At 46.5% G+C, this 286395-nt stretch overlaps 5 protein-coding genes across 7 annotated transcripts; 2 read left to right on the forward strand and 3 right to left on the reverse strand.

Annotated features, from left to right (window-relative positions):
* The first annotated feature begins 14451 nt into the window (after nt 1-14451).
* On the forward strand, nt 14452-27631 carry PLPP2 (phospholipid phosphatase 2). Its single transcript, XM_070931875.1, has 5 exons — nt 14452-14516; nt 19469-19746; nt 22364-22421; nt 25699-25875; nt 26493-27631. Exons 1-5 carry the CDS (start codon nt 14481-14483, stop codon nt 26628-26630), a joined length of 687 nt encoding a protein of 228 aa, XP_070787976.1. The 5' UTR covers nt 14452-14480; the 3' UTR covers nt 26631-27631.
* Nucleotides 27632-50992: 23361 nt separating this feature from the next.
* On the reverse strand, nt 50993-53695 carry LOC139312065 (octapeptide-repeat protein T2-like). The gene is given in 3 exon segments (XM_070936592.1): nt 50993-51221; nt 51517-51599; nt 53645-53695. Coding segments are annotated over 3 exon segments (363 nt in total).
* Nucleotides 53411-133147, forward strand: LOC139308362 (transducin-like enhancer protein 1). Its single transcript, XM_070931876.1, has 21 exons — nt 53411-53428; nt 58081-58186; nt 63874-64031; nt 69097-69160; nt 70954-70998; nt 82729-82791; nt 83919-83993; nt 97566-97758; nt 99896-99912; nt 106158-106259; nt 107522-107566; nt 110069-110227; nt 117708-117840; nt 119272-119453; nt 119540-119619; nt 121057-121306; nt 122884-123131; nt 124807-124954; nt 127127-127277; nt 128472-128548; nt 132631-133147. Exons 2-21 carry the CDS (start codon nt 58163-58165, stop codon nt 132736-132738), a joined length of 2322 nt encoding a protein of 773 aa, XP_070787977.1. The 5' UTR covers nt 53411-53428; nt 58081-58162; the 3' UTR covers nt 132739-133147.
* A 2112-nt stretch (nt 133148-135259) lies between these two features.
* TLE2 (TLE family member 2, transcriptional corepressor) lies at nt 135260-195886 on the reverse strand. Of its 2 annotated transcripts, XM_070944452.1 has the most exons (20): nt 195863-195886; nt 187442-187527; nt 185012-185075; nt 184109-184153; nt 183351-183413; nt 183073-183147; nt 181395-181593; nt 177626-177642; nt 175235-175324; nt 173238-173282; nt 159037-159177; nt 148618-148741; nt 147186-147340; nt 144141-144217; nt 142751-143000; nt 141311-141558; nt 140424-140571; nt 139590-139740; nt 137291-137367; nt 135260-135367 (listed from the first exon to the last, which is right to left on the reverse strand). In XM_070944452.1, exons 1-20 carry the CDS (start codon nt 195884-195886, stop codon nt 135260-135262), a joined length of 2187 nt encoding a protein of 728 aa, XP_070800553.1. The 2 variants fall into 2 exon arrangements, with proteins under 2 accessions (XP_070800553.1, XP_070800561.1); XM_070944460.1 differs by lacking the exons at nt 177626-177642; nt 181395-181593; nt 187442-187527; nt 195863-195886 and having other exon boundaries at nt 175223-175324; nt 185012-185072.
* A 40470-nt stretch (nt 195887-236356) lies between these two features.
* On the reverse strand, nt 236357-258725 carry TLE5 (TLE family member 5, transcriptional modulator). 2 transcript variants are annotated; one of them, XM_070944475.1, is made up of 7 exons: nt 258274-258725; nt 252570-252667; nt 251581-251644; nt 246588-246632; nt 244128-244190; nt 242302-242376; nt 236357-236598 (listed from the first exon to the last, which is right to left on the reverse strand). In XM_070944475.1, the coding sequence occupies exons 1-7, from the start codon at nt 258298-258300 to the stop codon at nt 236380-236382; spliced, it is 591 nt and encodes a 196-aa protein (XP_070800576.1). In that variant the 5' UTR covers nt 258301-258725; the 3' UTR covers nt 236357-236379. The 2 variants fall into 2 exon arrangements, with proteins under 2 accessions (XP_070800576.1, XP_070800568.1); XM_070944467.1 differs by having other exon boundaries at nt 236357-236601; nt 258274-258724.
* Between the last annotated feature and the right edge of the window lie 27670 nt (nt 258726-286395).

A 286395-nucleotide genomic window follows, 5' to 3' on the forward strand; every position in this document is an offset into this window, starting at 1 on the left:
TCTAGTCCTAGCTTAGGCATGAAAGCTGGTTGGGTGACTTAGGGCCCATCACCAGGAGATGGTGAGTTCTAGTCCTAGTTTAGGCATGAAAGCTGGTTGGGTGACTTAGGACCCATCACCAGGAGATGGTGAGTTCTAGTCCTAGTTTAGGCATGAAAGCTGGTTGGGTGACTTAGGGCCCATCACCAGGAGATGGTGAGTTCTAGTCCTAGCTTAGGCATGAAAGCTGGTTGGGTGACTTAGGGCCCATCACCAGGAGATGGTGAGTTCTAGTCCTAGCTTAGGCATGAAAGCTGGTTGGGTGACTTAGGGCCCATCACCAGGAGATGGTGAGTTCTAGTCCTAGCTTAGGCATGAAAGCTGGTTGGGTGACTTAGGGCCCATCACCAGGAGATGGTGAGTTCTAGTCCTAGCTTAGGCATGAAAGCTGGTTGGGTGACTTGGGGCCCATCACCAGGAGATGGTGAGTTCTAGTCCTAGTTTAGGCATGAAAGCTGGTTGGGTGACTTAGGGCCCATCACCAGGAGATGGTGAGTTCTAGTCCTAGCTTAGGCATGAAAGCTGGTTGGGTGACTTAGGGCCCATCACCAGGAGATGGTGAGTTCTAGTCCTAGTTTAGGCATGAAAGCTGGTTGGGTGACTTAGGGCCCATCACCAGGAGATGGCGAGTTCTAGTCCTAGTTTAGGCATGAAAGCTGGTTGGGTGACTTAGGGCCCATCACCAGGAGATGGTGAGTTCTAGTCCTAGCTTAGGCATGAAAGGTGGTTGGGTGACTTAGGGCCCATCACCAGGAGATGGTAAATTCTAGTCCTAGCTTAGGCATGAAAGCTGGTTGGGTGACTTAGGGCCCATCACCAGGAGATGGTGAGTTCTAGTCCTAGCTTAGGCATGAAAGCTGGTTGGGTGATTTAGGGCCCATCACCAGGAGATGGTAAATTCTAGTCCTAGCTTAGGCATGAAAGCTGGTTGGGTGACTTAGGGCCCATCACCAGGAGATGGTGAGTTCTAGTCCTAGTTTAGGCATGAAAGCTGGTTGGGTGACTTAGGGCCCATCACCAGGACATGGTGAGTTCTAGTCCTAGCTTAGACATGAAAGCTGGTTGGGTGACTTAGGGCCCATCACCAGGAGATGGTGAGTTCTAGTCCTAGCTTAGGCATGAAAGCTGGTTGGGTGATTTAGGGCCCATCACCAGGAGATGGTGAGTTCTAGTCCTAGTTTAGGCATGAAAGCTGGTTGGGTGACTTAGGGCCCATCACCAGGAGATGGTGAGTTCTAGTCCTAGCTTAGGCATGAAAGGTGGTTGGGTGACTTAGGGCCCATCACCAGGAGATGGCGAGTTCTAGTCCTAGTTTAGGCATGAAAGCTGGTTGGGTGACTTAGGGCCCATCACCAGGAGATGGTGAGTTCTAGTCCTAGTTTAGGCATGAAAGCTGGTTGGGTGATTTAGGGCCCATCACCAGGAGATGGTAAATTCTAGTCCTAGCTTAGGCATGAAAGCTGGTTGGGTGACTTAGGGCCCATCACCAGGAGATGGTGAGTTCTAGTCCTAGTTTAGGCATGAAAGCTGGTTGGGTGATTTAGGGCCCATCACCAGGAGATGGTGAGTTCTAGTCCTAGCTTAGGCATGAAAGCTGGTTGGGTGACTTAGGGCCCATCACCAGGAGATGGTGAGTTCTAGTCCTAGTTTAGGCATGAAAGCTGGTTGGGTGATTTAGGGCCCATCACCAGGAGATGGTGAGTTCTAGTCCTAGTTTAGGCATGAAAGCTGGTTGGGTGACTTAGGGCCCATCACCAGGAGATGGTGAGTTCTAGTCCTAGCTTAGGCATGAAAGGTGGTTGGGTGACTTAGGGCCCATCACCAGGAGATGGCGAGTTCTAGTCCTAGTTTAGGCATGAAAGCTGGTTGGATGACTTAGGACCCATCACCAGGAGATGGTGAGTTCTAGTCCTAGTTTAGGCATGAAAGCTGGTTGGGTGATTTAGGGCCCATCACCAGGAGATGGTAAATTCTAGTCCTAGCTTAGGCATGAAAGCTGGTTGGGTGACTTAGGGCCCATCACCAGGAGATGGTGAGTTCTAGTCCTAGCTTAGGCATGAAAGCTGGTTGGGTGATTTAGGGCCCATCACCAGGAGATGGTGAGTTCTAGTCCTAGTTTAGGCATGAAAGCTGGTTGGGTGACTTAGGGCCCATCACCAGGAGATGGTGAGTTCTAGTCCTAGCTTAGGCATGAAAGCTGGTTGGGTGATTTAGGGCCCATCACCAGGAGATGGTGAGTTCTAGTCCTAGCTTAGGCATGAAAGGTGGTTGGGTGACTTAGGGCCCATCACCAGGAGATGGCGAGTTCTAGTCCTAGTTTAGGCATGAAAGCTGGTTGGGTGATTTAGGGCCCATCACCAGGAGATGGTGAGTTCTAGTCCTAGTTTAGGCATGAAAGCTGGTTGGGTGACTTAGGGCCCATCACCAGGACATGGTGAGTTCTAGTCCTAGCTTAGACATGAAAGCTGGTTGGGTGATTTAGGGCCCATCACCAGGACATGGTGAGTTCTAGTCCTAGCTTAGGCATGAAAGCTGGTTGGGTGACTTAGGACCCATCACCAGGAGATGGTGAGTTCCAGTCCTAGTTTAGGCATGAAAGCTGGTTGGGTGACTTAGGGCCCATCACCAGGAGATGGTGAGTTCTAGTCCTAGTTTAGGCATGAAAGCTGGTTGGGTGACTTAGGGCCCATCACCAGGAGATGGTGAGTTCTAGTCCTAGCTTAGGCATGAAAGCTGGTTGGGTGATTTAGGGCCCATCACCAGGAGATGGTGAGTTCTAGTCCTAGTTTAGGCATGAAAGCTGGTTGGGTGACTTAGGGCCCATCACCAGGAGATGGTGAGTTCTAGTCCTAGCTTAGGCATGAAAGCTGGTTGGGTGATTTAGGGCCCATCACCAGGAGATGGTGAGTTCTAGTCCTAGCTTAGGCATGAAAGCTGGTTGGGTGACTTAGGGCCCATCACCAGGAGATGGTGAGTTCTAGTCCTAGCTTAGGCATGAAAGGTGGTTGGGTGACTTAGGGCCCATCACCAGGAGATGGCGAGTTCTAGTCCTAGTTTAGGCATGAAAGCTGGTTGGGTGATTTAGGGCCCATCACCAGGAGATGGCGAGTTCTAGTCCTAGTTTAGGCATGAAAGCTGGTTGGGTGATTTAGGGCCCATCACCAGGAGATGGTGAGTTCTAGTCCTAGTTTAGGCATGAAAGCTGGTTGGGTGACTTAGGGCCCATCACCAGGACATGGTGAGTTCTAGTCCTAGCTTAGGCATGAAAGCTGGTTGGGTGACTTAGGACCCATCACCAGGAGATGGTGAGTTCCAGTCCTAGTTTAGGCATGAAAGCTGGTTGGGTGATTTAGGGCCCATCACCAGGAGATGGTGAGTTCTAGTCCTAGCTTAGGCATGAAAGCTGGTTGGGTGACTTAGGACCCATCACCAGGAGATGGTGAGTTCTAGTCCTAGTTTAGGCATGAAAGCTGGTTGGGTGACTTAGGGCCCATCACCAGGAGATGGTGAGTTCTAGTCCTAGTTTAGGCATGAAAGCTGGTTGGGTGACTTAGGGCCCATCACCAGGAGATGGTGAGTCCTAGTCCTAGTTAAGCATGAAAGCTGGTTGGGTGACTTAGGGCCCATCACCAGGAGATGGTGAGTTCTAGTCCTAGTTTAGGCATGAAAGCTGGTTGGGTGATTTAGGGCCCATCACCAGGAGATGGTGAGTTCTAGTCCTATCTTAGGCATGAAAGCTGGTTGGGTGACTTAGGACCCATCACCAGGAGATGGTGAGTTCTAGTCCTAGTTTAGGCATGAAAGCTGGTTGGGTGACTTAGGGCCCATCACCAGGACATGGTGAGTTCTAGTCCTAGCTTAGGCATGAAAGCTGGTTGGGTGACTTAGGGCCCATCACCAGGAGATGGTGAGTTCTAGTCCTAGCTTAGGCATGAAAGCTGGTTGGGTGACTTAGGGCCCATCACCAGGAGATGGTGAGTTCTAGTCCTAGCTTAGGCATGAAAGCTGGTTGGGTGACTTAGGGCCCATCACCAGGAGATGGTGAGTTCTAGTCCTAGCTTAGGCATGAAAGCTGGTTGGGTGACTTAGGGCCCATCACCAGGAGATGGTGAGTTCTAGTCCTAGTTTAGGCATGAAAGCTGGTTGGGTGACTTAGGACCCATCACCAGGAGATGGTGAGTTCTAGTCCTAGTTTAGGCATGAAAGCTGGTTGGGTGACTTAGGGCCCATCACCAGGAGATGGTGAGTTCTAGTCCTAGCTTAGGCATGAAAGCTGGTTGGGTGACTTAGGGCCCATCACCAGGAGATGGTGAGTTCTAGTCCTAGCTTAGGCATGAAAGCTGGTTGGGTGACTTAGGGCCCATCACCAGGAGATGGTGAGTTCTAGTCCTAGCTTAGGCATGAAAGCTGGTTGGGTGACTTAGGGCCCATCACCAGGAGATGGTGAGTTCTAGTCCTAGCTTAGGCATGAAAGCTGGTTGGGTGACTTAGGGCCCATCACCAGGAGTCCTGCTCCCGCTGCGAACCGATAATAAAGGTAAGTGGAAACCACCCCTGAACCACGGTACTAACTTAACAACTGCAGCAATTCACTTAACAACCGTGGCAAGAAAAGTCGGAAACCAGGGCAAAATTTGCTTAACCCTGTCTCGCCTAGCAACACAAATGCTGGGCTCCATTGTGGTCGTAAGTCAAGGACTACCTATATTTCTGCCCACGGTGGTGGGTAAAAACCTTTGGTTAAACAGACGCAAAGCGTGACCTAAAGCTGGTTTGTTTCACGTCTCCCAGTCTTTTCTTCAGCCATCCGACCCACCAGCTTTGCATAAGGATGCCGAGAGAGCGTGTAATTTGCTTAAGCGAGCTGGATAGGGGGACATAATTAGATCTGTCACTCCTTTTGAAAAGATTGGTGGGTGCCCTTGAGGATTTGCACAGATTGAGCTGTGGCTGGGAACAGCAAGATTCTGCATCCCGAGTTGAATTATTAAAAAAATTCAGCCGGAATGAGATCACGACAGCCACGTTCCTGAATTTATTTTTGAACTAAGAATTGAGTTGAGTAGAGTGGAGGGGAGGGGAGTGGAGAAATAGAATAGAATAGAATAGAATAGAATAGAATAGAATAGAATAGAATAGAATAGAATAGAATAGAATAGAATAGAATAGAATAGAATAACATAGTCAGAAGGGACCTTGGAGGTCTTCTAGTCCAACCCCCTGCTTAGGCAGGAAACCCTACACCACTTCAGACAAATGGTTATCCAACATCTTCTTAAAAACTTCCGGTGTTGGAGCGTTCACAACTTCTGGAGGCAAGTTGTTCCAGTGATTAATGGTTCTAACTGTCAGGAAATTTCTCCTTAGTTCTAAGTTGCTTCTCTCCTTGATTAGTTTCCACCCATTGCTTCTTGTCCTGCCTTCAGGGGCTTTGGAGAATAGCTTGACTCCCTCTTCTTTGTGGCAGCCCCCGAGATATTGGAAGACTCCTATCATGACACCCCTGGTCCTTCTTTTCATTAGACTAGACATACCCAATTCCTGCAACCGTTCTTCCTATGTTTTAGCCTCCAGTCCCCTCATCATCTTGGTTGCTCTTCTCTGCACTCTTTCTAAAGTCTCAGCATCTTTTTTACATTGTGGCCACCAAAACTGAATGCAGTATTCCAAGTGTGGCCTTACCAAGACATTATAAAGTAGTATTAACACTTCACGTGATCTTAATAGAATAGAATAGAATAGAATAGAATAGAATAGAATAGAATAGAATAGAATAGAATAGAATAGAATAGAATAGAATAGAATTCTTTATTGGCCAAGTGTGATTGGATACACAAGGAATTTGTCTTCAGTGCATAAGCTCTCAGTATATAAAAGATATAAGTGATAAATCATGATCCTAGTCATCATAAATGCATTCATCACGAATGTATAAACATAAGAGTATCAGAAATTGTGGGGAATAATATAGTATATAATATATTATTCCCCACAGCAAAGAGAAGCAGAGATGATCAAAACTGGTTCTTTTATCGAAAGAAAAAGAATATCTCTAATCTTGTTTCTATTTTGAAATTGCTTCCGGAGCTTGCGATGAAAAAAAATGAAACTTTGATTTTGTTTTTGCCAATTAGATAGGTTGATTGTTATAGAAATGGCTTGTATGTATTGTTGTGTAAAAATAACAAGTTGTGGTTGTGATGTTATCTTCTGTGCTAAAGAGGGTAGGATGATAGTGCCTTTTTTCCTTTTGTTTCCCTCTTTACACCATTTTTTCCCTTTTCCCTCCTCCTAGGTTTCTACTCCTTTTTTTGAATTTCTCTTTGTGTTTGATATTTTGATAAACCAATAACAAGTTACACACACACACACACCCAAAAAAGTATCAGAGATTGTGATAGGGAGCCAGATTGGGCAAGCATTTTATGATAGCTGCTGGAGTGTGATTTGCAAGCGATATCTCAAATCTCTGCAAAATGATTAATTCAGCCCTCCTGCCATTGTGTTTCTGGCTGAGAATTTTTATCAGCGGATCAAATCAATCATCGGAATCTCGTGGTTTCCACTCACAAGGCTGCAAAAATAGCAAAATATTCTGTAAATATTCTGCCCAGGAGACGCAGGGACCCGTATTATCTGAAAGTGGCTTGATTAAATTAATAAAGAAAAATGCTCCTGTTTGACAGTCTTCTTGATGGAATCAGGAGTTTATTTGTTTTAAATCTTTTGAGAAAACCACAGGGGAGAAAAATTACATTGGAATGCACCCTAATATAGAAAAGAATTCGGCAGAACAGTTTTAAGTGTGCTCAGTCAGCAAACTCTAAGCAGAATTGCCCAAAACGGGGTAAAATGTTATATGGGCTACTTAATTTTCAGCACAGGACGGACCACAGATAGCTTCCTAAAATGTCCAGATTCCTGAAATGTGGGTTGTGGTGGAGTTGTGCAGCTTCTGGGGAGAAAACATGGCAGGACTTTAATTTTATTAATTCATTCAGATTCTACGCCAGCATTTTGCCATAGTTGGCTTGAAGAATTTCAATAAAACTAACAGGTTTTTTTTTTTCTTTTAAATGGATGTCCAGTGTGAAGACTGTTCCTTATATAAGTAAAACAGTTTGTATGTGCAAAGGAACACCCACATACTTAAAACAACAGAGACGTCAACAAATTCCCTAAAAGGAATGGAAAGCTGAGATGGAGGAAAAATTAAAAGGAGGTTTTTGGTTTAAGACCATCCATGCTACTGAATTTCTGAATTTTACTGCAGGACCAAGCCAGATGGACTGATGCTTCAGGATTCAACAGACCGCCTTTTAGAGCAAATCAATATATCCATCAAAATATTTCAAAGTGAATTTCTTTGCTACATAATTTTTTTTTTTTTTGTATTAGAGGTTTTGAATAGAAGATAACAAAAACTAAGGCAAAGAAGAAAGTAAAGGGAAAAAAGGAAAACACAGTACAAAAAGGAACAATAAAGACAAATAGAAATTTCCAGTTTTCTTTGCAACAAATGCAATAGAATTGCAAAGTTATCTCTTACTTTAGAATGACAAATCACTTTTCTGTTATCCATTTTTTTTTCAAATTACCAAAACCACAAGTGCATTTATTTCTGTTCCATGCAAAAAGTCTATCAGAGTTTTCATAAATTTAGTCAGTCATAAATTTAACTATTGCCTTTAATCAAATAAGTTAGTTTAGCCATTTCGAGTGAGAAAAAGAGAGCACAAACGTAATTATGTACAGTACAGGCAGTGCTCAACTTAACAACCATAATTGAGTCTCGAATTATGGACGTAACTCATGCAGGTCGTTAAGCAGGCCATCACTTGATTTTATATATTTTTTTTGCAGTGTTTGTTAAACAAATCATTAAGTGGTCATTAAGTGAATTCATTGCTCATTGCTCATCATTCATTTTTTGCTGGACCGAAAGTTAACATCGGTTTCCAGGAAAAAGTGTCGTAAATAGTGGTTACTTGACTGTGGGATGCTACAAATGGTCATTTGGCCGAGTACCCAAAATGTGATCATGTGTGGATGCATGGACCTCTTTATTTCCCAACTATGATGAGAATTAAAAGACTGCCTGCTTTTCTTTGGGCTGTGCTTTGATTTCCAGGTCTCAGAATTCATACAGGCTATATTGTAGGGATGGACTTCAGCTTCCAAAATTCCCAAATGTGGCAGCTTTAAGAGGGGTGGGCTTCAACTCCTAGCATTCCCAAATGTGGCAGCTTTAAGAGGGGTGGGCTTCAGGTCCCAGCATTCCCAAATGTGGCAGCTTTAAGAGGGGTGGGCTTCAGGTCCCAGCATTCCCAAATGTGGCAGCTTTAAGAGAGGTGGGCTTCAACTCCCAGAATTCTCAAATGTGGTAATTTTAAGAGGAGTGGACTTCAGCTCCCAGTATTCCCCATCCAGCATGGCTAGCTGAGGAATTCTGGGAGTTGAAGTCCACAGGTCCTAAAGTGGCCATGTTTTGAGATACCAGGTTAAAAACCAGAGATCCTGAGTTCTAATTCTGCCTTAGTTATGAAGTCAACTTGAAGACTCTGGGCCTGTCCCTCTCTCTCTCTTCTCCCCAGGGAGGAGAAGAAGAGAAGGGTAAAACCACTTCCGAAATTTATTGGCAAGAAAACAACAGGGACTTGTATACCCTGTTGTTATCTGGAAGGACACCTCACACACATAAACCCAAAACATGTTTTCAGTCAAAAGCGCCTAGGAGGCAGGCTAATAATATGTAGGAAAATGTATCATTAACCTACATTTTTTTTCCCTCCGAGAACCAGTTTGGTGCAGTAATTAAAGGCCCCAGGCTAGAGACCAGGAGGATGCGAGTTCAAATTCTGCCTCAGGCACGAAGCCAGCTGGGTGACCTTGGGCCAGTCACTCACTCACTCGGCCCTGGGAAAAAGATGTTAAAGGAAAACAACATCCCAAAACGATGCCAAGAAAACTTCAGGGACTTGTCCAAGCTATTCGCCAAATATTAAGATTAATTTATTGTGTGACCTACTTCTGCTTTCTGGGAACACAGTTTTCCCCGCAAAAGTCTGCATGGCCCCGACTTTCCTAGCTTTCAGGAAAAGGGGGATTTTTTCTCCTGTGTTTGTGTGTTTCTTTGTTTTTTTAACATTTTGGTGTGCTATCTTGAGCTGCTGTACAATTATAGGTAGTCCTCCACTTATGACCACAATTGAACCCCACATTTCTGTTGCTAAGCAAGACAGTTCTTAACGAGAGTTGCACCCTGTTTTATGATCTCTTTTTTTTTTGGCCACAGTTGTTAAGTGAATCTAGCTTAACTCTGCTTCTTGGAAACCAGCCGAGAAGGTCGCAAAAGAGTGATCACACAACCCCAGGACACTGAAACCGTCATAAATATGAACTGGTTTCCAAGCAACCAAATTTTGATCATGGGGATACTGGTCATGAATAATTTTTTTTTCAGTGCTGAATGACACAGAAAAGTCACTAAATGAAATGTTGTAAGTCTAAATTTAAAAAAAAAATTGTTAAATCACCTAAGGGCAGGGCAAGAAGCAACGGATGGAAACTAATCAAGGAGAGAAGCAACTGGGAATTAAGGAGAAATATCCTGACAGTGAGGACAAATAACCAGTGGAACAGCTTGCCACCAGATCAGTGATGAGTTCCTCCCGGTTCTGTCTGGTTCGGCCGAGCCGGTAGCGGTGACGATATGACGTCACCGAACCGGTTCTCCCCCCCACCCACCCACGTTATTCTTACCTTTTATTTGGCCCCACCCCCAATCTATTGCTGCCTCCTGAGTCCCAGCTGATGACTAGAGGGAAAAAAACTGTTTAAACTCTTGCTGAGGGGCTTCAAAGGGCCGTCCTACAGCTGATCAGTGTTAAAAGCAAACAAATGAGTCAGGTCGTAAGTGCGAGGACTGGTCATAAGTGCGAGGACCTTCCAGAAATGACTGCCCAGCTAGCCACGTCCACCTAGTCACATGACCTCCAAGCCATACCCACAAAATAAGCCACACCCACAGAACCGGTAATAAAAAAATTTAGAACCCACACCTGTACCAGATGTTGTGGGTGCTTCATCATTGGAGGTTTTTTAAGAAGAGACTGGACAGTCACTTGCCTGAAATGGCATAGAGTACCCTAGTTGAGCAGGGGGTTGGACTAGAGGACCTCCAAGGTCCCTTCCAACTCTATTCTGATTGATTGATTGATTATTACCTGTACATCAGACTTATTAAATTTCTATGCTGCCATCTCACTTGGCAAAGTGATTCTGGGTGGGTTACAATTAAAACCATAAATATAAAAACACGTAAAGTACTTTTTAAAAACATGAAATACAGCGATAAAGAGCAAAAAGCAAGATCGGTACATAGTACAGGTAGTCCTCGACGTACGACCCCAATGGAGCCCAGAATTTCTGTTGCTAAGTGAGACAGTAAATTTTGTCCTGTTGTATGACCTTTTTGGCCACAGCGGTTAAGTGAATCACTGCAGTTGTTCCGTTAGTCACACGGTCGTAAAGGGGGATCATGTGACACTGCAACCGTCATAAATACGAGTCAGTTGCCAAGCATCTGAATTTTGATCACATGACCATGGGGATGCTGCAACAGTCGTAAGTATGAAAAATGGTCATAAGTCACCTTTTTCAGTGCCATTGTAACTTTGAACGGCCACTAAGTGGTGTAGTGTTTCCTGCCTGGGCAGGGGGTTGGACTAGAAGACCTCCAAGGTCCCTTCCAACTCTGTTATTCTATTCTATTCTATTCTATTCTATTCTAAATGAACTGTTGTAAGTCGAGGTTTAGAGTCTTTCTCTGTTTAGAAGCCACAAGACACGACGACAATGGTGAAAAAAAGAGGAATTTTTGTCAATGTGACAGCAGAATGGAAGCAAAAAAGGCTTAAAAAATTTATACGATCCGAAGGGAAACTGCAGCATTCTCTGGCTTAAAGGACATTATAAAGGTTTTGATTTGATGGAGAGAGAAAAAAACGGAAAAAATTGCACATGGCCGGCAATCAAAAGGGTTACATTATGGAAAAAATCTCCTCATTCGTCCCTAGAATTATTGGCACATTAGGCAGAAAAAAATTAAATAGTTTTACATAAACTATACCAATGTGGATTTTTTTGTTGTTGCTGAGAACATAATATATTTGATGAAATTGTTTGGATAATTCTAGGTTGCTCTCTGGAATTTGAGCTTCCCAAAAACTTCAGTGGAAGATATGATCAGTTTGGTTTCTGTTATACCATTAAAAATATTGTAAGTTATGGTTGAAAAGAAAGGAATATGATGTTTGTTTCTTACTGATATCCTGGCTTTATTTTTTTTACCATAACTCAAAGTAGCAAACGTATCCAAACACATCTTCCTCCTCCTCCTCCTCCTCTCCCCAAAACAACAACCTTGTGAGGTGTGTTGGGTCGAGAGAGAGTGACTGGCCCAAAGTCACTTCAAACGGTCACTAAATGAACTGTTGTAAATCGAGGACTACCTGGGTTTAATTACCAAATTATAATCCTCCACTTACAACTGTTTGTTTAGAAGAAGTAATAAAAAAAAATCTTAGATTGTGCAGAAATGAATAGATTAACTCTGATGATTAAAGATAGAGAAGACTCAGAATATTTTAAAATATGGAATGATTTTTATTATTGGTTGGAGAAGAGATATAAATGATTAATTATATAAGTATGGAAAAATATGTGATGAGTTGAATATTATGTTAGTGATGAATTGATATTGTGGACTGGATAAGGATCCAGATAGAAGTAATGACAACTATCAGAAGAAGAAGAAAGAAACTTTGGAAGATAACACCGAGATGTCACAGGGAAGAGGAAACTGATGTATTAAATGTTTGTTTGTCTAAAACATAAAAAACTTAAAAAAAACAACAACAACTGTTTGTTTAGTGGCTGCCCGAAGTTACAATGGCCCTGACAAAAGTCACATATGATCATTTTTCACACTTACGACCATGGCAGTATTCCATGGTTATATGATCAAAATTCAAATACTAACTGCTCCGTATTTATGACGGTCGCAGTATCCTGGGGTCACGTGATCCTTTTTGCAACTTTCTGACCAGCAAAATCAATGTGAGAAGCCAGATTTATTTAACAACCGTGCAACTAACTTAACAATGGCAGTGATTCACTTAACAACTGTGGCAAGGAAGATTGTAAAATGGGTCAAAACTCACTTTAACAATTGTCTCGCTCAGCAACAGAAATTTTCAGTTCAAGTCGAGGATGACCTATATTAGTGAGTGGGTGGGAAACAGAGGCGGTATTCAGCCGGTTTGGACCAGTTCACCTGAACCGGTAGCGGAAATCGCGGGTGGGCCTGCCTACCTACCCTGGCTCTGTACGATCCTATTTAGCCACGTTTTTGAGCCTGGGTGTATGCGTGGAAGGTGCGTGAGTGAAGCGCACGCACGGAAGGCCGGGAGAATACGAAGAAAGCAGGTGCACATGGCGAACCGGTAGTAATATAATATGAAACCCATTGCTGGTGGGAAACTAGACAAACTGTGAATGTTATATATTTGACCGTATTTATATTACTTTCAAGATTACCTATACAGCCTTGTGTGCAAAAAAACATGTTTTTTTCCTCTCTTTGCAAGAACAGATTTAGCTGGTTCAATTCCACAGAAGAGTTTCTCTCGCTCCTAAACCAGAAGACGAAACTATTTTAACGGGTTGTCCCAAAAGTGTTTTTTTCAAGGGGCAACTGGACTTTCTGGTGATTGTTTTTTTAAGACATTTCGCTTCTCATCCATGAAAAGTCTTCAGTTCTGACTGGATGGTGGGGAATGGAAGGATTTATACTCCTTGCAGACAGCTGGTCATTTGCATTCTTTTAGCGGGTCGTTCTAGAGACTTCTAGGGACTTCCTCTGCATAACAACGGCAGCTACTGACTGGATATCCAAACTCGACATTAAACTTGGAAATGTTATTTCTGTTTTCCTTTTAGGTTTTCTTACTGCTTTTTTATTGTTTTAATTGTTTTTAACCTGTAAAAATGAAGTGTTTTAATACTGTGTATGACCAACCATACGCTAAATAAAATAAATAAGCGGGTCGTTCGGGTCACCTAACGGGTCATCTGTGTCCTCAGGGTCACCTGAGTGGTGCAAATGGGTATGGAGCCTTCATAGAACTTCTTGTTGTGGTCTGCCAGCAGTCTGCGGAGCTGGCAGCAGAGTCGGACAGTGAGGAGGCTGGGGAGGAACATGGGCCAGTCCTGGAGTCTGGGGAAGGCCCGGACAAGGGCTCTGCGTCGGAGGCAGAGATGGGGCCAGGGCCATCTGGGAGTGATGTGCAGACTCCGGAGCCTCCAGAGTCAGACAGTAGAGAGACAGAGGAACAGGAGGAGCCTGTTCCTAGTGCACACATGCGCAGAGCTGCCAGAAGGCACGAACAGTTAAAACAAAAGGGACGACTCGGGAGTAAGGCCTGGAGATGATTGGCTCCTCCCATAAGGCTTAAAAGAGGAGCAAAGGCAAGTGGGCCCTTTGCAGGAAAGCAACATTGTTAATTCTGTTCCGAGTCGGCATCTCTGTTTGATTCTGGAATCCGTGTGGCTTTGCCAAGTAGGTCTTTGACAGCTTGTCAAGGGAGATAAAGGTTGGTGATTATCCCGAAGGACTTTTTGCAACTAATTGGGACTCAGCTGTGAACGAACGTAATTCACAGCTGTTGCAATAAAAGAGGTTTTGGGGACTACTCATGTGTTTTAATGACTCGGCCCTCTAAAATAGAATAGAATAGAATAACAGAGTTGGAAGGGACCTTGGAGGTTTTCTAGTCCAACCCCCTCGCTTAGGCAGGAAACCCTATACCACTTCAGACACAGGGTTATCCAACATCAAAGAATGCAAAAGCCCAGCTGTCTGCAAGGAGTATAAATCCTTCCATTCCCCACCATCCAATCAGAACTGAAGAAGCTTCTTGGAGAAGAAGCGAAACATCTTCAAAGAAAAACCAGAAAGTCCAATTGCCTCTTGAGGGGGGAAAAAAATCACCTTCTGGACAAACCATGATCTGGATGACTGAGAATCTCCATAGAGATTTTAATGGGTTGTTTTGCAGATGGAAAGGTTAAACTCTGCCAGGAAATGTGAAGGACAGTTTCTTTGGTGCATAAACAACCTGTGTCCAGGTAACAAAAAACAGCTGTTGCGGAGAATATATTGATTTATGTAGCTTGCCTGGGCAGGGATGGATGTGACGGCAGAGTTGGCAAGGAGACCTATTGAATCTTGTGTCTTTTTTTTTTTCTTCTCTTCTCTTGCAGCCTCACTTCCTTTCGCCATCCTGACCTTGGTGAATTCTCCCTACAAACGAGGTTTCTACTGTGAGGACACTTCCATCCGTTATCCGTACAAACCGGACACCATTACACATGGGGTGATGGCTGGGGTGACTATTCCCTGCACCGTTTTTATAGTAAGACCGATGTTTGTTTGTTTTTTCTCCTCTTCTTCTTCTTGTGCCATATCCGTCATCGGACGTTGGCGATCACGGCTGGCGATCCTATTTTTATCAACAGCCGCACGAAAAAGCGCTGTTTCACCAATTTCGTTGTACACATGATGTACAATGACAATAAAGGCTATCCTACTGTTGAGTTTTGTCTAAATCAGGGGTCGGCAACCTTAAACACTCAAAGAGCCACTTGGACCCGTTTCCTACAGAAAAAAAAAAAAAAAAAACACATCAGGAGCCACAAAACCTGGGTGGGCGTGGCCAACTCGATGTCACTCACTCCCACCTAGCCACGCCTACCCAGCCACAAAACTATTCTCTATGTCTCTCTCCCCCTCTCTCCCCCCTCTGTGTTGTGGCCCGTCAGCGGCCTGTGCGGATTGTAGCTGATTCCGACAATGAGGAGGCTGGTGTGGTGCTGTGCCAGCAGCCTGTGCAGCTGGCGCTCGAGTCGGACAGTGAGGAGGCTGGAGAGGATGTGGTGCCAGAGGCAGGGATTCAGCCAGGACCTTCAGAACCTCCAGAAGCTCCTTTAAGTGAAGAGGACGAAGAGGAGGAGCCTCTTCTCGATGCACGGGCGCGCAGAGCTGCCAAAAGGCAGGAGTGGCTCCCCAGGAGGAGGTCTCCTTGAGAGTAAGGCTTGGGGCTAATTGGCCACTCCCTTAGCCTATTTAAGAAGGAATGCCACTTGCAATAAGCTGTAGAGAACAACTTTAGTTTACTCTCCTTAGTGTCTGCAAAATTGCTTCTGGGCTTTCTGCCAACTCTAGTAAGACTGTGATTACCTTATCTTAGAATTCTGGTAGGCTGTTAAGACAGTTCATTAACAGCTTTTGAATGATAAAGACTAAGTTATTTGAGTAAAATAAGCTTTGTATAGAGTTGGTGTGTGCTGCGTTCTTTAGGGAGCGTAGCTGGGGCAGAACACTCTGTGTCTCTCCCTCTCTTCCCCTCTCTCACTCCCTCTATGTGTTTCACTCTGTATGTCTCTCTCTCTCTCTCTGTATGTGTCTGTGTCTCCCCCCTCCCTTCAGGCGACCGTCCTCCTCCTCCCCCCTCCTCTTGTAACTCCCTGGCCGGCTGTGGCTGAGCCGGGAGCGTTCGTACACACACGGAGACTCCAGCCTGAAGTGGCAGGAAGCGAAGGCTGCCTTATGTGCAAATGTGGCTCGAAGGCAGGTACAGGGCAGCTTCGCTCCTGCATTCTCCGGCGACCCTCTTCCCCCTCCTCCTCTGAGGATGCCCCGGCCAGCTGTGGCTGAGTCGGGAGCTGCGCATGGGCGGGGAGACCCTCTTCAAGTGAGCGCCACAGCTCAGGAAAGGTGCTCTCGGGGCAGGCAGCGGCTCGCTTAAGGAGGGTCTCTCCATGCGTGCGCACTCCCAGCTCAGCCACAGCCAGCCAGGGGGTACGAAGGAAGGGAGGAGGAGTTGCAGTGTCCCCATGTTCATGGGATCAAAATTTGGATGCTTGACAACCAGAATCTATTTATGACAGTTGTAGCATCCCAGGGACACATGATCTCCATTTGTGACCTTCTCAGCCAGCTTTCGACAAGCCAAGTCGATAGAGGAAGCTGGATTTGCTTAATGACCCTGTGATTCACTTAACAGTTGTAGTGATTCACTTAACAACCATGGTAAAAATGTCATAAACTGGGTGTGACTCACTTAACCTCCTCACTTAGCAGCGAAAGTTCTGTTCCAATTACGGTTGTAAGTTGAAAACTACCTACACACTAGGAGGATAACAAACAGATTAATAATAAAGAAACGAAGAAGAGAAATTGTCATGTTACATGTGCCAAAGAATGGAAATGGGGGATTTGTTTTGGAAAAGCTAATATTTTCTGTCAATCAAAGGATGCCGTAATACAGATAGTCCGTGACTTACAACAGTTCATTTAGCGACTGCTCAAAGTTTACAACAGCACTGGAACAAATAAGTTATGACTGTTTTTCACGCTTATGACCATTTCAGCTCAGGCGATCAAAATTCAAACGCTCAGCAACTGACTCATATTTACGATGGTTGCGATGTTCCGGGATCATGTGATCCCCTTTTGTGACTGTCTGGTGAACAAAGTCAGTGGGGAAATCAGATTCATTTAACAACCGTATTACTCACTTAACAATTGCAGTGAACAACTGTGGCAAGTAAGGTCATAAAATGGGACAAAACTCACTTAACAACTGTCTCACTTAGCAACAGAATGTTTGTGAAATATTGGGCCAAGAATTCTTTTTATCAAATAACACTGAAAGTCTGTTTAACGTATTTGGAAATAATTTCTTTTTCTTTCCCAATTTTTCTTTCAAATGTATGTCTACCGTGTTTCCCCGAAAATAAGACCGGGTCTTATATTAATTTTTGCTCCAAAAGATGCATTAGGGCTTATTTTCTGGTTAGGACTTATTTTGGAGGAAAATACAGTACTAAATGCATCCGTCTGGCTGACAATCTTAACTGGGGCTTATTTTGGGAGTAGGGCTTATATTACGAGCATCCTGAAAAATCATGCTAGGACTTATTTTCCGGTTGGGTCTTATTTTCGGGGAAACAGGGTACTTTTTACTTGGCCCACCTTCTGAGAGATCAGGTGAGGAACGGATATGTTTCTTTCCTTAACCAAAACCCGCTATTTTGGGGTACAATCTTCTCCCCCCCCCTTCACCCAGTCCTTCCCAGTATCTTACTATATTAAGCAGATTGTTTTATTGGTTAAAAAGTGCAGTTAATTGGTATAGGGAGAAATAACCCGCAGCCAGTTTCTTTTTTAATTAAAGAGTTAAAATGTTATTTATTTATTTATTTATTTATTTATGTTATGTTATTTAGCATAATAGAGCCTATACAGGGATAGATAAATGTTGGTTTTCATTTCCCTCTTTTTGAAAAAATACATCAATAGTCCTCAGTCTTTGTTTGGTCTTGGGATAATCCTTTTATCTGATTAAAATCAAAGGTGTAGTCTCAAAAAAAGAGATATTAAGCAAGAATGAGCAGGTAATTCCTGAGGTTATACAATAATTGCTCAATATAACGTTAGTAAAAGAGATGGAGCAGTATGTTTAATTGTTTGTATGGTGTCAAAAGGAAGCTTAAACCTTTCAATTTAATGCCAGCGTCTGAACTTTACTATTGTTTGGAGATGTGAACAAAGAACCGGCAGATAATTTTAAAACCTTGGGGGTTGTTTTTTTTCAGCCGTTCTAAATTTCACCCTCTTTTTCTTGATGAGAAACTTAATTAAAGTTTCTGACTCGATGTGGCTGAACAGGGTAAGAGAGTTTGTTCTCCAACGGAAAAATTTAAGGGTGGAATCCGCCATTTCATTTTTCAAGTGCAGGTAGACCTCGACTTAAATGACCACAAATGAGCCCAAAGTTTCTGTTGCTAAGTGAGACATTCGTAAAGTGAATTTTGCCTCATTTTATAACTTTTCCAGATTGTTGGGGGCATTAGGCTGACTCTGTAAACCGTGTAGAAAGCAAAAGCTGCACGGCTGCAAAAGCACCGTGAGGTGGTATATAAGTCTTAAGTGCTATTGCTGTTGCTATTTTCTTGCCACGGTCATTAAATGAATCACTGTAGTTGGTAAGTGAGTAACCTAGCTGTTAAGTGAATCTGACTTCCCCATTGAAATTGCTTGACAGAAGGTCGCAAAAGGGGATCATGTGACCCCGGGACATTGCAACAGTTATAAGTATGAATCAGTTACCAAGCATCTGAATTTTGATCCCGTGACTATAGGAATGCTATAATGGTCGTAAGTGTGAAAAACAGACATAAGTCGCTTTTTCCAGGGCTGTTGTGACTTCGGACGGTCCCTAAATGAACGGTTGTAAGCCAAGGACTACCTGTAAGCACAATTGGTCCTTTTTGCATTTGAGGAATAGAATAGAATAGAATAGAATAGAATAGAATAGAATAGAATAGAATAGAATAGAATAGAATAGAATAGAATAGAATATAGAATTGAATAGAATAAAATATAGAATAGAATAGAATAGAATATAGAATAGAAGAATAGAATAGAACAGAATATAGAATGAATAAAATAGAATAGAATATAGAACAGAATAAAATATAGAATAGAATAGAATATAGAACAGAATAAAATATAGAATAGAATAGAAGAATAGAATAGAAAAGAAAATAGAATAGAATAGAATAGAATAGAATAGAATAGAATAGAATAATAGAATATAGAATAGAATAGAATATAGAATAGAAGAATAGAATAGAATAGAAGAATAGAATAGAATAGAAGAATAGAATAGAACAGAATATAGAATGAATAGAATAGATTCTATTCTAACCTGATTGTCAATGAATTGACAGTGGCTAGAATTGTGTTTGCTAAAAATTGGAAAAATAAGGAAATACCTAAACAAGATGAAGTTATTAGGAAAATTATGGAATGTGCTGAAATGAGCAAATTGACATTTGAAATTAGAGAACAGGAAGACAAACAATATTATAAGATATGGGATTTATTTTATCAATGGCTAGATAATAAAACATGGAAATGAAATATGAAATATGAAATGGATGTTATAATACAATATATGGAAATGATTTTAATGGGATGAAAATGCCATTGTTAAAGGAATAAGAAATGAAAATAATGATATAAAGATATACGTTAGATTGATAATATGTGAAATTAGAGAATTAGTAAATGATGAATATGAGATGAAGCACAAAAGATTTGTAACCTACAGATACACTACTTGTGTGATGGATATTTTTATGTTTTGTTTAAAAATAAAAATAAAAATTCAAAAAAAAAAAGCTAATGGCATCTTCACAAGTTCGACCCATCAGATTTGGGGTTTGGAAAGCGAGGAGGGAGGGCGTCATGGATGTCCCAGGGGAACCTCCCCTTTCATTATTTTTTTTTTCTCCTCAGATTTCAGTCGGCGAGGCTTACCTGGTCTACACGGAACGCTTGTACTCCCGTTCCCAGTTTAACAATTACCTGGCCGCCCTCTACAAAGTTGTTGGGACGTTCTTGTTCGGTAGCGCCGTCAGCCAGTCGCTAACCGACTTGGCCAAATACACGATCGGCCGTCTGCGGCCCAATTTCCTGGCTGTCTGTCAGCCAGACTGGACGAAAGTGAATTGCTCGCTTTACGTCCATATGGAAGACGTGTGCCAGGGCAACTCCAGAAACATCACGGAATCCAGGTAAGTTCAACGCTGTCAGTGATGCAGAGGGTCCTCGAATATATTCCCTGGAATTTTTCTTTCAGGAAAACAGATAACACAGCTGGTCCTCGTTTAGTGGTCACAATTGGACCTGGAATTTGGTCATTAAGTGAAGCTTAGTGTGCGAGTAGGCGGCAATATAAATTTTCTAAAATAAATAAAATAAACTGTGACTGTGTTTACACTCTTATTTTAGCTTTGCTTTACACCAAGGTTGTGAATACAAGGATTTTTGTAAAGTTATTTTTTCATCCTTGTGGCAACGGAACAGTCGCTAAAAGAGGCAGCCACTAAGGGAGGACTATCTGTTTCCATAATTAGCTATTAACTTTTTTTTTCTGGATTCTTTTGAATCAATTGTGACTCCAGTGACTACCTGAACATATCCCTGCCGTTTTCTTGGCAAGTGGTTTGCCATTGCTTCATTCCTAGGGCTGAGGGAGAATGGCTGGCCCAAGGTCACCCAATTGGCTTTGTGCCTAAGGCAGAACTTGAACTCATAGTCCTCCAGTTTCTATCCTGCTGCCTTAATCACTGCATCAAACTGCTCCCTTAATTAATGTCTATAAAATTGTGAGGATTTACTCACTCAATGGCTACACACACAATATTGTTTCTGTCCAAACAGGTCATTGATGTGAAGAAGTTGTTACCCACTACAAAAATTCATTTAGTGGCTGTTCAGTTACAGTGGCACTGAAAAAAGTGACTTATGACCGTTTTTCACACTTACAACCATTGCAACATCCCCAGAATTTAGCCGCTTGACAACTGACTCACATTTATGACCGTTGCAGTGATTTCCTTTTGCAACCTTTTGACAAGCAAAGTCAACGGGGAATTCACTTAACAACCCTGTTACTAACTTAAGAACTGCAGTGATTCACTTAACAACTGTGGGAAGAGAGGTTGTAAAATGGGCCAAAACTCACTTCGCAAATGTTTCGCTTAGCGATGCAAACTTTGGGCTCAATTGTGGTCGTAAGTCGAGGACTGCCTGTATTGTTTTTGCAAAGGCCACAAACGTTGCAGTAGAAATTTGATCCGCATCCAAAGCTACGTGCGAAAAGGAGATTTCAAATATAACATCACCCAAGAGGGCAAAATACGTAAAAGGAAAAAAAAAACTATTTTATTTCAGGAATTAGAGGAACGTAAATATGAACTGAATTTCCTGGCAACTCTAAAATCAATGCAGTTATAAATAGATGGCGGTAACCATTAACAGGAAACCGTCAAAAATTAATTAATAATGATTCATCATATTTAATGAATACAGATTAACAGAGTTGGAAGCTGGAAGGGACCTTGTAGGTCATCTAGTCCAACCCCCTGCCCAAGCAGGAGACCTTATACCATTTCTGACAGATGGCAGTCCAGTCTCTTCTTGAAAGCTTCCAGTGATGAAGCTCCCACAACTTCTGAAGGCAACTTCTGTTCCATGGGTTGATTGCTCTCGCTGTCAGAAAATTTCTCCTTATTTCCAGGTTGAATATCTCTCTTTGTTCAGTTTCCATCCATTATTCCTTCTCTGGCCTTCAGGTGCTTTGGAGAATAGCTTGACCCACTCCTCTCTGTGGCAGCCCCTCAAATATTGGAAGACTGCTATCATGTCTCCCCTGGTCCTTCTCTTCACTAGACTAACTATACCCAGTTCCTGCAACCGTTCTTCATATGTTTTAGCCTCCAGTCCTCTCATCATCTCGGTTGCTCTTCTCTGCACTTTTTCTAGAGTCTCAACAACTTTTTAATAGTGTGGAGACCAAAACTGGATGCAGTACTCTTAAGTGTGGTCTTACTAAGGCTTTATAGAGTGGTGTTAGTACCTCCTTTGATCTTGACTTACAACAGTTCATTGAGTGACTCTTCAAAGTTACAACGGCATTGAAAAAAGTGATTTGTGACTGCTTTTCACACTTAACGACCGTTACAGCATTTCCCCTATGGTCACACGATCAAAATTCAGACGCTTGGCAATTGACTCATACTTACGACTGTTGCAGTGTCTCTGGGTCATGCGATCCCCTTTTTTGTGACCTTCCGACAGGCAGTCAATGGAGAAGCCAGATTCGCTTAACAACCGTGTTACTAACCTAAAGTTGGGCAGTGATTCACTTAACAGCTGTGGCCAGAAAGGTCGTTAAGATGGGGCAAAATTCGCTTAGCCGATGTTTCACGTAGCAACAGAAATTTGGGGTTTAGTAAGCTTGTCGATCGAAAGGGTCTGAGCTTGTCTGATGAGCTTGTCTGATCTGCAGTTCAGCCGTTCGAATCCCTGATGCCGCGTAACGGGGTGAGCTCCCGTGACTTGTCCCAGCTTCTGCCAACCTAGCAGTTCGAAAGCACGTAAAAAAAAGCAAGTAGAAAAATAGGGGCCACCTTTGGTGGGAAAGTCACAGCATTCCCTGCGCCTTTGGCGTTGACTCATGCCAGCCACATGACCACGGAGATATCTTCGGACAGCGCTGGCTCTTTGGCTTTGAAACGGAGATGAGCACCGCCCCCTAGAGTCGGGAACGACTAGCACATACGTGCGAGGGGAACCTTTATATTTACCTTTTATATATATATTTCTTTTTTGTTCTTCTCTTTCTAGATTGTCATTCTATTCTGGGCATTCCTCCTTTGCGATGTACTGCATGATGTTTTTAGCGGTGAGTGAGTGAGCGGATCGAGGGGTTCAAATGGTTTTCTGGAAGGGGGGGGGGACGAAGCTGGATGGATGCCATTTTCGGGACCCAAAGAGGCAGGTTCGTTTGCATTTCAAAGGATCGGGGAAGAAGGGATTGTGAGCAAATGTTTCTCAACCTTAGCCACTTGAAGATGGGTGGACTTCAACTCCCAGAATTCCCCAGCGGGCATCCAATGCTTCTGAAGCGTAACCACTTGAAGATGGGTGGACTTCAACTCCCAGAATTCCCCAGCCAGTCAAGCTGGCTGGGGAATTCTAGGAGTTGAAGTCTACCCATCTTCAATTGGTTACGCTTCAGAAACTTTGGATTCGAGAGCTCTAACAAAGTTTTGCAGGATGTGGCCAACATTCCCCCACAAATCAGAAAAAGAAAGGGTACAATTGACTTCCAAAGCTCCTGGTTCTTTTTTTAAAAAATGAATAAAATTTAAAAAAACAAGGTAGCAGATGTTCTGCTTTCCCTACCTCAAGGCCTTCTCTACCTCAATTCTGAATTGTAAAATACACACACACACACACACACACACACACACAACGGGACATCTGATCGGATTTCCTACTCATTTAAAAAAAGAACTGAGAGGGCACATACAGAACCTCTAAGCAGCTGCCTTGGTCGCTGGGAGGGCTGGGAGCAGGGCTGAAATCCAGCAGGTTCTGGAGAACTGGTAGCGGAAATTTTGAGTAGTTCAGAGAACCGGCAAACGCCATCTCTGGCTGGCCCCAGAGTGGGGTGGGAATGGAGATTTTGCAATATCCTTCCCCCGGGAGTGGGGAGGGAATGGGGATTTTGCAGTATTCTTCTCCCAGGAGTGGGGAGGGAATGGGGATTTTGCAGTATCCTTCTCCCAGGAGTGGGGAGGGAATGGGGATTTTGCAGTATTCTTCCCCCAGGAGTGTTTATGTTTGTTTATGTTTGTTTTATTAGATTTATATACTGCCCTACTCCCGGAGGACTCAGGGCAGTGAACAGGCACAGACTAAAATACATAAATACAAAAGTTAGAAACATAATTAAAACCAAATTAAATAATTTAGCCCAAGACAATTAAAAATCCCAATAATTTAAAACAAATTAAAATTTCAATTTAAATTTTTTTTTAAAAGGGGAGAAAATTAGGCCAGGCCGGCTTGCTGGAATAGGAGGGTCTTAAGAGCACGACGGAAAGTGCGCAGATCTGGGATCTTCCATATCTCCGGGGGGAGCTCGTTCCAGATAGTGGGTGCCCCCACAGAGAAGGCCCTCCCTCTGGGGGCCGCCAGTCAACACTGCTTGGCTGACAGCACCCGGAGGAGCCCCTCTCTATGTGAGCGTACTGGCCAGTGAGAGGCTACTGGTGGCAGAAGGCGGTCCCGTAAATAACCAGGTCCTAAGCCATGGAGCGCTCTAAAGGTGGTAACCAAAACCTTGAAGCGCACCCGGAAGACCACCGGGAGCCAGTGCAGCTCGCGCAGGAGAGGTGTCACACGGGAGTGCCATGTTGCTCCCATAACCACCCACGCGGCCACACTCTGCGCCAATTGGAGCCTCCGGCGTGGGGAAGGAGTGGGGATTTTGCAGTATCTTTCCCCTGCCACGCCCACCAAGCCACACCACACCACGCCCACCAAGCCACGCCCACAGAACCGGTTGTAAAAAAAATTTGGATTTCACCACTGGCTGGGAGGAGGGAGGTTTCTTTCAGGATCTTTCAAATTGGGGGAGGTGGGGGGGAGAGAAATGTTGCATGGTTATTTATTGGCACCTTCCCTTTATTTATTTATTTGCTTCCTTTATTTATTTGCTAACTTTATTTGTTCCCTTCATTTATTCATTTCTATCTGTTTGCGTGCTTCCTTTATTTATTCGCATCCTTTATTTATTAATATTTGTTTATTAATTTATTTGCACTCTTTATTTACTTGCTCCCTTTGTTTGTGTGTTTGCGCACTTCCTTTATCAATTTATTTCTGTACTATATTGATTTTTCCTTGCTTTATTTATTTTTTGGAGACTCCCTATGTTTATTTTCATGCCCTGTGTATTTAGTTGTGAACTTTATTGATTTGCTTCCTTGATTGATTGATTGATTTGCATGCATCCCTTGTTTATTTACCATTTGTGTGCTTTGTTTAGTTGCTTCCTTCTTTCCTCCCTCCCTCCTTCCTTCATTCTTTCCTCTCCCTCCTTTCTTCTTTCCTCCTTCCCTCCTTCCTTTCTCCCTTTGTCCCTCCCTCCTTTCCTCCCTACCTCCCTCCTTCCACCCTCTCTCGCTTCTCTCTCCCTCCCTCTCATTTCCTTCCTCCCTCGCTCTCTCCCTCCCACTCTCCCTTCTTCTTTCTTCCCTTTGTCCCTCCCTCTCTCCTCCTTTCCTCCCTCCCTCCATCCTCCCTCACTTCTCTCTCCCTCCCTCCTATTTCCTTCTACCCTCCCTTGCTTCTCTCTCCCTCCCTCTCATTTCCTTCCTCCCTCGCTCTCTCCCTCCCACTCTCCCTTCTTCTTTCTTCCCTTTGTCCCTCCCTCTCTCCTCCTTTCCTCCCTCCCTCCATCCTCCCTCACTTCTCTCTCCCTCCCTCCTATTTCCTTCTACCCTCCCTTGCTTCTCTCTCCCTCCCTCTCATTTCCTTCCTCCCTCCCTCTCTCCCTCCCTCCTTCTTTCTTCCATTTGTCCATCCCTCCCTCCTCCTTTCCTCCCTCCCTCCCTTCTCTCTCCCTCACTCCTATTTCCTCCTTCCCTCCTCCCTTGCTTCTCTCTCCCTCCCTCCCATTTCCTCCCTCCCTCCCTCCTTCCTTCCACCCTCCCTTGCTTCTCTCTCTCTCCCTCCCATTTCCTCCCTCCCTCCCTCTCTCCCTCCCACTCTCCCTCCTTCTTTCTTCCATTTGTCCCTCCTTCCCTCCTCCTTTCCTCCCTCCCTCACTTCTCTCTCCCTCCCTCCTATTTCCTTCCTCCCTCCTTCCCTCCTCCCTTGCTTCTCCCTCCCTCCCTCCCTCCCATTTCCTACCTTCCTCCCTCCTTCCTTCCACCCTCCCTTGCTTCTCTGTCCCTCCCTCCCATTTCCTACCTTCCTTCCTTCCTCCCTCCCTCCTTATTTCCCGTGGCTTCGTCAGGCAAACCCAGCTCATTTAGGATTGGAAGCAGGGGTGGAATTCAATTTGGGCATCAGGTTCCGCCTTAGGGACCAAGGAAGACCTTCTCTTCCAAAGCCATAGACCTCTGGCGGCCGTCTCTAAAGCCCCCCTCCTTTCTGGTTGATTCTAGCTCTACATTCAGGCCCGGCTGGTTGGCAGATGGGCTCGGCTGCTGCGCCCGACTATCCAGTTCTTTCTCCTCTGCTTCGCCATCTACGTGGGCTACAGCCGGGTGTCGGACTACAAGCACCATTGGAGCGATGTGCTGGTTGGCCTCCTGCAGGGAGCACTCATTGCTATCCTTACGGTAAGCAATGGACTGATTGGCGCACGGTCACCAAGGTGGGTTTCATGCCTGAGGCAGAACTAGAACTCACTGTCTCCTGGTGATCGGCCCAAAGTCACCCACATGGCTTTCATGCCTAAGACAGAACTAGAACTCACTTTCTCCTGGTGATTGGCCCAAAGGCACCCAGTTGGCTTTCATGCCTAAAGCAGAATTAGAACTCACTTTCTCCTGGTGATTGGCCCAAAGGCACCCAGTTGGCTTTCATGCCTAAGATAGAACTAGAACTCACTGTCTCCTGGTGATCGGCCCACTGTCACCCAGGCGGCTTTCATGCCTAAAGCAGAACTAGAACTCACTGTCTCCTGGTGATCGGCAAGATGGCTTTCATGCCTAAGGCAGAACTAGAACTCACTGTCTCCTGGTGATTGGCCCACCGTCACCCACATGGCTTCATGCCTAAGGCAGAATTAGAACTCCCTGTCACCTGGTGATTGGCCCACCATCACCCAGGTGGCTTTCATGACTAAGGCAGAACAAGAACTCACGATCGCCCAGTTTCTAGCTTTGGTGCGTTAACCACTAAATCAAACTGTCCGTCTTTGGCATTTTCTCATCCGAGCCCCCTTTTTCCCCAGGTCCGCTACATCTCCGATTTCTTCAAAGAGAGGCCCCAGTCACCGTGTGCCGAACAGGACCTTGGGCGTAAACCCAGCATCCCCCTGCCACTAAGCGAGTCGGAGTGTAACCACTGCAACTATCAGGTCCCTGTGTGAACGGGGCGATTTTGAATTGGTTTGATTTCGGCAATGAACACGTAATCCGCCTTTAATCCGGCGCCTCTCGCTCTCCGATGCGTTTCTACTTTCCTTTTGAACTTATCCAACAACAAGGGAAAACTGGGAGATTTTTTTTCCTTTTGTTCTTCTTTTTTGTTCGTTTTTAAACCGTTTTGGATTTTTTTTTTTATGATGCCCAATGCTACTGCACCGCACAACACAACACAACACATATTTGACACTTGGAAATGCCTGCCTCGCCACCAACGTAAGCCAAAGACCAGGGCAGAATTTGGAAAACGTTCAAGCTTTTTTATCTCTTGTTGAAAGACTTCTGGACAAACCCTTTTCCGGGTGGGGTAAAATAAACACACCGGTGTATATTCGGCTTGATGGCCAGCTTTTTATCTGGACTTCACTCTTGGCTTTGCAAAAGCTTGCTTTGCAAATGTTAGTGGGTAACTGATAATCCCTCTCCCCAAAACTGTGGAAGGATTCCTGAGCAAAGACTCCAAAATTGGTAGGATGTTTTTTTTTAAACACCTTTGTGTGTTTTTCTTACATCTTCCTTGTATTTGGGTACCCTTTTTAGGGGTCTGATGGGGGAGGATCTAAAGGGAGTTTGTGTTTGAATGCAAACAAACAGTCTGAAATGACCTGGGGTGTGAAATATTTACTCTGGAGTGTTCAACTTTAGCAACTTTAAGACCCGTGGACTTCAACTCCCAGAATTCCCCAGCCAGCCATAGCTGGCTTAAAGTTGCTAAGGTTGAATATCCCAGATTTCCTCTGTAAAAAGCAAATTATGATCCGGGTAATATCTTAAAATTTAGTCCGGGTTGAGAGACCATAAGAAGTACCAATACTGGACATCAGTGATGTTTATTAAACTGCTAAAATTGAGGCGATGGGGAGTCCTGTCTCTCCGATATCAATTTTTTTGTACAGGTGGATTTGTGTTTCCCGATGGATGAAATGGAGCAAGACTGAATAAAATTGAAACTGACTTTTTAAGTCACTGCCGACATCTTTTTTTTTTTAATTGCTCATTCTGCTAACCATCATATTTTCCCCAAAGCTTTGAAGTCCGAAATTTTTAGCGGTGGGAATGGGGAAAACTGCAAATTACGGGCTATCGGTGCTACCGAAAGAAAGAAAATTAACTTAAAACGGTTTGAACAGCAGGCATTTCTCATGGGAATTGGGTGGGGTGGAGTGTTGAATGCATGTATTTTTTGCGCGCGGCGAGGAATGTGTGCAAAAGAAATGAAGGTTTGATCCTTCGTCATGCTAAATTTGGGAAATTTGGGAAGAGGAAATTTCAAACCGATCGCTGCACACCGACTGTTCAGGAAAAAAGAAAAAAATATATAATAAAAACAATCAGGAAAAGAGTCAGATAAAGCCAATACCAATTCATGGGGACTTACAGGTAGTCCTCGACTTAACAACAGTTCCTTTAATGAAAAGCAGTGGTGAAATGTAAAATTTGTTACTACCGGTTCTGTACTATAGAGGTGGTAGAAAAAATGCTTTTAAAAGCGTCTGAGGATCCCAGCTGAGCTGCGGGATCATCAGAGGTTTTTTTTTTTTTTACTTTTAAAAGTAAAAAAAAAAAAAGCCTCTGATGATTGCGCGACTCAGCTGGGCATGGACGGGGCGGGGGGGAGCAGTGATGAAATGTAAAATTTGTTACTACCGGTTCTGTGGCTTGGTGGGGGGGGGGGGGTAATGTGACGGTGGGCGTGGCCAACTTTTTTTTTTTTTTTTTACTTTTAAAAGCATTTTTTCTACAACCTTAAGAGGTTGCAGAAAAAAATGCGCTTAAAAGCCTCTGACAAGCAGGCAACTCAGCTGGGATCGTCAGAGGCTTTTTAAGGCATTTTTTTTCTACAACCACTTCGGCCGAAGAGCTTGTAGAAAAAAAAAAAGTGCTTTTAAAAGCCTCTGACGATCCCAGCTGAGCTGCGCGATCGTCAGAGGCTTTTTTTTTTACTTTTAAAAGCATTTTTTCTACAACCTCTTCAGCAGAAAAAAATGCTTTTAAAAGTAAAAAAAAAAGCCTCTGATGATTGTGCGGCTTAGCTGGGCATGAGAGTGGCAGGGATTTTTGCTACCAGTTCTCCGAACCACCCGCAGCCATCGCTACCGGATCGGGTGATCTGGTCCGAACCAGGAGCATTTCACACGGGGGGGAAGGATTTTTGCTACCGGTTAGAATAGAATAGAATAGAATAGAATAGAATAGAATAGAATAGAATAGAATAGAATAGAATAGAATAGAATAACAGAGTTGGAAGGGACCTTGGAGGTCTTCTAGTCCAACCCCCTGCCCAGGCAGGAAACCCTACACCACTTCAGACAAATGGTTATTCTTTGAAACACCTGCCGCCATCGCTACCGGATTGGGCGATCCAGTCCGAACCAGGAGCATTTCACCCCTGGTTCAAAGTGACAACGGCTTTGAAAAAAGTGACTTATGACCGTTTTTCAAACTTACAACCGTTGTAGTAGCCTTGAGGTCATGTGATCAAAATTCGGACTGGTATTTTGGCAACTGGTTCATATTTATGACGGTTGCAGTGTCCCGGGGTCACGTGATCCTTTTTTCCAAAGCAACCGAAAGCCAGACAAGGAACAATGGATGGAAAACTGATCACGGAGAGATTCAACCTAGAAATAATTTCTGACGGTGAGAACAATCAACCCATGGAACAGAAGTTGCCTTTGGAAGTTGTGGGAGCTTCATCACCGGAGGCTTTCAAAAACCAACAAAGAGATGATTAGGAGACTGGAGGATATAAAGAAACATATGAAGAACAGTTGCTGGAATTGGGTATGTCTAGTTTAATGAAAAGGAGGACTCGGGGTGACATGATAACAATTTTCTAATATTTGAGGGGATGCCACAAAAAAACGGGGTCAACTTATTTTCCAAAGCACCACAAGGTAGGACAAGAAGCAGCAGATGGAAATTAATCAAGAGAACCAACCTGGGAAGGGAAGGAAGGAAGGAAGGAAGATTTGAAGGCTCATTTCAGAATTGGGACGACCTCCAAGGTCCCTTCCAGCTTTTTAATTCTATTCTAAAAAGAGATTGGACTGACACCTGTCAGAAATGGTATTGTGACCTAGGCTTACTGAGTCATTACAAGACACAATTAGTCCCAAAAAAAACTATTTTATTGTAACAGATGAGAATTACGTTCATTCCCAGCTGAGTCCCAATTATTTCATTTCATTTCATTTATTCAAATTTCTATACCGCCCTTCTCCTTTCGGACTCAGGGCGGTGAACAGCCAAGATAAAAACATCTATACAAAACATCACAGTTTAAAAATAAAGTTAAAATAATTTATAATTTGGCCCATAATTTAAAACTTATCAATTAAAATCAATATTAAAATTTTAAAAACTAACCCTAAAATCAAGACAGACCGGCTAACTGGAAAAAATGAGTTTTTAGGGCCCGACGAAAAATCCGAAGGTCGGAGATCACTCGTATCTCTGGGGGTAGATTGTTCCATAGGGTAGGTGCCACCACAGAGAAGGCTCTCCTCCTGGGGGTCGTCAGCCGGCATTGTCTGGCCGACGGCACCCTGAGGAGGCCCTCTCTGTGGGAGCGAACCGGCCGGTGGGAGGCTATTGGTGGCAGAAGGCGGTCCCGTAAGTACCCTGGCCCTAAGCCATGGAGCGCTTTAAAGGTGATCACCAACACCTTGAAGCGCACCCGGAAGTCCACCGGAAGCCAATGCAGCTCGCGCAGGAGAGGAGTCACATGGGAGCGCCCCGTCGCTCCCATAATCCCCCGCGCAGCCGCATTCTGCACCAGTTGGAGCCTCCGGGTGTACCCCAAGGGGAGCCCCATGTAGAGAGCGTTACAATAGTCCAGACGAGAAGTGACGAGTGCTTGAGTGACCGTGCGTAGGGAGTCCCGGTCCAGAAAGGGGCGCAACTGGCGTATCAGGCGAACCTGACAAAAAGCCCCCCTGGCCACGGCTGTCATATGCCCTTCTAAAGACAGCCGCGCATCCAGGAGGACACCCAAGTTGCGGGCCCTCTCCGTGGGGGCCAATGATTCGCCCCCAATAACCAGCGATGGCGTCAGCTGGCTATACCGGGACGCCGGCAGCCAATTAGTTGCAAAACAGGTCCTTCGGAAGAAGTCCTTCAGGATTATCACCAACCTTTATCTTCTTTGACACCCTGCCGATGGCCTTACTTGGCAAAGCCCCACGAAATTCAGAAACAAACGAGATGCCGACTGGAAACAGAGTTAGCAACGTTGCTTTCCTGTCAAAAGTCCTTTGTTTCTCTTTTAAGCCTTATGGGAGGGGCCAATCATCTCCTGGCCTTACTCCTGAGTTGTCCCTTTTGCTTTAGCTGCTCTTGCCTTCTGGCAGTTTTGCGCATGCGTGCACTAGGAATAGGCTCCTCCTGTTCCTCTGCCTCTCTGCTGTCCGACTCTGGGGGCTCCGGAGTCTGTGCATCACTCCCAGATGGCCCAGACTCCATCTCTGCCTCCGACGCAGAGCCCTTGTCCGGGCCTTCCCCAGACTCAAGGACTAGCCCATGTTCCTCCCTAGCCTCCTCATTGTCTGACTCCGCTGCCAGCTCTACAGGGTACTGGTGGGCCACAACAGGTACAGAGTTTCCTGCTTGGGTGGGGGATGGACTATATGACCTACAAGGTCCCTTCCAACTCTGTTATCCTATTCCTATTCCTATTCCTATTCCTATTCAACTTTCTGATGAGCAAAATCAATGGGGAAGCCAGATGCACTTAATTACTATGTCACTAACTTAACAACTTCCGTGATTCACTTAACAACTGGGTCAAGAAATGTTGTAAAATGGGCAAAATTCACTTAACATATGTCTCACTTAGCAACATAATTTTAGGCTTAATGGTGGTCGTAAGTTGATGACTACCTAGAGAAAGGACATCTTATGAAACAGGTGAAAAAGATCAAGGAATCCCTGCAGATTTGACTCTACTAGTCATGGCCAACTCTAGGGGTTGGTTGTCTTAAAGGTGCTTTTTTCAAGAGGCAACTGGACTTTCTGGTTTTTCTTCGAAGACGTTTCGCTTCTCATCCAAGAAGCTTCTTCAGCTCTGATGAGCTGGATGTCTGAGAATCTCCATAGTGTCAGCACTTCAAACTACATTCGTTCCAGTGCTGACATAAGGAGGAGAAGAGGGGGCAGCTGGCAAGAGGACGCTTGACTTTTCACCTACTTATTTTCCCTGAAGATAATATCCCCTAGGAGATGAGATGGGAGGGGGGACATTCCTGGGAGCTGAAGTAGTAGATATGGGGAGAGTGATTTTGAAGATGGCCAATGAGACGCAGAGAATTGGGGAACGGAAAGGGAAGGTTTGGGGTCAGGAAGTCAGTGTTGGCTACAACATAATCGGGGACAGATTGTCGTGCTTAATAAATGAAAGATTTCATCAAAGACTGTTTGTTTGGAAATGCAATTTATTTGAGACGACATCGAAACCTGACACATAGACATATAGGTATTGGTGCTCATCTCCATTTCAAGACCGTTGAGCCAGCGTTTTCCGAAGACGTTTCACGATCATGTGGCCAGCATGATGTCACGGAGCAATGTTACCTTTCCCAGCGAAGTGGTACCTATTTATCTACTTGCATTTGCATGCTTTCAAATTACTAGGTTGGTAGGAGTTGGGTCGAGAACAGGAGCCCTAAGTTCCATCTGACCGCAGAGCAGCCCAGAAATTCAGAATTTCGGATGTGCATCGTAAGTCCCCTCTTTCTGGGGTCGCTCGTAACATTGATTGGGTCATTAAACGGTCGGTCATAAGTCGAGGACTGCCTGTATGTTCCCCAAAACCCTTTGAAGCAGGCTGAGCCGAGCGAAACTGCCTGGCACAACGTAACTACCATGTTGTGCCAGGGTACAAAAGAAAGCGGTTTTTATGCCATCCTGTGTTTTAGCCAACAACCTTCTCTGTTTCCTAAGCAAGCTGTTTGTCTCTGGTATTCTTGGAAAAGGAAAACGTAGGCTGGAAAATGGAGTTTTTGCACGGTGCCAGTTTTTCACTTACAAAAAAAACAAGAAAAAAAAAGCTTTAAACAGAGAGGAAAATAAGAGGGCGGCACAGATGCCAACGAGATGATTGTGAGCCTATTGGCACTCTGTGGTGCCATTCTAGAGATTAAGGGATTTGGGAAATGTACAGATATGACTAAATCAGCTTTGGAACATTATTGATAGCAGATTTTTGAATTAAGATACCTTTGCAATCAGGGTGTAGCGTGTTTTGTTGTGGCTGTGTGTGGTTTTGAGGTTTTTATGGGGGCTTGCTGAGCAACTGGATTGTTCTCTATAAATGGGCAGTCATTTCAGTTAGTGTGTCTCAACCTTAGGTACTTTATGAGGTATGGACTTCAACTCCCAGAATTCCCTAGCCAGCCATGGCTGGCTAGGGAATTCTGGGAATTGAAGTTCCACAGATCCATTTGAATTTCCAACCATCTTGGAAATAGCGACTCTTAATGGATTGGATTGGAGAGGAGGTTATTAAGGATTCATTGATTGCCTGGGGGAGAAATTTGGGACATTCGATTAAGCTTGGAAAATGGGAAGAAATTTGGGGGAAAACCCTAAAATTAACAATGTCAGTTTCCTATAAGGAAAATACATATAAAATGCTGTATAGATGGCACCTCCCTCCAGCTAGATTATCGAAGATGTTCCCGGGAACCTCCCCAGTTTGTTGGAAATGTAACGCCGCTATGGGAACTTATTTTCATAGTTGGTGGACCTGTCCCCGAGCAAGAGAATATTGGACTAGAATTCAAAAATGGATTTTAGAAATCATAGGATGTAGGATAAAATTGAACCCGGAAACGTTTTTACTAGGCATGAAACCAGAGAACTTAAATAAATCTAATTGGTATCTCGCTCTCCACATCATCATTGCAACCAGGATCTTGTTTGCGCAAGAATGGAAATCCAAAAATACCCCATTGAAGGCTACGTTAACCGCAAAGATCATGGACTGTGCAGAGGCAGACAAGCTTACTGGACTTTTGCGAGATAGACAAGAATCGGGGCTATATATGAATTGGGACCGGTGGTATGCTTGGCTGCAAAAAAGAAATCTTAAGAAGAATGTAAAATAATAATCTTAGTGTGACTGTGGGTAAAGATTTATAGGAATATTGCATGGCAGTTGAGAATTTTTTTTTCTTCTGGATAATCTTTTCTTTTTTTTTGATGATTTGGTTTAATGGAGATTTGTACTATTTCTAGATGAAAATAGATGCTTTAAAACTCTATATGTATTATATTACTCTCTGCAATTCTATCCATATTGCTATATATTTTTTTCTGTAATTTTTAATAATTTTCAATAAAAATTTGTAAAAAAAAAAAAAAGAAAGAAAGAAAGAAATAGCGACTTATGTCCGGAGCTTACAAACACTGAACCACCATCAAAGCTACAGGATCACAATTCAGCTGCTTGACAACTGGTTCCCTTTATGATGATTGTAAAGCCATCTTGAAAGTTACACAACTGGTGATTTGCCGTCTTCGGACATACAAAGTCAATTGATTTGCTTAACAAACTGCAATAAAACTGCAAAAAAATTGATTACGATTGGTTGCACAGTCAGCCAGATGTTCAGACAGGATCTGGCAATTTTGTCCCCCTGCCTATTGAGTCTTTTTCAAGGACCTGGGATAGGCAGATGTAGGATGTTTAATAATATTAAAGGTATTGTTGTAAGATGTAAGATGTAAGCAGTTCTGATTAAAGCTGCCTTTTGCAATTGACTGAAGATGAATATGACAATGCCGATGGACATGTCCAGTCCACTAGACTGGACATGGCTAGGAAAAGGACCAGGGGTGACGTGATAGCAGTGTTCGGATATTTGAGGGGCTGCCACAAAGAAGAAGAAAGAGTCAAGCTATTTTCCAAAGCAACTGAAGGCAAGGAGAGACAAGAAACAATGGATGGGAACTGATCAAGGAGAGAAGCAATCTGGAACTAAGGAGAAATTTCCTAGCAGCAAGAACAGTTAACCAGTGGAACGACTTGCCTCCAGAAGTTGTGGGTGTCCCATCACTGGAGGCTTTTAAGGAGAGACAGGACAGCCACGTGTCTGAAATGATATAAGGTTTTCTGCTTGAGCAGGGGGTTGGACTAGATGACCTCCAAAGTCCCTCCCAGCTCTTGTTATTCTGTTAATTCTGTTTTTGTTTTTGATTTTAAACATACAGTACATCAATATCAATACATGAACAGTGAGGGAATCTGGGTATAATTTCTTTGAGTACAAGTAGTAGTGACTACTACTGTTAATTCTGTTAAGTTGTGCTTATTATTACTATTACGACTATTATCACATTTATTTGCCGCCCATTTTGGGGTTCAGGCGACTCTGAGCTGGTCGTATTATCAGATCCGGTCCCATGATGACTCGTTTTAACGACCACATCGCTTAGCCGTCCCGATTATCGTCCTCAGTCGAGGAATAACTGCTAACCTCCCCCATCTTGGATCTCTGCAAATTTTATAATGTCCTTTTGTATTTTAAAAAGCTTTTAATCTTAAATTATTCTGGTTTTAGTGCTTAATTTTATGGATTGAATTCTACACTGCCTGGAGCCCTTCTCTGAGAGAGATTGGCTGTTAAGTGTGAAAAATAAATAAATACGGGAAGGGAAGGGAAGGGAAGGAGAGGGGAGGAGGGAGGGAGAAAGGAAAGGAAAGGAAAGGAAAGGAAAGGAGGGAGGGAGGGAGGGAGGGAGGGAGGAAGGAAGGAAGGAAGGAAGGAAGGAAGGAATAAGTATTTGTAGGCTCATTTCAGAATTGGGTACTTCTACTTTAATGAAAAGGTGGTGACATGATAGCAGTTTTCCAACATTTGAGGGGCTGCCACAAAGAAGAGGGAGTCAAGGTATTCTCCAAAGCACCTGAAGGCAGGACAAGAAGCAATGGATGGAAACTAACCAAGGAGAGAAGCACCTGGAATTAAGAAGAAACTTCCTAACAGTGAGGAGAATTAACCAGTGGAACAGCTTGCCACCAGAAATTGTGGATGCTCCAACACTGGAGGTTTTTAAGAAGAGATCGGACAGCCAATAGTCCGGAATGGAATAGGGTCTCCTTTTGAGCAGGGGGTAGGACTAGAAGACCTCCAAGGTCCCTTCCAACTCTGTTTTTCTGTTATTCACTCGAGCTGTCAACACTGCAACCACACTGAAGATTTTTGGATGCCGTCCTGGAACTGAACAACAATGCCATTTATTGCTTTTAACAACACACCCAAAATTGTGCAAATCCAAGAGAGGCTTTTTGGCAAAGGGAAGGCCTTCCCCGGGAGACAGACAGCGGCGGAAGGGATTAATATTCCAAAGGCAGCACCGCTAAACGATGTGTTAAGATCAACGGGCCTCGTTGTGGGTTTCCACCCCACCGTTGTGGCAAACCTGTTGCGGCGAGATGGGCAAATCTGGGAACACAAAGGCAGCGAGCACAGCACAGAGGGAGGGAAGCGTGCGACGGGCGGCGGGATCTGGCTGGCGCTCCCTGTCTTAACATTCCAAATTCTTGGCACAAACGCAGGCCAAGGAACGTGTACAGACAGACACGTACAGGCTGTGCAAAAAACACACACACACACACTGAGAAATTTCCTGGAAGGAAGACATGGATCGAGACACACAGAGCCTAAGTGTGTGTGTGTGTGTGAAAGAGAGAGAGAGAGAGAGAAAAGGTCCAAGGAGATCCACAGAAGTGGTGTTATTGCAAAACAGCATCGTGGCATTCCCGCTCGCCTGCTTCCCTGCGGGATCCTAAGGAAGAATCCAGAGGAAAACTTAGAATAATACGTTTTCAATAGTAAGGAAAGAAAAAAAAAATTTTTTTTGTTAAAGAATAACAAAAAGGAAAAAAAAAACCAAATTTTTTTTTCTTTCCTTACTATTGATTTTTTGTATTGATTTTTTTTTTCCTTTTTGTTATTCTTTAACAATAAAAATATAATAATAATAATAAAAAAAAAGAATAATACGTTTTCATTCTGATTTTTCTTCTCTTTCCTGCCTCAAAACAGGCAGCCGAACTTTTCTTCAGTTTCTCTGCAGATCTTGGACAAAGATTGCCGAACGGAGGACAGGTAGTCCTCAATTTACGACCAAAAAATTGAGCCCCAACATTTACGTTGCTCAGCAAATGAAATTTGTGAAGTGAGGGGGGGGTTTGGTCCCATTTTACAGCTTTTTCTCGCCACATTTGTTAAGTGAATCACTGTGGTTTATTTATTTATTTATTTATTTATTTATTTATTTATTTATTTATTTATTTATTTATTTATTTATTATGTTTCTATACCGCCTTTCTCCCGTAGGACTCAAGGCGATGTACAGTCAAGAAAAATATAGATACGCAAACATCATAAAATTGCCAATTAAAATTATTACTATAACATAGTTTGGCCCAATTAAATAGAACCTAAAATTAGATAACATTTTAAAAACATTCACATGTTCATATGTTTAGCATTGTTAAACGAGTGATGCAGTTGTTAAGTGAATTTGGTTTCCCCGTCGACTTTGCTCATCAGAAGATCACAAAAGGGGATTGCGTGATCCTGGGGGGGGGGGGACACTGCAACCGTCGTAAATGTGAATCAGTTGTGAAGCATCCAAATGTAAATTGCGTGACTGTGGGGATGCTGCAACGGTCATAAGTGTGAAATGGCACTTTTTCAGTGCCACTGTAACTTCGAACGGTCACTAAATGAACCGTTGTAAGTCAAGGACTACCTGTACAAACCCAGCTGGCAAAACAGGACCCAGTGATGGTGATTACAGGTAGTCCTCGACTTATAACAGTTCATTTAGTGACCGTTCAAAGTTACAACGGCACTGAAAAAAGTGGCTTATGACCGTTTTTTCACACTTACGACCGTTGCAGCATCCCCGTGGCAGCGTGATCAAAATTCGGACATTTGGCAACTGACACGTATTTACGAAGGTTGCATTATCCCAGTGTCACATGATCCATTTTTGCGACCTTCTAACAAGCAGCGCCAATGGGGAAGCCAGATTCACTTAACAACCGCGTTACGAATTTAATAATTCTAATGATTCACTTAACAACTTTGTGGCAAGAAAAGGCCACAAAATGGGGCAAAACCCCCTGAACAGCTATGTTGCGTAGCAACAGAAATTTTGGACTCAGTTGTGGTCATAAATCAAGGATTACCTGTATCATTAAACAGGTAGTCCTCAACTTACAACCATACGTTTAGTGACCATTGAAAATTCCACAGCACTGAAGTCCATCCATCCACTGGTGGTTGCATTCTCCCCTTTGCTTCCACCCTTCTTTAATCAAAAGAGTCAAATTTTGCCATTTCAGCCGACTCCATCAACTTCTGCAACCATTCGTCCTAGGTCCCTCAACCGTTCATCGTACGTTTTATCCTCTATTTTTTTTTTTAATTTAATTTGATTTATATGCCGCCCTTCTCCAGAGACTCAGGGCAGCTTACAATGCATTAAGCAATAGATCCTCTAGATCCCTAATCATCTTTAATGCTCTTCTCTGGACTTTTTCTAGGGTAGTACAGGGGTTTAAGGCACCCTGTTATTAAGCTGGTTATTAAGACCAGCTGCCTGCAATTACTGCAGGGTTCGAATCTCGCCAAGGCTCAAGGTTGACTCAGCCTTCCATCCTTTCTAAGGTAGGTAAATTGAGGACCCAGTTGTGGGGGCAATAAGCTGACTTTGTATATATATACAAAAGTATGAAGGCTATTGCTTAACGCACTGTAAGCCGCCCTGAGTCTTCGGAGAAGGGCGGCATATAAATCAAATTAAAAAAAAAAAAAAGGGTATCGGCATCTTTAAGAATAACAGAGTTGGAAGGGACCTTGGAGGTCTTCTAGTCCAGCCCCCTGCTGAAGCAGGAAACCCTACCCCAGAGGTCAGCAACCTGCGGCTCTGGAGCCGCATGTGGCTCTTTCACCCCTCCGCTGTGGCTCCCTGTCACTCAAAATCTGCGTCACAACCACCAATGTGCGACACCCGCCGGCACACGATTTATTGAGCTTTTCAACCCCCGGTAGGCCAACCATGGATAAATCCAAGAAAAGAAAAGTTTCAGAAGAAAACAAAACATTTTAATTCAACTACAGTTTTGTGGCCACTCAACAAATAGTCAGGCACAAGAAGGGTTTTGTGGCTCCCGGTGTTTTCTTTTCTGTGGGAAACGGGTCCAAATGGCTCTTTGGGTGTTTAAGGTTGCAGACCCCTGTCCTATAACCATTTCAGACAAATGGCTGTCCAATCTTTTTTTTAAAAAAAAAACCTCCACTGATGAAGAACCCACAACTTCTGGAGGCAAGTCGTTCCACTGGTTAATTGTTCCCACTGTCAGGAAATTTCTCCTTAGTTCCAGGTTGATTCTCTCCCTGGTGAGTTTCCATCCACTGCTTCTTAACAGAATAGAACAGTGCAGGGGTGGGTTCTAAATTTTTTTACTATCGGTTCTGTGGGCGTGGCTTATTTTGTGGGTGTGGCCTGGAGGTCATGTGACTAGGTGGGCGTGGCTAGCTGGTCAGAGTCCTTTCTGGAAGGTCCTCACACTTACGACCAGTCCTCGCACTTACAACCCGACTCATTTGTTTGCTTTTAACACTGATCAGCTGTAGGACGGCCCTTTGAAGCCCCGCGGCAAGAGTTTAAACAGTTTTTTTTTCCCTCTAGTCATCAGCTGGGACTCAGGAGGCAGCAATAGATTGGGGGTGGGACCAAATAAAAGGTAAGAATAACGTTGGGGGTGGGGGGGGGAGGACCAGTTTGGTGACGTCATATCACCGCTACCGGATCGGCCGAACCGGACCGGACCGGGAGGAACCCACCACTGGAACAGTGATGACTAACCTTTTTGCCGTCATGTGCCAAAAGCGGGGGGAACACGGGGCGGTCGTGAGTGTGTGTGCCCACACCCATAATTCATTGCACCCCCCCTTCCATGCATGTGCGTGCGACCCCCCCCCCCCCCAGCACTCCCGTCACTTTTGGCACATGATGGCTCGGTGGGCCCGGTAGGCCTGTTTTTCACCCTCCACAGGCTCCACAGGCTTTTGAGGCGCCTGGGGAGGGTGAAAACAACCTTCCCCACCCCCTTGGAGGCCTCCGGAGGCCAGAAACAGCCTGTTTCCCTGTTTCCAGTGGCCCAAAAATCAGCTGGCCAGCGTGTGCATGCGTGCTGGAGCTGAGCTAGGGCAACGCTTGCGTGCTCACCAATATGGCTCCGTGTGCCACCTGTGGCACGCGTGCCATAGGTTCGCCATCATGAGAATAGAACAACAGAGTTGGAAGGGACCTTGGAGCTCTTCTAGTCCAACCCCCTGTTCAAGCAGGAAACAATATCCCATGTCAGTCAAGTTATCTTGTTCTACTGCACTTTTCCCTTCCCTCTCCTTTATTTTTCCACTATTTTCTTTTGCATTTTGTGTTGTAAACTAATAAAGAAGATACATATGATTCCCCCCCCCCCTAAATCAACATCTAATTTTAACTGCATGACCAAACAGCCAGTTCGCTTATTATTATTATCATCTTCATTACTTTGACTGCACTAGCAACGAGCAAGGAAGTCAAGTTCTTAAGGATAATGCTGTTACTATAATGAGAGACTGTTGCTAGCACCTTTGAGGAATACAATCAAAGGGAAACAAAACGTACCGTGCTTTTAGCAGTTCAAACGGTGCTAATGTCGGGTCTTAATTTGGGAGAATAAGTGATACCAAATCTGCTCCTTGTGGTTTTCTGGTTTTTTTTTTTTTTTCCAGCTGAGTTGGTCTCTTTCATGTGTGAATGAAAATGGAATTATTTATTTATCACACTGTTTTCCTCATGCCCTGCAGCAGAAAAAGAGAGAGAGAGATTCTGAATTTACAGAGATGATCCACAAAGAATTGTCTGTTTTTTCCTGCTTGCACTTTAAAAGACACAACAGGAAAGAAAAGGGCGGGAGGAGGGAGGAGGAAAAATGCAGGGTTAGGTTTACTTCCTTACATTTCTCTTTCTTTCTTTCTTTCTTTTTCTTTCTTTCTTTTTCTTTCTTTCTTTCTTTCTTTCTTCTTTCTTTCTTTCTTTCTTTCTTCTTTCTTTCTTTCTTTCTTTCTTTCTTTCTTTCTTTCTTTCTTCCTTCCTTCCTTCCTTCCTTCCTTCCTTCCTTCTTTCTTTCTTTCTTTCTTTCTTTCTTTCTTTCTTTCTTTCTTTCTTTTAAAGAAAGGAAGAAAGAAACTTATTTAAGCAAGCCGGGCTGGCTTAAGAAGAAATTTTTAAATTCTTTTAATTAGTTTGTGATTTCTTAACTTTCGGGCCAAATTTATATATATTTTTAACTGTTTTTAATATTTGTATTCTATGTTCTTATCTTGGCTGTACACCGCCCTGAGTCCTCAGGGAGAAGGGCGGTATATAAATTGGAAATTAAATTAAATTAAATTAAAAACAATGCTAAAACAACGGCAATTGTGCAATTGAAGCTCACTTTTCTTTTACACGTGTTGTAGGAGCAAATAATAACAGAATTGGAAGGCACAATTGGAGGACCGCTCAGGCAGGAAACCCTATCCCATTTCAGACAAATGGTTATCCAACATCTTCTTAAAAACTTCCAGTGTTGGAGCATTTACAACTTCTGGAGGCAGGCAGTTCCACTGGTTAATTGTTCTCACTGTCAGGAAATTTCTCCTTAGTTCTAAGTTGCTTCTCTCCTTGATGAGTTTCCACCCATTGCTTCTTGTCCTTCAGGTGCTTTGGAGAATAGCTGGACTCCCTCTTCTTTGTGGCAGCCCCTGAGATATTGGAAGACTGCTGTCATGTCTCCCCTGGTCCTTCTTTTCATTAAACTAGACATACCCAGTTCCTGCAACCGTTCATTGTGTATTTAGAGCCTCCAATATCTAATCCCTTCATTATCTTTTATTACTCTTCTCTTCCCTCTTTCCAGAGTCTCAGCTTCTTGTTTTTATTTTGTGGCCACCAAAACTGGGTGCAATATTCCAAGTGTGGTTTTGCCAAGGCATTATAAAGTGGTATTAACACTTAACCTGATCTTGAGACACAGACTCAAGGACTAGGGGAGATACGATAGCAGTCTTCCAATATTTGAGAGGCTTCCGCAAAGAAGTCAAGCTATTCTCCAAAGCACCTGAAGGCAGGACAAGAAGCAATGGGTGGAAACTAAGCCAGGAGAGAAGCAACCTAGAACTAAGGAGAAATTTGCTGACAGTGAGGACAATTAACCAGTGGAACTACTTACCTCCAGAAGTTGTGAATCTTCCAACACTGAAGGTTTTCAAGAAGGGACTAGACAGGCCTTTGTCTGAAATAGTATAGAGCAGCGGTGAAATCCAATTTTTTTTTACTACCAGTTCTGTAGCCGTGGCTTGGTGGGCATGGCGTGGCTTGGTGGGCGTGGCTTGGTGGGCATGGCAGGGGAAGGATACTGCAAAATCTCCATTCCCTCCCCACTCCTGGGGGAAGGATATTGCAAAATCCCCATTCCCACCCCACTCTGGGGCCAGCCATAGGAGGCATTTGCCGGTTCTCCTAACTGCTCAAAATTTCCGCTACCGTTTCTCCAGAACCTGTCAGAACCTGCTGGATTTCACCCCTGCTATAGACTCTCCGGCTTAAGTAGTGGGTTGGACTAGAAGACCTCCAAGGTCCCTTCCCACTCTTGTTATTCTGTTATCTGTTGCATATTTGACAATAAACTTGAAATTAAACGATTATGGGCACTAGGGGGCAGTATGACCCTGTATCTTTAAATTGCATTGGAAAAGGAACAGACATTTGGAAAAAAAAAAAATATGGGAAATACTTCCCACTTTCCATCTGAGTGTGTGTGAGTGTGTGTGTGAGTGTGTTTCTTGCAAATCAAAGGGAGACTTTTCTCCAGACGTTCTTTGAACCGGAAATCCAGTTGCTTTGCTTGACAATAGAGAAGAAGCAGCGCCTGGCTTGATTCCCAAAACACGATTAGCCCCTTGTTACTGAATTACCATTTCTTAGTTTTGCACAAGACTTCAAATCTTAACATTAAACCAAGGCTTGGATTCACACCTTTCGCTGAAACTAAGTTAAGAAAACACCATTGCCGTGTTCATATCACATACACGTAGTCCTCGATTTACAACAGTTTGCAGTGACCGCTTGAAGTTACAACGGCACTGAAAAACGTGACTTGTGACCGTTTTTCACACTTACGACCATGGCAGCATGCATCCAAAATCAACTGACTCATATTTATGATGCTTGCAGTGTCCCAGGGTTGCATGATCCCCTATTTCGACTTTCTGGCAAGCGAAGTCAATGGGGAAGCCAGATTCACTTAACAACCGGGTGACTAACTTAACAACTGCAGTGATTCACTTAACAACCGTGCCAAGGAAGGTCGTAAAATGGGGGCAAAATTCACTTAACAAATGTCTCACTTAGCAACAAAAATTTGAGGCTCCGTTGTGGGCCTTAAGTCAAGGACTACCCGTACTGTAGGTAGTCTTTGACTTACGACCACAATCGGGACCCCAATTTCTGTTGCTAAGCAAGGCAAGTGAGTTGCAGCGGATTTATGACCTCTTTTGCCACGGTTGGTAAGCGAATTGTTTCAGTTGTTAAGTGAACCATGGGGTTGTTAAGTGAATCTGGCTGCCCTCACTGGGTTTGCCGATTGGAAGCCAGCTGGGAAGGTCATTGCAACCGTCATAAGTACATGTCAGTTGCCAAGCGCTCGGATTTTGATCACGTGATCATGGGATTGCTGCAATGGTCATAATAGCGAGGACTGCTCCTAAGTCACTTTTTTCAGTGCCGTTGTAACTTCGAACAGTCATTAAATGAATGGTTGTAAGTCAAAGGCTAACTGCACCTCTGGGTATTAATGCAGTCTGACCAGCAGGGGGCAGCAAAGCAATACTGGTCCCTGCAGATCTGGTACCCATCCTCTTACCATTCTATCTATAGAGCCGCCTCAACTCTGGGACTGCTATGATGTCACATAGCTTCCGACCAATCACTGGGCAAGGAAGGACCCCGACCAGAAAATTATTGGATCCCGTTTGGGGGGTTTTGAGTTTCATTTGGGAAAGAAAGGCAAAATGCCCAAAGTTTTCTGCAATGGAAGAGTCAAGGACCTAGGAGAGAAATGCATTGTTTCAAGTCTCCTCCCACCCCAAATTATAATTTTTCTCAATCAGTCTCTGCACAGGTACTTCCCTCTACAGCAATGTCTGTTAACCAGCGAATTTTAAGACCTATGGACTTCAACTCCCAGGATTCCCCAGTCATCCATGCTTGCTGGGGAATTCTGGGAGTTGAAGTCCACTCATCTTAAAATAATGGAGGTTGACAAATGCTGTTCTACAGACTTTGTCCCCTAGTGTTGGTCTGCATAGGTACCCGGACTTTAACCTCCTGCTCATGAAAGAGAAACCAAGTTTATTTGTTTGGCATTCTTCTGTCTCTAACCAGGTTTGTGCCCTGGCCGCAGGGAAAACATTTCATCTGGCACGAAATTCAACCTTCTTATTACAGTTTCTTTTCAACTGTATACCCAGAAACTGATGGTCAACCCGAGCTTTTTATTCACCTTTGTTCATCCTCATTTCCAAGTTTCTAGTCCTCAAGCTGCAGTTAACTAATTTAAGGAGGATGTCTTGTTTCTCCTTGCTCTGAGGGTTTTCAAGTTGAATTCTATTTTTTTTTTTATGCCAGAGGCCATATTTTGTTTCATTCGGTTATATTTTATTGATTTATTGAGCATCCTTAAGATTTCTGTATCACAAACGGCTGCAAATTTTTGGGTTGTGTTGGTGCAGGGAAATTTTCAGAAATAAATCAGATTGGAAGATTGGTTTAATAATCCTTCTTCAGAAGAACTAAGCCTATTCCTCAACATATAGTCTGAGATATACAGGTAGTCCTTGACCTACGACAGGTCATTTAGTGACTGTTCAAAGTTACAACGACACTGAAAAAAGGGACCGATGACCATTTTTCACACTTGATTCACTGATTCACTTAATAACGGTGGCAAGCAAGGTCGAAAAAGTGGGTCAAAACTCACTTAACATATGTCTCACTTAGCAACAGAAATGTTGGACTCAGTTGTGGTCATAAGTTGAGGACTATCTGTATTCCAAATTGGCATTTAAGGGGAATTTGCACTAAAACCTAATGGAATATTTGCCTCTAGCAAGATATTCCATTCCATTCCAATTTTTTTCCATTAGGTTTTCCGTTCCGAACCCAAATTGAGATTCAGTGTCCAATTCACACACGCACGGCAGGGGGCAAAAAGGGAGTTAATGTTTCCATAAAAATTTTGCTTTTGCACAAAACACAGGAATTCGGATTTTCTCTCCACTGCATCGCCATTTTTAGCTTCATAAAGATCGACGAATGCAGAAACAAAGACAGGAGCAGAAATCCATAGCAGATTTAAACAGAGCCGTTCACCAAAAAACCCACCCAGGTTAATCTGTGAAAGCAATTGGCTTGCTATTTTTATTCTATTTATATTTATTGCATTTATACAGAGTCCTGATTTTTTTTCAGGAGCTCAAGGCAGCATACATGCAGGGAGTCCTTGACTTGCGATCATATTTCAGAGCAGAATTTCCATTGTTAAGCAGAGCAGTTGTTGGAGCAAGACTAGAACTCCCAATCTCCTGGTAATTGGCCCAAAGTCTCCCAGCTGGCTTTTGTCCCTAAGTCAGGATTAGAACTCCCAGGCTCCTGGTGATTGGCCCAAAGTCACCCAGCTTTTGTCCCTAAGGTAGGACTATAACTCCCAGGCTCCTGGTAATTGGCCCAAAGTCTCCCAGCTGGCTTTTGTCCCTAAGTCAGGATTAGAACTCCCAGTCTCCTGGTGATTGGCCCAAAGTCTCCCAGCTGGCTTTTGTCCCTAAGTCAGGACTAGAACTCCCAGTGTCCTGGTGATTGGCCCAAAGTCACCCATCTTTTGTCCCTAAGGTAGGACTAGAACTCCCAATCTCCTGGTAATTGGCCCAAAGTCACCCATCTTTTGTCCCTAAGGTAGGACTAACTCCCAATCTCCTGGTGATTGGCCCAAAGTCACCCAGCTGGCTTTTGTCCCTAAATCAGGACTAGAACTCCCAATCTCCTGGTGATTGGCCCAAAGTCACCCAGCCGACTTTCATGCCTAAGATAGGACTACAACTCCCAGTCTCCTGGTGATTGGCCCAAAGTCACCCAGCCGACTTTCATGCCTAAGGCAAGACTAGAACTCCCAATCTCCTGGTGATGGGCACAAAATCAACCAGGACTAGAATTTTACAGACCCCGGTTTTCTAGCCGGGTGCCTTAACCCTTAGACTAGACCAAACTCCTTCATTCCGAAGTAGACTACTCTTGCACCTGGAGGCTCTAGTACCCACATATGAGAAGGCAAGAATCTGTTCTGCTGGATGCCGGCCGCAAAAAAGAAGCAACACGCGGGCAGCAAACCATCTGGTAAAGCATTTCTGACCGCATCGTCAAGGGTTTTCTCCCCCCACCCCCCACCCTTAAATACTTTATAAGGTAAGGCTGAGAGTATAAAAGAGGCCTTGGGAGACAATTGTCCTTGTCCTTCCCGCCCACCCACCCCCCCTTCCCCAGTCCTCCTCCTTTTAAAGGGTTACTCAAATCCCAGACCTCTAATAGTTCCAAGGTTAGCTAATTATCCTCTCCAATCCTTTAACAGTTAAGCTCTTCCTCCCCGCCTTCTTCCAGAATTAATTCCCTTCTCCTCCAGCCCTTTTAAGCTTTAAATCCCCCACTCCCCTGCCCTCCCTCTGCCTTGGGAAAGAGCAATGCTTCCCCCCCCTCCACCCCTCTTTTTAAACTCCACACCCGGCTCCAGATCTGCTTCTACCCCCCCCCACTCCTTCTTCTTCCCTGGGGGTTAAATCAATTCTCGCCCCCCCCTCCCATTTATTTCCATTCCCAGCTTCAGCCCTCCAGACCTTAATCCAATTTTCTTCCCCAGTCCTATTAAATCAATGCACGGAACAAAGGCACTAGTCCTTTTGAGGAGGCCAATCCTCTCTCCCTCTCTCTCTCTCACACACACACTTATTTATTTATTTATTTATTTATTTATTTATTTATTTATTTATTTATTTATTTATTTATTTTATTCGGCTTATATGCCGCCCTATCTCCCAATAATAATAATAATAATAATAATAATAATAATAATAATAATTTTATTATTAATTATTATTATTTATTATTAATGGACTCAGGGCGGCTCACAATAATTAAAACACAAGCCACAATACAAAATAAAATCTAAAATCTAAAATTTTTTAAAATTTAACCCTTAAAACCCCCCCATCAGACCAGGTCAAGCGATTTAAAAAGCCAAGTTTAACCCCCCCCCCGCGTCCCCCAAATAACACAGTTATTTGGAGCCTTAAAAAATACGGAAGGGCCCAACCAATTCAGCCAGCTCTTGGCTGTTCAGGGGACGCAGGCAGTCCTCGACTTCAAACCATTCGTTTAGTGACCGTTCAAAGTTGCGACAATTCATTTAAGTGACTGTTCAGACCTACAACTGTTCATTTAGTGACGGTTCAAAGTTGCGACCATTCATTTAGTTGGCTGTTCAGACTTATAACAGTTCATTTGGTGACCGTTCAAAGTTACAAGTTTACCCTGAAAACAGTGACTTATGACCAGTTCTCACACTTACGGCCGTGGCGGCATCCCCCGTGGTCCCGTGATCAAAATCCAGACATTTGGCCACCGACTCGTAGTTACGACAGTGGCAGTGTCCCAGGGGTCCCCTTTTGCTTCTTCTGACAAACAAAGCAGGGGAAGCAATTTAGCGACCGAGTGATCAACTTCACCAGCTGCAGGGATTCATTTAACAACTGTGGTCAGGAAAGTTATAAAAATGGGGCAAAACACGCTTGCTGCTTAGCAACAGAAATTTTGGGCTCTATTGTGGTCGTAAGTCGAGGACTACAGTACCTATATGCTCGGAATCCCTGGCCTTGCACATTGAAATACCGTGTTTCCCCGAAAATAAGACCCTGTCTTATATTTTTTTGAACCCCGCTTGGCCTTATTTTTGGGGAGGTCTTATTATTTTGGGGCACGTGGAGCAAGACGGGTCTCCTCTTGTCATCTTACCTGATTTCCAGCTGTTTTTAAATATTTTCGGAGAGGGCTTATTTTCAGGGGGGGGAAGGCTTATTTTAAGCGCATGCACTCAAAAGTCCGATTGGGCTTATTATCAGGGGATGTCTTATTTTTGGGGAAACAGGGTAATATATATTGACTGATCAGTAGGTAAATCAAATCTCCCCAGGATTTGAGTCCACCAGGGTGGGCTTCTCCCACCGACCTCGATTTTCTGCATTATGCTCATCACACCCAGCTGCCAACTGAAGAGACCCACCCACGCATGATGGTGTGAGCCGGTGGCTTTCTGAATTCACCTTACGGATTGCAATCTGATTTAGGCCAGCCTGCCTTATAAACGTGCCAATTTCATTCGGTGAGATTATAGAACCGAGCAAAGCGCAGCTCGTCTTTGACTTACAGCAACGCTTGAGCCCAACATTTCTGTCGCTAAACGGGATGGTTGTTAAGTGAGTTTGGCCCCGTTTTTACGACCTTTCTTGCCGTTGTTAAGCCAGTGACACGATTAAGCGAGATCTGGCTTAATCCCCGTTGGCTTTGCTGGCCAGAAGGTCACAAAAAGGATTACCTGACACCAAGACACTGCAACCATCATGAGTCAGTTGCCATCTGAATTTTGCAACGGAGATGTTGCAACGGTCATAAATGTGAAAATTGGTCATAAGTCACTTCAGTGCCGTTGTAACTTTGAACAGTCATTAAATGAACTATCATAAGTCAAGGGCTACCTGTACACCTCAGACCAGGGGTGAAATCTACCTACCTTCCTTACCAGTTCGGAAGTGCCCGCATGCGCAGAGGGTAAAAAACACATTACTTCCTGGTTAAAACCAGGAAGTAATGACAGCCGGGCGGGTGGGCGGAGCCTCGCACCGCCATCGCTTCTCCAAACCACCCGCCACGATTGCTACCAGATTGCCCGATCCAGTCCGAACCGGGAGCATTTCATCCCTGCCTCAGACTATATTTTGGGGGATAAACTTGGTTCTTCTGAAGGAGGATTATTAAATGAATCCTTCCAATCTGATTTATTTCTGAAATTTCCCTGCACCAACACAGCCCAAAAATACACAGCGGTTTGGGATATAGAAATCTTAAGGATGCTCAATGAATCAATAAAATATAACCGAATGAAACAAAACACGGCCTCTGCCATGGAAAAAAAATGTAACAGAATTCAACTTGAATTCAATTTAACGCATTGTAAGCCACCCTGAGTCTCCGGAGAAGGGTGGCATATAAATCAAATTAAAAAAAAAAAAAAAACTTGAAAGCCCTGAGAGCAGTGGTGGGATTCAGCCAATTCGCACCACTTCGGGAGAACCGGTTGTTAACTTTCTGAGCAGTTTGGCAAACTGGTTGCTGGAAGAAATCATTAGGGCAGAGAACCGGTTAAGTTACTTGAATCCCACCACTGCCTGACAGCAAGGAGAAACAGACATCCCCTTTAAATTAGTTACTGCAGCTTGAGGACTAGAAACTTGGAAATGGCGCTGAACAATAGTAATTAAATCGGTTTGGGGAAAAGTGGAACCGTCGGATTGCTGCAACCACCATAAGTACATGCCAGTTGCCAAGTGCCTGAATGTTGATCATGTGATGCAGCAGCGGTCAGAAATGGTCCCAAGTCACTTTTTTTCAGTGACGATATTTTTCAGTGACGTTATTACTTTAAATCGCCACTAAACAAACTATTGTAAGTCGGGGACTACCAGTTATGTGAACCGTGCTTAGCCACAGACCACACAAATTCAATGAACCAACAAAGCTTGCTTTTTCTACTCTTGGGATGTGAACAAACCACCATTCCAGGATTAAACACTACCCCATATAAAATGGAGCCTTCCAGATACAAAATTGACAATTTTGAAGGTTCGCAAGAGGCAAATTCCCGAATGATAGGATGGGGGTGGAGGGAACCAGGGTTAGGGATCATAGGTTCAATCACCGAATCCTCCCAAATTCAAGGAGACGGTCTTTCTGACTCAAATCTGGGGGAAGGGGAGGGGAAAGCCACGAAGTTTCCTCAGTGGATCTATTTATTTTTATTTATGCATCATTCAGAGAGCTTCCAAGCTGTTTGGAACAAATATAAAAATGGGCCCCAACGGTTCCCTTTTCTCCCTCAGGCTTGCCCCACAGAAGCCTCCCCTATCCTATCCCCTGCTTGCTTCTGTGAAAGTAAAACTGAAAGTGAAACTCCTCTCCTCTGCTTGAGTTTTGCATTTGGAACAGATTTCTTTTCAGCTGGGGAGGTGGAGTAGAACTCCTTAGCATCAGAGCGTGTTAATAATAATATAGGAAATACTAATGCTCTGATGGTCATTTCGAAAAATCCTTTCTTAGTGAGCACCTAGAAGCCAAGAGGAAGATATGTGGCAAATTTCAAGTTTGTAGGCTTTACGGTTCTGGAGATTTTGTGATGATGCGTGAGTGGTATTTCGCTTTTATATATATAGATATACTGTTTGGTTTCCGGCTCATTCATTAGGCTCTATTGCCATTCCGCAAGCAGGCTGGGGGCTGGGGAATTCTGGGAGTTGAAGTCCACACGGATTAAAAGGGGTCCAGGATGAGAAACACTGCTCTAATAAATTTTTACCCCCTTTTTCATCCATAACTCCTTCTCACCTTCTGGACAGGTAAGAGTTAATCCTTCCCCTGGGAGATCTTGGAAGAGTTAATCTGGTTGATCTCCTTCTCACTCCCTTGGCCTTGGAGGATTCATTTACCTCCCACCCACCGACCTCCACCTCTCTATTATTTTTTTTTAAGGGCCGGATTTTCCTCGGCCTTTTAACCCAGTTTTTTCCTCCTTGTTTTTCCACTCCCCCAATTCTTGATCAAACTGAATCCAGAGACCAGGCCTTTTGAGACCCCTCTTTCTCCCCACGCCCACCCACCCCCTTGCTTTTCACTCGTTTCCTTTTTCTTTCCTTTCTTTTTAAGGGTTAGAAAAAACCACCTCCCTTCCCTAAGTCCAGACTTTGAAGAGTTCAATTCACTCTCCTCCCCCCACCCCACCAAGCCCCCCCACCCCATCAAGCCCCCCCACCCCACCCCGCCGCGTTTTTCCTCGAAGCTTTCTGGATCTGGAAGGGTTAACTTGTTCGCGTTGGCTTGACCTATGTCAAGTAAAGCCAAAGGGTCTTTTTCTCCCTTTAAGAAAAAATCTCTCTTCTTCCTCTTTCCTCCCTTTCCCCTTCTGTCCCCCTTTTCCCTTCTGCCTTTTTTCCTCCCTGCTCCCCCTTTCCCCTCTATCCCTTTTCCCCTCTGCCCCCCTTTTCCCTTCTGCCTTTTTTCCCCTCTGCCCCCTTCCCCATTGCCCCCTTTTCCCGTCCCCCTTTTTTCCTCTGCTCCTTTCCCCACTGCCCTTTTTCCTCCCTGCTCCCCTTTCCCCTCTATCCCTTTCCCCTCTGCCCCCCTTTTCCCGTCCCCCTTTTCCCATCTGTCTCTTTTTTCCTCTCTGCTCCCCTTTCCCCTTTTGTCCCCTTCCCCTCTGCCCCCATTTTCCCCATTGCCCTTTTTCCTCCCTGCTCCCCCTTTCCCCTCTATCCCCTTTGCCCCCCCTTTCCCCTGTCCCTTTTTTCCTCTCTGCACCCCTTTCCTATCTATCCCCCTTTTCCCCTCTGCCTCCCCCTTTCCCTTCTATGCCTTTTCCCCTCTGCCTTTTTTCCTCTCTGCTCCCCCTTTCCTCTCTATCCCCTTTTCCCCTCTGCCCCTTCCCCATTGTCCCCCTTTTCCCATCCCCCCTTTTTCCTCTCTGCTCCCCTTTCCCCTCTGCCCCCCCTTTCCCATCCCCCTTTTCCCGCTGCTTTTTTCCTCTCTGCTCCCTTTCCTATCTCCCCCTTTTCCCTCTGCCCCCTTCCCCTCTGCCTCCTCCTTTCCTGTCTATCCCTCTTTTCCCCTGTCCCTTTTCCCTTTCTCCCTGTCCCCCTTTTCCCGTCCCTTTTCCCTTTTTGTCCCTTTTCCCCTCTGCCCTTTTTCCTCCCTGCTCCTCCTTTCCCCTCTATCCTCCCTTTTCCCCTCTGCCTTTTTTCCTCTCTGCTCCCCCTTCCCCATTGCCCCCCCTTTCCCCTGTCCCCCTTTTTTCCTCTCTGCTGCCCTTTCCCCTTTTGTCCCTTTTCCCCTCTGCCCCCCTTTTCCCTTTCTCCCCTTTTCCGTCCCCCTTTCTCCCTTTCCTTCTGTCCCTCCCTCACTTTCACCCTGTTCCCTCTTCTCCTCCGTCTCCCTTTTCCCCTCTGCCCCCCTTTTCCCATCCCCCTTTTCCCCTCTGCCTTTTTTCCTCTCTGCTCCCCTTTCCCCATTGCCCCCCCTTTCCCCTGTCCCCTTTTTCCTCTCTGCTGCCCTTTCCCCTTTTGTCCCCCCTTTTCCCCTCTGCCCCCCTTTTCCCTTTCTCCCTTTTTCCGTCCCCCTTTCTCCCTTTCCCCTTCTGTCCTCCCTCACTTTCACCCTGTTCCCCCTTCCCCTCCGACTCCCTTTTCCCCTCTGTCCCCTTCCCCATCTCCCTTTTTCCCTGCCCCCTTTTTCCCTTGTCCCCCCTTTTTCCCTCTGCCCGCCCCTTCCCCTGCCCTATTTTCCCCCTGTCCCCTCCATTCCCCGTCTCCTCATGCCCCTCCCTCCCCTTTCTTCCTGTGCCCCCCTTTTTCCCTTCCCCTCCTGATCTTAATGGGTTAAAACCAACCTTCTCTCCCCCCCTCCCCCCTTCTTTCCCCCCCTGGCCCCCCCTTTCCCTCTCTCTACTACCCCCCCTCCCCCCACCTCACCCCCGCCACCTCAAAGCTTTTCCACCCTTAACCCGTTTCTCCTCTCCCTTCCCCTTTTCAAGGGTTAAACCAATTTCCCATCCCTGCCAGCACTTCAATGGTTAACCCCAAAAAGAAAAAAAGGAAAAAAAGAAAAGGGGGGGGCAGCGAGCGGGAGAGCGAGCGCTTCCCTTTTTCTCCTCCCCCCCCCCCCACTCCCTCCTTCCTCCCCTCACGGGCTACCTCGCGCTCTATCCAGATTGACACATTTGCTACGGGAAGCCGCGCCGGACCAATCAGGCGCCGTCCTGGGGTTTTGTGGCTTTTTTTTTTTTTTTTTTTTATAATACCCTCTTCTTCCCGCCCTCCCTCCCTCCCTCCCCCCCCACGTGGGCCGCGAGCGCCTTATTTATTTCTTCCCTTTCTTCTCCTCCTCCTCCCTCCCCCCCCGCCCTCTCTCGCTCTCTCTCTCCCTTCCCGGCGCTCTGATTGGCTGCGGCGCGTTCGACTGTGGCGAAAGAGAAAGCGGCAGACCCCACGTGGAGCTGGCGGGCGTTCCATTGATCGCTTCTCCCCCGCAAAGCTGCCGCGGGGGGGGGAGGAGGAGGAGGGGGAAAAAAAAAGAGTGAGAGAGAGAGAAAGCGAGGAAAGGAAGAAGGGGCGTTGAAAGAGGGGGGTGTCTCTCTCTTTCTTTCTTTCTTTCTTTCTCTCTCTCTTTATTTCTCCCTCTTGCAAACACCCGACTGGGGCAGCCCTGACCCTGAGCCACCTCGCCCACTCTCTCCCTTTCCCCCCCCCACCCCGCAAAAAGGAGCGATCGGGTGAGTGTTTTGGGTTTTTTTTTTTTTCTCTCTCGCGCGGTGGAGGGGAATAGATCTCCCCTGTCTTCCTTCGGGTCCGTCTCTCCAAAGAGCTGGCTTGGGTGGGTGCAGCCGCTTTGAAACGGAGGCGGTGGGGGTTTTTTTTAAAGGCAAAGGGAGGGGTGGATCTCTTTCCTGCTGGTGGATCTACTCTCTCTCTCTCTCTTTCCTTCCTACCTGCTGCTGCTGCTGCTGCTTTGGGACTATTGTTAGGCTGGGAGAAATCATTGCGGGGGGGGGCGATTTTGTAATCCCGATTTTGTAAAAAAAAAAAAAAAAGGGGGATTTCTAAATCGGAGAAGAGGGAGTTCCTTATTCGTGGGAAAAGAGGAGCTTCCGATTGTTAATTGGGGCGATTGTTAATTGGGGTGTGTGTGTATATGTGTGTGTGTGTATGTGTGTTGGTGGGGGGGGGGGTGCTGTTCCTTCCTGTTATTTCTTTCTTTAATACAAAGAGGCATCTGGGGTTAAGATCCCCTCTCCCCCACCTTGTTTTTACCTTGTGCAGCTCCCCTTCCCTCGCCAAATACCCACGAATTAAACTGTGATTAATGTGACTTTGCTCCTGGTTTTTTTTCCCCCTCTGCCCTCATCATCTCCAGTTAAGCCTACAGGAAGCAGAGTAGGGCTTGCCAGCTCCAGGGGCAGCATCTCTTTTTAAAGTCCTTTGAAATCTCGCCCGGCGCCTATATATTTTTATTTTATTTTTATTTATCTATTTATTTTTTGATTTATTTTGATTTATATGCCGCCTTTCTTCCGAGACTCGGGGCGGCTTACAATGGGCTAAGCAATAGCCTTCATACTTTTGTATATTTTTATACAAAGTCAGCTTATTGCCCCCACAAACCGGGTCCTCATTTTCCCTCCCTCATGGCACGAGGGATAGATAGACCACCCTGAACATGTGCGGAGTGCTTTTTCATGGCTCCTGAATGAAAGAGAGCCGGTTCTAGCTTGCCACCCATAGGGACTGGATGGGGGGGGTGAGTGTTGCGGGGGGGTCAGTCAGCTTTTAAAATCCTTTATTCAAGATCCTTAGAGAGACAGAAGGGAGTTTGCAAGAACTTTGGAGAAAAACAAGCATTGCATTGTTAATCTACCCGCCAAAGACCCCACTGGGTAAGATGACATCTTAACAGGGGTCTTACACACTTTTCTGAAACCAGGACGAGCATCGGCGGCCCACAATTGTGGTTAGATTGGAGGCTGGTGTGCATTCACACAATATATGGATAGTTCCGGACGTATGACCATAATTGAGCCCCAAATTTCTGTTGCTAAGTGAAACGTGAGTTAAGTGAATTCGACTTTTCTCGCCACCGGTGTTAAGCAAATCATTGCAGTTGTTAAATCGGTCATACGGTTGTTAAGTGAATCTGGCTTCCCCAATGGACATTGTTTCTAAAAAGGTTGCAAAAGGATCCCGGGACATTGCAACCGGTCATAAATATGAGTCAGTCAGTTGCCAAGCATCTGGATTTTGGAGGCATGTGACCATGGGGATGTTGCAATGGTCATAAGTGTGAAAAACGGTCGTAAGTCACTTTTTCCAATGCCGTTGTAACTTTGAACGGTTGCTAAATGAACTGTTGTAAATCGAGGATGGCCTGTACGTTTAGCCTGCTTAGAGAAATGAACTTTTAGTCTGTTTGCGTGTTTAGCGAATGCATTGATTCGTTTAGGCGGGGTTTGCCCAGCATCCAAGAGAAGACTAACCATCATTAAAGATGGCCTGTGGTCTGAATACATCCCACTTTTATTTTCAGATGTTTTATGAGTTGTGCGAACGCTTCCTTTTCCATCATTGATGTCTTTTCTCTAAATTGGGGGGAGAGCAAGAGGCAAATGGAGGTGTGAAGTTTTCATTTGTTGGAACTTTTGGCCTGGGAGATGGAGCCTCCAGGTGCAGAAGCAGTCTATCTCCCGCCCTTTCACCCCTTTTCCCCAATCTGTCAATGCGCCTCCTTATTAGAGTCAAATTTCTAAACTGGAGGCAAGATTATTACCAGTGCTGGGTTGTTGGTTTTTTTTAATCCCCATCTGTTTTTTTCCAATCCCTATTTGGGATTCCAGCTTTGTTATTTCAAAATTCATCGAAATCTGGGTTTTTCCATGCATTACAGCTAGTCCTCGAATTACAACAGCTTGTTTAGTTACAACGGCCCTGAAAAAAGTGACTTAGGACCAGTTTTCACACTTACGACCGTTGTAGCATCTCCATGGTCATGTGATCAAAATTCAGACGCTTGGCTCATTCTTATGACGGTTGCAGTGTCCCGGGATCACCGGATCCCCTTTTGCGACTTCCAACAAACAAAGTCGCAATCCGAGGAAACCGGATTCACCGAACAACTGTTTTGCTAACTTAACAACGATTCACTGCAAGGAAAGGCGTAAAATGGAGCCAAACTTGGCTGAAATGTCTCACTCATCAACAGGAACTTTGGCCTCGATTGTGTGGTCGTATGTGGAGGACTGCCTGTCTTATTTTATTGACAGGTGACGTCTCACTTTCTGACTGCATCGACGTTCCAGTTTCGATGGTCGTCATATGTCGAGGACTGCCTGTAAACTTCACGTAGTTACTAAATCGGTGAAAATAATTGAGTTTAAAACTGATTTATTGTGGGGTGCTTTTTTGTTGTTCTTGTTATTTGGTTGTTTTTTTTTAAGGAAACCTTGCAGGCAATCAATCCCGGCTTGAGGGTCCTTCGACACACACACACATGCCTTCCTTCCTTTCCCCCCCCCCCCCCCCGGGGCCGATTAGATGCGCCAGGAAGGCCGTTTCGAGTTTTGCACATCCTTCCTGATAAAAGCTGGCTGGGATACAAGGAATTGGGGAGGGGGGGTGGGGTGCAGTCAGGAAAGGCTGCAGCTGGGAGATTTTTATATCCTTACCTGCGAAGCAGGCAATAACTTGGGAGGGGGGACGTTAAAATTAATCGAGGGGCGCATGTAAGAACAGCTGGAAAGAGGGAATGGTGTGTGACGTAAAACAAAAATAAAATAAAAGAGAAAAGAGCCACGTGTGGTCGGTGGTTTGGGTGGGAGGTCTTTTTCTGCCTGACCCTGGAGGAATAAAAGTGGGGGGCGGGCAGGGGTTGAGTTGTGGCTTCTTCTTCCCAAGTCACACATGTGTTAAAAAGGAAATTTATGCTTCCTGAAGTCTGCGGCCTTGGGAATTCGAAGCAGGAGAGGGAGGAAAAAAAACGCCCTTGACATGCCCAGAGGCGGCCTTGGTTCACCCTGTAATTTCCTTCTGAGCAGACAGCAAATATCCTTCCGGTGAAGGGCCGCCTTCAAGGGCTTTGCAGCATCTCTCAAATCAACGATGAGTTTGGTCAAAAAAAATCTCTAGTCGGGTGGCTTTCCAGCAATCTTTGGAGGTAGTCCTCAACTTACGACCGCAATTGGGGACCAGGATTTCTGTTGCTAAGCAAGGCAGTTGTTTAAATGAGACACGCTCGATTTTACAACCTCGATTTTTTTTCTTTTTTTTTGGCCTTGGTTGTTAATCAAATTGGTGCAGTTGTTAAGTGAATCGGGTGGTCGTTAAGCGAACCCGGCTTCCCCCCCCCAATTGACTTTGCTTGTCAGAAGTCGGCCGGGAAGTTCATAAAATGACAATCATGTGACCACTGGATGCTGCAAGCGTCATAAATGCAGGCCGGTTGTCAAACGACCAAATTTTGATCATGTCATTGGGCCAATAAATCATTTTATTCAGCCCCGTTCAGTCACTAAATGGATGGTTGTAAGTCGTGGACTATCTGTAATTGCTACAGGCCTCAGTGGACACAATTTGGGTTACTGAAGGAGGCGGCTTGTAATATTTTGGGGCCTGTGGATCTTATTTCTTTTGGTTGTTTTATTGCTTTTAAAAAATAAAGCATGTTTTAGTGATTTAAACTATATTTCTCCCCCCCCCCCATGGGTTCCTTATTGCTATCCTAAATTAAGCCATTATTGCAAAGAAGAGAATGCAATGGATAAACCAGAGCCAAGTTAGAAGTGTAGAAGGGTTTTCTACAAGAGGCGAGGACCCCCTATTTGGGAAAGGAGAAGAGAGAAATGTGTGGCAGGCTTTCTGGGGTGCTAGTCCTCATGAATCTCTGTTATCCTCACAAACCAAAGGATGACACCGACCACCAATACGTGACTTGCGGATTTCTTTTATTTCTTGTTCATTTGCTCGCCTGCCCATCTTGCTTCGAGGCAACTCTGTGGTGTAAAATAAATTAGGTGTAAAATAAATAGATGCCGACAGGCAACCCTGTTCAGTCCAATAACGGCGCATTTTTATGACTGCTGGAATAATGTTCATGGCTCATTTTGAAAATCTAGTCCGCCGTTTCTAGACTGCTAAGGCGGTTTGTACTTAAAATGTGCTTAAAATTCAGTCTTTCACAACCGTAGCAAGTTTTAAGACATGTGGACTTCCAACTGCCAGAATTGCCTCAGCCAGAATGGTGGCTGGGGGGATTCTGGGAATTGTAGTTCACCCATCTGAACATGGCGGAGATGTTCATAATTTCTGACTTGGGACCAGGATAAGATAACCCAACGCTTCTAATTTAATCATGATGTAATTATCTTATTCTCCCTAGGTTACCCCCAAAAAGTGGGTTCCCCAAACCGGCGAGGCAGTGACCTTACCTAAAATCACAAACCTATGGTTGATTTACAAGGATGTTCTCCCAAAATCGGCCCCCGGTAAGTTATCTCTGTTTTTTTTTATTATTATTATTTCCTTTCCACCTCCAATCTTTAGGTTTCCAACTCCCATCGAAGAAAATTAAAAATATACTTTCCTTTAAGTTGATTTTAACTCTTATCTAAATGTCAGTATTTCAAGGATGGGTGTGTTTCAGACTGTTCGGATCGTTTTTTTAAAAAAAATGTTTATCTGTGTCTCCTTTATTACTTTTTGTAAACATGAATAACTCCAGCCAGCGAACATCCCTAATACTCTTTCCTCCTCCTGTTTTCCTCAGAGCAATAACAGGTGGGTCAGGCTGAGACAGAGGGACTGGCCTAAAGTCACCCAGCCGGCTTTCAGGGCTAAGGTGGGACTAGAATTCACGGTCTCCTGGTGATTTGCCTAAAGTCACCCAGCCGGCTTTCAGGGCTAAGGTGGGACTAGAATTCACCGTCTCCTGGTGATTGGCCTAAAGTCACCCAGCCGGCTTTCAGGGCTAAGGTGGGACTAGAGCTCATCGTCTCCTGGTGATTGGGCCAAAGTCACCCAGCCAGCTTTCAAGGCTAAGATGGGACTAGAACTCACTGTCTCCTGGTGATTGGCCTAAAGTCACCCAACCGGATTTCAAGGCTAAGATGGGACTAGAACTCACTGTCTCCTGGTGATTGGCCTAAAGTCACCCAGCCGGCTTTCAGGGCTAAGATGGGACTAGAACTCCAAGTCTCCTAGTGATTGGCCCACAAGTCATTCCACTGATTTTTGAAGGCTAAGGCTGTGTTTTTAATTGGGGGAGGGGAGGATGGAAAGAGACCAAAATTTAACTGATGATTTTATTTAGACAGGAAAAATAAGCCTTTCCTGAAGACTTGAATGTCTGAAATACAGCTGGTCCTCGACTTACCGCTGTTCATTTAGTGACTGTTCAATGTTAAAATAGCCCTCAACAAAGTGATTCATGGCCGTTTTTCACACTTAACGACTATTGCAGCATCCCCATGGATGCAAGAAAGGTCATAAAATGGGGCACTGAATATTTCCCTTAGCGACATGAATGTCGGGCTCAGTTGCGGTTGAAAGTCGAGGACTACCTGTAGTTTTGATTGATTGAGGATTGATTGATTGATTGTGCGCATTGAGTTAGGGTTGACTGAGTGACCGCATAGAGAGATAAATTCCATTAAGATCTGTCCCCATCTGGTCCTTCAAATCTTCCAGTCGTGCCCAACTTGCAACTGTAAATCAAGTCCATTCACCTTGATTCTGGCCCTCTTCTTCTCTTCCCTTCCCTCTTTCCCAGGATCAAAGCCTTCTCCAGGGAGTTGAGCTTTTGCATCGATTGGCCAATTAATTACATACCAACAAATCATTGTCGGCTCTTACTGACCACATAGATAGATTTTATCCATGGAAATTTGTCTCCAACCTGGTCCTTTGGCTCTTCCAATTGAGCCTCCATCTCCATTTCCTCTCTTCTTCTCCTCCTCTTTTTCCTTCCACCTTTCCCAACAATCAGAGCCTTGGCCGGAGAGCTGAGTCTTTTTTTTTTTTATTTGATTTATATGCCGCCCTTCTCCGGAGACTCAGGGCGGCTTACAATGCGTTAAGCAATAGCCTTCATACTTTTGTATATTTATACAAAGTCAGCTTATTGCCCCCACAAACTGGGTCCTCAAATCTTCCCTTCATGCGGCTGCAAAAGTTAATAGGAGTCTGTTCGGTGCTGCAACGTGGAGCAAAAATTGTTCTGTGTTTTCTTGACTGTCCATAGAATAGAAGAATAGAATAACAGAGTTGGAAGGGACCTCGGAGGTCGTCTAGTCCAACCCCCTGCTTAGGCAGGAAACCCTACACCACTTTGGACAAATGGTTATCCAACGTCTTCTTAAAAATGTCCAGTGTTGTCGCAACTTCTGGAGGCAAATTGTTTCATTGATTAATTGCTCTCACTGTCAGGAAATTTCTCCTTAGTTCTAAGTTGCTTCTCTCCTTGGTTAGTTTCCACCCATTTCTTCTTATCCTGCCTTCAGGTGCTTTGGAGAATAGCTTGATTCCCTCTTCTATGTGGCAGCCCCTGAGTTATTGGAAGACTGCTATCATGTCTCCCCTAGTCCTTCTTTTTTTTTTTTTAATAAAGTTTTATATTAGTAATTCAAAATTAAAAACATTGGACAAAGATATGACATCACTGGTCCCAAGCATCTTCCAACACTAAGTTAATCCATAATATACTAATGATAATATAATAATATATTCCTTATACCCTATACGTTATTTAAACATAGTATTATAATAATAGTCATTTATACCTTATTCCTATACAATTTTACATATCTATACTTACCTTTACCTATCTATACTATCCTTCTTTTCATTAAACTAGACATACCCAATTCCAGCAACCGTTCTTTATATGTTTGAGCCTCCAGTCCCCTGATCATCTTTATTGCTCTTCTCTGCACTCCTTCTAGAGTCTCCACATCATTTTTATATCGTGGCGACCAAAACTGGATGCCGTATTCCAAGTGTGGCCTTACCAAGGCATTATAAAGTGGTATTAAGACTTCACGTGATCTTGATTCTATCCCTCTGTTGATGCAGTCTAGAAATGTGTTGGCTTTTTTGGCAGCTGCTGCACACGGCTGGCTCATATTCAAGTGATTGTCCACTAGGACAATAGTCTTCTCAAAAGTCTTCTCCCACATTGGCTTCAAAGGCATCAATGTTTCTTCTTCTCCATCTTCTTCAAAGTTCCACTTTTAATTCCATAAAGGGTCATATGGAAGACCGTATCAGAATTCTGATCTTTGTAGGTATAAACTTTGCTTTAAATCCATTTTAGGTTTTTTTTTTCCCCCTACAATGCTTTAGAAATAAAAACCGAACGAGCTTGTGGCAAAATGTTCTGGGTTTTTGTATGTCAAATGCAGGTAGTCCTCCACTTACGACCATTCATTTAGTGACCGTTCAAAGTTACAGCGGCACTGGAAAAAAAGTGACTTACGAATGTTTTTCACACCGACGATCCTTACAGCATCCCCATGGTCACGGGATCAAAATTCAGACGCTTGGCAACTGACTCATATTTATGACGGTTAAAGTGTCCCGGGATCATATGATTACCCTTTTGCGACCTTCTGACAAGCAAAAATGGGGAAGCCAGAGTCACTTCACAACCACGTTACTAACTTAAGAACTGTAATGATTCCCTTAACAACTGTGGCAGGAAAAGTCATAAAACGGGGCAGAATTCACTTAGCAATAGCACTTAGACTTATATACCGCTTCACAGTGCTTTGCAGCCCTCTCTAAACGGTTTACAGAGTTAGCCTATGGCCCCCAACAATCTGGGTCCTCATTTTACCGACCTCGGAAGGATGGAAGGCTGAGTCAACCTTGAGTCGGTGAGACTCGAACTGTTGGCAGTGAGCAGAGTCAGCCTGCAATACTGCATTGTAACTGTGCCACTACAACTTCCTCCCTCCCTCCCTTCCTTCCTTCCTTCCTTTTTTTTTTAAATTTGATTTATATGCCGCCCTTCTCCGAAGACTCAAGGCGGCTTGCAATGCGTTAAGCAATAGCCTTCATACTTTTGTATATTTATACAAAGTCAGTTTATTGCCTCCACAATCTGGGTCCTCATTTTACTTACCTTAGAAAGGATGGAAGGCTGAGTCAACCTTGAGCCTGGTGAGATTTGAACTTTCAGTAATTTCAGGCAGCTGATGTTAATAACAGTGCTTTAGTCTGCTGCGCTACCAGGGCTCTTCCTTCCTTCCTTCCTTCCTTCCTTCCTTCCTTCCTTCCTTCCTTCCTTCCTTCCTCCATTCCCTTCCCTTCCCCTCCCTCCCTCCCTCCCTTCCTTCCTTTCTTTCCAGTAGCATTTAGACTTATATATCGCTTCACAGTGGTTTGCAGCCCTCTCTAAACAGATTACAGAGTCAGCATCTTGCCATTTTTCTGGGTCCTCACTTTACCGACCTCGGAAGTATGAAAGGCCGAGTCAGCCTTGAATTTAACAAATGTTTCACTTAGCAACAGAAATGTTGGGCTCAACTGCGGTCGTAAGTCGAGGACTACATGTATTATATACCTGGTTGAGTAAACAATTCTAGAGAGCAAGCTCCAATGCTTGGAAATTCTTTTCTGGGACTTGTTATTAAAACGCCGAAGTGGCAAATGTTTAACTGGCTGGGATGAACTCATGACTTAAAGCCAGACAGAGTTCGTTCGGTGGCGCTTGGTTTGCGGGAAAATCACCTCCGAGCTGATTGGAACTTCAAAATTAAAAATATCTTTTGCATCGTTTTGAATGCTGCAAATTGGCCTAAGACTACCCGGAGCAGGAGCAGTAATTCATGCACCAACGGGTGGGGATGAGTGATGTGCCTTGAAAGCAAATCTTCAGGTGTGGGTTGGTTAAAGCATTTCTAGATTGATAAAAGTTTTCCTCCAAGCAATTCTTTCATCCGGGGTGGGGGGTTGGGGGGTGGCGTGGCAACTTTTAAGTCTTGTGGACTTCAACTCCCAGAATTCTCCCATCATTGTTAATGTGAATCCAGGTCATTAAGTGAACCCATTGTTCGCAATGGGATGCTTTGCAGAAGAATTGCATATGATGTTCATTTAACAATCATTATATGACCAGGGGTGCTATTCAGCAGGTTCAGACAGAACTGGTAGCGGAAATTTTGACTAGTTCGGAGAACCGGCAAATACTACCTCTGGCTGGCCCCAGGAATATGGTGGGAATGGAGATTTTGCAGTATCCTTCCCCTGGAGTGGGGAGGGAATGGGGATTTTACAGTATCCTTCCCCTGGAGTGGGGAGGGAATGGGGATTTTACAGTATCCTTCCCCTGGAGTGGGGAGGGAATAGGGATTTTGCGATATCGTTCCCCTGGAGTGGGGAGGGAATAGGGATTTTGCGATATCGTTCCCCTGGAGTGGGGTGGGAATGGAGATTTTGCAATCTCCTCCTGGAGTGGGGAGGGAATGGAGATTTTGCAATATCCTTCCCCTGGAGTGGGGAGGGAACGGAGATTTTGCAGTATCCTTCCCCTGGAGTGGGGAGAGAATAGGGATTTTGCGATATCGTTCTCCTGGAGTGGGCTGGGAATGGAGATTTTGCAATATCCTTCCCCTGGAGTGGGGAGGGAATGGAGATTTTGCAGTATCCTTCCCCCATGAGTGGACTGGGAATGGAGATTTTGCAGTATCCTTCCCCTGAAGTGGCGAGGGAATGGGGATTTTGCAATATCCTTCCCCTGGAGTGGGGAGGGAATGGAGATTTTGCAGTATCCTTCCCCCATGAGTGGACTGGGAATGGAGATTTTGCAGTATCCTTCCCCTGGAGTGGGGAGGGAATGGAGATTTTGCAGTATCCTTCCCCTGGAGTGGGGTGGGAATGGGGATTTTGCAATATCCTTCCCCCACCAAGACACACCCACCAAGCCACGCCCATAGAACCGGTAGTAAAAAAAAAATTGAATTCCATCACTGTGTACCACCCGACAAATGGATGACCTTTTATTGCAGTGGTCGTTAAGCGAATCACCATTGGGAAAGAGGGAGGGGGAGAAGGGGGAGGGAGGGAGGCCTCTTTCCAAAGAGGACAACAGAATGGGAGGGAAACGAGGGCCGGCATGTGATACTTGCTCTGCCATGGCTCATTTTGCCACTGTCTCTCTCCGTCTCCCTCCCAGGCTCACCTACAGACACCGCCTATGGCCACCACAGCTGTTGCCGCCGCGGCTGCCGCCAGCGTCGTATCAACCACCCCCCAGTCTTTGAAACTGACTTACCCCGAGATTTTGGACCGGATCAAAGAAGAATTCCAGTTTTTGCAGAACCAGTACCACAGGTAAAAAGGACATTTGTTTTCCTAGGGGACGTTGAGTTGAGTGGAGGACTGTGTGGCTTCTTCCTTTGATCCTGGTTTGTGTGTGTGTGTATGTGTGTACCGAAGCCAGCTTTTCAATCCCTGATTTAATCCTCGGAGCTGCTGTGAACCGTTTGGATGATTTTTGCCCCTCTGGGTAAGGCGCCCTTTGCAACCCGAAGAGGCTGTATCGGGTGAAATGCTCCTGGTTGGGTCCGGATCGCCTGATCCGGTAACCATGGTGGCAGGTGGTTCGGAGAACCGGTAGCAAAAATCCCTCTTCTACCCCCGCCCCCCCCCCCATGCACAGCTGAGCCGCGTGATCATCAGAGGGTTGTTTTTTTTTTTTACTTTTAAAAGCATTTTTTCTTCAGCCGAAAAAATGCTTTTAAAAGTTTTTTTAAAAAAACCTCTGATGATCGCGTGCTCAGCTGGGATCGTCAGAGCTTTTTAAAAGCATTTTTTTCTACAAACCCAGTACTTTGGGTAGGCCTGTTTTTCACCCTCCCCAGGCTCTGGAGGCTTTCCTTGAGCTTCTGGGAGGGCGAAAACGGCCTTCCCCAGGCTCCAGAGGCCAGAAATGGGCCCGTTTTCGGACTTCCGGTAGGCCCATTTTCCTCTCTCCCAGAGCCTCCACATGGGCCCTGCACTTAACCAGCATCCAAAACAGGCTGCATGGAGACTTCGGGGAGGGGAGGGGCAGGGTGGGCGGGGTCAGCCAGTTCTTGCAACTACCGATTCGGCAAACCAGATTAAAATTAACATCTGGTTCGCCCGAACTGACTGAATCCCACCCCTGCATGGAAGGGACAGGTCCACAAAGCAGAAAGGTTGGAGACGGTTGGTCTGGATGATTGAGTGGCAGCTCTCTCTCTCTCTGAACCGGAGAGGGCCCAAATCGAATCAAAATCGTTGCGAAGCCCTGTGTTGACTTATTTATTTAATTCACTGGTCCCCACCTTTCTGGCTTTGCAGTCCGGCGGTGTTCTGTCCCCATCTCACACACGCACCCCCACAGACAGGCAACAGCTAAAGAACTCAGCCGACAACAATTTTATCTGGTATCAGAATTGGCAGCAACCCAGTGGCTGGCTGCCAAGTATTCTTTACTCACGAGGGGGGAGTTTTTCCCTTCGTCCGGGAACAAAGCCAATACATAATAATCAACAAAGTCCAGTAAATACAAAGAAGGTCGTCCGATATCCGTTTTTTGCTTGTCATAGAGCTGAACCGGCCACCACACCCTCTTTTATACCCTGTGGGGTGTGGTCCAGTGACTCAGCCTAATCCTGGGCGTGCCTCTTCTGCTGCGCGCGCTTATCTCTGCGACGCTGCCAAGGATCCAGCCAAGACTCATCTCCCTCATCACTGTCCACCTGTGGCTGCGTGGACGTCCTTGGCCCCGGGCCTATCTCTTGACCTTCGGCGGATACCGAAGGCATTGCCAGAGAGGAGGGTCCTGGAGAGGGAGGCCTTGCCAACTCCTCTCCTTCACTCTCGGAGTCCTCTCCTGCCGATAACACAGGCTCAGGTAACGGAGCCACAACAGGCGGGAAGAGAAAGGGGATGGTTTCGTGCGAGTGGACTGCGAGTGGGCGCGTAGCTCCATTTGCGCAAACAGCAGCCACCTGTGTCCGCCGCACTTGCACCCACGCACTCGCCCGCTTCTCGTTCAAGGGGAGCGGCATGCGTGTTCACTGGCCATTTTCGTAGCCCGGTTCCGAACAGGCCACGGCCTGGCAGTGGGCCATGGCCTGGGGGTGGTTAGGGATCTGATTTAATTCATTGGTTTATTAATTGTATATGCCACCCATCTCACTGTTGGAGCGACTCTGGGTCGCTTACAAGAGGTTGAAACGATAAATATCAAACCGGTTAAGCTGAATAAGAATGAAATGGCGAGTTTAGCCCCACGGTCCGCCTTTTTGTTTTTAAGCTGTTCAAGTTTCTAGGACTCATGACTGCGCATGGTGCGCGAGGACACCGGACAGCGCGAGGAGGGTAGCTAAAGTAGGACGAGGACCGTGGTGGCGCAGTGGTTAGAATGCAGTATTGCAGGCATACTCTGCCGACTGTCAGCAGTTTGATTCTCACCCGTTCAAGGTTGATTCAGCCTTCCGTCCTTCTGTGGTCGGTCAAATGAGGACCCAGTTTATTTGGGGGCGATATGCTGACTCTGTAAAGGAGTGGTGTGGTGGCCTAGAGGTAGAGTTCTTACCTCACAATCAGGAGGCTGTGAGTTCGATCCTAGGTAGAGGCAGATATTTCTCTCTCTGGGCAAAATGGGAATATATCTGCTGAACAAAGCTCTGCATTGGTGACAGGAAGGGCATCCGGCCATTAAACACTCTGCTAGCTCCATTCAGTTGCCCGGACTCCACCCCGCAAGGGATTATGGGGTCATTAAATGATGATGATGATAGGCTGACTCTGTAAACCGCTTAGGGCTGGAAAGCACTGTGAAGCTGTATATAAGTCTTAAGCGCTATTGCTTCAGCCAAAGCAATTTGGGGGAACGCAGCCCCCTTTGCTGAAGCTGTGAATAGATTATGCAAACTAGACAGGGGCTGAATACATTATGCAAATGCGGATCTGTATTTGCATGATTTATACAGGGACCCGCATCAAGGTTTTCTTCCCTGGGAAAAAAGGAATATTTGATCGGCACCGTATTTTGGGTTTTTTTAAAAGGGAAAGACAACTTAGCAGGAATGGGGTACAAGGTTAAACTGGGGTTGTGTGAACCAGACTCTAAAGTGCCTAGAGCAGGGTGTCAACCCTGAAGCTGACCCGCCCGAAGCCATCTTGGAGCTTCAGTGTTGCCACACTGGTGGGGGGGCGGAATTAGAGATAGCTGGGATTTTGTAGCCAAAACGAAATACTTTCTCTTGGGAACCAAGGACAGTCTCACACCTGGTCAGAGGAAGGAGGAGTGATTGTCACCAGGCAACCAGACAGTGCCTTGATTGGACCATGGGGCCGAGGGAAAACTTTTGCTTTTAATTAGATGAAAACCACAGAAAACCTTCAGAGTCGGTTTTCACCAGATCTGTGCCAATAGTTTTTGTGGAAATAGTGGAAGTTTTAAAGAAGAGATTAAATAATGATTTGTGTGAAGTGGTATAGGGTTTCCTGCCTAAGCAGAGGTTGGACTAGAAGACCTCCAAGGTCCCTTCCAATTCTTCTCTTCTCTTCTCTTCTCTTCTCTTCTCTTCTCTTCTCTTCTCTTCTATTCTATTCTATTCTATTCTATTCTATTCTATTCTATTCCCTCCTATATTTATTCTCTTCTCTTCTCTTCTCTTCTCTTCTCTTCTCTTCTCTTCTCTTCTCTTCTCTTCTCTTCTATTCTATTCTATTCTATTCTATTCTATTCTATTCTATTCTATTCTATTCTATTCCCTCCTATATTTATTCTATTCTATTCTATTCCCTCCTATATTCTATTCTATTCTATTCTATTCTATTCTATTCTATTCTATTCTATTCTATTCTATTCTATTCTATTCTACTCTACTGTACTCAACTCAACTCAACTCAACTCTTCCAATAAAGCTACTCTGAAGAATCCACCTGCCTCAGTTTTACTTGCTATGGAGCTATTACTGTGATAGCGAACCTGTGGCACGCCAAGCCATGTCACCCGGCATGTGCAGCCTTGCCTTGTTTGTCTTCTGGATTCCTGACGAGCATGCGCATGCAACAATCAGCTGTCCTTCGCGCGTACGGCACTACCCAAAACCGGTGCGCGCGTGCTCACCAGCCAGCTGATTGTTGGGTGCGCTTGTGCACCAGAACCTGAAGGTTCAGCTTTTCCAGAGCGCGATCCCTTCGCATACACAGCAGTGCCAAAAACCGGCCTGCGCACGTGCACCGGCCAGCTGATCATCATTTTCATTTCATTTCATTTTATTTAATTTAATTTGTATACCGCCCTACTCCCGAAGGACTCAGGGCGGTGAACAGACACAGAATAAAACACGCAAAATAGAAAAATTAAGAACAGAAGTAAAATCGGATTAAATCAATTTAGCCCAAGACAAATTTAAAACCCCAGGTTAAGAACAAATTAAAATTTACATTAAAATTTACATTAAAAAAGAATGGGAAAAGTTAGGCCAGACCAGCCTGGTGAAATAAAAAGGTTTTAAGAGCGCGGCGGAAGGTACACAGATCCGGGATCCTCCATATCTCTGGGGGGAGCTCGTTCCAGATAGTAGGTGCCCCCACAGAGAAGGCCCTCCCCCTGGGGGCCGCCAGCCGACATTGTTTGGCCGACGGCACCCGGAGGAGTCCCTCTCTGTGGGAGCGTACCGGCCGGTGGGAGGCCGTTTGCAGCAGCAGGCGGTCCCGTAAATAACCAGGCCCTAAGCCATGGAGCACTCTAAAGGTGGTAACCAGAACCTTGAAGTGCACCCGGAAGACCACCAGGAACCAGTGCAGCTCGCGCAGGAGAGGTGTTACATGGGAGCGCCACGTCGCTCCCATAACCACCCACGCGGCCGCACTCTGCGCCAGTTGGAGCCTCCGGGTGCTCCTAAAGGGGAGCCCCATGTAGAGAGCATTGCAGTAGCCCAGGCGGGAAGTGACGAGGGCATGAGTGACCGTGCCTAAGGAGTCCCGATCCAGAAAGGGACGCAATGCGTGCTAGAACCCAGACATTTGGCTTTTCCGGAACGCGGCCCCAATGAGCGCGCACGCGGATGTTTCTGTGCAACCTCTTTGGCACTCGATGCCGAAAAGGTTCGCCATCACTGATCTATTACTTGAAACCCTGACACAGGGGTTGCCAAAAACCGGGCTGCGGCATGCCAAAAAATCAGGCCACGCAAACAAGCGAAGTCCCATCCGCGGGATGCAGGCAGCACACGAAACCACATTCCTTCCATCCCACGTCCGTGGGAAAAACCTCTCTCCACGGAACTGGTCCCTGGTACCCCAAAGGTTGGGGGGGGGGTCTTCTGGCCTAGAGGGTCATCCAGACGCCTCTGTTTCTTTGAAGGAGGTCGAAGGGTGGTTCAATCTGTGGTTCCTTTTATCTTCACAGCTTGAAGCTTGAGTGCGAGAAACTGGCCACGGAGAAGACCGAAATTCAGCGACATTATGTCATGGTGAGCAGCTTTTATGATGCTGATTAAATGCCAGGCTGAGCTTTCCAGGAAAGCGGAGTTTTAGGAGCCCTCACTCTTGCCTCTTCATTGGCCTGCAGTCGAGGATGATGGGAGCTGGAGTAGAAAGCAATCACCAGAGTAATGCGTGGGCAGGTTTTATTTTATTTTTATTTTTATTTATTTTTTTAATTAGATTTATATGCCGCCCTTCTCCGGAGACTCAGGGCGGCTTACAGTGCGTTAAGCAATAGCCTTCATCCTTTTGTATATTTTATACAAAGTCATCTTATTGCCCCCACAAACTGGGTCCTCAATTTACCTACCTTAGAAAGGATGGAAGGCCGAGTCAACCTTGAGCCTGGGGAGATTTGAACTTGCAATAATTGCAGACAGCTGAATGTTAATAACAGGCTTCTTAGTCTGTTGAGCTATCCAGACTCCTAATCCAGGTTTTACACTCTGCTACCAGGGGTACTTTCCTGTTTTGGGGTACAAGAGCTACATTTTTCCAGCTGAAGAAATCTGTTCTGATCCAGCTCAACAAATTCAACAAACTCTCTGTAGTTGAAGCAATGATTCTGTTATTAGGAGCGCCGGCAACCCCGGCAAAAAGTTTCTCTCTCACCATAGGCTAACAAGTCTGTCCGTCTGTGAGATGAATAATTGTCTGCCACATCTATTCATTTCCGCCCCCTGCCTTTTATCCCCAGAGCTAGGGTGGGGCCTCACTAGCAGCAGTGGCTCTTCCGTCCCGAGGACCGGCCTATAGATTTCCACTGCTCTCCTCTCCTCTGCCTTCTGTGCATTCCAGGCGTGAGGCACTGGACCCAGCTGTTCCTCCTCTTCCTCATTAGCCACCTCCTGACCTGGGGGCTGTTGACTCTCCATCTGAGGGCTGACGGACGGCCCAGGCTCTGCCTCTCTCTCTCTGCCAGCTCCATTCCCTCTTCCCCCTCGGAGCTCTCAGGTTGCTTTGATGCTGACGCTGACTCCCATGCCGCCTCCTCCTCTTCTTCTGATTCGGCCGCTGGAGGGGCTGGCAGTCGACAGGCCACAACACAATCATCCTCGACATACGATCACAATTGAGCCCCGAATTTCTGTTGCTAAGTGAGACATTTGTTAAGTGAGTTTTGCCCCGTTTTACGACCTCACCGGTCACAGGTGCTAAGTGAATCTCTGCAGTTTTTAAATTAGGAACATGGTTGTTAAGCGAATCTGCCTTCCCCCTTGACTTGGCTTGTCAGAAGGTCACCAAAGGGATCACGTGAATCCACCCCCCTGGGCACTGCGACCGTCATAACTACGAGACAACTACGAGACAATCACGTGACAGTGGGGAATGCTGCAACAGCCGTTAAGTGTGAAAAACGGTCATAAGTCATTTTTTTCAGTGCCGTTGTAACTTTGAACGGTCACTAAAACCAACCGTTGTAAGACGAGGACTACTTGTACTGTTATTTGCAAAAAAGGAGAGTAAGGTAGGTAGGGTGGGGGGGCTGGCTGTTGAGCTCAGTTCTCCCCGGCTTCTCCGTCTTGCCCCCTCCCTTCCAGAAATACGGTCCTCCACTTACGACCACAATTGAGCCCAACATTTCTGTTGCCGAGCAAGATAGTTGTTAAGTGAGTTTTCCCACTTTTTACCACCTTTCTCGCCCCAGGTGTAAAAGGAATCCCTGCAAGTTATGATTTTACATCTGCAGTTTAATAGCGATGGGAAATTGGCCTCTTGTCTTTTCAAAATCCTTGATAGAAATTCCCCGGCTAACCTTGGCATGCTTTTTGTCTTCCAGTATTATGAAATGTCCTACGGGTTGAACATCGAAATGCACAAACAGGTAAGTGGACACGCGTGTTGGAGGCAGGCGTCGGGAACCTCTTTTACTGCTACCGGTAGTCCTCGATTTACGACCGTAATTGGAACCAGAATTTTGGTTGCCTAAGCACAGTATATATATATATAGTAAGAGCTGTTAAAGGAAGTCATGTCTGATTTTTTCGCCATGGCTGCTAACCAAAACGCTGCAGTCGTTAAGTGAATCATGCAGTCGTTAATTGAATCTGGCTTCCCCCCCCATCGACTTGACTTGTCAAAACCTGCCCGGAAGGTTGCAAACCCCAGCATCCTACAACCATCGTCAATACAGGTAGTCCTTGACTTACAACAATTCATTTAACGACCATTTAAAGTTGCAACGGCACTGAAAAAAAGTGACTCATGACCATTTATCACACTTGTGACCGTTGCAGCACCCCCCATGGTCATGTGATTTACATTAGGGTGCATGGCAACTGACTCACATTTATGACGGTTGCACTGTCCCGGGGTCACGGGGGAAGCCAGATTCACTTACCAACCAGGTTACTCACTTAACAACTGCTTCTGGTTCACTTAAGAAGCATGGCAAGAAAGTTACTGCCTGAAATTTTTGATCACGTAACCTCAGGGATGCTGCGATGGTCGTAAGGGCGAGGACCTGTGTCATCAGTCCCTTTTTTCAGACCCCTTGTAACTTTGGACGGTCGCTAAATGAACGGTTGTAAGTCGAGGACCGCCTGCGTTCTTTTGTTTTTGTTTTGTTTTTTTCAAAATGGGGGTGTTTTAATTCCAAACGAGGGCCACTGGAAGCTGATCCGATTGGAATTTTCATCCTGATCTGGTTTTTTTTTTCCATTTTCCATTTGCTGCAGTTTAACCTTTAAAGGTGCATTGGGGGCATCATGCCGGCTTAGCAGTTCGGTTTAGATTAATCTTCTCGCCAGTCGGGCCGAAAATCACGCCCTCCCCAGAAATGTGTCAGGTTCTAAGGAGCAGAGAAAGGGCATTTAGCTCCCCCCCCCCTCACCCCCCCCCCCCCCGTTCGTGATACAGAAGACAGAGGGAACCAGGTTTTGACTGCAAATCTGCCTTCCGATCTGAACCAGCCTCTTGTATTGGGTGCAGATTGTCCCTCTGCATGGATGAGGAGGGGGCTTTGGACAGCTCCAGCCTCTCTTGCCAGCTTTTCCCTTCCCCATTTTCCCCCCTTCCCCAGCTTGGAATCTGCCCAGCCAGATGATCCCCGGAATAGCACCGGGGAAAGGGACCTTGAAGGTCTTCTAGTCCAACCCCATTCTCAAGCAGGAGACCCTATATCGTTTCAGGCAAGCGGCTGTCCAATCTCTTCTTAAAAGCCTCCAATGATGGAGCATTCTGGTGGCAAGCTGTTCCACAGGTTACCGTATCTTTCGGAGTATAAGACGCACCTTTTTCCCCCCAAAAAGAGGGTGAAAATCTGGGTGCGTCTTACACTCTGAATGTAGCCCCACCCAGCTTCTCAAACGGAGGTTTCAGAGGCTGAAAAAAGCATCAGAAACGAAGCTTCAGAAAAGAAGCCCCCAAACAGAGTTTCAGAGGCTTTTTTTCTGAAACTGAGTTTCAGAAGTTTCAGAGGCAGGGAAAAAAAGCAAAAAAAAAAAAAAAAAGCAAGACACAGAGCTCACAACCAAGGAACCTGTTGCTAAAATTCACCTCTGGGAACAGCTGATTGGGGATATTCCGGGAGGCCGATCCACCTGCCAATCAGCTTTTTTCTTATTTTTCTGCCCAAAAACTAAAGTGCGTCTTATACTCCGAAAAATACGGTAATTCTTCTCAATGTCAGGAAATTCCTCCTTAATTCTAGATTGCTTCTCTCCTTGATTAACTTCCATCCATTGTATCGTCTCCTGCCTTCTGATGCTTTGGAGAATAGCTGGACCCCTTCTCTTCTCTGTGGCAGATATTGGAATACGGGTAATCCTCGATTTACAACAGTTCATTTAGTGACCACTCAAGGTTACAACGGCCCTGAAAAATGTGACTTACGACCGTTTTTCACAATCTTTGTAGCATTCCCATGATCACGTGTTCAAAATTCGGACGCTTGGCAACTGGTTCCTACTTATGACCGTTGCTGAGTCCCAAAATCATGTGATCCCCTTTTTTGCGACCTTCCGCCAAGTCAAAGGGGAAGCCAGATTCGCTTAACGACTGGATTACTAACTTTTATCAACTGCAGGGACTCACTTAACAACTGAGGCAAGAAAGGTCATACAATGGGGCAAAACTCACTTAACAAATGTCTCGCTTAGCCAGAGATGTTTTAGACTCAATTGTGGCCGTAAGTCGAGAACCACCTGTACTGCTATCATGTCACCACTAGTCCTTCTTTTCATTAAACTAGACATACTCAATTCCTGCAACTCTTCTTTGGGGCAACCTCCGAGATATTGGAAGTCTGCTAATCATGTCACCCCTGGTCCTTCTCTTCATTAAACTGTTGTTGTTAGTTGCAAAGTCGTGTCTGACCCATCGCGACCCCATGGACCACGTTCCTCCAGGCCTTCCTGTCCTCTATCATCCTCTGGAGTCCATTTAAGCTCACGCCAACTGCTTCGGTGACTCCATCCAGCCACCTCGTTCTCTCTCGTCCCGTTCTTCTTTTGCTCTCCATCTTTCCCAGCATGAGAAGGAGTCTTTCCTTCTCATTAGGTGGCCAAAGTGTTTCAGTTTCATCTTCAGGATCTGGCCTTCTAAAGAGCAGTCAGGGTTGATCTCCTCTAGGACTGACCAGTTTGGTCGCCTTGCAGTCCAAGGGACTCGCAGGAGTCTTCTCCAGCACCAGAGTTCAAAGGCCTCGTTTCTTTGGCGCTCAGCCTTTCTTATGGTCCAACGTTCACAGCCATCCATTGCAACTAAAGAGCCTTGGTGGCGCAGCAGACTAAAGCCCTGTTAAGTAACACCAGCTGCCTGCAATTACTGCAAGTTCAAATCTCACCAGGCTCAAGGTTGACTCAGCCTTCCATCCTTTCGAGGTAGGTAAAATGAGGACCCAGTTTGTGGGGGCAATAAGCTGACTTTGTATAAAAAAGAACACCGCTTGGGGGGGGCCCGAAAGCCCTACTAAGCAGGTATATACAAAAGTATGAAGGCTATTGTTTAACACATTGTAAGCCGCCCTGAGTCTCCGGAGAAGGGCGGCATATAAATCGAACCAATAAATAAATGAATGAATGAATGAATGAATGAATGAATGAATGAACTGGGAAAACCATAGCCTTGACTATACGCACTTTTGTTGGCAGGGTGATGTCTCTGCTTTTTAGTATGCTGTCTAACTTTGCCATGGCTCTCCTCTCCAGGAGCAAGCATCTTTATATGACTAAATCATGAAAGCGTCTTTATATGACTTTATATCACTAAACTAGCCATGCCCAATTCCGGCAACCATTCTTCATAACGTTTTAGCCTCCAGCCCCCTAATCATCTTTGTTGCTCTTCTCTGCACTCTTTCCAGAGTCTCAGCCTCTTCTTTACATCGTGGCGACCAAAACTGGATTCCACGTGTGGCCTTAACCACGGCATGATAAAACGATATTAAAAGCCGATCTTCCATTTATCCCTGTCCTCTCTCTCTCTCTCTCTCCCCATGTGTTTCCTTGCGATGTTGTGTGTGCTGTTGCATGGCAGGATTTACAACCTGCTTCAGGTGGTGGTGCTGCTGGCCTGGCCAGTTGCCAGAAAGCTGTCACGGCTCCTCCTTCCCCCCCCCCACCGCCCCCTGTTTTATTTTAAGGAGAAACTCATAACTCTGGGCCTTGACAGGTGACAAATGGGAGCCGGATTGATGTATAACCTTTGTGGTTATCTTCTCTGTGCTGCTGGATCCCTTCTCCCCTATTGGAGACCCCTCCTCTCTTTCCCCAAAAGACTGGCACCTCCCCTTCGATTAGATTTGCCCAGCAGGTGTCTTTTTAATGTTATTCAAGCCCAACCCCCACCCCCACAGGCCCAATCTCCCCACCCCCCCTTTCCCTCATCACCTGCTTTATTGCCAGCATAAAAAGGTCATACCATTTAATTTGATCCCGGACGAAGGCTTCTCTTTATAGTAAGCTGTTTGGTGGTCGGGCTCGGTGGTGATTGGATTTCCTGATATCCCCTCCACCCTTCTGTTTTTTTAAAAAAATAAATTGTTTTTCCAAAAGGCTCTCTGCCTTCCTGTCGGGGGGGGGGGGGGAACGGTGCTTAGGGATGTGCGTAGGCAGGAAAACAGCTTGACAGGGGGAAAAAAATATAAAGAGGGGGAGGGGAGAGAGATGCAAATGAAAGGAATATCTCTTTGCAGAAATGCAAGCTACGGGGTTGCTGGGGAGGGGGTCTGTGGGCAGAAGATAGGAGAGTTGCAATGGGAGAGATTGTCATTTGTAAGGCAAGAGCCCCCCCCCCCCCCAAAAAAAAAACAGATAGTAGCAAAAAAGGTCTATAACAGTGAAGGTTTAGAGCAGGGGTGTCCAATTTTGGCAACTTTGAAGTCCTGTGGACTTCAATTCCCAGAATTCCCCAGCTGGGGAATTCTGGGAATTGAAGTCCACAGGTGTTAAAAGTTGACGAGGTTGGACCCCCCCCCCCCCCCGTGTTAGAGCTTAGTGGTAGAGTCCTGCTTTGCTTGGGTCAACCGTCAACTTTTGAAAAACATCTCTACAGATGGTCCTCAATTTACGACCACAATTGGGACCAGAATTTCTTAAGCGAGGCGGTTGTTGAGTGAGTCGTGTCTGGTTTTACCGCGTTTTGGCCACTTAACAAATCGCCAGGGTTGTTAAGTGAATCTTGAGGTCGTTAAGCGAATCCGGCTTTCCCCATTGGCTTTGCTGATCAGAAGGTCGCAAAAGGGGATCACATGATCCCGGCCAGGACAGTGCAAAGATCATAAATAGGAATCGGTTGTCAAGCGCTTGAATTTTAATCACACGATCCTAGGGATGCTTCAACGGTTGTAAGTGCAAGGACCAAGTTATACGTCACTTTTTCAGTGCTGTTGTAAGTTCAAACAGTCACTACGTAAGTGATTGTAAGTTCAGGACTGCCTGTGTAGCCTTGTGCTTTGGTGCTACAAGGCTAAACTTGGTCCTAAAGACAAAGATTGATATGGGCGTCTTTTAAATTTCAGTGTAGGTCGTTTCGACTTACGACCATAATTAGCCCAAAATTTCTGTTCCTACGTGAAACAGTTGTTAAGCGAATTTTGCCCCATTTTACGACCTTGCCACATTTCTTAAGTGAATCACTGCGATTGTTAAGTTAGCAACGCAGTTGTTAAGCGAATCTGGCTTTCCCCAATGACTTTGCTTGTCAGAAGGTCGCAAAATGAGATCATGTGACCCCGGGACACTGCAACCGTCATAAATATGAGTCAATTACCAAACATTCGAATTTTTATCATTTATTTATTTATTTAATTTTATTGGATTTATATACCGCCCTACTCCCGAAGGACTCAGGGCGGTGAACAGCCAAAAAGATAAAACACACAAACTACAAAATTTAAAAGACAATATAAAAACCCATTAAATGGTTTGGCCCAAAACAAATTAAAACACCCCTAATATTTTAAAACAAATTTAAAATTTACTATTTAAAAGGGAAGTTAGGCCAGGCCAGCCTGCTGAAATAAAAAGGTCTTGAGGGCACGGCGGAAGGTGCGTAAATCCGGGATCGTCCGTATCTCCGGGGGGAGCTCATTCCAGATGGCAGGTGCCCCCACAGAGAAGGCTCTCCCCCTGGGGGCCGCCAGTCGACACTGTTTGGCCGACGGCACCCTGAGGAACCACTTTCTATGTGAGCGTACTGGCCAGTGAGAGGCTACTGGTGGCAGAAGGCGGTCCCGTAAGTAACCAGGTCCTAAGCCATGGAGCGCTCTAAAGGTGGTAACCAAAACCTTGAAGCGCACCCGGAAGACCACCGGGAGCCAGTGCAGCTCGCGCAGGAGAGGTGTTACATGGGAACGCCAGGTCGCTCCCATAAGCACCCGCGCGGCCGCACTCTGCACCAGCTGGAGCCTCCGGGTGCTCCTCAAGGGGAGCCCCATGTAGAGAGCATTACAGTAGTCCAGGCGGGAAGTGACAAGGGCATGAGTGACCGTGCCTAAGGAGTCCCGATCCAGAAAGGGATGCAACTGGCAGATCAGGCGGACCTGATAAAAAGTCCTTCCGGCCACAGCTGTCAAATGCTCTTCTAAAGACAGCCGTGAATCCAGGAGGACACCCAAGTTGCGAGCCCTCTCCGTGGGTGCCAATGACTCGCCCCCACTTGGAGTCATGGCTGTTCCAAGTTACAAAACCCTGAGAAAAGTGACTTATAACCATTTTTCACACTTAACGACTGTCAAAATTCAGACGCTTGGCAACCGACTCGTATTTATGATGGTGGCCCGGGATTATGTGACTCCCCCTTTTGCGACCACCTGACAAACAAATCAATGCGGTAGCCAGATTGACTTCATAACCGTGTTCCTAACTTAACGACTGCAGTGATAACCCTTAACAAGGAAGTGGCCAGGAAGTGGAGCAAAACTCCCTTCGCAAGCATCCCGCTTAACAACTGAAAGCTTGGCCTCAATAGATGGGGAACTCATCAAATTTGCAGATGACACCAAGCTAGCAGAAATAGCCAACACTCGGGAAGATAGGTTTAAGATACAGAAGGATCTTGACAGACTTGAACATTGGGCCCTATCTAACAAAATGAAATTCAACGGTGAAAAAAAGGAAGGTTCTACATTTAGGCAAGGAAAACAAAATGCACAGGTACCGTATATGTGGAACCTTGCTCAATAGTATTAACTGTGAGGGGGATCTTGGAGTCCTAGTGGACAACCATTTAGATATGAGCCAGCCGTGTGCAGCAGCTGCCAAAAAAGCCAACACAGTTCTGGGCTGCATCAACAGAGGGAGAGAATCAAGATCACGTGAAGTGTTAATACCACTTTATACTGGCTTGGTAAGGCCACACTTGGAATACGGCATCCAGTTTTGGTCACCACGATGTAAAAAAGATGTGGAGACTCTAGAAAGAGTGCAGAGAAGAGCAACAAAGAGGATTAGGGGACTGGAGGCTAAAACATATAAAGAACGGTTGCAGGAACTGGGTATGTCTAGTTTAATGAAAAGAAGGACTAGGGGAGACATGATAGCAGTCTTCCAATATCTCAGGGGCTGCCACAAAGAAGAGGGAGTCAAGCTATTCTCCAAAGCACACAAAGGCAGGCCAAGAAGCAATGGTTGGAAACTAATCAAGGAGAGAAGCAACTTAGAACTAAGCAGAAATTTGACAGAACAGTAATAGAGTTATTTATTGGTTCGATTTATATGCCACCCTTTTCCGGAGACTCAGGGCGGCTTACAATGCGTTAAGCAATAGCCTTCATACTTTTATATATACCTGCTTAGTATGGCTTTCGGCCCCCCCAAGCGGTGTTCTTTTTTTTTATACAAAGTCAGTTTATTGCCCCCACAAACTGGGTCCTCATTTTACCTACCTCGGAAAGATGGAAGGCTGAGTCAACCTTGAGCCTGGTGAGATTTGAACTTGCAGTAATTGCAGGCAGCTGGTGTTACTGAACAGGGCTTTAGTCTGATGCGCCACCAAGGGGCAATAGTTGGAAGGGACCTTGGAGGTCATCTAGTCCAACCCCCCCTGCTCACGCAGGAGACCTATACGAGGGATTCGAACCGCCGACCTTTCTGATCGACAAGCTCAGCGTCTTAGCCACTGAGCCACTTAGAACAATTAACCAATGGAACAACTTGCCTCCAGAAGTTGCGAATGCTCCAACACTGGAAGTTTTTAAGGAGGAGATTGGACAACCATTTGTCTGAAGTGGTGGAGGGTTTCCTGCCTAAGCAGGGGGTTGGACTAGAAGACCTTCAAGGCCCCTTCCAATTCTGTGATTCTATTCCATTCTAATTGCTGTCATAAGTCGAGGACCGCTTGTATTCCAGAAAGGAGTTAGGAATTTTTTTGGGTGGGGGTGGGAAGGAATCCAAAAAGAAAGATATGGTATGTTTGTGTATTACTTCTCCTTTGCACGCTGGAAGAAAGGAGGGACGGATGGAAGCGTGGCAAGCAATTTTAAGCCAGGAGCAGGAAATCTGGGCAGGCGAGTTTGATCGTTTCTCATCCGGGCAAAGCGTTAAAAGGCCACTAAATTGAACATTAACGAGCTGAAAGTGAATTGGAGACAGTTCTCCCCCTCGCGCCCCCCTCCCCTCCACCGGAGGTGCCTGGCCACAAGTGCATTAGAAAGGCAAATCCATTATGCAGCCCCCAAGAGAGAATTAAATTTTTCCCAGAAAGTACTTACTGTCTCCGTTCCTCTCCTTTCTCCTTCTCTCTCTCTCTCTCCTTTTTTTTTTTCCTGGCAAGTGCTATCTTTCATTTTTTTAAAAAAACCAGAAGCATTATATCACCGGTAAAATGAATGCAGATGCTAATGGGGATGGCAAAAATTTAAAAAACTTTACTCCATTCCTGCCCAGTTTTCTTTTTTTTTTTTTTTTTTAATTTGATTTATATGCCGCCCTTCTCCGGAGACTCAGGGCGGCTTACAATGCGTTAAGCAATAGCCTTCATTCTTTTGTATATTTTATACAAAGTCAGCTTATTGCCCCCACAAACTGGGTCCTCATTTCACCTACCTTAGAAAGGATGGAAGGCTGAGTCAACCTTGAGCCTTGGAGAGATTCGAACCAGCAGAAATTGCAGGCAGCTGTGTTAATAACAGGGTGCACTAAACCCTTGTACTATCAAGGCTCTTTTCAATGCGTTGGAGGGTTTCCATAGTGAAATAGAGAACCGATGAGGGTCAGGCACTCTGTGCATGCTCAGAAGTCCTCTACTCCTTTAAATCGCTGATGGTGACCCCGGGCAAAAGTTTTGTGTTATGGACAACGTCAAAGCAGTGGCTTGCTTTTCTCTCTCTGGCAAGGGGACGAAATACAGGCAGTCTTCCAAGTTCCAACCATTCGTTTAGTGACTGTTCGAACTTTACAATGGCACCGGAAAAAGTGATTAATGACTGTTTTTCATACTGGACAACCGTTGCAACATCCCTCCGTGGTCACGTGATGAAAATTCAGATGCTTGGCAACTGACTCATACTTACGACGGTTGCAGTGTCCCAGAGTCATGTTGATCTCCTTTTGCAACCTGACGAGCAAAGGGGAAAAACTGGATTTGCTTTGCAACCATATTACTAATTGAACGACTGCAGTGATTCACTTAACAACGGTGGGAGAGGTGGGATTCACTTACCTTCCCTACTGGTTTGCAAATGTGAGCGCGTGCATGCGTGCTACGCTCCCATGTGCCACCTATGTGCATGGCCTCCTACGCATGTGCAGTAGCTGCACATTACATCCGGGCAGGTGGGCAGAGCTTCCCACAGTCACCGCTCCTGGATTAACCGAATCGGACCGAACCAGCTGAATCCCACCACTGAACTGTGGCAAGAAAAGTGATAAAATGGGACAAAACTTACTTAACAGCCATCTCATGTAGCAACAGAAATTTTGGGCACCATTGCTGCCGTAAGTCGAGGACTACCTGCATTTGCGAGAAACTGAGAGAAACAAAACTTGGATTTGGGGATTAGAATATCATGGAATTATAGAAATAATATAGATCTAGCAGGAAAGCCAGTCTTCCAGTGTGTATTTATTTCATTTTTATTTTTGCTGATTTGAATTCTGAAGCTGACCAACGCTGGAATTGTTTATTTCAAATTAATTTATTTCAAATAAACTTAATCCAATTTATTTCATTGGAAGGCATCGAACTGCTTTCTACACGGGGCTTGTAACCCTCGGCTCAAAATCTGAGTTTGGTGGCTAGCCAAGACTCGCAGGAAAAAAATAACAGCCGAGGTCATAAAAATCAGTCCTTGAATTATGACCGGCAATGGAGTCTGACCATTGTGGTTATTTTATAGCCGTCATGGCTTTATGACCTCGATGGGAGGGGTCCCTGATGGTCGTAATTCAAGGAGTATTAGGAAGTTGAACCCAGGATCCTGGAGAAAGGCAGTGGGAACGCCGTTCTGTCAGGTTGACGAGCGGGCGAAAGCGTTGACGTGAACGAGGACAAGGCATAGCCTGCTTTCAAAAGCAGAAAAATTTCGGTGTTTGCAAAGGCCGGGTTGTCAGTTCAACAGGGCTTGTGTGCTCCCTGCTGGATTTTCAGACGGCGGTATCGAACTTTGAGGAAAACAAAACAGCCCGGGAGCCATGTTAAAGATTAAAAGCGGAGAGTTTTGCATGAAAAGCAGATAAAGCACTGGAATCTAAGGAGACATTTTCTGACAGTGAGAACCATCAACCGATGGAAGAGAAGTTGCCTTCAGAAGTTGTGGGAGTTTCATCACTGGAGGTTTTCAAGAAGAGAATGGTGTAGGGTCTCCTGCTTGGGCGGGGGGTTGGACTAGATGACCTACAAGGTCCCTTCCAACTCTATTGTTCTCTCCTCTCCTCCCCTCCCCTCCTCTCCTCTCTTCCTGTCCTCTCCTTCTCATCCTTCCCTCCCCTCCTCCTCTCCTCCCCTCCCCTCCTCCTCTCCTCTCCTCTCCTCTCTTCTCCTCTCCTCTCTTCCTGTCCTCTCCTTCTCCTCTCCTCTCCTCTCCTCCCCTCCCCTCCTCTCCTCTCCTCTCCTCTCTTCCTGTCCTCTCTCCTCCTCCTCTCCTCTCCTCTCCTCCCCTCCCCTCCCCTCCTCTCCTCTCCTCTCCTCTCCTCTCTTCCTGTCCTCTCCTCCTCCTCTCCTCTCCTCCCCTCCCCTCCTCTCCTCTCCTCTCCTTTCTTCCTGTCCTCTCCTCCTCCTCTCCTCTCCTCCCCTCCCCTCCTCTCCTCTCCTCTCCTTTCTTCCTGTCCTCTCCTCCTCCTCTCCTCCCCTCCCCTCCCCTCCTCTCCTCTCCTCTCCTTTCTTCCTGTCCTCTCCTCCTCCTCTCCTCTCCTCCCCTCCCCTCCCCTCCTCTCCTCTCCTCTCCTCTCTTCCTGTCCTCTCCTTCTCCTCTCCTCTCCTCCCCTCCCCTCCTCTCCTCTCCTCTCCTCTCTTCCTGTCCTCTCCTCCTCCTCTCCTCTCCTCCCCTCCCCTCCTCTCCTCTCCTCTCCTTTCTTCCTGTCCTCTCCTCCTCCTCTCCTCTCCTCCCCTCCCCTCCTCTCCTCTCCTCTCCTTTCTTCCTGTCCTCTCCTCCTCCTCTCCTCCCCTCCCCTCCCCTCCTCTCCTCTCCTCTCCTCTCCTCTCTTCCTGTCCTCTCCTCCTCCTCTCCTCTCCTCCCCTCCCCTCCTCTCCTCTCCTCTCCTTTCTTCCTGTCCTCTCCTCCTCCTCTCCTCCCCTCCCCTCCCCTCCTCTCCTCTCCTCTCCTCTCCTCTCTTCCTGTCCTCTCCTTCTCCTCTCCTCTCCTCTCCTCCCCTCCCCTCCTCTCCTCTCCTCTCCTCTCTTCCTGTCCTCTCCTCCTCCTCTCCTCCCCTCCCCTCCTCCTCCCCTCCCCTCCTCCTCTCCTCTCCTCTCTTCCTGTCGTCTCCTTCTCCTCGTCCCCTCCTCTCTCCTCCCCTCCTCTCCTCTCCTCTCTTCCTGTCCTCTCCTCCCCTCCCCTCTCCCCCTCCCCTCCCCTCCCCTTCTATTTCTATTTCTATTCTGTTTTGTGGGAATTCAGGTAGATACAGTGTAATGGCGCTTTCCCTTCCTCCTGGCCTCTCCCCTTTTCCCCTTGCAGACGGAGATTGCCAAGCGGCTGAACGTCATCTGTGCTCAGCTCATCCCGTTCCTGTCTCAGGAGGTGAGTGTCACACCAGGTTATTCCTTTCTCCCGTCCTACTTGCAGACAGGGTGTAAGATTTTCAGCTTTTACAAAACAACAACAACAATGTGGGAACCAGTTTGGTCCACCAAAGCTAGGAAAAGGGAGATGGTGAGTTCTAATCCCATTTTAGGCGTGAAAGCTGGCTGGGTGACATTGGACCAATCACCAGGAGACGGGGAGTTCTAGTCCCGCCTTAGGTATGAAGCCCGTCTGGGTGACTTTGGACCAATCGCGAGGAGATAGTGAATTCTAGTCCCACCTTAAGGACAAAAGCCAGCTTGGTGACTTTGAGCCAATCACCAGGAGACTGGGAGTTCTAGTCCTGCCTTAGGCATGAAAGCCAGCTGAGTGATTTTGGACCAATGACCAGGAGACTGGGAGTTCTAGTCCCCCCCTTAGGCACGAAAGCCAGCTGGATGACTTTGAGCCAATCACCAGGAGACTGGGAGTTCTCGCCTTGGGGATGAAATCTGTCTGGGTGACTTTGGGCCAATCACCAAGAAACTATAAATTCCAGTCCCACCTTATGTATGAAACCTGTCTGGGTGACTTTCGACCAATCATGAGGAAGCAGTGAGTTCTAGTCCTGCCTTAGGTACAAAAGCCAGCTGGGTGACTTTGGACTGGTTTAATTTCAAGTTTATTAATTGTTCTTGAAACAATTAATTACTGAGTTTTGTCCCAGATCCAAACTCAGCATGCAGGTTCATAGTTTGGTCCCGTGGTTAAAGCATCAGGCTACAAAGTGAGAGATCATGAGTTCAAGCCCTGCGTTAGCCATGGAAGCTGGCTGGGGGACTTTGGGCCAATCACCAGGAGACTGTAATTTCAAGTCCTGCCTTAGGGATGAATGCCGGCTGGTGACTTTGAGCCAAATCACCAGGAAGCTGTGAGTTCTAATCCTACCTTAGGCATGAATGCCGGTCGGGTGACTTTAAGCCAGTCACCAGGAGACTGGGAGTTCTAGTCTATGAAGTGATTCTGGGCATCTTGGACGTAAAGAGGAAGATAAATCCACCACTATGATGATTTAAAACAGACCCAGAGTTTCCCAAGTTTTGTAAATGATAATCATGTTTCTCACCCCTTTTGTTTTTCGGTAGCACCAACAACAAGTAGTCCAGGCGGTGGAGCGGGCGAAGCAGGTGACGGTGGCAGAACTGAATGTGGCAATCGGGGTACGTAGGACTCCCTTTTCTGTCTCTTGTTGAGGTGGTCTTGGTGCCCAGAGAGACTCTTGTTGTGGTTTTTGTGGTTGTTGTGGTGAACCTGGGTCATTTGGCATCTGGTACACTTCTCTGGGTTTAAGGAGAAACTTCTCATCGCTGGGAGTTGTACAAGATTACACAACTTTGCTTCTAGGTGTTGGGAGTTCACAACCTCTGGTGGTTTTGAAGAGACAGACGGCCACTTCTCAACCAAGTCTCTGAATTGGTTTTTTGGGAAGCACAAAGGTTGGACTAGATCAGTGATGGCTAATCTTTTTGCCGTCGCGTGCCAAAAGTGGGGGGAACGCGGCGTGGGGGGTGTCGCATGCGTGCGTGCCCATACCCATAATTCAATGCACCCCACACATGCGTGTGTGACCGCCCCGCGCTCCCCCCCACTTTTGGCACATGATGGCCCGGTGGGCCTGCTAGGCCTCAAAAAAAGAGGCCTCAAAAAGCCTTCCCAGGCTCCAGAGTCTTTCTAGGAGCCTGTGGAGGACGGAAATGGCCTTCCCCACCCCACCCCCACCCCTCCGTTTCCGGCCCCAGGGGTGGGGGGTGAGTGGGGAAGGCCGTTTTTGCCCTCCCCAGGCTCCTAGAAAGGTTCTGGAGCCTGGGGAGAGCGAAAAATGGGCCTTCCCCCCCCCCCAGGCCCTCCAGAGGCTGGAAACAGCCTGTTTCCCCGACTTCCAGAGGGCCCAAAAATGAGTTGGCCAGTGTGCACATGTGCGCCAGAGCTGAACTAGGCAATGCTCACGTACCGACCGATATGGCTCCGCGTGCCACCTGGGGCACATATGCCATAGGTTCGCCATCATGGGACTAGACGATTTTTAAGGAACCTTTCAACTCCACGACTTTAGATTTTTATTTTTTATTTTTTGGCATAGTGCAGAGGTTTGGACTCGATGATCTTTAGGGTGCCTTTCAGCTTCACTATTTTAGAGTTCTGTTTTTTTTCTGCACACTCCTCCCAAGGGCTGGACTAGATGATCTTTAGGGAACCTTCCAACCCCACAACTTTAGAATACTTTTTTCTTCTGCATAGAATTGGACTAGACCAGGGGTGTCAAACTCGATTTCATTGAGGGCCGCATCAGGGTTATGTTTGACTTTGGAGGGCCGGGGGTCGACGTGGCCATGGTGGGCATGGCCGGGGTAGGCGTTTGACACATGCTCAAGATGTACTTTTTCCCTTCTTTCTTTCCACAGTACTCCCCGACCTCCAGAAGCACTCTGCCGGCCAAAAACGGGCCTCGTGGAGGCCTCACGAGGCCTGTTTTGGCTGGCAGAGGCACCAGGCCTAGACTAGACACAACTCCACCATTTTATGTTTTTGTTTATTTGTTTTTCCCTGCAGAATGCAGAGGATTGGATGAGACGTTCTTTAAGGCTGCCATTCCAAACTCCATGACTTTAGGATTTTAATTGCTTTTTCTGTCCAACCCAGAGGGTTGGACTAGATGACCTTTGGGGGGGGCTACCTCCCAACTCCACTATTCTAGGATTCCGTGCAAAAGAATTTCCAGGTTTTCAGGCACCACCGGTAGGCTGGTTGGGTGGGAATGCTGGGAATTGAAGTCCACCTGTCTTAAAATTGTGGAGATTGAGAAATGCTGCGGTGTGTGGTTGTGCAGCCTCCTCACAAAACCCTCCTGAGATGGAGAACCGACAACTTTGTTGTGCAAGCTGTTCTACCCGCTCTGAGGAAGTTCTTTTCTTATTGTAAACAAAATCTGCTGTGCTACAATTGAGGCTTGTTGTTTCTGTGCCAAGAGAGGTGGTATTTAGCCGGTTTGGACCGGTTCACCCGTACCGGTAACGGAAATCACTGGTGGGCCCAACCACCCGCCATAGCTCTATGCCATCCTATTTAGGCATGTTTTTGAGACTGGGTTCATGTGTGGAAGGCAGGCATGTGTGCGAACCTGGGGCATACATACATGAAGCGAGTGCGCGCACATGTGGCGAACTGGTAGCAGCATAATATGAAACCCACTGCTGTTCCACTGTTCCAAGATGAGGGAATCCCTACAGCATCATCTCGTGAACTTGAATGCAAGTAATCCTCGACTTATCACCGTAATTCAGCCTGGAATTGCGGTTGTAAGGTGTGTCGGTCATCAAGGAGATCACCAAACGACTGTTGACCGATTTAACAACCTTTATTGCAGCAGCCGTTAAGCGAATCCATTGTCCTCAATGAGCATTTTTTTTTGCAAAAAATTGGAAGTACAGGTAGTCCTTGACTTACAACAATTCACTTAGTGACATTCGAAGTTGCAACGGCACTGAAAAAAGCGATTTACGACCATTTTTCACACTTATGCATTTCCGTGGTCTCACAATTTACATTCAAATGCTTGGCAACTGACTCATATTTATGACGGTTGCAGTGTCCTAGGGTCATGCAATCGATCCCCTTCTGACAAGCAAAGTCCATGGGGGAAATGTTGTGGTCCGTCAGCAGCCTGCGGAGCTGGCAGCGGAGTCGGATAGTGAGGAGGCTGAGGAGGAACATGGGCCAGTCCTGGAGTCTGGAGAAGGCTCGGATGAGGGCTCTGCGTCAAAGGCAGAGATGGGGCCAGAACCATCTGGGAGTGATGCACGGACTCCAGAGCCTCCAGAGTCGGACAGCAGAGAGGCAGAGAAACAGGAGGAGCCTGTTCCTAGTGCGTGCATGAGCAGAGCTGCCAGAAGGCAAGAACAGTTAAAACAAAAGGGACAACTCAGGAGTAAGGCCTGGAGATGATTAGCCCCTCCCATAAGGCACGTGGGCCCTTTGCAGGAAAGCAATGTTGTTAATTCTGTTCCCAGTCGGCATCTCTGTTTGATTCTGGACTCTGTGGGGCTTTGCCAAGTAAGTCTTTGGCAGCGTGTCAAGGGAGATAAAGGTTGGTGATTCTCCCGAAGGACTTTTTGCAACTAATTGGGACTCAGCTGTGAGTGAACGTAAGTCACAGCTGTTGCAAAAAAAAGAGGTTTTTGGGACTACTCGTGTGTTTTAATGACTCAAGAAGCCTAGATCACAACAGGAAACCAGATTCACTTAACAACCGTGTTACTAATTTAACAGTTGCAGGAATTCACCTAACAACCGTGGCAAGAAAGGTCATAAAACGGAGCAAAACTCACGTAACCAATTTCTCACTTAACAACGAAACGTTTTGGGCTCGATGGTGGTTGTAAGTCGAGGACTACCTGTAAAGATAGTTACTGGTGGAAATGATCACAACAACAGTGCTGGGACATTGCAAAGAGCAGGAAATGCAAACTGATTGCCAAGTGCCGAAGTTGTAATCCTGTGATGACAAGAACAGCTGTTGGTACTTCAAATCCAGGTTGTACGTAGAGGCAGTCCTTACAACAAGCCTTAAGTTGGGTTTCCTGGTTGGGAGAAAAAGAAAATTGTGATTTTCTCGGGGGATTGCAAGTCTGTGCAGCATTTGATGATATCTTATTTACTTACTACTATGCTGTCCATCTTGCTAGAAGATTTACAACCAATAAAATGAAAAGTCAGCAGGGGGGGGGAACTGTATTCGCTTAACGACCGCCACGATTCATTTTACAACTGCACCGATTCGCTTAACCACCCCTGGCCAAAAGCTTGTGAAATCGAACGCCGCTCACTTAACAACCATCCTGCTTAGTAACAGAAATTTAGAATGGAATAGAATGGAGCGGAGCGGAACGGAACGGAACAGAAGAGAATAGAAAAGAAAATATGGAATGGAATGGAATGGAAGAATAGAAAATATGGAACGGAACAAAAGAACAGAACAGAACAGAATAGAATTAAGGAGAGGAGAGGAGAGGAGAGGAGAGGAGAGGAGAGGAGAGGAGAGGAGAGGAGAGGAGAGAAGAGAAGAGAAGAGAAGAGAAGAGAAGAGAAGAGAAGAGAAGAGAAGAGAAGAGAAGAGAAAATATGGAATGGAATAGAGTAGAACAGAACAGGACAGAATAGAATAATAACTTTATTGTCACTTTGAATGTACACTAATCAGCATACATTAAAATGAATTTTTCTTGCCTGCAGCTCTCAGAGGGTCACCACCTCCAATATACACTACTTACTAAATTCCGGCCCCCATTGCGGTCGTAAGCCGAGGACCTTCCGTTTTTCTTCGCCTCGTTTGCTTGTGCAAAACGCTTGGGGTGGCCGAGGAATGTCCCTCGGATCGGCCGCGTTGGCAATTTCCGGGTGCTTTAAAATCCCCCCCCCTTATTTTTTTTTTCTTTTAATCTAAGAATGCCTTGTGTTTTTTGAAAGCTCTGCCTGCACGTCGTCGTACAGGGGGTGGGGGGGGGGGAAGGAGAAGGTTTTTAATGCCCTTGGAAATTGCCAACGAAGCTGGCTCCGGTGCAACTGCACCGAGGCCTTTGTGGCGACTCAATTGCCTTTTTTCTTTAATATTTGATTTGAGGGCCGTAATCGAGGGCGAGAGAAGGCTCGGCTGTCTAAATCGGATCCTAATGGATGCCTTGCTTCTTCCTGGCTCTCTCCCTCTCCCCTACCCCTCCACCTCCTCGCCCGGTTTGCTACAAACCGGGCTGAGCCTTCCTCTTTCTCCCCCCCACCTCCGTGTTTTTTTTTTTTTTTTTTTTTGCAAGGTTCTTTTTGAGATCATTCATTATTTACCGAGCTGAGCCTCCTAGCAGGCTCTCGTCTCCTGCAAACTTTGATGGATTTTGCTGCGTCCTTGGGAATTGTATTTTGGTTGTTGTTGTTGTTGTTCAAATTGTCTTGGCCTTCATTCATGTCTTTGCATCTTTTATGGGGGATGCACAGGCTGGGTTTGCGGGGGGGGGTAGGCGGGAGCTCTCCCTTTGCAGGAAGGCCGCTGCAAAATTTAGGGTGAGCAAGTGTGACCCATAAGCCCCAGCCGGTGGTCTTTGGGATACGTAAAGGGAGAAAGAGACACAGCTGTCTTAACTGCTGGGTATTAATTCAGTGGAAGATATTCTGATTGGTGGCATCCTTGGTGTTCTCTGAGCTTGGTTGTTTTCTTGCAGATGTTTCATTATCCAACTAGCAGGGGTGAAATGCTCTCGGTTCGGACCCGGTAGCGATGGCAGCGGGTGGTTCGGAGAACCAGTAGCAAAAATCCCTGCGCCCTGCCCCCATGCCCAGCTGAGCCGTGCGATCATCAGAGGCTGGTTTTTTTTACTTTTAAAACCATTTTTTTCTACAACCTTTTCAGCTGAAAAAATGCTTTTAAAAGTAAAAAAAAAAAAAAGCCTCTGATGATCGTGCGGCTCAGCTGGGATCATCAGAGGCTTTTAAAAGCATTTTTTCTACAACCTCTTCTGCTGAAAAAATCCTTTTAAAAGTAAAAAAAAAAAAGCCTCTGATGATCGCGCGGCTCAGCTGGGATCATCAGAGGCTTTTAAAAGCATTTTTTTTCTGCAACCTCTTCGGCCGAAGGGGCTGTAGAAAAAATTCTTTTAAAAGTTAAAAAAAAAAAAAGTTGGCCACACCCACCCAGTCACATTACCCCACCACCACCAAGCCACGCCCACATATTTGGTAATAACAAATTTTAGATTTCACCCCTGCCAAATAGGTAACATCATCAGTGCTAGAAGGGGGGTGTGATTTGTGGGAAGGGGGAGGAGGAAGGAAGGAAGGAAGGGAGAGAGAGAGAAAGAAAGAGAAAGAAAGGAAGGGAGGGAAAGAAAAAGAAAGGAAGGAAGGAAGGAAAAGAAAAGAAAGAAAAAGAGAGAAAGAAAGAAAGAAAGAAAGAAAGAAAGAAAGAAAGAAAGAAAGAAAGAAAGAAAGAAAGACAGACTGTGGGGTCCTTGGTGTCCTCTAAGCTTGGTTGTTTTCTTGGAGACGTTTCATGATCCAACTCGGTAACGTCATCAGTGCTAGAAGGGGGTGTGATTTGTGGGAAGGGGGAGGAGGAAGGAAGGAAGGAAGGAAGGAAGAGAAAGAAAGAAAGAAAAAGAAAGAAAGAAAGAAAGAAAGAAAGAAAGAAAGAAAGAAAGAAAGAAAGAAAGACAGACAGACTGTGGGGTCCTTGGTGTCCTCTGAGCTTGGTAGTTTTCTTGGAGACGTTTCATGATCCAACTCGGTAACGTCATCAGTGCTAGAAATGAATAGGGTTTGTGGAGAGGAGGAGGACAACGACAACAACTGTGAGGTCCTTGGTGCTTTCTCTATACTTGGTTGTTTCCTTGCAAGCGTTTCATGACCCAACTAGATAACATCACCAGGGCTACCGTGTTTCCCCGAAAATAAGACCGGGTCTTATATTAATTTTTGCTCCAAAAGACGCATTAGGGCTTATTTTCTGGTTAGGTCTTATTTTTTGGGGAAATACGGTACTGAATACATCCATCTGGCTGACAATCTTAACTGGGGCTTATTTTGGGGGTAGGGCTTATATTACGAGCATCCTGAAAAATCGTGCTAGGGCTTATTTTCCGGTTGGGTCTTATTTTGGGGGAAACAGGGTAGTGGGGAGATTAACATTAACACAGCTGCCTGCAATTACTGCAGGTTTGAATCTCTCCAAGGCTCAAGGTTGACTCAGCCTTCCATCCTTTCTAAGGTAGGTTAAATGAGGACCCAGTTTGTGGGGGCAATAAGCTGACTTTGTATAAAATATACAAAAGGATGAAGGCTATTGCTTAACGCATTGTAAGCCGCCCTGAGTCTCTGGAGAAGGGCGGCATATAAATCAAATTAAAAAACAAAACAAAACCATTAGACTGATAATCAAGAAGCAAACAACATGTCAATCAAGGAACTGCCAAACAAGCCAGCAGTAAATATCCCAACCAAATACCACTCCTACCAGTGTTGACAAGGGGAGCCATTGGAATATAAATTGAGAAGCAAACCCCACTCTCTTACTAGCACTGATGATGTTACCTAGTTTGGTAAAGCGACGTCTGCAAGGAAAGAACCAAGCTCAGAGAGCACCAACAACCCCTCATTTCAACCCTAACCTGCAAATACAGGCAGTCCTCGACTTACAACAGTTCTTTTAGTGACACCTCAAAGGTACAATGACACTGAAAAAAGTGACTTGTGACCATTTTTCACATTGATGTTCGTCGTGGCCTCCCCACGGTCGCCTGATTTACATTCAGATGCTTGGCAACCGGTTCATATTTATGACAGTTGCGGAGTCCCAGGGTCGCATGGTCTTTTTTGCGACCTCCTGACCAACAAAGTCAAGGGGGGGGATCTAGGTTCACTTCACGACCGCTGTTACCGACTTAACAAACTGCAGGGATCCGCTTAAGGAACGTGGCAAAAGAAGTCGTAAAATGGGGCAAAACTCGCTGAGCCCATTTCTCACTTAGCAGCATCAATCCTGGACTTGGTTGTGGCCATAAGTCGAGGACTCCCTGTATTTCTCTCTGTTGGCTCAGATTTGCTTCAGGAAGGGGGCCGTTCTTTTGCAAGCTTCTCTTAGCCTCAGCTGACCTATTGCGAGGACGGATGCAAGTTGGTTCTTGTGAGGAAAAAAAAGCAGCTTTTTCGTCTTTGATAACAGCAGCCTGGCAGAGATGTTTGCATCGGTCTTTGAAAAGACACCTCAAAGATATGTCTCGATGTCTGATGTAGGCGCGAGGGGAAAAGCATGAGGAGAAAAAAAGGCATTAAGGCCCACCTTAGTCCATCTTTTCGTTTCTCTCGACGACAGTTCGAGGTTTCGGGGGTGCTCGTAGGCAGGTGTTCTGACCCAGCTCCCCAAATGCGACAAACCGTCTGTAGTTGAAGCAATGATTCCTTTATTAGAGCGCCGGCAACTCCGGCAAAAAGTTTCTCCCTCACCGCAGGCTAACAACCGGGAGATAAATAGTTGTCTGCCACATTTATTCATCTCCACCCCCTGCCTTTTATCCCCAGAGTTAGGGTGGGGCTTCGCTAGCAGCAGTGGCTCTTCCGTCCCGAGGACCAGCCCATTGATTTCCACTGCTCTCCTCTCCTCTTCTTTCTGCGCATCCACGTTTCAGGCACTGGACCCAGCTGTTCCTTCTCTTCCTCCAGACCTCGGGGCTGCTGACTCTCCGAGGGCTGATGGACGAACCAGGCTCCGCCTCTGTCTCTCTCTCTCTGTCAGCTCCATTCCCTCTTCCCCCTCGGAGCTCTCAGGTTGCCTTGATACTGACTTCCATGCCTCCTCCTCTGATTTGGCTGCTGGAGGGGCCGGCAGTCGGCAGGCCACAACAGCAGGAGATGGGGAGTGTTCTGACCCCGGATGCAGGCAACATTCAAATCTTTGTTATTATTTTTTTTTTTTAATTTGATTTATATGCCGCCCTTCTCCGGAGACTCAAGGCGGCTTACAATGCGTTAAGCAATAGCCTTCATACTTTTGTATATTTATACAAAGTCAGCTTATTGCCCCCACAAACTGGGTCCTCAATTTACCCACCTTAGAAAGGATGGAAGGCTGAGTCGACCTTGAGCCTGGTGAAAATTGAACTTGCAGTAATTGCAGGCAGCTGGATTTTAAATGCTGCCTTAGGAGGCTTTAGCCTCCTATGCCACTCAGGCTCCTATTGCACTGCTAAACCATGACAGACAGGATATCGGTAAACCTCCATCCTGCTTTCCCCCCAAAAAACAACCATCCACAGTTAATGTAACACAGTCCCACCAGCTGGGTCCACTGCTGGCCAGAACCCGAAGGTGCTTTTTCAAAAGGCAACTGGACTTTGTTTTTTTCTTGAAGACATTTCGCTTCTCATCCAAGAGGCTTCTTCAGTTCTGACTGAATGGCGGAGAATGGAAGGATTTATATCCCTTGCAGTCCTCTGGTTGTTAGCACTCTCTCTGAGGGTCCTTGAGGCCATTTGGAGATTTATTTTATACAGGTGACCCTGAGGGCACAGATAAACCTCTTAAGTGGCCTCAAGGACCCTCAAAGTCTTAATGATTAGATGACTACAAGGAATATAAATCCTTCCGTCCTCCACCATTCAGTTACTGCCTTAATCACTGCAGGGATTCACTTAACGACTGCGCAAGGAAAGGTCATAAAATGGGGCAAAATTCACTGGACTGAGTTGCTTAGCAACATAAATTTTGGGCTCAATTGTGGTTGTAAGCCGAGGACTCAAGGCGGTAATGGAGCTTGCCCGTTATTAGTCATGACAGTCGTAAAGCAGATCATCACATGACCCACCCAATTTTTCGACCTTTGTTTGCAAAGGTTGTTAAGTGAATCACCATGGTCATTAACTCAATTCATGGGGAACCCATTACGTGCTATGGGGCATTTTTGCCTAAAACTGTAAATGTGAATTGATTGCCCAGAGTCCAAAATGTGGTCACATGACCACAGAAGGTGGGGGCAGCCGTTGAAGCTTCGGAACCTGGTTGTAAGTACAGATAGTCCTCGACTTACAACAGTTCATTTAGTGACCATTCCAAGTTACCAACGGCATTAAAAAAAGCGTGTCATGACCATGTTTCATACTTACGACCCTTTTTGACACTTATGACTGTTGCAGCGTCTCCATGGTCATGTGATTTACGTAGAATAGAAGAATAACTTTATTGTCACTTTGAATGTACACGAACCGGCATGCATTAAAATGAAATGTCATTGCATACAACTCCCAAAGGGTCACCACCTCCAATATATACGACATCAACATGACTGACTGACTGACTGACTGACTGACTGACTGACTGACTGACTGACTGACTGACTGACTGACTGACTGACTGACTAAATAAATAAATAAATAAATAAATAAATAAATAAATAAATAAATAAATAAATAAATAAAGCAAAATTAGGCATATACCCAGTGGTGGGATTCAAATAATTTAACAACCAGTTCTCTGCCCCTGGCACCCCCATTTTGGGCCTAGTAGGCCTCCCTGCAGCCTCCTTGGAGCAAACATGGGCCGCGGGTGGGGGGGGGCGCGTCGCATCCCCCAGTGCCCCGTTTTGGGCCTAGTAGGCCTCCCTGCACTTACCTGGGAGCCAAAACGGGGTGTGTGGGGATTCCTGGAAGGGGCGAGATGGGGAGGTGCGGAGCCAGCTCAACAATTTAACAACTGATTCGCCCGAACCGGCTGAATCCCACCACAACATATACCCATATATATTACATGACACGAAGAAACAACACAGTCTAGTTCGTTTGAACAACTGACTCACATTTATGACGGTCGCAATGTCCCGGAGTCATGTGACCTTCTAAAAACGGAAAAGCCAAGGGGGAATCCAGATTCACTTAACGACTGTGTTACTAATTTAAGCAGTGCAACGATTCACTTAACAAAGGTGGCGAGGACCGTCGTTGAAACAGAGCAAACTCCCTTAACAGATTTCTCACTTAGCAAACATAAATTTTGGGCTCAATTGTGGTCGTAACTTGAGGACAGCCTGTACCTTTTTGGGGGGGATCTGTTGTAACTTTGAAGGGTTGGTTGTATTTTGTCTTTTTTTTTTAACTACACCCCCTGCGGAAATCTCCGGGGACCTTGCCTTGCTCAGATAATCAGCCTTTGAAGGGGTTGCTGACAGCTGTCCATTATCTTTCTACCTGCCCATCTCTGCTTTCCATTCAGCTGCCAAGGCTCCTAGCAGCTAATATCTAATTAATAAAAATTAATGTAGCAATAACGATAAAAGGGGATGCATTAAAACCAGTCCTTGCTGTGTCTCAATGCAAATACGGTTGCATTGTTTTATAGCCATGTTTTCAACTGGTGTGCTATACACACACAATTGTGCCAGGGAGTTGTTTCTCGTATGCCATGAGATTCCCCCCCCCCTTTTTTTTATATTGTGTACATTCTGCACAATTTGTATATATTCAGTTTGCTACAGATGCAGATAGTCCTTGTTTAACAACCAGAATTGGGACTCGGCGATTCAGTTATTAAGAGAAGCGGTTACTATGAGAAACTGGATCTTATGTTCCTCAGGGGTTTTTTTCCCCTTTATCGACCTGCAAAGGTCATAAACACAAGGATTTATTTTTTTAAAAAATAAATTTTTATTAGAGTATAAATATTAAAAAAAACATAACATAACATACACACAACAAACATTTATACAACATATAAACAAAAGAAATTATGTTTCCTTCTTAAGCATTGTTTCAAAGTGACATTCTGCTTGTTATATATTTCTTCACCTCTCCTTAGTGTAATAACAGTTTCTATATCGGTAATATTTCCCCTCTAGGTTTTTTGTTTATTTCTAATTTTTAACCAATTATACCATTTATTCCATATTTTATAATAATCTAATTCTTCCCTTTCTTGTATTTCTTTGGTTAACCTATCCCAGTGATGGCTAACCTTTTTGCCATCGCGTGCCAGGAAGCGGGGGGGCAGGGGAGGTTCGCGCACGCTTGTCCCCACATCCATAATTCTTTGAGTCCCGCTCCGTGGATGTGAGCATGACCCCCTCCCTCCCGCTCCTGGCACACGATGGCCCAGTAGGCCCATTTTTCTTTCTCACCTGGCTCCAGATCCTCTCTATGCATCTGGGGAGGGCGAAAACAGCCTTCCCCACCCTCTTGGAGGCCCTCCGGAGGCCCGAAATGGGCCATTTCCCAACATCTGGTTGGACAGGAAGTGACTTTTTTGCTGTCCCCAGCCTCCAGAGATTCCTAGCGCTGGAGCTGAGCTGGTGTGCCAGGAGACATGGCTCCGTGTGCCACCTGTGGCACGCGTGCCATAGGTTCGCCATCACGGACCTATCCATTTCAGTGCATTCTAAAAAATTTTCTATTAAATCTGTTTCGTTTGGCGTTTTTTCTTGGTTCCAATTTTTTGCGTATATTATTCTTGCCGCTGTGAGTATGTGAATTGTGAGATATTTAATATCTTTAGAGTATGATTTATTAAAGATTCCTAGGAAAAACGTTTCTGGTTCTTTATCTATCTGTGTTTCTGTTATTTGTTCCAACCATTTTTTGATGTTAGACCAAACACAAGGATTTATTATAGGTAGCCCCCCTCCCCACTTACAATAGTTCATTTAGCGACTGTTCGAAGTTGCAACGGCACTGAAAAAAGGGACTTACGACCGTTTTCCACAGTTACAACCTTTGCAGGTATCCCCATGATCAGGTGATCAAAATTCAGATGTTGGCGACTGGTTCATACTTGCGACCGTTGCTCTGTCCTAAGATCATGTGATCCCCTTTTGCGACTTTCAGTGTCAAGGGGATGCCGGATTCACTTAACAACCGGGTTACTGACTTAACAACTGCAGTGACTCACTTAACAACCGTGGCAAGAGAGATCGTAAAATGGGGCAAAACTAACTTAACAAATGTCTCTCTTAACAACAGAAACATTGGGCTCAGTTGTGGCCATAAGTCGAGGATTACCTGTTGATTTCATCCCTGCTATAGCTGTGATCGGTCACCAAAAGAGGCAGTTGCTAAACGAGGACTAAACGATATGTTTTTTTCAATGTGTAAAAAACCCATTTCTTCAACATTTAAAAATATATATGATTAATAATGTATATATGTATATATGATTAATAATGTTTTTATGTGTCACAGAACTACAGGTAGTCCTTGACTTACAACCTTTTGCTTAGCAAGCGTATGAACGTATTACAGAAGTTACAGAAAAATGTAACTTACAACCAGTCCTCACACTTACAACTGTCATAGCATCCCCATGGGTCACATGATCAAAATTCAGATGCTTGGCAACTGGCTCATATTTATGACGGTTGCAGTGTCCCGGGGTCATGTGATCCCCATTTACGACCTTCTGAAAAGCAAAGTCAAACGGGGAAGCCAGATTCACTTAACAACCGTGTCACTAACTGAACAACTGCAGTGATTCACTTAACCACGAAAAAAGTCATAGTCAGGTTTGACTCACTTAATAACCGTCTTGCTTAGTAACGGATATTCTGATCCTAATTGTAGTCATAGGATGCTCAGCAGCTCTGAATGGCTTACAAAAATGTCCAATAGTGAAGACATTATTAAAAATAAAAAAGATAAGAAGCCAGTGCTAAAGACTCAAATATTAGAGAGATAAGAGTGCCAGTTAGGTGTAATGGTTCAGGTGCTGGCCTAGAAACCAGGAAAACGGTGTTGGGTGACTCTTGGCCAATCACCAGGAGACGGTGAATTCTAGTCCTATCTTAAGCACAAAAACTAGTTGGGTGACTTTGGGCCAATTACCAGGAGATGGTGAATTCTAGTCCTGTCAAGCTCAAAAGCCAGTTGGGTAACTCTGGGCCAATCACTAGGAGATGGTGAATTCTAGCCCTACCTTAAACACAAATAACAGTTGAGTGACTCTGGGCCAATCCTGGGAGACGGTGAGTTATAGTCCCTCACTCTCAGCCCAACCACCTCACAGGGTGATAGTTGTTGGGGAATTAGGAGGAAGAAGGATTATTAGATATGTTAGCTGCCTTGAGTTACTTACAAATTATTAAAGGCAGGATTTAAGAAATCAAATGAGGCAAACTTCAAAACGTTAAAAGTGCAAAGATAGAAACAGCAGCGCTTTTCTAAACAATTAGAAGAGTTGGTCGACCTCTAAGGCTCTTCAATTCCTTTCTGTCTCCTCAGCACCAGCTCCAAGCTCAACACCTTTCCCATCACGCGCCCCCCATCCCGTTGACCCCTCACCCTTCCGGCGTCCAGTCTGCCAGCCTGGCCAGCCTCGGTAGCGCTTCAGGGCTACTGGCACTGTCGGGAGCATTGGGGGCGCAGGCCCATCTGGTTGCCAAGGACGACCGAGGGCTTCTCGATGCCGACCGAGGTAGGTTTCTCCAGATAATCTTGGTTATTTGTTCTTTGAGAGTGAGCTATGAAAGATTTTGCCTAAATTTGGGGAAGGCTGGGACTATCAGGACAACCCTGGCAACTTTTTTTTTTTAATTTGATTTATATGCCGCCCTTCTCCGGAGACTCAGGGCGGCTTACAATGCGTTAAGCAATAGCCTTCATACTTTTGTATATTTTTACAAAGTCAGGTTTTTGATCCCACAAACTGGGTCCTCAATTTACCTACCTTAGAAAGGATGGAAGGCTGAGTCAACCTTGAGCCTGGCAACTTTAAGGTGTGCAGACTTCAATTCCCAGAATTCTCCAGTGAGCATTTGCGGACTTCAACTCCCAGAATTCCCTAGCCACTGTTTGTGGACTTCAGCTCACAGAATTCCTCAATGAGCATTTGTGGACTTCAACTCCCAGAATTCCTCAATGAGCATTTGTGGACTTCAACTCCCAGAATTCCCTAGCCACCGTTTGTGGATTTCACTTCCCAGAATTCCCTAGCCAGCATTTGTAGACTTCAGCTCCCAGAATTCCCCAGCCACCATTTGTGGACTTCAACTCCCAGAATTCCCCAGCCAACATTCATAAATTTCAGGTCCCAGAATTCTTAAATTCTTAAAAACGTCTTAAAAGTTGCCCTGTTTGAGAAACATTGCTGTAACTTGTGTGCTTTCATTGTGGTTCCCCTAGATATGAAGAAACATTGAATGTCTACTTTAAAACGATTCTCCCAACAGGTGACTAACTCCATTGTCTGATATTGGGGGACAAAATCATGCTGGTTTGGGAATTCTGGAGATTGAAGTCCGCATACCTTAAAGTTGCCAGTTTTGAGAAATGCAGTACTGGTGTTTTGAGTCTGTTTGGAAGAATCAAAGATTCTTTCACTTTGAAAGAATCTTCTGTTTGCTCGTGTGCATTAAGATTGCTGTTCCTCATGAAATGAGCTTTATAAGGTGGGAATTTTGAGGGTCCCAACCCAAATTTAGAAATGGGATAATAGGGAAAAAAATGTCAACTGTTCCTAAAAGTAAAAGAAGTGTAAATGTGGAGCAGTTGGTCAAATAGCAGTTTGAGTTCGCTGTTACTAGCTCATTTATTTATTTCATTCATTGTATTTAGCTCAGAAGTGTCCAACTTTAAGACTTGTGGACTTCAGCTTCCAGAATTCCTAACCAGCATGGGGAATTCTCCCAGCACGGCTGGTTGGGGAATTCTGGGAATTGAAGTCCCCAAGTCTTAAAGTTGCCAATGTTAGACACCTCTGATTTAGTTCATACTTGGTAATTTATTAATGGATGATTTGCAACATAGCCACAGGGTAGTCCTCGATTTATGACCATTCATTTAGAGACCTTTTGAAATTAAAACGGCGCTGAAAAAGTGGCCGTATACATATGACTGTTACAGCATCTTGGGGTCACGTGATTGCCATTCGTGACCTTCCCGGCCTACTTCCGGCAAGCAAAGCCAATGGGAAAGCTGACGGGAAGGTTGCAAATCATTATAGTGTGATGCCTCACTTAACGACTGCAGTAATTCCCGTAACCAGATTAACAGCAAAGAAGAAGAGATAATAACTTTGCTTAACACCAGAAAAAGCTCCTAAAAACAGATACAGCTCCACAATGCTTCGCTTCGCGGCTGCCCCGTATAGCAACAAATTTTCCCGGTTGTAAATCGAGGACTACCCATATTTCTTAGATTATCAGCTGCAAAAGTTTACCTGCATCACCCGGTCAAGGGGAAGATAATTCGGAGTCCTTTTCATCGCTAATCATCCGGTCCCACTTACCGCTGGCCCGAAGCGAATGCCAGCCTTCCAATATGGATCGTTTTAGGGGTGCAACTTTGACAACGAATAAGGAAAAAAAATGCATCAATTTTTTTGGGGGGTTGTCCTCCTTCCCAAATGCCCTTGAACCGCCACCACCCCGCTTCCTCCAATTAAAGAGGCAGAGAGGTGCAACCTCGTGATAATTTAATTTTCACATTTTGTACTGTCGTGGGAGGGTGTTTTTATGTACAGTTGCAGGCGGGATGAGTGGCATTCTTCGTGTTTTGATACTAAAACCCTTCTCTTCTTGCCTTGTTGCCGTTCCGTGTTGCCATGGCGACAGAGAGAGACCCCGGACCCGTAAGTCTCTTTGCTTCCCCCCACCCACCCTTTCTCTTTACCCCGCCCTTCCCAATTGTTTCTCCTTCCTCCTAGCCCCCAGCGGGAAAGAGAGGCTCTGAACCAAAGAGAATAGGAAAAGGATGTTTATCTCCAGTGGAGTTTTTATTTACACACACACACACACACACACACACACACACACACACACACACGGCTCTGATGAAGATGTAAGTAGGGTGATGTTTGCACGAGACAATCGAAGAATAAGGACTAAGAAGCATGCACAAAAATCTGACAATTTGAAATTTGCTTGGCGTTTTTCAGCCCTGGATGCAAATAATTGGGAGACAATCAAGGAATGAGAACCAAGATGCTTGCGCAAAAATCTGACAATTTGAAATTTGCTTGCGGTTTTTTTGGCCTTTAATGCAAATAATTGGGAGACAATCAAGGAATAAGAACCAAGACACTTGCGCAAAAATCTGACAATTTGAAATTTGCTTGGGGTTTTTTAGCCCTGGATGCAAATAATTGGGAGACAATCAAGGAATTAAGGACCCAGAAGCATGCACAAAAATCTGACAATTTGAAATTTGCTTGGGGTTTTTTTGGTCCTGAATGCAAATAATTAGAGACAATCAAGGAATAAGGACCAAGAAGCATGCACAAAAATCTGACAATTTGAAATTTGCTTGGGGTTTTTTAGCCCTGGATGCAAATAATTGGGAGACAATCAAGGAATAAGAACCAAGACGCTTGCACAAAAATCTGACAATTTGAAATTTGCTTGGGGTTTTTTGGCCCTCAATGCCAATCATTGGGGCTGTTTCTGGACTCAATTCTGCAGGCTGCAACCCCCAACCAGAATTTTCGATTTGGAGGCTCCCTCCGAAAACGTGTGCACTCGAGGTGACGTGTTCATCGATCCCGTGCAGAATTTTTCCTTGCCAAGCAAAGCGAGAAGGCAAAATCAGAAAAAGGAGAAATGATAATCAATGCTTTGGCCTCCTTTCTGGTCCTTTACAGCATCCCATCCTTGTGATCCACGTTTTATGACGGTTTTCCCCCGAAAATTTATATTTCTGGTTTTTTGGCAAAACCATGCCCATAGAAAACCACTGGTTCACCTAACGACTGCATTGCTTGCTTAATGACCCCTGCAAAAAAAAAAAAAAAACAGATCATAAAATTGGCTCAGTAGTGCAATCTGCCCATTTTACGATCCTTGCTGCTTGGGTCCATTATTTATTTATTTATTTATTTATTGGTTGGTTCGATTTATATGCCGCCCTTCTCCGGAGACTCAGGGCGGCTTACAATGCGTTAAGCAATAGGCTTCATACTTTTGTATATACCTGTTTAATAGGGCTTTCGGGGCTCCCCCAAGCGGTGTTTTTTTTATTTTTATACAAAGTCAGCTTATTGCCCCCACAATCTGGGTCCTCATTTTACTTACCTCGGAAGGATGGAAGGCTGAGTCAAACTTGAGCCTGGTGAGATTTGAACGCGCAGTAATTGCAGGCAGCTGGTGTTACTTAACAGTGCTTTAGTCTGCTGCGCCACCAAGGCTCATTATGGTCGTAACTCAAAGACTTACCAGCAACAGAGTCAGGCTAGTGCATGGAAACGGCCTCCTGCTCACTAAACGTTTTGCACGTTTTTTCCCCACCTTAATTTGTTTGCTGTTTTCCTCTCCCTGCATGGCAAGTAAATCCAGGAGGAACCTTCGGCTTGGCTTTACTGCTATAGAGGGCAGGGGGTCTTCGGGGTGGGTGGGGGGTCCGAACCCCTTCTGTTGTAGGTGCTCCGTTCTGCACTTCATTTTATTGGAGGCGCTGACCTCCCCTCTCCACTGAACCCGTCTCTGCAGCCTTTCCACACACACGCACAAAAATCCATTTCATGAATGAAATATTGAAAGGGTGACAGTCTTGTTTGTTTTACAAGTTCATTGATGGAACTGTGAAATGATGGGGCCTTTTGTTTTTGAAAAGGGATTTAAGGCTGCGGCTTGGAAAAAGCTCTGCATCTTGTAAACTGCCCTGACTTGCTTAATAAGGGAGATGGGCAGCATATCAATACAACACAATACAACACAATACAATACAGTAAATAAATAAATTATTTTTCTCCCTTCCCTTTCTCCTTCTCTTTTCTTTCCTTTTCCCTTTCTCTTCCCTGTCCTTTTCTTCCTCTCCCCCTTTCCTTTCTTTCCTTCCCTTCCCTTCCCTTCCCTTCTTCCTTTCCTTCCCTCCCCTTTTTCCTTCCCTTCCCTTCCTTTCCCTTTCCTTTCCTTCCCTTTCCTTCCCATCCCTCTCCATTTACTTCCCTTTTCTTCCTTTCCCTTTCCTTTCCTTTCCTTCCCTTTCCTTCCCATCCCTCTCCATTTACTTCCCTTTTCTTCCTTTCCCTCTTTCCTTCCCTCTCTTCCTTTCTTTCCTTTCCCTTCCTCTTCCCTTCTTCTTCCCTGCCCATCCATTCGCCTCCTCCTCCCCTCCCCTTCCCTATTCCTTCCCCTTCTCCCTTCCTTTCTTCATCAATTCCTTTCCATTCTCCTCCACTTTCTTTGACTCTTTTAAGTTTGCTTTTGATCCTTCCTCCCTCCCTCCCCTTCCCATCCTCCCTTCCTCTCCATTTTCCTCTTCTTTCTCCTTTCCTTCACATTCTTTTGCTTTCTCTGCTTTGTTACAACTTCAGCACCCCAAGTTGTGCAGAGATGTGCTAGGCTAGGCATGTGCAATTCGTGCTAGTCATCTTCTGGGTCTTCCAGAGGCTATTCTTAAGTCAAAAGTGACTTGCGTGGGAGATGCTTTAAACTTTAAACAGACCTTTCAAAGGTTTACAGATTCTGTTGAAAAAAAAATGCACAATCTGATCCACACTCCAGCCTTTGCATTCCTAAGACCAAGTGTTCCCAAGCATATAAATCTAGAATTGTACTTTTACCCCGGTTGCTCAGTGAAGCAATTCACTCCGCACAGTTCAAGTGTAGATTAACAAAATAAGGGACGAGTTTGTTGATCCACAATTATGTTTGTTTGTTTTTGTTTTATTAGATTTATATACCGCCCTACTCCCAAAGGACTCAGGGCGGTGAACAGGCACAAAATAAGATACATAAATACAAAAGTTAAAAAACATAATTAAAACCAAATTAAATAATTTAGCCCGAGACAATTAAAAATCCCAATAATTTAAAACAGATTAAAATTTTAATTTAAAAGAATTTTAAAACAGGGGAGGCTAATTAATACATGTATGTAATTAATACATACATGTATTAATTAGCTTAATACATGTATGTATGTCCTGGGAACTCACCCATAATGAAATCATTCTTCTGGTACGGCGTTCCTCAACCTCAGCAACTTTTAAGACTTCCAACTCTCAGAATTCCCCAGCCAGCATTGCTAGTCATTATATTGAGACACCTCCTACCTCCCTGTCTCAGAGTTGTAAAACTGAAGGGAACAGTAAAGATCATCAAGTCCATCCCGCTTCCGCCTGAAGGGCAGGGGTCTCCAACCTTGGCGACTTTTAAGATGTGTGGACTTCAACTCCCAGAATACCTTAGCCAGCTGTTCTTCCCAGGAATTCTGGGAGTTGAAGTCCACCAGTCTAAAAGTCACCAAGGTTGGATACCCCTGTTGAAGGAGACAGTAAAGATCATTGAGTACTCCGCCATGCTGGCTGGGGAATTCTGGGAGTTGAAGTCCACACATCTTAAAAGTTGCCAAGGTTGAGAAACACTGCTAACTTAGTACAGGTAGTCCTCAACTTAACGACCACAATTGAGCCCAAAATTTATGTGGCTAAGTGAGACATTTGTGAAGTGAGTTTTGCCCCATTTTACGACTTTTCTTGCCACAGTTGTTAAGTGAATCACTGCAGTTGTTAAATTAGTAACACCGTCGTTCAGCAAATCTGGTTTCCCCATTGACTTTGCATGTCGGAAGGTCGCAAAAGGGGATCACGTGATCCCAGGACGCTGCAGCCGTCATAAATGTGAGCCAGTTGTCAAGCATCCAAATGCAAGTCACGTGACGATGGGGATGCTGCAGCGGTCGTAAGTGTGAAAAACATCACTCACTTTTTTCAGTGCCGTTGTAACTTCGGAAGATCGTTAAGGCAACTGTTGTAAGCCGAGGACTACCTGTACTGAATTGATTTGCAAAGTTGTCAGATTTTTTCTCAGATCTTGTCTCCACCAGCCTCGCTTTGCTTTGTTTTAGGGACTTAATAAATTCCTTTCTCCTTCTGTCGCACTGTGAAGCAGTTCCCAAGCTTGTCCCAAAGGCTGTTCTGCCCCAGCTACGGACCCCAAAGAACACAGCACACACAAACTCTACACATAGCGTATTTACTCAAAATAACTTAGTCTTTATCATTCAAAGGCTGTTAATGAACTGTCTTAACAGCCTACCAGAATTCTAAGATAAGGTAATCACAGTCTTACTAGAGTTGGCAGAAAGCCCAGAAGCAATTTTGCAGACACGAAGGAGAGTGAACTAAAGTTGTTCCCTACAAATTGCTTCAGTTGGCATTCCTCCTTAAATAGGTTAAGGGAGTGGCCAATTAGCCCCAAGCCTTACTCTCAAGGAGACCTCCTCCTGAGGAGCCACTCCTGCCTTTTGGCAGCTCTGCGCACCCGTGCATCGAGAAGAGGCTCCTCCTCTTCGTCCTCTTCACTTAAAGGAGCTTCTGGAGGTTTTGAAGGCCCTGGCTGAATCCCTGCCTCTGGCACCACATCTTCTCCAGCCTCCTCACTGTCCGACTCGAGTGCCAGCTGCACAGGCTGCTGAAGCAGCACCACACCAGCCTCCTCGCTGTCGGAATCAGCTACAATCTGCACAGGCCATCTACGGGCCACAACAAAGGTGTTTTTTTCAAGAGGCAACTGGACTTTCTGGCTTTTCTTTGAAGACATTTCACTTCTCATCCTAGAAGCTTCTTCAGCTCTGACTGGATGGCGGAGAACAGAAGGATTTATACTCCTTGCAGACGGCTGGTCATTTGCATCCCTTTAGAGAGTCGTTGAGGCGACTCGGAGTTTAATTTGTGTCCTCAGGGTCACTTGAGTGGTGCAAATGGGTGTGGAGCCTCCTTGGAACTGCTGAAAGGACTACGGGCGTTTTTGGCCTCCCGAAGCCTCCGCGAGTCACGTTTTCTCCCTTCCTGGCCCCCAGAAGCATTCTGCAGGCCAAAAATGGGTACATTTTTAGTGAAAACAGGTGTGTTTTGGACGAAAACGGGACGTGTAGGGCACTGCAGAGTGATTTTGGGGGTCTGGGACAGCGAAAATCCGACGCACGGAGACCGAAAACTTTTTTTCTTGTTTTCCGCCTGTAAATAAAAAAACCTTTAAAAAAAACCTTTAAAAACCTTTAAAGCGCTCCATGGCTTAGGACCTGGGTACCTACGAGACCGTCTTTTGCCACCAATAGCCTCCCACCGACCAGTTCGTTCTCACAGGGAGGGACTACTCAGGGTACCGTCAGTCAAATTATGTCGACTGGCGACTCCCAGGGGGAGGGCCTTCTCTGTGGGGACTCCAGCCCTTTGGAATGAACTGCCCCCGGAGATACGGAATATCCCTGATCTCCGTGCTTTCCGCCGTGCCCTCAAGACCCTGATGTTCCAACAGGCGGGGCTTAACATACGAACATGTGAATGATTTTTTAAATGTTATCTAATTCTGGGTTTTATTTAATTGACCAAACTTATTAAAATTATTATTTTAATTTTAATAATTATTTATAATTTTAATAAGCAATTTTATTATGTTTGTGTGTCTATATTTTTCTTGACTGTATACCGTCTTGAATCCTACGGGAGAAAGGCCGTATAGAAATATAATTAATTAATTAATTAATTAATGTAGGTGCGTCTTATAGTCTGAAAAATACGGTAGATGATGTTGTATCCCTCCCCCTCTGTTGAGGGAGGACTGTTCAATTTCGACATAGGCGGCCTCTTTGACCCCCTCGTTCAAACCAACCTCCAAGTGGCCTCAATGACACTCTAAAAGGATGCAAATGACCAGCTGTCTGCAAGGAATATAAAATCCTTCCATTCCCCCGCCAGCCAGTCAGAGCCGAAGAAGCTTCTTGGATGAGAAGCGAAACGTCTTCAAGGAAAAAAAAGAAGAAAGTCCAGTTGCCTCTTGAAAAAAAAGCACCTTTTTTGGGACGACGATGACCTGGATGGCTGAGAATCTCCCTAGACAATTCGAGTTTATGTCCCTTCGTCTTTCTCTTCTGCAGAGCTCTTTAATGCTGTCGAACGGAGAAAGGATGCGAGCCATTTCGGATTACTTGAACAGCAGCAAAAAAAGGAAGACGGAAAAAGAATACGGCACGGATTACGTGAGTGGCTGCCCTTTTTTTTGCAGCAAGCCGGCTTTGGAAAGGAGGGTTGGGTGGAGCTGAGCTGCTTCTCTGCCATCCAGATATTTTGCAAGTGGGTGACTGAGTCAGATTGTGTCCTCAGTTGCCTAACGTTGCTGCGAAAACCTGAACTATTTTTCCTCCCTTCTAAAACTTGCAGCCCAGATGAAGATACAGGTAGACCTCGACTTACGACCGCAACTGAGCCCAAGATTTCTGCTGCTAAGCGAGACAGTTGTTAAATGGGTTTTGCCCCCATCTTACAACCTTTCCTGCCACAGTTGCTAAGTGAATCACTGCAGTTGTTGTTAGGAACACGGTTGTTTAAGTGAATCTGGCTTCCTCATTGAGTTGGCTTGTCAGAAGGTTACAAAAGGAGACACTGCGACCGTCGTAAGTATGAGTCAGTTGCTAAGCATCTGAATTTTGATCACATGACCACGGAGATGCTGCAGTGGTCATAAGTGTGAAAACCGGTCATAAGTCACTTTTTTCCAGTGACTTTTTCAGACGGTCACTAAATGAGCTGTTGTAAATCAAGGACTACCTGTAGCATATTGGACAGGTAGTTCTCGCCTTAAAACCACTCGTTTAATGACCGAAGTTACAATGGCACTAGATAAAAAGTGACTTACGACCAGTTCTCATACTTATGACTGTCGCAGGATGCCCATGGTTACACGATTCAAAATTTTGGCAGCCAGCCACTAGCATATATTATATATATTTACGAAATGCATTTGATATGGTTGCAGTTCATACGATCGCCATTTTCAACCTTCCCAGACATCTTCCAACCAGCAGAGACAGTGGGGGGGGGACCGGATTCGCTTAACGACCATATGATTCATTTAACAACTGTGGCGATTCCCTCAACGACCACGTGATTCCCTTAACTGCAGGGATTCGCTCAACGACCGTGTGATTCACTTCAGAACTGATGTGTTTCGAGGAACAACCCTGGCAAAAAAAGGTCATAAGATCATGCATGACTCACTTAACGGCCGCATTGCCTGGCAAGGAAGTTCCGGTCTCAATTGTGCTTATAAAGTCGAGGACAAAAACTTCACTGTTCTTCTCTGGGTTGCTCCTTTAAACTGGAGCTCCTGCTCCAATGAGCAACATGTCCACTCATCAGTTTTCATTGCCCCCCTCTCAGTGCGCCCCCCCTGGCTCCCCCCTCCCCCCCTGAAATAAATCTCTTTTTCTGTTTTTCTGCCCTCCCTTTTCATTTCTTTCAGGGCAGCGATGGGGAGAAAAGTGAAGACAACTTGGTGGTGGATGAGGTTTGTGTTACTCTTATGTGTGTGTGTGTGTGTGTGTGTATAAAAGGGGACGCGGTGGCTCAGTGGCTAAGACGCTGAGTTTGTTGATCAGAAAGGTTGGCAATTTGGTGGTTCGAATCTCTAGCACCGCCTTGTCCCATCTTCTGCCAATCTAGCAGTTCGAAAGCAGGTAAAAAATGCAAGTAGAAAAATAGGGACCACCTTTGGTGGGAAGGTAACAGCGTTCTGTGCGCCTTTGAAGTTTAGTCATGCCGGCCACATGACCATGGAGACGTCTTCAGACAGTGCTGGCTCTTCGACTATGAAACGGAGATGAGCACCGCCCCCTAGAGTCAGGAACGACTAGCATGTATGTGCGAGGGAAACCTTTACCTCTACCATTTATATATCTATATCTATATAACTATATCTCTATCTATCTATCTATATCTGTCCGTCTATCTATCTATCTATCTATCTATCTATCTATCTATCTATCTATCTCTGTCCGTCTGTCTGTCTGTCTATCTATCTATCTATCTATCTTTCTATCTCTGTCCGTCTATCTGTCTATCTATCTATCTATCTCTGTCTATCTATCTATCTATCTATCTATCTATCTATCTATCTATCTATCTATCTATCTATCTATCTATCTATATCTGTCCGTCTATTTATCTATCCTATCTATCTATCTATCTATCTCCATCCATCTATCTATCTATCTATCTATCTATCTATCTATCTATCTCCATCCATCCATCCATCTATCTATCTATCTATCTATCTATCTATCTCTGTCTGTCTATCTATCTATCTATCTATCTCTCTCTCTCTCTCTGTCTGTCTATCTATCTATCTATCTATCTATCTATCTATCTATCTATCTCTGTCTGTCTGTCTGTCTGTCTGTCTGTCTGTCTATCTATCTATCTATATGCGGGGGGAGTTCTAAAAATGCTTTGAAGAGCAATAAAGCTGGTGGGGGGAATCTTTTAGCAAATGGAGGGGGAATAGACCAGTGAATTTAGGGGGAGCTGGAAGGGTGGGGCATATATTGAAGCAACATTGAACGGCTTAAAGCAGCATTTCTCAAAAGTTGGCTACTTTAAGATATTGTAGACTTCAACTCCCAGAATTCCCCAGCCAGCATGGCAAGAGTACTTAATGATCTTTACTGTCTTTCAACAGGGGTCTCTGACCAATGCGACTTTTAGACTTGTGGACTTCAACTCCCAGAATTCCTGGGAAGAACAGCTGAGGAATTCTGGGAGTTGAAGTCCACAGGTCTTAAAGTCGCCATGGTTGGAGACCCCTGCCCTTCAGGCGGAAGCGGGGTGGACTTGATGATCTTTATTGTTCCCTTCAGTTTTACAATTCCGAGAAAGGGAGGTCGCAAGTGTCTTGGAATAATGACTAGCAGTGGTGGCTGGGGAATTCTGGGAGTTGATGTCCAAAGATCTTAAGGTAGCCAAGTTTGAAAAAATATTAGCTTAAAGGATCTATTGCAGTGTTTCTCGACCTTGGAAGCTTGAAGATGGGTGGACTTCAACTCCCAGAATCCCCCAGCCAGCGCTGCTGGCTGGGGGATTCTGGGAGTTGAAGTCCACCCATCTTCAAGCTTCCAAGGTTGAGAAACACTGATCTATTGCCACCTGAAATTAATTAATTAATTAATTAATTTATTATTTATTTATTTATTTATTTATTTATTTATTTATTTATTTATTTATTTATTTATTAAATTTATATGCCGCCTCTCTCCGGAGACTCAGGGCAGCTCACAATACATTTATTGGATTTATATGCTTTCTTATATTCGGTAGGACATATCAGCAGTCCTTGACTTACAGCAGTCATTTAGTGACCGTGCAAAGTTACAACGGCACTGGAAAAAGTGACTCCTGAGCTTTTTTCATGGTTATGGCATCCCCGCTCATATTTATGACTCATATTTATGACGGTCGCAATGGGGCAAAACTCACTTAACAAACGTCTCACTTAACAACAGACATTTTGGACTCAATTGTGGTCGCAAGTCGAGAACTACCTGTAATAGCTTACCTTCCCCTTGGCGCCCCATAGCAGCGACCCTGTTGGGTAAGTTAGGTTGAAAGAGATCAACAAACTTGGGAGCTCAGTGGGTGACAGTGGGGCGCTCTACTCAATCTCAGCTTAACCTACCTCACAGGGTTGTTGTTGCAGGCACCAGGCAAGAGAGAGAGAGAGAGGGAGAGAGAGAGCTCTGTCTGCTGCCTGCAGCTTTCAGAGAAGAGGAAGAATTCGAATGCAATGCAATGAATTGGGAGAAATCAAACTAGGCCGCTTGAACACTTGAGGACTTCAACTCCCAGAATTCCCTTGTTGGGTCTGTGGTGTTCTGGGAGTTGAAGTCTACAGTGGCCAAGGTTGAAAAAAAAAAAAAAAACACTGGAGGGGAAAATGATGAAATATGAGGGGACGGGGGCAGAAAACAGGGAGGTGAGGAAGATTAAGGCCTAACCTCGGTTCTCTCTACCACAGGATCCTTCTTCGCCCCACAGCGTCCAGTCCTTCTCCTCCCGAGAAAATGGGGTCGATAAAGCCACTCTCCATCGGAAAGAACTGAGCCACCACAGCCCCACATCCATGGCGTCTTCCAGCAGTGCCTCCCCAACTCGTCCCACCAAGGACCTGGCCACAGTACGTCACGAAGAGGGATGGGTTCCTGGGGTGTGCAGGTGTGGGGGTAGACTACAACTTCCATCATCCCCAGGCAGATGCGCTGACAGTAGGGGCTGTCCTTCCGCATCGTGCAATAGCATCCCTGTTTGATGTTAATTTTCATTTAATGCCCGGTGCTTCCCAGATGTTGTGGGACTACAATTCCCAGAAGTCCTTGCTGCCTGGGAAGGTTGGAAGGGCAGGTATTCACATATGGGGGGCTCATGGAGCAGGGGCGGGGTCCTTGGTTCTCTCTGGTTATTATTCTTGAAGATGTTTCATTACCAAACTAGGTAACGCCATCAATGTTAGAAGGGAGTGGAGTTTGTAGAGTGGGGAAGGAAGGAAGGAAGGAAGGAAGGAAGGAAGGAAGGAAGGAAGGAAGGAAGGAAGGAAGGAAAAGAGGAGGATTGTGGGACCTTTGGTGCTCCCTGAGCTTGGTTGTTTTTCTTACAGACGTTTTATTACCCAACTAGGTAACACCATCAGTGTTAGAAGGAAGTGGGGTTTGTAGAGTGGGGAACGAAGGAAGGAAGGAAGGAAGGAAGGAAGGAAGGAAGGAAGGAAAAGAGGAGGATTGTGGGACCTTTGGTGCTCCCTGAGCTTGGTTGTTTTTCTTACAGACGTTTCATTAACCCAACTAGGTAACACCATCAGTGTTAGAAGGGAGTGGGGTTTGTAAAGTCATGGAGAAGGGAAGGAAGGAAGGAAGGAAAAGAGGAGGATTGTGGGATCTTTCGTGCTCCCTGAGCTTTCAGACGTTTCATTTCCCAACTAGGTAACGTCATCAGTGCTAGAAGGGAGTGGAGTTTCTAGGGAGGAGGAAGAAGAAGAGGAGGAGGGAGGAAGGAAGAGAGAAAGATTGTGAGGTCCTTAGTGCTCCCCAAGCTTGATTGTTTAGACGTTTCATCAACCAACTAGGTAACATCATCAGTGCTAGAAGTGGGGGGTGGTTTATTCTCATGTTATATTCTAGTCTAGCGGCTTGCCCTGTCAATGTTGGTGGGAATGGTGATTCCTTGATTAGGCTGTTGTTTATTGCTGGCTTTGTTTGGCAGTTGTTTGATCTGGGTATTGTTCACTTCTTGATTGTTGGTCTGATGTTAATCTGTGCTTATCTGGTGGTTGATTGCTGGTGGTCTTTTCGTTTCCTCTTTGGTTTTTTGATTGTCTCTTTGGAATGGTGTGTAGATGTTGTTCATCCCTATGTACCTGTTGATGACCCATTTGTCTGACTGCCAAGCTTACAGGAATTCTCTAGCATTTTTTGGACTTTCGGCTATCATGGTCACGATTTCCCAGTTGGAGAAGGTAGCTTTTCACGTCTTTGTTGTTGTTGTTAGTTGCGAAGTCGTGTCCGACCCATCGAGACACCATGGACAACGTTCCTCCAGGCCTTCCTGTCCTCCACCATCCTCTGGAGTCCATTTAAGCTCATGCCGACTGCTTCAGTGGCTCCATCCAGCCACCTCGTTCTCTGCCGTCCCCTTCTTCTTTTGCCCTCCATCATTCCCAGCATGAGGCTCTTCTCCAGGGAGTCCTTCCTTCTCATTAGGTGGCCAAAGTATTTGAGTTTCCTCTTCAGGATCTGGCCTCCTAAAGAGCAGTCAGGGTTGATCTCCTCTAGGACTGACCGGTTGGATCGCCTTGCAGTCCAAGGGATCTCGCAGGAGTCTTCTCCAGCACCAGAATTCAAAGGCCTCAATTCTTTGGCCCTCAGCCTTCCTTATGGTCCAACTTTCACAGCCATCCATTGCAACCGGGAAAACCATCGCCTTGACTATCTTCCATTAGATCAGTGTTTTTCAAATTTAGCAGTTTTCAAATGGGTAGATCTCAACTCCCAGAATTGATAGCTCGCTTTATGCACCGATGGAAATGCTGATCCCAATGATGGTCATAAGTTGAGGACTAAGCTATCCTGTAGTCCTGGGCAGTGGGTGTGGCCAAGCAGCCTGGATAGTTCCCATTGGCCAGACCTGGAGGGCGGGAGCAAGGGGTCGGCCACAGAGTGTTCACCAGCTACAGGTAGTCCTTGACTTATAACCATACTTGAGCCCAAAACTTCTGTTCTTAAGTGAGACATTGGTGACGTTTTGCTCCGTTTTACGAGCTTTCTTGCCTCCGTTGTTAAGCGAATCACCGCGGTTGATCAGTTAGTAACCCGGCTGTGAAATGAATCTGGCTTCCTCCTTGACTTTGCTTGTCCGAAGGTCGCAAAAGGGGATCACATCAACGGTCATAAACGGGAACCCAATCGCCAAGCGTCTGAATTTTGATCACGGGGATGCAGCAAAGGTCGTAACTCTGAAAAAAAGGGTCCTAAAAACGGCCTTTTGTCAGTGCCGTTGTAACTTGGAACGGTCACTCGACGCATCGTCGTAAGTCGAGGACTGCCTGCACGGCAGAGCCCAATTTCGTAGTGCGGTAGAAGGACTTGAGGCAACAGCTGTTTTCTGCTCCATCGCCCTTCCGTAGCTTGCAAAGAGAGAAAGGATGTGGGTTTGTCAAAATCCCTCCCCGAACATCAGGGCTGGATGGAGGCATCTCTCCAATGACTCTCTTGGGACCCTGGAGGCTTTCCAGACCCTGAGTTTGGCAACGGCAGCGTCGACAGCTGCAGGAAAGTTTGGGGAAGCCGGCTGCTGGATTTTCCACATTTGAAGACATATCGGACTTCTCTACACACACACACACACACACACACACACACACCTCCCTTGCAAGCCTCCTGGCCATCCCCCTCCTCCTCTCTGGCAAGATGCCCCAAAAGGCTTCTGTCCTTCTTCCAAAACTGAAGCTTCTGCGGTGGCGAGAGTGCCAAATTCTGGACAGCCTTTTATGAAGATCCCTCTTTTCCTTTTCCTTTCCTTTCTCTATTTCTTTCCTTTCCCTTCCTCATTTGCTTCTTCCTTCCCTCCCTCTTTTCTTAGTTTCTTTTCTTCCTTCCTCCCTCCCTCCCTCCTATTCCTCCCTCCTTCCTTCCTTCCTTCCTCTCCTCTCTCCTTTTCTTTCCTTCCTTTCTTCCTTCCCTTTTCTTTCCTTCCTTTCCTTTTTTCCCCTTTCCTTCCCTTCCTCATTTGCTTCTTCCTTCCTTCCCTCCCTCTTTCCTTCGTTTCTTTTCTTCCTTCCTTCCTCCCTCCCTCCTATTCCTCCCTCCTTCCTTCCTTCCTCTTCTATCTCTCCTCCTTTCCTGTCTCCCATCTCTCCTCCTTCCCTTCCTACCCTTCCCTTCTTCCTTCCCTTCCCTTCTCTTCCTTCCCTTCCCTTCTTCCTTCCTTTCCCTTCCCTTCTTCCTTCCCTTCTCTTCCTTCCCTTCCCTTCTTCCTTCCCTTCCCTTCCTTCCCTTCTTCCTTCCCATACCTTCCTTCCCTTCCTTTCTTCGTTCCCTTCCCTTCTTCCTTCCCTTCCCTTCCTTCTCTTCCCTTCTTCCTTCCCTTCTTCCTTCCCTTCTCTTCCTTCCCTTCCCTTCTTCCTTCCTTTCCCTTCCCTTCTTCCTTCCCTTCTCTTCCTTCCCTTCCCTTCTTCCTTCCCTTCCCTTCCTTCCCTTCTTCCTTCCCATACCTTCCTTCCCTTCCTTTCTTCGTTCCCTTCCCTTCTTCCTTCCCTTCTTCCTTCCCTTCCCTTCCTTCTCTTCCCTTCTTCCTTCCCTTCTTCCTTCCCATACCTTCCTTCCCTTCCTTTCTTCGTTCCCTTCCCTTCTTCCTTATCTTCTTCCTTCCCTCTTCCTTCCCATCCCTTCCTTCCCTTCCCTTTGTCCTTCCCTTCCGTTCCCGTTTTCGCAACAGCTCAAATTTTCCCGTGTGTCTTTCGTCCCCTGGATTTTATTTACCGTGCCTTACAACTAGCTGTTGTAATTTCCTTTTTACCGCATTCAGTGTAGTTCAGCTTTTGTTTATGGGCCACTACAGGTAGTCCTCCTTTTACAACTGTTTGTTTAGTGACCATCCAAAATTACAACGGCACTGAAAATAGTGACTTAGGACCGTTTTTCACACTTACGACCGTTGCAGCATCCCCATGGTCACGCGATTTACATTCAGATGCTTGACAACTGACTCACATTTATGACGGTTGCAGTGAGTCACGTGATCTCCTTTTGCGTCCTTCTGACAAGCCAAGTCAATGGGGAAGCCAGATTCCCTTAACAACCGTGTTATTCACTTAACAACTGCAGGGATTCAGTTAACGAATGTGGTAAGAAAGGTCGTAAAATGGGGCAAAACTCACTTAACAAATTTCTCACTCAGCAACATAAATTCTGGGCTCAACTGTGGTCGTAAGTCGAGGACTAGCTGTATGGCACCCAAAGCGAAATCCATCAAAATGATTTTACAGCACGCATGTTAACATTCTTGGCAAACTTCCAGTTTCCCCGGGTGAAAATCAACTTCCTCTCCTGCTTTAGGGTGGTGGGGTGTTGGTTTTTTTTTTTTTCCTTCCCTTTTCTGGTTTTTTCCTTTGTTTTTTTTTTGTCATTTTAACGCTTTCTAACAGATTTGGGGGCATGGCTTCCTTTCGTAGAAGTGCGCTTTGTTTTCCTGGCGCTAGGAGATAACCGTGGTCCGGAGGCAGATTCCGCTATGTGGTATCTCTCTGCAGATAAATGGAGGATTTGTATTGCAAGGATAAAAAGCTTTGTCCGGCCTCTTTGAACGCAAGCTGCGTTCAAGGTCACAGTCTGAAAAACAGGCTGTTTTTCTAAACGGGCCCTTTCCCCCGAGCATTTTACCAAGGACGTCTCAACGCTCACGTTTCAACAATACGGCGTGACCACAATTGTCTGCAGAGTTCTCAGAATGGCGACAACTATCTTTTAGGTCAGGGGTGTCAAACTGGATTCCTTCGAGGGCCAGATCAGGATTGTAGTTCTTCTCCGCGGGCTGGCCGGGGGTGGGGGGGGGTGGGGTGGGGAGATGGGACGGACGCCTCCTGCAGCACCCCGCTGGCCAAAATGGCAGGGACGGCCTCCTGCAGCACTTTGCTAGCCAAAACACGGGCCACCCGGGGTGAAATCCGAACCAGTTTGCTGCGCACTGCACACCAAGTGCACACTGCATGTGCAGTGCGCACTAAAAGGAGGCTTGGGAAGGTAAGTAGAATAGCGAGGAGGGCGGAAATCAGCTGTGGCACGCGATTTAGCTTTGCTAGAAAGCAGGAAATCCTGCTTTCTAGCAAAGCTAAACCTGTTCTGCCCCAGCTACGGACCCCAAAGAACACAGCACACAGAAAGTCCGTTCAAACCTTAGTTTACTGAATAAACCAGTCTTTTACAACAACGGCTGTTAATTAACTGCATTAACGGCCGCCAAGAATTCAAAGAATAATAACTGAAAGCTTACTATGGTTGGCAGAATGCCCAGAAGCAATTTGCAGGAAGCTGATAAGATAAGCAAGACAAGGCAGGAAGGTATGTGAACGAAGTTGTTCCCTGCAAATTGCATCAGTCGGCGTTCCTCCTTAAATAGGCTAAGGGAGTGGCCAATTAGCCCCAACCCTTACACTCGAGGAGACCTCCTCCTGAGGAGCCACTCCTGCCTTTTGGCAGCTCTGTGCGCCCGTGCATCGAGAAGAGGCTCCTCCTCTTCTTCCTCTTCACTTAAGGGAGCTTCTGGAGGTTCTGAAGGCCCTGGCTGAATCCCTGCCTCTGGCACCACATCTTCTCCAGCCTCCTCATTGTCCGACTCGAGTGCCAGCTGCACAGGCTGCTGGCACAACACCACACAAGCCTCCTCGCTGTCTGAATCAGCTACTAGCTGCACAGGCCGTCTACGGGCCACAATAAAACCATACGGCACAGCTGATGGTCGGAAATACTTTTTTTTAACTACCAGTTCACCCTGAACCGGTAGCTTTTTAAACTGCTGGTTCAACGAACCGGTAGCTAACTAACAGAGTGCTGCAAGGGGCTGTCCAGGCTGAAAACGGGGTGTGGGGAGGCCATGTGCGGCCCCCAACCCCCATGCCCCGTTTTGGCTGCCAGAGGCACCGTGCAGCCAGCCCTTTGCTATTTCCAGGCCGGCCAGGTTTAAGGCTGGATATACGGCTTGTGGGCCTTGTGTTTGACACCCCTGTTATAGGTGTTCCTAAACTTACAAACATTGTTTTAATGATCATTCGAAGCCACGATGGCATTTTAAAAATTGACTTATGTCTGGTCCTCGCCCTTATGACCGTTGCAGCATCCCCACAGTCACTTGATCAGAATTCAGGCACTGGGCAGCCTGCACATATTTAAAACAATTGCAGTGACCCAGGGTCATGTGATCAGTCAACCCATCAGGATAGAGTGGAAGGGACCTCGGAGGTCTTCTAATCTAACCCCCTGCTCGAGCAGGAGATCCTATACCCGTGATGGCGAACCTATGGCACGCGTGCCACAGGTGGCATGCGGAACCATATCTGTGGGCACGTGAGCGTTGCCCTAGCTCAGCTCCAGCGCACATGCGCGTGCCAGCCAGCTAATTTTCGGGCCTTCCGGGCCCACTGGAAGTCGGGAAACGGGCTGTTTCCAGCCTCCGGAGGGCCTCTGGTGGGGTGGGGAAGGCCGTTTTCGCCCTCCCCAGGCTCCAAGAAAGCCTCTGGAGCCTTGGGGGGGGCAAAAACAGGCCTACCAGGCCCACCAGTAACCTTTTTGCCATTGTGTGCTAAAAGCAGTGGGAGCACAGGGGAGGGGGGGTGTCATGCGCCCACGCATGGAGCGGGGGGGGCATTGAATTATGGGTGTGGACATGCACGCGTGTGACTTCCCCACGCTCCCGGCACGTGATAGCAAAAAAGATTAGCCATCACTGTCCTATACCATTTCAGACCAGTGACTGTCCAGTCTCTTCTTTAAAATCTCCAGGGATGGAGCCCCGTGTCAGCACTTCAAGCTGCATTTACTCTAGTGCTGACATAAGAAGGAGGTGCGGAGGCGTCTGGAAAGGGACGTTTGACTTTTCACCTACTTATTTTCCCTGGAGATAATATCCCCTAGGAGATGGGATGGGAGGGGGGAAATTCCTTTGAGTTGGAGCAGTAGATAGGGATAGAGTGACTTGGAAGATGGCCAATGAGTGCAGGGGAGTGGGGAACAGAAAGGGAGGGTTTGGGGTCTGGAAGTCAGTGTTGGCTACAATGAGTCGGACTTTGAATGTCTTGCTGAATAAATGGGAGTTTTCTTCAAAGACTTTGTTTGAAATGCAATTTATTTGAGACGACCTCGAAACCTGACACCCCGTTTGTGACCTTCCCAGCCGGCTTCTGACCAGTAAATTCAAATTTGACCACACAAATTTGATTTAGTTTGATGATGCAGGAAAGCAGCAAATTTTGTCAAAATCATTTAGATAGGAAGAAATGCAAATGATTTTGAGGGTCGGTGTTGCCCATGGAAAGCTGAGGTGTCAAATAAAAATAAATAAGCATTTTATTTTATTTTCTATTTTCGTGTAAATAAATAAGCAGTATTTTGCAGGTAGAGAAAGCAGTCACCCCCGGTTTGAAGTCCAACACCCCAAATTCCCAAGGCGAAGGAACCATGCCCGGATCTTCTGGAACCCTCTCCCAGTTCCGTCCAGGAGTAACAAAGCAGTCGGTGGAATCACTCGGTAATCATCCTCATTTAACGACCCCACCATCCCTTGCGGGGCGGAGCCTGAGCAACTGAATGGAGCTAGCAGAGTGTTTTAATGGCCAGATGCCCTTCCTGTCGCCAGTGCGGAGTTTTGTTCAGCAGATATATTCTCAGGGTGCCCAGAGAGAGAAATATCTGCCTCTACCTAGGATCGAACTCACAGCCTCCTGCTTGGTAATAGAGCGAGCAGATTTTCATACTACCCCTGGGTGTAGAAGAAATGTACTTTTTGGGGCAAAAAATAAATAAATCTGAAGTCCGGAGAACTCAGAAAAAATGTGAAAAAAGTTTCCCAACCCATGAAAGATTATTTAATAAAATTTCTGGATTCTTTTTGCCATATGGATTAAAGGCTTCGGTTTTTCTGGGCATTAGATGGATGAAGAAAAATCTAAAATTGTCCTTTTAATAGTCTATTGTTTTAAAAACAGCCAGTATTGAGAAATTTTCTTGGTTCCTGTTTCACAAAATTTCTGGATCCATCATAAGGACTAGAAACTTAAAACAATTTCCATTGGATTAACAAAGAGGTTGCAAAGGTGCTTTGTGTGTGTGGAGAAAAGTATTTGTGGCAGGAAGTCACCACTGTAGGGCTGTTAAGAAGGCAGTAAAAAAATAAAAATAAAATGGAGGACCAAGGTTATCTGAAGGAAGATGAGAAACTGATGAAAGGGACAGTTTTAAAGCACTCCTGTCAATAAGCTCATATTACTAGCAGGCTAAAGTGGTTGGCCAGAATGTTAATTGGCTTAGAGTGTGTAACTCACAGCTTATTTATTTTTTAAGGTTGGGCCTGCAAGTGTAGGTGAGAGTGAGAGAGCGAAAGGGGAGTTAAATTGAAATGCAAGTCTGCTTTTAAGACTGAATTTCTCAACCTCAGCAACTTCAAGAGGTGTGGACTTCAATACCCAGAATTCCTCAGTCCAGATCTGGATTTAAACTCCCAGAATTCCTCAAACAAGATCTGTGGACTTCAACTCCCAGAATTCCTCAGACAAGATCTGTGGATTTAAACTCCCAGAATTCCTCAGACAAGATCTGTGGACTTCAACTCCCAGAATTCCTCAGACAAGATCTGTGGATTTAAACTCCCAGAATTCCTCAGACAAGATCTGTGGACTTCAACTCCCAGAATTCCTCAGACAAGATCTGTGGATTTAAACTCCCAGAATTCCTCAACTCAGATCTGTGAACGTCGACTCCCAGAATTCCTCAGTCCAGAACTGTGGACTTCAACTCCCAGAATTCCTCAGTCCAGATCTGTGGACTTCAACTCCCAGAATTCCCCTCACTGGCCAGGGAATCTTGGGAGTTGAAGTCCATACAGTTGCTAAGACTGAGAAACAAGATATAATTTGAAGCAGTTGGGGAAAACGAACGAGAGAATCTTCTCTTTCGGTTTCAGCTTTGAGCCTTCGGAATCCGCTCACCATCCAGAGCTCCTATCAAGCCGCTTTTAACGTTGCCCATGTTTCAGTCAACGGCGACATGGTGGGCACCGGAGCCTACGCCGGGCTGCACCTGGTCTCCCCGCAGCTGAACGGGGCCGCCGTCGTGGGGACGGGCAGCTACGGGCGTTCCCCTTTGGTGAGTCTGTGAGGAGAAGCCCCCTTGCAGGGAAGAGGGGGTGGGGGCTTCCTTGGTATTAACCGAAGTTCCTCTGTCATTTCTAGGTAGCTTATGATCCTCACGTGCATTTGAGGGCTTCCGGCCTTTCCGCAGGAATGCAAGCCGGCATGTCTTCTGCCAAGCCGTAAGTGTGTGCAAGGAGCTCAGCAATGGGCCCCCTTTGAGAGCAGGGGGGCCGAATCAAGCCCCTGCCCACCCCACCCCCTCTCTGGGACGGTGGTCCTGGACATTATGCACGGCAAAAATTCCAAACTTCCTTTCTTTCCTTCTCTCTTTCTTTCTTTTGCCTTCTCCCTTCCCTTGTCTCGTTCCCTTCCCTTCCTTTCCTTTTTCCCTTCCCTCTCTTCTTCCCTTTCCTCTTTCCTTTCCTTCCTTTCCTTTCCCCCTGCCCTTCCCTTCCTTTTCTTTCCCTCTTCCCTTTCCTTCCTTTCTCTCTTCCTTTCTCTTCCCTTTCTTTGCTCTCCCTCTTCCTTTCCCTTCCCTTTCCTTCCTTTCCTTTCCCCCTGCCCTTCCCTTCCTTTTCTTTCCCTCTTCCCTTTCCTTCCTCTCTTCCTTTCTCTTCCCTTTCTTTGCTCTCCCTCTTCCTTTCCCTCTTTTCTTCCCTTTCCTCTTCCCTTTCCTTCCTTTCCTTTCCCCCTGCCCTTCCCTTCCTTTTCTTTCCCTCTTCCCTTTCCTTCCTTTCTCTCTTCCTTTCTCTTCCCTTTCTTTGCTCTCCCTCTTCCTTTCCCTTCCTTTCCCTTTCTTCCCTTTCCCTCTCCTTCCCTTCCCTTTCCTTCCTTTCCCTCTTCCCTTCCTTTCTCTCTTCCTTTCTCTTCCCTTTCTTTGCTCTCCCTCTTCCTTTCCCTTCCTTTCCCTCTTTTCTTCCCTTTTCCTCTTTCCTTCCTTTCCTTTCCCCCTGCCCTTCCCTTCCTTTTCTTTCCCTCTTCCCTTTCCTTCCTTTCTCTCTTCCTTTCTCTTCCCTTTCTTTGCTCTCCCTCTTCCTTTCCCTTTCTTTCCCTCTTTTCTTCCCTTTTCCTCTTTCCTTCCTTTCCTTCCCCCTGCCCTTCCCTTCCTTTTCTTTCCCTCTTCCCTTTCCTTCCTTTCTCTCTTCCTTTCTCTTCCCTTTCTTTGCTCTCCCTCTTCCTTTCCCTTCCTTTCCCTCTTTTCTTCCCTTTTCCTCTCCTTCCTTTCCCTTCCCTTTCCTTCCTTTCCCTCTTCCCTTCCTTTCTCTTCCCTTTCTTTGCTTTCCCTCTTCCCTTCTGTCTCTTTCCCTCTTTTCTTCCTTCTTTCCTTCCCTTGTCCTTCCTTTCTTCATCCATCCAGCTACTATTAAACTGCTCTTAATGTTGCTGGGAGGGGTGGGGGTGGATTTTAAACATTTTAGCCGAGATCCAGATAGAGAGAAATATCAAAAGAGGGGAATATCCAGAGGGCCATCAGTTCAGAGCTTCAAAGAGCTGGGCTTAATATCTGATCTCGCCTTCCAGATGTTGCTTTGGTTGCAGCCGCTCAAGCGGCCCTCTTCCCCAGGGTCCTTTATGGGCTGCATCTGTAAGTGAGCCTTCTCTGTCCTCCCACCCAGAGCCTATTCCTTCCACGTAAGCGCTGACGGGCAGATGCAGCCGGTGCCCTTCCCTCCCGACGCCCTGATCGGCTCCGGCATCCCCCGCCACGCCCGCCAGCTCCACACGCTCTCCCACGGAGAGGTGGTCTGTGCCGTCACCATCAGCAATTCCACCCAGCACGTCTACACGGGGGGCAAAGGCTGCGTCAAGGTCTGGGACGTGGGGCAGCCGGGCACCAAGACCCCCGTGGCGCAGCTGGATTGCCTGGTAAGCGAAGCAGGGGCCTCCCTGAATGGTCGGGGGCAAAACCATGGGGCGGGTTGGATTTTATGATGTTCCTTCCCCAGCACTTTCTTTTTCTTGCCTCCTTCTCCTTACTTCTGTCTCTTCCCTTCCCCATCTTTCCATTTCCCCTTTCCTTCCTTCCTTCCTGCCTGCCTGCCTGTCTTCCTTCCTTCCTTCCTTCACTTCTTCCCTTTCCTTCCTTCTCTCTCCTCTCTTTTTCCTTCCTTTCTTCTTGCTTTTTTCCTTCCTTCTCTCTTTCCTTCCCTCGCCTCCCTTCCATCTTCCTTTGCTCCCACCCTCTTCTCTCTTCTCTCTTTCCTTGTCTATGCTTCCATCTTTTTCCTTCCTTCTTTCTTTCCTTCCTTCCTTCCTTCCTGTCCTCCATCTCCTTCCTTCCTTCCTTTCCTCCCTCCCTCGCCTCCTCCCTCCCCCTCCCCTCCCTCCTTGTTTGTTGTCCCCCATCTCCCTCCCTCCTGCCTGCCTGCCTGGCTTCATTCATTCATTCATTCATTCATTCATTCATTCATTCATTCATTTCTTCCCTTTCCTTCCTTCCCTCTCCTCTCTTTTTCCTTCCCTTCTCTTTCCCTTGCTTTTTTCCTTCCTTCTCTTTCCTTCCCTCACCTCCCTTCCATCTTCCTTTGCTCCCACCCTCTTCTCTCTTCTCTCTCCTTCTTTCCTTGTCTATGCTTCCATCTCCTTCCTTCTTTCTTTCCTTCCTTCCTTCCTTCCTTTCCTCCCTCCCTCGCCTCCTCCCTCCCCCTCCCCTCCCTCCTTGTTTGTTGTCCCCCATCTCCCTCCCTCCTGCCTGCCTGCCTGGCTTCATTCATTCATTCATTCATTCATTCATTCATTCATTTCTTCCCTTTCCTTCCTTCCCTCTCCTCTCTTTTTCCTTCCCTTCTCTTTCCCTTGCTTTTTTCCTTCCTTCTCTTTCCTTCCCTCGCCTCCCTTCCATCTTCCTTTGTTCCCACCCTCTTCTCTCTTCTCTCTCCTTCTTTCCTTGTCTATGCTTCCATCTTCTTCCTTCTTTCTTTCCTTCCTTCCTGTCCTCCATCTCCTTCCTTCCTTTCCTCCCTCCCTCTCCCTCTCCCTCCCTCCTTGTTTGTTGTCCCCCATCTCCCTCCCTTTCTCCCTCCCTTCTTTCCTTCCTTCCTTCCTTCCTTCCTTCCTTCCTTCCTTCCTTCCTATAGTAATCAACTGAAAGGAAACCCACCCACACCAGCTATTTCCCTAGCTTTAAATCTTTCTGGGCAATGCTCACCCTCACCAGAAACGCTTATGGTGTTTTATAGCATCAGTTCTTCACGCTGACATCTAGATTTAAAGTTGGGCTCTCTGATTTTTACGGCTCCCCTACCTTTCCTCCTGCTTTTAAATCCTCACCGAAGGAGTCGGGAACTTCTCTTTTTCAGCCTCCTCGGATGCTCAAGAAAGGAGGAATGGAATCTTTTCCCAGAGAGCAAATTTGTGGGCCTCCTGCCCCTCGCAAGGGATGGGAATGCCGTTCTTCCCCCCCCCACCCTTCCTGATTTTCCTCTTTTCTCCCCCCACCCCAGAACCGAGATAATTACATCCGATCCTGCAAGCTTCTTCCCGACGGCCACAGCCTCATCGTTGGGGGCGAGGCCAGCACCTTGTCCATCTGGGACTTGGCGGCCCCCACGCCCCGGATCAAAGCCGAGCTGACCTCCTCCGCCCCGGCCTGCTACGCTCTGGCCATCAGCCCCGACGCCAAAGTCTGCTTCTCCTGCTGCAGCGACGGCAACATCGTGGTCTGGGATCTGCAGAACCAAACCCTGGTTCGGTAAGGATTCTCATCCGGACCGAAGAGCTGCCATGACCGCTTTGCGGGGGGGAAAGCACCAACGCCGGGAAGTGGTGGGATTCGAATAATTTAACAACCGTTTCTCTGCCCTAATGACTGGGTGGGTGGGCGTGGCCATGTGGTGGGCGTGGCCAGGGGTGTGTGACAGGCAGCACTGCCTCCTGCACCCCTCTGGGAGAAAAAACTGGCTGGGGGGGAGCGGATGCGCCCCCCCCCCCCATTTTACCCTATTTTGGGCCTAGTAGGCCTCCCTGCACTTACCTGGAAGCCAAAATGGGGCACATGGGGACTCAGGGGAGGGGAGGGGCCATCCAGCAATTTAACTACCGGTTTTCCCGAACCGGCTGAATTCCACCACTGACACCACTGGCTTCCACTGGTCACCAGACTTTGACTGGCCAGTCTTTGCGGGTCCCACTTTAAACAGACAGGGCCGTGGTTTCCTTTAATATTGCAATTAAACCGAATCGTTGGAAGTATTTCAATATTTCTGGATTGGATCAACGAAAAGGGGGACGCGAGGGAAGAACGTTTGTGTTACGGAACGTAAAACCCGATTCCATAACACAAAAACAACCTTCCAAAGGATGCCAATTATTTATAGTGTCAAACTCGAGGGCCCCGGCTGCGACGGCCTCCTGCAACCCTCTGCCAAGCTCCGTTTTCACTGACTCCATTTTCACTCGGAGCACCACAAGCACCCCCGACATGAGTGACATCAAGCTGCGGGGGGGCAAACACAATCCTGATGTGGCCCTCAATGAAATCGAGTTTGACACCCCTGATTTATAGGGTGTCTCCGATATTGGCAATTTCTTTCTAGTTTGGGTATTTCTAGTGGGCATGGCTATGAAATGCCCTCAGGTATACTTTTCATGGCCATAAGGACTAGGAACTTGTATGAGTTTGGTAAAAGAGTCCCTGAATATAATTCTACATCTGTGGAATGGGAATGTTTTTTTTTATTGTTGTTGTTCATGATTCTCCTCCTTTCCATCCTCTTCCTCCATTTTTCTTCTCGTCTTCTTCCTCCTCCTCTTCTTCTTTTTCCCTTCTTCCATCTCTTTTCTTCCTGCTCCTATTTCTTCTTCCCTTTCCTCTTCTCATCCTCCTCCCACACTGCTTCTCTTCTTCCTCTTCTTCCTCCTCCTTCCTTCTCCCCTCTTCCTTCTCTTTTTCTTCCTCCTCTTCTTTCTCTTCCTCCTCTTCTCTTCCGTTTTCCACTTTTTCCCTCTTCTGTGCTGCTTCCCTTCTCTTTTTCCTCCATCTCTTCTTCCTTTTCTTTTTCCTTCTCCCCTCCTGTTCTTCTCTTGCTCCTGTTCTGCCTCTTCCTCCTCCTCTCTCCCTCCTCCGTTGCTTCTATTCTTCCTCCTCTTTGTCCTCCTCCTCCTCTTCTCCCATTTCCTCCTTTTCCTCCTCTTTGTCTCTTCCGCCTATTCTTCTTTCTCTCCCTCTTCTCCCTCCTCCTTTTCCTCCCATGTTTCTTTACTTCCTTCTCTTCTCCTTCCTCCACCTCCTTTTCCTCCTCTTCCTTTCTGTCTTCCTCTCTTCCTCCTCCAATGCTTCTTTTCTTCCTTCCCTTTTTCCTTCTCCCTCTTCTCCTCTTCCTCCTCCTTTGTCTTCTCCCCCTTCACTTCTTCTCCTCTCCCTCCAGACAGTTCCAGGGTCACACGGACGGGGCGAGCTGCATTGACATTTCCAACGATGGCACAAAACTCTGGACCGGTGGTTTGGACAACACTGTCCGGTGCTGGGACCTCCGCGAAGGCCGGCAGCTGCAGCAACATGACTTCAGTTCCCAGGTTAGCTTGGAAAAAGGAGGGAAATCCAGGTTAGGGAGCTAAGAAGGATGACCCAGTTACTTTGGGAACTTATTTATTTTATTATTTTATTTTATTAAATTTCTATACCGCCCTTCTCCCGAAGGACTCAGGGCGGTGAACAGCCACAAGATAAAACACATAAATACAAAAATTTAAAATGAATTAAAAAGGAATTAAATCATTTGGCTGAATTTAAAATACCCCATAATTTAAAACAAATTAAAGTTTACATTTAAAAAGGGGAGAAGATTTAGGCCAGGCCAGCTTGATGGAATAAGAAAGTCTTAAGCGTGCGACGGAAGGTGCGCAGATCCGTATCTCCGGGGGGAGCTCGTTCCAGATTGTAGGTGCCCCCACAGAGAAGGCTCTCCCCCTGGGGGCCGCCAGTCGACATTGTTTGGCCGACGGCACCCGGAGGAGCCCCTCTTTATGGGAGCGTACTGGCCGGTGGGAGGCTATTGGTGGTAGCAGGCGGTCCCGTAGATAACCAGTTCCTAAGCCATGGAGCACTTTAAAGGTGATAACCAAAACCTTGAAGCGCACACGGAAGACCACCGGGAGCCAGTGCAGCTCGCGCAGGAGAGGTGTTACATGGGAGCTCCATGTTGCTCCCATAACCACCCGCGCGGCTGCACTCTGCGCCAGTTGGAGCCTCCGAGTGCACCTCAAGGGGAGCCCCATGTAGAGAGCGTTACAATAGTCCAGACGAGAGGTGATGAGGGCATGAGTGACTGTGTGTAGAGAGTCCCGATCCAGAAAGGGATGCAACTGGCAGATCAGGCGAACCTGATGAAAAATCCTCCCGGTCACGGCCGTCAAGTGCTCTTCTAAAGACAGCCGTGAATCCAGGAGGACGCCCAAGTTGCGAGCCCTTTCCGTGGGGGCCAATGATTCGCCCCCAATAGTCAGCAGTGGCACCAGCTGACTATATCGGGACGTCGGAAACCACAACCACTTGTGGTATTTAATGTCAGAAAGCCTGTAAACTTGCAGACAAGTCCTCAACTTACGACCACAGAATTTCTGTTGCTAAGTGAGGAAATTTGTTAAGTGGGATTTGACCTGTTTTATGACCTTTCTTGCCACAGTTGCTAAGGGAATCACTGCGGTTGTTAAATTGGTTGTGAAGTGAACCTGGCTTCCCCGTTGACTTTGCTTGTCAAGAAGGTCGCAAAAGGGGATCACATGACCCCAGGACATATGAACCAGTTGTCAAAAACATCTGAATGTCAATCACATGACCCTGGGGATGCTGCAACGGTCATAACTATGAAAAACTGCTCCTAAGTCACTTTTTTCAGTGCTGTTGTAAATTAGAATGGTCACTAAATGAACTGTCGTAAGTTGAGGACAGGCTTCCGTCTTCCTTCTGCTCTTGTTAACTTTATCCCTTGTGGAAACCATCCTGCTGTCAGGTTTCGAGGTCGTCTCAAATAAATTGCATTTCAAACAAAGTCTGATGAAAAACTCCCATTTATTAAGCACGACATTCTAACTCCGACTCCATCGCAGCCAACACTGACTTCCAGACCCAAAACCCTCCCTTTCCTTTCCCCACTCCTCTGCACTCATTGGCCATCTTCCAAGTCACTCTACCCCTAATCTACTGCTCCAGCTCAAAGGAATTTCTCCCTTCCCATCCCATCTCCTAGGGCAGTGGTCCCCAACCTTTTTATCGCCGCGGCCCGCTGAGCGCGCGCAGGGGTGGGGGCACGGCCCAGGAGCTTTTGCGCACGGCCCATTGCGCACGGCCCAGGAGCCTTTGCGCTGCAGCGTTCATGTCCCCCGGCCGCTGCGCGGCCCGGTGCCAGGTACTCCACGGCCCGGCACCAGTCCGCGGACTGGGGGTTGGGGACCACTGTCCTAGGGGATATTATCTCCAGGGAAAGTAAGTAGGTGAAAAGTCAAACGTCCCTTTCCAGACGCCTCCTCTTCTTCTTATGTCAGCAGTAGAGTAAATGCAGCTTGAAGTGCTGACACCTGCCTCTTACCTGGCTTTCGGTGAGATTGCGACCTCATCAAGCTTTGGTCATCATGAGGACTAGAAACTTCGGGCTGGATTTGGGGTCGCTTTTAGTTTCTGTTTCCGTTTCCTTTGCTTGGGTTGCAAGGATCCCATCTTTCTTCTCCTCTCTCTCTCTCTCTCTCCAGATCTTCTCCCTGGGCTACTGCCCCACAGGAGAGTGGCTGGCGGTCGGGATGGAGAGCAGCAACGTGGAAATCCTCCACGTGACGAAATCGGAGAAGTACCAGTTGCACCTTCACGAGAGCTGCGTCCTCTCCCTGAAGTTCGCTTCCTGTGGTGGGTATCACTCCTTAAAGGGGCTTCTTTCACCCCTCGGCACGCCTGTTTCTGCGGAAGATGCACTCGCTCCGTGTTTTCCCACTTCTACCCTCCAAACGACGCTATAGGGCACTGCACACCAGAACAACTAGACACAAGGGCAGTTTTCCCCCGAACGCCATCACTCGGCTAAACAACTGATTCCCACACTATTTACTAAGACCGTATTACTATTCTTCTTCTCATCCTTCCTATTACCTGTCTCTTCCCACTTAGGACTATAACCTCGTTGTATCTTTACGATTTGTATTCTTTTATTTAGTTTCCTAGTATGATGTTGATTGCTTATTTAGTATCCTGTGACTATCACGAAGTGTTGTATCTTATGTTTCTTGGTGAATGTATTTTATTTTAATGTACAACGAGAGCATATGCACCAAAGACAAATTCCTTGTGTGTCCAATCCCACTTGGCCAATAAAGAATTCTATTCCATTCTATCCTATCCTATCCTATCCTATCCTATCCTATCCTATCCTATCCTATCCTATCCTATCCTATCCTATCCTATCCTATCCCATTCAGTTCTGTTCTGTTCTATTCTATTCTATTCTATTCTATTCTATTCTATTCTATTCTATTCTATTCATTCTATTCTAATTCTTATTCTGTTCCTATTCAATTCTAATTCTTATTCTATTCTATTCTATCCTATTCTAATAATTCAATTCTAATTCTTATTCTATCCCTATTCTAATTCTTATTCTATTCTATTCTATTCTATTCTATTCTATTCTATTCTATTCATTCTATTAATTCTATTCTAATTCTTATTCTGTTCCTATTCAATTCTAATTCCTATTCTATTCTATTCTATTCTATTCTATTCTATTCTATTCTATTCTATTCTAATAATTCTATTCTAATTCTTATTCTGTCCCTATTCTATTCTATTCTATTCTATTCTATTCTATTCTATTCTATTCTATTCTATTCTAGTGGACTTCGAGTTGAAGTCCACCTGTCTTAAAATGGCGGAGTTTACTGATGAATTTTATTGCACATTGCCCTAGATTACCCAGAACCATTGAATAGCTAGTTTCAAACAAACTCCCTAACTGAGTTTGTCTGATCTTGGGGGGGGGGGGGAAACTGACCAAGATCAGACCTCGAATAGACCCATAAGCTTTGCTTCCATTTCTCTCACATACAGGGAAATGGTTTGTCAGCACCGGGAAGGACAATCTGCTAAACGCCTGGCGGACCCCTTACGGCGCCAGCATATTCCAGGTAAGAGTTGAACCCTGTTCCTTAAAATGCTGCAAAGCTTTAACTGGTTAATTCCGATTAATCCAATTAAAAATGTTAAAGAATTAAAAAATTCCAATTAATCAGCGGAACGACTTGCCTCCAGAGGTTGTGAATGCTCCAATACTGGAAGTTTTTAAGAAGAGATTGGATAACCATTTGTCTGAAGTGGTGTAGGATTTCTTGCCTAAGCAGGGGGTTGGACTAGAAGACCTCCAAGGTCCCTTCCAACTTTGTTATTCTAAGCTAGCCTTTTCTATTTCTGTTTCTATTCTATTGGTTCTGTTGGTTAACTTTTACTCTTCTACATTTTATCCTGTAAATTGGAAAGTGGGAGGGCTGCTCATAAAAAAGCTATTTTTAAATGTGGAGGTCGTGTTTGTCTATTGATTAAAAAAGCAAAAAAGTTTGCAAAAGGGGAATCACATGACCCCGGGATCCAGATACCGTCATAAATATGAGTCCGTAGCCAAGCATCTGAATTTTGATCACATGATCATGAAGAAAGCTACAAAGGTTATAACTGAAAAATGGTCTTGTCCCTTTTTTCCAGCGCCATTGTAACTTTGAACAGTCACTAAATGAACGGTTATAAGTCGAGGACCACCTGTGGAAAGTCCAGTTAGACCAGGGGTCTGCAACCTTAAGAGCCATTTGGACCCGTTTCCCACAGAAAAGAAAACACCGGGAGCCACAAAACCCTTCCCGTCCCTGACTATTTCTTGAGCGGCCACAAAACTAGCATATGTAGTTGAATTAAACGTTCTGTTTTCTTCTGAAACTTTTCTTTTCTTGCATTTATCCATGGTTGGTTGGCCTACCGGGGGTTGAAAAGCTCAATAAATCGCGTGCTGGCAGGTGTCGCACATTGGCGGTTGTGACGCATATTTTGAGTGACAGGGAGCCGCAGCAGAGGGGTGAAAGAGCCACACGCGGCTCCAGAGCCACAGGTTGCTGACCCGTGAGTTAGACAGTGGCTACAGATAGTCCTTGACTTGCAACAGTGCCATTTAGTGACCGTTCGAAGCAGGGGTGGGTTCTAAAAATTTTTTACTACCGGTTCTGTGGTTCGTGTCTTATTTTGTGGGCGTGGCTTGATGGTCATGTGACAATTCTTTAGGATTTAGCAGAGGTACTGGTCTACCAGGCTTTTAACTGCTTGAAGAGCTGTACCAGTCTACTCATTTGTTTTTTGAGGCACCGGTCTACTCATTTATTTATTTATTTATTTATTTTTGCTTTAATTTATATGCCGCCCTTCTCCGGAGACTCAGGGCAGCTTACAATGCGTTAAGCAATAGCCTTCATACTTTTGTATATTTATACAAAGTCAGCTTATTGCCCCCACAATCCGGGTCCTCATTTTGGAGGTACCGGTCTACTCATTGGTTTTTGGAGGCACCGGTCTACTCATTGGTTTTTCGAGCACCCTGGTCTACCACCACACTGCCTTTTAACACTGATCAGCTGTAGGGCGGCCCTTTGAAGCCCCGCGGCAAGAATTTAAACAGTTTTTTTCCTTCTAGCTGATCAGCTGGGACTCGGGAGGCAGTGAATAGATTGGAAGTGGGGCCAAATAAAAGATAAGAATAACAGGGGGGGCAGGAGGGCCCAGCTCCCGAACAAAGAGAACCGGTTCGGTGATGTCATATCGTCACCACTACCGGCTCGGCGGAACCGGGAGGAACCCACCACTGGTTCAAAGTTACAACGGCGCTGAAAAAAAGTGACACGGCCATTTTTCACAGTTATAACCTTTGTAGCTTTCCTCATGGTCACGTGATTTGCATTCGGATGCGTGACAGCTGACTCATATTTGTGACGGTTGCAGTGTTCCGGGGTCAAGCGATCCTGTTTTGCGACCTTCTGACTGACTGTCAGGCCCGGAAGCCATCTTTGGCATTGGGCCCTCAGGCCTGCCACGGATTAGCAAAAGTCAACGGGGAAGCCAGATTCACTTGACAACCATGTTACTAATTTTAACAACTGCAGTGATTCGCTTTAAGAAAACGTGGCAAGAAAATTCGTAACCTGGGACAAAACTCACTTCACAAATGTCTCAATTAGCAACGTATGTTTTGGGCTCAATTGTGGTCAGACCTATATTTTGTGGGTAGGATGGTGGTAATCATGCCTGTAAAATCAGATGGCTTCAAAGACCGAGAGAAAGTTAGCTTGAGTCTCTTAAACCAGCAGTTGTTTCCCTCCATCCATTTACTCGAATTGAATAAGGGAGGAAGAGAACAAAAGACATCGCCAAAAAAAAGGCCTAAACAAAATTGTTTTGCATCCGACACAAAAGCACAGCCGAATCAAGGTCAATGCCCTGATGTTTTCAATAGTTTGTGGTTTTTGCCGGGAAACAGATCTTGATATTATGGGAAATACTCTGATAATATGCAGAAGAGAACTGGGTGAAAAGTCAAACTATTAACCCTATCATGTGGGTGGGTGGGTGGGTGGGAAGGAAGGGAAAAAAACTTCAAGGAAGAGCAGAGGGAGGGTGAGCGGGTGAAAGGAAAAAGAGGAAGAGAAGGGGAGGGAGGGAGGGAGGGAGGGAAGAAGGAAGGAATGGGAAAGAAGGAGAGGGTGAGAGGAAGGAAGGAAAGGAAAGAAGGAAAAAGAGAAAGAGAAGTGGAGGGAAGGAGGGAGGGAAGAAGGAATGGGAAAGAACTAGAGGGTGGGAAGAAGGAAGGAAGGAAATAAAACCGGAAGAGGGAGTGAGGGGGTGGAAGGAAGAAGGAAAAAAAGGAAGAGATGTAGAGGGAGGGAGGGAGGGAAGAAGGAAGGAATGGGAAAGGAGAGGGTGAGAGGAAGGAAGGGAAGGAAAGAAGGAAAAAGAGAAAGAGAAATGGAGGGAAGGAGGGAGGGAAGAAGGAAGGAATGGGAAAGAAGGAGAGGGTGGGAAGAAGGAAGGAAGGAAAAAAAACCGGAAGAGGGAGTGGGGGGGTGGAAGGAAGAAGGAAAAAGAGGAAGAGATGTAGAGGGAGGGAGGGAGGGAAGAAGGAAGGAATGGGAAAGGAGAGGGTGAGAGGAAGGAAGGGAAGGGAAGAAGGAAAAAGAGAAAAAGAAATGGAGGGAAGGAGGGAGGGAAGAAGGAAGGAAGGAATGGGAAAGAAGGAGAGGGTGGGAAGAAGGAAGGAAGGAAAAAAAACCGGAAGAGGGAGTGGGGGGGTGGAAGGAAGAAGGAAAAAGAGGAAGAGATGTAGAGGGAGGGAGGGAGGGAAGAAAGAAGGAATGGGAAAGGAGAGGGTGAGAGGAAGGAAGGGAAGGAAAGAAGGAAAAAAGAGAAAGAGAAATGGAGGGAAGGAGGGAGGGAAGAAGGAAGGAAGGAATGGGAAAGAAGGAGAGGGTGGGAAGAAGGAAGGAAGGAAAAAAAACCGGAAGAGGGAGTGGGGGGTGGAAGGAAGAAGGAAAAAGAGGAAGAGAAGTGGAGGGAGGGAGGGAGGGAGGGAGGGAAGAAGGAAGGAATGGGAAAAAAGGAGAGGGTGAGAGGAAGGAAGGAAAGGAAAGAAAGAAAAAGAGAAAGAGGGAGGAAAGAAGGAAGGAATGGGAAAGGAGAGGGTGGGAAGAAGGAAGGAAGGGAAAAAAACTGGAAGAGAGAGTGGGGGGAGTGGAAGGAAAAAGGAAAAAGAGGAAGAGAAGTAGAGGGAGGGAGGGAGGGAAGAAGGAAGGAAGGAATGGGAAAGAAGGAGAGGGTGGATGGAAGGAAGGAAGAAATTCCATCTCGGCACCGAGTGCCCAAGCTGGAACGTGCATGCATTTGCGCGCGCCGGAAACCAAAAGACAAGCTGGCTGGTGTGCATGCACGCGCCACCCAGCTGGTGTTCGTGTGCGCAGGAGCACCAGAAACCCAAAAACCAGCTGGCTGGCGTGCATGTGCACGTCGGAAACCAGAAGAGCCGCTGGCGACAGCGCACATGCCCACAGAGAGGGCTCTGCGTGCCACCTCTGCCGCAGGTTCGCCATCACGGCCCTATACCGTTTCAGACAAATTGCGGTCATAAATCGAGACCCACAGCCCTCTCCCTTTGGGTAACCTTCCCTTCTTCCTGTCTCCGCAGTCGAAAGAAACCTCGTCCGTCCTCAGCTGCGACGTTTCCACAGACGATCAATTCATCGTCACCGGATCCGGAGACAAGAAAGCCTCCGTTTACGAAGTCATGTACTGACCAGAATCGCGACGTCGCTGACAGACTGAGAAGGGGCGGCTCGTTGGCGCCCCCCCGTCTCGGTTTTTTTTCCAGCCAAAGAATCCCCTCACAATCCAGGAATGGAAACCAGGGATCCGGAACCCACAACGAGGACGCCGGGTGGGTTGTGGGAAGGCAGCCCCCTCCGTCTTCCACTCAACCTGAGGCTTTCGGCCGAGTTTCATGGTTTCTCGCCAAGTTGTCCTTATCCTGGCATGGTGGGAACAAGGGTTGGCGCTCTCTTTGGTGTGTGTGTGTGCGTGCGTGCGTGAGTGTGCGTGCGCGCAAGTGTGTGTCCACATTGAAATTCCTTTGGAAAAGTTTGTTGTGTATTTTAACCTTTTCTTTTTTAAAAAAGAAAAAAAAATATGAACTTTCAAATAAAGAGATGATGGTGTTTGGGTTACGGGCCCATCTGGATCGCTCCGGTTTTTGTGAGATTCCTTAGTGTGGGGAAAGGGGCGGGGCTTCCCTCGCACGCTGGGGGCCGCCATCTTGACTCGCTTGACCTTTCCGGGGTTTTGTGTGGCTCTGGAAAAAACGCCTGGATTTCTGTGCCTGTTCAGAGGTGCAGGAGAACTGACACTTTTTAGGAAGTTGAGGATGGTAAGAAGGAACACCCATATGGAGAAGATTTTAATCTTTTTTTTTTTTTTAAATGCCTCCAGCGCTTGGGATCACGAGTGCTGATCCTGGAGGGTTCTGTCTATCTCTGTCATATGCCTGTCTATCATCTCTATCATCTTTCTGTCTATCATCTATCATCTAGCTATCATCTATCTATAGTCATTATATCATATTCTATCATTACCTATATCATCTATCTGTCTGTCTATCATCTGTCTATATGTATCATCTATATGTCATCTATCCATTTATCTTGGTCTAGGACGGGGCTCCAACCTTGGCAACTTTAAGACTTGTGGACTTCAATTCCCAGAATTCCTCAGCCAGTATTAATAAATGTCGACTCCCAGAATTCCCCAACCAGCATTAATGGATTAAAGCTCCCAGAATTCCCCAACCAGCATTAATGGACTTCAACTCCCAGAATTCCCCAACCAGCATTAATGAATTTCAATTCCCCAACCAGCATTAATGGACTTCAACTCCCAGAATTCCCCAACCAGCATTAATGGACTTCAACTCCCAGAATTCCCCAACCAGCATTAATGGACTTCAACTCCCAGAATTCCCCAATCAGCATTAATGCATTTCAGCTCCCAGAATTCCCCAACCAGCATTAATGGACTTCAACTCCCAGAATTCCCCAACCAGCATTAGTGGATTCTGGGAGTTGTGGTCCACACAGCTTCAAGTTGCATAAAAGTTTGTTCTTTTTTAAAAAGTTAGTGTCACACAATTTTTACATATTTTTATGTTTATTTTCCCTCTAGTCACATAACGTTTGGAAAGTTCTTTCCATAAACACTTTGAGCTCACAAATTTTTGCACATTATGTTCAAAAGTGCAAAAAGAACATCGGAGGCATGCATCTGTGGTTTTCACGTTGCCGAAAAGCAACACCCATCATCATCTGGGCTACTGGTCTTACTGACCAGGATTTGTGAGAATCGGTGGCCAATGTTAGTGTTGGCTGGATTCTCACCATGTGCTTAACCAGGTCAGTGGTGGAGCTTCTCGTGCGGTCCTGCTAACCTGGTGGGTGTTTGGAAAAGCAGAAGACAAGTTTTAACTTTAAATCAAGGTAATTATGAATCAAATTAATTGGGGTCAGCCAAAGCAGACAGTCAAAAAGTAATAGCCTAGACTGGCCCACTCAGTCCTCCAAGAAAAAGAGAAGGAGCTGCAGAGAGGCGGAACTGTCCAGTCCAGCCCATTTTCAAACTGAAAATAAAAGAGGTTCCAGCAAAAACGTAAATCGTGATCATGTGACCAAGGGGTGCAGCAAACAGCTGTAAATGAGGACCAGGTCAAAAGTAGTTATTGGTCACATGACCACAGGGTTGAGGAAATTGCAACTTCGAAACCAGGTCATAAGTTCCAGGGTCCGTCGTAACTTTGAACTGTCATTAAGTAACCGGTCATAAATCAGGGACTACCTGTAGTTGTACCTGCGAGGCGTAAATGCAGCTCCTTTTTTGCTTGCACCCAAAAATGAAAATATGGACTACAGTATTCAGGTGGTCAGAATGTGGGCGGGGCTCTGCTGAGCCTGATGTGGATTGGCCACTCAGCTTGTCAAACGCAATTTTGAGGCGATCTTCTGGCCCCTTTTGGGGGGGAAATGAGAAGATTTTGGTCCATCAGGGATCTGAAAGGCTCCCCCACCACCACTTGCTTCTTGAGGGGAGAAAAATATCTTCCTGAGACTCAGCTCTTTTAAGTTTCTAGTCCTCATGCGTCTGCAAGGAGGGTTGGAAGCGCAAAGGCCCTTTCGGCACCGCAGTCTCCGAAGCCAGTGGGGGAAAATACATTTTCCCAGAGAACCGAAAGCGTTTGGATCTCCCTCCTAGCCATCCAAAGTGAGGAACGTGGTTCAGTAGACCAGTTCATAAACTGTGGCTTTCTTGTCTCCTGATCCGGTCACAATAAACTTGTCATTAGCTGAGATGTCACAGCTCAGAACTGAGGAAGATTCTTTGGACTGCAAAAGAAAGCAGAGAAATTAAGAGAAGAAACGGACTGATTCTGCCGATGTTCAACTGGGAAACTCGCCAGATTTTCACAAGATACCTTGCTTGGCAACGCCAATTATTGGTGTCTTCTTTTGGCAACCTAGAACTCACCTTCTCCTAGTGACTGGCCCAAAGTCACTCAGGGCCAAGGCAGAACTCACTGCTTCCCAGCTTGTAGCTTAGTATGTTAATGACTAGACAAAGATCTTAAATAGAGAAGAAACCAATCACCAGGAGAAGGTGAGTTCTAGTCCTGTCGTCAGTATGAAAGCTATCTGAATGACTGTGAGCCAATCACCAGCAGACACTGAGTTCTAGTCCCCAATTAGGCATGAAAACCAGCTAGGTGACTGAGCCAATCACTAGGAGATGGGGAATTCTAGTCCTGCGCCTTAAGCACGAAATCTGGCTGGGTGACTTTGGACCAATCACCAGGAGATGTGAGTTCTAGTCCCATCTTTGACATGAAAGCCATATGGGTGACTTTGGGCCAATCACCAGGAATTGGTGAGTTCTAGTCCCACTTTAGGCATGAACGAGAGCTGGGTGACTTTGGGCCGACCAGGAGTCAGTGAGTTCTAGTCCCACCTTAGGCATGAACGAGAGCTGGGTGACTTTGGGCCGACCAGGAGTCAGTGAGTTCTAGTCCCACCTTAGGCATGAACGAGAGCTGGGTGACTTTGGGCCGACCAGGAGTCAGTGAGTTCTAGTCCCACCTTAGGCATGAATGAGAGCTGGGTGACTTTGGGCCGACCAGGAGTCGGTGAGTTCTAGTCCCACCTCAGACATGAAAGCCAGCTGGGTAACTTTGGGTCATTCCCTCTCTCTCAGCCCAACTCACAGGGTTGTTATTACAGGAAAGTAGGAGGAGGGAGGAGCATTAAATAAATCAGTCACCTTGATTTGGGATACAAATAATTTAATTAAATTAAGTAGTTAAATTAAATTAAATTAAATAATTAAATTAAATTGATAGCATATCCATGGTTAGGCCAAGGATGCCTGAATATTAGTGCTGAAGGAGGAGTCCCGTCTTCTATGAGTCTGTAGAGTTTCTTAGTCCCAAATGTGCTTTTTTTCAGGAGACAACTGAACTTTCTTGTTTTTTCTTTTGAAGACGTTTTGCTTCTCCTCCAAGAAGCTTCTTCGGCTCTGACCGGATGGTGGGGAATGGAAGGATTTATATTCCTTGCAGACAGCTGGACGTTTGCATCCTTTTTGAGAGAGTCGTTGAGGCCACTTGGAGGTTTCTCTGTGTCCTCAGGGTCACCTGAGTGATGCTCCTGGTTCCTGTAGTCTGCAATTTTTTTTCCTCTGGAAATCCATTCCTACTCTATTCAAAGGGGGTTCATCCCAAATTGTATAGCTAAAAGTCTGTAAATATTCTCAGTCATCCAGGTCATGGTTCTCCCAAATTTTTGTGTGATCATCACCCTTTGTGACCTTCCCAGCTGCAGCTTCCCAGATAAATTGCAGACTACAGGAACCATTTGCACCACTCAGGTGACCCTGAGAACACAGGTAAACCTCCAAGTGCTTCAAGGACCCTCTCAAAGGCTGCAAATGACCAGCTGTCTGCAAGGAGAATAAATCCTTCCATTCCCCACCAATCCTGTCAGAGCTGAAGAAGCTTCTTGGAGAAGAAGCGAAACGTCTCCAAAAGAAAAAAAAAACAGAAAGTCCAGTTGCCTCCAGAAAAAGCACCTTTGGGACATGTCTTCTACGGTAGCTCTAACAAGCGAGCCAAACTGCAACCTGGGTCCTCTTAAAAACCCAACTTGGCTGAATCGTACGGGTCTCCTTTCCATCCAGAAATCCCCAGAATCATTTTGTATTTTCTGCAGAGAGTGAAAATTTCAGCCAGCAGCTGTGCAACCCTCAATCTCCATTACCTGAAAGATGCTGGCACCGTAGGGAGCCCGCCACGCGTTAAGTAGATTATCTTTGCCGGTGCTGATAAACCATTTGCCTGCAGCGAGAGAGGAGAGGAAAAAACAGAGAAGGGATCCGGTCTGGGTGCACGAAAATTACAGATGCTAAGCGAGAGAGAGAGAGCGCCTTCTGAGGTCCCGGGAGCCATTTAAGGGCCCTCGATCAGGGGTGGGCTTCAAAAATTTTAGTAAGAGGTTCTTTGCCCGGTTGCTGGGTGGGCGTGGCCATGGTGGGCGTGGCCACCACAACGGGGAGGGGGGGTATTTTTGCCCTCCCCAGGCTCCAGAGGGCATGCACGGAGCCTCCAGGAGGGCAAAAACGGCCTCCCCAGGTTCCTGGAAGGCCCTCGGGAGGCCGGAAACAGGCCCATTTTTCCCAAACTTCCGGTAGGCCCATTTTTCGCCCTCTTTGAGCCTCCATGCATGCCCTGCACTTTCCTGCATCCAAAAACCTCCATTCAAAATGGGCTGCATGGGGACTCCTGGGAGGGGTGGGGTAGGGTAGGTGGGGCGGGGTGGGGTGGGGCGGGGCCAGCCAGGAGTGGGATTTGGGGGTTCTCCGAACTGCACAGCATCTTAGCTAGAGGTTCTCCCGAACCCCTGCGAACCCCCAGCGGCCCACCCCTGCCCTCGATGTACAATCATCCATTTAGTGACCGCTTGAAGTTCCAAGTGTCAGAGTCCCAAGTAATAACTCCATTGAAAGCAGAACTCCGAGGCAGGCATAATTCCCCGAAGAACAGTTTTATTGGAGATATCATATTGGCACAAACGGGTGAAACCCGACTCTGAAAGTTCCCGCGGGTTTCCCCGGATTTAAAAGTGAAAGTTCCGCCTTTCCCCAAATCTTCCGTCACATTGGGGCGCTCACATTGCAGCACTCGTCAAAAGGGCCCAGCAGAGATTATGCTACCGGAGACTTCTCAGGAAACAACAACTGAATGAAAAATTGCCGGTGACTTTTTACCGCTGCACTATAGAGAGTATTTTAACTTACTGCACCTGTGTATGGTTTGCCAATTGCACAGTGGCAGATAGGACAGCACTCCAGAGGGTTTAACGCAGTGGTGGGTTGCTCCTGGTTCGCACCGGTTCACAAGAACCAGTAGTAAAAATTTGTAGTAGTTCGGAGAACCGGTAATAACATTGGCTGGCCACGCCCCTGAACCAGTCCCCGGCCCGGTCACCGCTCACTTACTCCGCCCACCTCATCAGAGCCTTTTTTTTTTCTTTTTTTACTTTTAAAAGCATTTTTTCTACAACCTTTTCGGCCGAAGAAGTTGCAGAAAAAAAAAAATGCCTTTAAAAGCCTCTGGCGGTCCCAGCTGAGTTGCCTGATCGTCAGAGGCTTCTAAAAGCATTTTTTCCTGCAACCTCTTAAGGTTGTAGAAAAAAATGCTTTTAAAAGTAAAAAAAAAAAAGTTGGCTACACCCACCCAGTCACATTACCCCGCCCCACCAAGCCACACATAAAAAATAAGCCACGCCCACAGAACCGGTAGTAAAAAAATTTAGAACCCACCCCTGGTTTAACGCCATTGCCCAGAGGATTATTGGTTGCCCTCTCCCCTCCTTGGAAGAGCTTTATGGCTCCTGCTGCCTTAAGAAAGTTCAAAACGTTCTTAAAGATCCATCTCATCCTGGATCTCACCCTTTTATTTGAACTATTACTATCTGGCAGACGGTACAGGATAATGAAAACGAGGACAAATAGGCTGAAAAACAGCTTCTATCCCAGAGCAGTAACTATACTGAATTCTACTGTATAGTGTAATATTTATGTTGCTAAGTGAATAATTTGTTCACTGAATTTTGTCATTTTTTACAATTTTTTTTCTTGCCGCATTTGTTAAATGAATCACTGCGGTTGTTAAATTAGTAAAATGGCCGTTAAGTGAATCTGGCTTCCCCACGGACTTGGCTTGTCAGAAGGTCGCAAAAAGGAAACATATGACTCAGGGACACCGCAACTGTCATAAATATGGGTTAGTTGCCAAGCATGCAAATGTAATTGATGTGACCATGGGGAGGCTGCAACAGTCATGTGAAAAATGCTCCTCAGTCACTTTTTTCAGTTGTAACTTCAAACGGTCACTAAGTGAATTGTTGGAAGTCAAGGACCACCTGTACTTTCCTGCATTTTATTGTGATGTGTGACTGTGACTTGGCTAAGCGGGTTGTGCGAATGCAACCAGGGTGATGACAGATGGGATTCGTAAGTTCCACCAGCTGCCTCGTCTTTCTTACCCACACAACCTACCACAGGAAGCGAACTTCAGGGAGAGGACGCAGCTCTCGTGAAGGTGCAGCTGGTACTTCTCTGATTTCGTCACATGGAGAATTTCCACGTTGCTGCTCTCCATCCCGACCGCCAGCCACTCTCCCGTGGGGCAGTAGCCCAGGGAGAAGATCTGGAGGGAAAGGAGGGAGATGGGTGAGAAGGAAGGAAGGAAGGAAGGAAGGAAGGAAGGAAGGAAGGAAGGAAGGAAGGAAGGAAGGAAGGAAGGAAGGAAGAAGAAAGAAAGAGAAAGAGAGAGAAAGGAAGAAGGAAGGAAGGAAGGAAGGAAACAAGAAGAAAGGAAACAAGAAAAAAGGAAACAAGAAAAAAGAAGGAAGGAAGGGAAAGTGAGAGAGAAAAAAAGAAACAGATCGAGAAAGAAAGAAAAATAAAGAAGAAAGGAAAAAGGAAGGAAGGAGAGAGAGAGAAAGAAGGAAGGAAGGAAGGAGAGAAGAAGAAAGGAAAAATGAAATAAGGAAGGAACGGAGAGAGAGAGAGAGAGAAAGAAAGAAAGAAAGAGAAAGAAGAAAGGAAAAAGGAAGGAAGAAAGAAAGAAAGAAGAAAAAGAAAGAAAGAAAGAAAGAAAGAAAGAAAGAAAGAAAGAAAGAAAGAAAGAAAGAAAGAAAGAAAGAAAGAAAGAAAGAAAGAAAGTGATGGAGTTGTCAGTCCCATTGTGATAGCTAAATGAGGATCACCGGTTTGTCCAATATCGGTGTACCAAAATCCCGCTCCTTCCCAGGGCTGATTGGTTGCCACCGCTGATCCCACCCACTCAAAGGCTGTCCATCAAAAGACTCCACCCTTTCCCCAGCTGACCTGCGAGGTGAAGTCATGTTGTTGCAGCTGCCGGCCTTCGCGGAGGTCCCAGCACCGGACGGTGTTGTCCAAACCGCCGGTCCAAAGTTTGGTGCCATAATTGGAGATATCAATGCAGCTCGCCCCGTCCGTGTGACCTTGGAACTGCCTGCAAAGGGTGACAATGGTTATGAATGTGAAAACTGGCCATGAGTCACTTTTTTCAGCATTGTCGCAACTTTGGACCGTCACTAAACGAATGGTTGTATGTCGAGGACTACCGGTAAGGCTGCCTGCGTTCCCTCCTCAGCGTTCAGAACTAGCATCCTGCCGCTAAACTTCTAAAATTATCTTGGGAAATACCAGATTAGATGTTAGGATATGGTTTGAGCCTAACTATGTTGTCCAGGCAATATATGTGTACTGTAACTTTAATCTGTAAATGTATTATGTGACTTTAATGCTGAGTCATGCTGTAATTAGATAATGACTGGTTGTGAGAGTATTTAAGCAAGGTATTGTAACATGTTCAGTTGCTGCTATGATATGCTGCCATTGTGTATGGAGCTGATGTGATAAGCTATCATTGAGAGGAGTTGTTATCTGTAATCATCGTTGGATGGATCTGCAACCATCGTGGTTTGTGAACCAGAGTGAGTTTGTTATTCTAACCAACTACTGTTTGTTGAGTAAGAAGATATCTGTAACTCCTGGACTGATTTAACTGGCAAAGACTTGGAATTTGTTTAAAGACTATGAGACTGTTATTTCTACTATAAAGTAAGCTTTTGATAAACCAGTTTGCATAACTCTTATTCATTGCTCTCAGCAACGTTTCCTTGTGCATACACTCTGCTGGTTGGTAACACAACAACAATATCCTTAACATTAGACATCATGGCTCTCACCTAACCATGGTTTGGTTCTGCAAATCCCAGACCACGATGTTGCCGTCGCTGCAGCAGGAGAAGCAGACTTTGGCGTCGGGGCTGATGGCCAGAGCGTAGCAGGCCGGGGCGGAGGAGGTCAGCTCGGCCTTGATCCGGGGCGTGGGGGCCGCCAAATCCCAGATGGACAAGGTACTGGCCTCGCCCCCAACGATGAGGCTGCGGCTGTCGGGAAGTAGCTTGCAGGATCGGATGTAATTATCTCGATTCTGGGGGGAGAGAAAGGTGGAAAGTTATATTATAAACCCCATAGCCTAGCTTCCCACCATCCTAACCTCTGGCATCTCTCAAATCCCGTTCAAAATACCTTTACACTGCTAAGGACTAGAAACTTGGCAAGCTTTTTTTTAAAGGGAAAGCACTGGAGGAAGCTGATTTTACAGAATAACGGAAGTCGGAAGGGACCTTGGAGGTCTTTTTAGTCCAACCCACTGCTCGAGCAAGTGTGAATCTATACCAGTGTTTTTCAAACTTGGCGGCTTGGGAGATGCACGGACTTCACTTCCCAGAATTTTATGCTGGCTGGGGAATTCTGGGAGTTTTAAAAACCACACGTCTTCAGGCTGCCGAGGTTGAGAAACATTGTTATGGCATTCTGGAGAAACAGCTCTCCAATCGCATATTGAGGATAGGATAGGATAGGATAGGATAGGATAGGATAGGATAGGATAGGATAGGATAGGATAGGATAGGATAGGATAGGATAGGATAGGATAGAAAATATGGAATCGAATGGAATGGAATGGAATGGAATGGAAAAAATAGGAATAACCAAGTTGGAAGGGACCCAGGAGGTTTTTTAGTCAAACCCCTTGCTCAGGCAGGAAACCCTACACCACTTCAGACAAATGGTTGTCCAATCTCTTCCTTAAAAACTTCCTGAAAACTTTCTTCTTAAAAAACTGAGGGCAGGACAAGAAGCAATGGATGGAAACTAACGAAGGAGAGAAGCAACCTAGAACTAAGGAGAAATTTCCTGACAGTGAGAACAATTAACCAGTGGAACAACTTGCCACCAGAAGTTGTAAATGCACCAACACTGGAAATTTTTAAGATGTTGGATAGCCATTTGTCTGAAGTGATGTAGGGTTTCCTGTCTAAGCAGGGGGTTGGACTAGAAGACCTCCAAGGTCCCTTCCAACTCTGTCTCTTCTCTGTTAAGTGCTGTATGAGTACAGCTGCTACTTGATACGGAAAACTTGAATCCTGAAAACCAAAGAAAATATCAAGGGAGCGATCCCATTTTCGAGCCAAAACTCAGTCGAAACTTTATTATCCTTGCCTGAAGGATAACAAAACCTTCTTAGATCAAATCACCCAGACGTGCAAAATAATGGTGCATATGATAACAACAGCAGCGGATTTTCAGACCGCCGTAAAAAGAATCTTCCTTGTACGTACCAGGCAGTCCAGCTGCGCCACGGGGGTCTTGGTGCCCGGCTGCCCCACGTCCCAGACCTTGACGCAGCCTTTGCCCCCCGTGTAGACGTGCTGGGTGGAATTGCTGATGGTGACGGCACAAACCACCTCGCCGTGGGAGAGCGTGTGGAGCTGGCGGGCGTGGCGGGGGATGCCGGAGCCGATCAGGGCGTCGGGAGGGAAGGGCACCGGCTGCATCTGCCCGTCAGCGCTTACGTGGAAGGAATAGGCCCTGTCAGGATCAGAGAATTAACTGCTATTACAAGCTAGTCCTCGGACTTACGACCACAACTGAGCCCAAAATGGATGTGTGCCTAAGCGAGATAATTGCTAAGGCAGAGGTCTTCAAACATGGCAGCTTTAAGACTCGTGGACTTCAACTCCCAGAATTCTCCAGCCAGCATAGCATAGCATAGCTGGCTGGAGAATTCTGGGAGTTGAAGTCCACGAGTCTTAAAGCTGCCATATTTGAAGACCTCTGTGCTAAGGGAACCTCGCCCCATTTTACGACCTTTCTTGCCACAGTTGTTAAGTGAATCAAGGCAGGTGTTAAGTGAGTAACACAGTGGTTACATGAATCTGGCTTCCCCCTTGTCAGAAGCTCGCAAAAGGGGATCGCGGGACTCCGGGACACTGCAACCGTCATAAATATGAGCCAGTGGCCAAGCGTCTGAATTTTGAGCACGTGACGATGGGGATGCTGCAAACGTCGTAACTGTAAAACGGTCATAAATCACATTTTTTCAGTGCTGTTGTAACTGCTGTAAGCAGTGGTGGGTTTCAAATATTTTTAATACTGGTTCTGTGGGCGTGGCTTGGTGGGCGTGGCTTGGTGGGTGTGGCAGGGGAAGAATATTGTAAAATCTCCATTCCCACCCCACTCCAGGGAAAAGATACTGCAAAATCTCCATTTCCTCCCGATCAGCTGGGACTCGGGAGGCAGAGAATAGATGGGGGCAGGGCCAGTCAGAATTTTTACTACCGGTTCTCCGAACTACTCAAAATTTCCGCTACCAGTTCTCCAGAACTGGTCAGAACCTGCTGAAACCCACCTCTGGCTGAAAGTCAAGGACTCCGTGTACTTGTATTTCTTGTTTTACTGATAAAAGGCTGCCTGATCGAAAGACTCTGGAGATCCCTATCCTAAATCTCACAAAAATTAATCAATGTTACGTTATTATTTTAATGTTTTAATGTCTTTTATCTTTTTGGTTTTATTGGTGGTAAACCTTCTAGAGTTGCCTCTGGGCAAGATAGAAATAAGCACAGAAGGAAATAAATAAAATAGATAAAATCCTGCCCAGGCTTGCAATCACCGAGAAAAATCACAATATTTTTTTTTCCCTCCTCCCAACCAGGAAATCTGACTTACGGCTTGCTGCTGGAAATAGCAGGGAGGGAGGCCGAGGGGGGCGATCCCCGCAAATGTGGGTGCGATTCAAAAGCCACCTGGGGAAACCAAGGAAGGAATCAGGGATCAGCTGGGACTCGTGATGAAAATCTGTTTCAGATTTGGAAGTTTTCCAGTTTAACGCTCAGCTTTGATGCTGTAGAAACGACTAGTGCAGGCTCAGTACGGAAAACTACAAAATTTATATATTGACAAAGCACCAATCCACTACAATACAATCCTCCCTGTTCTTCCTTAATTCGTCCCCTCAGCCTACCAATGTGAACACTCACCCAAGCAGAAAGACAAGAGGCGTAAATCAAATGGATTAATACACTCAAAACCATGAGGACTAGGGCCTCGCATCTTCCTTAAAAGAAGAAGCAAAAGGCCTCGGTTTGATGTTATATCGCAGTGTTTTTTTCAAACTTGGCCACTTTAAGATGGGTGTGGACTTCAACGCTCTGTACATGGGGCTCCCCTTGAGGAGCACTCGGAGGCTCCAACTGGCGCAGAGTGCGGCCGCGCGGGTGGTGACGGGAGCGACGTGGCACTCCCATGTAACACCTGTCCTGCGCGAGCTGCACTGGCTCCCGGTGGTCTTCCAAGTGCGCTTCAAGGTTTTGGTTATCACCTTTAGAGCGCTCCATGGCTTAGGACCTGGTTATTTACGGGACCGTCTGCTACCACCAATAGCCTCCCACCGACCAGTACGCTCCCATAGAGAGGGGCTCCTCCAGGTGCCGTCGGCCAAACAATGTCAACTGGCGGCCCCCAGGGGGAGACCCTTCTCTGTGGGGGCACCTACTATCTGGAACGAGCTCCCCCCGGAGATACGGAGGATCCCGGATCTGCGTACCTTCCGTCGCGCGCTTAAGACCTTCCTATTTCACCAAGCCGGCCTGACCTAAGTCTTTCCCCTTTTTAAATGGAAATTTTAAATCTGGTTTTAAATTAGTGGGGTTTTAAATTTGTTCAGCCAAATTATTTAATTCGTTTTAATCTATTTTAAATTTTGTATTTATATGTTTTATTCCATGGCTGTTCACCACCCTGAGTCCTTCGGGAGTAGGGCGGTATATAAATTCAATAAATAAATAAAAAAATAAAATAAAACGCCCAGAATCCCTCAGCCAGCTCCGTTAGCCATTATTCTGAGGCGCCCGCTACTTTCCTGTCTCCGAGTTGTAAAGTTGAAGGGAACAAGAAAGATCATCGAGTCCACCCCAGTGGTGGGTTTCACTTACTTTTGCTACCGGTTTGCTCGTGCGCATATACTTGCTTCGCTTGCGCCTGAGCACATACGCAGAGCGTATTTGATGACTTCCTGACAGGTGGGCGGAGCCTCCCGCCACAGCTACTATTGGTTCTCCTGAACCGGTGCAAACTGGGAGCCACCCACCACTGGTCCACCCCTCCTCGTGCTGAAGGGCCTTGGCCACTTGAAAACTTGTGGACTTCAATTCCCAGAATTCCCCAGTCAGCCCTGCTAGGCATTATTCTGAGACGCCTGCTACTTTGCCCTGTTTCGGGAATTATAAAGTAGAAGGGAACACTAAGAATCATAAAGTCATCCCTTTAAGTGATGTCCCGGTGCCTGGAGACTGTACGGATCTGGATGAGACTCAGGCTCAACCCATCCAAGACCGAGTGGCTGTGGTTTCCGACATCCCAATATAGTCAGTTGGTGCCATCACTGACTATTGGAGGCGAGTCATTGGCCCACACGGAGAGGGCTCGCAACTTGGGGGTCCTCCTGGACTCACAGCTGTCTTTAGAAGGGCACTTGACGGCTGTGGCCGGGAGGGCGTTTTATCAGGTTCACCTGATTCGCCAGTTGCGTCCCTTTCTGGATTGGGACTTGTTAAATACGGTCACTCATGCCCTCGTCACTTCCCGCCTGGACTACTGCAATGCTCTCTACATGGGGCTCCCCTTGAGGAGCATCTGGAGGCTCCAGCTGGTCCAGAATGCAGCCACGCGGGTGGTTATGGGAACGATGGGGTGCTCCCATGTGACCCCCCCTCCTGCGCGAGCTGCACTGGCTCCCAGTGGTCTTCTGGGTGCGCTTCAAGGTTCTGGTTATTACCTTTAGAGCGCTCCATGGCTTAGGACCAGGATATCTACGAGACTACCTTCTGCCACCAGTGGCCTCTCACTGACCAGTACGCTCCCATAGAGAGGGGCTCCTCAGGGTGCCGTCAGCCAAACAATGTCGACTGGCGGCCCCCAGGGGGAGAGCCTTCTCTGTGGGGGCACCCGTCATCTGGAACGAGCTCCCCCCGGAGATACAGAGGATCCCGGACCTGCGTGCTTTCTGCCGTACCATCAAAACATTTCTTTTCCAGCAGGCCAGCCTGGCCTAACCTCTCTTTTAAACTTTTTAAACTTTTTAAAATTCTTAAATTTTAAATTTGTCTTATAAATTAGGGTGTTTTAAATTTCGTTTTTCGGGCCAATTATTTAATTGTATTTTAATGGTTTTTAACATTTGTATTATATGTATTTTATTTGGCTGTTCACCGCTCTGAATCCTTCGGGAGTAGGGCGGTATACAAATTCTAATAATAATAATAATAATAATAATAATAATAATAATAATAATAATAATAATAATAATAATAATAATAATTATAATTATAATTATAATTATAATTATAATTATAATTATAATTATAATTATAATTATAATTATAATTATAATTATAATTATAATTATAATTATAATTATAATTATAATTATAATTATAATTATAATCCCTTCCCGTGGCGAAGGGGCCAGCAAAGATCATCAATACTCCCCCATGCCGGTTGAGGAATTCTGGGAGTTGAAGTCTTAAAATTGCCCATTTCTTTTGGTACATTATTCTGAGGCACCTGCTACCTCTGGACTGGGGAATGGCCACTGGCTATTTTTCTTCTCGCAGATGAATGGTTGTCAGATAATTTGACCTAACTGGGTTTCATCTCAGTCTCCCCCCCTCCCTTTTTTAAAAACCCAATTCGGAAGACTGCCCCGATGCTCACCAGAGGAGACCGTCCGTATCCTCCGGGGCCTGCAGAAAGATGGATGCTGATATAGGAACTCGGTGCAGACAATTCACCGTTGAGAGTAGCGTGAGGCATCACCCCAAAGGACGATCCAAAATGGCTGGTGAAAGAATTCATTGGACTCCGCAAGGCTGTTTTTAGAGAGAAAGGAAAAAGAAGAGGTTTGTTCCTTTCAGCGAAACAGAATACAGGTAGTCCTCGTCTTACGACCGCAATTGAGCCCCCAAAATTCCGTTGCTAAGCAAGACAGTTGTTAAGTGAGTTTTGCCCCGTTTTACAACCTTTTTTGGTCACCAGAGGTGGGCTTCACAAAATTTAACAACCAATTTGCCCAGCACTGAAAATGTGGGTCCGCGGGTCCTTCCATGCATGCACTTTGCTCACGCATGTGGCTTGCACACATGCACTCGGCTTAAAAAACATGGCTAAATAGGATGGCATACTGTTGGGGTGGGCGGGCGGGGCGGGCCACCCACAGGTCGCTACTACCGGTTCGCCCAATCTGATCCGAACCGGCTGAATCCCACCGCTTGTCACACATGTTAATCACTGCAGTTGCTCATACAATAACCCCGTTGTTAAGCGAATATGGCTTCCCCATTGACGTCTCTTGTCAGAAAGTTCGCAAAAGCGGATCGCGTGACCCCGGGGACACTGCAACCATCGTAAATATGAGTCAGTTGCCAAGCATCTGTGTTGAGCACGGGGATGCTGTAATGGTCGTAAGAGTGAAAAATGATCATCGGTCACTTTTTCGGTGACATTGTAAACTTCAGTCACTAAACAAATGGTTGTAAGTCAGAGAAAACTACCTGGACATTTAAGCAACTTCTGAGCATGCCAAGAGTTCTGCAGGAGTCAAAAAAGGTTGCATGTTCTCACATCAGGGACCCCACCACCAGTGGCTAGAAGGAGGAAGCATTTTGGGGGAGGGAGCAATGGGGAGGGAGGCCCATTCAGTGGTGGGATTCAAATAATTTAACAACTGTTTCTCTGCACTAATGACCGGCTGAGTGGGCGTGGTCATGGTGGGCGGAGCCAGGGGGTGTGCCAGGCACCCCCCTGGGAGCAAAAATGGGCTGCGGGGGGATCGCCCCGCTCCCCCGTCCCTCGTTTTGGGCCTAGTAGGCCTTCCTGCAGCCTCCTGGGAGCAAAAACAGGGCACGTGGGGACTCCTGGAAAGGCTGGTGCCGGGCCAGCCAGCAATTTAACAACCGGGTCTCCCGAACCAGCCCGAACCGGCTGAATCCCACCACTGGGCCCATCCCACCCACCCTAAAATTTACCCAGCTCAGGGTACAGCAAATGCCATCCTTATTCCGATGACCTTGGCAAACAGCAAGATTGATATACAGAGACCGGCAGAAATTACTGAAGCAGAAAGCGAGAAATTAAATCAATGACTCACTGATAACATCGGTGGTGGATGGTTTTGCAATCTGTGGCACGTAACTCGAGCCGGGCCGGGGAGTGAGTATTTCGGAGACTGGAGACAAGCTGGCTGATTTGCAAGGAGCTGGATTGGTTTCATTCTGGAAAGAAAGGGTTAATTTAAATACTGAAGTGCGCCAAAGGTTTTATCAGTTCGTTTGATGGAACTTCCAGGATCTATGATAGTCTACCTGAATGGGACAGATTATGGAGGGGGGTGTCTTACCTTTCTATCCTGATTGAATTATTTTATTGTCACTTTTGGGAACAGGACTTGGGGACTTTGACCCCCAGAATTCCCCAGCCAGCATTTGTGGATTTGAAATCCCAGAATTTCCCAGCCTGCATTTATGGACTTCAACTCCCAGCATTCCTTAGCCCACATTTTTGGACTTCACCTTCCAGAATTCCCCAGTCACCACGTGGACTTCAACTCCCAGAATTCCTCAGCGATCATGTTTTCCAAATTTGGCAATCCGTTGAAGTGTGGATTTCAATTTTCCGCAATGCTAGCTGGGGGATTCTGGGAGTTGAAGTCCACACGTTGACTGGAGAAATCTGGAAGCTGAAGTCCACAAATGCTGGCTAAGGAATGCTGGGAATTGAAGTTTACAAATGCTGGCTGAGGAATTCTGGGAGTTGAAGTCCATCATCGATGCTGACTAAGGAACTGGCTAGCTGAACCGCTGATTTTTATAGTCCTCCTGCCACCTGCTGCACCCTGGATAGATTAGAACCAGGCTGGGAATGATGGGACCTGAAGTCTAGAGTGCCAGATTGGGGAGAAACATGCCTTGAAAAGAGGAAACACCCCACAGTCTACATTCCTTCTATCGAACCCCATTCTGTTGGTCCCGCACCGCAGGACTGTTTTTTTTAATTCAGGGGAAATTTATTCCCAATCCCATCTTTGCCTCCTTGTCTTGGCTGGGACTGATGGGTTAGGCAGCCCAATCGACGCCGCTCTATTTTCCCACCGCTCCCAAGGTTTACAACTGCTGCAATCTTGCCAGCAGCCATCGATCGAATCTGCACAGCGGGGATGCGGCTCTGAGTGCGTATTTGATCCCTGTGCTGCCCTCTCAAAAGTGCCTCCAGGTCAGCAGCGCCCACCGCTCAACGTCTTTCAGTATCAATCAGCTTCCGAGAGGTGTAGTAAGCGCAGGGTTAGAGCTTCCCCTTCCGCATTCCACTGGAGCAGGATGGCCCCAGAGGTGTAATGATGGTATTCAGCCGGTTCTATCTGGTTCGAACAAACTGGTAGAGGCAGCTGCGGGTGGCTCCACCCACCCGCCCAGATTTATTTATTTATTTATTTATTTATTCAAATTTCTATACCGCCCTTCTCCTTTCGGACTCAGGGCGGTGAACAGCCAAGATAGAAACATCTATACAAAACATCACAGTTTAAAAATAAAGTTAAAATAATTTATAATTTGGCCCATAATTTAAAACTTGTCAATTAAAATCAATATTAAAATTTTAAAAACTAACCCTAAAATCAAGACAGACCGGCTAACTGGAAAAAATGAGTTTTTAGGGCCCGACGAAAAATCCGAAGGTCGGAGATCACTCGTATCTCTGGGGGTAGATTGTTCCATAGGGTAGGTGCCACCACAGAGAAGGCTCTCCTCCTGGGGGTCGTCAGCCGGCATTGTCTGGCCGATGGCACCCTGAGGAGGCCCTCTCTGTGGGAGCGAACCGGCCGGTGGGAGGCTATTGGTGGCAGAAGGCGGTCCCGTAAGTACCCTGGCCCTAAGCCATGGAGCGCTTTAAAGGTGATCACCAACACCTTGAAGCGCACCCGGAAGTCCACCGGAAGCCAATGCAGCTCGCGCAGGAGAGGAGTCACATGGGAGCGCCCCGTCGCTCCCATAATCCCCCGCGCAGCCGCATTCTGCACCAGTTGGAGCCTCCGGGTGTACCCCAAGGGGAGCCCCATGTAGAGAGCGTTACAATAGTCCAGACGAGAAGTGACGAGTGCTTGAGTGACCGTGCGTAGGGAGTCCCGGTCCAGAAAGGGGCGCAACTGGCGTATCAGGCGAACCTGACAAAAAGCCCCCCTGGCCACGGCTGTCATATGCCCTTCTAAAGACAGCCGCGCATCCAGGAGGACACCCAAGTTGCGGGCCCTCTCCGTGGGGGCCAATGATTCGCCCCCAATAACCAGCGATGGCATCAGCTGGCTATACCGGGACGCCGGCAGCCACAGCCACTCAGTCTTGGAAGGGTTGAGTCGAAGCCTGTTTCTCCCCATCCAGACCCGCACGGCCTCCAGGCACTGGGACATCACTTCCAAGGCATCATTGGGATGGTCTGGGGTGGAAATGTACAGCTGAGTATCATCAGCGTACTGATGGAACTCCACCCCAAAACCACGGATGATCTCACCCAGCGGCTTCACATAAATGTTGAACAGGAGGGGCGAGAGGACCGACCCTTGCGGCACCCCACAAACAAGGCGCCTTGGGGTCGACCGCTGCCCCCCTGTCAACACGGATTGCGACCGGTCGGAGAGATAGGAGGAGAACCACCGCAAAACGGTGCCCCCCACTCCCAGTCCCTCCAGCCGGAGCAACATGATACCATGGTCGATGGTATCAAAAGCCGCTGAGAGGTCTAATAGGACCAGGATAGAGGAAGAACCCCTATCCCGGGCCCTCCAGAGATCATCCACCAATGCGACCAATGCCGTTTCCGTGCTGTACCCAGGTCTGAAGCCAGACTGGAGTGGATCCAGATAGACAGCTTCATCCAGGTACCGGGGAAGCTGTCGCGCCACCACACTCTCAACAACCTTCGCAATAAAGCGAAGGTTGGAGACTGGACGATAGTTAGCCAAAACAGCCGGATCCAGGGATGGCTTCTTGAGGAGAGGCCTCACCACCGCCTCTTTCAAGGCAGGCGGCAGGACACCCTCACTCAAAGAAGCGTTAATAATCCCCTGGAGCCAGCCTCGTGTAACCTCCCGGGAAGCCAGCACCAACCAGGAGGGACACGGGTCCAATAAACATGTGGTTGCGTTCAGCCACCCCAAGATCCTGTCCATGTCCTCGGGAGCCACAGGATCGAACTCCTCCCAGATAACACTCTCAAGGCCTGCCTCAGTCATCTCGTCTGAACTAACCCAGTCGGCGGCCAAGTCTTCCCGAATCTGAGTTATTTTATCATCCAGATACTGTACAAAATCCTCAGCTCGGCCCTGCAAGGGGTCCTCCCGCGCTCCCAGATGGAGGAGGGAGCGGGTCACCCTAAACAGGGCGGCTGGGCGGTTATCTGATGACGCGATAAGAGCGGCAAAATAACTGATGTAATCACATCCCATTTATCCAAGGTTTTGACGCTCTGTGCATGCGTGGAAGGCCCCTGCGCCAGTGGTGGGTTGCCCCCGGTTTGCACCGGTTCTATAGAACCAGTAGTAAAACCAGCGGGAGGCTCCGCCCACTGACCCTGACATCATCAAAACGCTTCTGTGCATGCGCAGAAGCTTCTGTGCTTACGCAGAAGCTTCTGTGCTTACGCAGAAGCTTCTGTGCTTGCGCAGAACAGCGTGCACAAGCGAAGAGAGAGCACACGTGCGGCCCCATTGCAAACCAGTAGTAAAGTTAAGAAGAACCCACCCCTGCCCTGCGCATGTGCGGAGGTGGCGCGTGGGCTCACATTTGCGAACCGTAGCGAAGGTAAGTGAATACCACCCCTGCAGTGGTGGGATTCAAATAATTTAACAACCGATTCGGCCCGGGTCAGGTTGGCTGTCATGGGAAGCGTGGGCCATCCCCGTCTTCCAGCTCCACCACGACGGCCAACCTGACCCTGGGTGAACTGGTTGTAACATTTAAAAGCCCGCCCCCCCACCCCGCTATCAAAGTGGATCCTGGGCGCTGCGTTGCAATGGAGATACAGGAAACAGAGCAGCCGTCACGAGGGAAGGAGGAGGAGCAGGGAGAAGAAAGAGGGAAAGCGGCCTTCTCCTTCCCTCACGCCGGTCACCTCCGTTGCCCATTTCGCCATTGCCATTGATAGCCAGGGGGGAGGGGGCTAATTTAACAATCGGTTTGCCTGAACCGGTGCGAACCAGCTGGTCCCCACCGCTACATCACCAGTGTCAGCCTGTATTACAAAGGGCTCCTCTGGGTTTGAGGGTGCTTAAGGGTCGGTTCCTCCACAAAGAATCGTTTCAGCTTTTTGAAAGCCGCTTGACATTTCATAGTCCAATTAAGAAGCTGGTCGGTTTGGGCTTTATCCCTCTTCTTCCCATTTTTAGTAGCTCAGTGATGGGCTGTTGCTTTTTGTGAACGGGAATGAACTCTGGTCCAGAATGCAGCCGCGCGGGTAATTACGGGAGCTACATGGCGCTCCCGCATAACACCGCTCCTGCGCGAGCTGCACTGGCTCCCAGTGGTCTTCCGGGTGCGCTTCAAGGTGTTGGTTACCACTTTAAAGCGCTCCATGGCATAGGACCTAGTTATCTTCGAGACCGCCTTCTGCCACCGACGACCTCCCATCGACCCATGCGCTCCCACAGAGAGGGCCTCCTCGGGGTGCCATCAGCCAAGCAATGCAGGCTGGTGACCCCCAGGGGGAGGGCCTTCTCTGTGCGGGCTCCCACCCTCTGGAATCAGCTGCCCCCAGAGATAAGGAGAATCCAAGACCTCCGTGCCTTCCGCCGTGCCCTTAAAACTTACTTTTTCCAACAAGCCGGGCTGGCCTAACAAATCCTTTTAAATGATTTTAAATTCGTATGTCTTTTAAATTTTGGGCCAAATTGAGATATTTCCTTTTAATCTGTTCTTAATGTTTGTATTATGTGTTTTTATCTGGCTGTACACCGCCCTGAGTCCCCAGGGAGAAGGGCGGTATATAAATTTGAAGTAAAATAAAATAAATAAATAAACTTGCGAGCGGGTGAAGACCAAGAAGCTCTGCAGTCGTCTTCTGGTTTCGTGGGGCTTCCCACTCTAAATATTGCCTTCACCTTCGGATTGAGGAGAGCACATCTTTCTCTTTCTGTCCTGGCCACTTTTTACAGAGGTACGATTGAGAGCGTTTTAACAAACTGCATCACTGTTTGGTTTGGTGGCAGCCGCGCCTCAGGTAGAAAGTCCATACAGAGAGTGGTGAGGACAACGGAGAAGATTATAGAAAGCTCGCTTCCCGTTATTCAGGATGCTGCTTATAAGCACGATGTGCTTAGAGCTCAAAGTGTTGTGAGAGACCCCCACACACCCACCTTTCGGTCTATCTGTTTCTGTTGCTCCGTTCTGGGAGGAGGTTTCAAAGTATTTCGAGCAGGATTACCAGATTCTGTAACAGCTTTGCTCCCTAGGCCATCCATCTGGAAAACTCACAGGATTCCTTTTTCTCACCATGGACATGTATACATCCCAACTAGACTGTGTTGTTTCTCTGTGGATATATTACATATGTGCAGTGGTGGGCTGCTGCCGGTTTGGACCGGTTCAGGCAAATTGGTAGTTCCAATAATCAGCTGGCCCCTGGAATGTTGACGCCTTCCTGGAGGAGCTTCGAGCCAGATTCGAGGACCCCAAGCAAGCCCTCCTCTGGTGTTCACATGGTCCAATTATAACACTTTTTTGTTGTCATTATGGGGACGACAGTCCATTTCTCCGTCGAGCACCTGCAGGGGTGACCTTGGCGTTTTTGGAGGCCCTCACGGTCCGTGAACGAAGTCTTGGCATTCCGTTTCCTCCCTACACATTCCACCCTTCTCCCCCCCCCACTTTTTTTTCCGCTGAATAGTTGAATAGCGATAGAAGCTAGAAGGCAATAAAGCGACTGAATCTTTGACACTGTTTGTACCCATCAAGAAAGAGGGGAGGAGGGGTGAGCAACCTTGGAAAGGAGAGAGGGGTTCTCCCAGGCTACAAAATAAGAAATTAAGGGGGAAGGGAGAGGAACCGGGCTGCAAAATTGATCCCCACTTTCTCCTGGTTTTTTTCCCTTTTAGTCCCCAAGCCAGCTCAGATGGTCTGATACTCTGGTTCTCTCTCTCTCTCTCTCTCTCTCTCTCTCTCTCTCTCTCTCTCTCTCTCTCTCTCTCTCTCTCCCTCCCTCCCTCCCTCCCTCCCTCCCTTCCCTCCCCACTCTCTCTCCCCCTGTCTCTCCGTCTCCCTGTCTCTTTCTGTCTCTCTTTTTTTCTCTTCTCTCTCCCTCTCTTTCTATCTCTTTCTCTTTCTCTCTCTTTCTGCCTCTCTTTCTGTCTCTCTTTCTTTTTGTCTCTTTCACTCTCTCTCTCTATATATATATCCCTCTTTCTCTCTCTAGCTTTTCTCTCTCTCTTTCTCTCTTTTTCTCTCTCTTTTCCTCTCTCCCTCTCCCCGTCTCTCTGTCTCTCTGTCTCTCTCTCTCTCTTTCTCTGTCTTTCTGTCTCTCTCTTTTTCTCTTCTCTCTCCCTCTTTATCTCTCTCTCTCTTTCTCTCTCTCTCTTTCTCTTTGTCTCTTTCACTCTCTCTTTCCACTCTCTTTCTCTCTACAAATATATCCCTCTTTCTCTCGCTAGCTTTTTTCCTCTCTTTTTCTTTTTCCTCTCTCTCTCTCTCCCCATATCTCTTTCCCTCTCTCTGTCTCTTTCTCTCTCTCTCTGTCTCTTTCTGTCTCTCTTTTTTCTCTTCTCTCACTCTACCTTGCTCTCTTTCTCTCTATCTCTCTTTCTGTCTCTCTCTTTCGCTCTCTCTTTCTGTCTGTCTCTTTCTCTCTCTTTCTGTCTCTCTTTCTCTTTGTCTCTTTCACTCTCTCTCTCTCTCTTTCTCTTCACTCTCTCTTTCTCTCCCACTTTTTCTCTTCGCTCTCTCTTTCTCTCCCTCTCTTTCTCCCTCTCTCTCTCTCTGACACACACGAAATAACACACAGATTCCTTGGCCAGCCCTCCCCTTTCCCCTCCCTTCCCTTCTGCACGCCTGCCCTAATAGCAATTAATTATACATTAAAATCCTCCCTGGAATTCAAAGCCCTCAGTGGGCTGCTAATTAACGGAGCTCCCCAGCTTTTGAGGAGGGGGCACGGGAAGCCCAGCAGAGCCGAAGGGGGGAAAGGGGAAGGGGAGGGAAGAAAAAGGGAAAACAGGCAGAGAGGGAGCCTAGCAACCGGTGTCACCAGAGCCACAGAATTGCAAAAGCATCTTCCCAGCCCAGATGTTCTCTGTCTGTCAGTCTGTCTGTCTGTTTGTCTGGGTCTCCCCGTCTTGCCAGCTGCCCCTTTTCATTTCTCTGCAATATTCACTTTTTTTTCCCCCAGTTTCTGGGTTTGGATTTTTGACAAGGCTGAGAATACCTCAATCCTACCTGATTTATTCGTCCAGGGAGTTGTGCAGACGGAGGTTGGAAACCAGTCTGGATGTAATTCTCCAACGCAACGTGGTTTGCTTTTTAGATCTTTTTGCCTTGCGATACAGGCAGTCCTTGAGTTACGACCACAACGGGGCCCAAATTTTCCATTGCTAGACAATGATTAAGTGAGCTTTCAACCATTTTACAGCCTTTTTTTTTTTTTTGCCAGAGTTCTTAAGCGATTCCTTGCCGTCGTTAAGTGGATCGCGTGGTCCTTAAGTGACTCTGGCCTCCGCCATTGACTTTTCTTGTCGGCAGCCAGCTGGGAAGGTCACAAAGGGTGATGATCACACAACCCAGGGAACAGTGCAACCATCATAAATACATGCCAGTTGCCAAGCAGGGCCAATTTGGATCCTGTGGCCAGAGGGATGCTGCAACTGTCCCGTGAAAATGAGTTATAAGTCCCTTTTTTCAGCGCCATTGTTAACTTGGAACGGTCACTAAACGAATAGTTCTGAGCAGTGGTGAAATCCAAATTTTTTTTTTACTACCGGTTCTGCGGGCGTGGCTTGGTGGGCGTGGCAGGGGAAGGATACTGCAAAATCTCCATTCCCAACCCACTCTGGGACCAGCCAGAGGTGGTATTTGCCGGCTCTCCAAACTGCTCAAAATTTCCGCTACCGGTTCTCCAGAACCTGCTGGATTTCACCCCTGGCTCTGAGTCAAGGACTAAAAATCTGTAGAGATTCTCAGTCACTCAGGTCACGGTTGTCCCAAAGGTGCTTTTTCAGGAGGCAACTGGACTTCCCGGTTTTTCTTTGAAGACGTTTCATTGGTAAAATGAGGACCCAGATTGTTGGGGACAATTGCCTGACTCTAAACCGCTTAGAAAAAGTTAAAAAGCACTGTGAAGTGGTATATGTCTAAGTGCTATTTCTATCATCTATCATCTATCATCTATCATCTATCATCTATCATCTATCATCTATCATCTATCATCTATCTATCTATCTATCTATCTATCTATCTATCTATCTATCTATGTCAGATATTGCCTGCATATGATGCACCAGAGACTAGAAGGGGTTAAGTCTTTACAGACATCACATGTGACTATATCAGCCAATGAACTCTCTTATTGGACTTTTACCTAGAAACCACTTGGATATCTTCCTTTTTTTCTCTCTCTCTCTCATCTATCTCTCAGCAAGACAACACATGAACTTCTCTCTCCTCTCAACATCTGAGTCATACAGTTAGGGTAAAAAAATGCAACAGGACACCCTGTTCATTATCGTATGCATATATATATTTGTAAATAATAAAAACAACCTTTTGAACCTGAAGCTGTATTGACCAAATAACTTCCTCATAGAACTAAATGAGCACGACCATCAATATATATCTGATAATCTATCTATCTATCTATCTATCTATCTATCTATCTATCTATCTATCTATCATCTTTCATTTAATCTGTCTATCGTCTCTCTCTCTTCTCTCTCTCCCTCCCTCTCTATCTCTCTCTCACACACATACTCTCTCCACAGTGATTAGAATGCAGTGCTACAGGCTATCTCTGCTCACAGCCATCAGTTCAGGGGTGGGTTCGAAATTTTTTTACTACCGGTTCTGTGGGCGTGGCTTATTTTGTGGGTGTGACTTTATGGTCATGTGACAATTCTTTAGGATTTAGCAGAGGTACTGGTCTACCAGGCTTTTAACTGCTTGCAGAGCTGTACCGGTCTACTCATTTGTTTTTGGAGGCACTTGTCTACCCATTTATTTTTGCAGGCATCGGTCTACTCATTTATTTTTGGAGGCACTGGTCTACCCATTTATTCTTGCAGGCACCAGTCTACTCATTTATTTTTGGAGGCACTGGTCTACCCATTTATTTTTGCAGGCACCGGTCTACTCATTTATTTTTGGAGGCACTGGTCTACCCATTTATTTTTGCAGGCACCGGTCTACTCATTTATTTTTGGAGGCACTGGTCTACCCATTTATTTTTGCAGGCACCGGTCTACTCATTTATTTTTGGAGGCACTGGTCTACCCATTTATTCTTGCAGGCACCGGTCTACTCATTTATTTTTGGAGGCACTGGTCTACCCATTTATTTTTGCAGGCACCGGTCTACTCATTTATTTTTGGAGGCACTGGTCTACCCATTTATTTTTGCAGGCACCGGTCTACTCATTTATTTTTGGAGGCACTGGTCTACCCATTTATTTTTGCAGGCACCGGTCTACTCATTTATTTTTGGAGGCACTGGTCTACCCATTTATTTTTGCAGGCACCGGTCTACTCATTTATTTTTGGAGGCACTGGTCTACCCATTTATTCTTGCAGGCACCGGTCTACTCATTTATTTTTGGAGGCACTGGTCTACCCATTTATTTTTGCAGGCACCGGTCTACTCATTTATTTTTGGAGGCACTGGTCTACCCATTTATTTTTGCAGGCACCGGTCTACTCATTTATTTTTGGAGGCACTGGTCTACCCATTTATTCTTGCAGGCACTGGTCTACTCATTTATTTTTGCAGGCACCAGTCTACTCATTTATTTTTGCAGGCACCGGTCTACTCATTTGTTTTTGGAGGTATTGGTCTACCACCACACTGCCTTTTAACACTGATCAGCTGTAGGGCGGCCTTTTGAAGCCCCACAGCAAGAGTTTAAACAGTTTTTCTCCTTCTAGCCGATCAGCTGGGACTCAGGAGGCAGCAATAGATTGGGGGTGGGGCCAAATAAAAGGTAAGTAAGAATAACGGGGGGGAGGCGGGGGGGCAGAACCGGTTCAGTGACGTCATAACGTCACTGCTACCCGCTTGGCGGAACCAGGAAGAACCAGGCGAAACCCACCACTGCATCAGTTCGATCCTAACCGGCTCAAGGTTGACTCAGCCTTCCATCCTTCCGAGGTCGGTTAAATGAGGACCAAGATTGTTGGGGACAATACGCTGACTCTGTAAACCATTTAGAAAGGGCTGTAAAACACCATGGGGGCAGTATATAAATCTAAGCGCCATTGCTAAAAGATAAATCAGCTATCCATTCACGTAGAGACTTGTCCATGAGTTATAACCACCTTTCCACTTACCAAATTCAGGTCCTTGCCTTTGAGAGGTGTGGGGCTGCGGCTGGATGCCAGCGAGACTGGACTGTTCGTAAAGCCCCTTTGGCTGGGCAGGAGCTGGGCAGCAGAGGTGCACAGTGGGCTCCCGTGCTCAGAAGGAAGGTCCTGGAAGGGAGGGGAAAAAAATGGTTTCATGCCTTCAGTTTTGCCGAGATATTTGGCACAATAGGGAACCGCTGCAAAAATTAGAGGCAGAGCTTTAAAAATAGAAAAGATTGGATTGAGCCATTGCAGAATGAAAAGCTGACAAAGAGTCTTTAGAGCAGGGGTCTCCAACCTTGGCGACTTTAAGCCTGGCGGACTTCAACTCCCAGAATTCCCCAGCCAGCTTAGTTTAGCTGGCTAGGGAATTCTGGGAGTTGAAGTCCGCCAGGCTTAAAATTGCCACGGTTGCAAACCCCTGCTTTAGAGAACACCTAATTTCATACAGGTAGTCCTTGATTTGTTTAGTGACTGTTCCAAGTGACAACAGCACTGAAAAAAGTGGCCGAGGACCGTTTTTCACACTTAACGACCGTTACGGCGGCATCCCCGGGGTCACGTGATCAAAACCCATCCACTTCTTATCAACGGATTCATCTTTATGACAGTTGCAGTGTCCCAGGGGTTATGTGATCCCCTTTTGAGACCTTTTGACCAGTAGGGAAGCCAGATTCACTTAACGACCGTTACTTACTTAACAACGGCAGTGATTCACTTAACACCTGTGGCAAGGAAGACCGTAAAATGGAGCAATACTCACTTAGCAATGGATGGAAACTAATCAAGGAGAGAAGCAACCTAGAAATAAGGAGAAATTTCCTAACAGTAAGAACTTGCCTCCAGAAATTGTGGATGCTCCAACACTGGAGGCTTCTAAGAAGAGATAGGACAACCATTTGTCTGAAACGGTGTAGGGTCTCCTGCCTGAGCAGGGGGTTGGACTAGAAGACCTCTAAGGCCCCTTCCAACTCTTGTTATTTTGCTATCTGGGATTAAGAGAGGCAGAAGGACACATCTCATAATCAAATTCAGCCTCTTCCCAACTGGTACCCTCCCTAGATGTTGGATCTTAAATCTCTAGAATTCTTTGGGATCTTCTGGAAGTTGAATTCGAACATCTGGAGATCTAGCAGACAATGGATGGCTGATTTCACTTCTGGGGAATGTGTGAAAGGCCTGAGCAGGTTTTTTGCTTTGTCTTTCTTGCTTTCCCTCAGTGTCAACAGAGAAAAGGGAACTCAACCATGTGCAGCCTCCGTTGGTGCCAAGGAAAATAAAAGCCAAGAATGCTTTGAACTGGTGGGAGGGAAAAAAAAAAAACCACATGAAGCAGAACAATTTTATAAAACAGGCGGGGCAAAAGAAGCCTCTTAGCTGGGCCCAAACAAGAGTAGCCTGAGAGATGGTGAAATGATGATTTTTTTTTTTTTTGAAGGTGCCCTGCAGGAAGATTGATTTGTATTTTCTCCCTGTTGTTTCTCATTCAATTTGATGGGGAGGGAGGGAGGGAGGGAGGGAGGGAGGGTGGGAGGGAAGGAAGGAAGGAAGGAAGGAAGGAAGGAAGGAAGGAAGGAAGGAAGATGGGAGGAAGGGAGTGAGGAAACAGGAAAATAGGAGGTGGATGAAGGAAGGAAGAAAGTGAGGGAGAGAAGAAAGCGAGAGAGAGAGAGAAAGAGACAGAAAGAGGGAGGGAGGGAGGAAGGAAGGAAGGAAGGGGAAAGGGAAAGGGAAAGGGAAAGGGAAAGGAAAAGGAAAGGGAGGGAGGAAGGAAAGAAGGAAGATGGGAGGGAGGAAACAGGAAAGTAGGAGGCGGAGGAAGGAAGGAAGGAAGTGAGGGAGAGAAGAAAGCGAGAGAGAGAGAAAGAGACAGAAAGAGAGGGAGGGAGGGAGGAAGGAAGGAAGGGGAAACGGAAAGGAAAAGGAAAGGGAAGGAGGGAGGAAGGAAAGAAGGAAGATGGGAGGGAGGAAACAGGAAAGTAGGAGGCGGAGGAAGGAAGGAAGGAAGGAAGTGAGTGAGGGAGAGAAGAAAGCAAGAGAGAGAAAGAGACAGAAAGAGAGGGAGGGAGGGAGAGAGGAAGGGGAAAGGGAAAGGGAAGGGAAAGGGAGGGAGGGAGGAAGAAAGGAAGATGGGAGGAAAGGAGGAAACAGGAAAGTAGGAGGTGGAGGAAGGAAGGAAGAAAATGAGGGAGAGAAGAAAGCAAGAGAGAGAAAGAGACAGAGAGGGAGGGAGGGAGGAAAGAAGGAAGGAAGGGAAGAAAAGAAGGGGAAGGGAGGCAGGGAGGAAGGAAGGAAAGAAAGAAGAAGGAAAGAAGGAACGGGAAAGGGAGGGAGGAAGGAAGGAAGGAAGGAAAGAAAGAAGGAAAGAAGGGGAAAGGAAAAGGGGAAAGAAGAAGGGGAAAGGGGAAGAAAGAAAGGAAAGAAAAGCAAAAAGGGGGGAGGGGAGAAGTGGTGATGTATGGTGCTTATACCTATTTGGCAGAGAGCTGGACAAGGGGTGGGGTGTGAAGACTCCCCCTCCTTTCCCGCCACATTCATTTCTCCCGCTCTCGGCAGCCTCCCACGCTTTCATGCAGCCTGAAGGAAAGGACCTGCGGAGGGAATCTCTTGGGAAACGAGAACAGCTGCCAGGTGCGGCTGGGCTGTCAGAGCGATAGAAATATCTCTGAGCAGCCATAACTGCCCCATCCACCACCTCCCGCCACAACCTGAACTCAAGGAATTTGAGGAATTTGAAAGGAATTCACAAGCTCCTCCAAAATGAGGTGGAAAATGAGAGGGGGGAGGGAGGGAGGGAGGGGGGAAGAGAGAGAAAGAGAGAGAAGGGGGAGGGAGGGAGGGGGGAGAGAGAGAGAGAGGGAGGGAGAGAGGGAGGGAGGGAGAGAGAGAAAGAAAGAGGGGGGAGGGAGAGAGAGGGAGGGAGAGAAAGAGAAAGGGGGAAGGAAGGGAGAGGGAGGGAGAGAGAGAGAAAGAGAGAGGGGGAGGGAGGGAGAGAGAAAGAGAGAGAGGGAGGGAGGGAGAGAGGGAGGGAGGGAGAGAATGAGAGGGGGAGGGAGAGAGAGAAAGAGAGAAGGGGAGGGAGGGAGAGAGAAAGAGAGAGAGGGAGGGAGGGAGAGAGGGAGGGAGGGAGAGAATGAGGGGGAGGGAGGGAGAGAGAAAGAGAGAGAGGGAGGGAGGGAGAGAGGGAGGGAGGGAGAGAATGAGAGGAGGAGGGAGAGAGAGAAAGAGAGAGGGGGAGGGAGGGAGAGAGAGAGAAAGAGAGAGAGGGAGGGAGAGGGAGGGAGAGAGAGGGGGAGGGAGAGAAAGAGAGAGGGAGAGGGAGGGAGGGAGAGAGAGAGAAAGATAGAGGGGGAGGGGGAGGGAGAGAGAAAAAGAGAGGGGGAGGGAGAGAGAAAGAGAGAGAGGGAGGGAGAGGGAGAGGGAGGGAGAGAGAGAGAAAGAGAGCGGGCGGAGGGAGAGAAAGAGAGAGGGAGAGGGAGGGAGAGAGAGAGAGAGAAAGCGAGAGGGGGAGGGGGGAGGGAGCGAGAAAGACAAAGAGGGAGGGAGGGAGGGGGAGAGAGAGAAAGAGAGAGAGAGAGGGAGGGAGGGAGAGAGAGAATTTAGGCATCGAGGTAAAGGGAATCCTCAACTTACGACCACAACTGAGCCCAAAATGTATGTTTGCTAAGCAAGACATTCATTTAGTGAGTTTTGCCGCACGTTATGACTTTTCCCGCCACATTTGCTAAGTTGCTATCCCTGCCGTTCTTCAATTACTAACACCGTTGTTAAGCGGATCTGGCTCCCTCGTTGTCTTTGCTTGGCCGCAAAAAGGGGCTCGCACAACCCCCGGGACACTCTGCAACCGTCATAAATATGAGTCAGTCGTCAGGCGGCTGGATGTAAATCACGTGATTTCCCCCCCCCCCCAGGGGATGCTGCCACGGTCCTAAAAATGGAAATAAGTCACTTTTTTGCCCTTGAAAATTCCCAACGGTCACTAAACGAACTGTTGTAAGTCGAGGGCAACCTACACTTTATACGCCCCTCCTTAATTCCGACGGAAAGTCCTTAATTCCCATTTCTGAAAAATGTGCATTCCTTCCAGTCTGGTTTTTTTCCACCCCTGTTTTTCAGGGGGTTAAACCCATCCTGGGATTCCACAGGCATCCATCCGCAAGGAACACATTTTATTTTTCCAACCCGGCACTTAAGAAAACCTCCAACAACACATTTCTGGTGTCAGGTGGCTCGCACGCCTCGCCTCGCTCTTCCCAGCCAACCCCAGATTGCTGCTTGAATGCCTTATATTACGGTTTTCCTTTCTTGGTTTTAATCGTTGCGGATTCTCTCGGGAGCAAACGGAGGGAAACGGTTTTCGACACACTTCTGCGGAATGCAAAACCAACGTTCCTTTCCTATCCTTGGATTTTTTATTTTTTATTTTTGCAGAAATTCCAAAGACGTCTAACGTTCTCACCTTTTCGGAAGGAAAAAAAGTGGTGGTGGTGGCCAGTGGTTATCCACTAGCTATGTTCCCACAGGTTGCATTTAACCGGGTTAGATTAAAGAGCTGGTAGCTGCACTATATCCATTAGTTTGGTTTTAACGCCGATTTAATCCTGGCTTTTCGGTGGCTTGGCTGGATCTGTTAAATTCAGGGGGTTTTTTTGGGCTGGTTTGTGAATTGTGCATAACCAGAAATGAGGTTAACCCCAATGCCAACCGAATCATGGATAGGAAGGTGCCTCAAAGGACATCTGGTGTAATATTGCTTGCTTGCTGAGTGTAATATTCAATCAATCAGTCAATCAGAATAGAGCTTGAAGGGACCTTGGAGGTCTTCTAGTCCAACCCCTTGCCCAGGGAGGAAACCCTATACAATTTGAGACAAATGGCTGTCCAGTCTCTTCTTGAAAACCTCCAGGCATGAAGCACAAACAACTTCTGGAGACAGTCCTTCCTCTGGTTAATTGTCCTCACGGTTAGGAAGTTTCTCCTTAATTCCAGGTTGTTTCTCTCTTTGACAGAATAGAATAGAATAGAAAATAGAATAGAGTAGAGTAAAGTAGAGTAGAGTAGAGTAGTGTAGAATAGAGTAGAATAGAAAATAGAATAGAATAGAGTAGAATAGAAAATAGAATAGAATAGAATAGAATAGAATAGAATAGAATAGAATAGAATAGAATAGACTGGAATAGAGTACGGTACGGTACGGTACAGTAGAATAGAATAGAAAATAGAATAGAGTAGAATAGAATAGAATAGAAAATAGAATAGAATAGAATAGAATAGAAAATAGAATAGAGTAGAATAGAATAGAATAGAATAGAAAATAGAATAGAATAGAATAGTGTACAGTAGAGTAGAGTAGAATAGAATAGAAAATAGAATAGAGTAGAGTAAAATAGAGTAGAATAGAATAGAATAGAATAGAATAGAATAGAATAGAAAATAGAATAGAGTAGAGTACAGTAGAGTAGAGTAAGTAGAATAGAATAGAAAATAGAATAGAGTAGAGTAGAATAGAATAGAATAGAAAATAGAATAGAGTAGAGTAGAGTAAAGTAGAGTAGTGTAGAATAGAGTAGAATAGAAAATAGAGTAGAGTAGAGTAGAATAAAATAAAATAGAATAGAATAGAGTAGAATAGAATAGAAAATATAATAGAATAGAGAAGAGTAGAGTAGAGTAGTGTAGAATAGAATAGAATAGAATAGAGTATAGAGTAGAGTAGAGTAGAGAATAGAACAGAATAGAATAGAACAGAATAGAATAGAATAGAATACAATAGAATAGAATAGAATAGAATAGAAAATAGAGTAGAGTAGAGTAGAGAATAGAACAGAATAGAATAGAACAGAGCTTGAAGGGACCTTGGAGGTCTTCTAGTCCAACCCCCCGCCCAAGCAGGAGACCCTATTGCCCTAACCATAACCCCAATGCCAACCATATCATGGATAGGAAGGAGCCTCAGAGGACATCTAGTGTAATATTCAATCAAACAATCAATCAATCAGAATAGAGCTTGAAGGGACCTTGGAGGTCTTCTAGTCCAACCCCTTGCCCAAGCAGGAGACCCTATTACAATGTGAGACAAATGGCTGTCCAGTCTCTTCTTGAAAACCTCCAGTGATGAAGCACCCACAGCTTCTGAAAGGCAAGCTGTTCACTGGTTAATTGTTCTCAATTAACCAGTGGAATTAATGTCTTAATTAATTAAGATAATTAATTAGTTAACAATCAACAATTGCTCATTGTAGATTCCACTACCGATAGTCCTCAACTCAAGACAATTGGGACCGGAATTCGCCTTGCTAGGTAAGGCCTTTGTTAAGGCAGTCATGCCCGATTTTTATCATCTTTTTGCCAGGGTTGTTAAGCGAACCGCTGCAGTGGGTAAGTGAACCATGTGGTTGTAAAGCGAATCCGGCTTCCCTCCCCCTCCCCCCTTGACTTTGCTTGTCGGAAGCTGGCTGGGAAGGTTGCAAACTGTGATCACGTGACCCTGGGGAATGCTGCAACCGTTGTAAGTGTGAGGACTAATGCTAAGTCACTTTATCCAGTGCTGTTGCAACTTCAAATGGTCACTAAAGGAATCTCTGGCAGACTTTTAGCCAAACAATTTGGGATGGAGACCCTTGGAAAGGTGTGGGAGTTAGGAATGGATTTCCAGAAGAAAAATTGCAGACTACATGAACCAATAGCACCACTCAGGTGACCCTGAGGACACAGATAAACCTCCAAGTGCTTCAAGGACCCTCTAAAAGGATGCAAATGACCAGCTGTCTGCAAGAAATATACCGTACTTTTCGGAGTCTAAGACGCACTCCCCCCCCTTAAAAGTGGGTGAAAATTGCAGTGTGTTTTATACACTAAATGTTGCCGAAACCACGCCCACATGCCGCCCCCACCCTTCGGCCATTTTCGGCCTCCGTGCATTGCTTTTTCGGCCTCCGTACGTCCCATTCTAGACCCATTCCAGGCTGCGAGGATCACCACAGCACATCGCCATGGATCGCCACCTCCGCGCATCGCGTTTTCGACTCCATATGTTGCATTTTCGACCTCCGTGTGTCGCATTTTTGGCCTCTATGCATCGCATTTTCAGCTGGTTCTTGTTGTGGCTCCGTTGCCTGAGCCTGGGCTATCGACAGATGCAGACTCTGAGAGTGAGGGAGAGGAGTTGGCAAGGCCTCCCTCTCCAGGACCCTCCTCTCTGGCAATGCCTCCGGAGGACACCGAAGGCCAAGAGATAGGCCCAGAGCCAAGCACGTCCCCGCAGCCACAGGTGCACAGCGACGAAGGAGATAAGTGCTGGCTGGATCCTCGACAGCGGCGCAGGGAAAAGCGTGCGCAGCAGAGGGGAAGGCGTGCCAGAGATTAGCTGAGTCACTGGACCACACCCCACAGAGTATAAATGTGGGTGTGGTGGCCGGTTCACTTTGTGATGAGCAAAAACTAGAAATAATCCATGATCTCTGCGTTACTGGACTTCTGCCTGCCTTGTCGGACTGCATTTGGACTAATCCTTGTATTGCTGAAACTTTGCCTGCTTTATCGGAATGCTTGCAGTCTAATCTTTGTTTTGTGTGAGTAAAGTCTGAATTGGCAGCTAGCCACTGCGTTGCTGCCAGCTTTATCTTCAAAGACTTGGCTTTATTAACTCTGGGCCGTCTGTGGGGATGCATGTGTGGGACGGGGACAGAACAGTTCTAGGTGGTGGGGATTGGCAGCGGGGGGCATCCCCGCCGCTTGGAACCAGCCAAAAATGCGATGCGCAGAGGCTGTGTGGAGGCCGAAAAAGCGACGCGGGGAGGCTGGAAATGCAACACATGGAGGCGGCGATTGGCAGCGATGTCCTATGGTGATCTGGCAGCCTGGAACGGGTCTAAACAGAGGGTGCGAAGGCCAAAAACACGATGTGCGGAGGCCAAAAAGGCGACGTGTGGAGGCGACAATGGGCTGTGGCGATCCCTGCAGCCTGGAACAGCTGATTGGCAGTATTCCGTGAGGCCCATCCAACCGCCAATCAGCTGCTCATGCCAAATCAGGCTGCGATAACATGCTGAAGCTGACCAGGCTGTTTGCTGTTTGCTGCAAGGACGCCAGCCAGATGAATACCGATGGATGCTGATAGGCAGAGGCAGATTTTTTTTTTCTTGTTTTCCTCCCCAAAAACGAATGTGCGTCTTATACTCCGGAGCGTCTTATACTTCAAAAAATACGGTAAATCTTTCCATTCTCCACTATCCTGTCAGAGCTGAAGAAGCTTCTTGGATGAGAAGCGAAACCTCTTCAAAGAAAAACAAGAAAGTCCAGTTGCCTCTGGAAAAGGCACCTTTGGGACAACTATGATGACTGAGAATCTCTACAGACTGTCACTAGAGGAATGTTTGTAAGTCCAGGACTATCTATACTGCTTATCAGTCCTGACAGCCTGCCATCCAACCCCTATATCCAGTGAAGAGAAGTCTACATGTCAAGGTTGAACCACTTTTGAATCTTATCGCTATTCCGCTTGCTAAAAAAACTGGGGGGAGGGAAGGGGAGAAAGAAGGCAGACGCTTCAGAGACGGACCGCGAGAGCCAAGGTCCCACCATGGCCACCGATCCAGGTGTCTGACTGTAAGACGGACAGTTCTCAAAACAAAAGGACGATTCATAATTGGACAATTGACCAACCGAGAGTGGGGAGAAAGGGAAGCTCTTTGTTGAACTATACAAGCATTGCGCGGGGAAAAACCAGAGTTGGTTTTGATTCTTCAGTACCGAAAGGCTGTCTCTAATAAAGTTTTGCTTTTGAGATTTCAAAGTTCCTGAGAATGTCTACTTTTGGGGGCGGGGGTTGCTAGTCGGACCGCTGACAATACACCTGCCCTGCATTTACATCATTATACCTATATTTATTTTCTTTAAATTTCAACTTGGTCGTTCTTCTCCTGTTGGCAGTTTCAATAAGAAGTCAACTTTTCTCAAATCGTGCACACTTAGATAGATGTACACTCATATTATTTCCAACAGACTCCATACTGCTTTCTTACTCCATATTTCCATCCATCCATCCATCCATCCATCCATCCATCCACCTCTCTCTCTCATCTCTCTCCCTCCCTCCCTCCCTCCCTCCCTCCCTCCCTTCCTCTCTCTCTCTCTCTCTCTCTCTCTATATATATATATATATATATATATATAGAGAGAGAGAGAGAGAGAGAGAGAGAGAAAGAGAGAGAGAGAAGAAAAAAGCCCAGAATCGAATGGATGTGATTCCACTGAGCTAGGGCTGCAGAAAAACCTTGGTTACGTAGGAAAAACCTGGCTATATATATATATATATATATATATATATATATATATTATTATTATTATTATTATTATTTATTGAATTTCTATACCGCCCTTCTCCCGAAGGACATACATCATCTCTCTATATATCTATCCATCCATCCATCCATCTATTTCTATCTATTTATCTATCTATCTATCCATCCATCCATCATCTATCTATCCATCCATCCATCCATCCAAATATTTATCTAATATTTTACTTCTACTTTAATTAGAAGGCACCACAATACGTCTCTGTGCCAGAGATGAAAATTCAACTTAAAACGAGAATGAAAACTGAATCTAAACCAAACTAAAACTGGCAGGTTAAATGTAGGACGGTTTGACACACACACATACCCCAAAACTGAGTCTGAGTATTTTTCCTAAAAATACCAAGTAGGGCAGTGTTTCCCAACTTTGGCCACTTTAAGCTTTGCTGGCTGGGGAATTCTGGGAGTTGAAGTCCATGCATCTTAAAGTGGTTAAGGTTGAGAAAACTTGGAGCAGGGTAAAACTTCAAAAGGGCTCTATATCTCCATTCAATTCTTTTTTTTCTTTTTCTTTTTTTTGCAAGCAAAACACGCCGATTCCCGAATTATCCCAGTTTTGCAAAATCCAATCTGAGTCAGAACAGAAAAAGAGTAACAGAATTGGAAGGGACCTTATAGGACATCTAGTCCAACCCCCTGCCCAAGCAGGGGACCCTACACCATTTCTGACCGATGGCAGCCCAGTCCCTTCTTAAAAACCTCCAGTGATGAAGCTCCCACAACTTCTGAAGGCAATTGCTGTTCCGTGGGTCGATTTTTCTCAGTCAGAAAAATTCTCCTTATATCTTGGTTGAATCACTCCTTGATCAGTTTCCATCCATTATTCCTAGTCTGGCCTTCAGATGCTTTGGAAAATAGGTTGACCCCCTCCTCTCTGTGGCAGCCCCTCAAATATTGGAAGACTGCTATCCTGTCTCCCCTGGTCCTTCTCTTCACTAGACTAGACGTTCTTCATATGTTTTAGCCTCCAGTCCCCTAATCCTCTTTGTTGCTCTTCTCTGCACTCTTTCTAGAGCCTCAACATCTTTTTTTATAGTGTGGTGACCAAAACTGGATGCAGTATTCTAGGTGTGGTCTTACTAAGGCTTTATAGAGTGGTATTAGTACCTCCGTTGATCTTGATTGAATGCCTCTGTTAATGAAATTTAGGATTGCATTGGCTTTTTTGGCTGTCGCTGCACGCTGTTGGTTCATATTTACAGTAGCGGCCAAAATTGTGGAAACCATTTGGGAAAAGTGTATTTTCTAAAACTAGCTAATAACACCACTTTTTTTGGGGGGGGGGGAGTAGTACCATAAAATGATTTATCAATGGAAATATAGTTTAATCAAGACTGTAATGCAATCACTTTTATGAAGGATTTGCTATTAGAATAGCAGTTACAGTATAAAGAAGAACAGTGAAACACGTAGAAAAAACGAGATATACAAAAATTATCATCGTGTCAGTTAATACTTAGTTGGGTAACCTTTAGCATGAATGACGGCCTTACAATGTCTTCCCATGGAGTCAACCAAGTCTTTGAGTTCTGCAGCTGTTAGAATGTGAAACCAAGATTGAATGATTGCTTCTTTTAACTGGGGTTTATTGCTGGGTTGTTTCTGACGAACAAGTTTCTTTAGTCGGCTCCATAGATTTTCAATTGGGTTAAGAAGGTCTTGGCTATTCCCAGGCCATTTTAGCAGTGGAATAGGATTATCTTGAAACCAGGGGTGGGTTCTAAAATTTTTTACTACCGGTTCTGTGGGCGCGGATTATTTTGTGGGCATGGCTTGGTGGGGGCAATGTGACTGGGTGGGCGTGACCAACTTTTTTTTTTTTTTAACTTTTAAAAGCATTTTTTCTACAACCTTAAGAGGTTGCAGAAAAAAATGCTTTTCAAAGCCTCTGACGATCAGGCAACTCAGCTGGGATTGCCAGAGGCTTTTAAAGGCATTTTTTTTTCCTACAACCTTTTCGGCCGAAGAGGTTGTAGCAAAAAATGCTTTTAAAAGCCTTTGACAATCCCAGCTGAGCTGCGCGATCATCAGAGGCTTTTTTTTTAACTTTTAAAAGCATTTTTTGGGCTGAAGAGGTAATAGAAAAAAATGCTTTTAAAAGTAAAAAAAAAAAGCCTCTGATGAGGTGGGCGGGGTAAGCGAGCGGCAACTGGGCCGGGGACCGTTTCGGGGGCGTGGCCAGCCAATGTTATTACCCCGGTTCTCCGAACTACTGCAAATTTTTACTACTGATTCTTGCGAACCGGTGCGAACTTGGAGCAACCCACCACTGCTTGAAACTCCAAAAAACGTGGTGTTATTAGCCATCAAACCTCAAAAATACACTTTTCCCAAAAGGCTTCCACAATTTTGGACACTACTGTAATTGGTTGTCCACTAAGCCTCCAAGATCCCTCTTGGAGTCAGTCACCCAGGCCAGAGAGAATAGAATAGAATAGAATAGAATAGAATAGAATAGAATAGAATAGAATAGAATAGAATAGAATAGAATAGAATAGAATAGAATAGAATAGAATAGAATAGAATAGAATAGAATAGAATAGAATAACAGAGTCGGAAGGGACCTTGGAGGTCTTCTAGTCCAACCCCCTGCTTAGGTAGGAAACCCTATACCATTTCAGATAAATGGTTATCCAACATCTTCTTAAAAGCTTCCAGTGTTGGAGCATTTACAACTTCTGGAGGCAAGTTGTTCCATTGATTAATTGTTCTTAATTCCTCCTTAGTTCTAAGTTGCTTCTCTCCTTGATTAGTTTCCACCCATTGCTTCTTGTCCTACCTTCAGGTGCTTTGGAGAATAGCTTGACTCCCTCTTCTTTGTGGCAGCCCCTGAGATATCGGAACACTGCTATCATGTCTCCCCTAGTCCTTCTTTTCATTAGACTAGACATACCCAGTTCCTGCAACCGTTCTTCATATGTTTTAGCCTCCAGTCCCCTAATCATCTTTGTTGCTCTTCTCTGCACTCTTTCTAGAGTCTCAACATCTTTTTTACACCGTGGCGACCAAAACTGGATGCCGAATTCCAAGTGTGGCCTTACCAAGGCTTTATAAAGTGGTATTAACACTTCGCGTGATCTTGATTCTATCCCTCTGCTGATGCATCCTAGAACTGTGTTGGCTTTTTTGGCAGCTGCAGCACATGGCTGGCTCATATTTAAATGGTTGTCCACTAGGACTCCAAGATCCCTCTCACAGTTAATACTATTGAGCAAGGTACCACATATACTGTACCTGTGCATTTTGTTTTCCTTGCCTAAATGTAGAACCTTCCTTTTTTTACCACTGAATTTTATTTTGTTAGATAGCGCCCAATGTTCAAATCTGTCAAGATCCTTCTGTATCTTGAGCCTATCTTCCGGAGTATTGGCTATTCCTGCCAGCTTGGTGTCATCTGCAAATTTGATAAGTTCCCCATCTATCCCCTCAGAAGATTTGGTCTTCCGAGCCTGTGGACTCGTGCTGAAGCCTGTATAGGACACTGTATATTTGTCTTCATTCGTAATCCCAGTTTTTCCTGACCTGCCATCATTCTGATATTCTCCTTCAACTTGAGACAAACCTTTCCGTGAACCTTTTAAATTACAGCTGCCCGAACTGCATACAATCCTCCCAATTTGCACAACATGTATAAAACATGTTGTGCAAATCCAGCAAAATCTGTCTCTTTCTCTGTCTCTCTCTGTCTCTCTCTCTTTGTCTCTGTCTCTTTATCTCTCTGTGTGTGTGTCTCTCTCTGTGTGTCTCTCTCTCTTTGTCTCTCTGTCTCTCTCTCTTTGCCTGTCTCTGTCTCTTTATCTCTGTGTGTCTCTCTCTCTCTGTGTGTCTCTCTCTCTTTGTCTCTCTGTCTCTCTCTTTGCCTCTGTCTGTCTCTTTATCTCTCTCTGTGTATCTCTGTGTGTGTCTCTCTCTCTCTGTCTCTCTCTCTGTGTCTCTCTGTGTCTCTGTCTCTCTCTCTCTCTCTGTCTCTCTCTGTGTCTCTCTCTCTCTGTGTCTCTCTCTCTCTCTGTGTCTCTCTCTCTGCCTCTCTCTCTCTGTGTCTCTGTCTCTGTCTCTCTCTGTGTCTCTCGGTGTCTCTCTCGGTGTCTCTCTCTCTGTCTCTTTCTCTCTGTGTCTCTGTCTCTGTGTCTCTGTCTGTCTGTCTCTCTCTGACTCTCTCTCTCTCTCTCAAAGGAAGAGAGAGGTGTGGAGGGGGGGAAAGGATAAGAAAACAAAGCAGAATGTGAAGATTGAGGGGCTGTTTTTGTCTTTTTTTTTTCTTTTCCTATTTGCAGGGAGAGTTTTCAAGCCAAACTTTTAACGTTTATTTTGCAATGTGTTTCAGTCCGTCTTTGGGTTTAGGTGAGATGTGTGCGGCTTTGATCCCAGGCTGGGCAGATTCCAGGCGCTGCACAAAGTGGGTATTTGTGGGGCACCGATTGGCACAAAGGAAGGAAAATCCAGATGCAAATACTCAATGGCGTTTTCTACGGAGGTGGGGAGAATGCAAATGCTTCCACGTTCCTGCAGGGATAAAAATGCACCGAGGGAGCAATAGGCCACCCAGGTCAAAGAGCCACAGCTTTCATCTTGCCAGAAGTCAGAAGGAAGCGGCTGGCCTGACCCCCGCAATGAGCCCGGAGTGTAATTAAGACTTTAAAAAAAAGGGGAAAGTGCAAAGCTGCATGGAGAAATAAAGCGATGGATGGTGAAACCGCCCGGAATCCAACCGCTTTGAAGCCCCTGCATAATTTAGCACGGAAACCTCCTGAGAGCTGCTCGTGCCTACAGCAGCCGCCAAAGCTTCCCACGGAATGGAGTCGTTACCACCACCAGCACCCCACGTACCTCATCCACAATCAGGTTGCAATCACTCTTCTCCCCATCGCTTTCCTGCAAGACAGCCAGGAAAAAGAAATGGGGAAGGAAGGAAGGAGGAGAGAGAGAGAGAGAGAAAGAGAGAAGGTAGGTAGGTAGGAAGGTAGGAAGGTGAGAGGGAGGGAGGGAAGGGAAGGAAGGGAACGGAAGGGAATGAAGGAAGGGAGGAAGAGAGGAAGAGAAGATGGGAGGAAGGGAGGAAGGAAAAAAGAGAAGAAGGAAGGAAGGAGAGAGGGAAGGAGGGAGGGAAGGAAAGAAATAGGGAAGGAAGGAAAGGAAGAGAAGGAGAAAGAGCGGGAGGGAAGGAGGAAGGGAGGAAAGAAGGAAGGAAAAAGAAGAGAAGGAATAAGAAAGAAGGAAGGAAGGAAGGAAGGAAGGAAGGAGGGAGGGCGGGGAAGGAAGGAAGGAAGAAAAGTGAAAAAAAGGAGAAAGGGAAGGAGGAAGAAAGGAAGGAAGTAGGGAAGGAAGGAAGAAAAAGGAAGAGAAGGAAAAAGGGAAGGAAGGAAGGAGGAAGGGAGGAAGGAAGGAGGGAAAAAGAGAAGGGAGAAGAAGGAAGGAAAGAAGGAAGGAAGGAAAAGGAAGAGAAGGAGAAAGGTTGGGAGCGAAGGAGGAAGGGGGAAAGAAGGAAGGAAAAAGAAGAGAAGGGAGAAGAAGGAAGGAAGGAGGGAGGGAGGGAAGGAAGGAAGGAAGGGAAGAGAAGGAGAAAGGACGGGAGGGAAGGAGGAAAGGAGGAAGGAAGGAAAAAGAAGAGAACGGAGAAGATGGAAGGAAGGTAGGAAGGATGAAAGGAGGGAGGGAGTGAAGGAAGGAAGGAAGGAAGTAGGGAAGGAAGGAAAAGGAAGAGAAGGAGAAAGGGAGGGAGAGAAGGAGGAAAGAAAGAAGGAAGGAAGGAAGGAAGGAAGGAAGGAAGGAAGGAAGGAAGGAAGGAAGGAAGGAAGGAAAATCATCAATTTTGCACCATCCCTGACAGAATGTTTCAAACGAAAACCGAAAGATGGACAGGAAACATTCCCAGCTGCTAATGAACCACCCTTGGTGTAAATCAGTGGGGAAACTCCTGGCAAAATGTGGCCCCACTCTCTATTTTTGCAGCACAAAAACTGCATCTCCTGGGGGGTGGGGGTGGAAAATAAACTCTGGGGTTGCTAAGAGGCAGCCCCAACCTGATGGTATCAAACCAATTAATCCAGACGATGAAATTCAGTCGCCAAATCTCCAGATCTCAGCAGGGAGACGCCAGTTCTATCTCAAAAAGCAAATTAATCCTCTGATACGACTGAGTTGAACTTGGCCTCCAACCCATGAGCCTGGCTGCCCACCTGGGCACCTGGACATCCCCGGTTCTTAATCCCAGGTTCGAATTCAGTGCTTCCCAAACGTTTGTCCTTCATTCCCCAAAACTGCTTATCAGAAAGTCTTATTAAACTCAGAGGACCGGTTATAACAGGGGTCTCCAACCTTGGCAACTTTAAGATTTGTGGACTTCAACTCCCAGAGGAGTTGAATCCACAAGTCTTAAAGTTGCCAAAGGTTTTTTTTTTTTTTAAATTTGATTTATATGCCGCCCTTCTCCGGAGACTCAGGGCGGCTTACAATGCGCTCAGCAATAGCCTTCATACTTTTGTATATTTATACAAAGTCAGCTTATTGCCCCCACAACTGGGTCCTCAATTTACCTACCTTAGAAAGGATGGAAGGCTGAGTCAACCTTGAGCCTTGGTGAGATTCGAACCAATCTCACCAAGCTCAAGGTTGACTCAGCCTTCCATCATTTCTAAGGTAGGTGAAATGAGGACCCAGTTTGTGGGGGCAATAAGCTGACCTTGTATAAATATACAAAAGGATGAAGGCTATTGCTTAACGCATTGTAAGCCGCCCTGAGTCTCTGGAGAAGGGCGGCATATAAATCAAATTAAAAAAAAAAAACATGACCAAAATGAAAAAGAGACACTCACATAACCTCCTACCTCTTCTTTGTCCTGCAGCTTGGCCTTCGCCCCGCTATCTTCGCCCCGTTCTTCACCTTGGATACTCTCTGGAGGAGACGCAGAAGTGCTCTACAGGTTGCGGAGACGAGAAAGAGGCAAATTAATGAACGGCAAGAAGCAGGCGGGGAAAACAGAGGCCCATTTCTGGTGCTTCAAATCAGGGGTCTCGGACCTTGGCAACTTGTAAGACTTGTGGACTTCAACTCCCAGAATTCTCCTTGGCATGGCCTGGCGGAGGAATTCTGGGAGTTGAAGTCCGCAAGTCGTAAAGCTCACAAGGTTGGAGACCTCCTGCTCCAAATCATGAGATGGTGGCTATTATTTAATTACAAGTAAGATTACTTTTTCCTCCCCTCCCCCCTTCTGGGAGTTGAAGTCTTAACCTAGCCATCTTAAACTAGCCAAGATTGAGAAACTCTGTTCTAGGTTCTTCAATCCACAGCTTTTTCCAGCTGGTTGAATTACAACGAAAGGCAGGGGTGAAATTCAGCAGGTTCTGACAGGTTCTGGAGAACCGGGTAGCGGAAATTTTGAGTAGTTCGGAGAACCAGTAAATATCACCTCTGGTTGGCCCAAGAGTGCGGTGGGAATGGAGATTTTGCAATATCTTTCCCTCAGGAGTGGGGAGGGAATGGGGATTTTGCAATATCCTTCCCCCAGGAGTGGGGAGGGAATGGGGATTTTGCAGTACCCTTCCCCTGCCACGCCCACCAAGCCACACCATGCCCACCAAGCCACGCCCACAGAACCGGTAGTAAAAAAAAATTGGAATTCCACCACTGACCAAAGGATCTCAGCCATCGTTGGCATGGGCTGGGAATCCTGGGATCTGTAGCCTATCTTCACCAGCCTACAGCATGTGATCACCCTCCCCTCACCTCAGACAGGCCATCTGCCTCTCCCACCAGTATTATAAAAGGGAATTTTGTAATTTTCCCGATTCAAGGTGTAAGCCATTCAGAATCATTCAGGGGACAGTCGGTAGCTCTGAAATCCAATACCGACCAATGAGGAAAATATAAAGTTAAAGCAGAATGATACAAAACATCATTGTAAAACCAACATTGTAGGCCTCTCCATAGTTGCCCTGTGCTAAGATGGATGGCCAATAAACGTAATAAATAAATAATAAATAAAACCTGGTCAGGTTCCCCCACCCCACCCCCACCCCGAGATTTTCCCATGTGTTTGTGTGTTTGCTTTGCAGAATCGGTCACCAAAAACCTGGTTCCTTTTTCCAAGCAGATGAGAAGAGAGTTGAAAAAAAACGGGACTGATTGTCTGAGGTTCCTCTATATTATTATTTATTAATATTATTATTCATCCCCCATTTATTATTTTATCTTCCCATTATTACTTTATAAGTAACTCAAGGCAACAAAACGTACATTAATATTCCTTCCTTCTCTCATTTTTCCCACAATAACAATCTTGTGAGGTGGGTTTGGCTGAGAGAGCGTGAGTAATCCAAAATCACCCAGCTGGATTTTATGGCCTAAAACAGGACTAGAACTCCCAGTCTCCTGGTGATTGGCCCAAAGTCACCCACCTCTCTTTCCTGCCTACGGTGGCACTAGAACTCACCATCTCCTGGTGATTGGCCTAAAGTCATTCAGTTGGCTTACCTGCCTAAAACAGGACTAGAATTCACAATCTCCTGGTGATTAGCCTAAAGTTCCCCCAGATGCAGGGCTGAAATCCAGCAGGTTCTGACAGGTTCTGGAGAACCGGTAGCGGAAATTTTGAGCAGTTCAGAAAGAACCTGTAGCGGAAATTTTGAGTAGTTCGGAGAACCGGCAAATACCACCTCTGGTTGGCCCCAGAGTGGGGTGGGAATGGAGATTTTGCAATATCCTTCCCCCCAGAAGTGGGGAGGGAATGGGGATTTTGCAGTCGCCTTCCCCTGGAGTGGGGTGGGAATGGAGATTTTGCAGTATCCTTCCCCTGCCATGCCCACCAAGCCACGCCCACCACACCACAACCACCAAGCCATGCCCACAGAACCAGTAGTAAAAAAATTTAGATTTCACCACTGTCCAGATGGCTTTCATGCCTAAAACGGGATTAGAACTCACCATCTCCTGGTGATTGGCCCGAAGTTCCCCAGATGGCTTTCATGCCTAAGGCGGGACTAGAACTCACCATCTCCTGGTGATTGGCCCAAAGTTCCCCCATATAAGTTTTTGTGCCTAAGGCTGAACTAGAACTCCTGATCTCCTAGTTACTAGACTGATACCTTCACCACTAAACCAAACCAGCTCTTGCACACATCCTACAGCCTGAGCTAACCCGAGGATCAGACTTTTGGGGCTGCCCCAAAGTGCCCCCCCCCCGTTTCTCCCAAGCATAGACACAGTTTGTTAGCCTTACCCGACTTTGTGGGTTCCCTGGAACGCAGTCAGTTATCCGACATTTTGGGGGAAGCAAAAAAAGACGGTAAAAACAGGGAATTAGGCCTTTGGAATGATAAAACCAGAGAGCTGAATACAACAAGAAAAGGTTATGTGCGTGCCCACACAGGTGTGGCATTTGTGTGGCACACGCAGAGTAAAAAGCTGCCCAGAGCTGGCTGAAATGGAACGGCATAGAAATGCTAGATAATAATAATTAAAACTTACAGAATGAAAATAGTCTAGGAGTTCTGTTCCCACAGCTTACTGAGTTAACCCGTTTCCTGGGTTCACACAATAGCAATAGCACTTAAGATTTATATACCGCTTCACAGTGCTTTTACAGCCCGCTCTAAGCGGTTTGCAGAGTCATCCTATTGCCCCCAACAATCTGGGTCCTCATTCTACTGACCTCGGAAGGATGGAAGACTGAGTCAACCCTGAGCCAGTCAGGATCGAACTGATGGCAGTGGGCAGAGTCACCCTGCAATACTGCATTCTCACCACTGTGCCACTATGGTCCTTCCTTCCTTCCTTCCTTCCTTCCTTCCTTCCTTCCTTCCTTCCTTCCTCCCTCCCTCCCTCCATCCCTCCCTCCCTCCGTTTCACAGCAAGTTGAGTTAACAGAACAATTGGTTACCACCTTTAGAGCGCTCCATGGCTTAGGACCTGGTTACTTACGGGACCGCCTGCTGCCACTAGTAGCCTCCCACCGGCCAGTACGCTCTCATAGAGAGGGCTCCTCCAGGTGCCATCGGCCAAACAGTGTCGACTGGTGGCCCCCAGGGGGAGAGCCTTCTCTGTGGGGGCACCTACTATCTGGAATGAGCTCCCCCCGGAGATACGGAGGATCCCGGATCTACGCACCTTCCGCCGCGCTCTCAAGACCTTTTTATTCTATCAGGCTGGCCTGGCCTAACTGTTTCCCTTTTTTCCCTTTTTAAAACGTAAATTTTAATTTGTTTTTAATTTATTGGGGTGTTTTAAATCTGTCTTCAGCCAAATTGTTTAATTCGATTTTATTCAGTTTTAAATTTTGTATTTATGTTTTTTATCCTGTGACTGTTCACCATCCTTAGTCCTTTGGGAGTAGGGCGGTATACAAATCAAATAAAACTAAACTAAACTAAACTAAACAGAGATCTGTAATCCAATAAACGAAATTTTTATATTTCCTGACTGTATAGTAAAGGTAAAAGTTCCCCTTGCACACATGTGCTAGTCGTTCCCAACTCTAGGGGGCAGTGCTCATCTCCATTTGAAAGCCGAAGAGCCAGCGCTGTCCGAAGACGTCTCCATGGTCATGTGGCCGGCATGACTCAATGCTGAAGGCGCACGGAACGCTGTTCCCTTCCCACCAAAGGTGGTCCCTATTTTTCTACTTGCATTTTTTTTAACGTGCTTTCGAACTGCTAGGTTGGCAGAAGCTGGGACAAGTAACGGGAGCTCACCCCGTTACGCGGCACCAGGGATTCGAACCGCCGAACTGCCGACCTTTTCGATCGACAAGCTCAGCGTCTTAGCCACTGAGCCACCGCGTCCCTATTAAGAGTGTAGGACTCACTTTTTTTAAAAAAATAGCATTTACATTTCTGGGTTTTTAAATTGAGCCGAATTATTTAATAATTTTAAATTATTTTAATTGATGTTTGTCTTGTGTTTTTAATAGGCTGTACACTGCCCTGAGTCCTTCAGGAGAAGGGCGGTATAGAAATAAAATTATTTATTATTATTATTATTATTATTATTATTATTATTATTATTTTCCATCTGGCACTAAAAGTGATATTTCTTCCCAGCTCTGCGTGGCCTCTTAGTAAGCCATCCATCGTCTGGTCACCTAGGATCTCATCCTCGCCATAGGCGACCAGACCGTCATTAAACCAAAGTTATGGATCGCTACGCGAGGTGACGAAGGCGCCTAGCCATCAAACATCGCTCGTTGGGCTGGCTCCCAACTTTGGCACGGAGGTTGAAAGAGGGAAAGAGAAAAAAGCTCTTATTTCCCTCCAGACTAAAGAGGGAGGCCTGCCAGAATGAGCCGGCCTGGATGAAGTCCCAGAATGCATCTGGGCCAAGAAAGCTTTTGCAAAGGGGGCTTGCCAAGCAGGTTGGCTTGGATCGGGCCTGCAGGCCAGGCAATTTGCAACTGTGTGTGTGTGTGTGTGTGTGTGTGTGTGTGTGTGTGTGTGTGTGTGTATGTAATACGGTCTCTTTCCCGCCCTCCCCCCCCCTCGCCACAAGGCCTGGATCTGCCTCTCACACAGGCCGGTTATGGAGGACCAGCTGGGCCAGTTCCAGACCCCCCCCCCCCCATGGATCTCTCTCTCTGTGCCATCTTTGGCTCACCAGTCTAGACAAGCACAAATCGGCAGGCAAAACTACACCACGAGCTGCAGCAGCAGCGGGCAAAGATTTTGGCCAGAAAAAGATACAGAGCTCTCTGTGTCTTTGAAAGGGGTATGAATTCTCTGAACTTAGCACAAAGAGGGAGGGAGGGAGGGAGGGAGATGGATGAATGGAAGGAAGAAAGGAAGGGCAGAAGGAAGGAGGAAAGGAAAGGAAAGGAAAGGAAAGGAAAGGAAAGGAAAGGAAAGGAAAGGAAAGGAAAGGAAAGGAAAGGAAAGGAAAGGAGGAGAGATAGAAGAGGAAGGGAGGGAGGAGGGAGGGAGGGAGGAAGAAGGAAGTAAGAAAAGAAACGAAGGAAAGAGGGAGGGAGGGAAGGAAGAAGCAAATGAGGAAGGAAAGGAAAGGATGGAAGAAAAGAAGGATGGAAGGAAGGGAGGAAGGAAGAAATGGAAGGAAGGAAGGAGAGATGGGAAAGACAGGAAAGGAGGAGAGATAGAAAAGGAAGGGAGGAATGGACAAAGGAGAGAACAGAAGAGAAGAAGGGGAAGAGGAGAAGGGAGGGGAAGGGAAGGGAAGGGAGAGGAGAGGAGAGGAGAGGAGAAGAGAAGAGAAGAGAAGAGAAGAGAAGAGAAGAGAAGAGAAGAGAAGAGAAGAGAAGAGAAGAGAAGAGAAGAGAAGAGAAGAGAAAGGAGAGGTAGCAGGTAGAGAAGGAAAGAAGGAAGGAAATTAGTTTCCAATTCCCCTAAAAGTACAGAAGTACATTTTGACCTCCAGACCTAAATATTAAAAAACCTGATCACCATTTGCAACCCTCCCAGCCAGCTTCCCACAAGCAAAGTCAACGGGGGAAGCAGGATTTGCTTAACGACTACTTGATTCACTTAACAACTGCAATGATTCATTAGCAACCATCGCCCCAAAAAATATTTAAAAATCCGGTCCGAGTCACTCAACAACCGCTTTACTTAGCAATAGAAATTCTGGCCCCGATTGTAGTCATAAGTTGAGGACAAACCATAGCCTGACTTACACCACATATTTCAATTATCAACAAATCCCCACCAACCAAACACCGTTTCCAATCATTATTATTTATTACATTGATAAATCCCCCCAATTTCCAGTGATTCTGGGAGGTTTTAAGCCAGCATAGTGTCATGTGTGAATGTTGGCACAAGCAGAGATCAGCAGGACAGGAGGCATGCAAATGAGAGGGATGGGTTATGTTAATCCTCAGTCAAGGGCGGGGCTATGCAAATATCCCCAAAACAAATGGGGAAAGGGCTGCTCTGTTTTGAAGCACCCGCCCCCTTTCTGATGGACAGTTTGCAAATCCAACCAGGGAGACAGACTCCTTCTCAGCCCACCCCCACCAATCCCCCTTCCCTCTCCCTTCTTACCTTGATTATTTTGGGAGTCCTGCCCAGAGTTTTCTTGCTTTGACCCCAGGGTGCTCTGAGCCCCCAACATCCCCGAGAGGGCCAGAAGCCCGGAAGCCGTGGTGCTGGCCGCAGCCAAGCTAGAAGCCTGAGACCCCGAAGGGTGTGGGGTCAAGGGAACCGGAGGGGCCTGATGGGACAGATGTTGTAACTGCTGCTGCTGGAAAGAAAAAAGAAGAGACCCCCCTAGGACACGGGTCTCCAACTTTGGCCGCTTTAAGCCTGGCGGACTTCAACTCCCAGAATCCTCCAGTCAGCATAGCTTGCTTTCTTTTCTTATTCGTCTTTGTTTCTTTCTTTCTCCTTCTTCCTCCCCTCCTTTTTCCTCCCTCTCCTGTTTTCCACTCTCCTTCCTTCCCTTTCTTTTTTCTTTCCTTCCCTTCCTTCCTTCCCCCTTTCTTTCTTCCTTCCTTCTTCCCTCCTCCTTCTCTTTCCTTCCTCCCCTCTCTTCCTTCCCTCCTCCTCTCCTCCCGGCTTCTTCTCTACTGTCCTGTCCTGTCTTCTCCTCCCTTCCCTTCTTCTGTTCTCTCCTTTGTCCTTCTTCCTTTCCTTCTTCTTCTACCTCTCCTTTCCTGTCTCTCCCATCTCTTCTCTCCTTCCTTCCTCCTCTCCAGCCTTCTTTCCTCTTCCCTTCCTCTCTGCCTTTCCTTCCCTGCTTCCCATCCTCCCTCCCTTCCCCTCTCCTTCCTTCCTTCCTCTTCCCTCCTTACTTCCTTTCTCCTTTCCTCCCTTCTTCCCTCCTTCCTTCCTACCTTCCCTTCCTCCCCCTCCCTCTCTGCCTTTCCTTCCCTGCTTCCCATCCTCCCTCCCTTCCCCTCTCCTTCCTTCCTTCCCCTTCCCTCCTTCCTTCCTTCCTCCTTTCCTCCCTTCTTCCCTCCTTCCTTCCTTCCTCCTTTCCTCCCTTCTTCCCTCCTTCCTTCCTTCCTACCTTCCCTTCCTCACCCTCCCTCCCTTCCCTCTCTCCTGCCACCTTCCTCTTCCCTCCCTCTCTCTCTCCTTCCCTTCCTCCCTCCTTCCTTCCTTCCTTCCCTTCCTCCCCCTCCCTTTCTGCCTTTCCTTCCCTGCTCCCCATCCTCCCTCCCTTCCCCTCTCCTTCCTTCCTTCCCCTTCCCTCCTTCCTTCCTCCTTTCCTCCCTTCTTCCCTCCTTCCTTCCTCCTTTCCTCCCTTCTTCCCTCCTTCCTTCCTTCCTTCCTACCTTCCCTTCCTCACCCTCCCTCCCTTCCCTCTCTCCTGCCACCTTCCTCTTCCCTCCCTCTCTCTCTCCTTCCCTTCCTCCCTCCTTCCTTCCTTCCTTCCCTTCCTCCCCCTCCCTTTCTGCCTTTCCTTCCCTGCTCCCCATCCTCCCTCCCTTCCCCTCTCCTTCCTTCCTTCCCCTTCCCTCCTTCCTTCCTTCCTCCTTTCCTCCCTTCTTCCCTCCTTCCTTCCTTCCTACCTTCCCTTCCTCACCCTCCCTCCCTTCCCTCTCTCCTGCCACCTTCCTCTTCCCTCCCTTCCTCCCTCCTTCCTTCTTTCCTTCCACTTTGTGGCAAGTTCAGAAAAATTCTGGGAGCTGAAGTCCACCAGTCTTAACGTTGCTGGGATTTAGAAACCCAGCTGTGGTCAATTATTAGTGAAAAAGCCAAGGCCACGTTCACTCACCCCAATGATGTTATTCAGCTCCCCCATTGTCACCAGTTTGGCCCGGTCCATGGCTTGCAAGACCTGCTGTTGATGCTGGGGGCCAAGGAAAACTGCGTCAGTCCGTCCAAAAAGGGCTTCCATGAAACACTTGACTTGACCCAGGCCTGCCAAAGCCCACCCTTAGAAAGGAGGCAAGAGTCCAATTGCCACCAATGGGAAAGATGGATGACAGGGAATCCTCAACTTACAACCGTTCGCTTTTTTTTTCTTGCCCGCTTTTATTTATTTATTTTTACCTCTTGTGAGAGAAATGGGATAATCTGGGCACAGATCGCAGTCAGTCGCTTGACAATCTCAGCCTAAAGGAAAAGAGAGGAGAAACTTCGAAGCCTTTCTCTGCTCAAATTTTCTCTGTCTGGGGGGGAAGAGGGGAGGAAAGAAGGAAGGAAGGAAGGAAGGAAGGAAGGAAGGAAGGAAGGGAGGGAGGAAGGGAGGAAGGAAGGAAAAGGAGGAAGGGAGAGAGGGAGAGAGAGAGGAAGGAAGGAGGGAGGGAGGTAGGGAGGAAGGAAAGGGAGGGAGAAAGGGAAGAAGGAAGGAAGGAAGGAAGGAATAAGGAGGGAGAGAGAGGGAGAGAGAGAGGAAGGAAGGAGGGAGGGAGGCAGGGAGGAAGGAAAAAAGGAAGGAGGGAGGGAGAAAGGAAGGAAAGAAAGAAAGAAAAAAGAAAGAAAGAAAGAAGGAAATGAAAGGGAGGAAAAGAGGAAAGTCCACCAATTATTCCCTTCAGAAAGTCTCATTCTTTCATACATTTTAAACAACTTGGCTGCTTTCACACAACACTTAAGCTTAGCTTTGTGGTGTGAATGGACCAGGGAACGCAGCCTATAAATTGGAAACCTGATGCTCATTAGGAAGCCAACTGCAATCTGGACCCTTGGCACCATCCAAATTAACAAAGCTACACCCCCATTATATATGCCCAACGTGGCAAGTTCATATCCGAATCTGAATTTCCTTCCCAAACCTGCTCCTTTTCATGATTCCCAGGATGGCATACCTGTTTATGCATTTCAATATTCAGGCCATAGGACATCTCGTAATACTGAAATAGAAGGAAAAGCTCCAGTTAGGCAGGCAGTTTAACTCAGAACTGCAAAATTCTTTCATTTTACCATGATAAGCATTAATTTCCTCTCTTAGCATCGTGCCCCAATTCTTGACATTCGATCCCCGATTGCTACGCGGCCATAGTTACACGCAAAAACATGCAAGGTTCATAGAAACCCCAAACAGCCGCCAATAGATAAAGATATATTCTTAAAAAACTCTAAAAAGAACCATTTGGACCATGATTAGATTATACACCATCAAATTGGGGTTCGACGATTTAGCAAACACATTCAGGTACTCCTTGACTTACAACAGTTCATTTAGTGACCGTTCGAAGTAAAAATGACATTGAAAAAAGTGACCGATGACTATTTTTCACCCTTATGACCGTTTCAGAGTCCCCACGGTCATGAGATCAAAATTTGGACACTTGGCAAATTGACTCATAGTTATGACGGTTGCTGTCTCCTGGGGTCATGTGATTAATTTTGGCGACCTTCTGACAAGCAAAGTCAAGGGAGAAGCCAGATTCACTTAACAACTGTGTTACTCGCTTAACAATCACAGTGATTCACTTAACAACCATGGCAAGAAAGGTCGTAAAATGGGGCAAAACTCACTTGACAAATGTCTCACTTAGCAAGAGAAATTTTGGGTTCAGTTGCGGTCAACGGTCGTACGTGGGGGAAAACGGTCATAAGTCCCATTTTTCAGTACCGTTGTAACTTCAAAAAGTCATTAAATGAACTGTTGTACGTCAAGGACTACCTGTATTTTGTAAATCCATAACTTCTTGGCTAAAAAAAAAAGTATTATGGTTATTATTGGTATTATTATTATTATGTCTTACCATAACATAATGCCTCTGCATCTCTGTTTTTTCGCTCGCTAATTTCTCGCATTCCAATTTCAGGCTGCCAAAAAAAAAGAAGGGAATATGATTCAGAATCAGAATAGAGCTGGAAGGGACCTTGGAGGTCTTCTAGTCCAGCCCCCTGCTCAATCAGAGATCCTATACCAGGGGCGTCAAACTCGATTTCATCAAGGGCCACATCAGGGTTGTGTTTGACCTGGGTGGGGGAGGGTCGTGGCCAGGGTGTGCGAGGCCGGGGTGTGTGGCCAGCTTGAGATCACTTGTGTTAGGGTCACCTGTGGTGGCCAAGTGCTAAGGAAGGAATTCCCTCAGACCCTCACTCACTCTCATTATAACCTTCCTTCCTTCCTTTCTTCCTTTTTTTCCTTCCCTCTTCATTCTCCTTTCTTCCTCCTTCCCCTCTTTCCTTCTTTTTCCTTCCTTGACCTCTTCCCCTCTTTCTTTCTTTTTCTTTGTCTTTCCTCTTTCCCTTTCTCCTTTCCTGTCCCTCCTTGCATGCTCAAATGCAAAAGGGGAAAATATTTCTCCTTTTGTTTCGTTTTTAGTTTGTTTTAGTTTAGTTTAGTTTAATTTGTTAAATTTCTATACCGCCCTTCTCCCGAAGGACTCAGGGCGGTGCACAGCCATGTTAAAACACACATAAACTCACAGAATTTAAAAACAATTTAAAACGAATATATTAAATTTGGCCCACAAAGTTAAACATTGACAAACAACCCAATTTAAAATTCATGTTCTAAGCCAGCCCGGCCTGTTGGAACAACAGGGTCTTAAGGGCACGGCGAAAGGTACGAAGGTCGGGGATCATATGAACCTCCAGGGGCAGGTCATTCCAGAGGGCAGGTGCCCCCACAGAGAAGGCTCTCCCCCTGGGTGTTGCCAGTCGGCATTGTTTGGCCGACGGCACCCTGAGGAGTCCCTCTCTGTGGGAGCGTATTGGCCGGTGGGAGGCTACCGGTGGCAGAAGGCGATTTCGTACATACCCAGGTCCTAAGCCATGGAGCGCTTTAAAGGTGGTAACCAGCACCTTGAATCGCACCCGGAAGACCACCGGGAGCCAGTGCAGCTCGCACAGGAGAGGTGTTACATGGGTGCGCCGTGTCGCACCCATAATTACCCACGCGGCCGCATTCTGGACCAGTTGGAGCCTCCAGGTGCTCTTCAAGGGGAGCCCCATGTAGAGAGCATTACAGTAGTCCAATTACAGTAATACATTACAGTACAGTAGTACAGTTTTGATAGCCCTGTGCCAGCAAAAACTGAGCTCCGAGGGGGGGGCACTCTGGCAGGGGCACCGCGAGCCGGTCCTTCACTGTTTCCAGGGTGGTCCCATGCGCCAGATTTAAGCAGCCCGCAGGCCAGATTCTATATCACTATATCACTTCAGACAGGGGACAAATTCACTTTTTTTTTCTGCCGAACTGTCTCTTCAAAACCATCTCTGCCTGCCCCTCTCCAAACTCCTTCTCTCTTTCCATGGCTTCCTCACTCAGGGACTGTAGTGGACTAGAGCCATGATGGCAAAACTATGGCACGCGTGCCACAGGTGGCACATGGAGCCATATCTGTGGGCACGCAAGCATTGCCTTAGCTCAGTTCCAGCACGCATGCGCATGCCAGCCAGCTGATTTTTGGGCCTTCCGGGCCCACCGGAAGTCGGGAAACGGGCTGGTTCCGGCCTCCGGAGGGCCTCCGGGGGGATGGGGAAGGCCGTTTTCACCCTCCTCAGGCTCCAAGAAAGCCTCTGGAGCCTGGGGAGGGCGAAAAATGGGCCTACCAGGCCCACCAGTAACCTTTTTTTCCGTCGCGTGCCAAAAGTGTGGGAAGCGCGGGGGGGGTCGCACACGCATGTGCAGGAGGGCACGGAGGAATTGAATTATGGGTGTGGGCACACACGTGTGTGACCCCCCTCTGCTCCCCCCCCGCTTTTGGCACACGACGGCAAAAAGGTTAGCCATCACTGGACTAGAGGTATGTGAGGAGAATCAACAATAAATTGATTTACAGGCTGCCTTCCTTTTCCAGGGAAACCCACTCTTTTTTGTTTTGAAAAGAAAAGGGAAGGGAAAGGAGAAAAAATGGCCCAGATTTTAGTTCACACAATGCACTTAAGCACAATGTGGTTTTCTGGTACCGCATGTTGGGCAAATCCAGCCATTAATCCTGTAAACCGGGTTTAAACAAACCACATCTGAGCGTGATGTGCAAACAAAGCTGCACCGTGGTTGACAGGGGTGAAAAAAGCGATCAGGGAGAAAAAGCAACAGAGAGATTTCTGGATTGTTTTCAAGGCTGTACAGTATTGTGGGGTATACTGCCACTGGGTGTGGAGGTTCCATTTAGTTATCAGAATTAAGAACCCTAATCTTCTCTCTTTTTTTTTTTCTTTCCTCTTCTTTTCCATACCTGTGATACTGAGCCTGGAGGAACTGGAATTCTTCCTTAATTCGATCACAAATCTCCAACACCGAGAACTTAAAAGGCTGCCCAGACTGAAAACAGAAAGATGGAGAGATATAAATAGCTTAAGGCAGGGAGAAAAAATAAAATAAAATATGACGTGTTATTTCGTTGTCCCAAATGATGTGGCGCCCTTCAAAACCAATTTTCCCCATATACCACAATTACTTTACAGGTGGTCCTCGACTTATAACCCTTCATTTAGCAACTTTTCAAATTTACAATGGCGCTGAAAAAGGTGACTTACGACCAATCCTCACACTTACGACCGTCACAGCAATCCCCACGGTCATGTGATCAAAATTTAGGCACTCGGACAACCACCAGCATACAATGATCATCATTTGTGACTTTCCCCGACATGCAAAGCAGACGGGGAAAGTGGATTCGTTTAACGACCAGGTGATTCACTTAACAACTGCAGGTTTTTGCTGCCGTGCTTAGCCACAGAAATTGTAGTGACAATTGCAGCTGTAAATCAGGGGATTACCTGTATTTGATATTTGACTAAGCTTTTCACATTGCATTCAATTGCCAATTTGCCCCCCCCCCCCCATTTCATAGATTTTGGAACAGCTGCAGAAAACCAGTTCCACTGGGCGTGTGCAGAGGCCTTCCCCTCCCCCATGGCAGAATCCCCCAAATTCTCTGTGTAATTGGCAAAAGGTGAGTTCCTGGAGGTTTTTAAGTGAACACTGCCATTCTTAACAAATAAAAACCCAATTAAAATAGCCCATTATTTCCTGTGTGGTCATATGCCTAAGCAGGAAGGGAGGTTATTAAAAGTTGGGTTCAAAAATTCATTTCAAATTCTGACTCCGTATGGATCAACGGGAAAAGAGGAGGAAGACGCTTTTTAAAAATGGCCTAGATTAGAACAGCCACACAAAAAAACTCTTCCCAAATTAATAAAAGACATTTCTTCCCAAAGCATCCGGCTAAACTGGGACAAATTCAGGGAAAAGAAATTATTTACCCTTGATATGAATATATATATAAATATATTCAGCTTTCGACAGAGAAGATGATGGAGAGATTTAACCCTGAGAAAGAAGATCCTAGGCCCGTGATGGCGAACCTATGGCACGCGTGCCACAGGTGGCACATGGAGCCATATATGTGGGCACGCAAGCATTGCCCAAGCTCAGCTCCAGCACGCATGCGCATGCCAGCCAGCTGATTTTTGGGCCTTGCGGGCCCACCGGAAGTCGGGATACAGACCGGTTCCGGACTCCGGAGGGGCTCCAGGGGGGTGGGGAAGACTGTTTTCACCCTCCCCAGGCTCCAAGAAAGCCTCTGGAGCCTGGGGAGGGCGAAAAACGGGCCTACCAGGCCTACCAGGAACCTTTTTTCCGTCGCGTGCCAAAAGTGGGGGGAGCGTGGGGGGGTCGCACATGCATGTGCAGGAGGGCACAGGGGAATTATGGGTGTGGCCACACACGTGCGCGACCTCCCCTGCGCTCCCCCTGCTTTTGGCACACGACAGCAAAAAAGTTAGCCATCACTGTCCTAGGCAGTGGGTGGTAATACAGGTAGTCCTTGACTTACGACCATAATTGAACCCAACATTGCCGTTGCTAAGCAAGACCATTGTTTTTCTCTGCAAGGGGCAGCGATTTTATGAATTTGCCGTCTGTGATGGAGGCATTTCAAGATTTTGTATCAGCCCTGAGTAGCAATTTCTTTATTACAGATAGTTCTCGACGTACAGCCATTCGTTTAGTGACGGTTTAACATTGCAACGGCGCTGAAAAAAGCAACTTTTTCACACTTACGGCCGTTGCAGCATCCCCCAGGGTCGCGATCAAAATTCAAGCACTTAGCAACTGACTCACATTTATGACGGTTGAAGCATCCCTGGGTCACGCAATCCCCTTCGCGACCTTCTGACGAGCAAAGTCAACGGGGAAACCAGATTCACTTAACATCCGTGTTGCTAACTTAACGACTGCCGTGGTTCACTTCATAATTGCAGCAAGAATTGTCATAAAAGGGGGCAAAACTCACTTTACAAATGTTTCGCTTAGCCGCAGAAATTTTTGGCTCAGTTGTGGTGGTAAGGCAAGGACTAACCGTATAACGGATCAAGCGATTAAAAACTATGACTGTTAGGAAAAACATCCTGTTAATTTGTATTCCTGCCATCAAATACGGGGTGAAGCTGGATGACCTCAGGCACCCCTTCTGGACCTGGAGCGTTAGAATGATTTTTTTTCATTTCTCCTTTTTCGGAGGTGACAGGCAGGAAATGAAAAGAGCCACTGTGATCTTATGAACTGCAGCTGCTTATAAAAAAACGATTGCGGCTGACAGGAATGGCTGTAACCTAAAATTAAGGGAGGTAAAAATCTTTAAAAGGTTTTTTTTTGTTTTTCTCCCTTGGCCTGCAAGCAGCTTGCAGGCTGGTTTTAAATCCACCTGGAAAAGGGAGAGATAATAGACGCCCAGTGCAATGCATTAAAAACAGTATTTTTCAAACTTGGCAACTTTCAAGACGGGTGGACTTCAACCCCCAGAATTCCCCAGCCAGACAGGCAGAGTGGGACTTTCATTGCAGTGACTCTTTTATTCACCATCCAGAACTGGGCAAAAAAGCTGAATTTTTTACACTTTTTCAGCCCAAAAACAAAAATAAAGATACAACAATGATACTCTCTGAAAACAGCCATTTTACAGATGGAGCAGAGACACTATTTTCCCAGGAGGCTCCTGTTGTGACTCTACAAGAGTCCCTGCTCTGAATGGCTCCCGTCCAACCAGGAGGCATTCCTCAGGGATCTGGCCAGCAAGTATCCCGCTAGTTCACCCCAAACTCAGTCATGGGTTCCACTTACCTTTGCTATCGGTTCAGAATCAGGAATGCGCGCACAGCACTTCTGCGCATGCGTAGAACCTTCTGCACATGTGCAGAGCGTCCGTGATGGCAGGTGGGTGGAGCCTCCCACCACCCTCACTACAGGTTTGCCCCGGTTCGGGCAAACCAGTAGAAACCCACCACTGCCCAAACCCCAGTCTGGTCTAGAGGTAAGGAGCTGGTCTAGAAACCAGAAGCCAGCTGGGTGACTTTGGGCCAATCACCAGGAGACTGGGAGTTCTAGTTGTACCTTAGGTACAACAGCCAGCTGGGTGATTTGGGGCCAATTACCAGGAGACTGGGAGTTCTAGTCTCACATTAGGCACCACAGCCAACTGGATGACTTTGGGCCAACTATCAGGAGACTGGGAGTTCTAGTCTCACATTAGACACAACAGCAGCTGGGTGACTTTGGCCAATTACCAGGAGACTGGGAGTTCTAGTCCCACCTTAGGCACAAAGCCAGCTGGGTGATTTGGGGCCAATTACCAGGAGACTGGGAGTTCTAGTTCTACCTTAGGCACAACAGCCAGCTGGTTGATTTGGGGCCAATTATCAGGAGACTGGGAATTCTAGTCTCAGATTAGGCACAACAGCCAGCTGGGTGATTTAGGGCCAATTACCAGGAGACTGGGAGTTCTAGTTCTACCTTAGGCACAACATCCAGCTGGGAGACCTTGGTCCAATCACCACGAGACTGGGAATTCTAGTTCTGTCTTAGACACGAAAGCCAGCTGGGTGATTTTGGGCCAATCACTAGGAGACTGGGAGTTCTAGTCCCGCCTTAGGCCCAAGAGCTAACTTGGCAACTTTTGGCCAGTCCCTCTCTCTCTCTCTCACCCCAACCACCTTACAGGGATGTTGTTGTAGGGTAAATAGGAGGAGAAACTACAGACAGTACTCGATATAAGACCACAATAGAGTCCAAAATTTCTGTTTTTAAGTGAGACATTTGTTAAGTGAATTTTGCCCCATTTTACGATCTTTATTGCCTCAATCATTAAGTGAATTGCTGCAGATGATAAGTTAGTAACCTGGTTCTTAAGTGAATCTGGCTTCCCCACTGACTTGGGGATCCCATCATCTTTGGGGCACAGAAACCGTCATAAAAAATAAACCAGTTGCCAAGCATCCGAATTTTAGTCACGTGACCATGGGAATGTCAGAAAGGTCGTGACTGTGAAAAACGGTCCTAAGCAGGGATGGGCTTCAAAAATTTTAGCAAGGGGTCCTCTGCACAGTTGCTGGGTGGGCGTGGCCATGGTGGGAGTGGCCCAATCGGCCTCCTGCACCACAATGGGGGGGACATTTTTGCCCTCCCCGGGCTCCGGAGGCTTCTTCAAATCTCCAGGAGGGTGAAAATGGCCTCCCAGGCTCCGGAGGCCCTCTGGAGGCTGGTAACGGGCCTGTTTCCGGCCTTCCCGAACTTCCGGTAGGCTCGTTTTTCGCCCTCCCAGAGCCTCCGTGTGTGCCCTGCACTTACCAGCATATAATAATAATAATAATAATAATAATAATAATAATAATAATAATAATAATAATAATTTTATTTATATACCGCCCATTCTCCCGAAGGACTCAGGGCGGTGTACAGCCAAAATTAAAAATACAAATATACAAATATACAATATCTAGTTAAAATTAATTAAAATCATTAAATAGTTTTGGCTGAATTTTTAAAACCCAAAATTAAAACCCAATTTAAAATCATTCTATTTGACAGCCCCGCCTGTCGGAACAGTAGGGTCTTGAGGGCACAGCGAAAAACCCAGAGGTCCAAAATGGGCCATGTGGGGAATCCGGGGGGGGAGGGGAGGGGACGGGTGGGCGGGGCCAGCCAGAAGTGGGATTTGGGGGTTCTCCGAACTACACAGAATCTTAGCTAGAGGTTCTCCCAAACCCCTGCGAACCCCCAGGAGCCCACCTCTGGTCCTAAGCCCCTTTTTTCAGTGCCGCCATAACTTTGAACCATTACTCAGTGAACTGTGGTAAGTCAAGGACTACCTGAATTGCAGGTTTGTTTCCCGTTTGGAATTATTTATAAAAATCCCAAAGGTGGGAAATTAAAAAATAAATAAATAAATAAATACAAATTAAATAAAGGGTCCCTTTGACCCCCTCATTCCGCTTTCACGGAGGCTGGCTGTCGTGGCACTGCTTGAGCTCACGGTCAGCCGAGCCTTCAACCAACCCGAATGCTACTTAGCTTCCAGTTCTGTGTCATGCAAACCCAGACTAATTGAAAACACCGTGGTTAAATTAATTGTCGGTAAGGGAGTTGTGTAAACACCACGATATATCTCTCTCTCTTCCTCCTCCAGTTCTGCAGCTAATGATTCTGTAGTCAGGGGTTACCTTTAAAGACCGACATGCATCCCGTTTGCAAATTTCTCCCAGCTGAAGGGCCAGGCCGGGTTTCTCCTAGGGCTGCATTCACACAATAGTCTAGGCAACTGTTGTGGGGATTCAAATTAGCCAATTATTTCAGCGATTATTTTTTATTTCAGCGGTGATTATTTCGGCGATTATTTCAGCCATCAACCCCAACAAGTCTAATATAGTAAATGAGGTGAACATGTTGTGTGAATGGCGCTTCCAGCATCTCTAAGGCAGATTAAATAAGGCGGCACTCCCTGGGGTGTGTTTTGCCCCATAAACAACCCAATTATGCAGTACAGGTAGTCCTCGATTTACAACAGTTCATTTAGTGACCGTTCCAAGTTACGACGGCATGGAAAAAAGTGACTTAGGAAATCCAAAATTTTTTACTACTGGTTCTGTGGGCGTGGTGTGGCTTGGTGGGTGTGGTTTGGTGGGCGTGGCAAGGGAAGGATACTGCAAAATCTCCATTCCCACCCCACTCCAGGGAAAGCATACTGCAAAATCTCCATTCCCTCCCCACTCTGGGGCCAGCCAGAGGTGGTATTTGCCGGTTCTCCGAACTGCTCAAAATTTCCGCTACCGGTTCTCCAGAACCTGTCAGAACCTGCTGGATTTCACCCCTGTTTAGGACCTCTTATCACACTTACGACCGTCGCAGCCTCCCCATGATCACACATTGATATACATTCGGATGCTTGGCAACTGAGTCGCATTTACGAGGGTTGCAGCGTCCGGGGGGGGGTGGTGTTACATGATCCCCTTTTGTGACTTCCTGACAAGCAAAGTCAACAGGGAAAACAGATTCACTTAACAACCAGGTTACTAATTTATCAACTGCCATGATTCATTTAACGCATGTGGCAAGAAAAGTCGTAAGATGGGGGCAAAACTCACTTAAACTAATTTCTCACCTAGCAACATCAATTTTGGTCTCAGTTGTGGTCATATGCTGAGAACTACCTGTACTTCAGTTTTATTTATTTATTTATTTATTTATTTATTTATTTATTTAGTTATTTAGTTATTTAGTTATTTAGTTATTTAGTTATTTAGTTATTTAGTTATTTAGTTATTTAGTTATTTAGTTATTTAGTTATTTACAAATGCAAACCACAATTAACCTAGTTAACTATTGTTACTTATTTTATACTGAAGTGGACTCTGTCAATGCATCTGTTAGGTCTGTCCCCGGACCTGGGTTGACATGTTGTGTGAATAAGTGAAAGGATTACCTTCCTTCCTTCCTTCCATCTAATCCAAGGTCAGGTGGGTTTTAAACTTTTTTACTACCTGCTCTGTGGGTGTGGCTTGGTGGGCGTGGCTTGGTGGGCATGGCAGGGGAAGGATACTATAAAATCCCCATTCCCTCCCCACTCTTGGGGGAAGGATTTTGCAAAATCTCCATTCCCACCCCACTCTGGGGCCAGCCAGAGGTGGTATTTGATGGTTCTCCGAAATGCTCAAAATTTCCGCTACCGGTTCTCCAGAACCTGTTAGAACCTGCTGGATTTCACCCCGAATCCCACCCCACTCCAAGGGAAGTATACTGCAAAATCCCCATTTCCTCCCGATCAGCTGGGACTCGGGAGGCAGAGAATAGATGGGGGCAGGGCCAGTCAGAATTTTTACTACCAGTTCTCCGAACTACTCAAAATTTCCGCTACCGGTTCTCCAGAACTAGTCAGAACCTGCCGAAACCCACCTCTGCTTGTCACCCGTGCAGACAGATCTGAACCCGGTACCCACCAAAACAGAAATGCCCTGTCTGGTCAAACAGGATGGTTTTTTTTTCCCATCCTTTAAAATCCGTTCTTTTCCTTTTTTAAAAAAAAAAATATGGTTTTGACAAATGGCAGCCTCTCCCCACTGGGGCAGTGAACTTTTGGGTTCAAAAAGGCTACACAAATAAACGTTAAGCAGAAGGACTTGCAATTCATCATAAAGGATTCATTACTCAACTGAGCAGGAAATGCTGAATTTTAGCAAGAAGAGGCAGGGAAAATCCTGGCTCTGATTCTCGCCAGATTCCAGAATCCCAAGTTTCCCCCACACTTATCTGGAAATCCGTTTCCGGCAGAGAAATTCATTTTGACTTGCAAATACAGGTCAACTTACATTGACATCGACTTACGACCACTATTGAGCCCAAAGTTTCTGTGGCTAAAGTGAGACCTCGGTTGAGTGAGTTTTTGCCCCGTTTTATGACTTTTCTTGCCAAATTTATTAAGCGAATCACTGCAATTGTTAAATTAGTAATTCGGTTGTGAAATGGCTTCCCCAGATTGACTTTGCTTGTCAGAAGGTCGCAAAAATAGGATCACGTGACCCCCGCCGGGAGACTACGACCGTCATAAAGATGAGTCAGTGGCCCAAGGGTCTGAATTTTGATCCCGTGACGGTGGGGATGCTACAACGGTCGTTAAGTGTGAAAAACGGTCCTAACTAAGTCACTTTTTTTCAGTGCCATTGTAACTTGGAACGGTCACTAAACGAATGGTCGTAAGTTCAGGACGACCTGTAGTGTATATTAACACTTTTTTTTTTGTGGAAAGAACAGCTGCTGTGAATAACCAAGCAGAGACCTGGGGGCCAACCCAATACCTGGATCCCCCCCCAAAGCCTAACCTTCACCTTACATAACTGCACCCAGTTTTCGGGACACCCCCAAAGTCCCATTCCCCAAACCCAGTGGTGGGATTCAAATAATTTAACAACCGGTTCTCTGCCCTAATGACCAGCTGGGTAGGCATGGCTTGGTGGTCATGTGACGGTATGGGCGTGGCCAACTCAACATCACTCACGTCAATGGGCGCTTCGCCTTAGCTGTTACAATGTAATAAGGGTTAACCTGAGAGGCAGTTTCTGTAAGCAGGGCAATAAAGATTAGGCTAGAAACACCACCAGAATGTTTCCTTCTTGCCTTCCTTACAGGATTAGCCCTGTAAAGTGGGGAAAAAACAAAAGGAGATTTCTTCCAACAACTGGCTCTCCGAACTGCTTAGAAAGTTAACAACCGGTTCTCCCGAATCGGTGCGAACTGGCTGAATCCCACCACTGCCCAAACCCCCTCAAGATAGGACCCTTCCAGCAACTCACTCCCGCCCCATCCCCGTAACAAATATGGTACTTACAGCATGCCGCCCTTGAGAATACATCCTGGGGGGGTGGGGACACACCGCCCCCTCCCCAAATAAATTGGGGAGTGGGTGGGAGCGCTCCTTCTGCGTTTCGGATTTCAGCAAGGTTTCCGTGTCATGCCCTTATATTTATTTTAAAAAATAAAAGCAAAAACCGAGGGATGAAGGAAGGAAGGAAGGAAGGAAGGAAGGAAAGAAAGAAAGAAAGAAAGAAAGAAAGAAAGAAAGAAAGAAAGAAAGAAAGAAAGAAAGAAAGAAAGAAAGAAAGAAAGAAAGAAAGAAAGAAAGAAAGAAAGAAGAGGGGGAATCTTTAAAAAAATAATAATTCTACCTGAGAAGGGAAAAGAAAAGAATTTGCACAAGCGGGTGTAAAGGAGAAACGTGTTAAATACCAGCAAAAAAAGGGGGGGGGCGTCTCTCTCTCTCGCTTGCCCCCCCCTCCCCACCGCCCAGATCTTAAAAGAGCACTTAGCAAGGAAGGAAAAGAGAAGAGGGAAGCTTTGCGATCTCTTGAAAAAAAGGAAGGGGGGCGAATTTCTTCTGAGCGTGCAAGGAAGCGGGGGGGGGGTGCGTGTGTGTGTGTGCAAGCCCAGGAGGTCGGTGCCAAATCTGGACGCGGTCCTGTGCGGGCAGCGCTGCCGATTGACAACCAGACGGGGGAAAGGAAAAAAAAAAAATCTCGCGCACGGAAGGTTTAAGGTGGATCCCGTCCGCCCCCCCTCCCACCTCCCCTCCTCTTGCAGAAGCGATCGATCGGAACGGCTCCGGGGAATCGCCTGAAACGCGGGAAACGAACAGCTGGAATAGAAAATAGAATAGAATAGAATAGAATAGAATAGAATAGAATAGAATAGAATAGAATAGAATAGAATAGAATAGAATAGGGAAGGGAAGGGAAGGGAAGGGAAAAGGAGAAGAGAAGAGAAGAGAAGAGAAGAGAAGAGAAGAGAAGAGAAGAGAAGAGAAGAGAAGAGAAGAGAAGAGAAGAGAAGAGAAGAGAAGAGGAGGAATAAGGAAGGGAAGGGAAGGGAACGGAAGAGAAGAGAAGAGAAGAGGAATAAGGAATAAGGAAGGGAAGGGAAGGGAAGAGAAGAGAAGAGAAGAGAAGAGAAGAGAAGAGAAGAGAAGAGAAGAGAAGAGAAGAGAAGAGAAGAGAAGAGAAGAGAAGAGGAGGAATAAGGAATAAGGAAGGGAAGGGAACGGAAGGGAAGAGAAGAGAAGAGGAATAAGGAATAAGGAAGAGAAGAGAAGAGAAGAGGAAAAGAAGAGAAGAGAAGAGAAGAGAAGAGAAGAGAAGAGAAGAGAAGAGAAGAGGAGGAATAAGGAATAAGGAAGGGAAGGGAAGTGAACGGAAGGGAAGAGAAGAGAAGAGGAATAAGGAATAAGGAAGAGAAGAGAAGAGAAGAGGAGAAGAGAAGAGAAGAGAAGAGAAGAGAAGAGAAGAGAAGAGAAGAGAAGAGAAGAGAAAAGGAGGAATAAGGAATAAGGAAGGGAAGGGAAGTGAACGGAAGGGAAGAGAAGAGAAGAGGAATAAGGAATAAGGAAGAGAAGAGAAGAGAAGAGAAGAGAAGAGAAGAGAAGAGAAGAGAAGAGAAGAGAAGAGAAGAGAAGAGAAGAGACAGAGTTGGAAGGGACCTCGGAGGTCTTCTAGTCTAACCCCCTGCTTAGGTAGGAAACCCTACTACACCACTTCAGACAAATGGCTATCCAAACTCCTCTTTAAAACTTCCAGGGTTGGAGCATTCACAACTTCTGGAGGCAAGTTGTTCCAGTGATTAATGGTTCTAACTGTCAGGAAATTTCTCCTTAGTTCTAAGTTGCTTCTCTCCTTGATTAGTTTCCACCCATTGCTTCTTTTCCTGCCCTCAGGTGCTTTGGAGAATAGCTTGACTCCCTCTTCTTTGTGGGAGCCCCTGAGATATTGGAAGACTCCTATAATGTCTCCCCTAGTCCTTCTTTTCATCAGACTAGACATACCCAGTTCCAGCAACTATTCTTCATATGTTTTAGCCTCCAGTCCCCTCATCATCTTTGTTGCTTTTCTCTGCACTCTTTCTAGAGTCTCCACATCTTTTTTAATGCAAGCCGGGTATGGGCTCTCAGCCACGCAGGGCTGAGTGGAATAGTGGTTAGAGGACCCGAGCGTTCATCTCTGGGAACGGCCATCCATAGCTTTGGCGGTTCGAATCCCTAGTATAGGTCTCCTGCGTGAGCAGGGGGTTGGACTAGATGACCTCCAAGGCCCCTTCCAAGTCTGTTACTGTTACTGTTACCTTTCTTTTTGGACACCCCTGCAAAGAAGCACCGTTCATTTAGTGATCGTTCAAAAATATAACAGCACCATAAAAAGTGACTTATGGCCGTTTTCCAGGCTTACGACTATTGGAACATCCCAGCAGGGACACGGGATCAAAATTCTGACGCTTGTCAACTGACTCGTATTTATGACGGTTGCAATGCCCCGGGGTCATGCACTCACCCTCTGTGACCTTCTGAAAAGCAAAATCAATGGGAGAAGCCAGGTTCACTTAACAATCGTGTTACTCATTTAATGGTGGCACGTTGATGACCATGGGGCAAGATTCATTTAGCAACTGTCTTGCTTAACAACAGAAATGCCGTGCTCAATGTGGGGTCGTAAGTCGAGGACAGCCTGTACACCCAAGTTTCCCAATGCATTCCCCTCCCCAAATGAACTTCTGACTGCAGAAATGTGGCACAGGCTACGCCAAGCCTCCTGCCAATTTGCGACTGGAAATTTCAGGTATTTCAGCTTCCAGGGGGGGATACAGGTAGTCCTCGATTTACGACCACAATTGGGACCAGAGATCCATTGCTAAGCAATCCTTGAAGGATTTGGAGAATGGTGCGATGGCCTAGAAGTAGAGCTGTCGCCTCACAATCAGGAGGCTGTGAGTTCGATCGTAGGTAGGCAGATATTTCTCTCTCTGGGCACAATGAGAAAACTCCACACTGGCAACAGGAAAAGCATCCGGCCATTAAAACACTCTGCTGGCTCCATTCAGTTGCCCAGACTCCAGCCTGCAAGGGATTATGGAGTCGTTAAATGATGATGATGACTAAATGAATGGTTGTAAATCAAGGACGAAAATTAGAAGCAAGCAAAAAAAAAAAAAAAAATGGGGGGAACATTCTCAACCCCAATTCTGGAACCTCCAAGAAAACTTTATTGAGTGTTTTTCTCAACTAAGGCAATTTTAAGATGTTGGCTGGAGAATCTGGGGAACTGAAATCATCCACACTTCTCAAAGTTGCCAAGCCTGAGAAACATTGCTTGAAGCCAGCATGGGAAATTTAGAAAAGTGTAATAAATAAAATCAGCTTGTGTCAACTAACAGTGTGCTAGCAGCTGAGAACTGAGCAGGTTTCTGCAGGGGAATCTTCAGCAAGTGAATAGAATAGAATAGAATAGAATAGAATAGAATAGAATAGAATAGAATAGAATAGAATAGAATAGAATAGAATAGAATTCTTTATTGGCCAAGTGTGATTGGACACACAAGGAATTTGTCTTGGTGCATTCGCTCTAGGAGTACATAAAAGAAAAGATACATTCGTCAAGAATCATAAGGTGAAACAGTCAATAAAAATCTTAAGGATACCAGCAACAAGGTTACTGTCATACAGTCATAAGTGGGAGGAGAAGGGTGGTGGGAACGATGAGAAGATTAATAGTAATGAAGACTTATTGAATAGTTTGACAGTGTTGAGGGAATTATTTGTTTAGCAGAGTGATGGCGTTCGGGAAAAAACTGTTCTTGTATCTAGTTGTTCTGTTGTGCAGTGCCCTATAGCATCGTTTTGAGGGTAGGAGTTGAAACAGTTTATGTCCAGGATGCAGGGGGTCTGTAAATATTTTCAATGGTCAAAAAAGTTGAGATGGCCACCATAACACTGTGATCGAAGAGCCTCTCTGCATTTTTATGTACAACGTGATGCCCATTCAAAATTGGCTGAAGCTTTTTTTTTAATGCTGTTGTGGCTGCCATCTTGACTTATTCTGACCACAGATTGCGGACACCTGAAGCTCCTTGGCTTGTGGCTTTCGCATAAAACATGGCTAAGGTAGGATTAGAACTCACCATCTCCTGGTGATTGGCCCAAAGTCATCCAGCTGTCTTTCCTGCCTAAGGCAAGACTAGAACTCACTGTCTCCTGGTGAATGACCCTTCGCGTCTGGATCTGGATCAAACTGGCTTACTAGGTTAAGTAGGGCCAATACTCTTCAACATCTTCATCAATGATTTGGATGAGGGGATAGATGGGGAACTCATGAAATTTGCAGATGACACCAAGCTAGCAGGAATAGCCAACACTCCCGGAAGATAGGCTTAAGATACAGAAGGACATTCTTGACAAATTTGAAAACTGGCCCCTATCTAACAAAATGAAATTGAATGGTGAGAAAAGTAAGGTTCTACATGTAGGCAAGAAAAACCACATGCACAGGTATAGGATAGGAGGTCCCTGGCTCAATAGTAATAACTGTGAGAGGGATCTTGGAGTCCTAGTGGACGACCACTTAAATATGAGCCAGCACTGTGCAGCAGCTGCCAAAAAAGCCAATACAGTCCTACTGTAGGCTGTATTAACAGAGGAAGAGAATCAAGACCACGCGAGGTCGTAATACCAGTTTATAATGCCTTGGTAAGGCCACACTTGGAAGACTGCATCCAGTTTTGGTTGCCACGATGTAAAAAAGATGTTGAGACTTTAGAAAAAGTGCAGAGAAGAGCAACAAAGATGATTAGGGGACTGGAGGCTAAAACATATGAAGAACGGTTGCAAGAACTGGGTATGTCTAGTTTAATGAAGAGAAGGACTAGGGGAGACACGATAGGAGTCTTCCAATATCTCGGGGGCTGCCATAAAGAAGAGGGAGTCAAGCTATTCTCCAAAGCACCTGAAGGCAGGAAAAGAAGCAATGGGTGGAAAATAAGCAAGGAGAGAAGCAACTTAGAACTAAGGAGGAATTAAGAACAATTAATCAGTGGAACAACTTGCCTCCAGAAGTTGTGAATGCCCCAACACAGGAAGTTTTGAAGAAGAGATTGGAGAACCATTTGTCTGAAATGGTGTAGGATTCGTGAGCAGGGGGTTGGACTAGAAGACCTCCAAGGTCCCTTCCAACTCTGTTATTCTGTTATTATTCTGTTGCTAAGAATGCCACTGCTGTGACCATTAGGCCTTAATCCCCACCGGCTTTATGGCTGGCATTGCACTGATTTTCAAGCCTCTGTTTTCTGCCGTTTTTTTCTGAATTATGTGACTTTAAAATCGCTGCCGCATTCTTTTTAATGAATTTGCATTTGAGTGATAATTTTAATGCACCCAGAGGGGAAGAAGCATTTTAAAGTAAAATCAGGGTCGTACTATACAATATACCAAGTTGAACGCCAAGAAAACGGTGCGGTTGTCTCCTTTTTTGACTGACAAACTTATTTTCCAATGTAGGTTTTTCATATCATAGATTCGAGGCCACTGTTCCCGTTCTGTGTTTTTTTTTTTTTTTTTAATAGCAAAATTGAATTCCGATTCCCATACAGTCGTATGGAGGAGGGGGCTAGAATTCAGGATCATCTGCGGTCCTTCTGGCTTTAAAACTGGGTTTTTTCCCCCCCAGTCATCTTTAATCTATGTTCGGTATTTCTTAATGCACATTCACGCCTCAACTTGGTTTTGCCAGCTGTCCAGGGAAACAAGCAACGTTGAGGATTTAATAAGCAAATTAATATTCAACTGTTAATACAAATCCCCCATAAGGCCGTGTTTCACAACCTCAGGGAAGATGGATGGACTTCAACTCCCAGAATTCCCCAGATACCCTGTTTCCCCGAAAATAGGACCCAACCGGACAATAAGTCCTAGCATGATTTTTCAGGATGCTCCAGTGATGAAATGTAAAATTTGTTACTGTGGGCGTGGCTTGGGGGGGTAATATGACTGAGTGGCCGTTGCCAACTTTTTTTTTTTTTTTTACTTTTAAAACCGTTTTTTCTACAACCTCTTCAGCTGAAGAGGTTGTAGAAAAATGGTTTTAAAAGTTAAAAAAAAATGCCTCTGATGATTGCGCGGCTCAGCTGGGCAATGGGGGGGGCAGGGATTTTTGCTACCGGTTCTCTGAACCACCCACCTCCATCGCTACCGGATTGGCAATCCGGTCCGAACCGGGAGCATTTCATCCAGGGGTGGGTTCTAAATTTTTTTACTACTGGTTCTGTGGGCGTGGCTTATTTTGTGGATGTGGCTTGGAGGTCATGTGACTAGGTGGGCATGGCTAGCTGGTCAGAGTCATTTCTGGAAGGTCCTCGCACTTACGACCTGACTCATTTGTTTGCTTTTAACACTGATCAGCTGTAGGACGGCCCTTTGAAGCCCCGCGGCAAGAGCTTAAACAGTTTTTTTCCCTCTAGTCATCAGCTGGGACTCAGGAGGCAGCAATAGATTGGGGGTGGGGCCAAATAAAAGGTAAGAATAACGTGGGGGGGTGGGAGGGCGGGGGGGGGAGAACTGGTTCGGTGATGTCATATCGTCACCGCTACCGGCTCAGCCGAACCGGACCGAACCGGGAGGAACCCACCACTGATTTCATCCCTGGGATGCTCGTAATATAAATCCTACCCCACCCCAAAATAAGCCCCAGTTAAGATTGTCAGCCAGACGGATGCATTCAGTACTGTATTTCCCCCAAAATAAGACCTAACCAGAAAATAAGCCCTAATGCAACTTTTGGAGCAAAAATTAATATAAGACCCAGTCTTACTTTCGGAGAAACACAATACTCCAATGGTTTCAATTGTACTGCACAGTGGCTTGTGGTTGAGTGAGTGTCCAAGGCCGTTTTCCCTCTATGGGAGAAAGAAGGTGCATTGCAGGAGTTGGTTCGACTTATCTTTACCACCGGTTTGCAACGGGATCGTGCGTGTGCGCTCGCTTTGTGGTCACAGGATTGCGATTGTGGGTCTACCGTCTAACCACACTTGGCCAAATACAGCATATAATTGTGATGGCGAATCTATGGTATGCGTGCCACAGGTGGCACGCGGAGCCATATCTGTGGGCATGCAAACATTGCCCTAGCTCAGCTCCAGCACACGTGCGCATGCCAGCCAGCTGATTTTCGGGCCTTCCGGGCCCACTGGAAGTCAGGAAAGGGGCCGTTTCCAGCCTCCGGAGGGCTTCTGGGGGATGGGGAAGGCTGTTTTCGCCCTCCCCCAGACTCCAAGAAATCCTCTGGAGCCTGGGGAGGGCAAAAAAACGGGCCTACCGGGCCTACCGGGCCCACCAGTAACCTTTTTGCCAAAAGCAGGGGGAGCGCGAAGGGAGGGCGCACACGCATGTGCAGGGGGCGGGGCATAGGGGGAATCGAATTATGGGTGTGGGCACACGCATGTGTGACACCCGCCCCCACGGTCCCCCCGCTTTTGGCACGCGGCGGCAAAAAGGTTAGCCATCCCTGTCATATAAAGTATTTGTGACCTTCCCAACTGACTTCTAACGAGCAAAATCAGTGGGGGGGGAAGCTGGATTCACTTAATGACTGCAGTCAGTGGTTCTCAACTTGTGTCCCGTGGATCTCTGGGATGAGGCAATATTATCCCAAGGGGACCATGAAGGTTTGACTATGATTTAAATCTTGAGTTAAGTCTTGGTGGTCTGTGGCCATGATCTGTGGCCACAAAAAGGTATTCAAAGGGGATTTGTGGTGAAGAAATGTTTGAGAACCACTGACTGCAGTGATTTCTGACTGTGGTTATAAATGCTTGAGTTTCCTCACTTGATGACAAGTTTAATGACTTAGCATTCAAACTTCTAACCTAATTGTGGGAGTAAGTCAAGCCCTATCTAAAGGAGCTATGCTAGAAATTTTTAAAAAAAAACTGACAACAGGGGAAGTGGGATTAAAATCTGGCAAAAGGTCAGTTAAAAAGGAGCAGTGGTAGCACTTTTTCCAACTCGTCAAATTTTATTAAAAGGCATAACCTTTCGTGAGCTGCAGTTTTATCATTTTTAATAAAATATGCGAGATGAAAAAAAAAGGAACAAGAATGAGATGGGCAGTGCCTAAATTGGATAAACAAATCAATGAAGTTAAAAAGTGCTACCCAAATCCGGATTCTTGCTTATCCTGGAGGAAGACAACTCACCTCTTAGGACCTGTTTATTTACGGGACCGCCTACTACCACAAGCAGCCTCCCACCGGCCGGTACGCTCCCATAGAGAGGGGCTCCTCCGGGTGCCGTCAGCTAAACAATGTCGACTGGCGGCCCCCAGGGGGAGGGCCTTCTCTGTGGGGGCACCCACTATCTGGAACGAGCTCCCCCCGGAGATACGGAGGATCCCGGATCTGCGCACTTTCCGCCATGCTCTTAAGACTCTCCTATTCCAGCAAGCCGGCCTGGCCTAATTTTCTCCCCTGTTTTAAAATTCTTTTAAATCGAAATTTTAATCTGTTTTAAATTATTGGGATTTTTAATTGTCTCGGGCTAAATTATTTAATCTGGTTTTAATTATGTCTTTTAACTTTTGTATCTATGTATTTTATTTTGTGCTTGTTCACCGCCCTGAGTCCTTCGGGAGTAGAGCGGTATATAAATCTAATAAAACAAAACAAACCTCTTTCAATGCTTAACTGAAAAGTGACTTGTAGGTAAAACCTCTAGGTAAAACCGCTTCTTCCTCGATCTAGGTAAGCTAGGCAGGTCAAACTTGGTTAGTCCTTGGATAGAACAACCCAGAGAAGCTCAGAGATGTAGGCTAGACTGGGGGAACCATGATTGAACTGCTGCCCCCAAACCTCCCTGTGGCCTGGGGCTGAGCTTAACTGGAGAGAGTCGAGCTAAGTTAAAAGCTAACCAATATTAGACCTGGTTTGACCACAAGGCAATCTCACACTATAGTATAGGTCAGTGATGGTTAACCTTTTTGGTGCAGGGTGCCCAAAGCGTGCGTGCGAATGTACACACGTGTGCCTGAACCCCCAAAATGCAATGTGAGTGCTCCCTGGTGCATGTGCCATGCCCCCCACACCCCGTTTTGTCTTCCAGGTTGGTGCATGAGGCGCAGGGGGCGCGGGGCGAACCCGCAAATGCGGTGCGAGGGCCCGCATGCATGTGCCCAGCCCCTGTGCATGCGCACACCCACCCACGCATTCACATGCGCGTCCCCCACATGGGCTCCGCCCCCCCGCATGCATGGCAGAGGCTCGATGACCAGCTGGCTGGCGGGAGGCACATGCATGCATGCGCGATGGATCTGGGCTGAGGCGATGGCTGGCGTGCCCGCAGAGAGGGCTCTGGGTGCCATAGGTTTATTGATTTATTGATTTATTGGTTCAATTTATATGCCGCCCTTCTCCAGAGACTCAGGGCGGCTTACAATGCGTTAAGCAATAGCCTTCATACTTTTGTAGATACCTGCTTAGTAGAGCTTCCGGGGGCCCCCTAAGCGGTGTTCTTTTTTTATACAAAGTCAGCTTATTGCCCCCACAATCCGGGTCCTCATTTTACCTACCTCGGAAGGATGGAAGGCTGAGTCAACCTTGAGCCTGGTGAGATTTGAACTTGCAATAATTGCAGGCAGCTGGTTACTTAACAGCACTTTAGTCTGCTGTGCCACCAAGGCTCCAAGACTTTTTTGTTTTTTCTTTTGAAGACCTTTCGCTTCTCATCCAATTTTTTTTCTCTTTGCAAAAGCGGCTCACCTCTTTAAAGTGCCATTGTTAAGCACCTCTGTGGCCTTATCTCAGGTTTGGCTCATGCAGGAGCTGCACTAGAATATTTTGGACATGGGGTGCCACACCTGGAAAAAAATACGCCATCCATACTTCACTTAATCCTCCAGGGAAAGATTGAAGGCAAACGAGGTCCAAGCAGAAGAAGATCATGGCTTCAAAATCTAAGGGCTCAAAAGCACTTTTTAGTGCAGCTGTTGATAGAAATAGGATCACCAACGTGATTGGCAACGTCCGATGACGGATATGGCACAAGAAGAAGAAGGTGCTCTACAGGTGTTTTGCATTCTTCAAGGAAGGAATTTGACTGAGAAAGGAGCAATAACCACTGCTTCTCAAAAATCGTTGGTGGTCCCTAAACTAAGAAGCTTTCAGGGTCTGTCCTTGACTTACGAACACAGATGGGGCCAGAACTTCCATTCCTAAGCAAGAGCCTGGTGGCACAGCAGACTAATAGCCTGTTATTAACATTCAGATGTCTGCAATTACTGCAAGTTCGAATCTCCCCAGGCTCAAGGTCGACTCAGCCTTCCATCCTTTCTAAGGTAGGTAAATTGAGGACCCAGTTTGTGGGGGCAATAAGCTGACTTTGTATAAATATACAAAAGGATGAAGGCTATTGCTTAACGCATTGTAAGCCGCCCTGAGTCTCCGGAGAAGGGCGGCATATAAATCAAATTAAAATATATATATATATGGTGATCGAGTCCTGCAGGATCTTACAATCTTTTTTTTTTTAAACTGCCGTTGTTAAGTGGAATCACGACGGTTGTGAAATGAATACGGCTTCCTCCATTGATTTTTGCTTCCGAGAAGTTCCCTGGAAAGATTGCAAACGACAGTCCCACGACCTCAGGAAGTTGCAAACCGTGGTAAATGCACACTGGTTACTCAAATGTTGATCACGTGCTGTTGACTTGAAAACACAAGTTGTCATTTCTGAATTTTTTTAATAGATAGGACTCAGGGGAGAATTACAGATAGCCCCTCTGCAACAATTGGATTCGGAATTTCCATTCACAGAGTAACAAGGTTGGAAGGGACCTTGGAGGTCTTCTAGACCAACCCCCACTCAAGCAAACCCTATACCCGTGATGGCGAACCTATGGCACACGTGCCACAAGTGGCACACGGAGCCATATCTGTGGACACGCAAGCATTGCCCTAGCTCAGTTCCAGTGCGCATGCACGCGCCAGCCAGCTGATTTTCGGGCCTTCCGGGCCCACCAGAAACTGAGAAATGGGCTGTTTCTGGCCTCCGTGGTGTGTGTGTATGAGGAAGGCTGTTTTAACCCTCCCCAGGCTCCAAGAAAGCCTCTGGAGCCTGGGGAGGGCGAAAAAACGGGCCTACTGAGCCCACAGTGCCGTCGCATGCCAAAAGCGGGGGTCGGGTGCGAATGCGCGGGGTGAGGCGCATTGAATTATGGGTGTGGGCATGTGTGCGCGCGACCCCCTCCCCACGCTCCCCTTGCTTTTGGCACGTGACGGCAAAAAGGTTAGCTATCACTGGCTATCCTATACCATTTCAGAGAAGTGGCTGTCCAGTCTCTTCTTAAAAGCCTCCAGTGATGGAGCACATACAACTTCTGAAGGCAAGCTCTTCCAACGATCGTTCTCATTGTCAGGAATTTTTTCTTACCATGTTTCCCCGAAAATAAGACCCTGTCTTATATTTTTTTTGAACCCCGAAATAAGTGCTTGGCCTTATTTTCAGGGAGGTCTTATTATTTGGGGGCGCGTGGAGCAAGACGGGGCTCCTCTTACCGTCTTACCTGACTTCCAGCTCTGTCTCCCTAACCCTAACCAGAGGAAATGGCGGGGACTGGCTGCACATGCAGTTAAATATTTTTGGTGAGGGGTTATTTTTTGGGGGGTAATTTTAGCGCATGCGCTCAAAAGCCCAATTGGGCTTATTATCAGGGGATGTCTTATTTTAGGGGAAACAGGGTAGTTCTAGGTTTGATCTCTCCTCGATTAGTTTCCATCCATTGCTAAGCAGGGCAGTGGTTAATGGACTTGCACCCGATTTTATGACCTGTATTGCCATGGTTGTTAAGTGAATCATTGCAGACATTTAGCAAATCCAGCTTCTCCACTGACTTTGTTGATTAGAAGATGGCTGGGAAGGTTAAAAGGGCCATCAAGCAATCCTGAGATACTCCAAGAGTTATAAATACCTGGTTAGTTGCAGAGCGCCTGAATTGTGAACACACGACTGTGCCAGTGGTCGCTGTAAGTGTGAGGACCAGTCATTAGTTTCTTAAGTGCCATTGTAATTTTGAATGGCCACTAAACAAACTGTTGTAAATCAAGGACTACTTTATCCTTCAAATCTGGGGTTTGCAGTTTGATACCTTAGCATGCTGCCGTGATTGCCCCAATCTAATTGATGGTAGGGTTGTGCCACTCCAGAAACCATGGTCTATTTAATAAACCATGGTTAGACACAACCTGACTTTGATCATCTTTGTAAGCTCATCCATCAAGGATGGTACTTGGCTCCCAACACCTTGGGGGACAAAGAAATTAAAATTTAAAAAATCTCCCCTTGTCTGAAACATCAAGAAAAGCTCCCAGCTTCATTGCATTAAATTTATTTCTTAAAAAAAAACAAAAAACACCAAATACATATTTAACACCAGCACAATGCCAATCACGAGCCTTTCGGTCCACCTTAAATTGCTTTTCCAAGCCTTGGCTACTACGGGCCGCTGCGGATTGGCTGAACCAAGGTAGGCAACCGGCCAATCAGTCGCGTCGGATCCCACACGGGTCTATGACGTCAAAGGTGGGGATGGCTAATCAGGGGAAAGCGCCCTAGAAGCTTTGGGAGGCCTAAGCGGCCGGGCAAGGGAGGGGCTCGGCGGGAGCTTCCCCAGCAGAATTGTGGGTAGCGTAGTTTTGGCCTGTAGAAGCAAATGTGCTTTTTCTGCTGCTGGTCTTGTCAAAGGAGCAAGTTTTCCCACTAGGATAAATTCACTTGGGTAGGAAAACGAGCATTTATTTGCAGTACTTCAGCTCCCAGAATTCCCCAGCCAGCATTGTCTATCTGTCTGTCTCTATCTCTCTATCATCTATCTATCTCTCTCTATCTCTCGATCTATCTAATCATCACCATAATTATCTGTTTATGTATCTATCTCTATCTCTATTATGCATATCTATTATCTATCTATCTATCTAATCATCATAATTATCTGTTTATGTATCTCTCTCTATTATGCATATCTATCGATCTATCCATCTATCTAATCATCACCATAATTATCTGTTTATGTAGCTATCTATATCTCTATTATGCATATCTATCTATCTATCTATCTATCTATCTATCTATCTATCTATCTATCTATCTATCTATCTATCATCTTATCTGTTTCTTATCTGTCTCCATCCATCCATCCATCCTACCTATAGTCCTCGACACAACTGAATCCAAAATTTCCATTGCTAAGCAGGACAATTGTTAAGTGAGCTTTGTCCCATTTTAATAACCTTCTTTGCCACGGCTGTTAAGCGAATCACTGCAGTTGTTAAGTTAGTAGCACGGTTGTTAAGTGAATCTGGCTTCCTCATCGTCTTTGCTGGTTGGAAGGTCACAAAATGTGATATCATGACCCTGGGACAGCGCAACTGTTCTAAATCCTGTACATGCCAGTTGCCCAAGCGTCTGGATTTTGATCCCATGACCATGGGGGTCGTAAGTGTGAAAAACGGTCATAAGCAGTGGTGGGATTCAGTCAGTTCGCACCACTTCGGGAGAACCGGTTGTTAACTTTGTGGGCAGTTTGGCAAACTAGTTGTTGGAAGAAATCATTAGGGCAGAGAATCGGTTGTTAAATTACTTGAATCATACCACTGGTCATAAGTCACTTTTTTCAGTGGCATTGTACCTTTGAATGGTCACTAAATGAATCCAGTCACTAAATGCAAGTCAAGGAGTACTTGTACTGTTTTAATCCACTTAAAATTTGGAATTTCTACATCTGCTTCCAAATCAGGAACTTGTTGCTGGTCAGTTGGCTTTCTTGGTGGGCAGGATGGCCAGCTAAACCCAGGTTGGCGGCTTCCCACAACCCCTAGGCAGGGCTAAACTGGGGTTTGAACCGAGAATCCTCCAAAGTGTTTGGTTCTTGGGCAGCATATACAGGTAGTCCTCAACTTACAACCGTCCGTTTAGTGACCGTTCAAAGTTACAATGGCACCGGTAAAAGTGACGGATGACTGTTTTTTCACACTTACAACCGTTGTAGGATGCTTTTGGTCACGTGATCAAAATTCAGATGCTTGCCACCTGACTCATACTTACGATGGTTGCGGGGTCCTAAGGTCTACGACCTTCTGACGAGTCAAGACAATGAGGGAAGCCTCATTAAGATTCACTTAACAACCACGTTACTATCTTGACAGTTGCAGCAATTCACTTAACACCCGTGGCCAGAAAGGTCGTAAAATGAGGCAAAATTCACTTCATTGTTTCACTGAGCAACATAAATTCAGGGCTCGGTTGTGGTCACAACTCCAGGACAACTTGCGTACTAAAATCAGGTTTGGAGGTTGCATCTTTGTGGGAATGCAATCGATCGATCCCAAAGAGAGAATAGCAGAGTTGGAAGGGATCTTGTAGGTCATCTAGTCCAACCCCCCCCCCCCCGTCCAAGCAGGAGACCCCACACCATTTCTGACAGATGGCAGCCCAGCCTCTTCTTCAAAGCTTCCAGTGATGAAGCTCCCACAACTTCCGAAAGTTCCATAGGTTGATTGTTGTCACTGTCAGGAAATTTCTCTTTATATAGGCGAAAAGCATGCTTGTCTAAATCTATTAGGAGCCGGAAGCCCAGAAGCCCCTTTTTGTGATGCCCCCCCCATCACAAAAAGGGGGTTCAGGCTCCTATTAGATTTAGCAAGAGGTTAAATTCCCTGAAAATGAAGCAAGAGTTTATTATGCAGGAAGGTGGGAGAACAGAACGTGGAAACTGCTGTGGAGAAAACTACGTTCCCCACAAGCCCTTGCGCGGCTGGAGCCGTGCCCCCGCCCCTCTCCCCTCCTCCTCCCCCTCCCCGCGCTCCGCCCTGTCAATCAAAGTAACGTGGGCTCCCAAGCCTGCTCGCTCCTGATTGGCCGCTGGCTCTAATTGCAACCCATTGATCTCACCCAGGCGAGGTTCTCCTGTTGGCCATCAATCAAGCATTAGCGGGGAAAGGAGGGGAGGGGGGGAAAGGAAGGGAAATGGGGGGAGGGAGAGCAGACGGGCTGCCGATCAAAAGCCGGCGCTCTCCAGGGCTGCCTTCCAAAAAAACCTGCTTGGCTTCGCTTCGCCCTGGCCTGAAAGCCCAGAAGCAGACGCCGGTTTTTGCAAAAAGGCCGCCGGGGAAGCTGCAAAAGCGGCGCGCGATCAGCGTGCCTCTGAGCATGGGCAGAGGGAGAGCCGCTCTCCCGGGAAAGGGCCACACGGGCTTTGCGGCCGCGACCCGTTTAGCGGCCAGCCCGAAGTCGGGGGGGAAAGGACTCGTGGGTGGGGGGGGGAAAGGGGGTGTCTTGTGTTCACACGATATCTAAACCCGGGTTAAGGAAACGGGAGGAGGGCTGCGTTCACACGCAGAAGAGCTTGCACTTTCCAAGCGAGGAAAGCAAGGAGGAGATCGGGTTGGATGCCCACGTAGGAATCGGGATCCGTGTAAAGCCAGGATTTCTCAAGCTTTTGCAGTCTGAAAGCCGGGTGTGTGGATTTGAACTCCCAGAATTCCCCAGCCAGCTTTAGTGGACTTCAGATCCCAGAATTCCCCAGGCAGCCTTAGTGGACTTCAGATCCCAGGATTCCCAGCCAGCCTTAGTGGACTTCAGATCCCAGGATTCCCCAGCCAGCCTTAGTGGACTTCAGATCCCAGAATTCCCCAGCCAGCCTTAGTGGACTTCAGATCCTAGAATTCCCAGCCAGCCTTAGCGGACTTCAGATCCCAGAATTCCCCAGCCAGCCTTAGTGGACTTCAGATCCCAGAATTCCCCAGCCAGCCTTAGTGGACTTTAGATCCCAGGATTCCCCAGCCCCAGCCAGCCTTAGTGGACTTCAGATCCCAGAATTCCCCAGCCAGCCTTAGTGGACTTCAGATCCTAGAATTCCCAGCCAGCCTTAGTGGACTTCAGATCCTAGAATTCCCAGCCAGCCTTAGTGGACTTCAGATCCCACAGTACTGTTGAGAGTTGAGAAAAACTAGAGCAGAGGTCACCAACCTTTGGGCCACAGCATGATCAGAAATGAGCCGTGAAAGCGACGACTAAGCATGCGTGTGAGTGCACTTGTGCAAGCGGCGTGCGAGCGCATGCATGAAGCTCCGCGTGTGCCCATCGTTCGGGCAAATGAAGCTATGCATGTGTGCATGTGCTCACTTGCTGCTCTCGTGTAACCATTCCTCCTCCTTCCTGCTGGTCTGCAAAGCCGGAAACCTTGGGGATACAGTACCGGTGGTCCTTGATTTACAACCATTTGTTTAGCAACGGTTCAAAGTTCCGACTGCACTGAAAAACGTGACTTTACGACCAGTCCTCCTCCTTATGACTCTGGCAGGATCCCAATGGTGCCAGTGGTGAAATCCAATTTTTTTTTACTACCGGTTCCGTGGGCATGGCTTAATGGGCGTGATGTGACTTGGTGGGCGTGGCAGGGGAAGGATACTGCAAAATCTCCGTTCCCACCCCACTCCAGGGGAAGGAGACTGCAAAATCTCCATTCCCACCCCACTCCAGGGGAAGGAGACTGCAAAATCTCCATTCCCACCCCACTCCAGGGGAAGGAGACTGCAAAATCTCCTTTCCCACCCCACTCCAGGGGAAGGAGACTGCAAAATCTCCTTTCCCACCCCACTCCAGAGGAAGGATACTACAAAATCTCCATTCCCACCCCACTCCAGGAGAAGGAGACTGCAAAATCTCCATTCCCACCCCACTCCAGGGGAAGGAGACTGCAAAATCTTCATTCCCACCCCACTCCAGGGGAAGGATACTATAAAATCTCCATTCCCACCCCACTCTAGGGGAAGGATACTGCAAAATCTCCATTCCCACCCCACTCCAGGGGAAGGATACTGCAAAATCTCCATTCCCACCCCACTCCAGGGGAAGGATACTATAAAATCTCCGTTCCCACCCCACTCCAGAGGAAGGATACTACAAAATCTCCGTTCCCACCCCACTCCAGAGGAAGGATACTACAAAATCTCCGTTCCCACCCCACTCCAGGGGAAGGAGACTGCAAAATCTCCATTCCCACCCCACTCCAGGGGAAGGAGACTGCAAAATCTCCATTCCCACCCCACTCCAGGGGAAGGAGACTGCAAAATCTCCTTTCCCACCCCACTCCAGGGGAAGGAGACTGCAAAATCTCCTTTCCCACCCCACTCCAGAGGAAGGATACTACAAAATCTCCATTCCCACCCCACTCCAGGGGAAGGAGACTGCAAAATCTCCATTCCCACCCCACTCCAGGGGAAGGAGACTGCAAAATCTTCATTCCCACCCCACTCCAGGGGAAGGATACTATAAAATCTCCATTCCCACCCCACTCCAGGGGAAGGATACTATAAAATCTCCATTCCCACCCCACTCTAGGGGAAGGATACTGCAAAATCTCCATTCCCACCCCACTCCAGGGGAAGGATACTGCAAAATCTCCATTCCCACCCCACTCCAGGGGAAGGATACTATAAAATCTCCGTTCCCACCCCACTCCAGAGGAAGGATACTACAAAATCTCCGTTCCCACCCCACTCCAGAGGAAGGATACTACAAAATCTCCGTTCCCACCCCACTCCAGGGGAAGGATACTGCAAAATCTCCATTCCCACCCCACTCCAGGGGAAGGATACTATAAAATCTCCGTTCCCACCCCACTCCAGAGGAAGGATACTACAAAATCTCCATTCCCACCCCACTCCAGGGGAAGGAGACTGCAAAATCTCCATTCCCATCCCACTCCAGGGGAAGGAGACTGCAAAATCTCCATTCCCACCCCGCTCCAGGGGAAGGATACTATAAAATCTCCATTCCCACCCCACTCCAGGGGAAGGATACTGCAAAATCTCCATTCCCACCCCACTCCAGGGGAAGGATACTGCAAAATCTCCATTCCCACCCCACTCCAGGGGAAGGATACTATAAAATCTCCGTTCCCACCCCACTCCAGAGGAAGGATACTACAAAATCTCCGTTCCCACCCCACTCCAGGGGAAGGAGACTGCAAAATCTCCATTCCCACCCCACTCCAGGGGAAGGATACTATAAAATCTCCATTCCCACCCCACTCCAGGGGAAGGATACTGCAAAATCTCCATTCCCACCCCACTCCAGGGGAAGGATACTGCAAAATCTCCATTCCCAACCCACTCCAGAGGAAGGATACTGCAAAATCTCCATTCCCACCCCACTCTGGGGCCAGCCAGAGGTGGTATTTGCCGGTTCTCCAAACTATTCAAAATTTCCGCTACCAGTTCTCCAGAACCTGTCCGAACCTGCTGGATTTCACCCCTGCAATGGTGGCATAATCAAAACTCCAGCCCTTTGCAACTCGCTTATATATATTCCACAAGCAAAGTAAACAGAAAAGTTGGTTTTGTGGCCAGAAAAGGTGTAAAATGGGGCAAAATTCACTTAACAAATTTCTCACTTAGTAACATAAATTTTGGGTTTCCCCCAGTTTTTTAATTTACAAGTGAGCATCACAACTGCAGGTCCAGCTGTCTTGGGGAGGAAAAATATCACAGGAAACTAAACAATTCTGTTTAAACCTGATTAAGGGCTGAAATTACCACTTTTTTCCACATTTTTTTTAAAGGGATGAGTTAAGTATTTTTTTAAAGCATTCTGTGAAAAATCAGATAAGTTAGCAACCTGGTTGTTAAGCGAATCCGGCTTCCCCACTGACGGCCAATCAGAAGGTTGCAAAATGAGATCCCGGGATGCCGGGACACCGCAACCATCATAAATACGAACCCGCTACCAAGTATCTGAATTTTGTTTGTATTTGTATTTGTATTTGTATTTATTGAATTTGTGCCTTATCAATGGCAGTGATTCGCTTAAATGGCAAAAAAAAAATAAAATAATAAATATGGGGCTAAACTCACTTAACAAATGTCTCACTTAGCAACAGAAATTTTAGGAGCAATTGTGGTCGTAAGTCGTAGATTACATATATATATATATATATATATTTAATTTGATTTATATGCCGCCCTTCTCCGGAGACTGAGGGCGGTTTACAATGCATTAAGAAATATCCTTCATCCTTTTGTATATTTATACAAACTCATCTTATTGCCCCCACAATCTGGGTCCTCATTTTACCTACCTTAGAAAAGATGGAAGGCTGAGTCAACCTTGAGCCTGGTGAGATTTGAACTTGCAGTAATTGCAGGCAGCAGATGTAAGTGGATGTTAATCTGCTGAGCCACCAGAACTCATATACTCGGAGCAGATATGCTGCCTTGAGCTAAAGAAAACAGGGCTGGGTAAAAATGAAAAGAATATATAAAAATTACATTGACAGCGGCCACTGCCTAATTTTTATATTTTATTTATTTTATTATTTTATTATTTTATTTTATTTTATTTTATTATTTATTTTATTATTTTCTTTTCTTTTTTCTTTTATTATTTTATTTTATTTTATTCTTTTCTTTTTTTCTTTTCTTATTTTCTTTTCTTATTTTATTATTTATTTTATTCTTTTCTTTTTTCTTTTATTCTTTTCTTTTCTTTTATTTGCCTACCATCTTACCACAAACCCGCCCCCTTGTGTGTTGCAGGATGTCGACACACACACAAAAAATCAGATTCCGAGGGAGCGGTGGTGGACGCCATTTTGACTTTTTTGACCTGCCCTGTAGGCAGCCCTACTGAATTTCCTTCTTTTGCCTGAACGCAACCTGAACCCAACAGTGCAGACGGAGGCCACACACACACAAAACGTGCTCGGTTGAAAACAGTGGGTTGCCTCGGTGCGGTTGTGTGAAGGAGAACAGCCGTTGCCGCTACTCTGCAGGCTGGAAACACACAACCACACACACACACACATAGACACACAGACACACACCCCTCTCTCTCTAAAAGCCAGTTGTCTGCATTCTCCAAAGCAGCTGCACGGACTAAATATTTCATAGCTCGTGTTTCCTCCTAATCTTTTATTAATTCCGTTAGTTGCGGTTGCCAAAGTTGGCAGCTCGCGTGGGAGGTGAGAGTCTGAAAAAAACCGAAAACTCATTCTCATTCTCCCCCACCCCAACCCCCCCGCCCCACCTAAACCCCGTGGATCTGGGTATCTTGAGGTGTGGACTTCAACTCCCAGAATTCCCTCAGGCAGCAGAGGGAGATGGCGCAGTTCACCTCTTAGGGAGGGGCGGGGGGACTGTGCAGGATCACTTGGGTAGCTTGAAGATGGGTGGACTTCAACTCCCAGAATTCCTCCGGGCAGCAGAGGAAGATGGCGCAGTTCACCTCTTAGGAAGGGGTGGGGGGACTGTGCAGGATCACTTGGGTAGCTTGAAGATGGGTGGACTTCAACTCCCAGAATTCCCTCAGGCAGCAGAGGACGATGGCGCAGTTCACCTCTTAGGGAGGGGCGGGGGGACTGTGCAGGATCACTTAAAACAGTGTTTCTTAACCTTGGTAGCTTGAAGATGAGTGGACTTCAACTCCCAGAATCCCCCAGCCAGCAGCGCTGGCTGGGGGATTCTGGGAGTTGAAGTCCACCCATCTTCAAGCTACCAAGGTTGAGAAACACTGACTTAAAAACTGGAGTAGATGACAAGGAAAGTAACCTCCCTTTCCCATGCCCAGATATTGCCCCCCCCCCTCCATATTTGCAAGTTTCATCTGCACCGTAGTCTCCGAGGTCTACAGGAAATCCTCGACTTACGACCACAGTTGGAACAAGAATTTCTGGGGCTGAGCCTGTTAAGTGAATCGTTCTCGATTTTATGACCTTTGTTTGGCCACCATTAAGCGAATCACTGCAGGCGTTAAGCGAAGCGTGCGGTCATTTAACAAATCCAGCTTCCCTCATTGACAGTGCCTGTTGGAAGCTTGCTGGGAAGGTCGCAAACGGCGATCATGGGATGCTGCCACTGTTGGAAATACATGGTGGAGTAGGTCTCCTGCTTGGGGGTGGGGGGGTAGGTTGGACTAGATGACCTACAAGGTCCCTTCCAACTCTGTTAATCTGTTAAATACATGTCAGTTGCCGAGCATCTGGATTTTGATTTTGTGGTTGTGGGAGGCTGCTACAGTGGTCATAAGTGTGAGGAGCAGCCATTTTTTTCAGTGCAGTTGGAATTTCAAATGGTCACCAAATGAATGGAGGCAAATCGAGGACTAACTGTAGGAAGTTGTCTCCGTTTACTATAAGGGACTGGTTTTCACTCTTAACAGGGACTAGAACCTTATATTAGTTTTACACTATCTTCTGGTTATAAGGAACTTTTGACAGAGAGGTGAATTAGGTTGAAGTTGCACACGAATATGGGTTAAACGGAGGCTGGCTTATTTAAAGGTGGTCCTTAATTTATGACATATTGAGCCCAATATTTCTGTTGCTAAGAGAGACAGTTAAGTGAGTTTTGCCCCTTTTACGACAATTGTTGATTGCAATGTCCACAAGAAAAAAACTAGTTACAGAATTATAGATGTCAACTGGTGCCAATTTTTTGGAGATATCTATAACAATTATTGGAAAAATACATTTACTCACATACTTATCAGCTTTCCACTCATGTAAATTAGGGAGTGACCCTAACAGTTTGAGATCATGTATTTTCATAACAGGGATGTTATTATTCATGATTAATGTCAGTATTATTTTTAATTTATAGTATGTCTATTGCTGGTCGATAACCGTAATAAAGTTTTTATTTATTATTTTACGACCTTTCTTGCCACCGTTGTTAATTGAATCATTGCAGTCATTAAGTGAATCTGGCTTCTCCCTTGACTGTGCTTGTCAGAAGGGTGCAAAAGCGGATCACATGACACACACACACCCAGACACTGTATTGGTCATAAATACGAGACACTTGCCAAGCATCTGAATTTTGATCATGTGGATGCTGCAGCCGGTTGTGGGTGTGGAAAACTGATCATCAGTCACTTTTTTTCAGTGCCGCTGTAACTTTGAACAGTCACTAAATGAACCATTGTAAGTCAAGGACTACCTGTATGTATTTATTTGCATCCCACCTTTTTTATTTGTACAAATAACTCAAAATTGGTATGCAACAACAACCATTGTGCCCTGTTTAATTTTCAGGCGTTGTATAAATCCAGCCAGGAAAACAGACCCACTTCTGTTTTTAAACCCCATATAGTGGCTTGCGTTATCTGCAACTCCCCCTAATTTGGAGGTGCAATGCCTTGAGGTGACGGGGGTTCCCACATCGGGCTCAATAACAACCCAGCTTCCCTGCTTTGGGCTTGGCAGGTGGTGGGAAGCAGCTGCTGTGGTTGATAAGCCGTGGTTTGTGGTTTCCCACAAGGACAGCTCCGGCCAAAGTCACCGGCGTTGAAGTGTCCAACTCAAACCAACCTGTGGTTTATCAGCTGTGGAGACGGTTAGTGGCCTCAAATTTCTGTGTGTGCAGCTAACGAGCAGGCTGACTTGGTCACTCAACAGCGAGACGCTGGTGAAACGGGCACAGCAGCGCCTTCTTTTTCTGCGTTGCATGAGAAAAGCACATTTTCCTTCCTGTTGTGGTCCGCCAGCAGCCTGCGGAGCTGGCAGCAGAGTCAGACAGTGAGGAGGCTGGGGAGGAACATGGGCCAGTCCTGGAGTCTGGGGAAGGCCTGGAAGAGGGCTCTGCGTCGGAGGCAGAGATGGAGTCTCGGCCATCTGGGAGTGATGCACGGACTCCGGAGCCCCCAGAGTCGGACAGCAGAGAGGCAGAGGAACAGGAGGAGCCTGTTCCTAGTGCACGCATGCACAGAACTGCCAGAAGGCAAGAGCAGCTAAAGCAAAAGGGACAACTCAGGAGTAAGGCCAGGAGATGATTGGCCCCTCCCATAAGGCTTAAAAGAGAAACAAAGACACTTGGGCCTTTTGGCAGGAAAGCAACGTTGCTAACTCTGTTTCCAGTCGGCATCTCCTGTTTGTTTCTGAACTCCATGGGGCTTTGCCAAGTAAGGCCTTTGGCAGGGTGTCAAAGAAGATAAAGGTTGGTGATTATCCCGAAGGACTTCTTCCGAAGGACTTGTTTTGCAGCTAATTGGGACTCAACTGGGAATAAACGTAATTCTCAGCTGTTATGATAAAATAGGTTTGTTTGGGACTAATTGTGTCTTGTAATGACTCAGTAAGTCTAGGTCGCAACACTCCCCCTCACCATTTTCTATAGAGCAGGAGTGTCAAACTCAAGGCTTGCAGGCCAGATCCAGCCCGCAAGGTACTTAGATCTGGCCCACGGGGTGGCCTGGAAACAGCAAAGGATCGGCCCGCAGTGGCTCTGCCAGCAAAAACAGAGCTTGGGAGGGCTGCATGCAGCTGTCCCAGGCAGTGGTGAAATCTAAAATTTGTTACTACCGGTTCTGTGGGCGTGGCTTGGTGGTGGTGGTGGTAATGTGACTGGGTGGGCGTGGCCATTTTTTTTTTAACTTTTAAAACCATTTTTTCTACAACCTCTTCGGCGAAGAGGTTGTAAAAAAAAAGCTTTCAAATGCCTCTGATGATCCAAGTTGAGCTGCACGATCATCAGAGGCTTTTTTTTTACTTTTAAAAGCATTTTTTGGACGAAGAGGTTGTAGAAAAAATGCTTTTAAAAGTAAAAAAAAAAAGCCTCTGATGATTGTGCGGCTCAGCTGGCATGGCGGGGGGGGGCAGGGATTTTTGCTACCGGTTCTCCGAACCACCCGCCTCCATCGCTACCGGACTGGGCGATCCGGTCCGAACCACGACAGCCTCCTGCAGCCCTCTGCCAGTGAAAATGGAGCTCGGGGGTCTGCATGTGGCCCTCCCAAACTTCATTTCTGCTGGCAGAGGGCTGCAGGAGACTGTGAGAATGGAGCCTGGGACCAGGGGTGAAATGCTTCTGGTTCGGACTGGATCGCCCAATCCGGTAGCGATGGAGGTGGGTGGTTCGGAGAACCGGTAGCAAAAATCCCTGCCCCCCTCCCCCCCATGCCCAGCTGAGCCGCACAATCATCAGAGGCTTTTTTTTTTTTAACTTTTAAAAGCATTTTTTTTACAACCTCTTCGGCCGAAAAAATGCTTTTAAAAGTAAAAAATAAAAAGCCTCTGATGATTGTGCGGCTCAGCTGGGATCATCAAAGGCTTTTAAAAGAAAAAAAAACCCTTTTTTTCTTTTAAATGCCTCTGACGATCCAAGCTGAGTTGCCTGATCGTGAGAGGCATTTAAAAGAAAAAAAAAAGCCTCTGCCGATCAGGCAACTCAGCTGGGATCGTCAGAGCCTTTTGAAAGCATTTTTTTACAACCTCTTCGCCGAAGAGGTTGTAGAAAAAATGGTTTTAAAAGTAAAAAAAAAAAAAAAAAGGCCACGCCCACCCAGTCACATTACCCCCCCTCCAAGCCACGCCCACAGAACCGGTAGTAACAAATTTTACATTTCACCACTGCCCTACTTGGATACTGATTAGTATAATATAGCAATGTGGCTTTCCCATCCCTTGCAAAACAAGCCAAAAGAATTCTAAACTGTTAAACTACTAAATCTACTTACTCTAGGTAGGCCGTGAATTACAGCAGTTCAGAAGCAAAGCAACGGCACTGAACCCCCCCCCCCCATTTATGACTGTTTTTCACACTTACGACCGACCATTATAGCATCCCCATGGTCACATGTTCAAAATTCAGATGCTTCAAACTGACTCATATTTATGACGCTTGTAGTGTCCCGGGGTCATGTCATCACCTTTTTAAGACCTTCTGACCAGTGGTGAAATCCTACGCGGTTTGCTACCAGTTCGCTGCCTGTGCATGCGCAGTGATGCATGCTGCGTGTGCATGTATGTGCAGTGCGTGCCAAACAGACACTGTGTCCGCATGTGCAGTGTGCTCCAAATGCACCTGTGCATATGCGCATGTGCAGTGCACACCAAACGCACACTTCGTATGGAAAAAGGATGCTTAACAAGGTACTGTATTTTTTGGAGTATAAATCGCACCTACCTTTTTTGGTGAGGAAAAGAAGAAAAAGAAATCTCCCTCTGCCTCTGAGCATTCCTTGCAGCAAATAGCAAACAGCCTGCTTTACTTTCATTTTCGTTTTCAGCATAGCTTGATTAGCACAAGGAAAAAAAAATCTACTCCAGCGATTTACCTCTTTGCAGCAAGCAGCAGAGCCCTGCGCAAAACAGCTGAGAGCAACTCAGCTGAGAGTCAGGAGGCCGATCCAATCGACTTGTGCTAATTAGGTTGTGCTGAAGCAGAAAGGAGCTGTTTTTTCTTGCTGTTTGCTTGCAAGGAAGTAACTGCTGCGAGGCAGAGGCCAAAGGGTGGGGGCCAGTGGGTGGGCGGGGCTACATTCGGTGTATGATGCACCTAAATTTTCACCCCCTTTTAGGGGGGAAAAGGTGCATCTTATACTCCGAAAAATACGGTAAGTAGAACAGCGAGGGGGGGAAACAGCTGTGCCACACTATTTAGATTTGCTAGAAAGCAGGATTTCCTGCTTTCTAGCAAATATAAATCACGCGGCACAGCTGATCATCGGAAGTACCGGTTCGCCGAATCAGTAGCTTTTATCACTACCGGTTCGCCTGAACCGGTGCAAACCGGTAGAATTTCACCACTGCTTCTGACGAGCAAAGTCAATGGGAAGCCTGATTCACTTAACAACTGTGTTACTAACTTAACAACACAAGTCATTCACTTAACAACCGTGGCAAGAAAAGTCGTAAAATGGGCTAAAACTCGCTTAGCAAATGTCTCACTTAGCAACATAAATTTGGGGCTCGGTTGTGGTCGTTAAGTCAAGGGCCACATGTATATGCATAACAAAATTGTTAACAAAAAAAACAATAAGAATGAACATATTAGGTAAAAGTGTAAAAGTAATAAAAAAGGTGAACAGTAGTAAGAGAAAGACCAGATTGAAATTCCAAAATCTTATCTAAGACTTTTATAAACCCACGGAAGAGCACTGGGCATATCCACTTGCATATCTCTCTTTCGGTGGATAAGTTAGCAGCTTGGCAAAATTTAAGAGTTTGGAATACAAGGGGAGAGAAAAAGATAGAAGCTTGGGGTGATTTTTTGCTTAGTCCTAATCATTCTGCGGCCCATATATCTTTTTCTATTTTTAAACCCCCTCCATTTGAAAGACTCCAAGAAGTCTGCTGGTAAAATATTGCAATATTATCTCCAACTCTGAGAAGGTCGGTGCCCGGCGTTCCAGCCAAACTTGCATCCCTCTGGACATTTCGATTTAATCCCCTCTCCGAATCTGCTTTTCCCTGTCCATCTGATAAATCAATTTTCTAAGTCCACCAAGCGTGCTGAAATATTGAAAATATTTCTTTTTTTCTTTTTCCTCTCCCTTTTTAAAAGGTTTCTCTAGTTGATGGAAAGCTCTTCCTCCAAATCATTTCCAGCAGTTCCCAGGCTCAAAAACATAGCTAAATTGGATGGCATAGCACTGGGGAGGCAGTGGTGAGTCCCAAATATTTTTACTGCTGGCTCTGTGGGCGTGGCTTGGTGGGCGTGGCATGGCATGGCATGGCTTGGTGGGCGTGGCAAGGGACAGATACTGCAAAATCTCCATTCCCTCCCCAATCCTGGGGAAGGATACTGCAAAATCCCCATATCCTCCCCAATCCAGGGGAAGGATACTTCAAAATCCCCATTTCCTCCCCAATCCAGAGGAAGGATACTGTAAAATCTCCATTCCCACCCCACTCCAGGGGAAGGATACTGCAAAATCTCCATTCCCAACCCACTCCAGAGGAAGGATACTGCAAAATCTCCATTCCCACCCCACTCTGGGGCCAGCCAGAGGTGGTATTTGCCGGTTCTCCGAACTATTCAAAATTTCCGCTACCGGTTCTCCAGAACCTGTCAGAACCTGCTGGATTTCACCCCTGCAATGGTGACATAACAATAGTTGAAAAGAACAAAATATGGTTCATTGACATTGCAATACCTGGTGATGCACGGATTGAAGATAAGCAGCAAGAAAAAATCACAAAGTACCAGGGCTTGCAAATTGAAGTTGAGTGACTGTGGAAAAAGAAATCGTGTGTTGTCCCGATTGTAATTGGAGCCCTTGGAGCAATACCCAAAGGGCTACCCCGCTATTTAGAAATTCTAAATTTGCCAGACTTGAACATTTTGACTCTACAAAAAACCACCTTACTCGGAACAGCTTACATCCTCCGACGATACCTGAACAGTTCCTAGGTCCTTGGTTGGGACTCGAGCTGCTGAGCTATTAACCAGCCTCAAAGGCTGTGAATCTCACTAAAGATTAAATAATAATAATAATAATAATAATAATAATAATAATAATAATAATAATAATATCAACACCTCTTCTCCCCCCTCCACCATTTGACAGAGTCCTTTAGTAGTTTCCTGCTCAGGACTTTGGCAATTTCTTAGAGGCTTTTAGCACCCAGCAGCTGCCAGATTTCCACACAATTAACCATTTCCAGCTTCCCTCAGGGGCTGCTGAAGTGTGGGGGTATCAAGCCTGCTCTCCTGACTCAGTTTCCCATGTGGATTGCAATTCTTTCCCTGGCTTCCTAGGGAATATTTGCTGGTAATTTTTTTGCCGGGCGGAATATGTGCCCCTGGGCACCTGGTTGGCAGTCAAGAACCTCATCCGGGCCTGAGCTTAAATTGGGGAAACGGTTGGGAGGCTCCCCCTTACTGATGGAAGCAGCTTTAAGAAAAAGGGGATATGTGACTTCATTAAATTTCATGCTGTGTTTAATTCTCTGATAATAGACTTTATTTATATACGGACTTTCATCCTGATAGAGATATGGGGATGAAATGTGAAGCTCATTGGTAGCCTCAGATTGTGTTGTGGCCCGCTAGCAGCCAGCAGAGCTGGCGGCAGACTCAGACAGTGAGGAGGTTGGGGAGGAACATGGGCCAGTCCTGGAGTCTGGGGAAGGCTCTAATGAGGGCTCTGCGTCAGAGGCAGAGATGGGGCCAGGGCCATCCAACAGTTATCAGCTGCCTTCGGAGTCGGATCTCAGTGGGGCAGAAGAACAGCTGGAGCCTGTTCCCGATGTGCGCATGCACAGAGCTGCCAGGAGAAGAGAACAGTTAAGGAACAAGGGCCGACTCAGGAGTAAAGCCACAGATGGACTTTGAATGGGCCCCTTCCCTAGGGAATAAAGAGGAGCGAAAGGGGAGGAGAGTTTGTAGGAGACAATTAGTTCAATTCATTAGAGTGAAGATCTGTTCCTGACTTCTTGCCAAGTAATTGCTGCTACATCGTGGAGTTTGGAAGATATCAACCTGGCAGCTTTCCAAACCTGATAAAGGTCTGTAGTTGTGAAATCTCATGAAAGACTGTTGGCTGGGATTTTGCTGGAGAGGAATTCCCTTTAACCTAAATAAAAGGGGTTTTTATCAGGACGAGGACTCTGCTTCATGATTTTGGGAGGCCTAGGTCAGAACAGATTGCAACGAACAAGGACGTGCATTCAATTTTGCGGCTACTAAGATTGTTGGACGAGCAGGTACAAAAACAGCCAGGGAAGCGATGGAAGCCTGGAAGACAGGCCCCTCGTCAGTCAACAGGGAGTGCCGATTTACCACCAGTTTATCAAACTCAGGTAGTCCTCAACTCACAACAGTTCATTTAATTCAATTCAAAGTTACAACAGCCCTGAAAAAATCGAACCGGTAGCGAAGGTAAGTGAAACCCACTACTGCAGGAGATCCTATACCATTTCAGACAAGTGGCTGTCCAGTCTCTTCTTTAAAACCTCCAGTGATGGAGCTCCCACAACTTCTGGAGGCAAGCTGTTCCACAGGGTAATTGTCCTCACTGTTAGGAAGTTTCTCCTTAATTGTGGATTGCTTCTCTCCTTCATTAATTTCCATCCATTGTTTTTTGTCCTGCCTCCAGTTGCTTTGGAGAAGAGGTCGACCCAGGAGTGAAATCCAGCTGGTGGCGAAGAGCCGGAGGGCCTCGTTCCAATGGGACTGCCTCATGGCCTGGAACTGGCTGACCATCTCAGCCCACTGAGCCTCCAGGCGCTGGTACCTGGCCTTGCACTCCTGCAGGTCTTCCCTCTGCTTGGAAAGCCTATGCTCGTAGTCCTCAGTGAGGTGCTTCTGCTGAGCCTCCTTTTCAGCCAGATCCAATTTGAACTGAGCTCTTTTGCCAACTCTTTCTCATGGTGGCTGCTTAGCTCCAACAACTCGCCTGGACTATGGCAACGCTCTCTACATGGGGCTCCCCTTGAAGAGTACCCGGAGACTACAGCTGGTCCAGAATGCAGCCGCGCAGGTAGTGACGGGAGCTGCATGGCGCTCCCACATAACACCTCTCCTGCGTGCAGGGCCGGATTTAGATGAAAAGTGGCCCTAGGCTATTCCACTTATGAGGCCCTTTCACCTATAGTGAAAGTGTAATTTTAATTTTGCTAACAATTTGAATGTAGGCCCCTCTTGATCTTGAGGCCCTAGGCTGAAGCCTAGTTAGCCTATAGGAAAATCCGGCCCTGCCTGCGTGAGCTGCACTGGCTCCCAGTGGTCTTCCGGGTGCGCTTCAAGGTGTTGGTTATCACCTTTAAAGCGCTCCATGACATAGGACCTGGATACCTTCGAGACGGTCTGCTGCCACCACCGACCTCTCACCGACCGGTGCGCTCCCACAGAGAGGGCCTCTTCAGGGTGCCATCGGCCAAGCAATGTAGACTGGTGGCCCCCAGGGGGAGGGCCTTCTCTGTGGGGGCACCTGCTCTCTGGAATCAACTGCCCCCAGAGATACGAAGAATTAAAGACCTCGGTGCCTTCCGCTGTGCCCTTAAAACCTTCTTTTTCAGCAAGCCGGGCTGGCTTAATGCTTTTTAAATGTTTTTAATATGTTTTGTTACTGTTTTTTAACTTTGGGGCCAAATTTATATATATATATTTTAAAATTGTTTTTAATGTTTGTATTTATGTTTTTTACTTTGGCTGTACACCGCCCTGAGTCCTTCGGGAAAAGGGCGGTCTATAAATTTGATAATAAATAAATAAATAAAAACTGCTTCCTGTTGGGGTCCTAAGGAGCCCGGGCGGGCAGGCGAGGAGTTGGCCACGGCCACCCAATCACATGACCACCTAGCCACTCCCCACCCAGCCGGTCATTAGGCAGATCATATTAGTGGTCTGCGGGATTTAAAATTATGAAACTTAGTGGGTCCCTAAGGTCCGAAAGGTTGGTGACCCCTGGACTAAAAGACCTCTGAAGCCCCTTCCACCTCTGTTATTCTGTTTCTTCCTGATTTGACGCTCATAACACACGTTCCTTTCCCTGAGCAGGGAAATCCTCCCTGGTGGGCCGAAAGACGCAACCCAGATATGATCCTTCCATCTGCCGGACGCCAGCCTGAAAAGCCGGCCGTGAATCTTGCCGGCGTGCTGGCGGTCTAAGCTTCCTTGGCAGTGGCTTGGCCTTCAGAGAGGCCGTGGGCCTGGCCTGCCTGCTTGTGCTGAGGATAGATTTGCGAAAATTGTTCGCACGCTCGCTGTGTAGAGGCTGGCTCCGCGCCCGTCAGGAGTCCTGCTCCCGAGTTGGCAAAGGCAATTGGCAATTTATCTTGCCTGGCTCTCTTCCTCGGGCGCTGCTGCTGCGAAGGCCTCTTGAGTGGGGTTTCAATTATTGATGATCTCTGCCTTGCTGCCTCCCCCTCCCCTTTTTTTCCCAGCCAGCATTTGCATTAGCCACGTTTGGAGAGAGAGAGAGAGAGAGGAAGGAAACCAAGCCGGCCGCCTTTTATTTTTCAAGCCAAACGTCCGTCCCCCATCGTCTTGCTTCCAGAAATGCCCCCCAGGCCATCAAGGCAAGGCAAAAATCCAGCCGGAAAAAATATTTTGCAAGCTGCTGGAATAGTTTTCAGATGTGCATCCTTGGTCCAAGAGGGATAGCGGACTGAGCCTTTGGATTAATTAACTTTGCCTTTCTTAGGCCCAGAGCAGAGGCCTATGCTTGGCTACAGTTTGCCTCAAAAAATTGGGGTCACCCTTGCAGGCAAGCGACGGGATCGTAACTTCCTTGGATCGATCACAAAGGGGTTTTCTTTCCCTGTTTATTTTTGTTAAGATTTTTTAATCCGACCTTTGTTACTTTAGAAGTTACTCGAGGTGGTAAATACACTATAACCGTGATGGCGAACCTATGGCACGCGTGCCACAGGTGGCACGTGGAGCCATATCAGTAGGCACACGAGCTCAGCTCCGGCATGCTGATTTTCAGGCCTTCTGGGCCCACCAGTCAGCAAACAGGCCATTTCCAGCCTCTGGAGGGCCTCCGGGGGGGTGGGGAAGGCCGTTTTCGCCCTCCCCAGGCTCCTAGAAAGGCTCTGGAGCCTGGGGAGAGTGAAAAACGGGTCTACCGGGCCCACTGTGCCATCACGTGCCAAAAGCGGGGGAACATGGGAGGGGGGGGGGTCATGCGCACATGCGTGGGGGAGGCGCATAGAATTATGGGTGTCGGCACGCACGTGCGCAACCCCCCGCGCTCCCCCCGCTTTTGGCACGTGATGGCAAAAATGTTAGCCATCACTGCACTATAATATTCCTGCCTCCTCCTATTTTCCCCACAACAACGATCTTGCGAGGTGGGTTGGGCTGGGAGAGAGAGGGACTGGCCCAAAGTCACCCAAGCAGCTTTCGTGGCTAAGGCAGGATTAGAACTCCCAGTCTCCTAGAGATTGGCCCAAAGATATGGTTTAGGGCCTGGGTATTTACGAGACCGCCTTCTGCCGCCAATAGCCTCCCACCAGCCAGTACGCTCGCACAAAGAGGGGCTCCTCAGGGTGCCGTTGGCCAGACAATGTCGGCTGGCGACCCCCAGGGGGAGAGCCTTCTCTGTGGTGGCACCCGCCCTCTGGAATGACCTACCCCCAGAGATACGTATGATCCCGGACCTCCGGACTTTTCGTTGGGCCCTTAAAACTCACTTATTTCATCTAGCTGGGCTGGCTTGATCCCATCTTTCGGTTTTAATTTGAAATTGATTTTATTGGGGTGTTTTTAAATTGTGGGCCGAAATTATTTAATATCTTTTTAAATTGTTTTAAATTTTGTATGCTATGTTTTACCTTGGCTGTTCACCGCCCTGAGTCCTGCTGGAGAAGGGCGGTATAAAAATCAAATAAATAAATATCAGGCCAGCTTTCATGCCTAAAGTGGGACTAGAATTCCCAGTCTCCTGGCAATTCGCCCAAAGTCATTAACTGGTTTTCATGCTTACGGTGGGATTAGAACTCATCGTCTCCTGGTGATTGGCCCAAAGCCATTAACTGGTTTTCATGCCTAAGGTGGGACTAGAACTCACCATCGCCTGATGATTTGCCCAAAGTCACCCAACTAGCTTTCATGCCTACAGTGGGACTAGAACTCCCAGTCTCCTGGTGATTGGCCCAAAGACATCCAGCCAGCTTTCAAGCCTAAAGCAAAATTTGAACACGCAATCTCCCGTTTTCTAGGTTAGCTCCTTAACCAGTACAACTAAATTCATTGATTTCCTGGCTGTGTTTTGTTGGTCTACTCCGGCAAGCATTTGAATATTCCTGACAAAATTGGGCTGCGGGGGAGCTGCAGAAAATGTTAAAAATAACTGCAACGCTGGGACGCAACTAATGAATAATGAGATTTCGCCTTTAGTCTCCGTCTTACGGGGTTGGCAACTAACAGCTCTTGAATTGATTAGTATTCCCTAGGTCCCTTTTGACCCTCTCGTAAGCAGGATTGCTAGAAACAAGATTCTCTTTTGAGTTGGCAGCAAATGAAAACTGTAGCGTGATCTTTAAAAAAAGGAATATAGGTATTCGTCAAGTTACAACCACCTTTCTAGGGCTATTTTCAGCCTATTTTTTTGTATTATAGTGACCAAAACATGACACAATATTCCAAATGTGGCCTCACTAGTGCAACGTAAGACCAATACTATCACTTCCGGTTACTCTGGAAGTATCCTCCCTTTGTTGACGCAATCTTGGATTGTGTTGGAAGAAATGTCCATCTGGGTTCGGTTCCAAGTGGGTAAAAAGGCACTGGAAATATGGAGACTGCTTGGAAAGGTAGTTTAATGGTGGACAGGACCACATGGTTTGAGGTCCTGGGCAAAAAAAAGGAAGAGATGCTGAGAATGCCTGGGTTTTATGCCCTCTCTGGGCTTCTGAATTTGATCTTATATTTTGATTGGTTGTCAGACTCCCATGGAGCCATGCAGGGGTAACTTTGTAGGTTGTCTGCGTCCCAGGCTTGGTTGAGCCTTGCTGGGTGATGATGTAATGAAGGGGCTTTGGGCAATTCCTACTACATGAAGGAGGTAGATCTTTGTTAAGTGGAATAGACTGGCCCAGGCCTTAATGTCCCATTAACATAGGTGGGGGCTAAGTTTCTCCCTCCCTTTTAGGGGAAATATTCTGCCCTTTTAATATTTCCTAAAATATATTTTTCCTAGGAGGGGTGGGTGCTACCTTCCTACAATTGCATTAACTTTTTTTGAGGCTGCAGCACATTGCTGGCTCATATTTGAGCGTTGGTTCATTAGGACTACTACCTCTCTCTCCCCGTTACTGCTGTTGAGCTAGGTGCCACCTATTATGTACCTGTGCTTTTGGTTATTCTTCCCTGAGTGTAAAACCTGACTTTTCTAACCACCGAATTTCGTTTTGTTGGGTAAGAGTCCAGTCTACAAGTCTGTCAAGATCCATCTGGATTGTGAGCCTATCTTCTGGGGTGTTGGTTGTCCCTGTCTGCACATTTGATGAGTTCTTTTTCTGTCCCCTCATCTAAATTATTTATGAAGACATTGAAGAGTACTGGGCCGAAGACAGAATCTTGGGGTACCCCACCGCATGCTTCTTTCTATGCACCGTGTTTCTCCGAAAATAAGACCCGGTTGTCAGCACTTCAACCTGCATTTACTCTAGTGCTGACATAAGGAGAAGCAAAGCCGTCTGGAAAGGGACATTTGACTTTTCACCTACTTATTTTCTCTGGAGAGAATATCCCCTAGGAGATGGGATGGGAGGGGGGAAATTCCTTTGAGCTGGAGTAGATTAGGGGTAGAATGACTTGGATGATGGCCAATAAGTGCAGGGGAGTGGGGAACGGAAAGGGAGGGTTTTGGGGCTGGACGTCAGTGTTGGCTTCGTTTGGAGTCGGGTTAGAATGTCGTGCTTAATAAATAGGAGTTTTTCTTCAAAGACTTTGTTTGAAATGCAATTTATTTGAGACGACCTTGAAACTTGACACTAATATTAATAAAAATAATGGGAAGTGCCAAGTGATTTCCCAGTCTATTTATTTGCAATCTTATTGCATTCCTAAATTGTACTTCATGCATTATGATCTTTCATGGAACTCTGCATAACTATTTGCATTTTACTCCCAATAGTATGAGACAGAAAAATACAGACTCCGTGTTTAGATCAGAGCAAAATTCTGGAGAGAATTCCTACGGTCCATAGGGTCATCCCAAGGCCTTAGCTCAGCGTTTCACCAGAGCACCAATGGGGAGGCGGACAGACTGAATGCCATGACAGAGCAATACCTGAGGTCCTACGTCGACTACCAACAGTCTAATTGGGCGGACCTCCTATCTTTTGCGGAGGTCGCGTATAATAATGCTGTCCACAGTAGCACAGGACTAACCCCGTTTAAGGTAGTGAGTGGTATGGATTTCGTCCCCATGCCAGAGTACCCAAGGGAGCCCCCTTCCTCAGTCAGTTTGACCGATTGGATGGAAATGTTGAAAGAAACTTGGGAGAACGTCAAGAAGGCATTAGCCAAGGTGACACAATCCTATAAGAAACAAGCAAATAAACACCGAACTCCCCAAAGACCATTCCGAGTGGGAGAGAAGGTCTACCTCTCCACCAAGTATTAGAGACTCAGACTCCCGAGCAGGAAACCGGGCCCGAAATTTATAGGACCATTCCCTATAGTAAAAGTAATCAACCCGGTTACAGTACAACTGCAGCTGCCCTGATTACTAGGGAGGATACACCCCATTTTCCACAGTAGCCTCCTGAAACGTGTGGCGGGGTCAACTTTAAGGCCGGTGACCCCCCCGGGCCCCTGGTCATTGGGGGCCACACTCACTATGAGGTACAGTGAATTCTCGATTCGAGGTGGCACAGGGGTCACCTCCAATACTTAATCAAGTGGAAGGGTTACCCCTTGTCAGAGGCTTCCTGGGTGAAAAGCAGAAACATTCAAGCTGACCGCCTTATAGCCAAGTTCCATGCAGATCACCCGGGCAAGGCGGGAGGGGGCAGGACACACACCCCCGATGGGGTAACAGTACTTAACTTGTTGTTTGTCTTACACAGGCCAACCTGGAAAAATGAAGGGGGAGGGGCCGGATGTCAGCACTTCAACCTGCATTTACTCTAGTGCTGACATGAGGAGGAGAAGCGAAGGCGTCTGGAAAGGGACGTTTGACTTTTCACCTACTTATTTTCTCTGGAGATAATATCCCCTAGGAGATGGGATGGGAGGGGAGAAATTCCTTTGAGCTGGAGTAGATTAGGGGTAGAATGACTTGGAAGATGGCCAATGAGTGCAGGGGAGTGGGGAACGGAAAGGGAGGGTTTTGGAGCTGGACGTCAGTGTTGGCTTCGTTTGGAGTCGGGTTAGAATGTCGTGCTTAATAAATAGGAGTTTTTCTTCAAAGACTTTGTTTGAAATGCAATTTATTTGAGACGACCTCGAAACTTGACACCGGTCTTTGTTGTGGCGCGTCAGCGGCCTGTGCGGATTGTAGCTGATTCTGACAGCGAGGAGGCTGGTGTGGTGTTGCGCCAGCAGCCTGTGCAGCTGGCACCCAAGTCAGAAAATGAGGAGGCTGGAGAAGATGTGGTGCCAGAGGCAGGGATTCAGCCAGGGCTTTCAGAACCTCCAGAAGCTCCTTTAAGTGAAGAGGATGAAGAGGAGGAGCCTCTTCTCAATGCATGGGTGCGCAGAGCTGCCAAAAGGCAGGAGTGGCTTCTCAGGAGGTCTCCTCGAGAGTAAGGCTTGGGGCTAATTGGCCACTTCCTTAGCCTATTTAAGGAAGAACGCCAACTGAAGCAAGTTGTAGGGAACAACTTTAGTTCACTCTACTTTGCATCTGGATTCTCTGCACATTACTTCTCGGGTTTCTGCCAACCTTTGTAAGATTGTGATTACTTTATCTTTGGTTTCTTGTAGGCTGTTAAGTTTATTAACAGCCTTTGTTTTGAAAAAGACTGAGTTATTTTAGTAAATTAAGTTTTGTACAAACTTTGTGTGTGCCGTGTTCTTTGGGGTCCGTAGCTGGGGCAGAACAGTCTTATATATATTTTTGCCACCAAAAAAGGCACCAGGTCTTATTTTGGGGGGTGTCTGATTACAGACTCACCTCGCTGACAGCCCTGCCCAGCAGGAGCCCACTTCTGTGGCCACTTGCTGCCTCTCATGCACGTCGCCCCCGACTTCTATATCGCCATCAGAGGCCTTCCGGAAAGGCCTCTGCAGATGAGAAACGGGCTCTGGATTGAGGTGCACGGTGCCCCCTGGCTTCCATTTTGCCATCAGAGGCCTTCTGGAAAGCCCTCTGCTGCCAATAGCAGAGCTCTGGATCGAAGAAGTGGCACTGCAAGGTAGGTGTTGGGATGTACGAGGCAGCTCCACCACCACCCATTCCCACCCTAGCTTAATTTTTACCCATGCGCCTCACCTCACCCCATAGTGGGTGGGGTCTTAACTAGGGCTTATTGTGGGAGGGGGGTCAAAAGTTGGGAAACAAACTTGGTTCTATAAAGCAAAGATCAATCCCCATTGGCTCTTTTAGGTCACCTGACCACTGATCTGACTGCACTACCACGCCCTGCCAACAGAGGCACTCAATGCAGAACACTTGATAAAGCCACAGTGCCCTCTAATGGTGTTAACAGTCATAGAGGATTCCAAACACTCTTATCTCTATATGTTTTCACCGGAGACTTTTAAACCGATATATTTCAACAATCATTTTTATTTTCAGCCGCAGAGGGTTTGCGTGCTGGCCAAAATAAACAAAAACCGAAGGGAAATTAAGGAATCTACGAAGGCAGTAATGAAGCGGTCGCAGTTTAACCAACAATCTGATTTCTTTATTTGAAAAGGCACAGCTATTACATTTTCAATACAGAATTTTTGTCTCAGTTCCTCTTAATATAGGGTCAAGTGATTAATAAACACACGGAGCCAACAAGATTTTTCTCTCTCTTCTCTGTCTCTAAAGGAATATATACAAACACGAAAAAATTCTCTTTGTCGTAAAATTTATTTGGGGAATTGGGAGGGGGGGGAAAAAAGTCGAAAACTAGCATTACGGAAAGATAAAATAGCTGCAGGATCCTTGGGATGTTTTTGTTTTTAAGAAATGGGAAGGGGCGTCCAGGAGCCCCCCCTTCCCCTTCACATCCTTTTCCACACCCACTACCCCTCAACCCCCTGAATTTCAAACCATCCGGCTGAAAAAAGGGAGTTGAGCCATCGTTTCAAGATAAAATTTCCAAATTCCAGCTTTTTTTTAAACCCGGAAAAAAAAAGGGTAGGGAAACAGCAAGGCAGGTTAAAAAAACAACACGCCATTGAATGGTTCACCCAGAGGCAGAGATTACCCAACTAATATATTTATATATTTATATATATTTATATATATATGTATATATATAAAATTTTTGCTTCTGTGCTACCTTAAAAACGAGACATGCATAATGACAAAGGTGCTTGCTTAGCTAAAACAGTGCTGGTGGGAGCAGAGGGAGGGCCAGCGAGAGAGGAGTCGAGCGGGGTGAGGGTTGGGGAGGAGGAGGGGGGCTTCGCAAAGCCCAGATACTGCTTGTGAGTGTTTGGGGGGGGGGGGTCAGTGGCGATATGGATCAAATTTAAAACAGAGTTCTGCAGAGAAGGAGCCCCCATCGGCAGATGTGAGCTAAGTGCCGCCAAGGAGGGGGGAAAAAAACAAATTAAAACTACCGACGTGGAGTCCAGTGGGATCTGGCGGTTTGCAAATTATCCAATGCGGAGGTAGTCTGACAGGGTCGGCCCCAGCCAGAACCCTTGCAACCCCCCCAAGGAGTCAATCTGGCTTGCTTTTTAAGGAAATCATCGGTGGGACGTATTATCCATTCTTGTCTAGCTGCTTACATGACCGCCCAAAACCAAACAGACAACCCTGCAGTGCAGGACAGTCTTGAAGAGGTTTATTCCCATTTGCTTTGAGCGCAGGTAGTCCTCGATTTACGGCCACAATTGAGAACTGAATTTCCACAGCTAAGCAAGACAGCGGTTAAGGGAGTCACACCCTATGTTATTACCCGTTTGCCGTGGTTGTTAAGCAAATCACCGCGGGGTTAGCTAAGTGAATCGTGCGGTTAAGCAAATCCAGCTTTCCTTATTGGCTTTGCTTCTTGGAAACCAGCTGGGAAGGTCGCGAATGGGGATCGCATGATCCCAGGGACGCTGCAAACTTCATAAATACACGCCAGTTGCCACAGCGTCCGGCGATTCTGATCGCGTGACCACAGGGATGGCTGCGATGGCCGTATGAGTGGGAGGGCTGGTTGTTAAGTCATGCCGTTGCCACTTTGGTCACTAAATGAACGGTGGTAAGTTGAGGAGTAGCTGTAATGAGTTTCCTGGCTGAACGCAGCTGCTGACGACTTGCAAGTAAGGGCGAGTTTGCTGGATCTAGGAATTTTTTTGGAAGGGAGGGGGATTACGGAGAGGTGGGGGTGGGTGTAATCCATACGGGGAAATTGTGCTGTTGGTTGGGAGAGTGAGCTGGGACCTCCGCTAGAAGACAGGTAGTCCTCGACTTACAACTGCAATGGAGCCCAAAATTTCTGTTGTTAAGTCAGACATTTGTTACATGAGGTTTGCCCCATTTTTACGACCTTTCTAGCCACAGATGTTAAGCGAATTGTTGCAGTTGTTAAGTTATTCATATGGTGGTGAAGTGAATCTGGCTTCCCCATTGACTTTTGCTTGCCACAAGGTCACAAAAGCTGATCCTGGGACACTGCAACCGTCATAAATATGAATCAGTTGTCAAGTGTCTGAATTTTGATCACGTGACTGTGGGGGGATGCTGCAACAGTGGCAAAGTGTGAAAAATCAGTCACTTTTTTTCGGTGCTGCTGTTAACTTCAAATGGTCGCTAAATGAACTGTTGTAATTCGAGGACTACCTGATGATTGGGGAACAGAAACGGGGGGGGGGGGGGAGAGCCTGGGGTCAACATGCCAGCATCTCCTCAGGTGGGGGGCTTTTGTTCTTTGCATTTCAGCCATTTCTCTCCATTTGGGGGCATTTTTAAGAGGTTGGCGGGTTTCAGAAAGTTTGCCAACCCATTTTGTCTCTCACCCTGTCTAAGTGCCCTCTCCCAACGGGGTCTGGCCTTGCCCACTGGGAGAAGGCAGCCCTCCATGAGCACAAAACCGTGGTGCCGCCGTGCCAGGGAGCTCAAATCAGATAGAATGTCAGAATTATGGGTTTTCTTTTTCTCTGTTTTTCAACGGTGGCCATTTTAAGATGTGTGGACTTTAACTCCCAGCATTCCCCCACCCCTCCAGCAGTGATTGGCTTAGCAGCTGCGGGGCAAAGAAAAAAAAAAAAAGCTCATCCAATCGAGTGCGAGTCACTTCACACCGCCTTGCTTAGCAAAGGGAAATCGGGTCCATTGGTCGAGGACAACCTGTACAAAACCACACTATCCACTTAGGTCAGGGGTGGGCAACTGTGGCCCTTTTACCACCTGTGGACTTCAACTCCCAGAATTCCTGAGCCAGCTTGGCTGTATCAGGAATTCTGGGAGTTGAAGTCCACAGGTGGTAAAAGGGCCACAGTTGCCCACCCCTGACCTAGGTCATGATTTAGTAAAGTGAGGCTGAGGGATTCTGGGAGTTGAAGTCCAATCTTAAAGTGGCCGAGGTTGAGATATACAGGGTGGGAGGGTGCCAGTGACTGGCCCTCCCCACCTGTGGCTGAAAATCTTCCAGCTGGGTGATTTTGGGGGGAGGGGATTTTCCCAGGATCTCTGGTTTCCCCACAAATCTAGGATCGGGCAAACCCACATCCTTCCTTCCCCTTGGATAACTAACCCAGTTTGTTAGTTTCTTGTCCAACGGCCCAAGCAAGTCCTTGCGAAAACACCTGGGAAAGGATGGATGGATGTGGGGGAGTAACCAAGTTTAAGAACGCATCGTGGATATTCTGATGCTGGCTTAACCCTTTGGAATTAATTTAAAGGGGGGAAGGGGAGATAGAAAGGGGGGAGGTCCAACCCCTTCCCCACCTGACCCCTCAACATGTACGCAAAGGCCCCTCAATTGCTTGGGGAACCATTCCTGCCTGCTATGGGGCTGGAATGGAAGAGGGGCAGGAAAAGGAGGGAGCTAAAGTGTTATTGCTGCAATTTTATCTCGCCCCTCGTGCCCCACTGAAGAACCGTGGTTTACCCGCCAGCCCCGGAATTGGATTAAATGCGGCATCTTCTGCCTTCCCCCCCCCAACACCAAGTATCGCCCCACGCTGCCCACCGCCCCTCCCCCCCGACTGGACGAGATCCACCTAGTCGGATTTTTCCCCATCGTCTTCTTGGTGGGCGTCTCCGTCGTGGCCGTTCTTGTCTTCCTTGCAGAGGTGGGCCTGGGAGCCCAGTGCCGAGAGGGAGAGCAGGCCGGTGCTGGCGCTCACGGCGGGCAGGGAGGGGGCCTGCAAGCCCACGGAGAGCGGGGTGAGGGGCAAGGCCAGTGCCTGAAGCTGAGAGAGCTGGTGGGCTTGGAGTTGCTGCTATAGGGGAGACCCGGGAGAGAAAAACAGACGAGAAATAAAAATGAGACAGTTTCACGTTCTTCCGATCCTTGCTACAGGTAGTCCTTGCCTTACGACTGTTCGTTTAGTGACCGTTCAGTTACAATGGCACTGAAAATAGCAATAGGAACTTAGACTTATGTACTGCTTCACATCCCTCTCTTAAGCGGTTTACAGTCAGCCTCTTGCCCCCAACAATCTGGGTCCTCATTTTACCAACCTTGGAAGGATGGAAGGCTCAGTCAACCCTGAGCCGGTCAGGATCGAACTGATGGCAGTGGGCAGAGTCACACTGAAATACTGCATTCTCACCACTGTGCCATCACAGTCCTTCCTTCCTTCCTACTTAGCACTTACAGTGCTTTTTACAGTCCTCTCTAAGCTGTTTACAGAGTCAGCCTATTGCCTCCAACAATCTGGGTCCTCATTTTACCGACCTCAGAAAGATGGAAGGCTGAGTCAACCCTGAGCCTGGTGAGATTTGATCTGCCAAATTACAGGCAGGCAGAAGTAGCCTGCAGTACTGCACTCTAACCACTGCGCCACCACGGCTCATAAAAAGGGTGACTTAACAACTGTTCTTCATACTTATGACCGTTGCAGCACCACCAATTCTGGGAATTCCAAGTCCACACATCTTAAAAGCACTTACAGGTAGTCCTCGACTTACAACAGTTCATTTAGTGACCATTCAAAGTTACAAAAGCATTGAAAAAAAGTGACTCTATTTTCCCATGGACACATGATCAAAATTTGGAGGCTCGGCAACTGGTTCGTGTGTATGACGGTTGCAGCGTCCCGGGGTTCACTTTTGTGACTTTCTGACAAGCGAAGTCAATGGGAAAATCCGATTCACTTAACAACCGTGTTACTAACTTAACAGCTACAGCGATTCGCTTAACAACCGTGGCAAGAAAGGTCATAGAATGGGACAACATTCGCTTCACCAATGTCTTGCTTAGCAACAGAAATGTTGGGCTCACTTGTGGTCCTAAGTCAAGGACTACCTGTATGGGTTTCCCATCCTCATCCAATAAAACGCAGGTACAAGTGATCCTCAATTTACGACCGTCCGCTTAGCGACTGTTCTAACTGAAAAAATGGGAGGAGCGGGTCATAGGTCACGAGGCTTGTAAAGGGTTAGACTTGCACCAATTTTACAACCGTTTTTGTGTTACAGTCATTAAGCGAACACTGTGGTCCTTAACCAAACTCACTGTTCACTAAGGGGACATTTTTGTTAAAAACTGACACTGATTTTCAGCAAAAATGGCAGGACGCAGGGCCAAGTTTCCGGAACTTCTGAAATGTGGGCAATTTGACTATGGCAGAGGTAGCCATTGTAAGCTGTAATTCAGTGGTGAAATCTAAAATTTGTTACTACTGGTTCTGTGGGTGTGGCTTAGTGTGGGGGGTAATGTGACTGGGTGGGCCTGACCATTTTTTTTTTTAAACTTTTAAAACCATTTTTTCTACAACCTCTTTGGTGAAGAGGTTGTAAAAAAATGCATTCAAAAGGCTCTGACGATCCCAGCTGAGTTTTTTTTCTTTTAAAAGCCTCTGCCGATCAGGCAACTCAGCTGGGATCGTCAGAGGCTCTTAAAAGCATTTTTTCTACAACCTCTGAAGAGGCTTTTTTTTTTTTAACTTTTAAAAGCATTTTTTCGGCCGAAGAGGTTGTAGAAAAAATGCTTTTAAAAACTTAAAAAAAAAAAAAAGCCTCTGATGATTATGTGGCTCAGCTGGGCATGGGGGTGGGGGGCAGGGAATTTTGCTACCAGTTCTCCAAACCACCCGCCTCCATCGCTACCGGATCGGGCAATCCGGTCCGAACCGGGAGCATTTCACCCCTGCTGTAATTACTTTGAGAGGGGGATGGGATCTGTTGTAACTTTGAACCATTGCTAAATGACCCATCGTAACTTTAGGACTACCTGCAATTGTCACCTGTTGGCTAAAAAGGCAATTAAAATTGCCGGCAATCAAATTTAATAGCAGCAGATGGAACAGATGGTACGATGAGGCAGTGTTAACTATGCATGGGCTAAAGGCAGCCCTCGACTTATGACCACAATGGAGCCCAACTTTTCTGTTGCCGAGTGAGATGTTTGTTAAGTGAAGTTTGCCCTATTTTATGACCTTTCTTGTCATCGTTGTTAAGTGAATCACCGCAGTTGTTAAGCTAGGAACGTGATTGTTAAGTGAATCTGGCTTCCCCATTGACTTTGCTCGTCAGAAGGTCGCAAAAGGGGATCACGTGACCCTGGGACACAAATATGAGTCAGTTGCCAAGCGTCTGAATTTTGATCATGTGTCCATGGGGATGCTACAATGGTCGTAAGTGTGAAAAACGGTCATAACGTAAATCACTTTTTTCAGTGCCGTTGTAACTTCGAACGGTCACTAAACAAACTGTTGTAAGTTGAGGACTACCAGTACTGACTCAGTATGCAAACTTATTAATATTATATATATTTTTTCTTTTTACGACTCTGTAATTCCTTTATGCGGGGTGGAGTCGGGGCAACTGAATGAAGCTTAGCATTTACTGGCCGGATGCCCTTCCTGACACCTACAAGGAGTTCGGAGTAGATATTTTCTCTTTGCGCCCCAATAGAGAAACATCCACCAGCTGCCTAGGATTGAACTCCCAACCTTCCGAGCGCGAGGTTGAGTGTCTTCACCTCTAGGTCACCACACTGCTCAATATTATATAACATATAATTATATAATATACAATTATTAAGTTTGTATGCTCAGATGTGGTTCTTGCTCAGTAAAATAACATACCTGTTGGCTGGACACATCAATTAAGTTAAATTTGGAGTTTCCCACCCAAAACTGTCCTGTTTTGGTCTCAGGTTTTTAAATAGGCACTGCTGAATATAAAACTGCCTTTTTCCTCCAAGGAGAAATCCAACAGCATTCCTGATTCTTTGCCATCATCCTCACAAGAGCCCTGTAAAGTAGGCCAATCCATGCAGGAAAGCACTCTGATTCGGAGGGAAACAGAACCTAAGCAAGATACTCTCAGTACTTCTCAATCTTGAGTCCTTTAAAACAGAGGTCTCCAACCTTGGCCAAATTAAGACCTGTGGACTTCAACTCCCAGAATTCCTCAGCCAGCGTTGCCAGATCCCTGCTTTAAAAGATGTATGGACTTCAATTTTCCCAGAAGTGCTGAAGAATTCTGGGAATTGAAGTCCACACATCTTAAAAGTCTATGGAGACTCTCATGGTTTTTCCCAAAGTTGCTGTCAACTTTGAAACCGATTGGGCCTGTCACAGCTATTTTTCTCTGTTTTTTCAACTTTTTCACACTTTTGGGACGGTGGGGGAAGGGAGCTTTGGAATGTCAGACCAGACATCAACAACTTACTATCTCGTGGGAACCAAGGTCATCCTACCAAGTGCTGGCCAGAGATATGCAAGAGGTTACCAAAGAGACGCCAAGAACATCTAACTGGAGAACGTGACCCGTGACGAGGAGGAGGGAGGGAGCTGTCTAATCTTTAATTATACTGAAAAAGTGCGGGAAACAGCCAGAGCTGCTTTGCATTTTCAAACGTGCCGAAAAGGATGTACTCAACAAAGCAATTATTTGAAAACAGCCGAAAGTTTCCAAGAGTTGCTGGATTGGTTGGGAACCTTGACAGGTGCTTTTTCAAAAGGCACAACTGGAATTTGTTTTTTTCCTTGAAGACGTTTCGCTTCTCGTCCAAGAACCTTCTTCAGTTCTGACCGAAGGGTGGAAATTGGAAGGACTAATGTTTTTTGCTGTCACCTGGCCATTTAGCAGGCTTTCTGAGGGCCGTTGAGGCCACTTGGAGGTTTACCTGTGTTTACCTCAAGATCACCTGAATAATGCAAATGGGGGTGTGTGTGGAGCCTTCTTGGAACTGCTGAAACGACTGTGTTGTAAACAGGAGACGGGCGCAGGATCTGCGCACCTTCCGTCGTGCACTTAAGACTTTTTTATTTCATCAAGCTGGCCTGGCCTAAATCTTCTCCCCTTTTAAATATAAATTTTAATTTGTTTTAAATTATGGGATATTTTAAATTCAGCCAAATTATTTAATTCGTTTTTAATCTACTTTAAATTTTTGTATTTATGTGTTTTATCTTGTGGCTGTTCACCGCCCTGAGTCCTTCGGGAGAAGGGCGGTATAGAAATTTAATAAAATAAAATAATAAATAAATGTCGTATCCCTCCCCCTAATGTTGAGAAAGGGCTATTGACCTCTTTCAAATCAGTGGTCATCTCTGTCCACAATATGGACTTTGTCCGGTTTGAAAGAGGAGTCAAAAGAGGCCATCTATGTCAAAATTGAACAGCCCTCTCTTGACCGGGGGGTGGGGGGGGGGGTGGCGGTGGGCGGGAGGGGGAGGGATACGACACCAATGTCGGGGTTCCAAGTAACACCCCCAACCAAGTAAGACTCCGAGGCAAACAATTTCTCAAAGATCCATTTGATTATTTCTTGTTTACAACAGGATTCGCCATCGACTTGGCTTGTCAGGAGGTCGCGAAATGGAGATCACATGACCCTGGGACATTGCAACCGTCCTAAGTACGAGTCAGTTGTCAAGCATCCGAATATAAATCACGGGAGCATGGGGATGCTGTTAACAGCTGCGTGAAAAATGGTCACATAAGTCACTTTTTTCAGTGCTGTTGTAACTTTGAACGGTCACTAAGTGAACTGTGGTAAGTCGAGGACTACTTGTACATAAGGGATCTCCAAACTTGGCCACTTTTAAAACCTGTGGACTTCAACTCCCAGAATTCCCCAGCCAGCCATGCTGGCTGGGGAATTCTGGGAGTTGAAGTCCACAAGTCTTAAAGTGGCCATGTTTGGTTGCCCCCGTTCTAAATTAACAAAGCCATGTGCCCATCAAACATGATGATGTATGAAAACAGGGAGTGCTCCAGTGGTGGGTTGCTCCCGGTTCTTGCGAACCGGTAGTAAAAACAATGGGAGGCTCCGCCCACCCACCCGGACATCATAATGGACGATCTGCACATGCACGCTCCCGTTGCGAACCGGTAGTAAAGATAAGTAGAACCCACCCCTGGAGTGCTCCTAATGGTTATATCCAGGGGTGGGCTGCTGGGGGTTCATAGGGGTTCGGGAGAAACTCCAGATCCCATTCCTGGGTGGCCCTGCCCACTCCTCCCAGGAGTCCCCACATGGCCCGTTTTGCATGCAGTAAGGTGCAGGGCATGCGTGGAGGCTCAGGGAGGATGAAAAACGGGCCTACCAGAGTTCGGGAAGGGCCCGTTTCTGGCCTCCAGAGCCTGGGGAGGCCAAAAATGCCCCACCCCTGGCTGACTAGGCCACGCCCATCATGGCCACGCCCACCCAGAGAACCCCTTGTTAAAATTTTGGAAGCCCACCCCATGGGCTTCCAAAACGGGCCTATCAGAAGTTCGGGACTTCTGGGCTCGTTTCTGGCCTCCAGAGCCTGGGGAGGCCATTTTAGCTCTTCTGGAGGCTCGAGGAAAGCTTCCAGAGCCTGGGGAGGGCAAAAATGCCCCACCCCTGGCCGACTAGGCCACGCCCATTATGGCCACGCCCACCCAGAGAACCCCTTGCTAAAATTTTTGAAGCCCACCCCATGTGATATCCCCAAGACCCCACCCCTCCCATCAATTCTAACAAAAAGAGCATCACAGACCCGGATGATGGAATTCAGTTCAGGGGCTGTCACTTGTTTGGCACGCTCAATGGCTCCCAGGACCTGCTGTTGGTGCTGGGGTGGGGGACGACAACACGGGAGGGGGAAAAGGAGGAGAAAGAGAAGACAATTAGAAGATGATATGAACCAATCAGCAGGAGGATCAACGACAAGAGGGGGAATAAAGGCAGTGTGGTTTTATGAGCCATTTTCTGCTAAAAAAATGGCATTTCCATTATTAAGATTGTCACTGCGTTTTTGTATTTACCAGATGAGCTCTTATTTTTGAACTTTCAGACTTACCATAGCTTGCCAAGTTCTTATCAGTAAGCTAACTGCGCATGTCTACATTCCTTCACTTCTAACTTTCTTTGTTCTCCTGCCAAGAGGTCCGGCCAGTAGAGGTCCAGCCGGGAAATCTTTGCCAAGATGTAACTAATTAGGCTAGTGAGATGTTTTATTTTCTTTATAACAAATAAATGAGTTTTTCTTAGAAAACATATCTTCGCTTTTATTTTTCTTAATGTATACTTCAAGGAAAAGTCACGATCCACTTCTCTAAATCAAGGTGCAATTACCCAAAAGGAGAATGGGATTAATTGCCACCCTGACAAAGATGTTATCCAAAAATTTGGCATTTTTGGTCCACCTCTGGAGTCCTTCCCAAGGACTTGGGATAGGCAGATGGGGAATGCTGGATGGTGCTGAAGGTATCGCAAGATGTCAGCTGTTCCAAGCAAAGCTGCCTTTTTGCAATTGACTGGTGGGGATTTTGTCAATGCCGGTGATGTTCAAATGCTGCTCGTTTCGGAAATTGTTCCCAAGTTACCTACAACTATTGTTCCTATCTTGGCTTTGTATAGTTATTATTCTGCCAATTCTTCCTTGCTCACCTCCATCAGAAGGTCCCAGGAAACGCCATAACTCTGTCCTCAAGAGGGACCATGGGCTGCCTGGAACCACCACCACCCCCCTCCCCAAATATCTGTTGTTTTAATCTGAGAACTTTCCAAGGCACCCTACGCTCCTTACCTGAAGCAGGGCAGGGGGAGATTTGAAAGGATGAAGATTCAGATAATGGGGCAAACAAGTCCCTTAATTAAGGCAAGCAGAGATAGCCAAATTAGGGTGAGTTCTGCCTTAAGCATGAAAGCTGGCTGGGTGATGCTAAGCCAATCATCAGGAGACCGTGAGTTCTAGTTTCTCCTTAGGCATGAAAGACAGCTGGGTGATTTTGGACTGTCCACCCTGTGACAGTGAGTTTTAGTTCTGCCTTAGGCATGAAAACTGGCTGGATTATTTTGTACTGTCCACCAGGTGATAGTGAGTTCTAGTTTTGCCTTAATCATGAAAACCAGTTGGGTGATTTTGGACTATCCAACAGGAAATAGTGAGTTCTAGTCCTACTTTAGGCATGAAAGCCAGCTGGGTTATTTTTACACATGAAAGCTGGGTGGGTGGCTTTGAGTCAATCATTAGGAGATTGTGAGTTCTAGTCCCGCCTTAGGCATGAAAGCTGCTTGGCGACTTTAGGCCAATCATTGAGAGGCTGTGAGTTCTAGTTCTGCCTTAGCATTAAAACTGGCTGGGTGACTTTGGGCCATTCAGTAGGAGACAGTGAATTCTAGTTCTGCCTTAGGCATGAAAGCCAGAGTGACCTTGGGCTAGTCATGATTCTTGTTGTGGGGAAAACCAGAAGAGAAAGGGATGTTGGATATTTTTGCTGCCTTGAGTTATTTGTAAAAACAATAAAGGCGGGATATAAATAAATAAAAATCAAACGAATAAAAAATAAAAGTTCCAGAGGAAAGAAAGGGGGAATTTACCTCTTGCGACAGATATGGCAAAACCTGGGCGCAAATGCCATTCAGCCGCTTGACAATTTCAGCCTGAAATGGAAGATTATACACAAGGTTAACCCGGAGGAGGGTACTTCAATCAGCTGCTTGGCACAAAGCGACAAAAACATGATGTGCTAGTGCCTTTATATGTGGCAGCAGCAACCCAAACTCCAAACCCAATTACATCACTGCAGCATTTTGCAAGGGACATCATTAACGGTGTTTGTCGGACAGGCTGCAAATGACAAAATGCGCATCGGTTGCGTCTTTTGCATGGTGCGAAGGTGACACATGCTCCCTTTTTAGCGGACCTTCCTGAACGATGGGCAAAAACATTTCTGCCTCAGTACAAACATGTTCCAAGACGCATCCCAGGGAATTCATCGGGTTTCTAGTTTCACACAACACTTTGAACTCTCAACCGATTTCGTGGAGGCTGGATTGTGCGAATGCACGCAGGTCCGTGTGCTGTGTGTGGGCCATGCCGGTTTTAACAGAACGAAAACAGTTTGAGGTAAAAATGAGCAAAAACAATGCCCAAAGTAAAGATGGGAGTTATGTAGCCATTCTCAAATTGGTGACTTTAAGATGGATGGACTTACTTCCACAGAATTACACAGTCAGCCATTTTGGCCAGGGAATTCTGGGAGTTAAAGTCCACCATCTTAGAGCTTGCTGGCTTGGGAATTCTGGGAGTTGAAGTCCACCATCTTAGAGCTTGCTGGCTTGGAAATTCTGGGAGTTAAAGTCCACCATCTTAGAGCTTGCTGGCTTGGGAATTCTGGGAGTTAAAGTCCACCCATCTTAAAGCACACTGGTTGGGGAATTCTGGGAGTTGAAGGCACCATTTTGAAAAACACTGATGCAGGTAGTGATTGAGTGAAATTTCCCAATGTCCCCATTGAAAAGGGGAAACGAGTCTTTGGGGGATTCTGGTTCTCCTAAGAAAAGGACATGGGAATTGTAATTGTAATTTCACAGAATTCAACCTCAGGGTAATTTCTCAAAAAAAAAAATATAAAAAAAAATATATGCTGTCAGCTTCGTGGTTTAACAACAGGTGTTAAAAGAACTGGCAGAGGTTTACTGGGCTATACCAGTTGTGGGTAACCATAATTGTTTTATAACTGATGAACATTAACTCCCAGAATTCCTGAGTCAGTATTATGTGGACTTCAACTCCCAGAATTCCTGAACCAGCGTGGCTGACTCAGGAATTCTGGGAGTTGAAGTCCAGAGGTCTTAAAGGAGCCATAACCGGGGTGAAATCCAGCAGGTTCTGGAGAACCAGTAGCGGAAATTTTGAGCAGTTCGGAGAACCGGTAGCGGAAATTTTGAGTAGTTCAGAGAACCGGCAAATACCACCTCTGGCTCACCCCCGAGTGGGATGGGAATGGATTTTGCAGTATCCTTCCCCTGGAGTGGGGTGGGAATGGAGATTTTGCAGTATCCTTCCCCTGCCATGCCCAAGCCACACCCACCAAGCCACACCACGCCCACTAAGCCACGCCCACAGAACCGTTAGTAAAAATAATGCGATTTCACCACTGAGCCATAGTTATTCATTCCTGAGTGGCACAGTAGCCTAAAATTGCATTTCAATTAAAAAATAATAATATTAAGACACGAATAAAGAAACGAGCTGGGTGTAGCTAATAAACCCCGCTTTTAATTAAATTTGTTTGCCTTAGCACGGCATCTTGGAAAGGCCAGGTGCGGTCTGCAGATCCTTGCAAAAGGAAATCAGAGCAGGTAGATGATGACACGCAGGAGGAACAAATCGGATTAGCTGCAATTTAATTTAAATGTCATTTAAATGAAATTTCAATTATATTTAGCTAGTGTCTGGTGGACACACCCGGTTGTTTGTAAGGGCTCTGCTTGTTTGAAGGGGTGGGGCGGCGGCCCTGAATATAATCTAAAACAGCACGTAGCTGATGACCTAAAATGCTCCTTCAAGGGAGGAGATAAGATAAGAAAAACCCACTCTTGCTTCAGCTGCATGTACAGGTAGTCCTCGACTTACAACAGTTTGTTTAGTGACCGTTCAGAGTTACAACTGAAAAAAAATGACTGATGACCATTTTTCACACTTAACGACCACATCTTCATGGTCATGCGGTAAAAACTCACAGACATTTGGCAATGGATTCATATTTTATGACAACTGCAGTGGGGCCACGTGATCCCCTTTTGCGACCATCTGCAAAGTCAATGGGCGAGTTAAGATTCACTTAGCCACAGTTTGACTAGTTTTAACAACTGCAGTGATTCACTTAACAACGGTGGCAAGAAAGGTCGTAAAATGGGGGCAAACTCGCTTAACGAATGTTTCACTTAGCCACAGAGATTTGGGGCTCAATTGTGCTTGTAAGTCGAGGGCTACCTGTGCAAGGCGGCCTTAAAAGTCCCTCGCAGAAAGAAGAATAAACTTAAAAATCTCACCTGCTTATGCATTTCGATGTTGAGGCCATAGGACATCTCGTAATACTGGAAGGGAAAAAAAAAAGAGAGAAAATTAGAATATCTGCTTGTTAGATGAAATCTAGGCTTGCTTCCTGTCTCCTAATTCCTGGAGTTTGTTCGTACAGGATTTGAACTCATCTCCTGGTTTTACAAAGAGAGAGGTACTCCATATTATGATCATGGCCGGATGTAGCTTCTCTAAGGCAAGCAATGGCCGATGTGTGACAAGATTTAGAAACAGACACAGTTGTGGATTTTCTCTGTCTCTGGAGGATTTTAAGATTCTATGATTGCAAAGAGCTAGACTAGATGACCCTTGGTGGTCCCGTCCCAGTTCCCAATTCTGACAACTAACTAGCTTTCTTGCTCACTAGATGACTCTTGGAAGCCCCTTCACAATTCTTGAAACTTCCTGATTTTCCTGCCCATTGGCAAAGGGGTGGAATAGACAACCTTTAGGGGCCCCTTCCCACTCCACAATTCTATCACACTAATTGGTTTTCCTGCCCACTGCAAAGGGCTGGACTAGATGATCCTTGGAGACCCCTTCCTGAGATTCTCAGCAACAGGAAACAAAACAAAACAAAAAAAACCTTTTGGATTTTAGAAGAGTAACAGCACAATACAATTTCTCTGCCCTTTCCATGCGCCTGCAATTTTGCCACACCCACAATTAAAATTCCTTCCTGGCACGGGATTTAAATCAAAGCCAGCAAATTATTATTATTATTATTATAGTTTTATCATAAACAGCGTTGGGGTAAGAGAGGATACGGAAGTGGGAAAAGGAGGAACAAGATTTAAGAGGAAAGAAAATGGGTGAACCAAGAAAAAGTTTGCAGTTAGTCCTCCACTTACAACAGTTCATTTAGTTGAATAGTGACTATTCAAAGTTACAACTTCACTGAAAAAAGGGACTTATGACCGTTTCTCATACTTACGACTAGCACCCGTTTTCATGTGGTAAAAATTGGTACGCTTAGCAACTGGCATGTATTTATGATGGTTGATCAGTGATAATCTTTTATGATCTTCTGACAAGCAAAGTCAGATTCATTTAAAAGCCACGTTACAACTGCAGCGGTTCACTTAACAACTGTGGCAAGAATGGTCATAAAACGGGGCAAAATTCACTTAACAAGCGTCTTGTTTACCAACAGAAATTTTGGGCTCGATTGTGGTCGTAAGTCAAAGATTACCTGTATATAATACGTGCATATTAATTTTGGTTGCACCTGCCCCAGGCCCCTCCCACTTTCACATTGGCCCCGCCCACAAGCCAGTTTTGGCTTAAGAGAAGGCAATTCCTTTCTCCCAAATTGTATTTGGGAAACAGAATTAAGATGTAACTACAGATCGGGCTGCAAGCCTTCAAACCAAGTTAAGAGCAAACCATGATTTTAGACACAACCAGGATGAATTTGGTTTGATCATGAGCCGTCTCTGTCATTCAAAGCAAACCAAAAAAGAATTCAAGGCATTAAAAAACTTTTCTCCACCCAAAACCTCTGTTGCGTCCATTCATTTACTGGAAATAATATTTTCCCTGCTTTTCATTAAATCGTTCCTTGCACAATCTACACATTTATAAAAAAATCACCAGCAACAGATGATCAAAATATGTACCAGTAGTCCTTGACTTGTGTCTACTCACTTAGTGACCATTCAGGCGCCCGGCAACCAGACTGAATTTACAGCCATTTGCAGAGTGAATCGTTAGTTCATTTCATGACTGTGACATTCATTTCATGACAGCAGTGCTTTGCTTAATGACATCACAGAAGAGGTTGTGAAATCATAAAATAATATGATCGATTTGTTTTACTGCCACAAGTTAGGACTGCGGTGGGCAGGCTCCATTACAGTCGTAACTTAAGGATTACCTTCATGGTCATAGATCATATGGAGAAATACCGTTAATTCCAAAATCTTAGGCCAAGAAAATTCTGGTTTTGTAGTTGGAAAGCCTGAATGTATCCCTTGTACAGGTAGTCCTCAACTTACAACTATTTGCTTAGTGACCATTCAAAATTATGACATCACTGGAAAAAAGTAATTTATGAGATTTTTCACTTAAAACTAGCATCCGAGAGTCACGTGATCAAAATTCAGACATTTGGCATATTTATGACGGTTGCAGTGTCCTGGGGTCATATGATCGCCTTTTGCGACCTTCTTACAAGCCAACGGGGAAATCACTTAACAACCATGTTACTAATTTAACAACTGCAGTGATTCACTTAACAACTGTGTCCAGAAAGGTCATAAAATGGGGGCAAAACTCACTTAACAACTGTCTTGTTTAGCAATGGAAATTTTGGGCTCAATTGTGATTGTAAGTAGAGGACCAACTATACATTCTGTTTTCTCCTAAATGCCATTTATGAACTCAGTAGAATATGGTTCATGGACCCCTGAACATCTCCCAAAACTCTCTTGGGGCGGGGGGAAGGGGGGCAAAATCAAAATGATTTGCTGGATATTGAAAATATTGCAAAAATATAAAATATTATCAGCCTTCTCATTGGTGTTTTTTTTTAAAAAAAATAGGGTTTTTTCCACGAGAAATATTTTATTGATGCTAACACCAAATGAGTTTCATATTGTCATTTTTAGCGGATTCAATAAATAAATTTTCTACGAATGGGTTCATTTAATTTTTAATGCTGTAAATATAAAACTTATGCTAATGAAAGCTCTGTTTGGGGTCCTCCATGACTTTTAAAATTGGGAAGGGGGACCAAGAGCAGAAACGCTGACCTAGATTAAAATTAAAACAGCAATCCTACACATTTTTAATCCTCTTAACATCAGAGAGAGCCAAAATGGTTCCCCCCCTACCCCCCTTGCAACCACACACATTTGATTTGGGGCCTCTGGAATTATCTTGAGGAAGGGATGAAGCAAACATACATTAAAAAAAAAACCCGAATTCAATCCTTCCGGCCCGCCTTAACTGCTCTTGCAGGCCTTGGGAGAATTCAAATGCTCATTAAGGACTAGAAACTTGGCAAGGCAGAGTATTTGGCTCACTGGGGTTCTCCCTTCTAAATGGAAGAAGTGGGCACAGGAGGTGGTTTGTGGCTTTTCTTGAGTCTCATGAAAGGTTAGTATGTGCTTACGAGAACTTTTTTTCTTTTTGCCCTTTTCTTTTTAATTGAATTTCCTAGGAAATACAAAGCATTTTTATGCCTTATCTCTGTGCTCCAGAGAAGGTGCGGCAGCCTCTTTCTGGAGGGCCTGGGAACTGGTTTCACTCAAGGCTAACGACATCCATCACCTTGAATCTTGGCAGCAGCAACAAGCACAGCTGGCCACCTCCAACCGGCACGTCAAAGAGAGCCAGCTAACTGTGTCCTGATAAAAAGCTAAATAAATAAAAAATAAGCCAGGGTCTAATGCAGCTGCCTGGGTGACTTATGCAAAACAGTCCAAGCCTCGTTTTTGCAAAAAAACAAAACAAAACAAAACAAAAAACACACGATAAGAAGCTGAATAGAGGACACAAAAAGAATTCCTTCCTGAAGGCAGCAGAATCCTTGTTCTCGCTTTTGGGGTCTCGCTGGGGCGTCCTTAAGTTTCTAGTCCTCAAAAGAAAGGAAGGGGGGGGGAGGAAAAAAATGGGAAAGGAAGAAAAAGAAAGAAGAAAGAGAGAAAGAAGGAAGGGAGAGAAAGAAGGAAGAGAAAGAAAGAGAGAAAGAAGGAAGGAAGGATGGAAAGAAAGAAAGAAAAAAGATAGAAAGGAAGGATGGAAAGAAAGAAAGAAAAAGAGAGAAAGAAATGAAGAAAATGAAAGAAAAAGATAGAAAGGAAGGATGGAAAGAAAGGAAGAAAGAGAGAAAAAAGGAAGGAAGGATGGAAAGAAAGAAAGAAAAAAAAAGAGAGAAAGAAGGATGGAAAGAAAGAAAAAGAAAGAAATGAAGTAAGAAAATGAAAGAAAAAGATAGGAAGAAAGAAAGAGAGGGAAAGAAGGAAGGAAGGATGGAAAGAAAGAAAAAGAGGGAAATGAAAGAAAAAAATGAAAGAAAAAGATAGATAGATAGATAGATAGATAGATAGATAGATAGATAGATAGAAAAAAAGAAAGGAAGGAAAGCAAACCCCCAGAATTTATTTATTTATTTATTTATTTATTTATTTATTTATTTATTTATTTATTTATTTATTTATTTATTAGTTCGATTTATATGCCACCCTTTTCCGGAGACTCAGGGCGGCTTACAATGCATTAAGCAATAGCCTTCATACTTTTGTATATACCTGCTTAGTAGGGCTTTTGGGCCCCCCTAAACCCTCAATGATGAGACAGGTAGCATATACATTTAATAAAGAAATAAAATTAAAATGGTCTTCGGTTTTTGGACAGAGGGCAAGAACCCAGAACCAGAATCCAACTCAAATAAACACCTTTGGAATGCTGTGGGAGTAGGAATGGATTTCCAGAGAAAAAAAATTGCAAACTACCGGAACCAGGAGCACCATTCAGGTGACCCTGAGGACACAGATCAACCTACAAGCAGCCTCAACGACTCTCTAAAAAAGGATGCAAACGTCCAGCTGTCTGCAAGGAATATAAATCCTTCCATTCCCCACCATCCAGTCAGAGCCGAAGAAGCTTCTTGGAGGAGAAGCAAAATGTCTTCAAAAGAAAAAACAAAAAAGTCCAGTTGCCTCTTGAAAAAAAAACACCTCTGGGACAATCATGACCTGGAGGACTGAGAATCTCTATAGAATCCAGTTTTTTTTTTTTTGCCTTAAAAGGGGGGGGGGGGGTCTTTAGTTCAGAGGATTTGATTCCTGGGGGCGGGGAATTTGGCTTATAGAGGCCTTGAGCTTCCTATCACCTGCATTTGAAATTTTATGTAGGGGGGGGGGGGGGCGCAGGGGAAGGAGGAACCATTTGCAGCTTTGCCTCACAGGACTCCGCTGCTCTTCTTGGCAGGACCCCGCCGATCACGAGTGCGAAACTTACCATCACGTAATGGCGCTGCATCTCCGACTTTTCGCTGGCCAGCTTGTCGCATTCCAACTTCAGGCTGTTAAGAAAGAGGGAAATTGGGGAGGTGGGCACGAGGGGGATAAAGGGGGGGGGACGGCCTCCTCTGCCGTTGGAAACATTGCCCGACTTCTGTTTAGTGACTGTTCAAAGATAAAATAAGCACGGAAAAAAAGTGACTGACCATGGGGTCCTCGCACTTACGACCATTGTAGCATCTGCCAGTCAGGTGATTGAAACTCGGGCACCTGTTTCTGAGCTTGAGATCTCACACTATCTTCTAGCTTTTTTTAAATAAAACAACAACAGAATGCAGTTGATAAAATAGGTCTCCATTTCCAACTGCATCCGGATTTTTAAAATTTTTAAGGATCCAGGAATGAAGATTTTCAGCGTTTCAGATTATTGCAAAAATAATCTGGGTGGGTTCTGCAGTCCTTTGCAAAATAAATAGAAAAGGGATCTCAAAAGAGGGGAGAGACAGATCCGGAGATCAGACTGGGATCTCTGAGAAAATCTCTGAATGATCTGGAACAGGCTGGCAAGCAGGTTTGACTTCAAATGGGGACTATCACACTTGGCAACTTGTGGACTTCAAGTCCCAGAATTCCCACTTCCTGATTTAAGGCGCCGAACCATAAGCTTGCCGACTGAGGAATTCTGGGAATTGAAGTCCACCCATCTTAAGGCATGCGCTGGTTGGGGAATTCTGGGAATTGAAGTCTTGGAAGTTGCTGAGGGTGAGAAACACTATTCTATAGGATCTCCCGTTGACATTTTAACACCGCTGCACCAAGACTGTAGACTGCTCATAAGCAAAAATTGTGCGAATACATGCCTCGGTGATCAATCACGCCGAGTGTTAGTCCCATGGGATCCAACCTTCTTTTCGATTTCACCAGCTCCCACATCCTGGCCTAGAAATCATCTGCGGGTGGAAAGCTGGAGAAAACTGGCTGGTTTACCTGTGATACTGTGCCTGCAGCAACTGGAACTCATCTTTAATCCGGTCGCAGGAATCGGAAGTTGTGAACTTCAACTGCTGAGGCAGATGAGAAGAGGCCTGAAACAGAATTAGAGAGGGTGTGTGTGAGGGAATGGGAGAAGTATCCCTTTAGCCAATTAAAAACGACCCTGGGAGCCTGCTTTAATTGTGTTTGATTTGGTATGTTGTTAACTGCCTGCTCAGGATGCTAGTCCTCAAGGCTCACCGAAGAAACCATCCACTGCACTGTCAAGCAAATGGTGGTTTAGGGGGTACTGAGACCATGTTTACAACACACCTTTTAAGTTATGATGTTCTTCACCTGGTTTCAATTTAACCAAGACTACTCAAGCTATCAATCAACGTAATCCAAGACGTAATCAATCTATCAATACATTTTACACAGCAACATTTTGAGAACTGGTTTGGACTAGTAGTGGGAGATTTTGAACTAAAAAATCAAGAGGTTAGGAGCTGGCGGGCTTTAGGCCAATCCCTTTCTCAGTCCAACCCACCTTACAGGGTTGTTATGGGGAAAAAAGGAGGTGGGAGCTGCCTTGAGTTACACAGATAAATCTCGTAATAAAATAAATATTTCGGCTACCTGAAAAGCAAGCAAGCAAGCAAATAAATGCAGGATAAAATATAGATCCGATCTCAGGCCTACAGGTAGCCCTCGACATACGACCACAATTGAGCCCAAAATTTATGTTGCTAAGTGAGAAATCTAATGAGTTTTGCCCCATTTTACAGCTTTCCTTGCCACATTTGTTAAGTGAACCACTGCTGTTTTGTTGAGTTAGTAACGGTTGTTAAGTGAATCTGTCTTCTCCGTTGACTTTGCTCGTCACAAGGTCGCCAAGAGATGTTCGTGTGACCCCGGGACACTGCAACTGTCATAACTTGAGTCAGTTGTCAAGTGCATCTGGATTTAAGTCATATGACCATGGGGATGCTGCAACGGTCATAAGGGTGAAAAACGGCCCCGAGTCACTTTTTTTCAGTGCCGTCGTAACTTCGAACGGTCACAAAGTGAAATGTTGTAAGTCGAAGAATACCTGTATTCTGCATGTAAATATGGGATGTACCATTTCCGAGTTGGGGGGGGAGGGAGTTGTTGGCAAGTTCAGAAAAAGAAACTCAGCTTCTGAACATGGCCATTTTTTTCTTCCTCTTCATCAATTTCATAAAATGAAGCTGTTTTGGGACCTGCCTTTTCCTTCTAAGGAATTAATTTTATATGTGGCGGTGGGAGCACTAAAATGGGATAATTTCTACCTGCAGGTTGGACTGCATCTAATCATTCAAACACAACTCACCTCACCTGTTGTGTAAAGCAATGCATTTACATCAGGGGTGGGCAAATGTGGCCCTTTTACAACCTGTGGACTTCAACTCCCAGAATTCCCAGAATTCCCGAGACAGCCAAGCTGGGAGAATTCTGGGAGTTGAAGTCCAGAGTTTGTAAAAGGGCCATATTTGCCCACACATGATTTACATTATTGTGTATCCATCCGGACTGCAATAATCTCTGTAGCCACCAGAAGGCGGCAAAGAGATCCGGAAAGATCTATTTGCTGCCCTCAAGTGGGTTGGATTATTTTAAAATTTATTGTTCTTTCCCAACTCCGATGGACTCTGGATGGCAGCACGAATAGTTCACCCCTTGTGAATATTTATTTAACAAATGTCTGAAGTTACAACAATGGTTTATCACCAGTCCTCACAATTACGATTCCGCTGCTGTGTCCCAATAGGTCATGGGATCAAAATCCAGTGGCTTGGCACCTGTTATGTGTTTACATTGTTTTCAGATTACTGGGGGATCATTTGTAACCCTCCCAGAGAGCGAAGTCCATGGAGGAAGCTGGATTCATTTAATAACTGCACAATTCATTTAAGGACCACAAAGATTTGCCAAAGAACTGTGGAAAAAGATCATACAATAGGACACAACTTACTTCATGCCTGCACTGCTTAATGACAGAAGTTTAATCCCAATTGTGGTCATAAATTGAGGGCTACCTGTACAGATCCGATGGCCAAGATTTAGCTTTTATTGATTTTTTTTTTTTTTAATTTGATTTATATGCCGCCCTTCTCCGGAGACTCAGGGCGGCTTACAATGCTTTAAGCAATAGCCTTCATTCTTTTGTATATTTTATACAAAGTCAGCTTATTGCCCCCACAAACTGGGTCCTCACAAACTGGGTCCCACAAACTGGGTCCTAATGTATTTATTATTAAATACATTATACAGCCAGCTGTCCATCCAAAAGTGGCTACTTAAATTGCTCACCGCACGGCCCAGAAAATTCCTTTTGAGATTTCTGAGGCCTTGAATATCTTGAAAACATTTCCCAACTTCCAGACAGGTGGACTTCAACTCCCATAATTCTCCACCATTGGCCACGCTGGGTGGGGAATTAGTGGAACTGAAGTCTCACCCGTCAATGGCTCAGGCTGGAAAACCCTTGGTTTAAAGACCCTTTAAAAGTAGTCAACTTACAATCATTCGTTTAGTGACCAAAAGTTACATTTCACACTTATGACCGTTTTGGGAGCTTGGCAATGATTCGTATTTATGACAATTGCCATGTCCGGGGTTCCCAGCCTGCTTCCGACAAGCTAAGTCAAAGGGGGAAAGCCAGATTTGCTTAAGGGCAACATGATTCGCTTAACAATGCAGTGATTCACTTAACAATGCAATGGATTCACTTAAGAATGCAGTGGATTCACTTAGCAATGCAGTGATTCACTTAACAATGGGGGCAAAAAGGTCGAAAAATGGGGCAAAGCTCACTTAACAACGGCCACACTTACCAACAGACATTTTGGGTTCAATTGTGTTCTCAAATTGAGGACTATACTGTAATTTGATTTGTTTTGATATAATCCAGGTCCACCTGGATATATGTTTTATATCTGGACAGCTGCAAACAGATGTTTTAGAGGAAGCATCAGATTTCAGCAATCCAGCTATTCTATCTGCCTTTAGCAAATGCAATGATTAGTGGTTTTGGGAGGCATTGGTGCGTCTCTTATTTTGGGTGGTGACCACCAGGATTATAGGTAGTCCTCGATTTACGACCACAATTGAGCCCAACGTTTATGTTGCTAAATGAGAAATCTGTCAAGTGAGTTTTGTCCCGTTTTACGACTTTCCTTGCCGCATTTGTTAAGTGAATCACGGCAGTTGTTAAGTTAGTAACCCCGCTGTTAAGTGAATCAGGCATCCCCCATTGGCTTTGCTTGTCAGAAGGTCGCAAAAGGGGATCACGAGATCCCGGGACGCTGCAACCGTCATAAATACGAACCATTTTCCAAGTATCCAAAGGTAAATTATATGACCATGGGGATGCTACAAGAGTCATGTGAAAAATGGTCCTAAGTCCCTTTTTTTCAGTGCCGTTGTAACTTCAAACGGTCACTAAATGAAAAGTTGTAAGTCGAGGACTACCTGTACTGCACGAACCACAGAGGGGGCTGATAAAATATCTACAGACCTGTCTCATCCTCGACATCAACTGTTTCAGAACTGTTGTAAATCAAGGACTACTTGTGTTTTTTTCCATCTACCCCCATTCACTGTTGCAGGCCTCCTGGTAAATCCCTGGCTTGTTTTTAACACAAATTTGTTAAATTAGTCACCCTTGGAGAATCCAAACATCACCCACCTTAAGTCATAACACAATGAGTGCAAATCGCGAACGGTTGCGTTCAGATTATTGGAAGCAAAAAGCTCATTATGGCTTAATTGGATGTGGGCATCGCCAATCCAAACGACATCTAAGAATGCTACACCTACATTAATTTAATTTATTGAATGCATTCCATTTTCCTTCGGTGCCAGAAAACTTTTATTTTTGAGCGTTCTTCAATAAGGTCTACAAAATCCTGTCCTTTGGAAAACTCTTCAGTTATCCAAGCCAGATCTTCCTTCCTTCCTTCCTGGTTTTTCCTACACAAAATCATCAGCCGGATTTTATTTTAGGATCTGGTGACTTTTGTTGTGAAGGAATCCTGAACAGGTTTACTACAACAGCACAACCCTCTGTTGACCTGGGCTCTGGAAAGGAAATTTTTTGAGTGGGTGGGACAAAGCAGAGTCACTTCCCTGTTGTTTTCAGTCTGGGCCTTCTCCTTTTGAAAAGCAAAATTAAACCTGCTTTCCTGTAATCGGAAATCCGGCAACCTTCCTTTCTCCCCCCCCCTCACCACAATTTCATTCTATTCTTTTACATCCTATAAAAATCAGCTTTTTTTTTTCTCCCTGCAGAGACTCATTTCCCACCAAGCAGAGGGGAAGGCGGCCTGTTTCTGGCGGGTTTCACTCCTTTCATCTATTTCAATCCATTAGATATCAGCGTGCAAAGTAATGGAGGGCGGGGGGAGAGAAATGGGAGTTTATTTATTTATAGCCCCCTCCAGTCCCCCATATTTTGCAAATCCCCACCATCTCTTCCAATCCAATTCCACTTTTTCGACTCTCGAACCCATCTGACCTAACCCCCCCCAAACCCCATTCGTGGCCCTTAATGGGACTTTCCGTGGGGCTCCCCCTCTCACCCCACCAACAGGAAAGGGTTCACACTCCCCTCCTCAATGAGGACTAGCTTCTTAACCCACACTCATCTTTGCCACTCACCCTGTCACCATTGGTTGGGGTTCAATGCACTTTTCTTGGGCCCCTTCCATCCAGGTGATGGCCAGCCAGGCCTGTGTCCCCCTCTTGGGGGGGTGGGCATCACTGGGGTGCCCATCCCATTCCCCAAAGGTTCTTCTCCCTCCCTCCCTCCCTCCCTCTCTCTCTCCCACCAGCCTCAGGTCCACACCCTTCCTTGTATGCCCCAATTCCATGGCTTCCCCCCTTAAGATTTATTTTTATTTTTTTTGCTGCTTTGGGAAGAGGGGGGAAGGGGTGGAATATCTCCCGCAAGAGGAACCCCCCTTCCCCCCCCAAAAAACCCGCCTCCCTTCTGGCTGCACCTCCCGCACCTGGTTCCCCCAATTCTCTTTCCCCTCTTCCCCAGAGCCCCCCCCCACCCCCACCCCACTCCTGCCTTTTTCCCTTTCCCCTTCCTTTCTATCAAAGGCTCCTTTGCAAAATTAGAGAGTGGGGGAAATTACGCCTTGCAATCTCCACCTTGGGGAGGGGAGACCTCGGGTGGAGGGGGGGGGACACGAGTCCCCGTGGAGGAGGAAAAAACACGAGTCAAGTGGAAGGGGGGGTGGCAAAGAAAAAGGGAGGAGGGGGACAGGGAAGCATGGGCATCGGGGTGCCCAGAGGTTAGGGAGCCCCCTCGGATATTCAGGGTGGAGGGGGGGCTCTCTGACTTCTGGGCACCCCGATGCCCATGCTTCCCTGCCCTCCCCTCCTCCCTTTTTCTTTGCTCCCCCCCACTTGACTCGTGTTTTTTCCTCCTCCACGGGGGTCCGTGTCCTTCCCCCCACTTCACCCGAGATGTCCCCTCCTCTCCAGGGTCCCCGATCCTCCACGCACCCCGCGGCATTGGACTGCCCTCCCCTCCCCTTCTCCCCTGCACCCAACCGCTCTCCCCCTCCCCACCAATCCCGCATTCCCACGACACGATCCTCCCCGGGCCCTGACCAAGCAACCCCCCACCCCCACCCCATGCAGCCCCCCCACCCCCACCCCCAATCCCCCCCCATCCTCCTCTTACCGAGTGCCGGCTTTGCGGAAACATCATGCCAATCGGGCAGCCGAGCCGGAGGCAGCCAGCGGGCTGCTGCACCCGCTTTTGCAAGCCGCCACCGACCGGCCGAAAGGCGGCCGAGGAAGCGCAGGCGGCGACTTTGCAACGCGGCCTTTGTGGGTCTAAATCCGGGCCGCCCCAGAGACGGAGCTGCCCCCCGGGGGCCGCTGAGAAGCCCCGGCAGGGAAGCAGCGGCTGAGCTCTCCCTCCTCTCGTTCTCTCTCTCTCTCTCTGCAAAGAGCCCGCGGGCGAACGGGAAGCGCGGAGGCCCCGCAACGCGGCTGCTTTGCGGGCCTGGAGCGGGGTTTTTGCAAAGGCCGGAAGGACGGGAAGGGCAAGCGGCGCAGTTCCCGGGCCTCGCCCGCCTCTCCTCGGCGGCGGCTGCTGCTGCTGCTGCTGCTGCTCCTATTGTCTAATGGCGGCTGCGGACCCCCGCGCTCGCTCCTGCGGCTGAGCGGCAGCACCACCTGCTGCTCCGCCGCTGCATTTCCCAGCGCCCCGCCCGCGCTTTCAAGGCCGCGCCCCCCCTCAGCCCCCCCTCCCCTCGCACGCGCGCGCGCGCCCCCGCCCACAAGCCCCGCCTCCCCTTTCCTCCTTCACCCCTCCGCCCCGGGGCTGTGCGCGTTCCGGCAGGCGGATGCAAAGGTGGGGGGGGGAGGAGAGAGAGAGACGTCGCGTGGCCTGGCCTCGCGACCCGCCCGCGGGTGGAAAGCCTCCCACCCCCCCTCTCCCCACTCTTTGCAACGGTGCGCGGACGGGGTCGATCCCAGATAGTTTCCCCTCCCCTTCTGACTTCCCCCCCTCCCCACACTCCTTGCATCAGTGCGTGGACGGAGTCGATCCCGCATCTCTCCCCCCCCGTGCTCTTTCCAATGCGTGGACGAGGTCGGTCCGGAATATCCCCTCCCCCACTCTTTGCAAGGGTGTGTGGACGGGGTCGATACCAGATAGTTCCCCCCCCTCCTTGCATTGATGTGCGGACGGGATCTATCCCAAGTAGTTTCCCCCCCATATCTCCACCCCCTCACTCTTGCATCGATGCGTGGACGAGGTCGATCCCAGATAGTTCTCCCCCCCTCTGTCGTCCCCCCTCCCCACACTCCTTACATCAATGCGTGGACGGGGTCGATCCCGCATATCTCTCCCCCCCCCGCGTTCTTTCCAATGCGTGGACGAGGTCGGTCCAGAATATCCCTTCCCCCACTCTTTCAATCCCCTCCCCCACCCCGTGCGTGGACAGGGTCGATCCCAGATAGTTTCCCCTCCCCTTCTGATTTCCCCCCCCTCCCCACACTCCTTGCATCAATGCGTGGACGGGGTCGATCCCAGATCGTCCCCCCCTGTTCCCCCCTCCTTGCATTGATGCGTGGACGGGGTCGATCCCAAGTAGTTTCCCCCCTATATCTCCCCCCCCACTCTTGCATCGATGCGTGGACGGGGTCGATCACGCATATCCCTCCCCCCCTTTCCAATCCGTGTACGAGGTCTGTCCAGAATATCCCCTTCCCCACTCCTTGCAACGGTGCGTGGACGGGATCGTTCACGGATATCACCCCCTCTCTTAGAAAGCAACGCGTGGACGGGTCGGTCCCAAATAGTTCCCCTTCCCCCGTCCCCAATTCTCCGTCCCGTCTCGTCCCCCCCCCTCGCCAATCTGCACCAGTGCGTGGAGCGGGTCGATCCCGGATAAATCCCCTCCCCCACTTTCCACCGACCGGGTCGATCCCGTATATCCCTCCCCCACCCCCGCTCTTTCCAATCCGTGGACGAGGTCGGTCCAGAATATCCCCTCCCCCACTCCTTGCAACGGTGCGTGGACGGGGTGGATCACGGATATTACCCCCCTCCCCCCTTAGAAACCGATGCGTGGACGGGGTCGATCCCAGATAGTTACCCCCCCCTTCTTCCCACCCCTCGCTAGTTTTTGCACCAGTGCGTGGACGGGGTCGATCCCGGATATCCCCTCCCCCACTCTTTCCACCGACGGGGTCGATCCCGGATATCATTGCCCCCCCCCCGCCCTGCACGGACGCACCGATGCATAGACTGGGGAGGTCGATCGTGAATACCCTCCCCCATTCTTTGCAACGGTGCGTGGACGGGGTGGATCACGGATATATTCCCCCCACCTCCTATTTGCACCCACGCGTGGACAGGGTCGGTCGGTCCTAGATAGTTCCCCCCCACCCACTCTGTTCCCCCACCCACCCACTCCTTGCACCGATGCGTGGAGGGGGTCGATCCCGCATATCCCTCCCCCCCTCTTTCCAATGCTTGGACGGAGGTCGGTGCAGGATATCCCCTCCCCCACTCTTTGCAACGGTGCGTGGACGGGGGTCGATCACGGATATATCCCCCCCCATTTGCACCGACGCGTATCCCAGACAGTCCTCCCATCTCACTCTGCTCCCACCCACCCCAAGTCTTTGCACCGATGCGTGGACGGGGTCGGTCCCGAATACCCTCCCCCATATTTTTGCAACGGCGCGTGGACCGGGTGGGTCCCGGATCGCGGAGAGTGACCGAGTGGGGGAAGCGCCAGATCTTCCTTTTCTTCCCCTCCCCGGGCTATGGTGCGCTCTCGGTGGGGTGGGGTGGGGGCAAAGCGATGGTTTGGGGGTGGCTTTGCACGACCCCCCCCCCACCAGCCTCTTTTTTCAACCTTACTCCTGGGTGCGGCTGGCAGCGCTTGGCTTGCAAGGTGGGGGCACGATCGGGTTATGCAATTTGGGTTTTTGAATGGCAGGGAGATGGGGAAAGGAAGGGAGAGCAGCGATTGGGTTTCCGAGCCTGCGGGGTGACGTCGAGCCGGGCCTTACGTCATGGGGGGGCGGGGTGTAGGAGTGACGTCATGGACACACCTCGATTCCCCCCCCCCCCCCCCCGTAAGCAGGCAGGGAAAATGTAAGCAATAAATAAGAGTGCAGCTCGATTGTATCCATTATAAAGCATGGATAACCAGGCTGCAAATAAGGACAGGTAGTCCTCGGATTTAGGACCACAGCGGAGCCCCTCCCCCCAAAGTTTCTGTTGTTAAGCGAGACGTTTGTTAAGTGCATTGTGCCCCGTTTAATGACCTTTCTTGCCACAATGGCTTAAGTGAATCATTGCAGTCGTTCAATTTATTTATTTATTTATTATTTTTATTTATTTATTTATTTATTTATTTATTTATTACATGTATTTATATGCCGCCATTCTCCCGAAGGACTCAGGGTGGCGAACACAAGTTAAGAAACAAGTACAATAAAATCCCATTTTAAGCCAAATAATTAATTAATAGTAAATAATAAAACCCGGGATCAGAGTCAGCCTATTTGTTTGAACAGCCAAGTCTTCAAGTCCCGACGGAAGGAACGGAGATCAGGAGCCGTCCGGAGCTCGGTAGGTAATTCATTCCAGAGGGTGGGAGCACCCACAGAGAACGCCCTACCCCTGGGCGCCGCCAGACGACATTGGCTCGCCGTCGGAACCCTGAGGAGAGCGGCCCTATGTGAGCGAACAGGACGGTGGGAGGCAGGCAGGAGAAGGTCCTGCAAATATCCCGGACCTAAATCATGAAGGGCCTTATAGGTGAGGACTAGCACCTTGAAGCGGACCCGGAGAACCACTGGTAACCAGAGCAGTTCACGCAGGAGGGGTATTATATGGGAGTAACGAGGGGGTCTCGTAATAACCTGTGCAGCTGCATTCTGGATCAGCTGGAGTCTCCGGGTGCATCTCAGGGGCAGGCCCATGTAGTGGGAATTGCAGTAATCCAAGCGGGAAGTAACCAGGGCATGAGTGACTGTGCGAAGGTCATCTCGGTCCAGGAAAGGGCGCAATTGGCGCACCAGGAGAACCTGTGCAAAGGCCCCCCTGGTCACGGCCGTTAGATGGTCTTATAGGGACAGCCGAGCATCCAGGAGGACACCAATTAGGAAGTGAATTTGGCTTCCTCCGCTGACTTCGCGGCCAGAACATCGCAAAAGGGGATCGCGTGACCCAGCAACCGTCGTAAATACGAACCAGGTGCCGAGCGGCTGAATTTTGATCACGTGACCATGGCGGGGGGAGGGAATGCCACAACGGTGGTGTGAAAAATAGTCATGAATCGCTTTTTCCAGGGCCGTTGTTACTTTGAGCGATCCACTAAATGCGATCGGCTTTTCCAAGCGTCTGACAAGCAACGGGGAAGCCCGATTCACTTAACAACCATGTTACTTATTCACAACTTCAGTGATTCACTTAACAGCGGTCTCACTTGGCAACAGAAACTGGGGGCTCCATTGAGATCGTAAGTCGAGGACTGCCTGTCCTCGACTTACGACCTCTTACGCTCTTCACCCCGGCCTACAGCAAAAGAGAATTAGGCACTTGCCATCTTTCAATCTTTATTTTTAACCGTTTCACTGATTTTATTGTGATTTTTATGATCGTTGTGAGCTGCCCAGTGTTGTTGCGAGCTGGGCATAACAGACGTTTTAAGGCTAGAAATATAGGCAGGTACAGGGGTGAAATGTAAAATTTGTTACTACCGGTTCTGTGGGCGTGGCTTTGTGGGGGGGTAATGTGATTGGATGGGTGTGGGCAATTTTTTTTTTTAACTTTTCAAAGCATTTTTTCTAATGCTTTGAAAAGCCTCTGCAGATCAGGCGACTCAGCTGGGATCGTCAGAGACTTTTCAAAGCATTTTTTTTTACCACCTCTTCGGCCAAGAGGTTGCAGAAAAAAAGTGCTTTTAAAAGCCTCTGACGATCCCAGCTGAGCCACAGGATCATCAGAGTTTTTTTTTTTTTTACTTTTAAAAGCATTTTTTGTGGGAAGAGGTTGTAGAAAAAATGCTTTTAAAATAAAAAAAAAAAAGCCTCTGATGATCGTGCGGCTCAGCTGGGCAGGGTGTGGGGGGCGCAGGGATTTTTGCTACCGGTTCTCCAAACCACCTGCCGCCATCGCTACCGGATCAGGCGATCCGGTCCGAACCGGGAGCATTTCACCCCCGCTTTTATCCTTCTCATCTTTCTTAATATGTATCTCCTTATTTTCTTATGACTATAACCTTGTTGCTTTTACCTTACAATTTATATTGTTTTATTTAGTATCCTAGGTATGAGTTCTGTTGATCGCTTATTTAGTATCCTATGAAGCTTACTTAGTATCCTATGACTATCACTAAGTGCTGTATCTTATGATGCAAGGTGGCGCAGTGGTTAGAGTGTAGCACTGCAGGCTACTTCAGCTGACTGCTAGCTGCAGTTCGGCGGTTCGAATCTTACCAGGCTCAAGGTTGACTCAGCCTTCCGTCCTTCCGAGGTGGGTAAAATGAGGACCCAGATTGTTGGGGGCAAGAGGCTGACTCTGTAAACTGCTTAGAGAGGGCTGTAAAAGCACTATGAAGCTGTTTATAAGTCTAAGTGCTATTGCTATTTAAGATGAATGTATTTTTATGATGACGATGATTATGATTTATCACTTGTTGCTTGTATGCACCCACACTTGGCCAATAAAGAATTTTGTTCTTTTCTGTTCTGTTTTCTATTGTATTCATTTTCTATATTCTATTCTATTCTATTCTATTCTATTCTATTCTATTCTATTCTATTCTATTCTATTCTATTCTATTCTATTCTATTCCTCATTCCGTTCTGTTCCGTTCCCTGTTCCGTCTTCTGTTCTGTTTTCTATCCTATCCTATCGTTTTGGCCCATCAGCGGCCTGTGCAGATTGTAGCTGATTCCGACAACAAGGAGACTGGTGTGGTGCTGTGCCAGCAGCCTGTGCAGCTGGCGCTCGAGTCGGACAATGAGGAGGCTGGAGAAGATGTGGTGCCAGAGGCAGGGATTCAGCCAGGGCCTTCAGAACCTCCAGAAGCTCCTTTAAGTGAAGGGGACGAAGAGGAGGAGCCTCTTCTCGATGCATGGGCACGCAGAGCTGCCAAAAGGCAGGAGTGGCTCCTCAGGAGGAGGTCTCCTCGAGAGTAAGGCTTGGGGCTAATTGGCCACTCCCTTAGCCTATTTAAGAAGGAACACCACTTGCAACAAGCTGTAGAGAACAACTTTAGTTCACTCTCCTTCACGTCTGCAAAATTGCTTCTGGGCTTTCTGCCAACTCTAGCAAGACTGTGATTACCTTATCTTAGAATTCTGGTAGGCTGTTAAGACAGTTCATTAACAGCCTTTGAATGATAAAGACTTAAGTTATTTGAGTAAAATAAGCTTTGTATAGAATTTGTGTGTGCTGCGTTCTTTGGGGTCCGTAGCTGGGGCAGAACACCTATCCGATCCCTATCCCTATCCCTATCCTATTCCATTCTTAATCCCTAGGAAAGATCCAACAGTCAAAAGTATCCAGTCTAGACAGATGGAACTACAGTAGAGATAATCGATTTACGACCACAATTGAGCCCAACATTTCTCTTGCTATGTGAGACATTTGTTAAGTGAATTTTGCCCCATTTTACAACGTTTCTTGCTACTCTTGTTAAGTGAATCACTGCAGTTCTTAAATTAGTAACAGGTTGTTAGGGTGAATCTGGTTTCCCCATTGACTTTGCTTGTCGGAAGGTCGCAAAAGGGGATCGCATGACCCCCATGATGCTGTGACCGTCATAAGTATGAGTCAGTTGTCAAGCGTCTGAATGTTGATCCCATCACCCTGGGGATTCTGTGCAACGGTTGTAAGTGTGAAAAAATGGTCGTAAGTCACTTTTTCAGTGCTGTTATAACTGAATGGTCACTAAATGAACTGTTGTAAGTCAAGGACTACCTGCACAAAGCCCAGTTCACATCTACATGCCAGGACACACTAACGCAGGACATGGAGGCCCTCTTAAGATTACTGCTAATAGAGGAGCTGGGAAGGCCTGTAAAAGTTTTCAAACTTTGGAACTTTTAAGAGGTGTGGACTTCAACTCCCAGAATTCCCCACCCAGCTGGCTGGGGAATTCTGGGAACTGAAGTCCACACTTCTTAAAAAGTTTCCAAAGTTGAAAATCTGTGGAGATTCTCAGTCATCCAGGTCATTGTCCCAAAGGTGCTTTTTTAGGAGGCAACTGAACTTCCTTGTTTTTTTTCTTTTGAAGACATTTCGCTTCTCATCCAAGAAGCTTCTTCGGCTCCGACCACAGCCTGGATTGACTGAGAATCTCTACAGGCTTTTAGCTATACAATTTGGGATGGTGTGGGAGTAGGAGTGGATTTCCAGAGGAAAAATTGCAGACTACAGGAACCAAGAGCACCACTCAGCTGACCCTGAGGACGCAGATCAACCTCCAAGTGCTTCAACGACCCTCTAAAAGGATGCAAATGACCAGCTGTCTGCAACGAATATAAATCCTTCCATTCCTCCACTATCCTGTCAAAGTTGATGAAGCTTCTTGGATGAGAAGCGAAACGTCTTCACAAGAAAAAAAACAAACAAACAAGAAAAGTTCAGTTGCCTCCTGAAAAAAGCATCTTTGGGATTTCCAAAGTCGAGAAACACAGCGGCCATCTATTCCAGCAGCTTCCTGTCCCACTTTCCCAAGGGAAGATGACGGAGGACATCCCATTCCTGTGGGGCAGGAAGGGAGCGTAGCCTAGCAGAGAAGTTGCTCATGGGGGTGGGATGGGGGTGGTGGTGGAAGTCACCTCACAACAGGAAGTGCTGAGAATAGGGGACGAAAACCTCTTTGCAGGAAATTGGCCAATCCACCGGAACTGTCTGGAAGAGATTTTATTTTTCCCTCGTAGCAAAACAAAGCGAGATTTAAATCTAGACTCCATAGAAATGGGGTTGGGAGAAATATGTAGACTGAACAGCCAAGAAGTAGATACAGAGAGAGATAAAGATCCAAGAGAGGAATATGGGAGGCAAGTCAAAAAAAAGCATAGCAATTGAAGTATTGAAGCGGGCAAGAGACGATGGCTAGATGATTTCTCTTTTTTGTTGTTCTGATTTGCTTTTTTTTTTTCTCTTTTTTTTTAGGTAGGTGACATGACGAAGTTAGGTAGGATAGAAAGAAAATTTTTTTTTTTATAAAGGGTGATATGATTAAAAGTTAGAATAAGATAGAAATAAGAGAAGGGAATATTAGTGTATACACTTTTATATAATAAAAGCAATAACGAGCGAAAATATGAAGTAATTTAATAATGACAGGCTGCAACTTAATACAAATGTGTATTATAGAAATATATAAGCTGATTGAATGTAATAACTATGATTAATTTTACTAGTTTAATTTGTATTAGAATGCATGATATCCAGGTGCCACTGTTCATGCATAGATAGATTTGTAAAAAAAAATTAAAAACTTGGGGAAAAAAGAAAAAAGAAATGGGGTTCCAGACTGCCCCATGTTGCGTGGATCTGGCTGTGGTCTGAACGCCAGCCTGCCTCACAAAAGCTGCGAGTGCGACATTGCGGCTTCGCACACCGACATCACAAGTTTGCTCAGGTATTTATGTATCATTAACCCAGATTCCATGTATGGGATGAGTTCAACCTGGCTGATTTAATTTGCCTAATCATCCTACACAAACACACAAAACGGGGGTGCGTGTCTATGCGGGCGACAGGCTCATGCTACCCTGCGTGGCAAAAACAGGAGGGTCTGCCCAGTGCTGGCTCGAAGCAGGCTACTGGTTACAAACCAGGTTTATAAAGAAGGCCTAAAGTGAATGCATGGTTTTAACACCCCAGCAAAAAAATAAAATTAAATTAAACAACTTTTTTGTTTTAATTCTTTTGCTTTGCAGCCAAGAAGCACATTTCTCACCCGCCCTGCCCCTCCCCAGCTCAGAGATTGGGGAAGGGGCTAGTCTTTTAGGAATGAGGTACATAGGCAAAAACAAGAGATATCGTGTCTGGCTCAGCTTGTTAAACCGGTTTGGGCCTCTGACAAGAGTTCAAACCTTTGATCGGTTTTGGCTTCCTTTTCACGCTTTGCCGATGCTAAAGAGAGGAAGCAGAACTCCTTTTCCTGTTGGGTCTCTGGTATACTGCTTCGGGACATGGAGGTTTCCTTTGGCCTGCTGTTTACATTGGCTAATTAGCTCCAGGATGGTCTCTCTGATCGAGTGTTTTTCAACCTCGGCAACTCTTTTAAGACTTGTGAACTTCAGCTCCCAGAATTCCCAAGCCCACACACATCTTAGGGTGGCTAAAGTGAGAAAACGCCCATCTCATCTGTCATTCTATTTTTATCCAACATAAGAGTGTCGATGCCGCTGTTATTGCTGTACTAATTAATATTAATAACTACCGGTAATTAATATTAATAACAGCAAAGCCGTGGTGGCGCAGTGGTTAGAATGCAGTAGTGCAGTAGGCTAAATCACTGCTCGCTGTCAGGAGTTTGATCCTGACCGGCTCAAGGTTGACTCAGCCTTTCATCCTTCCGAGGTGGGTAAAATGAGGACTCCGATTGTTGGGGGCCATATGCTGACTCTGTAAACCTCTTAGAGAGGGCTGTAAAGCACTGTGAAGCGGTATATACCAGTCTTAAGTGCTATTGCTATTAATAAATAATTTGCCCACTCACTCATACATCCTCCCCCCTCCCCCCTCCCTTCCTTTCCTCCAATCCATCCATGTACCCATGCATCCATTCACCCTTCCTCCTCTCCTCTCCTTTCCTCTCTTCCAATCCATCCATGAACCCATGCTTCCTTCCATCCGTCCCTCCCTCCAATCCATCCATGCATCCATGTACCCTTCTTTCTTTCCTTCCTTCCTTCCTTCCTTCCTTCCTTCCTTCCTTCCTTCCTTCCAATCCATCCATGAACCCATGCTTCCTTCCATTCCTCCCTACCTCCAATCCATCCATGCATCCATATATCCATGCATCCTTCCTTCCTTCCTTCCTATCCATCTATGAACCCATGCGTCCATTCACCCTTCCTCCTCTCCACTCCTTTCCTTTCCTCTCTTCCAATCCATCCATGAACCCATGCTTCCTTCCTTCCTTCCTTCCTTCCCTCCCTCCAATACATCCATGCATCCATGTACCCATGCATCCATTCACCCTTCCTTCCTTCCTTCCTTCCTTCTTTCCTTCCTTCCTTCCTTCCAATCCATCCATGAACCCATGCGTCCATTCACCCTTCCTCCTCTCCTCCCCCTCCCCTCCCCTTCCCCTTCCTATTCCTCCTCCAATCCATCCATGTACCCATGTACCCATGCATCCATTCACCCTTCCTTCCTTCCTTCCTTCCTTCCTTCCTTCCTTCCTTCCTTCCTTCCTTCCTTCCAATCCATCCATGAACCTATGCGTCCATTCACCCTCCTCCTCTCCTCTCCTCTCCTCCTCTCCTCTCCTCCTGCTTCCCGTTCCCCTTCCTCCTCCAATCCATCCATGAACTGATGCATCCATTCACCCTTCCTTCCTTCCTTCCTTCCTTCCTTCCTTCCTTCCTTCCTTCCTTCCTTCCCTCCCTCCCTCCCTCCCTCCCTCCCTCCAACCCGCGCCTGCACTCAAAATATCCAGTGCATACCCTTGGAAGTATCCTGGGCTACAAAAATCTGAGCACATCTAACAACAACAAATTTGTGTACTTTTATGTCCCTGTGTGTGTGCCAGATTGTGATCACGAGGATAGGTGTGCAGCCGAGATTTGATACCTGCAAACGCAATCAATTCCTGCTTTATCCTGCCTCATCCATTCTGGGAAAACCCCCCTCCTCCTCCTCCCCCCTCCCCTCCCTCGCTCTTTCTCCAGCACCCAGAAGGACTTTTCCGGGGTAATGAGGACAAGGCAGTGTGTGTGTGTGTGTGTGTGTCTGTGTGTGTGTGTGTGTGTGAACTCAAACACGGAATCCCCCCCTTTCCCCTCCCTCTAATTTCAGAGATCGAAGCCCCAGCTTGGAAAAGGGTTTGATGCTTAGGGACTTCGAATGAAGCCCCTTCAGAGGGCTGACTTTTTCCTTGCTAAAGACAGGGGAAGAAAAAAAACCCAGAGGAAGCTGCCAAAAATATAGCCAATTTAATGAAGGGCCTTGGTAAATTATTCAGAGTTTTTTTTTTTTTCTCTCTCTCTCTCCTTTAATACCGACTGCTAGTCGGGGAGGAGGCAGGTTTGAGGGGGGAAAAAAAAAGAGCTTTGCTTTGCATAAAAGTGGGAAATCATTCTTTTCTTGCCCACAGGGGAAGATAATAAAGCTTGTTGGGGGGTCTCCTGGCTCCCGCACCCCCACCCGTGGAGATTTCTGGGAAGAAAAATGGCCTACAAATTGAATGCCTCAGCAGGAAAACTTGCCCGCTGGCAAATTCCAAGGAACTGTCCAGACTGGGAATTTAAAAAAAAAAAAAAAAAGTGGGGGGGAGGGAATCCCAAAAGGAACCCCTTTTTGGGATTGCAACGAGCCGCATCCACACACTTCCAGGTTCAAAAGAGACACCTGGTGGTGTCCGCAAATGAGGGCAGGGCGAAGATTTTCAACTGTTTTATTCTATTCATTTATTTTATTCATCGTTTTAGCCTGACGAGGTGGCTCAGCGGCTAAGACACTTGAGCTTTGTTGATCAGAAAGGTTCGGCGGTTCGAATCCCTAGGACAGGTCTCTTGCGTGAGATTGGGGATCAGGGGTCCCCAATCTTTCGGACCTCAGGGACCACTAAATTCATAAATTTAAATCCCACGGACTACTCAAATGATCTGCCTAGTGACTGGCTGGGTGGGCGTGACTAGGTGGTGATGTGATGGGTGGGCGTGGCCAACTCAATGTCACTCACGTTGAGGGGCGCCTCGCCGGCTTCTACTCGCCACTCCCCTCCCAGCCACTCCTCGCCTCCCCGCCCGGGCTCCTTAGGGCCCCAACAGGAAGCAGTTGTTGGAGCTAAGCAGCCACCACGAGAAAGAGTTGGCAAAAGAGCTCAGTTCAAATTGGATATCAGTGAGGAGGCTCAGCAGAAGCACCTCACTGAGGACTAGGAGCATAGGCTTTCCAAGCAGAGAGAAGACCTGCGGGAGTGCAAGGCCAGGTACCGGCGCCTGGAGGCTCAGTGGGCTGAGATGGTCAGCCAGTTCCAGGCCATGAGGCAATCCCACTGGAACGAGGCCCTCCGGCTCTTTGCCACCAGCGGCACTTCCCTCCAGCCTTCGCCCAAAGCCCCACACCAGGAGGCTGAAGCAGACCCCAAGTCGGAATTTCTGCCCCCCTCCGACCCACACAAGAAGACCCCGAAGTGGGAGACTCTCTGCAGCAACACAAACGTTCATTGCACGTATCTGTCCCAGGGGCCGTAGTTTGAGGATCCCTGATTTAGTGCAATATTAAAAATGCAAATAATTTTTCTGCGGACCACCAAAACTTTCTCATGGACCACCAATGGACCACGGACCACCCGTTGGTGATGGCTGGACTAGATGACCTCCAAGGTCCCTGCCAACTCTGTTACTGTTCCCTTAATTTCCCCTTGTCTTCAAATTTCAATTCTTCCCTTCCCTTTTTCAAGATGCGTTAAGCACAACCGAGACATCACACACCAGCGGTGGGTGTAGAAACGTCCAACCGAAACTTCCACGGCAACACCACGGCAGCCATGTTGACTTTTTTGACCCCGTCGTGCTCTGAGGACTGACAAGTTGAATTTCTCGCCTAGCCCAAGCCAAGGGCACTGAACCTGCTGAATTGACCCAGAATATGCAATAGGGGGCCTTGTAAGGAGTCCTCGACTTACAACCGCAATTTCCGTTGCTAAGCGAGACCGTTGCTAAGTGGGGTTTTTTTGACCCCATTTTACAATTGTTAAGTGAAGTGCTGCAGTTGCTAAGTTTGTAACACAATTGTTAAGTTAGTAACCCAGTTAAGTGTATCTGAACTCCCCGTTGACTTTGCTTATCGGAAGGTCGCAAAAGGGGATCACAAGGCCCGGGACGCTGCAGCGGTCGTAAGTATGAGTCAGTTGCCAAGCATCTGAATTTCGATCACGTGACCGTGGGGATTCTACAAAAAGTCGTGTGAAAAACGGTCATGTCACTTTTTTCAGCTTTGTAACTTCGAACGGTCACTAAATGAACTGTTGTTAAGTCAAGGACTAGCTGTATTTATTTCATATGTATAAGAAATACATTGATTTGAATGTCTGCTGCCCCCTGGTGGACAACGACAATACAATCCTAGGCACAGCCAACCCAGTTAACAACAATCAATAAACAATTAACAGCCAAATAATAATAATAATAAAGCCCCAAACCCCAATATTCTCCCAAAATATTGATTTGGGGAAACAAAATCCAAAATAGATTTAGTTTTGAATAACACCACTTTTCAATAGCCACCATACTACTAAAAGTTTTCCCTCTTTGAGGGAAAGCAATGGATCAAAGTGATTTTTAATCACTTCTCTCCATTCTTCATTAATAATTCCTGGGGAAAATATTCCTTTATTCTAATAAAGATAGTCATCAGCTTACAGCCATTTATTTAATCATCATAGTCATTGTCTTTAAAAGACCGCATAATCCCTTGTGGGATGGAGTCTTGGACAACTGAATGGAACTGAGTGTTTACTGGCCGGATGCCCTTCCTGTTGCCAATGAGAAGTTTTGTTCAGCAGATATATTCTCATTGTGCCCAGAGAGAGTGAGAAATACCTGCCTCTACCTAGGATTGAACTCACAACCTCCTGATTGTGAGGCGAGAGCTCCACCTCTAGGCCACCGCACCACTCACAGCCATTTACTTAATGACTGTTCAAAATTAACAAACCTCACTGACAAAAGTGACTTATGACCAGTTCTCACATTTATGACCATTGCAGTGGTCATAAGAACAGCTCCGGTTTAAGTTCTATCTTTTGTTGTGTAATTTCTTCCAGCCATCTCTTTATTTTACACCAGATTTTTTTTGTATTGGGGCACCTCCACCACATATGGTTCCTAATTTGTGGCCGCATCTCCAACATTCGGGGGATCAATTTGGAAACATTTTGGCCAATCTCGCTTGGGGCAAATGCCATTGCTAAAGTATTTCGTAAAGATTTTCTTTGTAATTCCTTTCTCATAATTTATCCCATGGTTCTAATTCTATATTATGTCCGAAATTTCTGGCCCAACTAATCATTGTCTCCTTTACTGTCTCTTCTTCCATTTTGTATCTTAAAAAGAAAATTGTAAATTTTAGTAATCATTCCCCACCCACCTTGTCCCTTGTAGTAATTGGTCTTTTCTTAAATCTTGTTTTGACTTGTAGATAGGGCCACCATTCCATATTTATTCTTTGTGTTTTCAAATCCTGAACTGATTTTAATTCTCCTTTTTCATCTAGTAATTCTGCATAGCTCACCATTTTACTCAAATCTGTGGTATTTGGATGTATCATTGCTTCCATCATTGGTAACCAAATTAGTCCCCAGTCTTACCTTCACCTGTTCCACACGCTGTTTTATCTGCTAAGGTTCAGCAAAGCCCCCGTCTATTTGGGCACATTTTTGGACAGGGTACCCCGACTCCATCGTTCCCAGCTTTCCCAACAACCACGTTTCAAGTCTTCTAGGCAAGCCAGGATCTTGAGTCTGGAGACCGCTCTGCAAGCTAACATCCTGCTCCCAAAACCCTCCGAAAACCTGAGAGGGCACAGCAGGTACAGATAAAAAGCAGGGGCAGATTTGATGGTGTTGGGAGGAGTGAGTCTCATTTTGACTTTTATTTTTTAACCTTGCTTGTACTTGAGAGAGTAATAGAATAACAAGAGTTGGAAGGAAGCTTGGAGGTCTTCTAGTATCATCTCTAGACCCTATAGGTCAGTGATGGCTAACCTTTTTGCCATCGAGTGCCAAAAGCGGGGATCGTGCGCAGGGGGGTCGTGCATGCGTGTGCCCACACCCATAATTCTATGTGCCACGCCCCATGAACATGTGCGCGCTCCTGCACTCCCCCTGCCTTTGGCACGTGATGGCATGGTGGGCCACCAGACTTCCAGTGGGACTGGAAGTCAGGACATGAGCTGTTTTCGGCCTCTGGAGGGCCTCTGGAGGGGTGGGGAAGGCCGTTTTCGCCCTCCCCCAGGCTTCTAGAAAGCCTCTGGAGCCTGGGGAGAGCAAAAAACGGGCCTTCCAGTACCACCGGAAGTTGGGAAAAGGGCTGTTTCCGGCCTCTGGAGGGCCTCCTGGGAGTGGGGAAGGCTGTTTTAGCCCTCCCCGGGCTCCTAGAAAGGCTCTGGAGCCTGAGGAGAGCGAAAAACGAGCCTTCCTCACCACCATCACCCCAGAGGCCGGAAACTGTGTTTCCTGACTTCCGGTGGGCCCAGAAAACCTGAAAATCAGCTGGCCGGCACACGCATGCGCGCCAGAGCTCAGCTCACGTGCCCACTAATATGGCTCCGCGTGCCACCTGTGGCACGCGTGCCGTAGGTTCACCATCACGGTTATAGGTCTTCTGCTTGAGCACGGGGTTGGAGTAGAAGACCTCTAAGGTCCTCTCCAGCTCTATTCTGATTGAAATTGATCGGTTTGGCTTCAAAACCCAAACCTGGCCTAAAGAGAGACACAGAAGAATAAAATCAAGATTTTTCTGGTGAAGAGAGTCTGAGAGAGGAGCGGAGGGAGAGAGAGAGAGAGAGAGAGAAGGATGCAACATCGCAAATCATTTTCTGCCAACACACGCCCTTCTCCCTGCCACCCCTCCTTTCTACATTTCCGGCTTTATCACCGACTCCAACTAATTAAACCCCATAAGTCTTGTGCGGCGGCGGGAATTGCCGCCCCCCCTCCACCCTCTGCCCCTCTTCCATTTTTCTCCATTCCTTTCACCTCCTCCAAAGTATTTGCATTACAGGCTGATTAAGCTGTAATTATCGCCGTTTAACGCCTCAGACGCAAGAGTCGTCTCTCACAGCCCGCCTGTCACCAAGAGCTGAAAGGCTTCCCTTGGCAGCTGCCCTCCCCCACCCCACCCCGCTATTTTCTCTCCTAGGGGCCAGAGTTGAGCTGACCCGCGGGGATTAATTTTTTTCAACACCCTGGTGAAAAGCTGGAGAAAAAGCCCAAAATTCATCTCTTAGGCTGCCGTGACCCAGTGATGGTATTCAGCCGGTTTGGACCGATTCAAGTGAACCGGTAGTGGCGACCTGCAGGGGGGGGGCGGCTCATCCACCCCGGCACTATGCCGTCCTATTTAGTCACATTTTCTAAGCCGCGCGCATGTGTGCAAGCCCCACGCGCGAGCAAAGCGGCATGCGCGGAAGGCCACTGTGCATGCGCGGAAGGTGCACACTCACATTTTCGGTGCGTGGCGAACCGGTGGTAAACTTATGTGAGAAACCCCACCTCTGCCGCAGTCCCCAGTTCCTGAGAGGCGTGCGTGCGCACTCCGCGACAGGCCAGTTCGTTGAGTGCAACGTGGAACGGCTAACATCAGCTGGAGAGCAATTGGCAAAAAGAACTTATGATGGGAGAGCAGGAGAAGGGGACTTGAACTGGACACAGAATGCAGAATAACGAGTTGGAAGGGAGGCCTTCTGATCCAACTCCCCGCTCAAGCAGGAAACTCCATACCAAGTGTCAAACTCAAGGTCCGAGGGGGCCCTTGGAAACAGCAAAAGACTGGCCTGCGGTGCCTCTGCCAGCGAAAACGGAGCTTGGGAGTGTCGCATGCCGTTCTCCGAGCTCCATTTTCGCTGGCAGAGGGTTGCAGGAGGCCATCTTGGAGGTCTTCTTGTCCAAGCTCCTGTGTTGTGGCCCCATTACCTGAGCCTGTGTCATCGGCAGGAGAGGACTCCGAGAGTGAAGAAGAGGAGTTGGCAAGGCCTCCCTCTCCAGGACCCTCCTCTCTGGTAATGCCTTCGGTGTCCGCCGAAGGGCAAGAGATAGGGCCGGGGCCAAGCACGTCCACGCAGCCACAGATGGACAGTGATGAGGGTAATGAGTCTTGGCTGGATCCACGCCAGCTTCACAGAGATAAGCGCGCGCAAGAGAAGAAAAGGCGTGCCCGAGATTAGGCTGAGTCACTGGACCACACCCCACAGGATATAAAAGGGAGCGTGGTGGCCAATCAAACCTTGTGATGAACAAAGCTGAAAGCTTCCACGCCATTCTGCATTGCCGGACTTTTGCTATAAGACTTAGCTGGATTATCTCTGGACTTGATTAACTCCATAATTATTGAGCTGTTTCTTTTGATGTATCAGAAGCGGGGAGAAGTTATCTCTCCTCTTTGTAAATAATAGTAAATAACTCTTGACAGGCAGCCACTAGGTTGTTGCCAAGTTCCGTTATCATAAGGAAAAGGATTTTGCCGGCTGGTTTGGTCTTTAACTCCTGAACGTCTGTTGGTGTGTGTGCGTGGGGTTGGGGACAGAACACCCTGCTCAAGCAACAGATCCTATATCAGTGTTGGCGAACCTTTTTTTCCTCGGATGCCGAAAGCGCGCGTGTGCGTTAGCATGCGCACGCATGCCTACATCCATAATTCAATGCCCTCCATGCCCCCTGCGCATGTGCGCGCAACCCCCATGCTGCTCCGCCCCCGCATGCAACCCCCTCACGCTCCCCCACGCATGCGCGCACCCACGCCCCATTTCGGATCTACCAGGCCACCCTGAAGCCTCCGGAGTCCGGAAACGGTCTGTTTCATGACTTCTTGTAGGCCCGGTAGGCCCATTTTTCGCCTTTCCCAGGCTCCAGAGGCTTTCTTGGAGCCTGGGGAGGGTGAAAACAGCCTTCCCCGCCTCCCCTGGAAGCCCTCCAGAGGCTGAAAATGCCCTCCCACAGCCTCCAGTGCGAACCCTGTACTTACCTGGCATCCAAAACGGGCCGCCTGGGGACTCCTGGGAGGGGACGGGTGGCATGGGCGGAGCCAGCCGAAAATCAGATGGCCGGCGCACGCATGCTAGAGCCAAGCTAGGGCAATGGCTCGCGTGCCCACAGGTAGGGGGCATGCGTGCCGTAGGTTCGCCATCACAGCCCTATACTATTTCAGACAGGTAAATAGAATCCTTATTTCTAGGTTGCTTCTCTCCTTGATGAGTTTCCACCCATTGCTTCTTGTCCTGCCCTCAGGTGTTTTGGAGAATAGCTTGACTCCCTCTTCTTTGTGGCAGCCCCCGAGATATTGGAAGACTGCTATCCTGTCTCCCCTGGTCCTTCTCTTCATTAAACTAGACATACTTAATTCCTGCAACCGTTCTTCATATGTTTTAGCCTCCAGTCCCCTCATCATCTTTGTTGCTCTTCTCTGCACTCCTTCCAGAATCTCCACATCTTACAACCATTCATTTAGTGACCATTTGAATTTAAGGCGGCCCTAAATACCTAAATACATTCCAGTTGTCAAGTATCTGAATTTTGATCACGTGGCCATGGAGAAGGCTGCAGCGGTCGTAAGTGTGAAGAACGGTCATCAATCACCATTTTCACTGCCGTTGTAACTTTGAGAGGTCACAAAGCGAATGGTTGTAAGACGAGGACTACCTGTAGAAGGGATATACAGGTAGTTCTCAACTTACAACCTTTCATTTAGTCACCAAGGTTACAACAGCAATGAAAATAGTGACTTAACGACTGGTTTTCACACTTAACGACTGTTGCAGCAATCCCGTGGTCACAGAATCAAAATTCAGACGCTTGGAAACTGATTCATATTTATTTATGACGGTCGCAGTGTCCCTGGGATCACGTGATCCCCTTTTGCGACCTTCTGACTGGCAAAGGCAATGGGGGAAGCCAGTTAGTAACACTGAAAAAACCGTGTTACTAACTGAACAACTGCAGTGATTCACTTAAGAACGGTGGCAAGAAAAGTCGAAAAAATTCAGCCAATGAGCTTGTGGGAATGAAGAGAAAAGGGTTGTAAAAATGGGTCAAAACCTGGGGTGAAATCCAGCAGGTTCTGACAGGTTCTGGAGAACCGGCAGCGGAAATTTTGAGTAGTTCGGAGAACCAGCAAATACCACCTCTGGCTGGCCCCAGATTGGGGTGGGAATGGAGATTTTGCAGTATCCTGCCAGGAGTGGGGTGGGAATGGGGATTTTGCAGTGTCCTTCCCCCAGGAGTGGGGAGGGAATGAGGATTTTGCAATATCCTTCCTCCAGCAGTGGGGTGAGAATGGGGATTTTGCAGTGTCCTTCCCCCAGGAGTGGGGAGGGAATGGGGATTTTGCAGTATCCTTCCTCCATGAGTGGGGTGGGAATGGAGATTTTGCAGTGTCCTTTCCCCAAGAGTGGGGAGGGAATGGGGATTTTGCAACATCCTTCCCCTGGAATGGAGATTTTGCAGTATCCTTCCCCCAGGAGTGGGGAGGGAATGGGGAGTTTGCAACATCCTTCCTCTGGTATGGAGATTTCGCAATATCCTTCCCCCAGGAGTGCTGTGGGAATGGGGATTTTGTAATATCCTTCCCCCAGCAGTGGGGTGGGAATGGGGATTTTGCAATATCCTTCCCCCAGCAGTGGGGTGGGAATGAGGATTTTGCAGTGTCCTTCCCCCCAAAAGTGGGGAGGGAATGGGGATTTTGCAACATCCTTCCCCTGGAATTGAGATTTTGCAATATCCTTCCCCCAGGAGTGGGGTGGGAATGGAGATTTTGCAGTATCCTTCCCCCAGGAGTGGGGAGGGAATGGGGAGTTTGCAACATCCTTCCCCTGGAATGGAGATTTTGCAATATCTTTCCCCCAGGAGTGGGGTGGGAATGGGGATTTTGCAGTGTCCTTCCCCCAGGAGTGGGGAGGGAATGGGGATTTTGCAGTATCCTTCCTCCATGAGTGGGGTGGGAATGGAGATTTTGCAGTATCCTTCCCCCAAGAGTGGGGAGGGAATGGGGAGTTTGCAACATCCTTCCCCTGGAATGGAGATTTTGCAATATCTTTCCCCCAGGAGTGGGGTGGGAATGGGGATTTTGCAGTGTCCTTCCCCCAGGAGTGGGGAGGGAATGGGGATTTTGCAGTATCCTTCCTCCATGAGTGGGGTGGGAATGGAGATTTTGCAGTATCCTTCCCCCAAGAGTGGGGAGGGAATGGGGATTTTGCAACATCCTTCCCCTGCCATGCCCACCAAACCAAACCACACCCACCAAGCCATGCCCACAGAACTGGTAGTCAAAAAAATTTGGATTTCACCACTGGTCAAAACTCACTTAACGCCTGTCTCGGTTGGCCACAGAAAGTTGGGGTTGAATCGTGGCAGTTAAGCCGAGGACTCCCTGCGTATCCGAGGAGGAGGTGATGAAACCCATCAGAGGCCTGGAATGGAAGAGCATTTCCAGACGGAGGTCTGGCTCAGCTCCCAGACGGAAACCATCAGTGGCCCTCTCTGATCATACGTCTGGTTCCCGGGCTCTCCTTTTTCCTGCCCGCTGGCATTTTGAAAGCTTTGTGCGGAGGTCCAGAGGGCAGGCCGCGTGCCGTCAGAGATGGGTGGCCCTATCCATCGCCTTAATAAAATAAAAACCAAATAAATGGTGGCTTGTCAGCCTGCCAAGAGCAACCGGGAGGAATTTTATTTCCCTCCTACGTGCGATCCGAGGAAGAAAAATATAAAAACAACACAGCACGAAACGGGGTTACGGAGCTGGCTGGCGTTGTGGTTTTTTGCGCTTTCCAGGCGGCCTCTCTGTGGGTTGTGAAAATAAATGTACGGGTTGGCTCTGTGCCGCTTCCTAGGACACGAGAAGTGGAAATTTGGGAGAGGGGTGTGTGAGTGCGATAGAAGTATCCCAGGTTTTGGGACAAATAGGGTGAAAAAAATGGAGTGTGATTGCCTTGGCGGTTTTAGGATGGCTTGTCTTCAAATACTAAACAATGGTGGCTAGACGACCAAATAGCTCGACTGGAACTCGCAGATTTAAATGGTGATAAAGGCAGGTTTAGCAAGGAATCCCTATTGCAGTATGCCTTACTGTTAACAACTCTAACATGGGTGGACTTCAACTCCCAGGATTCCCCAGCCAGAACGCCTCATGATGGGTGGACTTCAACTCCCAGGATTCCCCAGCCAGAACGCCTCAAGATGGGTGGACTTCAACTCCCAGGATTCCCCAGCCAGAACGCCTCATGATGGGTGGACTTCAACTCCCAGGATTCCCCAGCCAGAACGCCTCAAGATGGGTGGACTTCAACTCCCAGGATTCCCCAGCCAGAACGCCTCAAGGTGGGTGGACTTCAACTCCCAGGATTCCCCAGCCAGCAATGCCTCAAGATGGGTGGACTTCAACTCCCAGGATTCCCTGGCCAGAACGCCTCAAGGTGGGTGGACTTCAACTCCCAGGATTCCCCGGCCAGAACGCCTCAAGATGGGTGGACTTCAACTCCCAGGATTCCCCAGCCAGAACGCCTCAAGATGGGTGGACTTCAACTCCCAGGATTCCCCAGCCAGAACGCCTCAAGATGGGTGGACTTCAACTCCCAGGATTCTCCAGCCAGAACGCCTCAAGATGGGTGGACTTCAACCCCCAGGATTCCCCTGCCAGTATGCTTATGGTTTGATGCCTTAAATTGGGGTGGGCAATTATGGGCCTTTTACTGGGTGGGGAATTCTGGGAGTTGAAGTCCATAGTTCACAACGGAGCCATAGCTGCTCATCCTTGCCTTAAATAAAACAGGGTGATCTAAAACGAGATCACTGAGCTTCTGATGATACAAAAGGATCAACTGCAGGGAAGTCTGTGGAGTTAATGAGGTGCTGGGGAGTTGTAGCTGCTGATAACAGAAGAACAGAGTTGGAAGGGACCCTGCAGGTCATCTAGCCCAACCCCCTGCTCAAGCAGGAGACCCTATACCATTTCTGACAAGTGGCTGTCCAGTCTGTTCTTGAAAGCCTCCAGTGATGAAGTAGCTGCTATCATGTCACCCTTGTCCTTCTCTTCACTAGACTAGCCATGCCCAGTTCTTGCAACCGTTCTTCATATGTTTTAGCCTCCAGGCCCCTAATCGTCATCTGACATCTCTATAGTTTTAACAGAAGAACAGAGTTGGAAGGGACCTTGGAGGTCTTCTAGTCCAACCCCCTGCTCAAGCAGGAAACCTTACACCAACCATCCCTTTTAACTCCAGCTTCTCCTTCACCGAGAAGTCACGAAGTGATTGCACTTATGACAAATCTAGTCGCCCCTCATCACTAATGTTTCTCCCAGCTCTGGGAATCAGGCTGGGCAGTCCCAGTTTTCCCACAATGCCTCAGAGCAACCCTGGTCCCATGGCATTATGGGAATTCCTCAATGGCTGCTCTTCAGTCGAGTCGTGTGTCAGAGTCTCAGGAAATGGCCCAAGCTCCGTCAGGAACCTTTCAGGATCCATCAGGCGCCTGGGACGGAACCATCTGGTTGGCTCCGTCTCCCTGCGGCGGGGGGGAAGCGGTAGGAAAGTCCAAGTGAAGGAGCGAATGATCTGTCCATGACAAGGGTTTGATGTCTAGGTCCCCTCTACCAAGATCATTCAACCACTGACCAGAGACAAAAATCAAGTCCAGAGTGTGTCCCCCTATGTGAGTGGGGCCTTGAACTAACCATGGCCGTCATGGAAGCCATGAACTCCCGAGCCACCTCTGATGCCTCACCTGCGGATGGGAGGTTGAAATCCCCCATGACAATAAGTCTGGGGGTATCAACCGCCACCCTGGCAATGACGTCGAGTAGCTCGGGCAGGGTCGCTGCCACGTGGCAGGGAGCCAGGTACGTAGTCAGCAAACCCATCTGCACCCCACGGCCCCACTTCACAAAAAGGGACTCACATCCGGCTATCTGAGGAACAGTGGTCTCCCTCGGACAAAGACTTTCCCTAATAATCACCGCCACTCCCCCACCCCTCCCCTGGGCCCTTGGCTGATGAAATGCACGGAAACCTGTTGGGCACATTTCGACGAGGGGGACCCCCCCATCTTGGCCCAACCAGGTCTCCGTAATACCTGCCAGGTCCGCACCCCACTCTTTACGTTTTTCTCCCTAAAACACAGTAAAAATACATATACAGGCAGTCCTCGATTTATGACCACAACGGAGCCCAAAATTTAAAAAGACTGTTGTTAAGTGAGTTTTACGACCGTTCTTGCCACAGTTGTTAAGCGAACCATCACGGTTGTTAAGTTAGTAACACGGTTGTTAAATGGATCTGGATTCCCCATTGACTTTGCTTGCCAAAAGGTCGCAAAAGGGGGAATCACGTGACACCTCCCCCCTCCCCCGGGACACTACAATTGTCATAAATATGAGTCAGTTTCCAAACATCTGCATTTTAAACATGTGATCATGGGGGAATGCTGCAACGGTTGTGCGTGTGAAAATTCTCATAAGTCATTTTTTTTCCCCAGTGCTGTTTGGTCACTAAACGAATAGTCGTAAGTCGAGGACTGCCTGTATTGCAAATGCGGCCTCTTTGGGAGGCAGATGAGTGGAAGAATCTGGATCGCTGGTAAGGCTCGTGGACCAGAAGGGGGGGAAAAAAATTGAAATATTCTTTGAGTGACAGGCTTCCCTCCCGGCAGAGAAGAGACCAAATCCCACAGTGGTGCTCCAGACAGATAGTTCTGCGTTCAACCCTTTTCTCAGCTTCCTTTTTGGCTTTTTAAGATGCAGATCCATCGGCTGGAGCGTGAGAATGGTGTCTTATCAAGGGGAAAAAAAAAAAATAAAACCTTTCTTTTGCTTCTTGGCGTCAACGTTCAGGACTGAGAAGGGAGCTTCCCGGAGGGATTGAGATGAACAAGCTTTTTGAAGCTTGTTCATCCCCCAGAAGGTAGACTGGCTCTGCTTTGATGGAACAAGGGTGGTTACCAGCAGGTCTGAATGGGCCCTCTATTCTAGAATAGAATAGAATAGAATAGAATAGAATAGAATAGAATAGAATAGAATAGAATAGAATAGAATAGAATAGAATTGGAATTGGAATTGGAATTGGAATTGGAATTGGAATTGGAATTGGAACGGGAACGGGAACGGGAACGGGAACGGGAACGGGAACGGAACGGAACGGAACAGAACAGGAATAGAATAGAATAGAATAGAATAGAATAGAATAGAATAGAATAGAATAGAATAGAATAGAATAGAAAACATGGAATGGAATAGGAATGGAATGGAATGGAATGGAATAGAATAGAATAGAAAACATGGAATGGAATGGAATGGAATGGAATAGAATAGAATAGAATAGAATAGAATAGAATAGAATAGAATAGAATAGAATAGGAATAGGAATAGGAATAGGAATTGGAATTGGAATTGGAACTGGAACGGAACGGAATGGAACGGAACGGAACGGAACGGAACAGAACAGAACAGAACAGAACAGGAATAGAATAGAATAGAATAGAATAGAATAGAATAGAATAGAAAACATGGAATGGAATAGGAATGGAATGGAATGGAATGGAATAGAATAGAATAGAAAACATGGAATGGAATGGAATGGAATGGAATGGAATGGAATAGAATAGAATAGAATAGAATAGAATAGAATAGGAATGGAACGGAACGGAACGGAACGGAACGGAACGGAACTGGAACGGAACAGAACAGAACAGAACAGAACAGAATAGAATAGAATAGAACAGAACAGAATAGAATAGAATATTGGAAATAATAATAATAATAATAATGATACGATAGAACAGAATAGAATAGAATATTGGAATGAAGAATAAGGATATAAATAGGAATAAGAATAGAATAGAATAGAATGTGAGAGGCGTGCATAAGAGCACCCGGGTGCCTACAGTCCCTGTCCTAAAGTTCCCTTTAATTGTATTCATTTTAGGTATTCAATTCATGCTTATACTTATATATATTATCTAATACCTACTCGACAAAAGAAATAAATAAAAATAAAATAAAAAATAAGTAGAATATAGAACAGAATAGAATGTAGAACAGAACAGAACAGAATAGAATCTGGAAGGGACCTTGGAGGTCTTCTAGTCCATCCCTCTGCTCAAGCAGCATAACCTATACTATTTTAGATAACTGACTGTCTAGACCCGTAATGGCGAACCTATGGCACGCGTGCCCAAAGTGGCCCGCAAAGCCTTGCCTGTTTGTCTTCCAGGTTTCTGGTGCGCATGTGCGCATGACGATCAGCTGTCCTTCATTCTTGCGGCACTGCTGAAAATCAGTGTGTGCATGCGTGCTGGCCAGCTAATTGTCTGGTGTGCATGTGCGCTAGAATCCAGAAGTTCAGCTTTTCCGCAGCGCAGCCCTGATGAAGGTGCACGCGCACAACATTTATGTGCGAGGTTCGCCATCACTGGTCTAGACTCTTCTTAAAACCCTCGTGTTAAGAGTAACCAGAACTTCTAGTGGCAAGCTGTTCCACTGGTTTATTGTCCTCACTCTTAGGAAGTTTCTCCTTAATTCCAGGTTGCTTCGCTCTTTGGTTAGTTTTATACCTCCTGGACTTTCATTCAGTCCAAGAGTGAAATGCAGCAGGTTCTGGAGAACCAGTAGCGGAAATTTTGAATAGTTTGGAGAACCGGTAGCGGAAATTTTGAATAGTTTGGAGAACCGGTAGCAGAAATTTTGAATAGTTCGGAGAACCGGTAGCGGAAATTTTGAATAGTTCGGAGAACCGGTAGCGGAAATTTTGAATAGTTCGGAGAACCAGTAGCGGAAATTTTGAATAGTTTGGAGAACCGGTAGCGGAAATTTTGAATAGTTTGGAGAACCGGTAGCAGAAATTTTGAATAGTTCGGAGAACCGGTAGCGGAAATTTTGAATAGTTCGGAGAACCGGTAGCGGAAATTTTGAATAGTTTGGAGAACCGGTAGCGGAAATTTTGAATAGTTCGGAGAACCGGTAGTGGAAATTTTGAATAGTTCGGAGAACCGGTAGCGGAAATTTTGAGCAGTTCGGAGAACCGGTAGCGGAAATTTTGAGCAGTTCGGAGAAGTGGCAAATACCACCTCTGGCTGGCCCCCGAGTGGGGTGGGAATGGAGATTTTGCAGTATCCTTCCCTTGCCATGCCCGAGCCACGCCCACCAAGCCACGCCACGCCCACAGAACAGTAGTAAAAAATGTTGGATTTCACCAATGATTCAGTCCCAAGCAAAGGTCTCAGGAGGAAACCTTTGGTGGGGAGTTTTCTGGCTTTGAAATTGGGGAGGGGGGAGGGAACCAAGGGGAATTTGGAAGTAAAAGACATGCCACCCAAACTAATTTGGGCAGCCTTTTGCTGCACACAGCAGCTGAGTTAGTAAAAAAAAAAAAAAGCCTGCCACTCTTTATTTATTTACCAATACTCTTAACAGTGCATTCTTCGAAAAAGCTGAAACAAATCCTGGTTTATAAAGGGCTGCTTTTGCAGAAGAACCACAGCGCCCTCTGCTGAGAAGAAAAGGCAATGGGATGGGATGGGATGGGGGGAAGAGATGCTGTTTTAAGCAAAAAAAAAATATTTTTTTTGCAGCCAAATCACACTGACCTGTTCCTGTTCATGCAAAAATGCCTCAAATAAAGATAGTCCTTGACGTACAATCACTTGTTTAGTGACTGGTCGAAGTTATAACAGCACTAAGCATGGTGACTTTTGACCAGTTTTCACACTTACAACCGTCGCAGCAATGTATCAAAATTCAGATGCTTGTCAAACTGGCATGCGTTTAAACATGGTTGCACTGTCCCGAGGTTGGTGCCATCCCCATTTATAACCTTCCCAGCTGACTTCCAACAAGCAAAGTCAAAAGGGGAAAATCGATTCATTTAACGACCACGTGATTGATTCATTTAACGACTGAAGTGATTCGCTTAGCAACTGTGGCAAAAAGGTCATAAAATGGGGCAAAATTCACTTAACTGTCTTGCTTAGCAATAGACGTTTGGAGTTTAACGGTGGTTGTAAATCAAGGATTACCTATACCCAGAACAGTATCACTACTCTTGCTAGTTCATAGCCCTGGAGTTAATCTTTTTAAATTTAAGTTAATAATTTTCCCCTTTTTAGTTCCTGCATTTCTGATCCTAGCCCTTTTTTTTAAAAAAAAATATTTTTTTATTTTATTTTAATACAAACAATCCATCTTCCATTAAACTGTGTGTCGTCTGGGTACAAATGTCTTCTGCGATAACAATTACAATTTACAACCATATTCATTATTTGTCTACTCTTAACTTAATACTGATATACATATCTAATACTGTAATAATCCTCATCTTAATTATATTGATATATTTTCTCTACTTCACTAGTCTACTTTTATTTCTAACTTTCATATTTATTCTCTAGCCATTGGTAGAATAGTTCCCATATAATATAATATTCAGTTTGTTCCTTCTCTTTAATTGCAAGTGTTAACCTATTAATTTCTGCACATTCTAATATTTTCCTAATCACATTTTCATCCATAGGAATCTCTTCACTTTTCCAGGTTTGTGCAAATACAATTCTAGCTGCAGTTAATACATGAATAATCAGATATAAATTTTCTTTACTCTAAGTCTCTGGTAAAATCCCCAACAAGAATATTTTGGGTTTCAAATCAATGTGCTGTTGTATCATCTTCTCCAACCACGTATGTATTTTTGCCCAGTATTTTTTGGCTGAGCCAAGCCCTTGAATGACAGACTAGCATCCGTACAATTGCTTTACCAATGCAGTGACTTCTAGTTTGCTGACGGCTTGAACACTGTTATGTTGAGCTGGGCAATCCTCAAACAATTGGATTGGGAGCACACAGAGCAACCCAAGCCTGTTTTGCTGAAATTGGGTTGCAAGATTGTTTTTTTCACTCACTGAATATTAGGTTCGTGGTATTATCCAGAAAAGGATTTTAGCAAAATTCAGTGTCTTCGGTTAATTGGTGCTCCAGTCTGAGAATTTGGAGTGCATTAGAAGTATGAAGAAACATATATGTAATGCTCTCTACATGGGGCTCCCCTTGAAAAGCATCCGGAGGCTCCAACTGGTCCAGAATGCGGCCGCGCGGGTGGTTATGGGCGCAACTCATTGTGCCCGCGTGACACCCCTCCTGCGCGAGCTGCACTGGTTCCCAGTGGTCTTCCGGGTGCGATTCAAGGTGTTGGTTACCACCTTCAAAGCGCTCCATGGCATTGGACCTGGGTACCTTCGAGACCGTCTTCTGCCGCCAGTAGCCCCCCACCGGCCAGTCCGCTCCCACAGAGAGGGTCTCCTCAGGGTGCCATCGGCCAAGTTATGTCGGCTGGCGACACCCAGGGGGAGGGCGTTCTCTGTGGGAGCCCCTGCCCTTTGGA

This window comes from Pituophis catenifer, unplaced genomic scaffold (genome assembly GCF_029215685.1).
Source record: "Pituophis catenifer annectens isolate HBS135680 unplaced genomic scaffold, rPitCat1.0.hap2 SCAF_1, whole genome shotgun sequence".
Lineage (NCBI taxonomy): Eukaryota > Metazoa > Chordata > Lepidosauria > Squamata > Colubridae > Pituophis > Pituophis catenifer.

Coding starts and splice junctions, on each gene's coding strand:
- PLPP2 (XM_070931875.1), top strand. CDS start 14,481: ATGGCTGGGGTGACTATTCCCTGCACCGTTTTTATA. Junction 14,517..19,468: donor TTCCCTGCACCGTTTTTATA/GTAAGACCGATG, acceptor TTTTCTCCTCAG/ATTTCAGTCGGCGAGGCTTA. Junction 25,876..26,492: donor CACTCATTGCTATCCTTACG/GTAAGCAATGGA, acceptor CTTTTTCCCCAG/GTCCGCTACATCTCCGATTT.
- LOC139308362 (XM_070931876.1), top strand. CDS start 58,163: ATGTTCTCCCAAAATCGGCCCCCG. Junction 82,792..83,918: donor TCCCGTTCCTGTCTCAGGAG/GTGAGTGTCACA, acceptor GTTTTTCGGTAG/CACCAACAACAAGTAGTCCA. Junction 106,260..107,521: donor AAGAATACGGCACGGATTAC/GTGAGTGGCTGC, acceptor CATTTCTTTCAG/GGCAGCGATGGGGAGAAAAG.
- TLE2 (XM_070944452.1), bottom strand. CDS start 195,886: ATGTATTCTCAAGGGCGGCATGCT. Junction 184,154..185,011: donor TGCAGAGGCATTATGTTATG/GTAAGACATAAT, acceptor CTTCTATTTCAG/TATTACGAGATGTCCTATGG. Junction 159,178..173,237: donor GCAACCTGATTGTGGATGAG/GTACGTGGGGTG, acceptor CCTCCCTTCCAG/GACCTTCCTTCTGAGCACGG.
- TLE5 (XM_070944467.1), bottom strand. CDS start 258,300: ATGATGTTTCCGCAAAGCCGGCACTCG. Junction 252,668..258,273: donor TTCCGCAAAGCCGGCACTCG/GTAAGAGGAGGA, acceptor ATTCTGTTTCAG/GCCTCTTCTCATCTGCCTCA. Junction 236,602..242,301: donor AACTGAATTCCATCATCCGG/GTCTGTGATGCT, acceptor TCTCCCCTATAG/CAGCAACTCCAAGCCCACCA.